At 43.2% G+C, this 288,358-nt stretch overlaps 5 protein-coding genes across 7 annotated transcripts; 2 read left to right on the top strand and 3 right to left on the bottom strand.

Moving 5' to 3' along the window:
- Positions 1–69,803: 69,803 nt before the first annotated feature.
- Positions 69,804–189,355, top strand: PLPPR1 (phospholipid phosphatase related 1). Of its 2 annotated transcripts, none has more exons than XM_059493014.1 (8): positions 69,804–70,018; positions 127,161–127,268; positions 158,191–158,379; positions 170,097–170,229; positions 178,916–179,166; positions 184,722–184,898; positions 186,798–186,929; positions 188,197–189,355. In XM_059493014.1, exons 2-8 carry the CDS (start codon positions 127,206–127,208, stop codon positions 188,227–188,229), a joined length of 978 nt encoding a protein of 325 aa, XP_059348997.1. In that variant the 5' UTR covers positions 69,804–70,018; positions 127,161–127,205; the 3' UTR covers positions 188,230–189,355. The 2 variants fall into 2 exon arrangements, with proteins under 2 accessions (XP_059348997.1, XP_059348998.1); XM_059493015.1 differs by lacking the exon at positions 69,804–70,018 and adding an exon at positions 101,014–101,057.
- Positions 189,356–191,095: 1,740 nt separating this feature from the next.
- On the bottom strand, positions 191,096–192,734 carry LOC132086530 (large ribosomal subunit protein mL50-like). Its single transcript, XM_059492269.1, has 2 exons — positions 192,584–192,734; positions 191,096–191,837 (listed from the first exon to the last, which is right to left on the bottom strand). Exons 1-2 carry the CDS (start codon positions 192,670–192,672, stop codon positions 191,441–191,443), a joined length of 486 nt encoding a protein of 161 aa, XP_059348252.1. The 5' UTR covers positions 192,673–192,734; the 3' UTR covers positions 191,096–191,440.
- A 2,136-nt stretch (positions 192,735–194,870) lies between these two features.
- LOC132086961 (fructose-bisphosphate aldolase B) lies at positions 194,871–205,023 on the bottom strand. Its single transcript, XM_059492947.1, has 9 exons — positions 204,855–205,023; positions 198,275–198,396; positions 197,800–198,011; positions 197,221–197,275; positions 196,909–197,069; positions 196,602–196,685; positions 195,954–196,128; positions 195,616–195,815; positions 194,871–195,378 (listed from the first exon to the last, which is right to left on the bottom strand). Exons 2-9 carry the CDS (start codon positions 198,384–198,386, stop codon positions 195,283–195,285), a joined length of 1,095 nt encoding a protein of 364 aa, XP_059348930.1. The 5' UTR covers positions 198,387–198,396; positions 204,855–205,023; the 3' UTR covers positions 194,871–195,282.
- Positions 205,024–211,618: 6,595 nt separating this feature from the next.
- Positions 211,619–222,986, bottom strand: PGAP4 (post-GPI attachment to proteins GalNAc transferase 4). Its single transcript, XM_059492315.1, has 4 exons — positions 222,810–222,986; positions 221,732–221,829; positions 221,306–221,411; positions 211,619–215,007 (listed from the first exon to the last, which is right to left on the bottom strand). The coding sequence occupies exon 4, from the start codon at positions 214,894–214,896 to the stop codon at positions 213,709–213,711; it is 1,188 nt and encodes a 395-aa protein (XP_059348298.1). The 5' UTR covers positions 214,897–215,007; positions 221,306–221,411; positions 221,732–221,829; positions 222,810–222,986; the 3' UTR covers positions 211,619–213,708.
- Positions 222,987–232,218: 9,232 nt separating this feature from the next.
- On the top strand, positions 232,219–250,898 carry RNF20 (ring finger protein 20). 2 transcript variants are annotated; one of them, XM_059492673.1, is made up of 21 exons: positions 232,219–232,376; positions 235,128–235,179; positions 235,709–235,875; positions 235,992–236,159; positions 236,277–236,424; positions 236,590–236,772; positions 238,009–238,127; positions 238,948–239,094; positions 239,266–239,343; positions 239,667–239,786; positions 241,015–241,194; positions 241,388–241,523; positions 242,187–242,308; positions 242,620–243,023; positions 243,592–243,709; positions 245,000–245,149; positions 246,114–246,326; positions 248,198–248,323; positions 249,185–249,325; positions 249,650–249,751; positions 249,974–250,898. In XM_059492673.1, exons 3-21 carry the CDS (start codon positions 235,747–235,749, stop codon positions 250,148–250,150), a joined length of 2,961 nt encoding a protein of 986 aa, XP_059348656.1. In that variant the 5' UTR covers positions 232,219–232,376; positions 235,128–235,179; positions 235,709–235,746; the 3' UTR covers positions 250,151–250,898. The 2 variants fall into 2 exon arrangements, with proteins under 2 accessions (XP_059348656.1, XP_059348655.1); XM_059492672.1 differs by having other exon boundaries at positions 235,705–235,875.
- Positions 250,899–288,358: the final 37,460 nt, after the last annotated feature.

Raw genomic sequence — 288,358 nt, 5'->3', positions numbered from 1 at the left:
ATCCTCCTCTGAGTTTATCTTCCTCGGGAGAATTCCATATGGGCTGTTAATTTTTGCCAGCATCCATAAATGTTTTATAGTTTTTTATAAATTCCTGCTTTCATTTTTACACTGCTTTTTGAGTACTCCTCAATACTGACCTCCTGCTTCTTTTACAGTCAAAACACTGAGGGGGTGGTTGGGTCTGTTTATAGTCTGTAGGCATCTGCACTTCTATAGAAAAATGTACTCATATATGTAGTATTATTTATACAAGAGTGATGATCTTATGTATTTCATGTCAATCATAGCAAAATGTCAGAATGTGGCATAAAAGTATTTTTCTGTGTATAAGATCACACACAATAGTCCCCAATGTGAAAAGCTTGTCTAAAGAGCCTTCCTGTCATCCAAAAATAGCTTAGAATTTATCATCCATGTACAAAGCCAGCTCTCAGATCTGAGGGAAAAAAATCCCCAAAACATGATTAGAGAATGGGCTTTCCTTTTGCATAAGAAATATTTTTGGGGAACAAAACTTGACTGAAAACCCTGAACAGCTCTTGACATAAGTAGGCCACCTTTAATAAAATGATATAGTGAACATGAGTGCCAAAATCTTCACTTAAAAAGACTAAAAATGGCAACTTCTTCCTCTTCATCAGGAAGTTGTTATTTCACAGCTGCACTTTTGGTTTCAAACCAGGTAGTCACTTTCTCCCAGCCTCTTCTGAATATGATGAAGAGTAATAGAAGTTTAAAAAGTGTGAGTGGAGACACTCTGCTTATGGACAGCACAGTATCTAAAAATAGCTGTAGATCAGACAAGTTTGGGGAGATAAGAGAGGGAAAGTATAAGGCTTGATCCTGCAGCCAGGAAAAAAAAGGGGAAATGGAGTCACACTGGGGCTGCTGGGACTGAAGCCCCTGTGCATTGGTGGCTCCAGTGACTTGACAAGTGCCCCCTTGATTCTCTGAACACTCTCAGACAGTCAGACAAGTTTCTCAGTAAGTTTCTCTTACTTTCCCACCACACCAGAGTCCCAGACACCTGGCTCCTTTAATTAATTTAACCATGATCAGCAACACAATCAAAAATACCTCAAGCTGGTATCTCCAGGGAGGCACCCCCAATAAAGTCACCCCTGGACTTTTATAGCCTCAAAATCTGCACATCTCTTCCAGCAGTGTTTTTGTGTCTGGGGTCTTCTGCTGCTCACTGGCTCCTGCAGAGCCTCTGGGTGACCCCCAGCCTGTCCCTGGCCAATGCTCCAGGTGCCCACACCCCTGTGCAAAGGGTCAGCCCTGATTCCCAGCTCCTTGCCTGGAGCTCCAGCCTTTTCCCCCCACCCAGGGCACAACCTAGGGCTCACACTGCAGCTGCACACCCAGCTACCTCAAGCCCCACTTGTGACAGTGGTCACAGGGGCTCTTGGATGAGGTGAGAGATGAAAATGTTGACTCCATATTCAGAAGGCTTGATTTATTATTTTATGATATATATATTACATTATAACTATACTAAAAAGAAATAGAAGGAAAGGTTTCCTCAGAAGGCTAGCTAAGAATAGAACAGAAAAGAATTAATAACAAAGGCAGCTGGCTTGGACAGAGAGCGAGAGCCAGCTCTGCCGTGACTGGTCACCAAATCCAAACATCCACAGGAGACCAATCACAGATCCATCTGTTACATTCCACAGCAGCAGATAACCATTGTTTACATTTTGTTTCTGAGGCCTCAGCTCCTCAGAAAGGAAAAAAATCCTAAGAAAATATTTTCACAAAAAGATTTCTGCGACACCCACTCAGGAGCAATTTTGCAGAAGGCAGGCTTACTTTCACAAAGCTAAGAAGTGAGCTCTGTGTCCCTGGCTTAAGACAGATTTGGTTCCTAGAAAAACCCTTCTGTTTACTTGCAAGAGTGACTGCAAAAACTAAGTGTTGCCTTCTCAGCTTGCTGTATGAGTTATGTTCTGATTTGTGTCCACATTAGCAAAGCACTAAAGCCACGTCTTCCCCTCCTCCAAAGCTGGAAACACTTAACAAAAGTTCTGAGATCATTCAGCCTTGTAAGGAGATTCTCTTGGAATAAAAACACATCCTCTCATCACAAATCAATAGAAGAGCGCCACAAAGGCTAACACTGTATCAACATTTTAGGATGAGACTAAAACTGGTCTGGCAGTAGTGATTAAGAATTTTGTCCATTGGCATTGACAGACAGTTCCAAGAGAGGCTGGTGGAGCTGCTTGACTGCTTTCTTTCTGTTGTCTTCACAGTCACTCCGCATTCCCAAAGCTATTTATGCCAACACTAAGGCATACGAAATACTGGGACTAAGGTACTATGTTCCTTCAGTCATGGTCTCTTAATTAAATTTATAAAAGAAGATCAAGTATTTTGTTCAACTGCTTTAAAAGTCTGTGTCATGTAATGCAGTTGTGGGTACAATTGCAGATCTCCAACCTCCCTAACATCTCCCCTGTCATTAACACAGCTGAAAGGCAAGAATAGCTGGAATCCATGGGACTCATTTGCTGCTGGCTCTCTTGAGTGGCACAGTCCCATTAAGAAAGCTATTGAAAATATGGACTTTCCAGAATAATCATAGCGTCAGCACAAACTTCCCAGTTTTGTTCCTCTGAAGAGAAACTCACAGACTGCTTAAAACCCCTATATGACCCCACACAGGTTTACTTGAAAACACCTTGTTTCCAATCCATATGGTGTTATGTTTAATAAGATGATGAGAAGCAGACCATAAAATCATTATCTACTTCTGGTATAATCTAATTAGGGGTAAAGGTTTGTGTGCAGTATCCACAAACCTGTTTATAAACTCATAAGGTACTTCAGTCAGAGACTGAATGAGTCAAATCACATCTGTCCTTGGGAAGTTTTATTCTTATATACTCAGCAACTGTGTAAAAAAAGAAGCTAAAACTCTTATATTTGTTCAATAATGGAAATCAGCAGCAGGAGTAGTTAGTATTACTGTGTATTCTGACACTCCTTACTATTCTAACAATTCCAGATTACACTGTTTTTAAATTATATAATTATCAAATATTCTTTTTAACTCATTAATTGAAAACAAAAAAGCCCAGAATAAATTAGTTTTATCTTTGACACCTTTAAATATTTTGTTTCTCTTTTATTGAGCAGAAGCTACATTGATTTTTTTTTTTATTTCTATGGTTCTTAACTCAAGCAAAAATTCTTCAACAATCAATTCATATAGCTATATAGACACATATTATATAGTTATCACTGAAAGTATTGCCATATAATAAAATAATGCTTGTGGTATTCACTTACTGATCTCAGGTTTGTACAAAAGTATGTAACATTTCATAAGTACATAAAAAAGTATGTAACTTTTTTTTTTATTTCCGTAATGGTACATATACCAAGTTGTTATTTATTTATTTACTTGCTTATTTATTTATTATAACACCTTCCCTGGGTCGAGAAAGAATTGTTTCTCTGTTGTGGAAGTATTTTGCCTTCTGAAGACAAAAGACTGCATCTACCAGAGTTTGGGATGCCTGTCACAATTTCAGTCATGGCTTTTCCAGCCCTCTTTCAGAGATCAGATCTCTCCCAGTGTAATGGGTGCATGTTTAAACTGTTTTATCCCACAACTTGAGTTGTGTGTTACAGAAGGCTCTACAGCAGGAGCTATTCAATCCAACAGAGGACAAGGCTCTCAAGAAACCAGGAAAGTGTAGTGGTAGCCCAAGCTAAGCTGGCTTTGCAGCTCAAAAACTCCACAAGACACACAATACCTCCCATCCTGAGTGCCCACCACAAGAGATGGAGCCCAAGCCAGGAGCTAAATTAATCTTTTAATTTATGGACGTTTGATTAAGGCAGTTCACAAAGTAAGGTAAGGGTACAGGAATATTGTATAAAGGATAGAAAAGGGGTGATGGCTGATGGGTATCTGTTAGGTAGTGGAGGACCTGAACATGATGCAAATGGTTCAGAACAGAGGGTGGAGATTTTACAGGGTCTGTCTGGTACAGAGTTAATTTTCTTCACAGCAGTCCATAGGGTGCTGTGTTTAGGTTTTGTTCCCAGAACAGCCTCCACAGCAGACTGTGTTGACTGCTGTCAAGCAGTGATTTCACAGGGTCAGGGCTTTCTCTGCTCCTCAGGTTCCCACCTTGCCCTCCCTTGGGCAGGGCACACAGCTGGGACAGTGATGGGCATTGATCACAGCAACACTCCGGACTGTATAATGCCATAACCTGCAATGAAGGCTCAAGGAAAAGAGGAGGCAGCAACAATACTCATGTTTGTGGCCTTTGTCCTCCACTTGCCAAGCATCCATCACATCTGCTGTCCAGCAAGTGGCTGAACTTCTGCTAGTGGGAAGTAGGGAATAAATACCTTCTTTGCTTTTGGTGCACACAGCTTTTGCTCCACCTCTCTCTCAGTGCATGAGGGCTTTTGCCTTCCCTCTAATTTCTCCCCAGCCCATGAGTATGTGAGCAGCTGTGAAGGTACTTAGGTTCTGGCCCTGCTCAAGAACATCCAGAAAATTCAGAATCAGAGTCATATATTGTCATGGGACAAGCCAGATCCCAAGGAATGAAATCCAAGTGAACCAACTCAGAAAGGCTCATGATTTATTCCATCTTATAATGATCTGTGCTAGGATGCCCAATAAGGCTTTTGCGTGCATTGGCACTTCCAGATCACTGGGAATTCCTGTCTAGATTTTTCAGGCCATGTTTTCTCTGTTACTTCTCTATTTTCAAGTTATTTTCAAAATCTGGTCTTTTCCAAAGACTCCTGAACCTCTGTGCTTAACCCCACCTCTGTCAAAAGGAGAGATGAACACTGAAAGAACAGTGTTTTGAGGGAAAACCAGTCAAGACTTGGAAAGATATGTAGCCTGTGATTACTTTATGCAGCTACTCCACACTTTATTCCACTTTTTTAATTAACAAGAAAACCCCCAACAAACAAAAACAAGCACAGACAAAACAAAAGAAAGCCACCTGCAGTATAAAAATCCTTTTGGAAGACCTGAAGGAGGGATACGTGGGTGTGCAGAGAACAGGAACTGGGCAGTTTTGTCCTCATTTGGTGAAAAGAGTGTCATCTGTCCAGAGGAAGTTCTTTCTTGGGGCTCTTTTGAGATAATTAATCTGGGGGCCTAGCTTTCATGTTTTACAATTTCACAGCACAGAACAGTGTAATTATAATTACAATGCACGGCACACCTTGCTCAAGCAATGAGACATGACAAGCTATGAATTTTTGTGAGATTATTAGCACACTGTGAACAATGTGACAACATGAAAGGCCAAAGGTGAAAGGCAGAACCACTTTAATCACTCAGAAAGTATAATAATTACCCTGAAGTGCATTTCCTGTTCTGTCTCTTACTGCTGTGAAACAGAAGGGATTTGGGCAAACAAAGTTCAAGTATTTTCTGGCCATCCAGGATGCTGCACCTCATGTCCCCAGCTGCCAGTAAAGCACTCTTTCACTACCATTTTCCCAAGCTAAATCACAGTTTGTGTTACTAACATAGTTTACTCAACAAAAGGTTCCCATTCTTAAAAACAAAATTATATTTATGGTTGGCTATCTGTTTTCCTTCCTTTACCAGCATGAAATATCCAAAAGTACCATCATGAAATATCCAAAAGTAGCCTCTTCTGGTGCTAGACTTAAAATATTTTTGTCAGCAGTTAATATAGGAGAAAAAAACTACATGCAACAGACTGTAGACTGATAATTAGTCATATCAGCAGTATAATATGTGTCTTTGGAGAATTCATTCAGTATTTAGCTGAAGCATGTAATAAAAATATGCCAAGAAAAATCCATGAACACCTTCCAGTGTCAGTATTGCCTTATGTAATGCTGCATTGCCGTCAGTGTTACCATTACTTCACCTTATGCTGTGACCATTCAGACCTCCACTGCAGCATCAGCTCTAGGACACAATTCTGTCCTTCATTACAAAACAAGAATCTGTGCTTATTTATGAGACTTGAGAGAGGCATCAAATAAGGATGTGCAGTGCAATCAGATTAATTCCTGCAGACAGCAGTGCAGCTTGGTCACTAGTTTGGCAGAATGCATCAGATTTTTAAATCTGTGAATCTAAACTCTGTAAGTGATTAAGATTTCTTACTCTGCTGCATCCATGTTTTTGTGCAATCCAAATACCTAATTCTTCTGGCAGCTATTCATTAAATTGTTATATACAGAAGCTTACATTTTAGACATGTTTGTGCCCACTGTAAAACAAGGCAGTGCAAGAACTTTCATCTTTTTTAATATGAGAAAATGTAGTTTTTGTGTGTGGCTCACATATGTGAAGGTTTGAGAAATGTTTTGAAATTGGAAGGTTTTAGAAATGTTTAGGTCTATTCAAGAAGGGCAAGGTGGAAGAAAATTTTCTTCAAAAGACAGAAGTGAATATTCTCTGAGGAACTCTATTAGCCAAAGGCAAGAGATTTGAACCTTCCAACCTTGTGCTTTGCCAAAGGATGAAGCTAATCAAAACAGGTTTTGCACAGGTGCACTTAACTGTTAGATGTCGTCCAAAAGATGTCTCATGGTGGCAGGATGACTGTGCTACTCCTGGAGAATGCTCAGGCTCCTCGGGCACAAAATCATCCAGAGCAACTCTCACTTCCTATGGGCTCAGCAGAGTGCAAGAACAGTGTAACGTAATTGCTAATTAATTTAGTGTAAAAATCTTAAATAAAAAACACCTTACTGCCAATTTGTTAAATTTGGCAGCCTGATGCGTCAAAACAGAAGCCAGCTGCGCCGTCTCCTTGCAAGCTGTAAATTACTGATATACTCTCTGCATCCTTTGTGGCTGGAGATGAATAATGCATTCCCTTGCTGTACTTCTCCTGGTGAAAATTGCCAGGTACTGCTTATAGCTTAAAACACTGTTTTCCTTGTCACTCTTCAATGCCTGTTCTTCACTCACAACTTGACTCCCTTGCTACTACTTTAAATACCATTCCTAATGCCATTTTGAGCAGAAAATAAAGAAAGGGAAATAACAAACAAAAACCAAGAAAACCAAACAAGTTGATAAGCAAAGAAGCAAAACATATTTCTAGGAAAATTCACCCAACATGTCCTGCATGTGCTGGGATTAGAAAATTGGCAAACTCTGACTGAGGAATCAGACCTGGGCAGCCACTCTTGCTGTTGCTGAATTTGTACCATGGCAAGTAATGGAATTACACTAGGATATTCTCCATTATTAAATGTCAGCTTTGGCTGCCTTTAAACCCACAGTTTTGTCTAACCAGCCTTGTTGCCACATCCACCCCTGTGGCCACCCTGGACCTGTGCAATGTGAGTTACAGCCCTGCTACACCAGCTGGCTCATCAGCATCCCAAAAGACACCTCTGTCCACTGGGAGAGAGGTTTGCAGAAATGATGTAAAGCTACTAAAACTTCTCCTCAATTCTCTAAACACCACAAGTGATTTTGCAATGGATGAAAAGTGACTGGAGATGCTGTTTTCTGACAAACACTCCTTATGAACGTGGCACAGTACATTTATACCACTGACAACTCTTCTTCTTCAAAAAAAATTGTTTTCTGTCTGATGGCATATTGAGGCAAGAAGCTTTGCCAAGCAGAAAGAACTGGAGGAATCTTTCCATTTTGAATAGAGCAGGAGAATGGGTCACAGGGAATGTTAAGTAAGTACTCATGGAGGTCAGGTAAAGTTTTGCCCAAGCAACCTTCTTTTTTGCTTATGCTGGCTACCACTGTTTGTATGCAACTGATGGGCCAGTGACAAATGTTTATGTATTGCTCTGGCACACATACTCCCACAGAAAAATTAATTTATTCTGGCAGGGTGGTAAAAAACTGTTTTTCTTCTTCTCACTTACTTAATTGGATTTTAGTTACTCTAAGATGAGAAAATATTTTTAGAACCAGTCTGTTAAGATTTGTCAGGAGAGGATGAACCTGTCATTTAAAGCTGCACTACAATGCATCCATGCACAGAAACTGAGACACAGCAGAGATCTATGCTGGAAAAGCAGGAGACGAGAGGGATAACACCCAGGATATATCCAATCCACCTGCTTTAGATACTAAAAATACAGAAAAGCTTAAATTTTAAAGGAACTATCCTCTGGAAATCAGGTTGCTTTGCGCATGGTAGCATGGACAGTTCAAGAACACAAGGACAACATATTATGCTTTAAACTTCACTATTTTACACCATTGCCAAATATTGTCCCCTTCCCAGATTAAGTGGGGTAACTTTCACTAGTTTTGGAGATATTCATCAGAGTGATGACCTTAATGCCATGATTAGCAATAAGGAAAGAAGTTCTCTTTCTTCTGCACTGGTGTGTAAGGCCTCACCTGTGAGAGGTGCTGAAAGGATGGTGGCACCTCAAGGGTCAGTCTCTGTTTCCTAAAAGCCAACACTAAAGTGGAGATCAGTGGGATAAATCATGGTAGGATACCCCCAACCCCATCCTTGGAAACATTCCCAGTCAGATTGGATGAGACTCTGGGCAGCCTGGTCTGTCAATGATGTCAATGCTCACGGCTAGTGGGTTAGAGGCACCTCCCAACCCCAAACTAAACTGTGATTTGGGACATCTGCACAGCACTGGACATCACCTCTTCTGCATTCCATTCACTGTCACAGGCTCTTAGGATTTTCAGAATGACAGTTTCCCTCTTCTGTCTGTGCCATGGTATGTTCAGCTTTCCATTGCTGAAACAGCAAAGGTCCTTATGGAGGTTCTTGTGAAGAAGGTTAATAAAAAACCTCACACCACCTTATTTGCACCTGCATTTGGATAGGGAATAGGTGCCTGGCTGTTGGCCACATCAACAAAGTTGGGCTGCAGCCATTTCAAATCCCAGCACAGCAACAATCTCCTCTCCTCCCTGCCAGCCTTTGTGTCTGCACAAGCTGTCAGGGTAAAGTGACATTCTGCTTCTCTTCTCCCCAGCGTGCACTTCTGAGATATAGAAGATATATAAAGATATATCTGTCCGGAGGTATTCAGGGGATCTGGAAATCCCTGCAAACAACAGGGACATAAGATAGACACCAATAGGTGTCACAATAGATGGTCACAAAATTAAAATTTGGCAATCTGCTATTTTCAAGCTCTCTGCTGAAAATCAGCAAGGAGCATCCAGACAAAGGTGTTTTAGAGATTTTCACTGCATCCAAAACAGAGAGCTAGAGTTCTGAAATGCCAGAACTGTGAATGAATAATTCTTCCTCTAAAAAATTACTTATTCTGTGAACCACATGGTAAGGCATGAAAGAGTTTTGACAGTTTATTCATCAGTTCTACCAACAAAACAAAATAATGTTTCACTGAAATACAACACTCATATCTCTTAGCATCTAGGTGGGTTTTTCTTACTGACTGTCTCAGGTTAAACAAATTCACTTTATTTCCACTCCTTAGCTATCAGATACCTGAAATTCTGTCAGAACAGTTACAAATCCAAATATTAGGACACGCTGTTCACTTTTGAGAAAAAAAAAGTGTTACATTTATGATGAAAAGAAATCTAATAAACAGTAAAACCACAGAGAGGAGACAGTTAGAGGCAACACACAGCATGTATCTCAGGGAATGAATAAAACCCCAAACACACAAGTGTGTTTAGAGCTGTGAAATTTTAAAATGATACAATATGTGTATGTCACACTCAAGCTGTGGCATTCATGTGCTAATAGCAATTATCAGACCTTGATGATAACATCAGTCCTTCCGAAGAAAAAGAAAGTGTGTTTGAAATTGTTTGATGAGGATTCACTTGACTGTCAACAAATTATTTTCTCCCAAGGATCTGATTTTGGGGGAATGAAAGCCCTGATTTCAGAGGACGTTTGGAATGACAGAATCAGAGAATGGCTTGGGTTGGAAGGGAACTTAAAAGACCATCTAGTTCCATCTCCCTGCCAGGGGCAGGGACATCTTCCACTAGACTATTAGGAATTGCTCAGAGCCCAGTCTGGCCCTGAACAATTCCAGGGATGGAGCATTCACAGATCCTCTGGGAAACTTGTGCCAGCGTCTCACCACTCTCACAGTCAAGAATTTCTTCCTGATATATAATCCAAAAATGCCTTCTTCCAGTACTTTTTTTCAGTTAGAAGTTGTTTTTCAGAGTCTGTGAAAACTCGTTTTCAAAAGGTATGAAGTGCAAAGAACACATGGACTGGATAGCTCAGAGAAAGGAGAAACAGTTGTTTAAATTCAGGGGACCAAACAGAAAGAAGGTGAGGCCTCTGGGGACTGATTTGAAGAAACTTGGTTGTTCTCGGCTCTGGCCATACACCAGTGTCTTTGGTGTCACTGCCTATGTGAGTAGTTTTTCCCAGAGTAATTTTTTTCTCTTATATGAATTGTGAGACCCCTGCCCTCAGCAAAATCATGACACACAATATTGCCTTCCCCAGCTATTGTACTGATACTTTTTACAGAGGTTTTAAAAAGAGATATCCTTATTTGTCAGTGGAAATTGAAGAAAAGAAGTTTAAATAATCCCTCCCTTTGTCCATGCAGCGAATTCTTACTGCAGAGAAAGTTGCTCTGTGTCCCAGCTGAGATAAATGATCACGCCAGTTTAAAGGCAGTTAAATGAGAAGTTGTCATTAATTAAACCATAACTAGGGGCAACACTAAGCAAGTCATGGCAGAGAAAAGTTGCTACTGAGAAAATAATATCTCCAGTGAGTAAACCACAATTAGGGAAAAAAATCCTGAAATGAGAGCTTGGTCATAACCTCTCTATTGCCTAACCCATCAAATATTCCTTGTTTTTCCCTGGATAGCTGATATTCCATTTTTTCTTTAAACTATAAAAAAGCCAGTGTCCTTACACAGCAGATGGCAAATGCTACTCCATTATCTTTTCTCACACACAGTGGTATATTTTGACCATGCTTTAGCTTACAGGATTTGGCAGACGACCAGGAAAAAAAAATCACCTTAAGACTATGGCTTTCATTTTTTACAATTGGTTTCACAAGATCAGAATCTTCAGACTAGGTTATCAGAAAATTGCTTGACAGAGAAAAGGAGACAAATCCACAGGCATCCAAGAGAAGGTATTCAGCTCAAAACTAGGTGAATGAAAAATGCAGAAGACCTGTTAAATTGTGTCATCATTTAGGTGATGCTGTAATTTTTCCAACTACTTCCAGGAAAGGTGTAGAGAAGGCAGAGCCAGACTCACCCACCTGGGAGAAAGGAGATCTCTGGTCACCATGACAGTGAACAGGACAGGAGCCCAGAGAGCTTGTAAAGTTTCCAGCCTTGCAGGAATTTGAACCCAGCAGCCCAAAGCAACCTGAATCAGATGGTTCTGATCCAAAAGGCAAATTTGTACCACAAAAAGGACCAGAGACCTTCAGGGATCCTCTCCAACCTGCATAGCTTGACTCATTCCATCTCTTACATTCAATTAATGCATGCATCCATCAATGCATAATGGAGTATAATTCTATAAGTTCTCCTTTTTTAATCATAACACTCATTTTAAGGGCAGGAATTTTGCCTTAGCAATATTCAGTGAAACACCAGGGCTGATCAATAAAGTACATAAATAAATAACTCCCATAAGTAGATTCAGTTCCTCCTCCCTTGTTGTCTTATTTTATGGAAAGAATCAATTCACTAGGAAACACCTTCAAAAGGTCCAATTTTTCCATTTTTTTGTTTAAATCCCATATTTTCAAGGAGCTTTTCTCAGGTAAACCTATGTTGGCAGATTTTTTTGAGGGAATAGTAATTTTTCCAAACACCTTTAGCTAACAAGCTGCTGGCAGAGAATCAACATTCCTGAATAATTTATTGCTGTTAAACTATTCTACCACCTGCATCTATTATTCTCCCACTTCAACAACAGTGTTCATTCACCAGGGCAAGCCAAAAACCAATCTCCCTGCTTATCCTTGTGCAAACAACAGGAGGTTTTTGCTACTCATTTTTACATGTACCACTCAAATCATTAATATGTTTCATTTCCTGGACTGTGACATCAGTATCACAGCATGCATTCCTGTGAGTAAAATGCTAGGACCACACAGCAGGAGACAAAACTGTGTGCTGAATTACTGAGAGTACATCATCTGTTGGCATGATATTCTGACTCTGCAAAGCAGACTGAAGCAGGCCAAGGCACCCATTTGTCCTAAAAACAGCTTCTACCCAAGTTTCATAAAACATTTTTGGACAGATGATCAGAACCATTACAAACTCCAAATCAAAACTACAAACTCAGAATCACCAGAATGTGCTGTGCAGAGAGTTTTTGGCAGTACTGGCACAGCAATTCTCCCTTCTCCAAAGCCCACTGCTCTCTTAGCCTGGCTTTCAGAGGTCACAGCCCTGCCACCCATTTTCTCTGTGACCTAAAAGAAATGTTTGCTTCCCCTGCTGTCTCCATCCTCAGTCTCCCAATACCAAGAGACACATCCTCTGTCCTGCTGGCTTTGGGTTGGGCTGCTATAAATCAGTAACCAGCCACCCTCCCCTGTCCATCAGCTTTGGAGATCCTTTAGAAACTGTCCATTTTATCCTGCAGGATGCAATTTGAATGGTTTTGTCAGGACACAGGCCTATGCCAACTCCCCTGCTATGGCCACCCAAAGGAACCTCTCTGCTCCTGACCTTGAACTGGATCTTTTATCTCTTTGACTCATTAACAGCCCCCAACAAAAGTAATGTGAACTTTTCAACTTTTCACCATATAGTTAGCAGCATCTGAGGATAAAGAAGTCAAGCTTCACTGCATGTTAGCACTTCACAAATGAAAGCCTTCTTTAGGGAAAATTAATCAATTCACATTTCTCATCCTGTCTGCCTTCTGCTAGTGGTTTTCAAGATCATTCAGAAGCTTTGCAGTCAAATATGTAATTTCCTGAAAAATGAAGCTACACAGATGCAGAAAATACCACTGTCATACCACTCAAAAGTCAGTGAATAAAGGTGAGAATGCTTCTGATTTGAGACAGGTCTCAGGTTCTTCATTTACACTAGCAGATACCTCAGCAAGGCTCCTTGAATGGTGTGAGAATGCTCAGGCAGAAGCATTGCTTTAGGCACCTGTAAATTTGCTTAGAATCTGTTTGAATAAAAGGAATCCTTCAATTAATAACTAGATGGAAAGGCAGTTTTCCCCCCATTGTGGTTCACTCTCCTTTTTTCACCTGCCTATTTTAAACAGCTCCTAGTTATTGTCTCACAGTAGATTGTCCTGCACTGGAGATCAGGTCATTGCTTTTGGGAGAAAAGTTGTTTGCTATTAATCAGTTTTTTTCTTCTTGCTAAGGTACTCGACTGCTGACCAAGGCATTGCCCCATCCCACCACACTGTGATATTGCTCTTCAGTCATTTAGTGCCCTAATCAGCAGTACCCTTCTCTGCAGGTAGCAATTTCACATAAAAAGATTTCATTCTTCTCTGACATTTAAAATATGCTCTCACTTTTTCAAGTCCACACTGAAAAAGTTTTATTCAGTCAGTCTTTTTTTTTCCTGTGAATGCAGAGTGCCATTACCACTCTCTGGCTGCTCACACTCACCACAAAATAACCAGTGAAGTTCTCCTGCCTCACCTGCAGTGGTGCAAATCCCATAAAAGCAGATAGCTATGGCAAATCATGAACTTGATTTCTTTGCAGCAGCTTGCATCCCTCACCTCCCATTTTTTGGCCTTTGAAAAGCTCTTATAACATAGACTCAGTTGTGACCTGATGGGGGTGACAGAGTCCTCCCTGATTTGAGAGAATCCCCCCAGGTTTCCATGTAGGTGAGGTGCAGGGCAGGGGGTGGCTCCGCTCACCCTCCCTCCAGAGCAAGGAGGGAGAGAAACCTCTGCTACAGCCAGAGCAACTGCTCAGCACACAGGAGGCTCCCCAGAGGAAGAACCACCCTCAGGAATGCTTAAATGCATCCTCTTCATCCCAACCATGGCAGCCTCTGAGCTACCTGAACATTTCCTGATCCAGTGCGCTGCTGGGACAGAGTTAATTTTCTTCACAAGGGCTGCGTTAGAATTTGTGCAGAAAACAGAGCTGATAACACAGGGACGTTTTCATTACTGTCCTGAGCCAAGGCCTTCTCTGCTCCTCAATCTACTCCACCAGTGAGCAGATAAGCAACCAGCTGCATTTGTTACTGAGAGGCCAAACACTGGCTGTGGAACCTCACGTGCAGTGGATCTTTGGCTTGGCAGAGTTTCAAGCTGTGTGAAGGGCACAGACCAGCTTGTGAGGGAGATTCCTCATAATATCAGGTGTGCCACGCAACCCTGAAAAATAGAACACAGATAAGTATTAAAGGTCAATAAAAACATACCAACCCTTCAATTTCCATGCAAAAACACGATATAAGGTGCTGAAAATACAAAAGCCTTCTGCTGAAGTCCTGTAAATTTCTCTTTTACTCACAGATAAGGAATTTAGCAATTTAATTTTAAAACGGTATGTTTTAGCATGTTTAGGTTTCTCCTGGGACCTCACACAATGTTAATAAAATCCTGCTCTATTCTGGACAAAATGTCAGAAATTAATATATGTTCCAAAAGACAAGTTTATCTTGTCCATACCAAGAGTTACCACCTTAGATAAAAGCTGTATGCCCAAAAGAAAAAACTTTCCCATTTGTATTAAATTGCCCACAAAGAAGCTTAACATTATAACTCAGTCTAGGCCTGTTAGATTTTCAGTATATCAAAATTTATTACATACTTCAGAGCACTTTTTGCATGAAGCAGTGACTTGTCTCCTTTGGAGGTATATTTAAACATTCACACACACTGGAGAATTACATTATTAAATATGCTGCAGAGAACATTAAAAATGGAGTGCTAACAAAAGTTTGTTTTGGTTGCATAGAAAATTCTGACTCCTGCTCATGATCATTGCTATGACTTTAGTCTGAATCACACAAGGAAACATTAACCTGTTGGAGCAAGTCCAAAGGAGTCTGCAAAGATGCTGAGAAGGATGGAGACAGGCTGAGAGAGCTGGGGTTGTCCTGTCTGGAAAAGAGAAGGCTCCAGAGAGACCTTAGAGACCCTTCCAGTACCTAAAGGGGCTCCATGAGAACTGGGGAGGGAGCTGTAGGACAAGGGCATGCTAGGAAGAGGGGTGATGGCTTCAAACTGACAGAGAGCAGGTTTAGATTAAATACAAGACAAGAAATTATTGACTGTGAGGATGGTGAGGCCTGGCACACGTTACCCAGACAAGTTGTGGCTGTCCCATCCCTGAAAGTGTCCAAGGCCAGGTTGGATGGCCCCATAAACAATCTGGTCTAGCAGAAGTTACCCCTGCCCCAAGGCAGTGGGATTAGAACAGAGTGGTCTTCAAAGACCGTTCCAACTCAAATTGTTTAATATTTCTGTGATTCTCTGATTATCTGCTAAAGAAACACTGTGGCCTCTGCCACTGGCCAGAGTGCATTAAAACAGTAGCTTTTTCCTTTTCTGTTATACTTCCTGCCACCTAAAAATAACACCCAGCACAATTTGAGGTATTGTCCAGTACTCATACCCTTTCTCAGGAGACTGACAATCCTCAGACATAAAACCCCAATCATAAAACAAGACCAATGTGATCAAACATGTTAGGCAGATTCTCAAGAAACAGAAATCAATACAACCTTGCTGAAATCCTTGAAACTGAGCCAACAAATTAAGTAAAAGGTGAAGGACCTGATCCACAGGCCAAACACAATGATATATTTTAATCTTCTCTTTGAAGGGGTAGAATGTGGAGGTCAGCACTGAGAGATGTTATGTTTGTTTTAAAATGTCCATTTCTTCACATCACCTGCGTTTTCTACATTCCCTAACATTTCCCTGTATATCACAAAGCCCCTTCTATCAAAAATCCTCATTTTAGAGAGTCACTTGGTTCACTTTAGAGAACCAAACTCTTTTACTTTGGTTCTCTAAAGCTTCTCAAACAGCCACAGAGATTTGCAGAACACTGTTGGAGGAGATTTTGAAGAAGCTACCACACAAGTGTGCTGCCTCATGGTTTGGTTGATGAAGTACCTATTCCTCAAGACTGTTGATCAGACAATGTTTTGTGGAAATGAGACACTTGCAGGCCTGAGCATACTGAAAAGAGATCTCTGCTGCTCTCAGACACATTCAGATATGGGATTTCTGATTGCATGTATCAATATTCCTCCATCTCCACCAGCTGGGGCTGTACTGGACACCAGATGACCATGTGTGATGGCGTGTCTGTGTGTGACATTCTCCATGCAAAAATACTGCTTCTACATTTGCTAAAAAAAAAAAAAATACCTGGGTCTGTTTTCTCCTCAGTTTCACCCAGCTAGAATATAAATCCCAGAGCCAGGACAATACTTGGTGAGCCATTAATAGAACACAGAAAGTGACAGAACTCTGAGAGTTTCAGTTTATGAAAAACCACATGTAGGGAGGAAATGTAAAATGTAAACATGCTTCAGGATGCATTTGATAGAGTGCATGGCAGAAGGACAGAGGTTTGACATTTTCAAGACATCATGTTTAGGGCAATCAATGCCTCCAGTCCTCCAGCACTGAAACTTGAGATGGCAGGAAGCCACATGAGCATCAAAATTATCAGAAAATGCATAATCAAAGCAGGTTGGTAAATGTCTTTCACAGCTTTACACCTGAAACTGATGGTGTGAGTTTCTGCGGTGCTAACAGCTCACTAGAACATGCTAGAAAAGGTGGGCATGAAATGCAAGATGTCTACATGATAGAAGTCCAAGGGGCTGTTCCTAGGATAAGCATTATTTGGATGAGCAGGAGTTAGCATTAATTGTTTTCCTGGGAGATAGAATCATAGAATGGTTAAAGTTGGAAAAGACCTCCAAGTTCATTGGGCTAGCGCAGCACTGCTTTGTTAACCACTAAACCATGTCCCCATGTGCCCCATCCACACACCCCTGGAACACTTCCAGAGACAGTGATTCCAGGGGCAGTCTCCTCCAATGCATGACCTCAAATTCAGTGAAGAAATTTTTTTCCTAATATTGATACTAAACCCCCCCTTGATGCAACTTGAGGCCATTTCCTCTTGTCCTTTCACCCTGTAGTGGATTAGACAAATCACAGGGTCCAGGTCTTGCACACGAGTGTGGGACATTTAAATGAAGTGAAAGCCCTGCAGAGAGATCCTGATGGAGAGATACACACTTGTACTGCTGCAGATCCCTAAGCCTTGTCTGTGCATTTAAATGTTTCCTCCTGCTGATACCTATCTCCAACACAGAAGAAAAATAAATCTCATTCTGAGGAGATTAATGTAAGAACACACAACACACTTTGCCCTTTATTCACATCTGCCACTACCACATGTGAGAAGATTGTGCTCCAAATTATCTCGTCAGAACCTGCTTTTAATTTCATAGTGATTAATTTTGCAATGTAGCAGTCTATGTTCTGTTCAACAGCTAACTTTTGCTTTGCAATAATTTGTTTTTATGATAAGAAATCTTCAAGGTGAACAAAATCAGGAAGAAATGTTAAAGTAATTTAGAATATTAATTTGAAAGTAAAATGGATGAACAACAAACAAATTTCTCATAGTTTTGTTTTGGTAGAGTGTAGACACATTTCTTGCCTTGTCACTTGCAGGCTGACAGCATCTATACCATATTTTCCTCAGCAAAGAGCAGGATGGGAGGCTGGAATTAATATTTGTTTGGGTCTTTTTTCCAAGCTAGTTTTATATAGCACACACCCAAAAGGCATGCATAAACTCAAATCTATAAAAAAACCTTGATTTTCATCTCCTTTTCCAATGCAAATCCCGTTTCAGATTTATCACCACTTAACATCAGGAGAACAGAACACTCAGAATGCTGTGCATGGCACTCATCTGTTTGCCAGTAGCAAAGATAGCCAGCTTTAACCAGGAGCTAAACAAGGAACTTTTAGAGATGGGCTTCACTCTGGCACCAGCCTGGTAAGTATCAGATTTAGCCTTTTGCTTGCCAGTACATATTACTAAAGGTTGCTCATTTATTGCCTCTCTATTGGGTTTTTTTGGGGTTGTTTTTTTTTGTTCTAGTCCTTTGGGATAGCAGGGACAGCTGGCTTGCTCCTCAGCAGCCACAGTGTTCATGTGTTTGGGTCTTAATGGGCTTCTCTGGCTTCAGAAAGGCTATCCCAGTTTTAGTCTTCAGTGGAAACCCAGTTGTACAGCTAGCTGTCCATGCAAAGTGCATTCTGCTCCCCACTCTGCAATATGGGGAAGGTTCTAGACATCACCCTCCATGGGATTTTAAGTTTTTTCTGCTCATTGTGTCTGGGGCAGAATTAATTTCTTCCCAAGGGCTGATACAAAGCTGTGTTTTGGATTTGTGCTGGGCACAGAGCTGATAATACAGAGATGTTTTTGTTATTGCTGAGCGGAGCCAAGGCCTTTTCTGCTCCTCCTGGGGAGGCCCGTGGGAGTACCTGGGAGTGTAGGAGGGGACAGAGCCAGGACAGGATATGCAAACAGTCCAAAGGGACATTCCAGACCATATGGCATCATGCTCAGTGTGGGGGAGAAGAAGGAAGTGGGGGACATTTGGAGTAATTATGTTTGTCTTGTGTTTGTCTTGTTTTTGTCTTCCCAAGTCACCATTACATGCAACAGGGCCCAGCTCGGCCTGCCTGTAGGAAGCAGGGAGTTAAAGTCTTGTTTTGCCCTACTTGTGTGCATGGGTTTTGCTTTCTCTATCAAACCATCTGTATGTCAAGCCATGAGTTTTCCAGCTTTTACCCTTTTGATTCTTTTCCTCGATTCCTCTGGCAGGGGAGTGGGTGAGCTGCTGTGTGGGTCTGGACTGCTGGCTGGGGTTAAACCACAACACCTCCTCAAACTGCTTTCAACAAGTCCATCAGTGTCACCCACAGCTTAATCCCACCTGCTTCACACTCATTTTTTTGGTTGGTTTGTGTTTGACTTTTCCATCTGATGCAATTTATAGTCAGATTCTGACACCCTGGCTCTGGCTGACCTCAGCTTCACTCATGGGTTTGTGCCACTCCTTGCAATAACACAAGTAAAGAGCTCACATGATCACTCATGCTCATTAAGGACACCCTCCTTTCACCCTGAATCCTTTAGGTAATCCAATTCAACTGCTCACTTTAATACCCTTGATTTGATTGTGTCATTTGAATGGCACTAAACCAATGTTCTACTTCCAGGGAAAATTCCCATTAAGATCAAAATAATTGTTCATGATTCCTTACTCTCTTCTACACAATAATAGTAAAGAGTTCAAGGCACACTAATTTATTTTGCTTCCTTTAGTTGCCTCTGCCTGATGAATCACAGAGGATCCCTAAAGACCAGAAAGAAAAAGCAAGACAGCAACAAAACACAATCAGGTTTTGATTTTTTCCTTGCTCCCAGTCCAAACGTATCTATCTACCTCCTATGCTTCCACTCTGTCTACCCTAGCTACAGAAATGAGGGCTGTGGATGGCCCCCTGAGGACCTCTGCATCCATCATAATTTTCAGTTTGGCAGGAGAGAAAAAAAGGTGTCTATCCACTAGTAGATGTCTGTGCAGGAGAGAGGAATCACACAGCCCCTCATAAAAGGATGCTGACTGCAGGAAAAACATGATAAAGCAATATCCAGGTGGTAAGAAAATTCTGTAAATACTCTTAATTGCTAACCAAGCTGTTACCAGCACTTGTGTTATCATGCCTATCTGCATCAATCACCTGGAGAGAAACACTCAGGAACATAGCTCTACTAATTCCTCTGTTTATTGAACTATTCACTTGTTTGCAAAATGCTGCCTGCACCTGTCTTGAACTGCAGCTCCCAGGGACAAGCTCCCACTTTAGTCTGTTTGTACAGCAATAAGCACTGAAAAGAACCCAAAACAAACAAACAAATAAAACAAAAAAAAAAAATTAAAAGCCCACACAAAATAAAACCAAAACCAAAAAAAAGCCACACACAAAAAAATACACATTAAAAAATCCACCAAACCTGTAAACCCCCTGGCTAATATTCTCTGTCAGGGAGATCTGGGATGCAACACAAATAAACCCCCGAATCCAGATCCACATCTCAATTATCAGGGAAGTTTTGGCAGGCTTCAGACACAACCTCCTCCTGCAGCTACCAAAGCACAGAGCAGCTACAGAAGTCAGAGCTGAGGTTCAGAAGGAAAGTTTCCCTTTCAGGCCTGTGTATCTTTCCAGGCAATAAGATGGTCACACAAATCTGCAAAAATGGATGAAAACGTAATGCCAAGTCAATAGATTAATTTATTCACAAGGCATTTCCTGCATGCTATGTTAATTCCAGCATGGAAAAGGTATTCTGAAAATTGGCACATGTGCTACGTGTGTTGTCTTAATTGCCTGTTAAAGTTAGAAGAACACCACTTAGGAAACAGGTAAAGTGCTTGTTACTACCATGTGCAGCTTTCAGCTTCAGGCAGCTTCAGTGTAGGCTCTAATTGCACGTTTATTTACAGATATTACAGCAAAGTTCCACAAGAAGGGGCCAGAAAGAAGAAAAAACCTGGAACACCGTGTAAAGCAGCTTTTGTGCCAACACTGACAAACTGCTTATCATTTTTCACTGCTGAGATTAAGTGCTGGGGCATGTCAGAGCAAACCAAGAAACATTCTGAGGAGGCAGATCTCCATCAGGCTCCTTTGTTTCTCTAATTTTAACACCCAGGCAGAGAGGATCAGAGAACAAAATGCTGCTTCAGGTGACCTGATACCCGTGAGACATTCAATCTGAGAAACCTTCACAGGCTGTGTCCAGGGAGAATAATTGAAGTCTGTAGGCAAATCCCCATTGCTCTGACACCTGTGACTTCCTACCAGTGCTGATTCATGTGCTGCAGTCAAAATGATGGTGCCTTGCACCTGTGTTTTTTACAAATATAAATGAAGACTGAACTGAAAAGGCAATGGTCCTTTAGCCCTGCTCCTAGGAGTGCCTCTGCTAAACACCTCTTCCCAATGCAACATGAAGTGTAAAGAAGGAGGCAGAAACAAAAGAATACTCTGATGTACGCCTACATCAATGGCAGGCCTCTCTGTCAGATCTTTTGGTGTATTTCAATCTCTGTCATCTTGTCAGTTACATAAATCTATACTCACAGTAATTAAAATCAAATCCTTGCTTTGCACTCTCCAAGTTGCATCAGACAGTGCTTTGCACATTTTTTACTGAGATGGCTCAAGGGCAGACATCCAGAGAGCTGCAAAAATGCAGCTTGTGGTTTAGGTAATCAGAGAAGTGACAGTGAGAAACTTGTCACTCCTCAGAGGAGCAAAATGTAGCCTGAGTTTTCCAGCCCCTATTGTAAGAAGTAATTGCTGTTCTAGCATTTAATACATAAAATAGTTCTCTTTTCTGGAGAATAATCCATGGCAGATGGAGACACAGGTTTACAGCTTAGTGTATTAGTGATTCTTCATTGTGTCAGCTGTGTGGTAATACCAAATGCAGATCAAACACACCATGCATTGGTAGGACAGAACTAGTGAATAACAAAGCATTCAGGAAACACCTCAGAGACATAATTTTCTTTCCATTTATGTATGTTCTTGTTAGAAAGCTTCTGGTCCAGACTTTCCCCCACTGACCATAGCGAGTTTTTCTCACTGCCTTGCTCTCACATGGTCAGATATTTCACTGTGTACTGCAGAATGTCAGAGCTGATTGACCTCTCCCTTTCTGAAAAGAACTGGTTTGAAAGTTATTAACACTGCATCCCTCTTCAGAACTGGTTAGCCAGTTACTGGATCTGAAGGAATCCTAGTGTATTGAGAAATCTGGCCAAAATACTTCTTTCACAGTTTGGTGAGGACTGTGCATTCCTAGAAGTATATTTCAGAACAGGAAAAATGTCCTTCTTTAGCTTAATTACTTGATTCCACAACAAAAGAGATCTCTAAAAATAGGCATGCCTGTAGGTGATGTCTGCTGGTAGGTGGCAGCCAGCTCTGCAGGGGCAGGGAAGGGGATATTCCAGGCTATTCCCAGACTGCTCCACTACAAGGTTTGCTTTTGCCTTTGCCATAGCATACAGAGAACTAAGAATTATAGTTAAAATAATTCTGAATTGCATGACTCCACGTGTTCCCTAGCTTCCACAAATTATTAATATTTTTTCCTCAAGATTACCCTAGATTTGTGAGTTTAAGCAGATCATGCAGGAGAATCAGCAAATAAGAAGATAATATTCTTTAAAAAGAACTGCTGAAAATGCTGCTGCTGAACATCTTCCTAAAATCAGAAGAAGCATAATAGACTTTGCGTTGTTGCTAGAAAATACTCTGAGTTTCACGAGAGTAAATTTCAGAGTAGGTTTGAACACAGTTCCTCTCCCACTGATTGCAGATGGTGTCACTGGTAACACACAGGCAGTAAGGAAGCCAGAGCTGGCAACAAAGCTGGTGTCCCTGAGGAGCTGCAGCCACCTTCGTCAGGACACAATGGGCTTTACGGACACCACCTTGTATTCAAAGTGGGGAAAAGTGCATTTTGGAAAGAGGTAGCAGTTCTCTTTACAACTTAACCTTTCTGTCAGTGCCTGAACAGCAGCTGAGCATGAGCCAGGGTGAGCCCACATGGCAGCCTGGCCTGGGTCAGGAATGGTGTGGCCACCAGGGCAGTGATTCCTTCCCTGAACTTGGCACTGTTTGGGCCACACCTCGAGTGCTGTGTCCAGTTCTGGGCCCCTCAGTTTGGGAAGGACACAGAGGGGCTGGAGCACATCCAGAGAAGAGCAACAAGGCTGGAGAAGGGGCTGGAGCACAAGTCCTGTGAGCAGCTGAGGGAGCTGGGGGGGCTGAGCCTGGAGGAAAGGAGGCTCAGAGGAGATGTTATCTCTCTTTACAACTCCCTGACAGGAGGCTGCAGCCAGCTCAGGCTCTGCTCCCAGGTTACAAGGGACAAGAGGACACAGCCTTAAGCTGGTGTTTAAGGGAGGTTTAGGTTGGACATTAGGAAGAAATTCTTCACAGAAAGGGCGATCAGACATAGGAAGAGGCTGCTCAGGGAGGTGGTGGAGTCACTGTTCTTGGAGGTGTTCAGGAAAAGACTGAAATTAATTCCATGGTGTGGTTGATAAGGTGCTGTTGGGTCACAGGCTGGACGTGATGATCTCAAAAGTCTTTTTCAACCTAAATGACTCTGTGATTCTGTAAATGAGCAGGTGTGCTTGGCACTGCGACTGGAGTGGATAATTACCAGTTTCTTTTCACTCTTATTGGTGGTGTCACTGTGCCAGGTTCTGCTGCAGGGCAGCCGCCAAGTTTCACGTGGACAGTCTGGGCTGCTTTCCTGCTTTAATAAATTCTACCAACCCCCTAAAATGCCCAGTGCATTTTTCAAAAAAATCTCTTTCAAAACCAGAAACTTGACCAGCAAAGTCGTACCATGCTGGGCAGGCTGTGTGCTCAGCCTGCAGCGATTCTTGGGAGGAGAAGCAGAATACAAGGAAGAATTTCCTTTTATTTCCACAAGGAAATACAGCTCCAAATCCATATACTCTTTCTCTCTAGCTGTGACAAAGCTGTGGAAGAGGGAGCTGGGATTATTCAACCTGGAGAGGTCTCCAGGGAAACCTTCTTGCAGCCTCTCAGTACTTAAAGAGGGCTTGTAAGAATGATGAGGACTTCTTTTTTGTAGGGCCTGTAAGGATAGACAAGAACTAATAATTTCAAACTAAGAGAACGTAGATTTAGACTAGAGATAGGGAAAATATTTTTTATTATGTGGTTGGTGAAAAAGTTGCACAGATTGGTCAGAGAAGCTGTGGGTGACCATTCCCAGGAAATATTTAAGATCAGGCTGGATGGGAGTCCAGGCAACCTGAAGCAGTCCTGTCCTGTGGCTGGGGGTATGGCCTGATAGGACTCTAAAGGTTCCTTCCAGCCCATAAAAAACTATTTTATAATTCTATATGAGAATTTTTAGCTCTCATCGCTATCTGCAAAGAGTGGATGATCCAGCAAGTTTATTGGCAGGAGTGCAAACGCCTGAAACAAGACAACTGGCTCCTCTCTGGCTGAGGCTCCTGCTGCACGCTGCCACAAGGTGACAGATCACAACTTCTGAGCCTGTGTTCCCCCTCAAAAAAGAAGCCAGAGTGCAGACCTGGGCTGAACTGACAAGCTGCATTTCAGCAGGGGTGCTAGCACCAGCTGAGGGGCTCATCTCCCTGTTCCTGCCCCCCTTTCTGCCACAGCAGTAGATCCTCCAAGGATGATGGTGTGGGCTTGGCAGGACAGCCCAGGACAGATAGCCACAGTCTCATCACAGTGTACTTGGGGTGCTGCACTAGGTGTGCTGAGAGCAACAGGCAGGGCAGCAGGGAAAGGGCAGGAAATGCAAAAGGGCACCTGAGAAAGCCACGGATGCCCCAGATGGGGTCTGCACTTACCAATGCTAGAATGTTTCCTAGCCTGGTCCTGAGCAGTTTTCCTGCACAGCTCCTTGGCTGAACGCTGATTTCCACCACGGTTTCACCTCCGCTCACGAGGTTACCATGGAAACTTCTATGCCTGAGAAGCCGGGAAGGCCGAGCTGTAGCCTGGAGAATACATAAATCAGTAAGCAGGGAAGTAAGGCAGAAACAAGCGAGGGCTTAGGAAGTGCACCTTTTTCAGGAAGCCAGAACACATTAGAAAGGGGGAAAAACGTGTTGTGCACTAGCAGATGCCTCCTGTTAGAGGGGCAGAGCACAGGCTAGTCAAAAGAAGCTGAATTAAAATCTAGAGAGCACAAGGAAGAGACAAAATTCTCACATAAAAATGTTTAATTGTAAATATCATCCTAGAGTATGATCAACACGCAGCTTTCCCCAGCTTGTCCCAGTAATGCTTTTGCCTTTCCCTCCTTTCCTAGTGGCATAAACTAGTTTTAAACAGCATCTCATATAAGAATAACTGTCCTCTATTTTTTCCTACACTGTTCTCATCCCCCCCTTTTTCCTAGATGCACTCCAATAATTCGATTTGCTGCTTTGACCTAATATGTGCACATGGGGATGCACTATGTGGTAATTTTTTTTTTCCTAAAAGTGGGAGTCACATTGCACACAAAGAAGGGAATTCTGCCTCTGTCAAATGCACAGCTGTCAGATATTAGCAGCAGCAAAGAATAGCTCATTCTCTATGGGTCAGACAAAAGACTGGGGAAGGTGTTGCAAAAGTGGACTTAATTCTTTCCCTTCCTCAGCTGTTTACCACTATAATTACTATGAAAAAAAAAGTGGTTTCTCTGTCTCATAAATATGGTGAAATACTTTACACAGGCATCTTTATTAAGTCATGGATGCCCTTAAAATAATTAAGATACATAAAGGATTAATCTACTTGCTTAGGAAAATACCTTCCTCTCCATACCTGACTCTCAGCTGCAGCATCTTTGCATCTTTCTGCTGGCTGGTAATCACATCCTCACAGCATCAGCTATCTTGAGTAAACCTTGGAAGGAGAACTAAGGAGTGCACTGAGAACTTAAACTATCCTGCTAAATTAATTGACCTTCAGGGAGGCAGCAGTTGCAGTGTAGTGCTCCCAAATTAAAACACATGCTTTTTTTGTCAAGGGTAGGGCACCATACAACCTTACTCAATGATGTCTCAGGAGACTGGAGGTTAAAATTATGCCATTTGCAATTACTCTTTATAGGACATAACAGACACAGCCTGTGCTTAGACAAACAGAAAGCAATTACTTCTGTTGTTAACTAGGCCCTTTGATCATTTTAACAAGTCCACACCACGCTGCCTGACAAGTTGTTATTATGATTTTATCAACTGTCCTCAATCCTTTCCTGGGGTGTTCCTGCTACCATTGCTGTCCTAACAAAAAGACAGTTTGTCTTTCCAAAGTTTTCTTTTCTTGTTCTGATTTTTTCCTGGTGTCAAGGTTGTATGTAAGTACTGAGGTTTTCATTAGACAGGTATTTGCACAGCAAAGCTCCTCTCTGAATTTATGCACAAGGGAGTTAGAAGCAGATATTTCCATCGAAGACAAAAGGAAAATGATAGCTGGCAATGTGAGAAAGACAGCTCACAGAGATTTCTGTCATCAGGAAAGTCAATTTGCAGCAAATCACTGTGTCAGAGGAGGCACAGGACCAGGACTGCTTCATATGTGGGGCACCTGCATTTCTCCAGTCTTACACATGGCATTTCAATGACTCATTTCTGCATGGACCTTAAAGGAAAGGACCTTAAAGACCACCTCATTCTAAAGATCCTGCCACTGGCATTCCTCCAAGGTATGACACATATTTAAAATAATTCTTCATCTCTTCCCAAAATCTGTGACGTTTTCATGCTGCTCACTCCTTTCCCCCCAATAAAATACACATTTGGGTTTTGAAGCCAGTAAAGACAAGTTTGTCAAACTGCCTGTATTGACCCATCAGACCAATAAGCTGTTCTCCCAGATCCAGTTAGAAAAGGAAATCTTTTGGAAAAGAGATTTTTGATACTTTTGTTTGGTGTTGCATGCCAACATTTAGCAGCTCCAGAGGACTGGCTCCTGCTTTTTGCCTTCAAGACACCAATACTGGCAAAAATTAATGTGAAGGTAAGAGTCCTTATTACTATGCTGACTATTAATAAATGATAGGTATAATTTTTTTAAAGTGGAAGGAAGAAACAGTTTAGGAAATTCAAGCAAATCAACACATGACTAAGTTTGTGACCCGTTACCAAGTCACAGGTTTTGCAGGATATCCCTGCTGCCAACAGAGAGACTGATTTATATATATATATATATATATAATTCCTCCATGGCACAGAAAGAAGACCTTGGAGAATTTTGGCAGAGATTGTCATGGAAGAAGTTTTATGTTCATCAGATGCAAAGCTGAAGCACAACAGGGACCTGGGTGTCTTCAGCAGATCCATAGGGAAGCCTTCCTGACAACATAAATTTGCATGCCCTGGGGCAGCTTTATTATTCAGTAAAGGTTAGATCAGTCTCTGAGTATGGCTGGGTGGATAAAAAGCTGGATGGAGCCACTCTGGATGTCCAATATCAGTTTATCAATTTCTAATGACCAAAAAGGTTGCCAAAGTAGCATGGAAGGGATGCTGACTAGAAATGAAGAAGAACCCCTGCATAAAATACAGTAAATTATTCTCTTTCATTTGTTCTGACAAAGATTATAAACACTGTAAAAGTCCAAATACTGCTGTATAGGTAAATAATGTTGAAGAGTTGACGTTGGTGAAAGGGGTGATGGCAAATGCAGGGAACAGCAGGAATTCTGCAAGAGTAAAGCACCACATTGAGGAACATTTCCAAGAGAAAAACCAAGTTCTACAGGAAGAACCGATGTGACCTGGAGCTCCAGTTGCAAAGATTTCCCACAGCTTCCAAGACAGGAGAAATATGTTTCATTTTCTTTCAGCTCCTTGTCACTTTCTGGCTCTTCTCTTGAATCATCTACGTTGATTTAAGCTATTTCAGCTGTAGAAATTAAATTTATATGCACCAAATGCTGTTGTCTGCTTACAGTAGTGTCTGAGTATCTTAACATTTATTTTAGGTTTGCTGGTTTCACTACATGATTGAGTGTTTGAAATGGTGCCTTTTTTCAGTCTCAGAGTTCATCATGGCAGATATTCACTGTTTGCACTATGCAATGCTTTGTTAAAGGGTTTCATTGGGGAGCAACAGGAGCAGTTTTCTGATGGAATTATTCTGAGTGCTACACTCCGAGGACTGAGTGGAAACCTCTGAACCTGCAAAACAGAGCTTCTCAAGGTAATCTGAGAGCTCAAAATGCAGGAATAGATGGGAAAATATCCAAGAATAGTGGGAAGGTGAGTGCACGTTCTTGGCATACTGAGAAGAGTGTAGCACTATATGAAAATTCTTCTGACTCCAAAGCAATGAGATGGAAAGGCATGCATGTTTAAGGTTTGATAATCTATTGCTACAGTGTTACAAAACTTGAGTGTGTTGACCACATTCTTTTTTCTAGCATTTAAACTTCTGCCTCAGAAAGCTGCCTCTTCTGACTCCTCATTAAAATCAGTAGGGCTACTAAAAGACATCTCAGCAGTCTGACAATAAGGTCTTCATTGAATAATGGAGATTTCAGGTAGCTCTATAACATGGGCACTAAACATTGCTGTTCATTCTAGAAGGCAGAAGTCACAAATTTTATTAATAGCCTTTCACAATCAAGCCCAAATATCTAATGAGATTTCACTTCAGGCCCTGAAGTTAACACTTCCAATTTTATGGCAAGCACCACCTTCCTAAATTCTCCTCAATAAAACAAGAATTGATTGAGCACATAGCTGAGCTGTTCTCTGTCTTTCTGCCCCCAACATTTAAACCAGGTCTGAGCCACAGAGCCTGGAGCACACAGCCTGTGCTGGTGCTGCAAACACCTGGTAACATCTGCATGCCCACTTCTGTTTATTCTGAATTCTGTGAAAAAGGGACCAGTGTGGAATGGAAACACAGTGTCAGACAAAGTGGCTAATGGCCTCCAGCTGCTGAGGCTGACCCAGCATCCCAGATCATGCCCAGCAGCAACACCTCATCTTTCAGTGTGCATGTTCTTGTGGACAAGTTTAAAAGGTCAGGGGGTTACACCAGGGTGAAAGGAAGAAATCCTATGCCCCAGGAGGAGAAGTGCAATATGTTTTCTAGGGTTTGAATCAGAGATTCGCTGACTGAACTCCTGAGAATGTATCCTCAAGGATTCAAAAAAATCCACTTTCTTTTTTGTCCAAAATTGCGGTGATTAGGAGGGCTCAGATATGTGCAACTCAAAAATGTGAAGCAAAACACTATTCATGATCAAAAAGTCAGTATGTATTACAAGAGTTGCTAGAGGAATCACTTTCCCATAGAACTCTACTGGAATATTGCTGCCCATGGAGTTTTCCTGTAAAAAACAAAGACTACAAATAAAATCAACTTAGACCAGTGTAAAGCCATTTGAATTCCAGCTTCAGAGATTTCCCCTCCTCCCTTTTCTTGCACAGGTACAACTGAATGCAAAAACTGTACTTGCTGCTGCCCTCTCAAGATTTATCTGTTCTCCTTCTGGTACATGGATTTTCCCACTCCCTGTCTAGTGCATCTGGTGGGGCATTGAACAAAAATAGATCCTCAGTCCTGAATCCTAAATCCTAAAATAGGTTGGATGGGGCCCCAACCTAATCTAGTGGGAGGCCCCAAGGTGGGGCACTGAATGGGGGTGGAAATTGGAACCCAATGACTTTTAAAGAGCCTTCCAACCCCAACCATTCTATGCTTCTGTGATCCCAAATGACAGACTCCTAGAGGAGCATCCTGGATTATAATCATTATATCAAATTATGAGGTCAGAAGCATCACATTCAGTGACAGACAACCTCTAGTTACAGAGACCATCATCTCCATCCCCTTGAAGTTTCCTCAGTTACTTTCCTCAATAATTTATGTTTAATCAATAAGGAAAAATACAGCACTGCAAAAGCTTGAAGTGGCATTAGGCCATTGAGTAATTTGCAGACAACAGCAAAGGTGCAATGATACTTTGATATCTGCTTCTATATGGACTTGGCTTAAGTAGCTGCTGAAGGGCACAATCTGTGTGGAGGCATAACCATAACATCATAATTCATGCTAAAGCTCAGCCAAAATGCCTCCACATCATTTTATTGGAACACTGAGTTCATGTATTATGTGACTTAAAAGGGAAAAATTTCTGCTTTTTTGAAAAATACCTCTAAAATGAGTAAGAATAGGGTCTAGTTCTGGTTTAGTCTCTTCTCCACATTGATATCTTTTCTTTGGGTTGTTTTCAGGGTTTTTCTTCCCTCCTCCCTACCTGGCCCTATCTGTACCCCTAATAATGGGAAATACAATTCAGTCTCAGCCCATAGACATCAAAGAGGAAAAGGGAACTGGGAATGAAGTGGAAATTACTTCCAAGCACATCACAGACCAGGGATTGTCTTATTAAATGCCAATTCACAAAGAAGTTTACTTGTCTGCTTTTTGTCTTTCCCCATCAAAACAGTCTAAGAGTTTTGGATTACCTGTATTTGCAGTTCTAATAGCAGCTAAGTAGAAAGAACTTATAACTGAACTCTCAAAAACAATTTTAAATAATGAATCTTTAAAATATTTCAGTGTCAGAATCAATACCAGTTAAGGTTCATACAATTACTGAAAGGGACATCTCAATGTCATTGCCAGAGTCACAGAATACCTCCCCTTCCTTGTTAAGGTCAGGCTTTAGTAAATTTTTTTTCCACAGGCATCAGTTTCCACTCATTCCCACAGGTCTTTAATCAGCAAAACATTCACTGTTAAAGAGACAGTCTTGAAACAGTGGTGCAAGCTCTTAAGCAAGGCAATTTGGCCTCTTTTGCAGCAGCTTCCCAGAGAGGTTTCAGCTCAGCTGCAGCCTGAGCAAATCCTCAATCAGAATTTCATCTTGCAGTTGCACCAATATTATTAATCCTGATATTTTATTTTTTGTTTAGAAGACACCATTTAAGCCACTCATAACTGTTATTCCTAATAATCCTCTTAGGGGGGATTTTTGGTGTTTTTTTTGGTTTGTTGGGTTTGTTTGATTTTTAGGTTTTGTTTTGGTTTTGGGGTATTTTGGGTTTGTTTGTTTGGTTGGTTGGTTTGGTTTTTTTGGTTTCAATTGCAGATGCCAAAGTTGTTCTTTGCCCTTTTCAAGACCTTTTTCTTTACGTTTTATATTTATATTATTGATTTACTCTCAGGTGGCTGAAACTTCCCTCGGGGCTAGCAGCTGACCTAGGCAGCAACCTGATTCTTGGAAGTGGCATTGCATAAAAAACTGGGGAAGCATTTTATTAAAAATTCATCCTCTCCCGCCATTCCTTATCTTCTTCCCACCCTCCATGCTGCCTGCCTCCCTTCTTCTTTTTTTTCCTCTTTTTTCTCTTTTTTTCCTCTTTTTTCTCTTTTTTCCTATTTTTCTCTGCTCCTTCCTTCCTTCCGACACTTCCTTCCTTCCTTCCTTCCTTCCTTCCTTCCTTCCTTCCTTCCTTCCTTCCTTCCTTCCTTCCTTCCTTCCTTCCTTCCTTCCTTCCTTCCTTCCTTCCTTCCTTCCTACACTTCCTTCCGACACTTCCTTCCGACACTTCCTTCCGACACTTCCGACACTTCCTTCCGACACTTCCTTCCGACATTTCCTTCCTTCCTTCCACCCCTCCTTCCGACACTTCCTTCCGACACTACCTTCCTTCCTTCCGACATTTCCTTCCTTCCTTCCGACACTTCCTTCTGACACTTCCTTCCGAAACTTCCTTCCTTCTGACACTTCCTTCCGACACTTCCTTCCGACACTTCCTTCCTTCCTTCCGACACTTCCTTCCTTCCTTCCTTCCTTCCTTCCTTCCTTCCTTCCTTCCTTCCTTCCGACACTTCCTTCCGACACTTCCTTCCGACACTTCCTTCCGACACTTCCTTCCTTCCTTCCGACACTTCCTTCCTTCCTTCCGACACTTCCTTCCGACACTTCCTTCCTTCCTTCCTTCCTTCCTTCCTTCCGACACTTCCTTCCGACACTTCCTTCCGACACTTCCTTCCTTCCTTCCGACACTTCCTTCCTTCCTTCCTTCCTTCCTTCCTTCCTTCCTTCCTTCCTTCCTTCCTTCCGACACTTCCTTCCGACACTTCCTTCCGACACTTCCTTCCGACACTTCCTTCCGACACTTCCTTCCTTCCTTCCGACACTTCCTTCCTTCCTTCCGACACTTCCTTCCGACACTTCCTTCCTTCCTTCCGACACTTCCTTCCTTCCTTCCGACACTTCCTTCTGACACTTCCTTCCGAAACTTCCTTCCTTCTGACACTTCCTTCCGACACTTCCTTCCGACACTTCCTTCCTTCCTTCCGACACTTCCTTCCAACACTTCCTTCCTTCCTTCCTTCCTTCCTTCCTTCCTTCCTTCCTTCCTTCCTTCCTTCCTTCCTTCCTTCCTTCCTTCCTTCCGACACTTCCTTCCGACACTTCCTTCCGACACTTCCTTCCGACACTTCCTTCCTTCCTTCCGACACTTCCTTCCGACACTTCCTTCCGACACTTCCTTCCGACACTTCCTTCCTTCCTTCCGACACTTCCTTCCTTCCTTCCTTCCTTCCTTCCTTCCTTCCTTCCTTCCGACACTTCCTTCCTTCCGACACTTCCTTCCTTCCTTCCGACAATTCCTTCCTTCCTTCCGACACTTCCTTACGACACTTCCTTCCAACACTTCCTTCCGACACTTCCTTCCGACACTTCCTTCCTTCCTTCCGACACTTCCTTCCTTCCTTCCTTCCGACACTTCCTTCCTTCCTTCCTTCCTTCCTTCCTTCCTTCCGACACTTCCTTCCTTCCGACACTTCCTTCCTTCCTTCCGACACTTCCTTCCTTCCTTCCAACACTTCCTTACGACACTTCCTTCCAACACTTCCTTCCGACACTTCCTTCCTTCCGACACTTCTTTCCTTCCTTCCGACACTTCCTTCCGACACTTCCTTCCTTCCGACACTTCCTTCGTTCAGACACTTCGTTCCGACACTTCCTTCCTTCCTTCCAACACTTCCTTCCGACACTTCCTTCCTTCCTTCCTTCCGACACTTCCTTCCTTTCTTCCGACACTTCCTTCCGACACTTCCGACACTTCCTTCCTTCCGACACTTCCTTCCGACACTTCGTTGCGACACTTCCTTCCTTCCTTCTGACACTTCCTTCCTTCCTTCCTTCCTTCCTTCCTTCCTTCCTTCCTTCCTTCCTTCCTTCCTTCCTTCCTTCCTTCCTTCCTTCCTTCCTTCCTTCCTTCCTTCCTATCTTCCTTCCTTCCGACACTTCCTTCCGACACTTCCTTCCAACACTTCCTTCCGACACTTCCTTCTGACACTTCCTTCCTTTCTTCCGACACTTCCTTCCGACACTTCCGACACTTCCTTCCGACACTTCCTTCCGACACTTCCTTCCTTTCTTCCGACACTTCCTTCTGACACTTCCTTCCTTTCTTCCGACACTTCCTTCCGACACTTCCGACACTTCCTTCCTTCCGATACTTCCTTCGTTCAGACACTTCTTTCCGACACTTCCTTCCTTCCTTCTGACACTTCCTTCCTTCCTTCCGACACTTCCTTCCGACACTTCCTTCCTTCCTTCCTTCCTTCCTTCCTTCCTTCCTTCCGACACTTCCTTCCGACACTTCCTTCCGACACTTCCTTCCGACACTTCCTTCCGACACTTCCTTCCTTCCTTCCTTCCAACACTTCCTTCCGACACTTCCTTCCTTCTGACACTTCCTTCCGACACTTCCTTCCGACACTTCCTTCCTTCCTTCCGCCACTTCCTTCCGCCACTTCCTTCCGACACTTCCTTCCGACACTTCCTTCCGACACTTCCTTCCGACACTTCCTTCCTTCCTTCCTTCCTTCCTTCCTTCCTTCCTTCCTTCCTTCCTTCCTTCCTTCCTTCCGCCACTTCCTTCCTTCCTTCCGCCACTTCCTTCCGCCACTTCCTTCCGCCACTTCCTTCCGCCACTTCCTTCCGCCACTTCCTTCCTTCCGCCACTTCCTTCCTTCCGCCACTTCCTTCCGCCACTTCCTTCCGCCACTTCCTTCCTTTCTTCCGCCACTTCCTTCCGCCAATTCCTTCCGCCACTTCCTTCTCTTCCACCTCTTCCACCACTTCCTTCTCTTCCACCTCTTCCGCCACTTCCTTACGCCACTTCCTCTCTCCGTCCCTCCAGATTTCTTTATCCCACATTACAAGGCACTTACTTCGCAAATGTTGTCACTGTCTTGATTTTTTTCTCATTCCTCATTACAAAATTTACATTCTTTGTAACGTGGTTGCATACACACACCACACACACACACACACACACACACACACACACACACACACACACACACACACATATCTTCACACACACATCCATGCCCACACACACGACTCCTCACATGTACGTTAGTCTGTTTTAGACAGAAAGAGAAGTCAAATAGGATCCTTTTGGGAGAGAGTGGTGAGCAGGGTGTCGTGCCTGGCTGCATCCATCTGCAGCTGCCTGTCCCTGGGGCACAGCCCTGGGAGACACTGCCACCACAGCCATGGGGACACTGCCATCATAGCCCATGGGGACACTGCCACCACAGCCCTGGGGACAGTGCCACCACAGCCAAGGGCACACTGCCATCACAGCCATGGGGGATACTGCCACCACAGCCATGGGGACACTGCCATCACAGCCCAGGGGGACACTGCCACTACAGCCATGGGGACACTGCCATCATAGCCCATGGGGACACTGCCATCACAGCCATGGGGGACACTGCCACCACAGCCATGGGGACACTGCCATCATAGCCCATGGGGACACTGCCATCACAGCCCAGGGGGACACTGCCATCACAGCCATGGGGACACTGCCATCATAGCCCAGAGGGACACTGCCATCTCAGACCTGGGGGACACCGCCATCACAGCAATGGGGACACTGCCATCACAGCCATGGGGCCACTGCTCCCAGCGCTTCTCCCACCTGCACTGACACCAGTGAGTTCCCTGCTGTCTTTTTGGAGCACAGAGCAGCACGGAAATCCTGCCTCAGGGATGCCAGGGGGTGCCACTGCTGTACCTGTCACAGGTGTCCCTGTCACGGGTGTCCCTGCACAGCTATCCTTGTCATGGCTGTCACCTCCACGGGTGTCCCCTGTCACAGCTGTCCCTGCCACAGCTGACCCCTCCACGGCTGTCCCTGCCACTGCTGTCCCTGTCACAGCTGTCCCCTGTCACGGCTGTCCCGGACACGGGTGTTCCTGCCATAGCTGTCCCCTGTCACGGGTTTCCCTGTCACGGCTGTCCCTGTCACGGCTGTCCCTGTCATGGGTGTCCCTGTCACCAGTTTCCCTTCACAACTGTCACCTCCACGGGTGTCCCTGTCACGAGTATCCCCTCTCACGGCTGCCCCTGTCACAGCTGTCCCCTATCACGGGTGTCCCCTCCACAGCTGTCTCTTTCACAGGACTCCCCTCCACGGCTGTCCTTGGAGCAGGCACGGGGGGAAGGAAGGAGCCAGAGGCCACCTCCCTCCCTCCCTGCCTCCCACCCTGCCACTGCCTCTGTGACGCAGGGACGGTGTCACGGCTTGGCACTGCAAAAGGCAGCACCAAACCCCGGCAGCCCCTCTTTAATTAGCTTTATTCCCTCTACGTCTCGGTTTTAATGCGCAGCTCCCAGATTCCTTCACAGTCAGCTCTCCCTTTTATGCCTTCTGGAAAGCAATATATATAGTGCAGGGCTATAAATAAGACTAGCAATGTCATGGTAACCATGGCAACTGGTAGGCTTCAAACACAGATGTGTGTGAGATTTATAGGAGGCTGCCCTTGACTTTATAGCCAGATCATCTGTCCTCTTTAAAATTACCCTGCTTGGAATTGGGAATTGTCACCTGAATTTTTTTCCTCCTTTTAAATAGATAACCAGTAACTGGAATTTTTTTCCCCTTTTTTAAAAATAAATTGTTGCTGCAAAGAGGGCCTGGAAATTGATACCTTCTTCAGATGCTGATTCCAATGATGCTAAAAAAACTTTTTCTTTTCAGATGAAAGGAGCATCCATCCTTGCTCACCATCCATTGTAGATGGTATATCTCAGCTCCCTCTGTGAGGGATAGTTCAATTCACTGCAAAGATAAAATGGATGAATTCTGATCTTTTGTTCTGGGCAAAACATGAAAGTTTCAGTTCCTTGAAAATAAATGCAGCAACTGAAATTCAAAGAAGATTCAACCAGGGTCTGCCAACATCAATGTAGTAAAAGGAGCTGCTCAGTCCCCCTGGAGTAACTTTTGACACAGTTGGCAGCTGAGGCAGAGGAGGATTTCAGAACCCTCTGTATCCCTGCCTCTGGAGCAAAGCAGCCCTATCCATGTGGACAGGGCCTGTGAGCAGTATTGATTTACTGGGGGGTGAGCCCTGGTCTGCAGGTCTGGCCCACAGCACTCTGTGTGCCCTCACCCCTCACCACAACCCAGCTGTGTCTGCTGATTGCTCAGTACTCCTGCAATCACAGGAGCTCGTTGTGGGCTGCACAAACTCGGCTGGGAAGCAGGGTGGATGCTTGAGGAGTTGCCTTTGCAACCTCCACACATCTGTCCTGTGACCTGTGCTGGTGACACCCTTTTCTCTGTGTTGCCAGGACCTTCTCCCTGCCATCATTTCATCCAGCTGAAGAACAAAATGTGGCTTCAGTTTTGGAAAACTCTGAACCAAATCTTCACATCTAGTAAGGTGGTCACTGGTTTTTGCACCTAAATGGAGCAGAAGCTCCACATGTTTAGGAGTTTCATGGGCTGTTCAAGGAAATCGTGGTTGCTAAAGCAATTCTGACAAAACCTGAATTTTAAATGGAAAACTAGAGGATCAGCTTCCTCTATAAATTATATGGTGATAAGAAGCTACTTTAAAATTGCAGGACCCTCTCTGTGATAATACTGTCATTTGACTGACAGTATTGGACCTAAGTTAAACATTTGACACATGTTTGGACCTAACTTTCCTTCAGATCACTTTGTCATAGTAGTTTCAGTGCTTTGCTGTATCTCTCATCATAAGCTGTTTTGCAGAATAAATAATTTTCTTTGGTATGAGCTTATGGCTGGCTCTATAAAAGAGATAAAAATTATAAAGTATATCTGAGCAACTTGATCTAATGGAAGGTGTCTCTGCCCACAGCAGGCAAGTTGGAACTGGGTGACATTTGAAGATTCCTTCCACGCTACGATTCCATGATTATGTGATTCCATGATTCTGTGATTCCAAGAAAGCTTTTCTGAAGGATCAACTCAATTAATACAAAATGACAAAAACAATCAAAGGCACCTATAAAACAATTTTCAAAATGCAAACAATTCTGAGTCTCCAGTGTCCAAACAGATTTTCTGGAGTGTCTTAGAGCTGGCGGAGGGATGCGGCATTTTCTTAGCATGGTTTTTCAGGAAACTGAGTCAGGAAAAGGTTTCTTCAGCAGGGGCTGTTTCTCTGTCTCTTGTGGTAAAGTGGTCGGTTGTGATAGACTGTGCACAAGGCAGTGTAGGTGGTGGTGGGCCTGTTGGAAACTCCAAATAGAAATCATTACTTTAAGAAAAAGATTATTACTTTAGGGAAACTTTCCTTTCTTTCCCTCCTAATCACGCTCACTCTGGTATAATGAAGGAACTCAGGGGAAAGGGATTAGTGGAGGGAGGCCATGGGGGAGGGGAAAGGGTGGTAGGAATTTGTGGAAACATAAAAAAAGGGATAATGGGACAATGGAAAGGAAAAGAGGAAAGTGGGAGGGGGGCAGGAAGGCCGCAGGAATTGGGGAAGAGTATTAGATGTGGGACTTATCGGACTGGAAAGTTCTTTCATTATTGACATAGGCTTTTGAATGCAGGGCAGCTCGCCCATGTTCTGTGCTCTTCTTGCTTTTAGGCTGTTGCTGGGGCTTAATGGTTGTTAGTTTTAGTTTCTTTTTCCTTGGTAGGTGTGTGGAGGACTTCTATGATGTAGATAATATTTTGCAGGTTTGTAGTCTGGTGCATGTTTGCTACCTTGCACTGGAATTCCACCAGGTCCTGTCACATCAGCTGCTTGGGGGTCTTTTCTTCCTTGTATTATATTAAATTCCACACAATGGTTCCATGATTTATTACCCTGCCATTGGGGGAACACTGATATCAAATTCTACAGAGAGGTCTCAACTAGTTGTAGGTATTGCAACATGTCTGGGACCATTGGTGGAGAATGGCTCAGCATTCTCCTTAAGCAGGGTGGACAATGGTAACTACAGGAGGGGATGTGAAGTTCTTCAAGGCAAATACAGATGCATTCCATGCACACAGTTGGGTAGAGACCCTTGTGACATCTGTCTTCTCATCACTGCAGGGGAAGGGAATGGATTGTGCATGTTACTAAACAGCAGCTGAATGTGGGGAATGCTGTAAAATGGTTCCTGTCCCATGACCCTTGGTAGGAAGAAACTCATCCTCTGCTAGCTGAACATTTGGTTCTACTGCATGGATGCTGCTTGGGAAAAACTGTGAGCATGTCCCACTGTTTCATTCTTCCAGTGACAGTCCAGCTGCAACAGCTTAGAGGCAGATGCTGCAAAATGATGCTGCTCTCAGAAGGATTTGGGACAGTATCTGAAAAAAAAAAAAAGTGATGCAACACTGTTCCATAGTTTGGCTTTGTTGGCAACCCCTCAGGAATGGATTTGAGGAGGGAAACAATGAGCGGTGTGCGAATATTTCAGCCATGCAGCGTGGCTGTGCTGCACGTGGAAACTTTGGTGAACTCCTGATGCTTCTCAGCCCACATATCAATGGAGAAATTTCAAAGATGACCCCAACTCCAGTGGGTTTCAGAAATGCCTTCCAGAGATCTCTGATGTGTTTTTGAGTCAGCACAGAGGCTCTGTGCTACTTTCCTACCAGGATGTAACATCATCTGAAAGATTTTTGTAGCTGGAAATGAATGTGGTACAGGAGAAAATGCAGCTTGCACTTATTTTGTGCATCCGTGCTAAAATGCATAGCACTGAGGGAGAAGCCATGTGAGTCAGACTGTTCCTTTCCACCCTGTTGAGACCTGCCAAAGGTCTGAGCTTACACAAATACACCACAGAAACTATTTCCTCTCCCAGCAGCGCACGAGGCGTGTTTGCTGCCTCTAGAGAAGCCATTGCCCCTGCTGTTTTTTGCTGCCTTCAGCAGGGAGCAGGCTCAGCAATGCCCACCTCAAGCACCTGCTCTCCATCTGTCAGCAGCGAATGCTCTTGAGCTGACAAAGTGCCACCAGCGCGATTCACGGCGCAGCGCCGGAGCCCCGCTTTATCAGCCCAGTGACCCGAAACCATTGCTATAGATTTTCAATGAGAGCACGTTGGGGAGTCGAAATGACCGCACTCCCCTTGATAAGCAAGGGCATGGAAAGGTGGCAAGGACACAGGAGATCGATAGGAGCTTTAAAAGTGCTCTGTGCAGATGTCGAGCCTTGATCTCGCACGCAGGCACAGGGAAGCATTACAGCTGTCCATTTCCCCATTTGCTCCAGCAGGATTCCTGGTTCCAGTAAAGCCCTTTGTCTGCAGTGCCAGCCCTGGGGTCTGTTGATCAAGGACTTAGAGCCTCTTGGTGGGCTTAGACCTCAGCCACAGACAAAGTAGAACCATAGCATCACAAAACAGTTTGGATTGAAGGGACCTTCAAAGGTGATCTAACTGGACCCCTGTGCCACTGGCAGGCACATCTTCCACTAGAGCAGACTGCTCAGAGCCCCATCCAATCTGCCCTTGAATGTTTCCAGGGATGGGGTATCCTTCACATATCCTTTAGTACCTTCTTTGGCAGCTGTCGAACGTGCTGCTAGTTCTGAACTGCCAGACTCTTCCATGTTTTTTTTATTCTGGCACCAGAACATCTCCAGACTGGCTCCAAGCTTTTTTACCTATGAGAAAACACTAGTATGCCCTTGAACTTTACAGCATGGATTTGTGTTAGAATAACCTCTCTGCCACAGAGCAATTATTCCATCATATATTTTGAAACCTGCTTCCAGACAAAAGCAGACTGATGTGTGACGCTGTGAACAACATTGAGACAAAGAAGAGTACAGTTATTTCTAAAAGACATTATATGCCTATTTTCCAGGCCCTTTCCATTACATTTCCTTGAAAAGCAAAGACAGTAATCTCATACTTGTTTTCAGTTGATCTTGCCCAGCTGATTTCCACTGTCTGAGGCAGAAAAACTTACCAGTAGTGGGTGAAAGACAAGAAAACTGGTGCAGCATCTTTTCTTTCACTCTCACAATTTCTATGGTTCCACTCAGGCATCATAATTGTTCGTGACATTTTTGTTTTCTTCTCTTCTCATAGTATCAGACTAGAAATTTGTGTTCATCTACAATTCCCCAAGTTCTTATTTCATTGTGCAGCTGGCCGTGAAGCATTTATAGTGCTGCTTGTTTTCAGTGGCTTCTGGAGTCCACTCTGTAGCTGCAGTACGTTTACAAAGACCCCACTGTTGGAGGTGGGGAGCTTGAAAATTCTGTCTTACCCTACAGTATAAGGAGCTGGCAAAAAACCATGGCTGACTCCATGGTTAGGGACCCTGAGCTTGCCTCACCTTTGGCCTGGCACTTTTTCACTTGCATCAGGACAACTCCAGGCTGGAAAGAAATGAGAAGATTCACAACTGGTCTTCCAACTGCCCAAACAAGCAAAATGGGGTTTTTTTATGTTAATGAGCTGCTGGCATTGACTGGAGCAGTGCATATTTATTATTTGGGTGCAAGAGGCCTGATCTGATAGATTGAGACACATCCCATTATGTTTGTGCCACCCAACACCTGCCCCTCATCGTCTCCAGGCTTGCCATTATTTTGCTAGATGACAACTTTGATGTTGAAGGAAATTTCTGGCAGGAGCTGAATTTTGTTATGTGGTCATGACACACTACAGTCACACACAACACCCGGCACAGCAGAGACCAGACTACTCTGGGCAATGTAAATTCTGAGCAATTCATATCTGGATCCACTTAGACTCCAGCAGAAAATAGGCTCTTGATTTCCCAAAGTGTTCAGGCACCTATTAAAGTGTGACTTTTCTTCTTGAATTGTACTAAGCATTTCTTTGCATCTTCTGAAGCCAAGATCCTTTTAACAATGTAATCTGCATGTCTGAAAAATATCTGACTCCATGTTTGGAGAGGAGGCACAGCATCATTTTTCTCTGCAGTAAGCAGCAAACTCATTTCCATGGGGAAGAACACTTATGGGCAGGGTGGCAGAACATTTTTGCAGCCGCAGCAGCTGAAGCAGAAGGAACTTCTCTGCATGGGCTTTCTGGACCCCAGGATGCTGATGGGAGGTGTATGCAGGATCCTGATGCTTCCCAGGGCATTGCCTCCATGAACCAGTTTCCCACTGTGTTAATCCTTGCCTGAACACCCTATCCCATGACCCTTCATTACATTCTGCTTCTTTTCCAGATATTAATATGTGCTGAAGCTCTGCTCTATTGATGATAATAATTATCTTCATAATAAACTGACTTGATTCAGGCAGACAGATGGATGGAAAAGTGAGAAAAGAACTAAAAAAGGGCACGCAGATGAATAGTTTGGAAGGGAGGAGAAAGCAGATGGTGAGTGAATTCATTAGTTTAGAGCAACTGTATGCACCCCCTTCTTTCTTCCCAAGCTCCAGCTAAGTTTTGCTGCTCATATTTGTAATCTTCCTCCCCCTGACTGGCAGCTCCCTGTAATGCTTGCTATCCTTACAGCACAGCCCTTGGAGCACACACACAGCAGCTCTGATTTACCTGTGACAAAGCAAAGCCGCAGCCAAGCCATCTTCCTAGCTCTGCAATAAATCCACGTGAGAATCCAAGGCACTGTGAGCCATTATTTGCTGGGCTTAGGCATGCAGAGAATGTTAGCTGGAAAACAGGATAAAGTGTCCTTTTGTTGCCCCAAAAGCTTTGTGATACATGGGTATCAAGCTGCAAAGTTCAGATCCCTCTGAAGTTCAAAGAGACTAAACTGGGTTTTGCTACAACAGCAGTCAATTAAAGACAAGCGCAGTCAATTAAAGAAAATGAAATGACAGGACAAGGGAATGTAGTTTCAAACAAACAAATGGTGGATTTAGACTGGATATTGGAAATTAAATATTAACTGTGAGGGTAGAGAGTCACTAGCACAGGTTTCCCAGAGAAGTTGTAGATGCCCCATCCCTGGAAGTGTTCAAGGCCAGATTGGATGGGGCTCTGAGCAACCTGGTCAAGTGTAAGGTGCCCCTGCCCATGGCACAGGGAGTGCCCTGCATGAACTTTTGAAGTCCTTTCAAACCCACATAATTCTGTGGTGAATGTACTGCTTCCCAAACAATGATCCAACTACTGCTGTCCCACACCAAGGGCTGCTGAAAGCAGCAGGACTCCCTTGAGCATATGTATGAATTCAAACAATATCCCAGAGGGTTTCACACGTGACACTGGCCTGGCCAGCAGTTCTGTGGCAGAGAAAATGCATGCATTGCAGTAGAAGGGGTTTCCAAGGCTCATTCATCCTGATGAGAATAGTAGAATTTGTCAGGGAGGCCCCTCTCAGCCACCAACATTGGCTGTGTCCCTTTCCCAGCATGGATTGACTTCCAGAACTCCTCTTCCTCTGTGGGTTCACCTGCACACGCAGAGGAGTCTGTCTTGCAGCTCCTTTGGAGAGGCTCAGCACACATTCCCCAGGGTGGGACACATTCCCCAGGGGTGGGACCCTCCCTCTTTGTGACCCTCAAGGCAGTGCCAAATCCCAGAGGGGAAACTGATCCCAAACCAAACGCAGGGGTGGGCCGAGGCACGCTGAATCAAATGCTAAGTCAGTAATTAAGTTAATTGAGCTTTCGATCTGGCCCATAAATAGCTTTTACATTTTAGCATGATGATTTTGCCTGTTGCTAATTTGACTAATTAATTCGACTAATTCTACATGTTGTAGAACTGTTGGTATTGGGAAAACAAATGCTTAATTTAAAAGCTAATTGAGGAACAGGCTGCGGTCAAGAAATGAAGATGGGTGAAATGGGTGCTTGCTGATCACTGAGTTTTCATCATTTTCAGTGGAGGAAGGCAGGCTTTGTAACCTTAAGAGAGAGATCCTATGCTTGAGTGAGAAGCACAAGAGATAAAAAATTTCTGACTGACATAACTAAAGCTGACCGGTTTTTTACCAAGCCATTGGTGAATTTTTCTCATTTCCTACAGTGAGCAACCACAATGTTAATTTTCCACCTTGTTTTAAAGTATTTCAGAATTTGTGGTTCAAAATGTTTGGAGTATTTAAATGTAAGTGCTGATGCCTAGCCAAACACTATTAAGCTGGCCATAAAACGTCACTTTGTGAGCGTACTAACTATGTTAAGTTTGGATTGCATTTTCTAAGATGATGATTGGAAGTATTTAAGGAAATTCTGTTTGGGGTCTTCATTAGAAGGATATATCGGGATACTTCATACTTGTGTGCACTTTCTTTCTTTGCACCACGCTGCACGTCTACACCTCTCTATAATTAGCTATAGCAATAAATTGTGCAGGCTATATTCCTTGTCCAGCTCTTAATATCCATCAAACCAATTACCAAGAGAAGTCAGAAGAATGCTTACACTGCAGTTTGCAGAATTTATGTTTTCAGGATGCCAGGGCAGGGCAGTGTGTGTTAAGCATTCACCCCGAGTACAGACGCAGTCGCTCACTGAGATAAGCTGGGGAACAGGGAGGTTCCCTTCACCTGGAGCTGCTGCACCAGAATTTGTCACTGCCACTGGAGAGGGACCACGGCCCAAGCCAAGGACAGGTTTCTGTGAACCTCATTTAGCAGTGTTTATCTTGATGACCTTAGTGTGCCCGGTGTTTATAAAAGCCTGTAATTAAAAGAACTCATTCTAATTATTTAGAATTGGGCTGAATGTGAGGTTACAGGCAGGGATCTGCTCTTCCCACCTCTCTTCAGACACTCAACAGCAGAATGTGTTTCCATGGGGGGACTCTCAAGGCTGGTGAGGCCACAGAAATTAAGAATATAAAAGTGAAGTTGGGTATAAATAAACTGCCTTGTAGCTGCAATGTGCCTCACGGCTGGGAGGGACTCCTGCTCTGCACTAAGACCTCTGTATATCCTTCATATGACTCATACAAGGTGTCAGAACAAGAGGGTGTTTCCCTATTGTATTTTGCAGTGGTAAATTTTCTCCTTATCTTTGTTACTTATTCACACCCACATTTATGGGGTCTGACCTGGGGTCCTTACAACTTAACTGAACTTAACTGGTTTACTTGGATTTTCTTTGCAAATAGTTATCTGGAAGGAATATAAAAAAAATTTAAAGGGCCAGTGGAAATTTTGGGCTTCCTTTTGACCTTTAAAAACACAAACAAAACCAGATTATTTTTTTCTTGAGAGAAATTCACTTACTTTCTAAATGTCCAGTCTGATTGAATGGGAATATAGACCCAGAAGACTTTAAAAACTGCAAAGCCTCTTTCAGCTGCAGAGGGACTGGGACATGCATCAAAGTATTTTTTCTTGGAAATTTTTGATTTTTGATAGGTTATGCTTTCCACATTAAAAAAAGAGTATTTAATCTGATAATTACCAAGCAGCAAGCACAACAGTGGCGCGCACAAATTGTGGTATGGAGCTGGTAGCCCATGAGGAGACACTATATTTTTTTTTTGCTTTTCTTCTTCAGCAAGTGTGTGCTGCAACCTACATCTACACCATCAGGAAGGTGCCTGTGCAATAAAGTAATTTTTTCCCCTTTCCTTAATTTTTAATGGTGGAAATGGACAGGGTTACAATCCACTGGGATGAGCAGACCACACCATAGATCTTCATGGCCTCTGATTTCTTCCCTGGCTCTGACATCACTAATTTCTGCCAGTAGGCAGCTGCGGAGTGTTCTCCTTGATATGATAGAGTTCTTGAGACCCATGGGGCACACATTTCTCTGGACTCTGAAATTAGCTTCAAGTGGTGCCTTCTGAGTACTTGTGCTTTAATTTAAAAGTTGGTAGAAAAGCTGGGGAGGTCACTTTAAGGACACATCAGATAGCATTTAGGGGCTGCAGAAAATTTGTTAAGATGAGATGTTTACAGGAATCTGCCAGATTCACTTATCAAAAAGGAGTCTGATCTATGACATGACTACAAAGTACTTTCGTGAGGAATTATTTCCGTGTACTGATGTTGCCTTTAATATAGCAGAGAAATGTGTAAAAAAACCCCAATTTCTGGAAGTTTATGTCCATTAAAACAGAAAAAATAAAACCTTTTTAAATAGAAATGACAAATATCTTAATTACTTCCTGATGCAGAACAGGGGAAAATATTTGTCCTCTCAGCAATGTCCACAAGCTAGAAAAATTATTTTCCATGCTACTTGGAATTACAGGGGTCAGAACTACCCAGGGCCATGGGTTCTGTTTGGAGCCTTTAAGTTTTCTTTTCATGCTACCAGTGAAACAGAAGCTGCCTTCAACTGCTTTTACTTTTCCAAGTAAAAGTGTACTTCATCAAAAAAATAAATCTAGACCTCCCCAACTGATACTGTTACAGCACTGAGGGAATAAATTATATGGATTAAAAGCTTTGTGAAGGTTTTGTTTTTCAGTGCAATTTCTTTTAATATGAGATTAAAGCAGTGCTTCAGAAGTACAGAGGATGAAAGAGCTGTGACCTGTCTTTTTTTTTAAAAAGCAAACAACATGGAAAAACACCTGTTGCTCAGACTTACTGCCATGGTATAATTAGAAAATGTTCCAGCCTGTGTTATAAGGTTGGAGTGCTTATGATAGTGGGGCCCTGGGAAAATGTAAAAGACAAAAGAATCTGAAAATATTAGGCTTTGTGTTTTGTCAGATCACTGCACCCGCATAAGCAGTATGATAAATGATATAATTGTTAGATGTGATGATTGTTTAGTAATTAAACATAATTATTGTATAATCATAAGAAGAATCATGAGAAACTATGCTAGAAATTTAAGGGGGAGCCACGAGGGGCCATGCTTGACTGAAGTCTATGTGTACAATAGAACAATATAAGTTTAATAATTAACATGAAAGTTACATAACGATAGAATATAAAAACATGATCATGTCGAATGTATGGTTGGAGTCAGATTTGGGTGGAAACTACCCCTGATTCCCAGAGCTCTTAATAAAAGCTCTTGCATATAATCGCTTATGTGATTATATGTTTCTGATCGCTAACACTTATATCTTAAGATTTTTAATGCCAAGTACAACATTCAAATACCCTTTCTTCAATCACTAGTGATGGGACCTGGGCACAAGGGTGGTCTAGAAAGCTCCAGGAGAGTCCCTTTCTTTTCACATTAGGACTGATGGATGGCATCCACCCTGCCAGACACAGCTGTTGCCACAATTTTGTGCCTTTGCGTCTTGGCAGGAGGCAGTAGCTGTACTGTAGTCCCTTGTGATTGTTTTCATAAATCACAGGGGGGGAGGAGTGAGTGCTGGTTATGATTATTGATGAAGGTAATACCAAAAAAAGCAGCTTTGATACAGAGATTTTGGGGCATTTCTAATGCCATGTGTAACCCATGCCAAAAAGCCACCATTCAGGTAGCTCAGCAGGGCTTTTGATGTCCAAATAGGAGCCCAAACCCTACTCAGTACAGAACCTGTCATTAGGAGCCTTCTTAGCAATTAATCAGCCCCTTTATTTAAAATAGTTCTTTGCAGCTTGGTATTTCTGCAGCACACACATCAACCTCTCAGGCATAGGAATGGCCATAATAAAAACAGTAGTGCAACAGGTCACGTTTCTACACTTGAGCCTAATGGGATAATTTAATGTGCTTTTAATGGCTATAGATCTCTCCCATCCTCCTTAAACATGGATTTAACAATGTGAGATTCGAGGTAACAGAAGCCTCTGGTCTGGAGCTGTTATTTCTTTTTATAGCTTACTTTTGCCACTCTGCAGAGTGTAACATTCAAGATTAGTTTGAGATTAGTTTGGATAAGTGTAAGTACATTGCAGAGATATTTTTAATTGCTCCTCCTCCTTTACAAAGTCCATTGGTGCCCAGCAAAATAAAAAGTGTAGTGAATTCATATGTAATATTTAGGTGAATATTTCAATCCCAATGCTTTTAAAGAGCATTCATTGCAGCACAACTTTTACACTTGAAAAATCTTGCAGCTTTTTTGGGGGATTCTGAGCCTTTGACACAAATGAAGTATTTTTGGAGACCCTGTTTTATTCTGTTTTAATTTTGAGCACATACTAGAAAAGATTTTATTATCAAAACAATATTTTTCTATAAAGGCAAGAAATCAACATCCACTCTATTCCTCTATTCAATTTACAGATGCACACAATACATAAAGTCTATGATTACTAAGCAGTATTTAGATTTGCCCTTTGTAGCATAACCATTGAAATTCCTGATAACTTGTAGTTTTTTCTTGCATGACTGACAACTTTTTCCATGTCTCCATAAGTAAAATATTTTGTTCTTTGTTCTAGAGGAATTTGCCTTTTGCCTTGCTTGGTACTAGAAAAATATGATCACAGTGTCAAAACCAAAATACAGTAATATTTCACAGCTATTTTGGTAGAGTGGTAAAGTCCTTGTCACAAGGACTTTTCATTTTGTTGAAGATTGATTCTAGAGGGGTTTCATTCTCTCTGTAAACCATGGCACAGAAGATGCACTCATGCAGTTACAGAACATGCAATTAATATTAAATAATAGAAAATGGCTCTTGGCTTTAGTATCACTTAATATCATTCTGAAGCTTTCAAGGACGTCTCTTAGCCACACTCTATGTTTATTTCTCAGAAAAGAATGATGGTTTCGATTTTGTCTCCATTTATACTCTAAAATTGAAAAATAATAAAGTCATCATACTAGCTCTACAAACAAAGAAGTTTAGCAACTTCCTTGCAACTGTTCAACACACAGGGTAAATGCAGTCACAAATGAAAACATCACATCTTTTCTTAAAAAAGTTTCTCTGTATGAAAAGAGGAAAGGAAATATTTTCCTTTTCCAGACTAGTCCTTTCAGATTAGGACTTTCATTGTCCCTTTTTGGAACAAGTTTAGAGCTGGCCTCGTGTGCAGGCGTAAAGCAAAAGGCACTGGACTGCAGTGGAGCTTTGGTCTTTGCACTGAGATATTTTGAAGCACTCATCACAGGAAAATTCACTTCTGTGATGAACTTCTTCTACGCTTCAGCTCTCTGCTGTCTTAAGTTGTCTTGAGGGAAGCCAAAACTGTACATTAATTAATTGAGAATGTACATATCATCCCTGGCTGAATTAATAATGTCCTTTTCCCATCTGGCTTCAATGTCAGGTGTGTGTGTGTTTAGATGCACTCAGAATTCACAGGTCAAACTGGGTCTCACTGTGCTGAATGCTGATCAGCAGAGGCAGCCTCCTTCCCAAAAAATTGATAACCTGGATATCAGACAGAAAATAGCACATAAACAGAACGGATAAATGATCACAAAACAAAATGAGGAAAATGGGTGGATAAAATGCACACAGTGCTGTGAGCAAAATTTTGGCAAAACAGTTATTTTCTCACCAAAAACACACGTAGTGTGAGCTCAGGTGTCACTTGACATACAGCAACTCACTTGTCAAGCATTTCTGCTACACTTGTTCTTTAAAATTAGGGATTCACCATTCAGTGACTCCAGCACAATGAGGATGAGCTCTTCCTATCCAAAAGTGACTCTTCACAGGTGAAGCAGCATCTATCCCACACCTGTCTGCTCTTGTCCCTGAGCAGCAGAGAAGTGCTGCTTCCACCACAGTGCCAGGCTGCTGCACAAGAGAGGAACTGGCTCATGCAATGCAGAAAAAAAGAGTCAGTCACTGACCAGCTGACACATTTTATTTTTTACACGTTTTAAAAAGCCAAACAAACGACAATGTCTTTTTGTATTGTTCAAATAATAAACCTCCAACACAGAAATCTTAATTCATTTTCTCTTTTCCACGGTACTGACAAAGATATCACACAGCAGTATCCAATAAAACAATGACACCAGAAATTACAATACATCTTCTCTGTGTCATTCCCAAAAAGAACTCTTCCTAAGAAACAGAGGGAGAAAATAAGGGTCTCTGCATTAATGAATGGGTCATCCAGGATATCCAGCTGATCACTGCTCCGTGAATACTCCTTAGCAAAAATGGTAAGGGTTAGAAAAAGCATGCAAAATGTCATAGGCTGGTGGTATTTCTACACCTTGATAACACTGAAAATGTGCAATCATAGATAAATCAGAATTGAAAAATGATACAAATAATAAGTGCTGGGAGCTGTCTTGCTTATCTCCAGAGCATAAAAAAAGAAGTAACTCCAGAAAAATGATTATACTTGGAATGTGTTTTAGTGTAAAAGCACAGGGAACCCTAAAAAACATCAGTTTAACAGTCAATGCAGTTACAGCTGCATTAAGAAAAAATAGGGCCTTATAATGATAGATTTGAGGAAGCGAGAAAATCTGCTTCGAACAACTCAGAAGAGATTTGTCTTCACTTCCTGGGCCTTTGTTTGAAGTGTGATCAATAGGAAGGTGCCAGTGTGTCTGAAATTCCTGGAGCAAAACTTTAGGTGCTATAAATCAGTGCTGCACCCTCCCAGCTGCTCTGCACTGCTGGCAGTGGTGATGACACAGTGATAATGAGAGATCAGCAAGAACAACACACAAGGTCAGTGTCAAAGAGGTGGAAGATGTCCAGGGGCACTGTCCAGTCACAAATAAATCTTGATTGTGTGAATTGTAGACTCATTTAGGCTGGAAAAGAGCATCATTTTGTACAGCCACTAGCCCAGCACTGCCAAGCCCACCACCCAGCCCTGTCTCTTTGACTTGCTCTCATTTGGTCTTGGCATCTTCTGGCCTGGGAATTATTCTTCTAAACAGCTCTGCAGCTCATGAAGTTCTGTGGCATTTTCTTGCTGTAGTCTGCTGAAATAAGTATTTGCATATAAAAGTACTTTATAAATACATTGAGGGAGATGCTTGGTCTGGTATGGAATTATAAAATGTTCCCATTCAACAAATCACGCAGAATCAATAAATATGGACTTAATGAATGTGAACGGCAGAGCAAAACAAATATTGTTGGTATAAACAAACTTGAGATTCCAGTTCTGCTGATTACATTTTTGGAAAATGCATAATGTCAGTCTTTTGATTTCAAAGGAAATGGTATTCCAGAGTCTGCTGTCTTATTCTGTAACTAGAAGAAAAATAAATCCATACATTTACACTGCTTCATGTTCTGCCAGCAAAATCTCCAATCACTTCTAAAAATCTCTGCATGAATCTATATAGGAAGAAGGAAATAGTCATATTTGTGTCATCCTCTGATTTCCAGGATAGACTAATCAATACTGACTAAAAAAGCATACCATTAATATCAAAAAGGGCATGGAATTTTTGTTCCACTGTAGCCATGTCAGGTCTAATACAGAGGGACCACTCAGGTGGTGTATAATTTCAGGCAACTTGCTGGGCCAAAACTGAGTGCCAAACATTCCAAACCTGTCCCCACTCAATCTAGCCTGTGGCAGCAAATTAATTATGGAAACCAAGAAAGGCAAATGTATGAAACAACATCCATTCAACAAGTCAGAAACATCCAATTAAGAACAGAAAGCAGTGCTACCACAAGGGTGATGACACATGATAAAGATGAGATGACTTATTTCCTACCTCTAGCTGGAAGAAAATTACATGGAAACAACATCTGCACTGTTTCCTGTCTGACTTTCAATTGCACAATATTATCCTTAGAGATCAAATGTACTAATGAGACTTCCTGTTTTTTACATGCCTGCTGGGGGATCATTGCTTTTACCCTCATCTCTGCCCTTCAAAGTTCTCCCTGTTCCCCCTTCTGAGCATGTGGGAACTCAGTGCATCCCTCTGGGTGTCCGGAGTTGCTGAGGACCCCGCCGGGGGGCTTGGAGACTTTGGCATGCAGCCCAGAACACCTGGGGGTTTGATTTTGACCCCTGGAGCAAGTTGCCAACTTTGTATGAGGACCTGAAAGTCACAGAGGTTTGAATAGTGTAATAATAAAATTATCACAGGGTGAAAATGTAGATTTTAGGATTTTTGGTATGGGGGTTATGGGGACAAGATGGAGGAACTTGGGCATGTCCAGCCTTTCTCCTTCTTCTTCTTCTTCTTGTCCATTTTCTGCAGTGATGTTGGCACTTTGGGATTGGTCTAGAAAAGAAGTGCACTGTCTAACATAGGTGATAGGTATTGGGAATTAAGTGTAAATTTGTTATACATAGATTGTAGTATAAAAGGGCGACACCGCCTCGGGGGTGGTCAGAGTGCTCGTGGCTGCCCTGCTGAGCAGACCTTGCCTGGGCAGAGAGAAAATTTTATAGATAAGAGTTAATAAACAACCTCAAGACTGAAAAGTGAAGAGTCCAGACTTGTTCTTCAGTTGTGCAGGCCGAAGCAGAGACATCCTGCACATCTTGGGGCAGCAATTATCAGCAGCAACCCAAGATGAGCAGAGGTCACCTTACAGCTGGGAAGCCATGGGATGTTGGCTGATAAAAGCCACCACAGCTGGCCCAGGAAGATCCATAGGGTTTGGCCCAACTGAAGGTAATTTCTTCTCTTCCAGGTGGGGTCAACCACAAACAGAGGGGGAAGATCACCCAGTCCTCATGTGAGCCCTTCAGAGAGGAGAGGGAGTGGTGAGGATGCTCTTTTGGGGAGACACTTGGGAAAAACAAGGAATGGAGCAGGGTGTGTCTGAGAAGGCAGATTTCCACTGAGTGGGAATATCCTGATGAAAGGGATTTGATACAATGAATTTATTTTCCTTGGAGAAATGATAATGAATATTCAAAAGGAAGAGTTTCGGCAGAGCTGGAGAGTGCCTTTCAACACCTAATATTGACAATTTCTTCTACCTGGTGCTTCTCATGAAGAATACAACTGTTCCTCCCTGACACTTAGGAGGTGTGGAGTCAGCTGGGAAAGGTTTCATAGTCAGAAAATCATATCCCTACTATGGTACAAAGCCTTCTGATGCTGGAAATTTGGGGGTACAATGGGGTTACAACCATTTCCATTCTATCTTAAGGCTCCTCAACATAAACTAGGAAGGAGTTAAGACAAAATTATTGGATTGGAAGATGACCCTGAGTTTCAAAATTTAAAAAATACTAACTAATGAAGTAACATAGAGAGAGGCTTATCCTGAAGGTCATGAGAAGCCTCATGCCAAAGCATATTATGTTCTCAAAGAGTACTTGAGGAAAACATTTCAAACAGTCCATACTGAGGAGCAGCAAAAATTCTGGTTCAGCAGGGGAGATTCCAGACATTTCCAAGCAAAGGACATTGGGGCCTTTTTTAAATATTTTATAGATATACATTATATATATAAGATATGATATAATTTCATTAAATATGATGTATTGTTTTATTATAAACACATACATATGTTTTATTAAAAACATATTTTATATAGAAGCCTATACTTAGATTACAATATATATTATTTCTGTTTTGTTCAAACTGCTGGTAAATAATGAATACTTTAAATTTGCAAGTAGCAAAGCTGTTTTGATGTCATGGGGGCATTTTATGCATAGAGAAAAGAAGCACCTTTTTGCAAACTTGCATGCACAAGAGACCTAAAGGTAAATATTCGTCTCCTCCCAAGGGCAGCACAAATAGCCTCACTCTGCATTTTGCTCTCACTTAAAGTTGTATTATAACAGGTGAACCATCCACTTGCACTATGAACCCATCTGCTTGTCTGTTTATTCCTTATTAACTGCAATTGGAGGTTTAGGCAGTTTTGGCAGGCCTGCAAGTCAACAGCATTCAAAAACTAAAACTAAATTGTGACAAAATAGGTATGTGCACTGAATGAGGGCTCTCTGCAGATGAAATTGGTACTTCTGCCAGGTTCTCATGGAGTTATTGCCAACTGCATTGTGTAACCTTCCTCCTACCCCTAGAGACCAAAAGATAAAGTAACCCATGTGATTTAAAATTCTTTCAGGCACTATGGATTAAATCTCTTAGTCTATCCAAAGGATTAGGGCTCATTGGGGATGGAGGTTCTGTCACTGATAATTGTGCCTACACTAACTGAGAAGCTACTAGTTCTTCAATACTATTCTGAGCTGCCAGCTATAGTAGCTAATAGCTACTGGCTCTAAATGAGATTTTGATTGATGTGAGGATTCAGGAAGTTCCCACCTCTAACCAGGTGCCTACCCAGACCATTTGTTTAGAGAAGAGGTTGATATCACCACCTGTCTCTTGGAAAAAAGCACAATGCTGCACCTGTAACCCCACGTTTCCCACTTTATACTCTATCCTGTATATAAGGCACACCACAGGTTGTGAAGAAAATAAGGTTCAGCCTTCATATATTCCCTAATGTATCTTGAGTTCATTTTATACCTTTCAATTCATTAACCTGGCTGCCCTGGAGGTCAGATAGGTTATAGGCACACTGGTCCAGAGCCAAAAAGCATTTAGAGGAATTTTCCTGGAGCTGCCAGCAAAGCAGGGAATTGACCTAACACATCAGTTGGATTACTTTTACCCTCACACCTCAAATTGCTTTTACTTCATTTCAGTGTTTACCAATCTCTTTCAAAGCAGCCTGCAGCACTGATAGGCTCAGCCTTGTACTCAGCAGCTGCTGCTGAGAACATCCTGTGCTCTCAGGCACCTGCCCATGGCTCACCTCACCCAGTGACAAAGACATATGCTGTCACTTTGGTGTTTAATTATACAGCTCTTCCTCATTCCTGCACAGCTGAGGACTGAGACCAAAGGTGATGGGAGAGGATAACAGTAATTTAGCTGGGGAAAACACATGAGGACATTCTAAGCTGCTGTAGCACAAATTACTCCAGCTAGGAAATGATGAGGCATTAAACAGTAAAACGCATCAGGTGGGGCATCAGGTGGAATGACATCTTTCAAAGGGAAATAACCCATGTATGAACAGTGTGGTGAATGGAAAGGTGAAGAGCAATGCCAAAACCCCCAACACACAGCAGATGAGAAATTCAAGGAATGTGATATTTGTAACATCATGGAGTTGAAAAGGACTGAGGTTAAGATGAAAAATGCAAAGCCTAGAGCTTTCCTCCTTTAGTGAAAGTGGAGCTGCTCTTGCCTGACCTCTGCTCTCTGCCAGACTGTGGAGTCCTTACAATTACACTCTCTGTCTGCGAGCTATATTCATTGCCTTTCTTGAGAAAGAAATCCCAGGTCTCTGATGAGCTTTATGATTTCTCATGTCCATCAGGGCTTCCACTGAAGCCCTGTATCAGCACTTCAGAAGATGAAGCAAAACCTCCTAAAATCAAGAAACTTGCATAAATCAAAAGTTTTGAAGGTCTCCACCTGAAAACTCTATTTTTCCATGTGGCTGTTAGGCTAATGTTTTTAACAAGAATGTTGAATGAGCAAGGAAAGTGGAGATTCACATTAAATCACCTTTTTTCAGGAGCCTGGAATTTAAGATGCACAACATAAGACAATATTAAACTTTCATGAAATGTGTTCATTAAAACGATTCAGTTCCTTTGGTAAATAACTAGCTCCTTCACCATCTGATGTCTTCACAAGACTCTTCACAATCTGATGTCTTTGTAAACCTTGACAATCTCTTCCCTTCCATTCCTTCTCTGTATTTGTGGGAATATGTATATGCTCCTTCTCAAATAACTTAATATTCCTCAATCCCTATAAATATTAACCGGCTTTGTAGAGCAGAAGATGAAATGTTTACCATTCACATCAAAGGTAGTCAGTTCATGACCCATTTAGGCTGAATCCCTGTCAGGGGGGTAGGGGAAGGAAAAAAGGATGAGGTAGAAAACAGTCCTCTGTGAATGTCATTTGAGCACATGTTTATGGCAATACCTTTGTTGCCTACACAAATGCATTTGCATATCCATAAGTAATAAGAATTAAGACAAGGTCCTTGTTTGAACTCCTCTTGACTTGATTTTCTTTTGACAGGTGAGTCTTGGCTTGCATGCTGTGTTCAGTGTTTTTTGAATCCCCAAATCACTTCACCAAAATAGCTTAATAACTTCTTCCTGAGTGCCTTTAATTTCAGACCTTCAGCAGAAATAAATTATCGAAGATAAATTCTTTCCCAAATCCGTGTATTTCAGGGACAGCAAGTTAAACTTTCAGTGATATTTCTCATATTCTGGAGGCTCTGAGACTTGCCTGGGGCAGGGGAATGTGTCTGCTATGTGTAGAGGATGATACTGAGCAAGTTCCTGCATCTCTTTGTGTTCAGGGCTTTTTCTCCCACACTTGTATGATAGGAATAATAGTAACAGCTGTAATAACTGTTAAGACCTGGCAGGGCAAATGTTTAAGAATAAACCTATATAAGGTTTTTTTCTTAAACCTTATAAATGTTTAAGAATAAACATTGTTTATTCTATGTTGTACAAAGAGCAATCTTACTACTTTACCATTTATGTTGCATTTTAGGCAAGTAAATAACTGGCCCAAATAGCCAAAACATAAAAAAAAATAGAAGAAATATTTTTTATATAGTTTAAAGAATAAAAACCAGAAGGGTGGCTTCATTGATTTCAAAACTAAGATACAGGGTTTCTTTCAGCCTTTAACAATGTGCCTTACAGTCTGTATCTGCTTTTATCATTCAGCTTACATGAACAGTGCAAACAAATATTGTAGTAAAAATTCTACTTTCTCCAAAGCACCTTTCCCAGCACATTCAAAGAGTATTTGAGGTATCTAGATTGAAATACACCAGTATACACCAAAAAATTACCAAAATACACCAAAGAATTACAAACACCTCGCTTTCTAAATAGTCTCAGTTTAACAGTTTATGGAGAAAAGAAAACCTTTGCTGTGATTCAGATTCCAGTTTTGTTGAGATGGGTGTTAACAAAGATCATCTGCTTAAAAAAAACCTCTGCCAACCTGAGGTTTTTATTTTGAAACCACTGAAATTTGAGTCTTTTAATGCCTTGCTTTGTGAAGGAAAATTCAAATCACTGCATTTTTGTAAAATCTAAGTTCTAATGTTGCAAATAGCACTATTCTGTGAGGAACATCAATAAATATATACTTGGAAACTTTGAAGAGAAGCAGACATGGGGGCACTCTGAATCCAAATCCATGCCTTTGCCTCATTTTCTACCACTGATAGAAATTCTTTACTTCCCTCTCAGAAGTTAACGCAGGGCTGCTACCACCTGTAATCAGTGGTGCCTGCTAAGAGTTCTGGAGAGGTGCAGAAACACACCATGACTTCACAGCAAAAATGCATCCTGCCATGGTAGCAGACATAACTCAAGAGTTTCATCATGCTCAGTATCTCACCCTGCAGTGAGAGTCATCAAGTGCAGGGGTAGAGCTTTCCTACTCCTTCCAAGTGAAAATAGTTCTAAGAAAATATGACACATTCCTGGAAATAAAATAATACAGCTGCAATGCTGATCACCCTCCTCTAACAGTCCTGTGGTGAGTGATCATAATTTTATTTTCTTTGACAAATTTAATGAGTAGTCATGCTAGAACTACTCATTTCCTTTTTGCTAGCATGAAACTAGAGTAATGAACCTTTCTCTCCTGCCCACCTGGTGTCCCTCATGACACCAGAAGGTGGTGGGTATCCCATTGGGGCATGAAAACAAAGAAGGTGGGTGGTAGAAATATCTCAGTCCAATATGTGATAAGCAGTTGCCAGTTTGCAATTGAGGTATTGGGCTGATGGAGGTATCTGTGCCTTGGCTTATCTTGTCTTCCAAAATTAATCAGTGATGCAAAGACTGAGGATCCATCCCAGTGGCAAGAGCTGTGCTACCTGTGGAAATTCCCCTTCCTCATTTCTCCTCATTTCAGTAAGCTACGTGTTTGTCACTAACTAGGTGCTCCTAGTAGACCCTGTAGCTACACAGTAGAAGAACAGATGGAGATTTTTGGGTGCCAGTGAGCTGTCTGAAGCCCAGGATGTTCCTGCTGCCTGTGTCAATGTAAAGCTCTTCCGACTCACGATAAAAGTTCAACTTTGCTCTTCAGTAAGATGGAATAGACAAAAGCTGAGTAACTATAACACTTTCTTCTACTCCACTTGCTTCCTTAATTGTTAATACTTTGCATTTTCTCATTCCCTGCATGTTTTTTTACCCTTCTTTCATCCATAATCAGAACCTCTAAATAGCGGATGAATAAATCTGGTCAGTACTTGGTTTAGGATAGCATGCAACATCCCAGGAATCCATATTCTTTATATTCATCACTCACAAATTCCTTTATCTTGGAGGAGCTATGTACATTGAGTTTGTCGGAACCTATGCCTGAGGGCCAAAAAAAAACCTCTGAGGGAATACTGTGAGTATTAACCATTATTTTTATTCTGTTTCTATCTTTTTTTTTCTTTATTTTTTCCTTTTTTTTTAAGTTGGCATTTCATATTCATTCCACTTTAGTGGTTCATTTAGAAATGAACCACTTAGTACTGCTTAACCCTTTACTCCCACTGATATTGCCCAGAAACATCACTGTCTCTTTGACCCACTGCTATTTCCTTTCAATCCTCCCAAGGCTCTGGATTTCTTCTCCCAGTCAGGAACTTTCAAAGATCTTAAGGATTTTTAAGGCTTAAAGTCTAGATTCATATCTAGACTGGACCCTGGTTTTCTGGTGGCAGAGTACAATAGCTTGTAAATTATTCTCTCTTTTGCAACTGTAGGGGTTTTGTTGATCCTTTGATTTGATCATCTGAAGTCTTTTACTGAACTTACTATCTCTGATTCCTACTGTTGTGAAATACCTGTTCATGGCCAGGGTCTCTCTGGAAAATTCACAGATAAATTTGATTGCAATGACTGAAAGAAGACACTTCCTCTTAAAACCTTGAGGTATTATGAAGTGCCAGGTATCAGATTTTTGTGTTTATCCTGAAACTTTTGTAAGAACAAATGTTCAGAATCAGCTCTCTGTGCAGACTGTTTGGTTGTGGGTGCTAAATGTCTCAAATGCAGATAAGGTACCACAGGAGATTTTTACACACCCTTGTGATGTATCTGTGCTTGTACAGGGTTATAGATCCTCTGGGCCAACCTGTGCATCTGCTCCTTCAGAAGCACAACTCTGGCTGGTCCTAGAATGGATTGTGCCTACTTGTGAAATATAAATGTGTAGCACCATGATGCTTGTAGAACTAAATGTGATCCTTTTGAGAATGGAAAAGAGAATCACAAGTATATAATAATCACATAAACTGAACATTTTCCCTAAATGTTCTAAATTCTTCCAGGTGTTCTAAATCTTATGAAGTCAATTCAAAGGAGAAGTATGCCTGACAAAAATCCAACTCTCTGCTACTTGATGCTGCTCTGTCTTGTATTAAACACAGGGGGGCACAAGGTGGGGATGAAAACTGTGTAGGTTCTTCTCCACCCTTCCTCCTCTGTCTTGTACCCCAACACTCACTAGCAAGAAGTGACAGGGACAGTACATAATCAATATATATTTCACAAAGGAAGCACTTCTTCAACTGAAGAACCAAATTTCAGTGGAGATAAATTCTCTTTGTTTTCTCCTCTCCTTCCAGACATTGTAAATTGTAGGGGGATACAGTATGAAGGTGGTATAGAATGTAATCTTATCCCCCAAAGAGTTGCAGCTGGACCAATTACTAAAGATAGGAGCAGGCCTGATCTCAACAGGCCACACCCGTAGCCAATAAGAGCAGTGGTATAAAAGAGTGGATTGGTGGGATCTGGAGATGATGATGACTACTGCAAGGACCAAAAAGAGTCAGTGTGCAGAGGAACTGCTTACAAAAAGCATTGAGGAGGCATGAAACTCTGATGTTATGGAATCCTTACACTATAATGATAGTAGAACTCTTGATATATTTTTATATATATATATATATATATATATATATAAAAGACAGCAAATGGTGACCCTGATGTGATTCAGGACTAAAATATATTGACCCATGGATTTGGGACTAGACCATATAACCCCATGAATCCAGGGAAACAGGATTTGACCATATAACCCTGTGGATTTGGGGAAACAGGATTTGAGTACTAAACTATTGGCAAAAATATATCAATTACAGCTATTGCTGTTTGCTAAATATGAGTGTAAAAGACCTTGACGATAAGTGCTTTGTAACTGGGAAAAGCTATAGAACTGAACGAACATTTAGAAATATATATATATATATCTGTGTTGTAATGTGCTGTTTGAACATTAGTATAAGTCTTAGTTCTAAATGAAATATATGAATATGTCATAATGTCAATTTATTTGAATAAAAATCAATTTATTTTGTCCTTCTGGTAGTGCTGCAACTCTTTAATTAAAAGAAAAAGGGGGAATTGTAGGGGGATACAGTATGAAGGCGGTATAGAATGTAATCTTATCCCCCAAAGAGTTGTAGCTGGACCAATTACTAAAGATAGGAACAGAACTGATCTTAGCAGGCCATACCTGTAGCCAATAGGAGCAGTGGTATAAAAGAGTGGATTGGTGGGATCTGGAGATGATGATGACTACTGAAAGACCAAGAGGAGTCAGTGTGTAGAGGAAATATATATAAAAGACAACAGTAAATTATCCTCTAAAATCAATGAGATTACTGGAGTGGATAGCACAGGTCTGTTTATACTTTGGAAACACCCCTGGAAGTCCTTCAAAGCAAGTCAAAGGTGTATGCTCCTCTCTAAATGCACAGCTTGGCCCAGCCACAGTAGGACCAAAGGCATCATAAAAAGCCTAGAGAGGTCTTCTATTCGAAGCTGTTTCTAGAGGAGAAAAGTCTTTTCTGCTTCAAGTCAAACCTTAGGAATCTTCTGAATTACATCTCTTTTTTTTCTGTTGGTTGATAGTTTAGCTGATCTGTCAAAACTTTGTAATTGACCCTTTCCCTCATGCTTAGACTGCATGGGTAACCTGCACAGGGCAATGGGGCTGTGGCTGCCACCCCAAGGGCTCTGTAGCTGTGATGGCAGCTCTTGCTCTGCCTACACTTTGACTTGGGTGGTGATGGCTTGCCACGTCTATACAAATGAGGGTAAATACTCCTGGGTTGTTTATTGTTGGTTTTTTAAAGATTCCACTCTTGGACCTGCTGGAACGGGCCCAGAAGACGAGGCCATGAATGCACTCAAAGGGCTGGAGCACCTCTCCTATGGAGACACACTGAGACATTTGGGGTTGTTCATCCTGGAGAAGAAGAGATTCCAGGGAGACCTCAGAGCACTTTATTGTACCTAAGGGAGTTACAATAGAGGGGTGTAAGAGATTGTAAATGTGGGATAAGGGTTAATAATTTAAACTGAGAAGGTACACTTAGATATAAGAAGGATATTTCTCCTCATGAGAGTGGTGAACCACTGCCACAGGTTGCCCAGAAGAACCATGGATGCCCCATACTTGGAAACATCCAAGGCCAGGTTGGATGGGGCTCTGAGCAACCTAGTGGTCCAGTGGAAGGTGCTCTGGGCCATGGCAGGGGCTTGGAAGGAGATGATCTCTAAGGTCCCTTCCAATCCAAATCATTCCACGATTCTATTATTTGTCATCATGTTCAGGGTGGCACCTCAACAGGGCATCACCTTGCCTGGTGATGATCTGGACTGATGCACCTTTTCCCCAAAAGGGGATAGAGTCAAATGCATATTCCTTATTTAAAGAGAGTTGATGGATCAAGTCAGGGTCAACAGCCACCGACTTTCCTTGTTTCTTGTCTCTGATTAACCAAAAGAGCCATGTGTCACAGACATCTTTTATGAAAAATCCTTTCCTTAGGATTTTTCCTTCTGAGAAGCTGAGAGGCCTCAGGAACAGATGTAAACAATGGTTATCTGCTGCTGTGGAATACAACAGGTGTATCTTTGATTGGTCCATGTTGGATGTTTCTAATTAATGGCCAGTCACAGTGAGGTGGCTCAGACAGAGAGTCTGAGCCACAAACCTTTGTTATTCCTTCTTTTCTTTTTCTATTCTTAGCTAGCCTTCTGATGAAATCCTTTCTTCTATTCTTTTAGTATAGTTTTAATGTAATATATATCATAAAATAATAAATCAAGCTTTCTGAAACATGGAGTCAGGTCCTCGTCTCTTCCCTCATCCTTGAACCCCTGTGAACAAAGTCACAGCCATCCTTCTTGCTAGGCAAGGCTTTCTGTTGTCTTTCATTTCCACAGAAAAATTAAATACTTCAAAAAATGTAGGAACCCCTGTGTTGTCAAGACCCCATATATTGTTCTGCTCATCCAGGGTATACCTATGGCCCTGGCCCTAAATCTAAGTAAAACTGGCTGTAGAGACAGAGAGGTTGTGCAGCTGGCTTGCACTGATACAGGGCAAGATTGGGAATATAACCTATAACCTTCCCAATTCTATATATAAGAGCAGCAGGTAGAAATGCAATGGGCAGTAAACCTGGAATGGTCTGTAGGAACTCCTCTTCAGACCCCCTCCTTCCATTGTAATGTCTCTTTCTCTTAAAAAAAAAAAAAAAAAAAAAAGAAAAAAATGAAAAGTCGATGCTGGTTGAGCCATCACTCAGATAATTCCTTGAAGCAGGAGGGAAGCACTGAGGCTGACTTTCCTGCTGTCCTATCTGACAGAATGAGGTTATTCTCAAAGAGTACCTTCTGAAGAAGTTATTGTTCCAGCTACATTTCTAGTTGTTAAATCCCCACACTTCACAAGCAACCTTTCTGGAGCTCCATTCCTCATGCCCAATGGAAAATCTGCTTTGCCAGAAGAGCGAGCAGGTTAATATCAAAACCTGTAAAATGAAGCAGCTACCCTGAATGCTCTTGTGAGTGTAATGCCACATTTTCCCACCAAACTACATGACCCCTTTGATTTAAGATTACCCAACTGACAGATTAGTTCAGGTCCCAGGTTCCTGACCCACCATTAGGACTCCTGCACCTAATTCTCAGCTACTGCACAAGGATTGTGTTGGACTTAACAAAAATGACAAATGACAGTTCAATTAAACTCAAAAATATCATCCCTTCTTAATAACCTACTTTCTAGAGAGCTGTCCTACAAACTTCAAATTAATTTTAAACTTCGGGCACTGTATTTCTGCATGCTGATCTTGTTAGGCTGAGCACAGAGAAACAGAAAAATTTATCTTGGCACTTGTTCTGATGCAAGCCTCACTGCTCAGAGGTATCACAGCAGCCTCTGAGCTCTGTAGTGGAGTCATGAGTAAGCAGATGAGCACAGAGGGAGAAGCTTCTGTGCAGGAAAGAAGTAGAGTGGGTAGAGGGTGATCAAGTCCTCTTCTGATATAAGGACAACTCATTTTCAGTTAGTGGGAAGAGATTTCCTTGCTAAAGTGCTTTAAAAATTACTCCTACACCAGAGAAAAATAAAGTATTACACACTGGCTGATATCCTGACAACTGTTAGTGCCCTAATGTTGGCAGCAGAGGTTTTCCAAAGCTTCTCCTAGACCTTCAGAGTCTTGTGCAAACTGAGACTTTCAAGGAGACTTTTTGTAGCAAATGACTGCTGTGAATGACTGATAGCTTGCACCTGTAACCATGAGATTACAGGCACTGGAACTGGATTGGGAGGCAAATAAATGAATGGTGAGATGACACAAGTGTGCATCTTTTGGCCCTTCCTGGAGCAGCACCTGAGAGCAGCAAGGAGTGGGAATGGGAGCTTGTTTAGGCAACAGTGCTCAGCCCCCAAAGCCACCAGGCCTGGAAGGGGCATCCACATGGTGTCACAAGGATGATCCATTTGGTCCCTCTGGATATAGAGGTGGGCTGCTCTCATCCTGTTCTCCTGAGGCCATAACCTGGCACCATTCAAATGGTGACAGTGGGGCTGTGTGGGGTTTTTCACTCTCTTGCTCCATCTGCCATGGCCAAGGGCAGGGCAGGCTGACAGTTACACCCACACAGCCCCACATACACCATCTCCAGACCTTTTCACATCTCTCAACCCTTCATTTTATCACTCCTGTACCTCCTATCTCAGTCTCCTCACAAATCAACAACTTCAAATTACTTTTTCCAGGCAGACACCAAATTTGATATTTCTGATTCTGTGACCTGTCTGATGTGATATACCTGATAGAGTTACGTGGGTTTGGCAGCTTTACGAGGCTGTCTTTCCCTAAAGGTCCTTAGTGCTGCCTCCAGTTATCTGTGGAGTTTGGCCACATCTCACACAGCAGCCCCTCAGGTGCCTGTGATGTCCATCCATCCACCCATCCATCCATCCATCCATCCATCCATCCATCCATCCATCCATCCATCCATCCATCCATCCTCTTTGACACCACCCGTCAGCATCTCACCACTGCCATATCTTGTGGAATCACACTGTAATTTGGGTTGGAAGGGACATTTAAAGCCCAACTAGTCTGACCACCCTGCAATAAACAAGGGCATTCTCACCAGATCAGGTTGCTCAGGGCCACATCCAACCTGACATTGAATGTTTCCAGGGGTGGAGAATGTCCAACAGTTCCCTCACACCATGTCTGATATTTTTCCATGTCCTGATTAGCTTGGTTGGCCTCTGGCCAGAGTCCAGCCAGTGCTCCCATCATTTTCCTGCAGGTCTAGCATGCCATACATGTCTAGCAGTGATATTTAGTGTGTAGGTCTTGCAGCACGGGTCTAAATAGCTCAGTAAGAACGCTTGACTTCTCACCCTTAGAGATAATAAGACTAAAGTGCACCTAGAAATTTGTGTTTTCCCTTTAGGATGAAAAGGTCCAAGAAATACACTGAAGGATTTCATGATCAGAAGGATTTAAGGATTTACCCAATTCATGAATGCTGCTGGACTTCAGCTTAAGGTGCAACTGCAACATGAACAAATACAATCAAGTAAAGCACCATCAAAGTAAAAACTTGCAGAGGCCACAAGATTCATGCTCTTTGCTTTAAAATTTCACTAATACATCAAAATTAGTTGGCTACCTTTTGCTACAGGGCCTGCCCAGCCTCTGATCAACCTCCAAAAACTGAATATGCTTTTTAAAATAAGGTTCAAAAGCAAGAAAAGTGATGGAACAGGAATGACTAGCTCTGAGTACTAAAACAGAATCCCACTGAGTATGAACGCTGCCTGAAGAGGGAGTGCAGTTCAACATGTTTGTACAAGAATTAAGAAAATTAATATAAATTGAAAAAACATGAAAATTTACTGGGAAAAATCTTGCGTAGCTTGGTTAGAAGCTAAAATCTACTTCAGCCAAACAAGGGAAGCAAGCTAAACTCCTGTGAGTTGATATGAATATAAATAGGAGGGTTACAAATTTAGCTAAATCAGTACACCTTTGTGTAGGGCAGCCCTTCTTCCAAGGTCTGCAATACAGCCAAATATGAAACTGTCTGTATTTTTTTTAATTTAATTTTTATTCTTTCAAATGCCATGTGGAAAAGCAGAGTTTGTTCTTAAGGATTCTTAAGGAATCCAACTAAAAATTTGGGTTTAAATGATGTTCACACAGAGGATGTGTCCTGATTTGAGGCTTTAGGCCAAGAGAAAACTGGGCTGCAATGCACACCTTGCTCTCAGATATTGTGGACTCTCTATCTGGAGTGCTGGGTTTAGGCACATACCAGAAAAAATACAGGGCATCTCCATTTAGGTGCAAATTCTGGTTTGTTCATCTCTTCCTGTGCAGTAATTATGAATTTGCTGCTACCCACATGGAGATGGTATATTCTTTCTCGTTAGCAGGAAGGTGCCAGAATTTTTTTTTAAAACTTCTAAAATATGCTAAAAAACACCCCAAGATTTGAGGCACATAAACTCCTCAAATGTGCTAGGGGAACAGCTTTCTATGTTACTGCTGAAGCGTACTACTACCTGCCTACACCCACTCAGCTCGAGCTTGCCTACCAGTACACTTCATTATGCAAATGTAATTTGCTATCAGAATGCTACAAGATTGTTTTCCCAAACTTAGGTGCATCATACTCTATCAGCAGCCTTGCTTGTGTGTGTATATGTAAACATATAGAGGTAGTTTGGGTATTATTTTGCTGGAAAGCATCAATCTGGTGTTGAAAAGCAGCAAGCTGGTTGCTCACTCCTTAAAGAGTGAATAATTTGGATTTTTCCCTGCATTGCAAGGTGTGTTACTCATTGTATACACACCCCTCTTTGTTCCCATTCCCTGCTAACCTTCTCCATGGTAAAGACTTTTCTGCAGCTGTAGGATTTTCATACCTAGAGCAGCACTGTGACATGTCAGAAATGAGTCTCTTCCCTCTCTGCGGGCTTTAACTTGTGTATTATGCTTGAATCCTTTGATGTCCGATAAGAAACTTGTCTTTGCATTTAGCCCACTGAGTGTTTAATGAGCAACAGCAGCTCACATCGCACGTCCCCGTGGCCAAAAGAGTCCATTTGAGGGAAGGTTTGGGTTTGGAGTTGTTTACGAAGCTGATGCTCCCTGAAGCTGAAGTGGAGCACTGTTATCTTGCACTGGCATAACAGATGGTGCATTTTCCTGTGACTAATTAGCTATGCAGCGCCTCGTCTGCAAAGAGAGGAAATCCTTGATGCTTCTCTGCTACTATCTCCTCTCCCCAGGTCTGAGCAGCATTCCACCACAGACTGCAGTGGTTGGGAGACTGTCAGTCTGGCAGAAAGCCTTCCTGACCTATTTCAGGACTCTGGCAATTTTACAGGTCATTCATAGTCACTCATAGAGGCTTGCCTGGGCTGCTGTTCAACCCAGGTGGGTTTGGCCTCTCAGCCTGGCTGCTGTGACGAGAGGCCTACAGAATCTCAGAATGGTTTGGACCAGAATGGGCCTTTAAGGTCTATTCCCTTCTAACCCCCTTGCCTTGCATGGGGACACCCTCCACTTTATCACTTTACTCAGTGCTGTCCCAACCTGACCTTGAATGTTTCCAAGGATGGGATATTCACCACTTCTCATGGCACCTCTGCAGCCTGGCCAAGTGCCTGATTTGGAGTTTCACATCCAGTCAGGAATCCTTCCTAGCCCCCTGGGAATTTTCCAGATGTGATGGTGGCCCCCTCAGGTATTAGAGAAACTGATTTTTCTATCTGTGATATAAGGTAAACATGTAAATCTGGATTTTAAGAGACTTTAGTACTACAGTTGAGGAACCTGGTCTAGTAAAAGGTGGACTTGCCCATGGTGGTGGGGTTAAAACAAGATGGTTTTTAAAGTCTCTTACAACCCAAGCCATTCTGTGATTCTACGACACAGCAATGTGCTCTGCTATTGAGATTACAATGACTTACACAACTAAGTGAACTGCATTTCCTTAACCAGGAACATCTGTCACCAAAACAGTGGTGTGGTTAAATCTCCGGCTAGCAATTAGGGATGTGTGTGTAATGTCATTTCAAGGCAGCAGGAGAAAATAAAGCATGGTGAAAACCAATCTGCCAAGCCTGAATTTGTGAATTCACTGCCAGCTCTGTGGCAGTCAGCCCCTGTCCTCCAGAGTGACACCTGGCATCACTGTCACACACTCAGCTTTAGGTTCTTTGCAGGCTTGTATCCTAATTCTGCTCAGACAGGGCTGGAATTGGTAACCTGTCGTTGCTGCCTGACAAGAACATGGCAAAGATAATTAAGTGCAGTGTTCTTAGACAGAATGTATTCAGCTAAAAAAAATAAAAATCCCCAAATTAGTCCTAAAACTATTTTTTTGTTATATTGGTTGCAAACTTTTCACCTCCATGGCTTGTACACAAATCCTCCAGCTGCAGTCTGGTCTGTGTATATGTATGTTGTCATTTTCTTGCTCTGTGCATCAAGAAGCGTGGGCTTGAATCAGGTGTGGCTGTTCTGTGAAACAGTGAAACACTTAGAAGTTGATCTGGACTCAAAAAGCTATGCAAAAAAGTCTATACTTTTGCAACTGAAAAGAACATCAGGACAAATTTATGGACAGGTAGGAACAGTGAGGCCTTATGTTGAATTCTTAAGCACTAAACTCTGATATCACTTCATCTGAAAGTTTGTATGTAGTCACACTGCTGTGGGAAAAAGTCAGATGGGGACACAGAGACGGGCTTGTCAATTAGAGAGATAAAGAAAAAGTGCTGATTCTTTCTGCTTTTTGAGGAAATTGTCTCACAAAATTAGCAGCAAGCAAATGCAGGCTATATATAGCAAACACTTATGTTGTCACTACAAGCATTCTACTACAATACTTGATGGAGTAATGTATGATCATGGTGACACAGACTGTCCTGGATTTCTGGATTGCATCTACCCAAACACTCTGGAAAGCAAACAGCACTCAGCATGTTCTGCAACTGGCTTCAGTGGAATGACTCTAACGAGAGTCAGAATGTGAGATGTCTTTCTGGAAATTTTAATGGAAAAAAGACACCCAACTACTACCAGAATTTAAAAAAAAAAAAAAAGCTAAGTGAGTCTGTGTGGCAAGTACATGTCTGTGATGAATGTTGCTGCACTTATTCTTCCACGAAGATTTACAGAGTGCTGAATTGTTGCAATCCAGTCTTCAAATTCCAGCAAGGATAAAGGAGATGACAGATACCTATGCCTCCTACTGAATTATCATTGATCGAAAGCTAAGGTTTGTTGCTTTTAGCAGCAAAATGTGAATCTTTCTCCTGCAGTACACATGCCTGCCTCTTTTCTGCCTGCTGCAGAGAGCTGCACGTTGCCCACAGGATTTCACTACAAACGTGGGCGTGAATTCTCCCAGCAAGTTGGGCAACACACTTTGGGTACCAGCTACACTCTGATTCAAAACAGAAATGTGTAGTGATCTCTAAGAAGGAGAATAATATCTATTTAAACTTCCAGGCTAGGCATGCCTTTTCTGGGAAATAAACGCATGCTGCAATCTGATAAACTGGGCATCTCTAAAAATCCCACTCCAGGTGTGTGGTGCTAAAAGAAGATAGTTTGATTGTTCTGGAGGTAACACATATTGATGAGAGACTGCATCAGTTTGTTTGCTGTGGGGTGGGGTCATGTCCCCTGAGACAGAGGATGCAGTTGCTCATATTTACTATTTAGCAAGTGCTTCTGGTAAAAGATTATTTGCGTTTACACTTCTCAGTTTGTTTTCTCTTTTGTTTGCTTGTTTTGTTCTCAAATGTTCCTCCTATTAATACATCTTCTGGAACTGCCTGGCCTACTTTAGGCTAAAAATAGCCCTTGTTGCTACTGCTGTAGCTCCACAAAAGCCACACAACAACCACACTAGGAAAGAAAACCTCGTGCCCAGCTGAGCTTCCCTAAAATGACAAGCGGGTCTGAAATCCATATGACCAAAAAGCAGGAGGAAAACAAATCATGCCTTCCTGCTCTGCTTGTGCTAGGCTTGGTGATGGCGTAAAGAGGGGAAAGAGCAGGAAGGTGTGAGTGCTTTGCTTTCTCTCTGCCTCCTCTACATCCACCAAGGACAGTAGGCGCCTCTTTTGGAGAGAAACAGTGCAAGAAACAATGAAACTGCAGGGATGGAAAGCTGCAAAAAAGACATTCTCATGTTAAGTTTCCACGCAATCATTCCTGAAGTGAATACAATTTGATTTATCTCTCGGGTAAATATCAGTCTTTGAGTATGGCCAGACCAAAGCTACTGATGCTGTTGCACTGCTTAAATGAACAGACACCTCTCATCCTTCGGTGGGCTGTGCCTGTGCTCCTGGTGCCTTACAAAGGAAAAGGGCTTTGGATATGCAAACGTTTCCCTCTGCATTGCAGCAGACAAAACTTAACACTTCTCAAACCTTCAGTGAGTAACTCTGCACTACTCCTCTGATTGCTCTCCATGTGGCCCATGGTCCTCACTGGTCACACACAGTCTGGGCTTAGTGGTGATCTCTGGCAACCTCACAGGGTAAACGTGGCACAGGGCACCCTGTCCATGAAATGGTGGTGTAATAAACACCCAAAAATGCTTCTGCAAGGTATCTTGGCAACTGAGGAATTAAACTCCATTGATCCACAGATAAAAATTATGTTGGCATGATTTACTCTAGCTTGTGGGTGCTTTTTTTTTTTTTTTTACACTTAAGGCATATTGACAAGAACATGCCACACACTTGTGGGAAGCCAGGACTTTGTGCTCATTTGCAGGAGAGTAACTCCTGGGTCACTTTTTTCTTTGCTTTGCCAACTAGGAATTTAGCTGGAATGTAGTTGGGGTGGTACCATTCTCAGTTATAGAAACACATCTGTGAGTTGGAGGCAAATCTGAGCCCAAGACAGAGAAAGCACAAGCTCCTCTCCTTGCGCTCTGAGTGCCTAAGGCAGTTTGTTGAGGACAAAGTCCTGCTGGAAACCACGAGTTCAGTACCCTGGTGGCTCCCAGATGGACAGGGCCATGGATGGCTTTAGGGTTCAGGACATCACCAGCTTGCAGCAGCCTTGCACTCCTGCCCGGTGCCCTGTGTGGGGCATAGGGAAGGTGACACACCAGCACTGCCAGCACCTGGACCAGGACCTGCATCCCACTCCACTGTCACCCCTCTACTCCAGGCTGCAGGGCTCCCCTAACCCAGGGTATCCCGGGATTCTGGAGCACCAACAGCATGGGAAAGTGGCATGCCAGCACTGTCAACACCTGGACCAGGACCTGCATCCCACTCTACTGCCACCAGACTGCAGGGCTCCTCCAACCCAGGGTATCCCGGGATTCTGGAGCACCAACAGCATGGAAAAAGCGGCATGCCAGCACTGTCAACACCTGGACCAGGACCTGCATCCCACTCCAGTGTCACCCCTCTGCTCGAGGCTGCAGGGCTCCTCCAACCCAGGGAATCCCGGGATTCTGGAGCACCAACACGGCTGCGGGTCACGCAGACCGCATCCCTCTTCCCCCGATGCGGTCCCGCTGCCGTGACGCCGGCGAAGCCCCTGGGGCATCGCTCTCCCGCGGCGGGACCGGGGCGGGGGCAAAAGGGACAGAGAGATGTCCGGCTGTCCCCGGGGCCGAGGGCACGGAGCGATGTCCCCGCGCGCCGGACCCCGCTCCAGCCCACAGGGAGGGCACAGCCCCGGGGAAGGGGCCGAGCCGGGGAATTGCGGCGGCTCCGGGGGTCCCGCTCCCCCTCCCTCCCTTCCGCCCGCCCCTCCTGGCCGGCCCCTGTCCCCTCCCTCCGCCCCGCCGCCGGGCGGGGGCTGGAGCGGGTCCGGTGCCCGGGAAAGCAGAGGAGGAGCGGCGCAGGGAGGGAGCGGAGCGTGTTCTCCTGCGGGCAGCGCTGCGGGCGAGCCGGGCGGCAAGGGACGAGCAGGACGAGGGAGCCGGCGGCGCAGGGGGGGAGTCCCGGAGCCGGCCCTGCCCGCCGCGGCGGAGGGCGGCCCACGATGCCCGCCCGGCGAGCGCTGCCCGCCCGCCCTCCCGGACACCGCCGCCCGTAGCGGGGCCGCCGCGCCGCGGGGTGAGCGGGGATGCCCCTGATGGAACCGGCACCGGCGGGGGCTGCGCGGGGCGAGGCGGGGCGGCGGCTTCCCCGCGCCGTGCTGCAGAGCGGGATGCGGGATGCGGTGGGTCGGTGGCGGGGATGGCGGGAGCGGCGCGGGGGCATCGCCGCTTCTCCCGTGGCAGGCAGGTGCTGCGTGGCTCCTCTCCCGCCCTTCCCCTCGGGATTCCTCCCGGGAACAGCCCCGAGAAGCCCTCCCGGCAAGGGGCTCCGCTGCCGGGGCCGTGCGGGTGGGCTGCGGTTCAGGAGAGGCTGCGGCGGGGGCAGCAGGGCGTGATGGACGCGCCGCATGCGGGGAGAGATGCTGTGGAGCAGAGATGCTAAAATGTCACCGTGTGCGGTGTCCCTGCCAGGTCTGGATGCTTTGAGAGGCACTCGGTGTTTTTGCAGGTGAGGAGGGAAATGCAGGCGGTTTTTGATCAGCTGTCAATGACAGCTTGCAGGTAGAGAGATGAGATTTGCAAGCTCTGAGGTTGTGCAGTAGTTCTCTGGCTCCTTGTGGGTGAGTACTTGGGGAATGAACGTGTCGGAGTAACAGCGCTCGTCCTGCATGCTGTGTGGGCTTTTGTGGGGCGTGGAGGCACCGGGACAGAGCAGGGACCGCAGTAGACATCCCCCTGCTGAAAACGAGGTGGGTATGGTGAGAAAAAACAGAGATCACGGCTCTGAGCGCAAATTTCTGCCCGCTCCTACTCGGGCACAAGACGGAGTGTTTTTTACAACCTCTCGTTCTTGTACAATGGGGGTTTTGTGCTTGCTTTGGGAAGGAAGGTTTCCATAGGAGTTACTGCAGAAGGGGTTACCTCTGGGGCTGGGGCTGCTGGGTGTGATTCCCTTAGCCTTTAAATACCAGCATCCTGTTTAATCTGAGGACATTGCTTTGGACTCCCTCTCTTTTAAACCATCTCTGCCTCTCTCAGGTCAGATTTTTAGGTTGGCTGTTTCTAAAAATAAATACTGGTAAGACCTTAGGGGAAATCCTTTATGCATTAGTGTACAGGTAACTGAATATACTGTACAGGATGAGAATCTGCTTCCAAGGCTTGACACAGGGGAGGCAAAAGGACAAAATTTACATCAACTGAGGAACTGTCAAGCACTGGGAGCTATGACAACAGCTCCTTGCTACCTTCCCATATTTATTTGTATTCCTTCCTTTCATTGTTGGCTCTCACGTGGCATATTTCAACGTTGGTTTTGCCCACTCTGGGTGGAAAACCAGTGATGCTGAAAAAGATAACTGAACCAACATGTATGAGCAAGGATGATATCAGGTGGCATTTTTTCTTTGATATGGTGGATGTGAACTTGTTTCATATATACATATGATGCATATGTAGATTTACTACAAAAATCTGATGAGAACCATGATGGCTGTTGGTGCTTATTAGGCTATTTCAACACACAATAAAGATAATATTTTTTTTTTCTGATTAATGAAACATCAGAGGAGAGAAGGAACTTGTGGAGAGCCAAATCCTTAATTTCTCAGTCATGTAGTCACATCTGCTCAGTTACAGAACCTTTTGCTTGGTCTGCAAATGGAGACATTTTGTTTGGGTTGAGAGAGTTCCGTAGCTGAAGAAGAAGACTTTCAAATTTTCAGTTGATTTTTTATCTAATACTCTGCCTCAATTTTCTTTCACAGCTTTGGTTGTCTTTTTTTTTTTTTTCTTTGTTCACTCTTCCCTGCCTCTTTGTTCAGTGGTAGGAGTCTACCTACCACTGTACTTTGTGAGCTTTTAAAATTGGCGATATATCTATAATTATTACTTCCATCAGATAGTGTGTTGAACTGATTAGCCTACTTTCTTGCGCTCTAGTTTTTCTTCTTAATACTTTCTGCAGCCACAAAAATATTGCAGTTGCGTGGATAATACAGCAGCATGGAGGACATGTGTTTTTCTAATTGTGTTCACAAGGAGCTAATGTATCACTTTGGGATTTTATTATGGAATTGTCACTTATTGTGGCACTAGACCCTCAAGATATGCAAACTTCTCTAATGGAAAATGGCTGCATATCATCAGTGATTAATAGAAACATTTATTTTATTCACTAATGGTATCCTATGTGTACTGGCTGAAGTTATGGTGAAAGAAACTTTTTCAGTTGGTGACTCTTCAAGAGTAAGATCTGCCTTCAAGATTATTTTCCCCCATCTTTGTTTCCTCAAAAGAAAGGTATAACAAAGATAAATTCTGCAGTGCTGATGCTTCTGTGCTTGTCTTTTCACTCCATCCTGGTTTGTGCCCAGCCAGCCTGTGATCCATGGTCAGTTCTCCACTAGTTTTCACACAAGGGTCCTGAAATCAGCTGTGCCACCTTGTTCTGAGTGTCTGAAACCAGAATGCTTATGTCTTAGGAAGTGAGGACACCCCAGATTATGCCTTCTTTTGAAATCTTTGCTGTGTTTTAGACCTCTTTGCTTCCCAGGTGAGATTCTCATATGGGTTAAACCAGTTCAGTTGTGTTCTGTGTTTGGCAGCAGGGAGGTGAGCTCTCCAGAGCTGCTGCACAGTGTCTGCAGTGGCTCTGCCTGGCTGTAAGTGATGCTCTGTGCTTTGACAGGCCCTGCAGGAATTCCACACTCTTCAGATAGCCCAGCTTGATGTCACTTTGAATTCTTCAGACTTAGCCCTGTACCATCACAGGGCATTTTTAAAATGTTTTGGGTTTTTTTTTTTTTGTTTTTAATCTTACCACTGAAAAGTCTGGGTGCTAACATAAATTTGGAAATACAGTTGTTTTCTGAAGAACACCTAAAGCTCTTGGGGTTTTATAGATAGATGTTTGGATGGAGCATAAACACAGAAATAACAACCAGCATCTTTATTGCCATTGGTGTGCAAAGTTGGTGCTGCCGCTCGCTCACATATTCTCGCTTCCCTACTGAGGTGTTGTTTGCTAGGTTTGCATATCCAGAGTGAAACTTGCTTGTCAGTGATGCTTTTCAGAAATGCTTGCTTGGCAGCAGCTGAGAGACCCATTGTGAGGGGCATTGTTGTCCACAATGCATGTCCTGATTTCGAAAATCTCACACTTTTGTGAAAATTGTGCTACCATCAACATCTATTGGATGGACATGGGGCTGAAAAGGAGAGGCTACAGAATCTGACCTCTACTATCTACTCTGTATAATTGTTATCAGGGTTGTTAGATGTGGGGTCAGCATTCATCTGTTTTCTCCCTTTTTGCAGAACTGCTTTATTGGTCGCCTGTACCTGTCAAAACAGAGCTGAATAGCTGGCCCGTGTTGTAAACAATCAGATGTCTTTACAAAAGCATGTACTGACAGGATAGGGGAAAATGGCTTCAAACTGAAACAGGGTAGGTTTAATTAGATTTTAGAAGCAAAAAACCTTTACCCTGAGGGTGGGGAGGCACTGGAACAGGTTGCCCAGAATTGTGGATGCCTCATACCTGGAAGTATTGAAGGCCACTGAGCAATCTGGTCTAGAGGAAGGTGTCCCCTCTCAGGGCAGAAGGGTTGCAAGTAGATGGTGTTTAAAGGTCCCTTTCTACCCTGTGATTCTGAGAATCACATGTAACAGTGATGGGGCAATTCCACACAGTCCTAGGGAGCGGAGGGTAGTAGCATCATTCCTGTAGTTGACTTGTTGTTCTCCTTTTTTCCCGAATAAGCAAGTGGATCAACATCCGTCTAACCTCTTGAAGTACAAGATAACTTTCCTTACCCAAGTGGGTTTTCTATATTTTATTTCAAAAGGGTGAAGCTTCATTAGTGCAGGGTACAGGACATACCACAAGAGCATGTGGAATGTGTTATGGAGCTGCCATGCTTTCTGGTTATAGTGAAAGTTGTACAGGATTGATCAAAGACATGATTAGTCAGAAGGGAGTGGCCACAGGTAGAGAAGTGGGGACAGAATGGGCTTATATATAAAGAATAAGAATGGGCTTATATATATAAATGGGCTTATATATATAAACAGTGTTTTGATCCATTTTCCTGAAGGATTTGAGTTGTGTTATTCTTGTATCTCAACCAGAACAAGAATTAGCTTCAAGAGCCATGTGCAGAAACATGCTGATCATTGATTTAACATCTCCTCTAGGGATCTGAGGACCAGCATAAACTATAAAGTCATGCCACTCATTGCCAAATAACAGAAGCATGTCTGCTAGGTAGAGATTTAAAGTTAGCTACAGGGCTTGGCTACCTTTGCTGTTGAATAGGGTTTCTGCTTTTCTTGTTTTGTTCATGACCATACCCTGTGCCACACTGCCACACATCCTCTACTCCTTTAAGCCATTTGTTTAAATAGCCTTGAAAATTCTTTGACTATTTTCTCTTTGCTGTGCTCTAGCAAGTGGAAGGCTGATCCTTTGCTCAGAAAAGTTATCCAATGGAGAAGCAACATTTATCATTAATGGCTCAGGCTGTTGAAGGCAAAGAGGTTTTACAGAAATCATGGCAAATGCCTGTGAGACACTAACTCTCTTAGTAGCTCTAAGTCCGCTGTTAAAATCTCAGAAGGTGGAACTGATTATGAAATTGAACTCTGTACAATTGCAGAATCAAGCTTCATTCGTGTCTGCAGACAGATGATGTGTAAGTCTCCACAAACTTGCCTGAATCTCATGCCTGGTTGGCCCTGGCAGAGTCTCCTGTGAGTGGACCTGAAGGCCTCTTGGAGGTTGTCAAAACTAACAGGTTTCTACAGAGGCTGAGGGCTGGGCCCTCTTAGAAGAGCTGCTCTGTTGAGTAACTCAAACAGGAGCATGAGATTGCAGTGTGAAATTTCCCCAGATGTTTGTTCTGCTGCTTTTTGCTGCTTAACTGAGGCTCCGGTTAATTCAGAATCCTGCTTCACCATTCATCAGTTTAAGTCTATCAAAAGGAGAGCAGGAGAAAAAAAAATCCAACTTCAGTGGAAACACACACTGCAAGAGGCATTTTTACCACATTTGTATTCTGCTCTATGCTTCTGTCACCCACGCTTGTAAAATACTCAGTGACAACAAAATGAAGTACATTTAATTTCCAGATATACAATAATTTATTGTATTTAGTGAGTAATTGCTGGTAGCTCTTCTATGGTAACTTGTTTTTCTGCTCGTTGCAGACTTTGCTACATTCCTTGTGCATGGAGGGGGACATTTGGTAACACATGAACTGAAAAGAAACTAAGCTATTTGTTCTTAATTAATAGAGATATTTTGCAAGAAACTTGAAAAATATAACTTTGTATAATGCAGCTGGGATTTTTGGAGCATCCCATGAGAATAAGTTATGGGAGAAAGGCAAAGTATTGGAAAAATGAAGAGTAGCTGTAAAAGGATGCCTTTTCTTCTCTAGAACACCTAAATCACTCTCTTTTGTGCTCAAAGCTTGCTTGTAATACTGATGAAATACACTCATTAGCCTGTCAGAAGAACACTGTTGTGATGGCAATGCTGTATTTGGATAAATGAAGCCAGAAGAGCAATTTAGAGTTCACTCAGTTGGCACAGCCTTGTGAAGGAGTCTTGCCTCTCACAGAGCAAACCTGCTGCACAGGATCGTGGTCCCCTGTGCCAGGAGCTCTCCTACCCCATGATGTGCCATCATCAGCAGGCAGACCTGAGCACAAACAGGGCAAGAGCAGGACAGCCTACAGAATACAGAGCTGTGGGCTAGCAGCCCCGCAAACCGCCCCCAAATGCCATTTGTGGCAAAGTGTCCCCAAATGTCTTTTATTTCTTTATAAGGACCATGCCCACAGATTGCTCTGAGCACAACAGTGCTGCTGAAGGAGACACCTGAGGATGTGTCTTGCTATTCCCTGTGCTGGGAATGCTGTTGATCAGCAGGGAAAACGTATGTGTGTTGGACAGGAGAGTGTTCACATCACTTTGGTGTGACTTGGGGAGATGTCAGCTGGCTCAAACCTTTGCAATCTGTGGTTGTAATCCACCTTGGTGAAAAATTGAACAGATTTTAAAGAACTGGGTGTGAAAAATTATTTGTCACTGGATCATTGTAGCAACTGGAGTATTTAGGGATTTGAATTTCTGGTAGAATGGGCTCCACCTTAAAAAATACATAGTGATAGTGGGTATGTTTGTTAAAAGCAGAACCAGGTCAGGCAGAAGAAACCAGACCAGCGTTATACTTGGAACACTGGCCTGAGTCAAGGGAATTTCATTTCTCCACAGTGCAAATGTAAGCCACAAACTGATGAAGGTTTCACATCCTTGCATCACTCACACAAATTGTTCTCAGTTATCCTGAGAATACAGTGAGTGCTATTTCAAAAGACATGAGAAGATATAACACAATTCTCCAGTCATGAAAGCCATCACAAGCAGGTAGTGTCTTTCAGCAGATCAAATACCAGAAAAATAAAGTGCCATTCAAGAAACACCCAGTTTCCTGAGGCCCTACAACTTGCTGGCTGCACAGGCTATGTACTCTGAATGCAGAGATAGAAACATGAAGCCACTGAGGCTGAGAAAGGCCTGTAAGATCATCCATTCCAGCCATTAAGGGATGTCCTGGCTTCATGGCTGCAGGTTGGCTTTCTGTGCTGATGAGCATCAGACAGAGGGCAGCCCTTTGGCACAGCCTGTGGTTTTGGGAAAACTAGAGGTGGGTCACGGGTTGTGGCCACCATGTTACTCCTGTAAGGCTGCCAAAAGCACACGAGACAGATCATTTGTACATAATCCCTTCAGGCACCGCTGCAGCAGCAAGGGGAGAGAGGCCATGGCTTGTGTGGGGCTGTCACACACGGTACATCTGCTGCTGCCCTGGTGCACGCCCCACTGCGTGCAGCCAGTGACCCAAACAGCTCAGAAACAGCTCAGAAACACACAGGTACCCGAGGTTACATAAGGACAGCAGCAGCAGCTATGAAAGGAAAACAAGTGAGGGGTTCAGTGATACTCAGCTTGAGCTCTGTAGAGGAGCTGTGACAGCGATGCTGAGGTGGCTGAAGGCCATGCTAATCTGCCCTGCTGCCCGTCCCAGGGGAGCTGTAATCCTCATCCTCATCCACATTCTCGTCCTCGTCCTCATCCTCATCCTCATCCACCTGGACAGCCACTGGCTCGGCTCTCAGGGCTGGGGTATTGGAATTAATTACCAATATAGCCCCAAGGGACGTGCCTGGGCTTGTCTGGCCCTTGCTGCATGACTAAAGGGCGGCAACTGTGGTGTTTTCACCTCAGACACAACTTTGTCTAAGCTGGATGCTGCAGCTGGGTGCTAGAGACAAGTCCAAACATGCAGGAGCTCAGGTTTACCTTGGTGGAGAAGCTTTACGGCGAGGATGAAGGAAAGGAGTCGGGTTCTGCTAGAGGGTTTCGATCCAGAGCTTTATTCCTGGCCCACAGGCCTCTGAATCCAGTAACAGCTCTAACAGAACCTCTCGAACTGTGTGGTTGCTGTTCCTTTTAATTCCTTTTAACCCCAGGGAGAGGGGGAGAGAAGGGGCAGGGATCCCACAAAACAGGAAATGGGGGAGAAGTCTCAAGGAACAAATGACAGCTGGATGGCCCAATGTCCTCCAGGGGTCTAAGGCATCTTTTGAACTCTGCCAATCACTCAATGCCCTTCTGGAATGCCAGGACTGACAGACAGTGCTCAGCAGGGAGCATGGGAGGGGAAGGGAGAGGTGATGGATACACCTGGGAAAGGAACCAGGATACTGAGACAGGCTATTACACATCACACCGCAGCCCTGGGGGAGCTCCTGGGCACCACTTGCGTGCACTGACAGGTCATGCAAGGCACTTGCAGAATTTTGCTAATTCACAGGTGCTCAGGGAGAAAAGCTGTGCCTGGGCTGCGGGAGGTGACCTTTAAAGAGGAGCTGTTGGAGGACTTGCGTGGTTTGCAGGAGAGAGGAGGAAATTTTGACTGGAAATGGTTGGTCTATGGCTTTGTTTCTCTTATTCAGGCAGTTTCCATAGCAAAATAAAATCTTGCAATATACAGATTTCTGCCAGAAACTACTCAGATTTTAAAATTTTTGGCCCAAAACATTGAGCACAAATATAAAGCATTTTCTTTTTTTTTTTTTTGTAGGTCTGTTTTTTGAAGATCTTGTTTTATGTTTGCCTACAATTGCAAACATAATTTTGTATGTCATTTTGAATAACATTCTTGGGGGTGAGGGTTGTTCATTTTCTTTGTTTATTTCGGGTTGAGAGTGCAAGGGTTTATCTGTTTTTCTGTATTGTGTTAGTGGCATGAATGTCACACAGAAGATTCTCCTTTTGACTTTGGAATCTAGAGAAGGGATGTGGAGTTTGAAGTAGGAAATCAAATTAAATTTCTAGTGAAGGACCCCTATGTCTGCTAATTCTGTTTGTGTGTATATCTGTGTTCATTATTTGGATTTTTAGACAGAATTTCATGAGTTTGTAGTTCAGTGATGGAAATAACTAGGAACTGGGAAGAAAATTATTTTCTGTTGACCAAAGCCATAAACTGTTTTTCTTGCTAACAGCAGGAAAATTGGGTGTCATTTCAGATATACTGAAATATTTTATTTGCCTTGTGTCACTGTTTTATCTCTTTATGGTTTGAAGTTTCTTTGAGTAATTTCATTTACCCAGAGTTTAATTTTGAAACTACCTGCTATATTTAATGACCAAAATTGTGTTCCCCAGCCCCTCTGCTGCTCTTTCCTTTGGCTTCCGCAGCTCCCCTTAAGAGAGCAGAAAGCACAGCTAGGGTTCCACAGAGCAGCAGTGGTGTGAACTGGGTGCATTGCATTTATTCAGTATTGCCTGAGGTCCCTCAAGGAGTGATTGCATTTATCCCTACAGAACAGGGACCACCAAAGGCAGATTTTCCTGCCACTCCAACAGCTCTTGAAATAGAAGATTGAGACACTCTATTTCTTTATAAAACTCATAACAATCTTGTTGCCTAAACATAATATCAGACCTCACTTCTAATTTCCATAGGAGTAATTAATAAGTTATTTACATGAAGAAATATTATTGTCAGTCTGAACAAAGAGCAACAGAAAGAGACCCTGACTGGAATGGCAAAAAAAAAAAAAAAAAAAAAAAAAGCATAAATAACATCAATCTCATTGTAATCCTGCTCTTTTTGTTCTCTAAATAAGAATATTTGGGTCAAGGAAATGGTATAGAAACTTGCTGATATTTTTTTATTACCAATGGCTCTGCATCTCCTGGCATGGCAGTCTCTATTTTCCAGTACATAATGACCTGCAATTAATCTGCAGTCATTTATCCAATCAAATGCTCGTGTCTTTGGAATCAACACCAGTGGGGTGCTCAAAGGAACAACAAATCTCTTATGACATCAATTAATCGATTTCAAGGAGCTCATTCTACAATGTCTTGCCGCCCAGCACCCCTGTAAGCATTCTTTCTGTGTTCAAAGATAATTTAATTATCAGATAACTGATGTTTGAAAAGAATTACTATCCATAGTTTTAATTAATAGTTGACATAAACTGTATTCCATCCTGAGTTAGACAAAGTTAAATTAGGTGTGGGTGTTAGTACATCCCTGGTGTACTTTTTTTTTGCCATTCCGGTCAGGGTCTCTTTCTGTTGCTCTTTGTTCAGACTGACAATAATATTTCTTCATGTATATAACTTATTAATTACTCCTATGGAAATTAGAAGTGAGGTCTGATATTATGTTTAGGCAACAAGATTGTTATGAGTTTTATAAAGAAATAGAGTGTCTCAATCTTCTATTAGCAGCAAGGAAACTTCTGACAAAAATTTGCATTTTTCTTCCCTCAGCATTTTTAAAAATTAATTTCTGATACTAGAAATAGCTACCTGACTAGTGTTTTAGGACAGACTGTTTTTTGGGTTTCTTTCTTTAAGGCTTCATTTTTATCACATATCACCTTGGCTAACATAGAACCTTGTCTTCTTCAGTCATTTCTTCTTAGGAAACTAACATCTTCATAACACTTTCTTAATGTTGCCATCCTTTTATAATGGTGAGGCTTCATTTATCTTAAGAGGAATCACTCCCTTGGCTTCATTTATACAGTGGAGACAGTATCTGTTGCTGTCAGAGACTCAGTCTGATGGATGGATCTCACAGTCATGAAAGATGACTTAATCTGGTCCAAAGTTATTCATGGGGTTCTTGGCTGAATAACTCAATGAAATGGTTTCACAGATCTAAAATGCACTCACCCACCTGAGAGCAGATGTTTGGTCGCATTATTCCTCTTGTGGGGCAGGAAAATTGGCTTCTAAGTGTGAGCAATGTGAGCTCCAAAGACAGGAGTATTTTAAAGAACTGTAATTTTCAAAAGAACAGAATGATTTGTTGAGTGAGAGGCCACTCATTATTCTTTTGATATGTATTTTCTGATTTCAAAATTCCTGCTGAGACCATGCTGATTCCTGGTTCTAAGATATTTGCCTTGGTATAGAGGGCTAGCAAAACAGCTGTTCAGCTTTAAATCCCATTACACAGGTCTCATACTAAATTTTACCATGGAGGACAAACTTGCTGTTTGCAATGATGTGAGGTGGAATGATTTTTAAAAAATATTACTGTATTGTGGAACAACAAAAAGCAATAATTTTAAAATTGCCATTCCTCTTCCTTGTTATTCACAGTAGGGATGGATAGCCAATGCAAAATTCTGGGTGTTATTGCTTGTAGAATTCCATTTTGCTTGATGATCTTCAGCAGAAGCCAGTCAACGATGCAGGTAATTTGAAAAATAAATTTAAAGGGGAAAGTTTATTTATTTATCTCTATTATAAAGAATTCAACAAGGGAAATAGAAATCAGGAATAAAATCTACACAGTTTTGTGAGAAAACGTGAATGAGTCAGTTAATCAGACAGAAGGAGCACAGTGTGAGCACTTTTTCAAGTAAAGCTCATCACAGGACAGAAGAGCACACGTTGGGATGTGTGCATACCAGTGGAATGGAAGTACCAACGCCTGTGTGGAGTTGGATTGGCATTGAATGGTTTCACAAGCATAGAGAGATGAGGGAGATCAGGATATCCAGTCCTCCCACACTTCAGGCTAGCATGGGTTTTTATGTGGTGCTTTGTCCCTTGTCACCTCCTCTGTCATCTTGTAATAGAATAAAAAAGCATTTTTATCTCCTCTATCCACACCCTTTGCCCTCAAGGCAGATGTGTGGGGTGTGCACTTCAGCACTCAAACCAGTCACCTCCTTTTCCTTCATCCTCCTAAGCAACATTTCATGTACCAGAACTTCCAGGTTTTTCAGCTTTACATGAACACTTCAGTGTGGCTATCTAAGTTGTGCAGCTCTTCTGGGGTTTGTTTCCTTGAAGGTACACAGTGGCAAAGTGTTCAACACTGGCTGCCAAGCATCAGGTCCTTTTCAGGTTTGTTCCCAGCTTGGCAGCCAGAAGAGTCTGGTGTTCTCTGACCATCCTGCTTGGATATTCAGCCTTCCAGCCTTGGCCTTCCTTAGTACACTGGTCTTCTCAGACCTAGTTTGCCTTTGTCTCTTAGTTTTGGTTTCATCTACCTGTGATGATGACAGAAGAGGGAAGCTGAAACTTCCTCCATTACTGCATCATATGAGAAAAGTGAACTGAGATTACTGGGAATTATTAGTTAAGGCATTCTTGGTAGCAGTTGCACCTTTTGAGGGTTTTTTTTTAAGCCTTAACGGCCTCAGTGAGATACTCAAAGTTTTGTTCAAGCCATCAGTGACTCAAGACTGGTAGTTTTTAAAAATTATTTTGCTTTTAAGCCTGTAAACAGCTCTTCTGCTAGAAGGTTTTGTTGATAAGTTGTTAAGCACAGTGGATAATGGAAGTATTTCAGTGAGTGACAGGTAGAAACTGGAAAATAATTTTCAGGACTTCTCTCTCCCTCTGCATTAGTGTAGCAGAAGCAGTTCCTGCCCTGTTTTATCAGTTTGCTGTAAACAGTGGGTGAACATTTGAGCAGTGACAGCTTGCAAACAGCTGCTGAGGTGCTGGGGGATGTGGTTCTTGGGCTGAAAGTTGTGCAAAACTCTGCATTTAATGTACGCACGCTGTATCCATGTTTGATGAGTATGAGTTACCTCAGATAGAGCTGGGATTTCAGTGGGAGGGGAGAAGGCAAATGATAATGGTGTAAAGTGGAGGTAAAGAAGGAATGGAATGGTGTTAAAGGTGGTGGTTCTGTGAGCATCAGTTGTTTTGGCAGTGACAGAACAGGAATGTGGGGTGGTCTCTCTTTATACCTTCCAGGCTGAGCAGAAGATGGGGTCCCCCCCAGATCTTCCTGGGGTGCATGAAGATAAATAAAGTCAATTACAATTATGTTTTGAGTTTTGTATCTAGGGAAGTACTGCTATTTCCAGTACTCATTACAAAGGATGTCCTTCACCAGAGACCAGAGCAATTGCTAGCCCCATTAAGGCTGCATGTGAAAAGTGCTTTCCTATTTCAGACAAGACATCTCAGAAAATGGAAAAACCAAATGTTTACTGACTCACTCGTTCTTATGTGTTGTAGCTCCGCTATACTTGCTCAGAAAGATAATTTGACAATTTGAAAAACTGGTTGCAATAAAACTGTTTGCTGAAATGGAAAGCATCAAATCAAAAAGATTTTCCATGGTGGACCAAGCTCAAATAATTTAGCAACTCATGCATATGTTAACACAGAATGTCATATCTCTAAACCAGCCCTATACTGCAGAGCTGTTATGTCAGGAATATGGTCATGCAGCTCCTTTATTGTGTGCCTATAGCAGCACTTGCATCTCTGCTCTGCCACTGCACTCAGAACATGCTCTTGGTTTGACCTCCCTTGCAAACAGGCAGGGAGTTTCCTTTGCTGATGTTCTAAACACAGCAATACATGTCATGGCTCAGGAACATCCTCTAAAAAGGTATCTGAGCTTTAAAAGTATGCTAAAGAGAAGGAAATGTTTCTTTTCCTCTCTTTTCCTGTCTGGGCATGCAGCTCATGGCACTGATCTGCTGACAATGCCCTGGTTCCTTGCAGGCAGTGCAGTTACACAGGTTTATGGCACAAGATGGCTCATGTCTCATGTGGAAGGTGAAATATAACCCTGTGCACATAGCCTAAATTTTATGTACTGCATGGCACTAGTTGGATTAAGTGGGATGAAATTAGGCCAAATAGAGAAATAATTGTGTTTTCCTCTGATTTCAGATTTGCTCAGGTTAAGCTGTGATTAATGCAGGCACTCAAACTCTTTCTAGTGGTTGTGTTACTTTAAAAAAGCCAATTTTTTCAGAAATCTTCATTATGATGATAACATTCATTATGATGATAACATTCATTATGATGATAACACTTGCAGCTTCCATCTTGGACATTGTTCCAGACCTGAAAATGAAACAGGAACAAAAAATACATGGCAAATAAAGTCTTCGTGTGTCCACATTCCATGTTACATTGTAGACCTTTTGACATCAACTCATTCAGATTTGGAGAAGCTTTGCTCCAAGAGAGTTTCACACCACCTTTCCACTTAAATGCTGCTATGTTTTGTTTTCACAGAATTTACTAAATCTTTGGTCTCTTGAACTCAGTGGCAAAGCTTCTACTGATTCAGGGAGGGCAGGGTTTGACCCATTATTTACAAATTTTCCTCTCCCCTCAAACACAAAATCATAGATCATTAAGAGTGAAAAAGCCTACAAAATCATCCAGTACAACCTTTGATTGAACCATGTCTACCACTAAACCATGTTCTAAGCATCACATCTCCCTGTTTTTTGAACACTTCCAGGGACAGTGATTCCACCACTTCCCTGGTCAGCCTGTTCCAGTGCTTGACCAATGAAGAAAATTTTCCTACTATCTAATCTAAATCTCCCCTGGAACAACTTAAGTTTTATCTTACTTAACATAAAAAAGGCTAGTGCCTAAAATAAATAATTAAACAAATGGACTGTCTTGCCTTGATTTCAAATGTTTTTCAGGGAACATTTTCACAGTACAATTCATTTAAAAGCACATATGCTGTGCATGCTGACAAACAGTGAACACCAATTTATCAAGGCATTTCTCCTCCAGCCAGATATGTTGGGCTGTTTTTGAGTCAGCCCTCAGTGTAGGCTCGCCTCTTTTTGTGCTGTCACCTTCCACTCTGCTTTGCCACTGTTTTCTCCTGTCTTCACAGTCTTACTGAAAGACAATCAACTCAAATTAGCTTCTCTGCACAAAAGAAAAAATGCCTGAAGCTTTCTGGAACGTGTGGCATCACACTTAAGAGCTGCTAACCTCAAGTGACTTCTTCAGGAAGTTTCACTTCTTGGTGATTTGGCCAGAAAGCAAGTGCTGGGGATATAAATTGGGTTGATGGGAGTAGAAAGGGCGGATTCTGGGATGCATTTAGGTCGGGAGCCTGCCTGTCAGGGGATTAGGGAGAGGCTGTAGGTAAGTTTATTATCCTGCAGTTTGCTGCCACCCGCCGAGCACCTGGAGGCTGCTGCTGTCAGGTGGGATATCGAGTGTGATCCGTGACTGCTCTGATGCTTTTATCCCGGTCCCAGTGCCAGTGGTTGGAAGCTCAGTTTATCTGCTGCTGAGGGGGCACAGATCAGGCGTCTGAGCTGCTCGAATTTGCCGTGACTACGTGCTGCATGAGCATCGCCCTGAGCAGGGTGCCTGAGAAAATCAATCCTAATGTTGTCTTTTCAGAGCTTGAAGAAGCTTGAGGTGGGTTCTGCAGGAAAGAGGTGTTGTCTAGATGTGGATGTGAAAGGAGAGACTGGATAAAAGAATTACAGTGGGAATGTAACAGAGAAGTTTGCTTGAGGAATGGCATTTTTATCATGGCTTAGACCATAGTGCAGGCTGCTGTCTTTCTCAAGAGCCCAGATAATATGAGGTAAATTAGTCTAGAAACAAAGGGCATTTAAACATTTTAGTCTCACTTTGCTACCCACTTATTATTGTTGTAGCATAGCTGAGTTTGGTAATGAAATATGCCAATTATAGAAGTTTTCTTTCTCAAAACTGTAAGGGAAATATATTTTTGAGGTCAACTGCCTTGTCTTTTTTTTTTTTTAATAAGAAGCTATAGTCCTTTTCAGAATGTTTTTGAAAATAGGTTTTGAGAAAAGAACAATTATCATGGTCAAAATGAAAAATATTTTAAGAAAGCCAGCTTTATTATTTTTCTAATGCATGTGTTTTTAAACCCAGCACATGAAACTGAAAGGCAGTTCCCCTCTGTGCATGATGAAATGGAGGAATTTGAAAATTTAGAAGAAAAATTGTTACTATGAGAAAGTATATGAAATTAGTTCATGTGCCATACAGTCTCTTCTTGTAGATTTTGTTTAACATTGAGGTGTGTCCCTAAGTAGCAGTTTTCCTTTTCACCAAAAGGCTGTTAATAATTGACATGAGCTCTCTTCATACGAGCTCGGACTTCAAGTGGAATATTAACCAGTGTCGCTTAAATTGGATCTCCTCTAGAGAGCCTGCAGTCTTTAGCTAAAAAGTGGGAGAATACCTTGGCACTCCAGGGATTTTTATCATCTCTGCCATTCCCTGTGAGGATGTGTTTTCTTTTTTTGATGGAAAACCTGCTCTCTGACTTGTGTGCAGCTGCCTCGCCAGGACCAGCTGTGAGTGCTGTTCTCTGCTGCCAGCCCAGATGTGCCTTCTACACCCACAGCTGCACACAAGCCCAGCTGGAGACACCAGGCCAGGCTCTGCTGGCCCTTGCATCTCTGTCATCTCTGTGAAAGCTTGTGAACCTAGCCCCGTGGATTCCACTTGCCTGTGCCAAGGGATTCATTTTGTCTCTGCTACAAACTCACCCTTGAAACCTCTCTCTGCACTTACTTTCTACCCTCTGACTTAGACTCTCTCTGGAAAAGCATCTAAGCTAACCTCTTCTGTCCTTCTCACTTCACAGTGTACATTTGTTTGCATTGGCCTTCTTTTGCACTGATACCAAAGCTAACATCTACATCACATCTCACTTGTGCTGTGAGACATTTCCATTTCACCACAGTCAGAGTGGAGTGGTCTGCAGGAGCCAGGCAAAGCAAAGTCTGAGTGCCCTTCCCTAAATGCAAAAGAGGGAATGCTGCACCAGAGGTGACTGTTTTGGTGATGTGTAGCTACCTCTCTGTGATGAGTAGCAATTCTTCTTCACCCTTGTCACTCCTAAAAATGTTTCATAGGAGATACTCCCACAGCCACCCAGAAGCTTAGTGGTGAAATTAGTTTTAGAAATGCAGTCTTTCAAGGCAAACAGGTTTTTCAGTTAGGGTTTTAATTAATTTCAGTAAGCTTGATTAATCTTAGTGCACGGCAAAGAGACAGACTAATATATAGGAGTGGATTTTACTGTTAGCCCCTTCTTCTTGTTGGTATTACTGTGCTCTGGTCCTGTGTGACCACTGATCCAAAGTATCTTGAGAGAAAAAGCCTCCTGTTTCACTCCAGCCTTGCCACCCTCATGGTCAAGTATGTCTCCTCAATATCTTAACCTGTCCTCTTTCAGTTAAAATCCATTGCCCCTTCTCCTATCACTCTATGTCCTTGTCAAAAGTCCCTCTCCAACTCTCTTCTAGCCCCTTTCAGTACAAGAAAGTTCTCTTATGTTCTAACCTTCTTTTACCTAGGCTGAACAATCCCAATTCTCTCAGTCTTCCCTTTTTTTTCTGGCCAACTTTCCTGTTTGAGACTGATGGCACCACAAGTCATTAAAGATCAACATTGGTTTATAATGTAGCATACCTTGGATTGTATCAGACCTCTGAAGCTTAATCTATTTTGCTTGATTAACTTTAAAATATGTATTTTGTCATTTCTGGCAAGCTTTGTGATTGGCATTGCTTTACAAGCCTACAAGTAAAAAAAAAGCAGGTGCTTTGCTGCATCCTGGAAAGAAAATCATTGAAAGATGTAGCTAATTTTGTACCTTGGCAAGGACTGACATTTTTCATTTAATAGGTAGAGGCCCAAAGCTCTGGCTTCATTGAAGCCCTGCCAATTTGACTGGAAGAGAGTAGAGCCTAGGGAATACAAGAGCTGTACCTGAACAATCATTTCAGTTTGGTAATATTTTGGTAAGATGGAATGAGAGGGTTTTCAAGGAAGGCTTGTAGCACAGGGTACATTAATTGTTACCCAGTTATTTTTCTTGTCAGTTCCCAAGAAATCTCAGCTTGACTTAACAATTTTTTAGAAATATCTTATTTCTTGAACAAGGTTGTTAATTTGGCTTATTATTTTGGAAGTTTCTGCGTTGACTGAGCAAGCCAGAGACACACAGCGTGGTACTCATAAGTGAGTATGTTTATAATGAGCATTGTTTAGACGTGTGCTTGTCAGAAACTCAGTGTTTTTCTAAAAGATGCTGTTCCATGTTCACCCATCTTCTAGAGCCCACAGGGTGAAAGGAGTGGCTTAAACCAGAAGCATGGTTTGTTGTTGGCTGGCATCTTTTAGACACAGTTGGCAAGAGGTGAAAGAAAATCTCGATGTGGAATATGGGCATTAACATCAGACGAAGTCTTCTGCTGTATAAGAAGATAAACTAGAAAAAACAAATGGAGAGGGAAGCAAGGGATTCATCCAGTCAGATTTAGGGTGATTGAGATTACACCACTGATTCACACAGGGCACTGGATGATAAGATGCTGTTTGGGGCCTGATATTTGATTCACTGGCTGCTACATGTGGGTGGATACTGAAGAGTGGTGCTATGATCTCTGGCTTTCCTCAGTTTCAATACAGATTCCATTTGTGAGGTTCAGTACCTGTTATGCTGTCCTCTATTGATCTACCATCCCTCAGACTCCTCAGATTCTCTCAGCTGCTTTATTCTCTGGCCCAGCTGTTTAGCCTCACTTCCAGAGCTCTGCTACTGCAACTTACTTTACACTGAGTGGATTGAAGTGGCTTCCTTTACCCACTAGGGCAGGATTTAATCTCAGATACACATTCTGGATTATGTTTGTTACAAAATATCTTACCTTTTTAGAGTTCATCGCATGTTATCTTAATTTCTTGATGCTTAGCACAGGTGAAATCCTGTTGGCTTCCATACATACAGTCTGAGTCCTGACTGCATGGATTTATGAAAACCAAATATAAAAATATAATCAAAAAGCCATTTTACCTGCTGTTACTTCCTTTGACTTCCAGTATTTTTTTATCCATCTAAAACCTTACCTAAGAAAGTCTAAGACTATATTGCAAGAAAATTGAGGCATGTAAAAAGAGGAGGCTAAACTCTGGTGACTCACATAGTGTGGAAGTATCCTCAGCTGTGTTTCTTGTTCTGTTGTGTCAACAAAGATCTCTTTTACTGTACAGAGCCCAGTTAAGTAGCCAAATGTTTCTTGTAGTGCTTGCCTGTCCCCTCACTCATGCTTGACTAGAGAGAGGAGATCCCAGGCAACGGTGAGCTTTGTGTCTGGGGGGAGAAGAAGAGAAATGGTGGTGCAAATAATGCCCAGCAACTTCCAGAGCACAGGCTCAGCTGTGGCTCAGCCTCTGACCTTGCTAAATTGGGGGTGTCCTAGTCCCTCACAGGTTTACACCTCTGAGAAATGGTACCTTCTACCACTGCCTTAGTTTGTAAGCTCTTGTGGGTGCACACAGAATGAAGTCTTCAGGACAACGAGGAAGATTCAGTTATTGTTTTTATCTGAGTAGACTTCTTAGCTGCCAGATTTTGCATTTGTAGCTGCTGCATTTTGCACTGGGAGCTGAAAGAGTTAGAACAGCCTTTTTTTTTCTCTGCTGGTTTTCCTTTGGCTTTTGTTTGTTTCATATTCCCTAAATGTTCTGTTATTGAGCCTTGTCCCTGCAACTGTGAATTAGAGAAATTTACCTCATTGCACCTTCCTAATAGTAATCACCTGACTCTGGCAGGTGTAGCTTTAAAAACTAGCCAGACTGTTAAGAGTGTAGGGCATGTAAAACTGTGCAGCAGTTGGATCTCAGGTGGCAGAAGGTGAGGTTAAAAGTGTCATTGATCTCTGATGGATACCTCCACAGCCTGGAAGTGTGGCCTGGAAGTAGGATTTTCTGCTGTTTCATGATTTTTTGTGTCATATCAAATTTGGGTCCATCCCCTACACAAGATGCAGGTAAAATCTGTTTCTGCCAGCTGATCACCCAAGGACTTTGCCTTTTTTTTTTTTTGTGCTACTGCTCTGTCTCATTCTTCCTTCTTAATCCTCTGCATCTTGTCCCCACATATGCAAAACTCGCTTGTTTGTCATTAAAGTAAAAATACTACAGGCAATCCTTTTTAAAACAACACCAATGGGTATTTTGAACTATTCAGAAGTATGAAGTCAACCTTTCTGTTGTAAATTTTTTTTTTGAGCAATGGCTTTTTGGAAGACAAAAGTTTTGCTTTCCTTAGACAGCATCCTATTGTTTAAAAAGCGACCATCTAAACCAGTTTCCTGGAGCTGCATTCATTTTTTTTGGTGGTTCAGGGTTCTCAGCCAGGCTACATCCATGTAATGCAGCAAGGTTTCCAGGAAAGGGTACAATGCTGCCTTGGAATGGCACAAATACAGTTTTTCTTTATAACATTCTTTCACCTCCAACCATTTCAGTCCAAGGAATTCCCAAGTTAGATGTGATTTCTGTGTACAGAAGAGAAAAACAAGCATGTATTTACGAGGCTTAAATTCCCTGGAGAGCCACATGAGCAGAGAGAGAGAGATGGAAATAGCTGAAGCAGATTTATCTATTAATTGGAGGTGACATCCATGAAAAATGTTTTGTGCTTTTTTTTTTTTGCCCAGCCATGCTTTGCCTACCAATGTCTTCACAGCATTAATCACAGCTAAAAGGTTCTGTGGGAAACCTTTTCCACTAGGTTAAGGAATGCTAGTGTGGATATAGACTTAATGTTTTGTCCTTCTTCAGAGGGCTTGCTTGCTGGATAGAGGGAAGGAAGGCTGTCAGCAGATGGTTTTAGCCCTGGAAAGGAAGCAAGCACCTCTGCTGAAAAGGTGTTAATGTTTTCTTGCTATTAAGGAGCTGTAAGTGTGAGATAGACAGCTGCTAATATTTCTAGTGGCAGAGGAGGCAGCTTGTAAATGTCCTGACACATGGGCAAAGGACCTGTCTGTGCTTTTAGCTGGGATCTAGGTCAAGAGGAGCAACCTTGCATGCAAATTCAGTGATGAGAGAGAAGCGTGGTTTTGTGTGGTGGCACAGCAGGACCAGCAGGACATCTCTGGTCTTGTGTCAAGGTAGAGTGCTCCCCCTGTGCAGGGCAGGGAAGGAAGTAGGACAGGACAGTACTGTCCAGGGAGGGCAGGGAGACCTAAAAAGGATCATGAGGCTGGGTGAACCCTTCTTGGAAGCACTGATCTCTAATGGACTTGTTGGAGAAACAATGAGTTTGTGCATATGAAAGTGATTTGGTTTTCTGGTGTTTTGTGTGCCCATTACAATGCAGGTCTAACTGCTGTCCTCACCTTGCTCTATCCCCTGTTTCACAATAGGATCTCTGATGGGACGTCCTCACAAACAAATCCAAAATTATTTGGGGCCAGCCCAATTTACACACAAAGACCAAATCCCCAGAATAGACCACTGGTTATTCTGGTTTTATCTCCAGCTAATTTCTGGTATGTGTTTGCAATAGCAGCAAGGTCACAAAAAGAAATCTATTCAAACATCAGCATGTCTAAAAGACTGCAAATCAGGCATGTTAAAAGACATAAAATTATGAGATCTGAAATCTGTTTAAAAAATCTGTTTGTTGCAGAGTCATGACCATGTGGATGTGAAGAAGCTTGCCTGTAGTCTTGGAGGCATTTTTTAAACAGTGGCAAAGAGTGCTTTGGGGTGTGTGGTGCTATTCACAGCAGTGTCACTTGAGCAGGGACACAGAGCTTAGAGGTCAAAGTTTTCTGAAACATCCAGGCTTGGCCTAATCCAGGCTAACCTTCCTCACATAGCAACTGATGGTGCCGTTTATACAGATGCCAGTAAATGAAGAGTTTAAGCCTAATGCTGTGGAAAATCTTATACAGAGAAATATTGTCACAATTGGGAACCATTGCCACTCCCATATTAGACTGGTTCTCAACCTTTCCATAAAGGAAGACTGACCCAAGCACTGAGACATCATAGCAATGACTGGTGAGGGAGAGATCTCAAATCCCTGCATCATAAATGTAATAACCAGCACAGTATTGTCAAAAGAAAAGAACATCTGTAAAAAGATATCACTGCTAAGCAATAGCATAGAATATTGCAGTGTTTGGAGTATGGCATATAGAGGTTTTCATGATATATGAAGTTTTAACAAACTACTTGAACACATCCTTACTTTAAACTGTTTGACAGTCTGAACTTAAATGGTTACATCAAAATCATATGTTGTCTTTTGGTTTTTTTTTTTTAACAGGGCCTTTCTAAATGGCAGAGCTAATAAAACCAAGGACAATGCAATTACCTTCTGTTCAACTGCCTTTTCTTTGAGATTTAATAATGAGAGATACTTTATTTATATTAAATATTGCTGCATGTAGCTGAAAATTTGATTTGGTTTGAATGAAGAGTTCTTCAGGTCAAACAAAATTCACTACTGTGGTTTATTCTTACTATTGGGACTGGCCTAGGTGCTCCATTTGCTACTATTGCAAAGCATCTTGCCTTTAATACCACACAGGTCCTTTTTTGTGAATAAAACCACAGTGTTAATGCATTCCCTGGCTTTTCAGTTGAGGAGGTGAGGCCTGTTGCAATATGAATCCTGAACAAGAAACCCCAAATCCCTTAACGCCAATCAATGAGGTCAAAAGCAAAATTTCCAGGCTCCTGTGGAGTGCTCATTAGGGCAGCACAAGCATCACAAGTTTGTGGGTACAGGTCAGGCAAAGCAGCTGCCTTTTGGCTGGTTCTGTTTCTCCTGCAGAAGGGCAGCTCCTGTTCACCTGCCTGCTCACACTGGCATCACCTGCGTCAAATAAATCGATTTGCAGTTGCCCAATGTCTCTTCTTTGACTACAGCTACATAACTTTGAAGTAGTCTGTTTTGCTGAGTATTGCTTGGACTTAGTGTGTTATGCAGCCAGCCCCAATGGAAGGAAAATCATCTACATGCCCATTTCTTGGAGACACGTCACCCTTTTCTCCTTATGCAGGGGTAGTGTGATTTCCTGCATCTTGCTGAGCTGAAAAGAGCAAGGAGATTTCCTGGGACCATCAGACAGGGAATGGGAGAAGGGTCTGGGGCAGATGCTGCATGGCAGTGCAGGGGCTGCTGGCAGCTGTCCTCTCCCTGCAAGCCCTGGCAGAGAGGAGAGTCATGAATCAATGCCCACAACATCTAAGGCCAGGGAATGAGTAAATTGGGAATGCTGGTTCCTCCAGTCCTGCTGAGATTTAAGCTGGGCACACAGATCTGTGTGATTTAGCAGACACAGATACACCTAGCAAACAAGTCTTGTAACATTCAGCTTGATTTTCTTCCTTCCTCTCTCCCCTCTGTCACATCCGTTGTAATATCCAGATAAATCTGTGTCTGTGTGGGCTCAGTTTCAGGATCTCTGCTGGAGGGTGATCAGTGTCCACGTCCCTGCTGGGGATGCTCGGGGCTGGTTGAGCCCTCTGCCAGACAGCTTCCACCAGCTCCAAGCTGGATGGTGACTCCCTGTATCCATCTGGACCTGGTCACAACCAGCGCAGCCCCCAGCCATGCACTGCCAAGGATGGAACAAAAGGTGGAATTGTGGAAGGAGCAGAGCAGTGAGGGGGAAAGGGTGAGGAGCAGCAGGGGGAAGAGCACAAAACAGCCCCAGGATCAGGTCTCATGGCAGCCCAGGACAGTTCACCTGATGCATATTTCAGCCTGGAGGAAGAGCCCAGGGCCAGTGTAGAGAGGAGCCAGCATGTCCTGATCACTTCCAGCCCCTCTGAGGGGTGTGTGGGGAGGGAGGTGTTAACCCACCACAAAAGGAAGTGCCTTTCACTCTCTGAATTAACATCTCTTTCATTCCTAGGGGCTCTGTTTGGATACTGTAAATATCTGATTTCACGTTTTGTTTAGCAGTAGGAAAACATTATCTCAGCCGAGCAAAAAACTGCTGAATTGTTGTGCAGGTTCTGGTTCTCTCCTCAGCTGCGTGAGGAAAATCACTCATCTCAGGCTTGTCTGTGCTGATTTATGTGAAACTCTTCTTCCAAATTGCTTAGGCATTCTGTGAATAATGGGACTACAGAGGCAAAAGAGTTCTCCCAAACAGCTCTTGATCACAGGCAGCAGATCCCAGATTCCTTTGGTGGTGAGGCCATGCTCAGGCTGGCCATGTTAACCAGATGTATCACCCTCAGTGAAACCAACCAGCCTTCCTTCCTCCCTCCCTCCCTCCCTCCATACCGAAAGAAGATTTTAAACACAAATTTTACCTTTTTATAACAAAAGGTTAGCCACAAAGCAAGCCTGACATTTTAAAAGACCTACTGCTCAGAGCAATTTATTTTTTTCCCCCTGGATCTGCTCTGCCCTCACGTGTGCTGGAGGCCCGCTGGGCGCTGCCATGGTGGAGCAGGAGGCCTGTGAGCAGATCCTGGCTCGGGCAGTGGTGCATGCCTAAATGCAGGCCCTCTCACACCCACCTGTGCTGCAGTGTGTCCTTCTGTAATCCTAATTACAGCGTTTCCCTGCCTGCAGGTGGAAGTTGCAGCAGTCTGTGATCCTGGCAAGGGGTAGGTGTTTTCTGCCAGGTGCCTGTCTCTGCAGTCACCTACAGGTGAAAAAGCCTGTAAATGTATATGGCCTAAGCTGGCCATATAATTTTCAGGAATGCTTATGTTGCGATAGTTTAGCAATATCATAAAAAAGTCCTTGAGTACAAGTAGGAAGAAAAGAAAATGCTTTGTGGACCTCTCTGATGGAGAAGTTCCTTGTGATCAAGAAGAGGGAGGCTGGGCACTGGTACTGGTAAATGGTGCTGGTCTGAAATAGAGGTTTCTGTCTTTCCTTTGGAAATGAAACAACTGGGAAACCAAACACCTCTGCTTGCTCCCTCTCGGGACAGGCCTTGGACAAGAAATCTCTCCAAGGTCTGCTAAGGAATTAATCACTCATAAGTGTGAGATTTGTCTTCACCTCTCCCTCCTCAATCCCAAAAGAGGATTTTGTATAGCTATGAATGGTTTATTTAGTCTTTCAAGTTTCACTTTAGCAAGAACATTTCATTTAGCATGACATCTTAAGCGTCATGCTTTCTATAAGCTACAAGAACGTAAAATTTGGTGGGTGATTGGTTATGTCACCTTCATTTGAGAATCTTATCCCACTGATTTGGTTGGAAGGATATCCTAAAGCAATATCCATGGGTACAAATTCTTTATGTTTCATTTGAATCTTGTGACTGGAGTTTCCATGGGAATCACCTGACAGTTGGGCAGAATATGAGGGAGTGGATAAGTGGTGTCACGGAAGGAGGAAAAAAGTACAGCAGAAAAACTCTTGTGAGAAAGCAAAAAAAATTTTGCATTTTGAAAATTACAAATTTGACTTGATATTCTCTGTGGTCTTTGCTGGGCAAGCAAATGCTGCCAACAGTGGCATCTGCTGCAGCACTGAGGATGTGGCTCTTGTGGCCAGGCACTGAATCCTTCCCTTTTATCGTGTGTGGATTAGGTGCCTGGTGCTTTTTAATTCTTTTTTTTTATTATTATCAATAAGGTAGAATGTTGGGTATTGAGAATGCTTCTTTTAGACTAAAGTAATAGAGTAGTTTAGACAATGCCATTAGTGAAGCATATTTCCAAAGCAAAACCACAGAAGAAGACAGAGATCTGGTAAGTGCAGATTCTTTTTAAGCTGCACAGATGGCCCAGCCTCACAGCAGCAGGAGGATGGGGACAGCCCTGTGTTTCCTTAGGGTGCAAACAATGATGACAGCCTTCTCCAGTCCCTACAGCAGGCTGAGGGCAGGCCTGGAGGGGAACCCACTGCAAGCTGGGAGGTGTAAGGAGTGCACACAGCGCCACGTGAACACTTGCACAGTGCAAGCGGCATGAGCAGCTTTCCTATTGACCATCCTGGTTAATGGAGGTAATAGAACGAGGAATTACAAGAGTTCCAGGAATGTACAAGGCAGAAATAGCAAGCAACCTGTAAGACTTCTGATTTGTCAGTCATCTAGCCATAGTCTGAGAAAGTTAGCATGCTGTACACTGTAGTCTCTTCATAATGAATATGATGTGGGCACTGTGCCAGGATATAATTATTCAATATGATGAAGCAAAATCCTATCTATTTATCCTGTTTATGCATTAAACTCATGCTTTAATTTTATTTTCCCACATGTCAAATGAAATTTGATGTGTTCTACTTGAATATAATACTACAGTTTGTGGGATTAAATTGTTCAAAAACATTTACATATGATAAGTGTATTGAAGACTGTCTTTGAAATTCCTTAATGGGAAAAAAAAAAGAAAATTGGAAGTTCTCTTATTACTAATGGAGCTGTGTAGACAGAAAAACTGAATTTCATAGCAGTGAACTAACAGGTGGATTAATAATGCCATGATCTGGAACAGGACAGGCTGGAATATATTGATTAGAAATCAGCAGTTTCACTCTGTCAGTACAATAGCTTAAGGGCAAAGTGATTTGGTTTTGCTTTTATCTAGAACAGGGCTTTACATTCTTTACCAATTAGAGCATTGCTTCTTTTTCACAATGCAGAAAGTTGTTGACTTTTGAAAATGAACCCGCACAGAGCACAATCTGTGTGCATTTTGTGAGAAGCTGCATACTCTAGCTTCTCTACTGCATTTATGGGTCCCAATTAATTTGAATTATTTTGTCTGGTTGCAAAGTAGCTGTTAGTGTTAGCACATAGTGTCCATATCTGCTGGATGCTTTGCAAGGACTTGTTTTCCCTTAGTTGATAAATAATGTAGCAATATAACTTCCATGGAGCATGAAGGAACTGAGTTTTGTTCAAATACATGGGAAGGCATTTGTGAGAAAGTCAAACCCAAATGATTTAAGCAAATGACTTCTAATTATGACTGTGTGTCATTTTTGGCACTATCTTTCTCAATAAATGGTTTCTCCAAAATTTCCCATCTGGCTTGGACTTGAATGTTTACATGAATTTAGGAATACAGTGAAATGAGTGTGTTTCAGTCCTTGGTGCCATTGTAACCTGTTATGGAGAGTCACTTGCCTTTAGCTTAGTAGTTAGGACTGCTAAATGGAGCAGGAAGGATTCTGATCATGTAACTGAGGAAAACCATACAGAAAATGGTGCTGTTCCATGAGCTCAATGAATTCCTGGCCTGAGTAGAGGGACAGACTTAACTTGTACCAGAGAAAGAGTGAGTGTCTGTGTAGGGTATTTTTTTAAAGTTGGTTGTGTTTTTGAAGGTGTGTGTGGGTTTTTCCCCAGAAACTGAACTTGACAGAGTTTTTGGTAGGGAGTCAGGGTATTAAAAAAAAAAAAAAAAAAAAAAAAAAAAAAAAAACTTACAAATCTGACTGCTATTTAGAGGCTTGCAATAGGGAACTTAAGCTGTATCTCCATGGTGTTTTCAGATATGGTATGAATTTTTTCCAGCTTGAGTGAGAGTTTCTCATCATGCTGTCACAACTTACCCTTTTAGCTTTGGCACTTGTCTCCAGTGTGTCAGACAAGGGGAGTAAGTGGGGTTGCAAAAGATTTGCTTTCTCTGCTGTTTTTTTTTTTTTCAGCAGTGCAACTCTAGTAGTGGGTCACAAGAAGTGCTGTGCTGCAGTGATGCTGTTGACCACCCTGAAATTTTCTACTAACATAGCTTGGGAAAAGATTGCCATTCTCTAAGAGATCTGTAGTGAAGAAAATGAGTTTGATAGGTTTTAGTTTGCCAAAAACCCACACAACCACTTGCTTCCATCTCACTCCGCTTTATGTGAGGAAGCTATAGCCTGGCTGTCATCTTTCCCTTTTCATCTGAGGGACAAAAACACTGTAGTAGCTAGCTCACAGAATTTTTTGGACATGTCTCTTTGGAATTACAAATGCTGAATTGTGAAAAATAAAATGCCAGAAGCACAGGGATGAAGTGACTTTCCAGGAGTCAGAGGAGGGACAGGAGTAGGAGCAGCCAGCCTGCCCAGGGGCACAGTCAGGTGTCTCAAATACATGGGAAGGAGTGCCTAGCACTGATTTTGAAAGCACTGACATCTGCCCTCAGAGGTGAAAGCCTTGTGATATATTTTCTTTCTTAGCAGCAGCAGGCAACCCTCACAGTGAGGATTGGAGTCAGGCAGGAGCTCCCAGAGGCTGCTGTTGCTGGATGCTGGATGAGCAGAATAAACAGGTATAAGCCTAGAGATACTTTGTGATGTCGTTCTCTAGATGGTTTTTTTTTGTTTTGTTTTAATGTGTTGGAGAAAATGTGCCGGCTTCCATGGGATGCTAAACAGTTCAGACAATAGAGTACAGTAAAAAGAGGGAGTGATAAATAAACACATTCACGAGCTCCTTCGTGAAGTGTCAAACATGTAGAGCTGGTGGATTATTCATTTTCCTTTGTAAAATGTGGTGCTGTTCTTCTAAATAGCCAGCCACTTCATTGTAGTGTGAGGGAAGATGGAAATCTGATTACTGTGGCATGTAGAAAATTCTAGTGGCTTTTCTTTCATGTGTGGAGAAGACATCTCTGCTCTCAGGAGGAGAGGACACTCTCTCCCTGCTTGTGGAAACAAAAGTGCTTTCCTTTGCAGCTGTTGAGAGTTCTATTAAATGAAAATAAAAAAATCATGACCCACTTTGCCACCAGTTAATCTTTTATCTTTATGTGTTTTATGCCTGGGCACTTCTGTCTATGGATCGAGAGATGTCTCTGTTAGTGAAAACATGAATCTGGACTTCTGGACCTGAAAATGGGCTATTTTAATAAAATTAGGAATTGAAAACTTGCACAATATCCAATGCAGAATGAAAATACAAGTTTACTGGTCTGCCAGGTTACAGTATATACTTTTGGCAGTTCTGTTTCTAGATCTAATGTATGAATATTAGAGAATCATAACCATTTTACCTTTGTTACATTGTGAAGAGGGAAGGGGAATCCTGATTGGATATAAGAGAGTCTTCTACTACAGAAAGAATAGGAAATCACAATGTGGAACAATATGGAATTCTATGATACACTGTAGGCAAATACAGTGTGAAAAAACTTCCTTAAATAATTAAAAAGTTAATATAGGTGGAGCAAATGTACACAGATATTTCAGACTGAGGGGTCTTAGTTGAGTTATGAATATAAGTTATAATATAATAAAGCAAAATAGTAACTCATATCATATTTTCAGGCCCTTGCATTCTCAAATCAACTTAAAATCTTGAAAATATCAGTCTTCCTAATCTTCCAAAGATGTAAAAATCCTGCAGCCAGTCACAGAAGTAGTAGCAAAATCTGCTTTGTGTATCCTTGTTCCTATGGGACCCTATATTTTATGTTCTAAAGATGTTCATTGCAGCATTTCCATGATTAATTCTGGGTTTCTTGCATTTTTGGCAAAAAGGGTTTGTGGGAAGTTCCACAGTTCTGTCTGGAAGAACTTTCTCTCAGACTTCACTGGATGAGGGTGATACCTCGGCCAAGTATAATCTCATCAGCTATTTTCTACAAAAGAAGGAGCATTGTTGTGCTGACTGTAGTCCGGTTTTGATAGCAGTTTTGCCAGCTGATTTCAGCAGGCTCAGGAAATGCCTGTTGTGTAATGATCTGTACAATCAATGGCATCCTTTTCAAAATGTGAGCGTCTGTTTCAGACACGATAAAAACCTCTTTCTTTTTTTTTTTTTCCCCAAGTCTAATGGAAAATAATAGATTTTTTTTTTTCAGAAATTCCATTTGGAAACAATGACAGGATTTTTCAAAATGAGTGGCTTTAAAAAGGGCAGCAAATTGGTATATTCAGAAGTGGTTACCAGGTATGTGAATGTAGTTATGCAGCTGCTCTTATTTTTACAGACAACATTAATGATGATTGATGGGCTCCCCTGCATCTAATTACTGTGTCCAGTGATTCTGAAGTTGGTGATCTGACTCCAAACATAGCTGCCAGAAGTCAGAATTTCTTTTTGCCTTTTCCACTCCGTAATTCTTGTACATGACCAATATAAACTTGCTCATTATGCCTTCTGTGTCCTAATTAGGAGGGAAGGGCTGTGGGCATCATGCAACTATAAATGAAGGCAGTTATTTAAAATATATTATTGCCATTTTCGTTGTAATTTGGTTGCCTAACAACCAAATATGAAGTTAAGTCTTACAAATTGCAAATTAGGCTCATTAGTGAATTGTTGAGGTGAAAAATCTTTCATCTATGTTTTTCTGATGCAATAGATACAAAATTTTTATTATTTACTAACATCTGCTCAGTTTAAAACAGCAGAAAAAAGTCAGTGATAAGAAGGCATGGGATGGAATGGCATTCATTTTTACAGGGACGTATACCAAAAATTTCACCAAATAAGCACAAACTTGGAAGGACATTCAGTCTGTTTTGATTTTTGGTGGTGGGTTGTTTTTTTTTTCCTCCACTCACAGCATTATTTTTTTTTCTGCTGTTATCTTTTCACCTTACTAGTGAGCTGTGATTTAAGGAAAATATGCAAAATAATGGTGGGAACAATTAAAAAAATAAGTTGACATGTGAAAGACAATTTTTTGAAGACTGTTCACTAAAAATTGCCCAAGATGTAAACCTTTTTGTTTTTTTCAGACAGAAAAAACAAAACAAAACAAAAAAAAATCATGCTTCCAAATTACAGACGAAAATTTGAAGAAAATTTCATTAAAGCTTGTTCTAAGTTCTTTCTGTCATGCATTTTTCTTTGTTTGGAAAACTTACCAACCTTTATACTTCTGTGACGCAGCCAGATACATTCAGTCTAGATGGCCATACCACAGCTCTGCACTCTGCCTCAAAGCTTTCTAGACCAGAGCATCAAGTGGGTTTGTTGCCCCTCTCTCTCTTACTTGGCATCCTTTTCCAGTAAGACCTTTGCAGATTGTGGCAATTTATCAAAGTGCTCTGCCTGCAGCTCTGAAAGCATTTTGAAGCTCCCACTTCTGAAATATCCACACTTTAATTTTCTGGATTCTGAACTGCACTTTCAACTTTCAGCAAATCACAGAAAAGGTGAATATGTTTAGAAATAGGCTTCTTTTATTGTCTAGTTTCCATGGTATCATAGTGGTGGACACAGGCTGGGATGTGGGAGACTTTATTCCTGTTTCCCATGCTGCTCATCTCTTAATGGACGCTGTTGTTTAAAAATTAAGAATTGTATTTGTTACTACTGTGATTTCATCTTTTTCAAGGGTCTGTAAGTCTGTAAATATTGGAGAGATAGATTTGCTCTGAAGCACTTCATATACTCAAGCACTTTTTTTTCTTCCTTTTTTTTCTTTTATTTTTCTTTTTTTTCTCCCTTTCATTGTGACGTGGATTATTCTTCATGATGGTATTTGCCAAGTTTCTAATCACATGGTAAGGCAGCGCAATTTTGTGTGTTTACACTCCTGGATATGTAAGTTACTTCTGCTTTGGGTCTTCACTTGCTTTGGGAATTTTTCTTTTCCATTTTAGAAACAAGATTTCATGGGTTTTCTCATTTTCCTAATGAAATGGATACTTTTGAAAAATAAAATGTTAATGCTGACTGGAAAAAGTCTTGGGTTAGATTTTAATAATTTTTTTTTCATTTTGGTTGGGTTTGGTGGTTTAATGGGGCTTTTATTTACCTTTATTGTAGTTGCTTATGAAACATCATATCCTGTTCCTTCAGTGCATTGGTGTAGTAATAATAGTAATAGTAGTACTAGTAGTACTAGTAGTAGTAATAATAATAATAATAAATAGCAATAATAATAGCAATAATAATAATAATAATGGTGATGATGACTGCAGGTTCCAACTCACTCATTTGACAATTGTGAAATGCAGGTCTGAATTACATCTACAGGACAGAGGCTACATAGAAGTTCACAAAGAAAGATTAAAGAGTGCTTTTGTCTTCAGTGGACAATCTGATGGATGAAGAAGGTGATATCATAAATTGAGGGCAAGTTTAATACTTGGCAGGATTGTTAGACTTTGCCTCTGTGTACACAGAGTGTGAGGAGACCTTGGGAATGCAGTGTCTGCATTTCATAGGAGCTCACAGGCTCTCTGCCTTCCTCAGGCAAATATGTTTGCACTGTTTGAGTATATTAGGTGCAGAAATCATTACTATTGACAGACTGGAGTTTGAAAAATTATGAATGTGGTAATGAAAACAAAGCAGTAGGAAAAAAAACAACACTGCTGATGACTGGCAAATGAACATGCTTTGGAAATGGCACTCCAGCAGAATCCTCAATTACTGTCCTTTAATTCTTGATTGTAATAGCAAATATTTTTAAAAAAGCACCTGTGGGATCTCAGCACCTCAGGACTGAGGTGCAGAGTGACCGAGACCACCCTTGGGGGGCTCGGAGGTCCTGGAATGTTGCCAGAAGTGTCTGGTGGCTGGACTTTGATCCTACACAGGAGACGACACCTGGATGAGGACGGGAGGATTTCACTGGGGTGAATGGTGAAGGGATAAGTTAATTAGAGTGTAAGACACAGGGTTTAGGATTTCTGTACAGGGGGGTCTAAAGAAGTAAGATGGAGGAATTGGGGCGTGTCCTGTTCTTCTTCTTCTTCTTCTTCTTGGCCTCCATATTCTGTGGTGATGTTGGCACTTTGGGATTGGTTATTACTAAAAGTGCACTGGTTAATAAGGGTAAAAGGCATTGGGGAAAAATGATAACTATTGTATACGTAATTTCGAGTATAAAGATAGGTGACCGCCCCGGGGGCGCGCAGTATGCCCATGGCTGACATGCTGTGCAGACCTCTGTCAAGCCGAGAGAAAATCTTTTAGATAAACAATTAATAAACACCGAGAAAGAGAAAAGATCTGAAGCCTCTTTTCGTCCTTTGAAGCGCGGGCTGCCCAAGGCCACCCTGAGCCTTTCCAGGTCACCTAAACAGCCGAGAAACCGACAAGCACCCTGACTTTTTATAATCAGGACTTGCATTGCTTGAAGGACTCTGATTTACAAGTTGTGCAGAGGGATGTGGAGGAAAAGAGAGCAGAAGTAACAAACATTTAAATTATCCAAGGACTCATACACAAGCTTGCATGTATGCAGCAGTTCTTAAAAGCAAAACTGAGGCCTTGTGAGTCTATCAACAGTTTTTCAATCTTATTCCCATTACTTAGGAGTATCTGATGTTACATGTGAGACTTTTTCTGAAATCTGCTTTGAAACACACTTTAATATTCTAGTTCCTTTTTTCCTAATTGTTTTATTGCCCTTTAAGTTATTCCTGAGATGAGGAATATTACTAACATAAAGTAACTTTCTCAGTTAACTGAAATTGCTTCACCACTTTAAATAGTCTTATCACTTTATTCCTGCTAAAATAGTCTTCATCTTTGGCAATTTATCAGAGAAAGATACTGTGCCTCTCTGAGACCAAATTGGATGAGCTGCAAGTTCACTGAGTGTAAAGAATTCACCTTTTTTGCATGTAGATACTTCACTTTTGAGCACTTAATGATAAAGAAAATCTGATGTGTACATTAGAAGGGTAGTTTCTAGTTTCACTTCCTGAACATTTTGCAGTTTTCTCTTTAAAAAGGACTTTAGAGTTCTGCTTTAAAGATTATCCTTTGATTACAAGTCTGATCTGGCCTAAGGTCCCCTGTTGAAGGTTCTTATCTTGGGGGAGGCTGTGTTTTGTGCTGAGGATCAAAGCTAAAGCTCCTGCAGGTTCTTCTGGCGTTGCCTCGGTGCCCGTCTGTTCACACCACATGGCCCAGCATTTGGTTCATGCTACCTTGGCTAAATGGACCCCTGGGATTTACAGAGTGGCTTCAGAAAACAGGAATCATAGATGTTTGCTTTAAGTAGATATTTGCTTTAAAGGTTTCCATATTTTGATTTTTAAAATACTCTGCTTGAGGGTGTATTTGCTTGCAGGCAAGCCCGTATTATTTTTCTCCTTCTGGGGCAGGGTCTTGGTTTCTGTGCATGCACAAAACCCACAGGACTCATTCTTTAAGAGGTGCTCAGTTCCCCCTTGCTGATAGTATGGATCATAGTAGGTGTTAAAATGGTTGCCACCAGCTGCAGAGTAATAAGGATCTGGGTTCTTTGTGAAGTGGAATAATTTATAATCACCACCACTCTGAATGTGCCCTCAAGGTGACAGATTCAAGACTTCATGCATTAGGAAACTGCGTAGTGCCAAAAAAGGGATATGTTTAATAGAATAGTTATTCTTATGAGAAATGCTTTTCGATGCCTTTTATCTTGCTGCAAACCCTTAAGTTGGAAAAGGATGCAAAGCTTAGCTGTTACTGTATCTGAGAATAATTTGCCTTTGTGTGTATAATTAGGCCTCATATATTGTTCAGGTTTGAGTCTTGAGCAAAACCAGAATTCTCGGATAGATATGCAATCAAATCTGTAGCTGCATTTCCTCCATTTCATCATCAGAAACAGCTACTGCTTTAAAGGGTGCCTGATTTCCATTGCTGGAGAGCTTCATCTGAACAGACATTTTGGCCTCCTTGATCCACAAACCTGAAACTGATAGCTGAGGGTGTGAAAAATGAGGGAAATTACCTCATTGTCCCCATCTCTGGGAGGAGGGATTTGGGCTTTGGCTCATCAATAGCCATGATGTGGGGCAGGGATGGCAATCCCCTGAGCTCATACCTCTGTCAGAGAGAGTGGGCGGGCAAAGGGCCCTGGGCTTCTGTGGTTTCTTTGCTTGCATCCAAAATCTAGGGGCTGCCTTGATGTGGGGCAGACTGGTGACTTGCTTGTTCAATCTGAAGAAAATAAGGAAAGGTGGAAGATGGAGGGATGGGAAAAGGAGGAACAGAGGAGGGAGGAGAAGGTGAACAGAAGGAAGAAGTCTGTTTTCAAGTGATACAGGAGTAATGTTCTTAGGAATAAACACAAGATCCTTATATTAATGTAAAGAGTACTTAGAAAGACCAGAATTTGTAGAATATTTGGAGTTTTTGTTTTGGCTTTGTTTGTTTTTGGTAAAGCATTTCACTTGCAGTAGCAAACCAAATTCTCCAAGGAGAGCTGTAACAGGAATAGAACAAGCAGAGAATTAAAACCTGGTCCCAGAGGTATAAAACCTCAATTTCACTTGTCACAGAATAGCAAGGGGGAATACACTATGCCTGGGGAAGGGTGAGCTGTTTTCTGTGTTTGTCATCATCTACAATAGCTGAAAAAAAGAATCTTTTTCGCTGACTTTTGAGGCAAGGGGAGAGGTTTATCAATACCAGAACCTCTCAGTTGGTAAAAACTACCCTTGCAGAACAACTTACCCTTTTAGAAAGGAATTCTGGGGTGTATTTATTTTGGGGGTTTTTTTTGCAGCCCTCCCTCTGCTTCCTAGAATGGAACTGTTAGAGGATCATAAAATATTAATGCTAAATACAGACAGAGAGGACATTCACCAACCCATGCAAAGGTTTACTGGGCCTGTGCTTGGTTTTGAGAAGCTGTGAAATCCTAAATATTTAAACTGAAAGAGATAAGGGGAAATGTGGGAAAATTGGTATTTGACATGATCAGAAAAAACTGCTGATCCACAGATAAGAAGCTTAAACTCTCAAAAAGAAAGTGGGAGAAAAAGGAGGAGGTGAAAACTGTCCTTAAATGTTTAATTTTGTATTTTGAAAGTTAGAGTGTGAACAATCTTTCAAGGTTTTTTGTTGTGTTGTTTTAGGGGGTTTTAGGTTATTAAGAAGGCTTTTAGCTGTAGCAAATTTTAAAGTGCTCATGCTGAAAATCGAATTAACTCTTTCAAAAACAATAGCTTCCAGAAGTTTGAGCTCTTTTTACCCCTGACTTCTTTCTTCTCTTTCTTTCTCTGACAAGCACACACAAAACATGCACTCCATCACCTCAGGATGGTGAAAAAGGTTTTGAAATTCCAAATGGCTTTTTTGTGAAAAGTTCTGGTTTCAAAAAGAATGCCTTTGCAGAGTTAAATTCTTCTGAGCTTTAATGGCTCTATGTAATTGCAGCATGTTCTCTGCTATTTTACATTATCTAATTTTAGGTGAAGTGTCTTCATGGCCCTGGGGAGGACATTTCGCAGTCTCAGTGCAAGCCTACACTTACACATGTTCTATGCTTGCAACGAAAAAGAAAAAGAAAGAAAAAGAAAAAAAAAAGAAAAAGAAAAAGAAAAAGAAAAAGAAAAAGAAAAAGAAAAAGAAAAAGAAAAAGAAAAAGAAAAAGAATAGTGAGCAAAGAAAATGTAACTGCTGCAATTTTAAGATTGACAACTAGTTGGTTGCTGTCACCTATTTTCTTTTTTTCCACTGGGAGTGTAGGAGGCAAATGACTGAACAGCAGCATTTAGCACATTGTTTCAAGGATCAGAGATCAGTGTCCTCAGACTGAGAAGCCTCTGTGGTATAGGCCAGTGAAGGCTGTGGTGGTGACACAGTCATTTATTTCTGTGTGCTTTTTCTCTCTTTTGGTTGAGAGCGTGGCACTTTTTAAATTATATTAAGCTTATCCAAATTGAAGGTGAAACAAAGGCATCTGTTCCCAGAAACTTGTACTGATTTTTCCTTCACACCATGGATTTATTGGTCTGTGTGTGAATAAAGGATACTTTTATAAGATTCTCTGGGTAAGGGACTAATTTTCCATCTGTTATTCTGCTGCTGGATCATGATAGCAAGTGGACTCTGATTCCCACCTCTTCCCTCCCAAAGTTTTCCTTGCCCTTCACCTTTGGGATTGTCATAATATCTGGAGGACAGCAGGTTTTGTAGTCAGATTCCATCTTGGTAAATGTGAATGAGAAAGTGAAGGCATTTGGTGTTTGGGTAAACAGTAGCAATCATATTTCACTCCAGTGATTTTAAATCAGGCAGCCTCTTCTCTTCAGCCCATATCCTGCGGTGTCTCAAAAGAAAATGTCGTTTGTGAAAGTGGTTTCTAACAGATATTCTTATCTGTGTGCACGGTTTTTCTTTGAGTGTGGGTCTGGTGAAAATAACTGCTCCCACAAAAGCTTTTCTATTGTCACTATTATGCCTTCAGAAACAGAAGAAAAAAGCCTTCCTGCATTACATCCACTGAAGGATGGGCAGAGATCTGCTACCACCCAGAAGGAAATGAAAGCATTTCCATTCTTCTGGTCTCCAAAAACCATGTGCAGAGCATCTTGTGTTGATGATAAGGTTGTACAAAATGGGTTTGTAGAATTATATTTTATGCTTGCCTTAAAGCCTTTGTTCCCAGCGTCCGGTGGCCACATAATCTCTGTCTCTGTTTTGATTTTTGTTAAAGTTACACTCACAATGGTTTCATTGAAAACCTTTGTGATAGGAAGGTATGCATTCCAAAAAATAGAAAAACCCAGGAAATTACCAATTGAGGAGTATTATCTTTAAAATAATAGTTTTCAAGTAAATATTGTAAGCTATTATTATCTCTCCCATGATTTTAGACTGCATATATGTAGTTTGTCACTTCTTACCTAAGGGTCCTTGAAAGTCCCATTTTAAAGTTGTTCTAAAATATTTTGGTTTATGTATAATTGTCAGGTTTCATGACTTAAGGAGCAAAATCAATAACATCAACCAAAGCAAAACTTGGTGTGGGCAGTGCAGTGGAGAAGAGAACACATTCTAATTGAAGACAAAATTAGTGAGGTGAGATCAAGTTAAAATATGGTGGGAAACAATATGAGGTCCTGGGTATTACCAAACTCCATCACCCCAGTTAGTGAAATATTCTGTGACTAGTATCTCTGGAAAGAATTCATACAAGTTGAAAAGGAATAATCATTTCAGACTGATTTTTTTTTTAATTAATCAGATAATGGGTTGTTTCCTCTTGTCCTTCTGCAGCCTATATATAGCATATAGGAAATATACCTCCTAAGCAGAGCCAAAAGGTTATTTTCTAATCTGTCTTAACACTTTAGTCAACACACACCAGCTGCTACTCTGGTAGAAATTATGTGAACAGTGCAAGTTATCTGCTTTTTTTCCAAGTAATTCCCTTTCATGCTCTGAGCAAAATTGTTACATACACTTGCCAGTACCTGCCCTTTTCTTCTGCATACTGGCCCTTCTGATGACCCTCTGAGTCCTTTGGTTAGTGGCCTCAGTCTTTATCAAGAAGAGGAGATGATGGTGAGCCATCGGCACCTTGATTCTGTAATTCTACTTCTTTGAATTTGTTTTTCAAACTGCTTGTTATCTTTCTAGAATCATCAAATGGTTTGAGCCGGAAGGGACCTTCCAAAGGCCCTCTAGTTCAACTCCCCTGCCATGGGCACAGATATCTTACAGATCAGGATGCTCAGAGCCCTGCCCAGCCTTACCTTGAATGTGAGTCCAAGATGAGGCATCCACCACCATTCTGAGCAATCTGTGCCACTGTTTCACCACCCTCATTGTAAAATAATTTCTTTCTAATATCTGTGTAAATTGACCCCCCTTCCCTTTAAAACCACTATCCCTTTTCTTATGTCAACTAAAATGTTTGTCCCCATCTTCCTTATAGAAAGGTCACAGTAAGTCTCCCTGGAGCCTGCTCTGCTTCAGGCTGAACAATCCCAACTCTCTCAGCCTTTCTCCATAGGAGAGGGACTCCAGCCCTCTGAGCATCTTCATGGACTCACTGGGGCAGGTTCACGTCTTTGCTGTGCTGGGACCCCACAGCTTGAGGCAGCTCTGCAGGTGGGGTGTTGCAGACATCTCTTTGTGAAAATCTTTTTTTAGGTTTTTTTCTGCTGAAGCTGAGAAGTTTCAGCAACAAAACATAAACAATGATTATCTGCTGCTGTGGAATGCAACAGGTCCATCTGTTATTGGCCCATCTTAGATGTTTATAATTAATGGCCAATCATGGACCAAGGTCTCTCGGGGACAGAGTCGCAGAGAGCTGCCTTTTGTTATAATTTTTTTTTTCTATTTTTAGCTTAGCTTTCTGAAGAAACCTTTCTGTTCTTTTTATTATAGTTACAATATAATATATATATTATAAAATAATAAATCAAGCCTTCTGAACATGGAGTCAACATTCTCGTCTCTTCCCTCATCCAAAGGCCCTTGTGACCACTGTCACAGGTGGGGTCTCACCAGACTGGGGCAAAGGGGCAGAATCTCCTTCATCCTCTGCTGCCCACAGTGCTTTGGATGCAGCCCAGGACACAACTGAGAGCTGCCAGCACCCATTGCTAGGTCATATCCTGCCTCCTGTCCCCCAGTACCCCCAAGTCTTTTCTCCTCTGGGCTGCTCTCAGTCCATTCCATGGGACTGACCTGACCAAGGAGCAGCATTCTGTATTTGGCCTTGGAGATCTTGATGAGATTCCCAAGGGCCCATTTCCTGAGCTGATCCAGGTCCCTCGGATGGCATTCTGCCCTTCAGGCCTGCCAGCCTCATCACTCATCTTGGTGTTACCTCTATTCACTGAATTACATCCAATCTTGTGGATTTATTAAAATTTGCGGAGATGAGTTTGGAGTTTGTTTTTAGTGTGCATGGTTTCACTCAGTTTAATAGCAGAGCCCTTTCTCTGTAGTGGAGTAAGGCACATTTGTATCCCCTTGTTAATGAGTGTTTTATAGCTCAGGTGTGAACTGGGGAGGTGAGCCAGTTCAAGGTGGAGCCCTGATACATCTCTGGGACTCTGCTTGGCTGGCAGTTGTGAGTGGGGTTTACACCCACGTTTATTTTGTAGTCTAGCAGTAGATGCTAGTGTGGATCTTGCAATTCAGTATATTTAACTTCACCTTTTCTACATTCTTTCAAGCCTTGTGAAAAGTTATTGAATTTCACAGTTCAAAAGTTTTCCTTTTCACGATATCTTATGTTTCCAGATGTGTTCTTCACTGTCTTGGCAGCTTACCTTTTCTGTGTCAGTGAAACTTTTCTTGCACTGCTCTGGTGATTAATGCATGCCTTTCTTTTTAACCCTTTGTCTTCTGTTTCTTCGGGCATTTTCCCTATCTGCTTCCCTCTTCCCTCCACTTGCTTAAATTCATGTCTTCCTTATGCAAATCCCAATAGTTTTGTTGCACTCATTCTGAAAATGTTTTTTTTCTGACAGGCCTCTGCTTGCTTTTGGTCCATGCAGAGATTGTATCCCTGTCAGTAGAATCAAACTGACCCGAGCTTTGTTAGATCCATTATTAGTCTGTGTTAACACACAGTTCACTCAGGGTTTAGCTACAAGACTTGGCTCCTGTCCTCAGCAAATATGTGCAGTTGGTTCCTGCAATGCCCTAGGTGCTCTTAATGTGATTTGAATTAGTGATATGGAAAAGTGGTGACTGACTGTTAGCAGTCACATGAATTTTTGAAAACAGCTTCTAGAACTTAATTTGTCTTCAGATTATTTTGCTGGGTGACCTGGACTGGCAACAATCTGCTAGATTATTCTAAGGAAAGCCATGTTCAGAGAAATGCAAATTTCTTTTGATCAGAGTTTATTCCAGCCTTACTTACCCTCAACAAGCAAACAGATCTGTAGGGAATTAGAGGCCTTGATTTTAAAGCCAGTCTGACTTTTGTGGCACATTGCTATCAGTCGTTCCTGTGGCCTTAAAGAAGGTGCAACCAAAGGCAATGCCAAAGACAGAAGTTGTGAATATCTTTGGTGGCTGACTGGTTCAGACTGCACAAACTTCAGAAGCTGAAGTTTTGTTCAAAGGAACACATCCTGCTTCTACCACTTGTGTTGATTTTTAGTGATGTTATCACATAAGAATGATGAGCTAAAATTGTCTAAGGTCTGTGAGGAGCCCTTCTAAAAAAGTTCTATGTACTGAAAATGTTTTATTTTTGTCCCTTTATTTCTAGATAGTACAGATTAGGACTTCCTCTGAGGAGAATTCTGGACAGAGAGATACATAAATCAAATTGTCTTTTCCTGCCTGTTATGAAACCTTGCCTGATGATAAGGAACATGCTAGTTTAACAGTGGAATGAATTTTATTCCTCTGACAGCAATGTCTCGATAAAAGGAAAATAGGAAATCTCACCCAAGTGAAGTCACTGGCAGACACTGGCACCATGCAGACTGTTCAACTATTCGTGCAGAAGTCATGGAACTGCTTCTAACTACACCTTTAAGTTTTCTGATTTTCTGTAAGTCCTGCTATGTCCACAAATCATCACTGAGAGAGACTCAAAGATAATTTGAAAAAGCAGTGTCAAGTATTAGCTTGGGAGAGTGTATCTGCAGATGTTTTAAACTGGCTGTGGGGTTTATTTGCACCATGTGGAATCACAGAACTGTTACGGCTGGGAGGAGCTGTAAAGCTCAGGGACACCTTCCACTACCCCAGGCTGCTCAAAGCCCTGTCCAGCCTGGCCTTGGACACTTCTAGAGATGCTGAGTCCACAGCCTCTCTGAGCAGCCTGTGCTAGGGCCTCACAGAGAAGAATTTCTTCCTATTACCTAATCTAAACCTAAATCTACCCCCCTCTAGCTTCAAGCCATTGCCCCTTGTCCTGCCACTCCATGCCCTTGTGAAAATTCCCTCTCCAGCCTTCTTGTATCACTCCCTTTAAGCCATGAAAGGTCTGTCCAAAGCCTCTTCTTCTCCAGGCTGAAGAGGCACAGCTCTCTCAGTCTTTCTTCATAGGAGAGGAGCACCAGTGCTCTGATAAATGTAGTGGCCTCCTCTGGTCTCATTTCAACAGGCTGGGTGTGACAGTGTTCACAGGGGTTCTTGGATGAGGAGAGAGATGAGAATGTGGAATGTTCAGAAGGCTTGATTTATTATTTTATGATATATATATTACATTATAACTATACGAAAAAGAATAGAAGGAAAGGTTTCCTCTTAAGGCCAGCTAAGAATAGAAAAGAATGAACAATAAAGATCTGTGTCTCGGACAGAGAGTCCAAGCTATCTGGTCTGTGGTTGGCCATTAACTGTAAACATTCAAGATGGCCCAATCAAAAATCCACCTGATGCATTCCACAGCAGCAGATAACCATTGTTTACATTTTGTTTCTAAGGCCTCAGCTTCTCAGAAGGGAAAATCCTAAAGACAAGGATTTTCACAAAAAGATATCTGTGACAGCTGGGGATCCCAGAGCTGGACTTGTAATGTATGTGGATGTCTGTGATGAAAACCATACACAGAAGGTGTTGGTAGCCCTTTCAGTTTTCTGTGAGAGATGCTAACATGGTTACTTTCTAATTCTTTCTATATTTGCATGTCCACTGAGAGTGGAAGAGGTGTCAACTATGGCCTGTTCACTTGGGTTAAGAGGTGGGAAAAGGCTGTTAGTTTGTGTCTGTTAGCAAGCATTGCCCTCTCAGGTTATGCATGTTTGGTGTGCTTAACTAGATCATACAATCATTAAGGCTGGAAAAGATGTCACAATTCCAAGTACACTGAAATATTTCCAAAATTTTCCATGCTAGGAATGTGTGAAATATTAAATCTGATGCTTGTCCCAACTTCTCTTTCTTAGATTTCATCCTGCTACTTGTTATCACCAGCACCCTAAATACTTCAATTTCTCTTTTAGAAACTGTTGTTTGGTGTTTTGGAGCTCAAATATCTCTTTGCAAACAGCCCTGAAATGAAAAGATCCTTTTGGAAGTAACTCTCATCAGGACAAAGCTGCAAATTTAGACTTTCCAAATACTTGGAAAGCATTATAATATGTTCCTTATCATTTGGGAAGCTGACTGGGTTTAGCTGTCACAATCATTTCTTTATGAGCAAGTGCCTCCTGTTGTGATAGCTACTCTATTGCTTATCATGGGCCTCTTTAATGCCAATCATTATTAGTGAGAGCTTTTCTCCACGGCACCAAACTCAATACCGTGGATCTTCTCCTCCCCACTGTCATCCATCTCCCTGTCAGTTTCCTGCTGGCTTTTTTCCTTTGTGCCAGGATGTGCAAGGAGGTGGGATTTGGAAACACTCCAGTTTTGTTTGTAGGAGCAGGTAAAAATGCTCAGCTACTGCCTTCAGAGAGAGGTCCTCTGGGTCCAATTCCTGTTCATCAACACTGAGAGGGTGGTTGCACACTCATTAATACCAGATCAGTGCACTGTGCATTGCCAAGCAGTGGGAAATTTGGGTAAGGTGGGCCTGTGGCTGCTGAACACACTGAATGCACAGTCTGGCCTCTCTGTGGCTTTCTGTCAGCTGCAGGAGGACAGGCAGCACTTGGTTCAGAATGTGGCCTGCAAATGTAGTTAAGCAGTGATCTTCTTTTTAACAGTTCTAAATTACAGCTGTTCTTAGGGCCTGACCAATGCTTGGAGACACAGCTCTGGAACCTTGGATCCAGGGATTGGAAGGCTGGGAGCTGAATTTCCAGTAAAACTGAGACATAGTCTTAGCCGTAACTGAACTCTGTTATTTATGGAGGTGTTGTCCCTGCCTTTGGTGACTGTACAGTTAGATCACCAATGCTTTGAAGAACCCAGGCTTGACCATTTTTGTGGCATCTGTGCTCTCTGCAGGGATCATTAATGCATCCAACTGCAGGAGGAGCAGAAGCATCTCCCAGTGGATGTACTTGTCACTGGCAGTGCAGGGCAGCAACAAGGTCTGTGCTTGGACACTTGTAAATGATGAGCAGCTGGGACCAGCTGGGGATTAAAATGTTTCATGGGCCCCTCAGGTTCCTGGTCTGCAGAGTCGGGATGTCCTTTGTGGAGAAGTGGACACAGGCTAAAGCACCTTTTCGTTTTGGAGGAGTCAGGGTTAGTCTCTGCTCTGTTGGCCAAGGTGTCAGCTGCCACACAGGTGTTAGTTGTTCCTTTTCCACTGAAAATGGGAAGCAGATGCATAATGTTGGCTGTTAAACTGAGCTGTATTATGGGATTGTCGCCTGTTTTTATAGACTGAATAATACAGCACCTCATGATTCCACTGAAAGCTCTGAGAAGAAATGTGCAGTTCTTATCAACTCAATCCCTCAACACATAGTTGGGTCCAAAAGTTTATTTTCATTTTTACCTTGCGCAGACTTTTCTGCAAAGTTGATAAAGAATAGAAAAGCCAGGAACATCTGTAAGAGAGAGGTCAGAAAACAGGTATACATGCTCTTGGAGTTATGACAATATCAGAGAGGAAGTGGAAGCTTATTCATGGAACTCCCTAAATGGTCATTTCCTTGTTTTTCATTGGAAAAGAAAGGCCACCTAGGGATGTGGGTTATACAGTGGAATCAACTCTTAGAATCCTGATTATTGCAAGATTCTCCTGGATATGGTCCAGGAAGTTGCAAACCTGGCAGAAAAAACACTGCTGTCCTGTGAAGAAACCAGATGTGCAGGGGAATAATGGTAAACAGGGCAAGAAACTTGCAAGCTGAAGGACAGAAAACAAGAGAGGAAAGATTAGATAGAGCATGCAGATTGGGAGAGAGTAAAATTTAAGATCAGTTTTGCAGCAAAATAAATTAAAAGTTCGGTGCATTATCAAAAAACCTGTAAGCAACTCCACTGTGAGACTGGGGAGCTGAGGTGGGAAGTTTTGAGTGCAGCACTGAGGAAATGCAGTGCCTCATCCAAGCTGTTGCCAAAGCAGTGGGGTGGACAGAGACCTATGGCTTAACCCATTCTTCACTTAGAAGAGAAGAAGTTCACAAGTTCTGCTGTTCCTGTTAAGGAATTGCTGAAATTCTTCATTGAGAATATTGGAGCACTCTTTGCTGCTGGAATAAAAGAAGAAAAATAAAGGTGCAATGAGAAATACAGAGTTGTCCCTTAGGAAATTACTGAGCTGACCCCAAAACTTTAGGCAGGCTTGCCTGTGAAATTGGGCCCTTGAAATAAAAATATGTGCTCTGAATGACTTCTTAAATGAAGTATTTGCCTTGCCATGGCTGGATGAGAAATGCTGTGCAAGCTTTCCCTGCAGCTGCTCAGTGGGTGACTATAAAAGCAGAGTTAGATGTATCCCCTGCAGCCACAAATCGTGGTTCTGAGGAGGCACATTGGCTTCTGCAAGCTTTAAAAGTAATATTAAAATGTGAGAGTTATGTTGAAAGAAAGGCCATGTGACAAAATAAAGCATATTTAGGTCAGGAGAGATTCTCAGGCTCTGTCTGTGGTCTGTTAAACCAGTGGTCTCCAAAGCAGGGCGCATGCATATCAAGGTGTGCATAAAACAGTCCCCTGAGGTGTGGAAAAATGTGGGTTTGTGCTATTTATAAATTTTAAAACTATGTTTATTTCATCTCTAGCTTACAGTTTTTTACTTTTTTCTGTATGTTTTACAAGTCGCATAATGTGTTAAGATGGTGGCACCTTGGAAAGGTGGGGTGGACATCTCAGATTTTTTTTCCCCTGGTGCTGTTTGCAATTGCAGAAGTTTGGGGATTGCTGTGGTAAACCACAGATGTAGCCAAGACCTGCATGCTGCACGTAGAACAGCCGTGGCGAACGGCCTTGCATCTAATTTTAGGACTTGGAAATATGTGAGCTACATAGCCTGAGGCAGAACCCTGGTAAGAAAAATAGGAGTCTTTGGGAGGAAAACAGATGATTATAGGCTAAAGAAAAAATCCTAGGGCTAGGAAGAGACAAAGAGGCTGTACAAAACTGCTGCCTTTGCAGCGTGCACACGAGGGGAGGGAGGTTGTGGCACCTTTGCTTGGCACAAAGGCTGTGGAGGGAGCAGAAGCAGCAGGGCAGTGCTTCAGAAATTATCATGCTGGGGTATTTGGAAGGGGAGATCAGCACAAGAAAATAAATAAAACCCAGTGCCCCCAGTCTCTCAGTCCCAGCCGACAGCCCATCTCTCGTCTTTCTGGGGCTCACACAAAATTTGATGCTTACAAAAACTGATGGATTAAAATGAAGAGGCTGGGGAAAGCCTGTGACTCCGGCAGTACTGGGAGTTCACCAGGAATTAAAGGGCCCAGAGCAGCTGCATAATGTTGTGTTTAAAAACCACTGGAGCGCAGATGCAGAGAGTGACACCTGCTCTTAGGACAGCTACCCTAAGGAGGCAGGAAGTGAAAGAGAATCAGGGGCTGAGGACTTGCTCATAGGAGGGAAAGAAGGGATGCACATACAAGATATATACAACTATAATCCATTCCAGGGTGCTGTATTTGCTGCAGTGTATAATCCATTCCAGTGCCATGGGTATTAATGATTTGGCATTTCCTGGCTTTTCTTTTCCCCGTTCCTGTTTTGTTTGTGCTGTCACATACGTGAACACAGTGGTGCAATGTTTTTTTATTATGTCAGTTATTTCATTATGTCAGTTCTCATGGTTGAGGTGACGGGAGAAAAATATGAACTAAGGGAAGCAGAGAAAGAAGATCAAATTTGAAACTGCATTATCTGCAAATCAGAAAACAATTTTCTTTGTGAGAATATGTATATTTCATACTATTAATATTGATTGTGCTTAGTAGATTAGGGAATATAGTATTTCAATATGTTTTTTTTAATGTGTTTATGCATACCTAGAGAAATAACTCTTGTGCATTTATAAAATGTGATGTTTTGAGCACTAGAAGCAGTGACTGCACATACATCAGCCAAATCTAGAACTGCTTTCTGTGATAATCTGAGTTTTAACAGAGTTCATAAGTCCTTCAATGTTGTGAATGGGGTGACTGCACCTTTGTCTAATGCTGTCTTTGGGGTATTTTAAAAAAGCAGTGCATAAATTGGTGGCCCTTGGATGGGCAGAAAATATAAAATTTTTTGTAAAAAACGGTTTCCTCTATGCAAAAATGCTGTATGTATGTGTGATACGCAGCCTTATACCAATTTGCTGGAAGTAATTTTTCCATTTTTAAAGAGCTAATCAGTTAAGTTTTGAAAATTAGAATAATGGTGTTTTAGAGGTGAGAGCTGTGCATCAGCAGTAGAGTGCTATTAAACAAGACATGATGTTCTGATGGTCTGCTTGGAAGGATGGCAGCAAACAGCACAGGACATGATGGTATATTTTATATGCCTCTGACAGCTTTTAGTGTTCAAATGACTGTTCAGTCATATTCTGACCAAGTCAGATTGCATGCAAAATTTTTCCCTTTAGTTTCAACCATAGTCTCTCATGCAATTTGCAGGCTCCAGTAGCATTTGAGTTTATATGAATTTGTATGAGCACACACTCATGCTGGTGTGTAAGTGTCCACAAAATACTACTGGCTCACTTTCTGTATAGAGTTGACCTGAAATGACCTGAAATGGTCATGTCTCATGATGTAGGTACGTCTCATTAAAACTCTTACAGAATGTCATTTCAGTAACATCACACTCTTAGAAGTAGCATTAAGGTTTCAGCTACAGGAAATTGAGAATTTGTCCTTGTGGGCTGAGCCACTTTAAATTTAACAGCTCAGTTGTTTGTGTAGGCTGTATTGGCTTTAAAAATCAAATGCCCAATATCCCAAACAATGTCTGTGTGAGCTTCTCTGAGGCCTCTGTAGGTGTCACAAGACAAAATTGCACAGGGAAGAGCACAGACCTCAAAGAATACCAAGGCTTGGCCCTAATGAGGAGCTTAAATCCATAGAAGCGTTTGCAACAGCCTTGCTGGATTCGTAGGTGAAAAACCATGTTTTTCAGTCTATCAAAACCTAGGGCATCCTTATCCATCAAAACAGGTTTGTGGCCTTGCAGCCAGAAAAATGCTGTTGCCTTTTCTAGTAGGAGCACAGGTTCTGAAATAATTCTGCACGGATAAGGGTTTGTCAGACTTTGGCTGTCAGGGTTTGCCCAAAGCTTTGTTCTGCTCTTTTAACTCTTACAGCAGTTGTCTGAAGGAGTGGCATTACCTGATCAGTTTTAGCTTTAGCTTGCTTTTATATTGTTGTGTAATTTAGTGCCTATTTTTATAATGATCCTCATCAGTTTCTCTGACTATTGAGTAGAACAAACAAGTCTCTATTCTTTTAAAAATGAACTGTGTGAATGGCAGCATGGGAAACAGCGGGCATGGCACAATAGCGGAGGCCTGAAATCTATTGAATATAGGGTGGTACCAGAGCAAATCAATCTATCCCACCCACCAAAGAGGTGTTGAGTGCACTAAAGAGGAACAAACTCTCACCATCAGCCCTGGTGCTTTTCTCTTGGAGAAAACCTGTGCCATGACCCTCTCTCCTCCTCCAGACTAAGCAGGATTCACAGAGGAGTCTGTGGCTAGCATAACAGTACAGAGAAGGGAGAGGTATTACAAGGTCTGTAAATTCAGAAATGTTTTTGTTATAGTTGGCTGTATTTTTTATAGTAATAAATAGATTTGGAATAATAAGTAGTTCTTTTCTTTTAAAATGTAGTAGTGTAACATTAGGTTCTTAAATTCTTGGCTTTCCATCCAGGGAGTGTTTATGAGGCCCACATAAACTGCATGAGCTGTGCTCAGTACTGTCCTTACAAGTGGGCAAATTTGGGATATGGGGATTATACCTGATGGGGATTATACTTCCCTTGGCTGCATAATGGACACAGATAAAGAAAAGAGGAAAGCAAAAAAATTGTTTTTCATTGCTATTAAGGAGACCTTCTGCCAAGGTGTTTTTTATGAGGGAAAAGAGCAGGAATGCTAGAAATCCATTGTCTGTCTTGGCAAGGGATGAAGGTGGAGTTTTATAAACCAAGTGAAGCAACAAAAGATCCACATGAGATTGCGCTTGCTGCTGGGTTTTCCAGAGTCTGTGCAGTCCTTGTGTGTCCCTGACAGCTCCACTGCCAATGTGAATTCCAGAATGCAAGAGGAGCAGGAGGCCCTGCCCCTGGACCTCATCGCCAAAGGCTACACTGTGGAGAGGCAGTTGTTTGTTTACTTTCATAATATTACAGCTTGCAATCAATACTCACACAGTTTGCTGAGCCCTGAGGGGACAAAATGAATGGGTTTTTTCTTTCTATCTGGAGTCCACTCGCTTGTGCCTGTTACATGACCAGTTTTTAAATCAGCTCACTATGATTTTGAGAGGAAATTTCCAATGCAGAATTCATCCCCTGGAAAAAAAAAAAAAATCAGAAATAAATACAACCACGTTAATCGCCTGATTTTCATCCCCTTACCCTGTCTAGCATTGCTGTGCTCTGCTCCTTCCCATGCTCATTTCAACATTTCTGCCTGTGACCTGTGTGAACACCCCTCTACTGAGACCTGTGTGAACACCCCCCCAAAGTGTTGGCTTCCTAAGCTGTCATAGAAGGGCAGTGGGAGGAAAGGGGTTTGGGAATTTACTCACAGATGTCCATCTGAAGCCTGAGAGTAGCTGGCACTTTGCACAAGCTTCATCCCTGCACTTAAATGGGTGGATCAGCAGCTTGCTTGGGCTTAGGCTCAGCAGATGTGGCATACAAAAGCACCATGCAGCACATATTTTTGAAATACGTTTTTAATGTTCGGTCGGCATTCCCAAAATTAGGTCTGTTCAGAGCTGTGAAGCTCCATTATAAATGAAAATATTTCTCATTCTTGCTAACACATAAGCAGCCAATTGGTTTTTTTAATAGCCCAATAGGTTTCAGTCGAACAGTTGGCTAAGGTTTTGTAAAGAAAAAAAGAAAACCAGTTTTCTGGAGTAAAGTACAAATTTATGAATGAAGAAAATGTCTTTGAATATTTTTTTCTTATGATACAGTATTTTAATAATTTTAAAATAACATTAAATTATCTTTGGCAAAACGCTGCTGCTTTTGGGAGGGTGAGGGTAGAGTGTTTTCCAGAGTCTATTTTAGTGATAGACAAAATTTTCAGTCCTGTGCTTTTACCTCACAGGGAAAAGCTGTGGTCTGTTTTACTCTCCTACCCGCCATCCCATAGGAGTTTTCGTGTAGTTCATTCAATTTTCCTCTCATCTGCACCATTCTACTGTTACCTGCTGTATTCTTGAAGTTTTCTTTTGCTTTCTTCTTTTTCTTCAATATTGGTCTCCCTCCTTTTTCACCAGTTTAGAGCCTGAGGTGGAGGCTGCTGGTTTTCTCCTCTTGAAATTGTTCAATTTCCTCAATGCCTGTTGGTCCTTTGCATGGGGACTCACCAAACAGAATTGAACTAGTTTCAGAGGGTAAAATTTGGTCACAAGCCCTTCATGATAGTATCCCAAGTACCTTGGGGATTTTCGGTTTCCAGCCAGAACCTTGCAAGCCTATAGGTGCAAATCAGAAATGGTGTTGATTTTTTTTTTTGGTGAGTTATACAAAGGAGACGGTCCATGTAGAACTATCGTGGAATAGTTTACAGATGGTGATTTAGCATAAACAGAGTAGCTGTATCTCAAGCCCATGACTAATTAACTCAATGAGTTGCAGTTCTGGATCTCAGCTATGTTACTTTTGGAATGATATCCCGCTACATTTCCATTACACTGATCATGCAATTTACCTCTGTAATTCAGAATCCTTTATGTACAGGAAGAGTTACATTATTGCTGACCACACCTGCAATTTTATTGCTTTAAATACCCTTAGAGGTGGATGGAGTTTTAACCAGTCAGAAGTAAAAGAAACAACCTGAAACATGCCTTTTGTTTGTTCAGAAAAGATCGCAAGGTGTTTGGTCTAAATAATGGTGACGTGACTTCAGGTGGGATGGGTGGAGGCCAGAAATAGTCTTTCTTCTTCCCACAAGGGTTTCATTTAGATTCACTTTAAAGTTTGAAAGGCTGAAATGAGACCTAGAGCAGTTAGGGTGGTTTTTTTGTTGGTTTTTTTTTTTTTTTTTTTTTTTTTTACCTAAAGGACAGTTAGGAGCAGGACAGTGTTGTAATTGCATAGATAAACTTAGTGTTTTTTTTTCTTTTTTTTCTGGAGACTGCTTGTTATTTTCTTAAAGAATTCCCTAATGAAATTAGTCAGATTCCTTCTTCATTTATCATGTGCCCCTAATCCTTTTGCAAAAAAAGAGAGGAGCATTGTCAGCTACAGCAGGTAAAACCTTTTATTCATGCGGTTTTGCTGATGTGACACCACATTCCAGTGCATTTCATTCAAAACAACATCAAGTAAGTGATACAGTGAAAAATTTCAAAAAGAATTCAGTGTCTCACCAAATAGAGCAGACCAACCATGATGATGGTTCCAGACCTGCTGGACAAGGAGAGGTCCATGGGTTTGAGAGGGTTCAGAACTGGGCTTGTGGCCATTTTGTTTGGCTTTCTGGATATTAGCATGCACATACCTGCTATTCACTCAGATATGTTTGGGTTCTCTTTGACATCTACAAAATTCTGGCCAAGTGGTATAAATGAAAATTCTATTGGCAGAAGCTGTGGCATTGAAATGTCACTTTCCTCCCCTCACTAAGATGTTGTTAGAGGCCCTCTGCTGTGCTGACATAACACTTGAACTCTCTTGAAGATATAAGTGGTGCAGAACCCTTATCAGTCTGCCTATCCATGGACTTTGTACTGTTATTTGCCACTCAGTCATGGGATATTTTCTACATGAAGCTGGTAACAAGGGAAAACAACCCTAACAACCCTTGAAATCTGAGGCATCACTTTCTTCCAGGTATCAAAATCTGCTTTGACACCAGGGATTCAGCAACACATTTTTAAAATAATGAATTTAGGAATCAAGATAGTTATTAATGTAGCTTTTTTCATAACCAGATGGGCTATCTACTAACAGAAATAATTTCAGATATGCTGTGAACTCTATTACTTATGTATCACTGTTCTGTGTCAAGTGCTGAATGTGTAGATGTGACTTCTGCTAGCAGAAAAGAGTCAGAATTCTCATCAGAGAAAGAAAAAATTTTCTGCTTTAAATGCTGCAAAATATTTTTTATGTATTGGTGAACATGTGTGGATTTATTTTGCATATTGTTTTTATTCCTTTTTTTGGCTGCTATTAGTGATATGTAATTAGTTTTTTGGCCAGGAGCCTGTGGAGACACCTGTAAGGAGCATTTTCACTGACAGGGCAATTTATTTGAATGGCATACCTATTGAATGGTATTGTTCTCCTGGCAGAAACCAGGAGAGTTGATAATAAATTGTATTCTGGGGTGAGATCTATATTCAGTAAACTGAGCTTCTGCTTTGCCAGTTCAGTTCCCCTTTTCAGTGTTCTGGCAAAGTGGGACATTGTGCTGCTCACACAGGAGTGCCCTTGGAGACAGCCACCAGCCGAAGCCTGAAGCTGCTGAACATAACATTTGTGTGTTTGTTTATTGCCACTAGACAACTTCACATTTAACAGCTAAAGATCAAGCATGACTCAAACACTCAGGTTTGGACAGGCATTTTCTCCAGTCTCACACCATGTTACTGGTTTAGTGGCTGTGGTGTTGGTGTCCCTGTGCCTCTCAGTTCACAGGAAATGGGTTAAGAGTTCTTTGATGATATAAGTGTCTTCCCTTTTTCCCAAGCCCCATTGTGTGTAGGGCACATTTCCTCAAGGGCAACATAATCCAAAGGATAACTTTCTCCTTGGCAGGTTGTCTTGGTTTGGAAAGACAGGAGCCTGCTGAGGAAGGCAGGAGCCTCCCCTGAAATGGAGAATGTAAACCCTCCCCACCCCTTTGAATTGCTATAAATTTTAAATTAAGGGGCTCTCAGGCAAAAATATGGGAGTAGGAAATAGCAGTTCTTTAATAGGGAAGAAAAATAAAAGGATAAAATAAACAATGTAGTACACTAAAACAACACTGACAGAGTCAGAACCCAACCTGACACCCTGTGGGTTGTTGGTAGCAGTCCAACTGGAAATGTGGCTTCAGCCCTCCTGGAGTGTCAGGTGTGATTCTATTGGAGCAGGATTCTGTAGAGAAGGATGTATTCTTCCTCCGAACATCCAGTGGAAGAAGAGACAGCTGCTGTTCCTCTGGGAAATCCAGTGGAGAACCCATGCTGGTGTTTCAGAACCTTCAGATTATATCTGGGTAGCAATGCTTGGCTCCTCCCTCTGGGCAGAGCATCTCACAATGGGATGCTGTAGTTCTTATCAGTCATGCAATGACATTCAATAGCCTGGTATCAGCAATGTCCCCTCTGGAGGGAGGAGTGTTTGTGATCACTCAAAGAGAGAGATAAGGCATACTGCCCACTTGACAAAGGTTATCTGCCATACAGATGGTAATAGATAGAATACATCTTGCCTTGCAATTTTCAACACAGGGAAAAATTAGTGCGTTGTGAGCCACTGAGGTAACAGAGTGCCAGTTGTCTGTACCTTGTAATTGTTGCAACCATTGTTATTTTCTTAGTTTTACTGTTTTCAGGCAAGCGGTCTGCTTTGTGTTTGGGTGCAAGGCTGGCAAGCAGATGTTATGCCACAAAGCCATTTGTGCTTTTTGTCATGTGGTTTGGCTTTTGAAGTGATTCATGCCACCACTGTGGTTTCAATTACTTTGAGAACAGTAACATCTGTACTTGGAATTTACTGACTGCCTTTTGCAGTAAAATCTTACGTTTTATTCCTTCGGCCCTTTTTTGTGCATCAGTTCGATTTATGTGGAAGAGAGCTCTGGGGAAGGCATTTTAACCCTCTGTTTTTCTGTTGCAACATGTTCAGAACTGCAGGCATGCTTATGGAGAGCTTGCACAGGGATAATGTGGAGCCTTTGGACATGGCAGGTGAAATTACAAAGAGAAAACGTGAGGCTGTCACATCTCGGGGCGTGTTTGATCAACCCTCGTTTTGTAACGTTGCACTGTGTGTTCTGCTGGCTCCAGCAGCAAGCAGTCAGGAAAACCTGTATTCCTGAAATGTTCAATTTCTTGTGCAGGAATTAGCAAGCACATTTGAAGTGCAGATTGTGTTGTCAAGTGGACAGAGCGCCTGACAGGAGTCTGAGAAGAATTGTCTTTCTTCAGCCTGTACATTGAGTCATTCTGTGATGTTTGGCAAATTGCTTCAACTGTTTCCCCCCACAGGAAATAGAGGACCCCCCTTTACAGTGAGATCTGTAAAGTATAATAGTGATTATAGTATAATATATAGTGATTATAATATAGTATAATATATAGTGATTATAAAGATACAGTTCTTTGCCAAAGCCTAGATAATCATTGTTAGCAGCAGTATTATTTTTAATTTGTTTCCTTAACTGAACAGGGGTTTGACATAAGCAATTTGTGTTTCATTTGGGCAAAATGATCGTTGATGTAATGGTGCAGAGGTTTTGATGATTTTTTTTACTTGTAGACAGAATTAATCTTTTAATGAGAGTAAAGATCTTTTTAATTTGAAGCCAATTGCCAGCAGAGGTCTGCATATTGCTACCGTAAGGTTTAAGTAATTTGCATAAGGAAATACTGATGTATTTCAAGTATCTTTTACATTGTTACAGAAATACTTGGTGTTCCTTCTAACATAATATTTACACCTTGTTTTGGAAGCATGTTAGCTGCTGCTGAAACGATCATGAAACTAAGAGACAGAAATCCATTTTTTTTGTGTTTGCATCACATCCTGGTACCAAATGAGCAGTGGTTACCCTCCTCACCTCTTTCCTGGTCAGGAAGATTTGGGATTCTCCTGTGAGGTGGTATCCCACATGTGCCAGTGGCTTTGCTGCTGTGGTTTGTGTAGCAACTCCTGGATTTCAGGCTGGTGGTCTCTGACCTACAGCAAAACAAACAAGCATTGATTCTGCTTAACTGAAATGCAGTTAAAAACTGTGATGAACAGGGCCTGTTAGCATGTCTGGGTTTGAGGATTCTCCACAGAAACCCAGACATCCACTGTGGCAATGTGTGAAATACATTGTTCATCTTCTCTTCCTTCCAATGGAGGACATGGCTTAAAAAACATAGGTTTGACCATAGGGTCTCCAGAGGAATAGACCACAATTAACTGTTTTGATGACTGATCACACAGAACAGCGGCTGAATGTGCTGTGGCTGCTGCAGGAACTCACACTGTAAAGGCTCAGTGAATGCTGGTTTGTCCTAGATATGTCCTTGCTGTCTGCCACATGCTCACATAAAGGGCTTTAGAATATACATGAATGGGGCATTCTGAAACCCATTCCCCTGGACAGACCCTTGAAGCAAGAAAAATCTCTTCAGCTTGAATTCTCTTTTTCTTTGCTGTCTTTTTCATTCAGCTTTCAATTAACTTATTTATATTCTCTGCCTCCGCTTGCTCTCCCAGGAGATGCCAGGCAATGACCTCCTGTGCTGTAGATATGGGGCTTTCTGAAAATGCACAGGTGAGGTACATTGAACAAGATGAGAGCTAATTTTAATTAATTCACAAATATATATGGCATCCTACAATTACATATATTGTTTTAAGAGTGGAAGCATCTCATAATACCAAAGCTTCAGATTATTAATAATATCTCTACAGTGAATTCTAATTAGTTAGAGTAGGTTTGACCAGTTCTACTCTCATGCTGTGATAACATACCAGGCCTGAAAAGGTCACAGCTAGTGGGATCCAAAAAGACTCTTACAGTTTCCCTCACATGAGTTCCTTAGGAATTCAGTCAAATTGATAAAAACAGAAATAATAAATGGAGAAAGTTGATGCTGATATTATAGCTTTTATTTGCCATTGCTTTGGTCAGAGACTTTGGACTCCAAAAGTTTGTTCAGTGTGAAAAGGTCTGCCTGGATTAGAAAACAAGATTTTTACCACAATTTCTTTTACACCTTATTATGTAAGAGAGAACTCAGTTTTGCTCAAAGGACCATAATAAGGTGTAAAATAAATTTTGGTGAAAATCTTGAGTTCTCTCTGGCTGCTCTGCAGGCTGAAGCATCTGGGGTTTGCTGTAATCTGTGTTTTGCTGTCAGTATCCCTAGAGGGCTCATTGCCAGCTGAAGAGAGACAAAAGATGATGCTCCCACCGGGACTGCACCTTTGCTTCCCTTTACTCTTTTGTCAAGTAAACCTGATAAAAAGACCAAGCACTGGTAGCTGAGGGTTTTCCCACAATCTGGGAATTAGCTGATCATGCAACAATTTGGTCTCTTCCTACTTCAGCCTGACACAAATGTGTCATCACACAGGAGAGAAGCTGGCATGCAAAATGCTTTCCCATAGCCAGTGCAGTTTTTTTAAACCAGTGGTGCACAATAAACTTAAAGGAACAGCCATGGTGATAAACATCTGTGAAATCAGGGGTCCCCTAGTGTTAAATCAGGCAGTTTTATATGACTGTGAACCCTCAGTTTCTTTGCCAGTTTTTTCAGTTGCTTTCAGTCATCTGTTGTGAATGGTATTTAAATTCTTGGATTGCCTTGCAACCCTCTGTTTTGGTTAGGAACACACATGAGCTGCAACTGAAGGCATAGCTTGGGGTTACAGTATTGTATATGGAAAATCCTGGTTATTTCTAACCTTAGTCTGGTTAACCTTAGTCTAACCTTAGAAAAGTTTCATTGAATAAGGCTCTGTAGGCTGCTCTGACTCTTTAACCTGCTGTTCCACCAGGTTCTATGTTTGCCAAGGCACGGGGCACAAGAGCTGGAGGTATTAAAAGTTCTGTTATAAAATGAGCTGCTGATTTATTAATTTTTTCCCAGGGTCCAAATGCGGTTGGATTACCTTGTCTTTTTTAAAGCAATGACACTAACCTCTGAGATAAACCCCATTTTATTTAATATGTAAAGTTGAAGTCTGTTTGGAAAATGAGGTGTTTTGAGAATATTTGTATTTTAGAATTGGATACAGTGTAAGATGGAGCGTCTGAGGTACATCACAGGTGCCATTCCTGCCTGTTTTGTTTGCCCTGAAACTGTATTTCTCAATGCTTAGCAGTTGAGAAGCTCTTCTTGACACAGAATGTGGCCTCTCTGGAGTCACAGTAGCTTTGCTGTGCCTAAATCCACTATATACATTGTGTATTTTCCATCTGTGGGTCAAGCTGTGAGGAGCTGAGATCAGGAACACCTTAAGCAGTTCACAGGTGGTGAGACAAGTGCCTGCATTGTGGTGCAGGTGGCAAGCACTGGCAGCTGATCCAGCTCTTCCACCCTGTCCTCAGGTGAGCTCCCTTGTGCTGACCATGGCATTTCTCCCAGTAGCCCTGCTGAGAGCTGGTGACAAGTCACTGACCTCTCTGTGAACCTCACAGGCTCCATGTGCCAAGGCCTGAATTGCCACCCAGGTGCCAGTGAGGTCAGAGAGTCACAGGAGGATGCTGTGCAAAGCACCCTCTGCAAAATACATCAGTTCCATCTCCCTCCTCCTGCCTGGCCCTGACGCATGGAGGAGCTTGGCATCAGGGCAGAGTTTCTGTGTGAGTGTTGCAAGTGAGGCTGGACCCACCTGAACCTGTGATGCTGTTTATTGTGCTTGGGCCAAATTGGTAGCAGAGGATTTTGATTCTCTCCTGTGTCTCATGCTTTGTGCAATCCTGCACCTGGCAGCTCTGGGCTTTTCCAGCTCCCCTCCTACTCTGTGTCTCCCTGTACAGGCTTTTAAACCAGATTTAGCTTCTTGATTTGTTGCCTCATGCATGCAGAAAAAGACAGACACTGTCTGTAAAATTTGTGTTAGTCTTCTTTTCTCTGTTTCTTCTACTTTTCATGCAAAAATAGTGTCTTAGCTCAGTGTTATAGGGTCATGTTAATTAAGATAGCCGGTAGCCTGAAGAAACGCTAAGTGGGTAGATTTTGATGTGTTAATGTATGAATTGATATCAGGACAGAAAAGCTCTGCAGAAAAAGCCCAGGTCTTCATTGCATTTGCTTGTTATGGGGAGAGAGGTTTTGTGCATAACACATGCTGTCATCTTGAGCAGATTTATACAGATAAACATTCTGATCATGTGTACAGTCAGTGTACTGTAAGCATATCTGTCAAAGTGCAAGTTTAAAAGTCAATTACCAAAATCTCCTGGTTTAAAACACACTGTAGGCAGGTCAGTGGGCTGAAAAATGTGATTTTACAATTCAGAAGAAGAATCTTTTGCTTGGGAGTAGATTGTATTTAAGGAAAACTATTGTATTCCTTATCACCCTTGGCTCTGTATATGATGTATCTTGTAACCTCTGTCTGTCTATTCTATTGTGTTGTAAGGGTAGAGCTTTCTCAGGGTGTTTTGTACACAGGTAGACCTTGAAGTTCTTACTAGACTGTGTCCTTGGTCTGTTAGGTCAGTGCTCTATGTTATGAACCTAATTTTGGAGCTTGCAAAAACGTGAAATATACTGAAATACCTCTGTCTTTTTCTTTTTCAGGATATAAAGTTTTGAACAGTGCCTCCCCAAGAAGTGTGATGAGAAATGGCTTTAGGAAACAATACCCAGAGAAGTTATTCCATCATCCCCTGCTTCATCTTTGTTGAGGTGAGTGCAGCATTCAGCTGCCAGGCCACCACAGAAGGCAGCTCTTCCCTGCAGGAATCAAGTAATTTGTTAGCAATTTCATTTGTAGCAAAGAATGCTGTCTTAGTTGATCACATAGATGTCCATGCTCATACTTGGTGCCATCAGATCCCCCTGAAAAAGTCCTGCATGAGTTACCCAGATCTCAGGCACAAGCATGCAAGAACAGGCAGAGGCAGGGTGTATCCAAGACTTCTCTGTCTGGTTTTCTGGCTAGTCCTGTGGTGGGCAGTAGCTGCAGGTGATTGCCCATCCTCCTCAGACCTCTCTCCATCTTGGTGCTGCACAGGGACTAAAACTTATTCAAGGAAATTTCTGATCTCACAGTCTGATGGTTCATGGGCTTGGGAAGCAACACTCAGCTCTGATTTCAGTTCAGGTGGAACATAAAATGTAGATGAGGCATGCCTGACCTTTAAGTGTGATGAAGAAGCTTGGCTGGCACAAAGGGCTGAGAATTGTCCAGCAGTGAATCTACAGTTCATGCTCCATGTCTTCGTTAAAAGCAGTTGGTGTGGTGGGATTTTTATTTATTAATTTATTATTTTATTATTTTAATCCATACAGATGGTAGTTTGTGGTTCTTATTTTACTTAGCCTAATACTGATAGACTGGGCAACATTCATTATTCAAATCCATGATTGTTCAGCTGGTGCTTATAAGGCAGTTTTCCTGGCAAGGAAAGTGACTCTGTGTTTCCAGTGAGGATTAAAGCTTCCATCAGATTTAGATGGCAAAAAGGAGATAACTGCCTGTGAATAACCACCTTCAGAACCACCTGTCTGATGTAGCTTGGATGGAATGCTCACCCTTTGGCCCAAGTTCTGAGGTCCCTTGAGCCCTTCCATAAGAGAGGTGCCCAGAACTGTCAAAGGATTAATTGTTGTTCTGATGGAGACAATGGGCCACTGCTTTATTCTAATAGCTAGAGAAAGAAAGGGTAAAACTGAGTGAAAAGCAGAAATGAGGTCAGAAAAACACCCTAAAAAAACAATCAGAAATGGGATATCTCAAATGTATTGCTTAAACAAGCAGCTCTGAAGACTTTTAGTCCTCTAAAGAATTGAATGATGGGCCTGGTTGGCAGCTTGTGACAGTGACATAAATTGTTCCTCCTGTAGATAAGACTGTCATGAGGATTTTTTGTTCCATAAATGTACATTGCTTGTCCTTTCACATAGTTGATTTGCTGATTAAAACACAACATTAAATTAAAAATCAGTCAAAACCAGAGAGGTAGTGTCTGAAACTATGTTCTCTCTACTGCATTCTTCCCCTCTTTGTCCACAGTACAGATTTTTAATGCAGCACTACTGGGACTACAAATTCATAGGCTTGTGTCAAGCACTGTAGCATTAAACAACAGGAAATCTAATTTCCTGCTGGGAGTGCAGAGATGATTGATAGTAGCCATTCCATCTGAAAAGTCCCTGTAAATCTTAAGGCACACTGGAGATGTTCTTTTCCCACTGCTGTGCTTTTGAGACTAAAGTAAAGTGTTGTTTTTTTTTCCTTTTTTCCAGAGGAGGTGCCCCAGACACCAAGCCCTGTGCTGGATTACCTGGGTTAGGACAGACCCTATTTTTGTTGCTTTGAAGCAACCATGAGAATTGATTAGCAGTGTGACACCTTGCTGTTGCTGTGAAAAGCAGAACAGCTAAAAATAATGTTGCCTGCTTTCCTGACAATGTTTTTCTGTGGGAGAAAAATCCAGCAGCAGCCATGCTAGCTGAACATAATAGGAAAAGAAATTTTACTGATTTTTTTTTATTTTTCAGTAAAAATTTATCATAGGCCTGTTCCCCAGGCCTATGTCTCCTCCACTGTAGTCTTGTCCTCTGATTAAAAGTTTTGAGTCATTTGCTCTTAAGAAAATAGTGCTGAGCCTTGATTGTCATGTCAGATGCCCTGCCAGTAGCTATTTGGTAACTGCCTGCTCTGCAGTGTGCCTTCATGAAATTGTAGGGGCAGAGGTAGAAATGAGGTGACACAAGGAGTTTGGGCACTTTAAATACCATCATGCTTCAGTCTGTACAAATATGACACAGCTTCAGCCGCTATTCTAATTTCCATTTAATTTTCCTCCCACTGAACTAACTTGTAGCAGTTAGTTATTATGGAACCTGACCTGAAGATGAATGGCTCATTATAAAAACTTAAACCCTGTGCCTGACTCTACAAATTCCTTTTTATGTTCAAAATATGAAAGTTTTAATAATAAGGAGATAACATGTGATGTGTAATCTGAAATGACAGAAATGTTTAATCAACATTTTCATTCCCTAATTGGAAATACAATGTCACATTATGAGTGGATTTAAAGGCTAAATAGGGAATCATTAAACTAATTTTGATCCACTTATCAAATCTGAGTCCGTCTCCCAAATAATGCAGGCAGCTTTCTGGATGATTCTTTATTATATTATAAGAGGTGTCATTACAGTCTGACATTTGCCACCAAACGTTTGTGAAGATTTGGTGCAGTACATTTTGTTAAACATGTAAACAATTAACTAGGATATGCAGGAGACTGAGGTTCTCCTTTTCCCTACCCTCCTTTGCAGACAGCATACTGAAAGAAGCCTTCAGGAGGCTCGGTTTGCATTAGACAGAGGTTAAATAGTAGTGCAAACATCCCCCTCTCCACAGGCCCCAGAGCCCTCTGGAGTCAGGGATGGAGCCAGAGATGCTTTTGATATGCCCTGGGTTTGTCCCAACAAATGCCAGTGGTGCACAGCAGCCTGTGTGAGGGTTTGTTGCCGGCCATATTTTGTGGATAAAAGAAGAAAACCCCACAACTTTGTAAAAGTTGTAAAGCTTAGTGTGTTTATTACAGCACTGGATGCATGCGGAGATTGCTCTCCTCAAAAAAGGCATGTGTGCCTCTGAGAACTTCAGGTATCTTTTTATCTCTCTCTCAAATGCATATGCATACAGTTTCACAATAGGTTCATACATATTAATTCTTATGGACTCTGTGTGACATTTATCGCCAGTTCCTCCTTATCAAAAAAATTCCTGGATCAGGGCAGCCTGCCCTTGAATCGTTTCTGGTTTTTTTCTCTGTCTCCCTCTGTCTGCTCACTATCTCTGTCCTGCAGTTTTCCCTTCAGCTTTGGCCTTACAGATTTTTCACCCTTCCTAGACATTTCACCTAATTCAAAATGGATTTTTACTCTGGGGGGATTTTTCACTCTGTCTCAGCCAGGACTGGTCACTGGAGTGGTCTCATGGATGGCAGGCAAGCATGAGAGGAAGGAGGAGAGGCAGCGTCTGGGATGGCAGGAAGAAAATTATCCCATTCTTCCTTTCCCACTTATGGTGGCCAAAGCTCTTTGTGGGGCATCTCCTCCCTCCTTCACCTGCTGGGACAGGGCAATGTCAAAAGCACCTGTACCAACATTTCAGCACAGCTGTGCCATTGTTTTGCTACCCTATTGATCCAGGGAGTGCTGCATTCCATCATTCCATGGAAGGATGTGTGCTGGTTGAAGGTGAGGAAAGGTACAATCACACCTGGCAGATGCATTTTTTACATGAAAGTACAGCCAGATTTCTGCAGGTGAGGAATAAATTGTCAGAATGACTAAATTTCCTGAGGTCTGGGCAGTGCCAGGGATGGAAATGGGAGAAGTGCAATGCCAGTCAAATCCCAGTCCTCCTCCTGTGGGACTGGTGAGCTGCTCTGAGGCCTTCATCCAGCAATGTTTTCCGTGCTCTGTGCTCTTGCCCTCTCTTTGTTCATCTCATTTTGGCAATCAGGTTTCCAGGAGAAAACTCAGGCTAGGGAGCTGTAGGAGAGGGTCCAGTGTGGCTTTGAATTTGGTAGGTCTAAGAGTTGTTCTGGCTTTTGCAGCCTGTTTGACATCATCATTAGTGACAGGAAGCACAAGGGGATGTGATAATTGCGTTTAGCAAATAGATGTTGGGAGGAAAGTTCCATACTGTGAGTAAACAGCATCCCCACAACTACACATGACTTCAGGGGGAAGGCGTGAGAGCAGCTCCAGAGCCATTGTGTGTGTTTGAATGGTGGTTATTGAAGAAGCAATGTCCTTTTCTTTCTGCAAAGAAAACCCTCTTCTCAACGAGAGTAAGGACTGTAATGGCTCTCTAGGCAACAAAAGGAGAAATTTGGTCTGGGATTTCTGCTGATGAGGCATTTTCTACTTCATTTTTCCTCCTCCTCACACTGCAGGCCCTGGCCTGAGGGCTTGAGGGGTTTCAGGGAGTTATATAAGGATTTATTTTCAAGTGCAGTTACTCCTGAAGGAGTTGGGCACATCTGAGGTGTTTCTTTGCCCAGGAAAACACTAAAATTTTCTGGAACCAGATTTAATTAAATTGTCTTAAATTGATCAAAGAGTAACCAAAAGGCTTTGATATATGACTGATGTATATTCTTCATTGTGATTCATTGTGGATTATTGTAATGCTGACTTTGACAAGGTAATAGGTAATAGGTAATAGGTAATGTAACACCATTATAACTTAAAACATTGGGCATCTTTAAACTCTGTAATCTGAAGATCCCACTTTTTCACACTTAATCCATTATTCTGCCCTCAGGAAAGCTTTTGCAGGCAGAGTGGAAAGTGTTTCTTTTTGACAGCCCAATATATAGGACATTGCAAAAGGCTGAGGATTTCACACAGAAAATATCTTCTCCCCTTCCTCCAAATGAATAAAATAAAAAATCTGAAAAATAAAAAGTTCCAGTCTTACATTTATTTTGGTACAAACTTGGATTTGAACTGCAAGTATGCTGTAACCTCACAGGATTTCTGTTTCTGCGGTGGGGTACATTTTCCTTTACTTTCGGCTATTTTATGTTTGGACAGATTGGATCATCTTCAAATATCAGTTCAAATGTAATTTTAAAAAAAAGTTTCAACTTACAGAGGCACTGAAGGAAAGCATTCTTCTTCCTTGCCCACATACATCTTCATGTCAGTACTTTGTGTAGTCAAGCTAACAGCTGAACTACCGAGTAGCAGGAGAATTTCTGCAATACTGAAATCATTTGTGTAAGTGAGACAAGTGCCTCTTGAACTTCTGTTTGTCATCAGCATCACAGCAGGGCTTGGGGAGCTGTGAAAAAATCAGTGAATTTAGAACATTTGTGACATATGTGGCACTTGTTTTATTATAACTTCTTGGTTAGGTGTTCTGAAAATTAAAAAGGTTTTGTACATTTGGGTGTAGTGGCTGGTGCCCTCTAATTTTTAGCAGTATTTGAGGAGTGTGAAATGACTTCTTACATTTGCTGTAGTCCTCAAAGTTACATTTGTAAGACATTGAATATATTGGAAGTGACTTTTTATTTGCTTATTTTTAAAAAAGAGTAATTTCTCTCATAAAAGCTTGCTGGTTGTTTAGGCCTTTAATGATATTAAAATTACATAAATGACATAGAGATATTAGATTGCAACTTTGGATATTTAAAATACAGTGGTTTTGTCAAGATAATGTCCAGTTCTCCTAGAGAGTGCAAAACAAATCCCATCCGAATTTGACATAACCTTTAACTGGAAAAGCATCCCAAGGTGAACAAGCTTGGAACGAGCTGCACCCCTCAGTGGCTCTGTTCCTTCCTCCTCCATCCATGCCGTGCCTGGATGTGCTGTGCTGCCCCACTGGGATGCTGTGAGGACAAAGTGCCCCGGGGATGTGTCATGTGCTGATGTTGTACAAACTGCCTGTCACTGGATGCCCACTTAGGCTGTGAGAATCCGTGCTGACAGAGGCTGTGCAAAGGGTGATGTTTCTGCATAAATCCCTGTGCTTCAGACACTTCTGTGTCCTGGGATTCATTGTTTCTGATTTTATTCACCCAGCATATGTATCCATCTCTCTCTTTCTAAAAATCTCTTTATGTTCTCCATTTGCCACTCATTCCTCAGCATTCTTTGTCCCCACACACCTCCTTTGTTCCGGGGACTGGATAACTCCATATTGTAGAATTGGCTTAATCTCAGTAAATAGGTGTCTCTTCAACATTGGATTAGTTTTGTTGAATTGCTAAGCAGCTTTCATATTACCTGACTATAAAAAATCCTTCAAAGTGCTTCACAATTAGGCAGAGAGCACAAATGACTCTTGGCCAAAATAGGCACTGTGAAATAAATCTGATTATTATTTGATTCTCCTTAGCTTCTTGAGGACCTATTAAAATTAACAATAAGGGATTGCCATGAGAGTTTAGGTGCTTTACTGAATTTTTCTTTTAAACATAAGTTAAAGAAGGCTTGTATTCCTGCTTGAAGACACATGAAGCCTTTTTTTATCCTTCCCTTTATTCTGAAAACTTCCCATTGCAAATAATCCATTTGAAACCTGAATAACATCTTTGGGTTTCCACCAATGGATCTGGTGGACTTTTCCAGGAAGGGATTAAAGGTACCAAAAGTTCTGTATCTTTATGAATAATAAAGAAATGCATTTGGAAGTAGAGGAGAATGCTGTGAAAAAATTGCTTTACCTGTTTACATTCTGCCTTGAAGCTAGCCAACACTTTTGAGTGCTACTGTAATTTATAATGTTGCTCTGTTTATTCAGGTTTCTAAGAGAAGGAATTGTACAGATTTTTTTAAATACTTAGCAGTTAGAGAGGTTGGATTTGCTCTGGTTCTGAAGTACAAATGCATTTTCCCCATTTGTTAGTTAAACTCCATGGTTTTTTGCTAGAAAAACTACTGATCAGAAAGTTTATGTAAGTCTTTGAGAAAAGGGGTTATGAACCAGGCACTGTTCATGAAGGTGTTCTGTGTGTGCAGAAGTCTGCAAACAATATCTGAGGCTTTCTAAGCTGGAAGGTATTTCCAATAATTACTGAGCTGCTTTAACTAGGCTTAAAATACCAATGTGAAAATATACAGGGCACAATACGTAACTGCCCTTTTGTCCCTCCTCTCTTTTCAAAAGTATACTTAGGTTTTAGTTTCATGGATATTGCTGTAAAGTCCTTAATGCATTAACTTTTGTTTCTTTGCCTACTTCAAAAACCTAAGGGATTTTCATGTTTTCTTTCCCAAGCACACAACATAGAGCTAATTATTTGCTCAGATACATGCAAATTTGCAGACCAAGGAAGGTGCAGTGCAATATCAAATTATTGACTGCTCTGTGATACAGCTGCACCATTTCCTCTGGTCTGCATCTGTGAATAAACTTTTTTGTTGCTCTTTTGGTCTTTAGGAATATTCCTGCACTTGCTTATCATGATAATTTGCATGAAGTCTAAACAGAGTGGAAAGGAATCTGCAGGGACTCACAAATGCAGTCTAAGTAACCATAAGTACAAGAGTCAAGCCTTTCCAGAGCTGATCAGTGGGAATGACATGAAAAATGCAGGAGCAAAAGAACATGCTTAAAGCATATTATGAAATATCAAACCCATCCCAACTTTTTGACAGTGGCTTTGACATCAGGAGAATTTTTTAAAGTGGAATAGGTGTTTTCAAGCATCATGCCCAGTTTCATCAGGACCTGATTTCTGGTTCCAGACCAGCCACTTCAGACATTGAAAAGGAGGAGTTTGTTTCAGCAGTGTTTCAAGGGTGAAATCCTTAACATCAGCCTTATGACTAACAAGTTTGTTTCAGTGATTTAGCTTTGAAAACATATTGGCATTTTTTGCTCTCTAGACATTCCAACTGAGTTTTAATACCAGCTTTAGGAACTGGTCTGCCAAGCCTTGTGCATCCTGTACAAACCTAAGGTTCTGCATCAACGCAGAACTTCTCCAAGCTTCTGGCAACATTTGGGTGCCTTTCTGTGGGTAGCAAATAGTTTCTGAATTGTGAGATCTTCTCCCTCTAAAGCACAAATGGATAATCCAGTTGCCAGTACCTGAGTGACATGAAATAAATAAATCTATTATGAATGCAGCAGAATGTGGCAACAACAAAAAAATCTTTCTGGAGAAATGATACTTTATGTTTCTGTATTTCTAACTTGCTTGCCCAGTGCACCTCAGGTTTCATGATCTATTTTGTAATTCCTGGGGCATTCTGAAGGGGCACCTGGTGCTTCTTCTCAGCCCATTCCCACATCCCAGCATTTTTGCAATAAACAATTCTTCTCTGATGTGTTTCTTTCACTGGTGTATTTCACCAGGAATTTCTATGAGATGGTGGATATAGAGCCAAGCAGTTTGCAGACCCCGTTCCTGAAGTAAGAGCAAATGCTTTTTACACAGGTAGGCTTGCACACATAATTTTATCACAACTGTGGCTACTGCTCAGTGGAGCTATTGAAGAGACTGAATGAAAATGGATCAATATGGATGTGTTTGCAGGAAATGAGTGAGACAGTAGAAATGATGCTTTGAGAATTGTTGCACAGGACGCTAAATGGGCACTCAGGTCTTAACACACATGAAATTATTACTCATGATGGTGTGTGCTTATAACAATGGTAACAGACTGACCCTCAGTTGTAGAGTTCATGAGCCTTCATGGATTATCTTTCAGCTTGATGCCATGCCTAAAATAATATTTCTGATTCAGAAGTTCGGACTAGGGTCAGATTTAGGATATCCGTATAAATTCACAATGATAAATTGTGCTAGTTTTAAAACACTCCAGTTTTAAGGTAAAGAATCGGGAGTTAAGATGTACCTTTGTCTTGGAACAGAGTGATCTATTGGTCAAGATTTCTGCTGCAAATAGACTTTTAGAAATGGTTTTTAGGTGCATGGTTGATCCATATTTTACTGAGAACAAAGTTGATTTTTAAAGAGTTGTTTCACAGTTCAGGAAACCAAATGAGGGCTCATAATGGTGTGTAACTCTTACTTTTGAGTGGCATGTTTACAGCAACCACTGAAAATAAGATCTGCATCACACTGCACATCCTGAGAGTGCCAAGAGTAGCTGTGGTCTCTGCCAGCAGAGATTCTGCTTGTTTGCAGAGGGTCAGTGCAAAGAGCCTAAAAGATTAAAACATACTCCAAAATCTGCTGTGCACTTCTTTCTCTTACCAGTTCCTTTATGACCTAAACACAAGAGCAGATGAATGGAAGAAACCATGTAACAGGATGGGTTTAAAATGCATTTGAATAATTTGTTAAGTTTTTGCAGTTCTAGGGCATTATTAACTTTTTTTGATTCTAGAGTAATTGTTGATGAGGCCTATGAAAAATATGCTGCAATAAGATTAAAGCAATTGGAAATAATGATGCAGTTATTGCTGGGGTTGCTGTCAGTTTTCTCATGAGTTCAGTATAGTTCATCCTGTGACTTAAAGGATAGCTACACCTGGTATATAATGGTCAAATGGACCATTATAATGGTCAAATTTTTCCTGTGTTTCCTTCTGCCACCTATTCAATGCTGCCTGTCTATCTCCAGAATCAAATGTTCATTGAGACTTTGGAGTTTAGACTTTGTATACCTGGCAGGAGCTCTAATAATAATGCTAATCCTGTATCAATACCTGTTACATACTTCACTAAAGCACAGAAATTCAGTGTGTGATTATTATGTGCAGATGTACATCATTATTGACTTAATATCACCTTTATTTAGTTTACACCATATATAACAGGCTGCTTGGTTTCTCAAAACTTTTTGTGAGTTGTGCATGCTTCATGGAGAGAATAAGGTTAGAACTTTAAAATAGTTTGTGTTTCTTTTTTGCAGTGGAACTATTGATTAAGTTTCCATTTGATTTACTGTAGTCTCAACACTGCATTTTTTTATAAAATTACAGCAAAAATATCTGTAGATGTACTGCATTAATGCAGTCTAGTTTCTTATTCGAGCCTGACCAATGTAAGATTCCAGTTATAATGAAGTGAATTTACTTTTCAAATAGATTGCATATCAGATTGTACTTTTATGAATTTTAGTTGTGCTAATATTTGACTTGTAGCTAGCTAGGTCAGTAGTCATCAAGGATCTTTATGATCCTATTTAAACCAGCCAAAGCAAAAATCAGTTCAGCTCTGTTACAGTGGTGGGGAACATACTGAAACTCTCAAACTGATCAAATTGTGGAAATAGAGGTGGTTTATACATGGTATAAATGTGTTGTCACGTGAATAAATACCACCATTGGTTTAACATGCTGTGCTTCAGGTTTTTTCATTCCTATTGAAAATATATTGCTGTAGAAGGAGTAAAGCAGTTTGGGACTTGCAAAAACTCAGACTGGTTGTGTTTGGACAAGAAAGACAGCCAGGGTCAACCAAGTAAATAATAAACCCAAGGCTTTACTCCTTTGAGTTAAAAAGAAATGTCATAGACTCATAGAATTATTTAGGTGGGAAGGGTTCTCTGTGGGTGTCTGGGCATGATGTAGCTCAGAAAAGCAGCAGCTGAGGGAAGTTCCTTTGGGTGTTGTCCAGATGAGTTTTCTGATTTTCTTACAGGTAGCCTGGTTAGGTTTTGAGTATCCTCATAGGAAAACACTTGTCCTAATATTCTTTCTAATAAAGTGATGCAACCTGGTGTGAAAGAAAAGGAATCTAGGCCTGATGACAGAATAAGGAGAATGGAGGATGCAACAAAATAAGAGAATGGGTAGCAGAAAGCAATAAAGAAATTAATCAAGTAAAAAAATCTTCCTTTTTGACTTTTAGAGCTGTGTAAATTTGGAATCCCATTTTGCCTGCCCAGTCCTGTTTTCTTGCAGGAACTTCACCTCGGTATTGGCATGCCCAGTATGAAAATGTAGTGATTACCAGTAGTCAGCACACAGATTTCCTTGTCCACATTCAATATTTTAGAACCAGCATGCTGGAGAAACATTCCTGTTCAAGCCTTGGCTCCTCACTCTGTCTTGTGAACCCACTGAGCTGCACACACACAGCTTTTATAGGGAGCTGAAGAGTGGACAGTATGAGAAAGAGTGCAGTGGAAATCACTTCAGGATGCAGTATCAGGGTAATAAGAGCTCCCTATAAAAGCCATGTGTGACTCCTGCTGCCAGGCCCTGGTTTAGCAACACTTGGTTTGGTAAGAAGGAATTAAACTGCCCTTAGTGTTTGTGGAGACTTGTTAAATGAGCATCTAGAGGATGATCAGTGATGTCAAATCTGGGTTCAGACATGACTACTTTTGAATTATATTCAAACCTTGTCATGAAAAATAGCCATAGCAAATAGCTTTGAATATTTCCCTTTGTTTTGACAGGGATAACATTGAAAAGAGAATGGTATCTTCAAGTGAAAGGGGGAAAAGTGAGCACCAGAACTTGGATTTCATGAAAGTTTTCAAACCACAGGTCTTCTTCCTTACCTTGCATTCAAAATTGCAAAGCAAAATGATTACAAGTTCCGAAAAATGAAGCAGTCATTATTAATTTTTTTATATGACTGCTTGCCGGTGATAAAGAATTGCACTAAAGGACTCAGATATTTTTGCACTAAAGTACTCAGTTACAACATGACTTGCATGCAGCAGAGGAGATTCAAAGTAGTAATTGTTTTTTTTTAAAGCTTCCTGTTCAGCTGGGAAAATGTTAAAGGCAAATAAAACGGATTTCATATTGCGTTATACATATTAATAAGACTGTGAAGTAAAATGTCTTTGACTGTTTTCTGTTTAATTTAAAACATTGTCTCTATTTGACTTTTATGGTTGGTCTAAGAGTCCTGCAATCTTGGTATCAACAGATAGGTTTTTCTGGCAGTAAGTGCTGCATTTATCAATGTCTAATGACTGTGAACCTGCTCTACTCTATTAAATAGTAGGGATCTGGAAGCACGTACAGGTATTATGAATTTTAATAAATGCTGCTCTGTGAATGACAAAGATTCAGAGCTTCCCCAGCTCCAAGGTTGTCAGTGCAGATGGAAAGCTTTTATACCTGGTAGAATAAGGCAGCAGGACAAACAACTGAGGACATGATAAAGTCAGTGTTGATAGAGTAAGGCTGGATTTGATTTTCTCTCTCCTACTCATGAATTCTGCAGTGCCTTGGCTTTCACTGGACACAGCAGTTCATCACATAGGTATTGGAGCACAAAATAACTAAATAAAAACACATCAGGAATTTCCATCAGAAAATACTGGAATTTAATTTTTTAGCATAAATTTTGATATATTATACTTACTGAAGCTCCAGTAGTAGATCCCATGTTGCCCAATTAGTTCACTTAGGAAAGAACTGACTATGCTGGATTTTTAAGATTCATTGTTGTGTGTTAATACAAACCCCAAAAACATACTACATCTGTGCCTGCAAGGTATTACCACCTTTAAGGCTTCTGCAAGATGTTGCAGACTAAAAGGGAAGTGAGGGAGCTGCATTTCTGGTTTGTACAGGAAGGCTTTTGCTTCTAGGAGAGGCCCCATGTGCTATTCTGAGGGCTTCATTACTTGATGTTAGCAGGGAGAGCAAACTGGGCAGGCAGCGTTGCAGGTTCTCTGCTTTGCACTTTAAGCCACATCAGCTGCTTGGAGACACCATCAGAAAAGCACATGGCATTTCAGAAGAAAAAAGTAGCCTGGAAACTTTGGAGTTGAAAGATCTCTCCCAGTAATTTTTTTTGCCCCTAAATTAAATTTGGGTTCCAGCATGTTTCATTCCAATAGGATTAGGATGGGATGGAGAGCAGCATCAGCAAGCAGAAATCCCAAAGCTCTGCAACAGAGGGAGGGGCAGGAGAGCAGGGAGCCCCTGTGACTCTGTCTGTGCACTGAGGGTTGTGGTACCTGCCACACCTGCAACACAGGGGTCCTGCCCTGCATTCCCTGGGGGCTTTTCCACTTGTCTGCTGTCCTGACATGAAAATCAAAAATCCAGCAAGGCTATTTCAGTGCCTGTGCTGACCATTTTCTCATCACCTTCTCTGCACCTCTCTCAGTGCAATTACACTGATTTGTTTGTGTGCCAGTGCCACTGGAGATACCTCTGTCTACAGACATCAAAGTGCTTCACAGCTGTTAAGAGAATACTGAGCTGATCTAAGGAAGAAAAAAGAGCTGCACTGTCCCCAGCCCAAGCAACCCTTGCACCCAGGAGAGTGACATCCCTCACCAAAAGAAAGCCAGGCAGTTGTGAGCCCTGTCCTGGCAGCTGGGCTCTGAACATCTGCCATAACCAGGAGACAGCTAGAGAAGGGTTTGAAACAGGATTGTTGTATCATTGTCTCTGCCGTGGTGTTGCTACAACCTCTGGTCAGAGGGAGTGTCAGTCTGCTTACTAGTTTGTTACAGATTTTTTTTCCTAAGGTTTGGGGTTTTTTGTTGTTATTGTTGTTTTTGGGGTTTTTTAAATAGGAAAAAACCCTTGCAAATTGCTGATACACATAATTCCAATGTCAGGGAGTTTTACAGCTTTCTTATGATATCTGTAATTTTGTTTATGTCAACCAATATCTTCAGTAGTTGACATAAAAAGTAAAAGTAAAAAATACAGCACCTAGCACTTGAAAATCTGCAGTTTTTCCCTGTTTGGCAGACACAGCCAATGACATAGCAGTATCTCCACTCTCCTCTGAGACTTTCTTGGTCTTCTGGGAACTCTTATGGGTTGTCAGGGGAGTCCTGGACAATCTTGGAGGAACATCAGTGTGCCAGTGAGGACAGCTGGATGAGCCCATGTCTGCTAGCAGTAGCCTCTAGTCAGGTCTGCCAGCTGCTCCTGACCCAAGGGGACTCTGAGCTTGGAGATCCTGAGTCCAGAACAAGGAGGGTCAAGTGAGACACTGGCACAGGTTCCCCAGATCTGCTGCAGTTTGCAAACCCTGAACCTGCAGCGGGAGAACAGATAGAGTCTCTGTTTACCTGGGTTGGAAAGTGGAAACTCCAGTGATGATGAAGGTTATAAGATGGTGGATTCTGGCCTTTGGGGGGCAGACCCCTGTTCCACATGCAGATCTGAAGTGGTTCAGTGCCAAGGCAGCTCCCTGGATGAGAGCCCTGCACAGGAAAGTACCTGAACCAACTGAACCTGAGCCATGTGGCAAGAGAAAACAGTGAGTGGTGGTGTTGAGAAATTCTCTACCTGCAGAGAGTGAAGGCCCCCCAGCTTTCCTTGATGCTGCTGGTGAGGAGGAGGAGGAGGAGGGTCTGAAGAGGACTGGGTGGATCTGATGAGTCACCATTTGAGATCACAGATCACAGAATAGCCTGAGTTAGAAGGGACCCAGAAGGATCACCAAGGATTGCCAGGTTGTAAGTGAATGACCCATACGTGTGTTTGTCCAGCTGATGTCAGCAGCAGGATTTGGCTTCTGCATCCATGGGACTCTCTTTGAGGATCTGGACTGCTTAGAAGGCAATCGGCCTGACCAAATGGAACAAAAGCAGCTTTGCCAGCAGCCTGGCCAACCTGGAGAGGAGAGTTTAAATTAAGAGTGATGGGAGTGGCAATAGTGACTAAGGATCACGTGAGGAAGTGAAGGAAAAGGTTGGCAGGACCAGTAAAGGACGAGGACTAAGCAAAGGACCCAGCATGGTGTGAACAGAAGGAGCACTAATCAAGAGAACAGTGAAATGGAGTCCCACCAAGCATAAACACATAAGGAAAGAAGTGCCTGGGAAAGTTTTTAATTCACTTTTGGGAAATCAGCACAATCAGACATTTCTCCAGCACACCACATTTAATATCTTATGACTCAATTGATTCCTTCACCATGAGACAAATAGATTGCTCAAACACACACACTCAGGATTCAGGATTATGAGTCTCAGTCAGCAGGTAAAATTTGTTTCATACTGAGCACCAACCTGAACCTCTGATCCCAGTTACCATGCTCTCAGTTCTGCAGAAAAGGACAGATTTTTCAAGCAGTGGGAGGAATCTCTGCCTTGTTGGTGTTAATGGGAACCACCTGTCACAGCCTGTTGCAGCAAAAAGAGCTCACAATGTAAATTGAGATTCATAGCTGGCATGTCAGGCAGGTTACCATTAACAGGTTTTCTTTGTCCAGTTTAATGGCAGGTGTTGCTTGCCTATCAATTGGCAGCTTGTTTATTGGATTCAGTGCTTCATCTTCAGCTTGCATGGCTGCGTAGTGTGGGCATTTCTCCAACACCCTCATAAGTGACTTGGACACAAGACTGAAAGGGACACTAAGCACGATCACAGATGACACAAAACTGGGAGAGGCTGTTGACTCCCTCAAGAGAAGGGAGGCCCTGCAGGGAGACCCTCAGCTAATTATGGAACAGGGCATTCAACAAGGGAAAATGCTGGGTGCGCTGGGGATGGGGCAGCCCTGGAAGTATGGACAGACTGGAGAATGAAAAGGAACCTGGGGCTTCTAGTTGATGACAAGTTGAGCCAGCAGTGTCCTGGCAGCCAGGAGGGACATTCCTGTCCTGGGGGCACCAGGCCCAGCATGGCCAGCCAGGCAAGGAAGGGGATTGTCCTGCTCTGCTGCCCACTGGGATGGCACTGCCTCTATTCTGGGGCAGATTGGGGCACTACAGGTAAGAATGACATTAAAACTATTAGAGAGTGTCCAAAGGAGGGATAGTGAGGTTGGTGAAGCACCAGGAGGTGAAGCTGTATGAGGAGTGGCTGAGGCCTCTTTGTCTATTCAGCCTGGGGAAGAGGAGACTGAAAGGAGACCTCATTGCAGTCTGCAACTTCCTCGTGAGGGGAAGAGGAGGGGCAAACACTGATTTCTGCTCTGTTGTGTCCAGTGACCTGAGGGAATGACCAGAAGTTGTGTCAGAGAGAGTTTAGGTCAGATATTAGGAAGAGATTTTTCTCCCTGAGAGTGTCTGGGCACTGGAACAGAGTCCCCAGGGCAGTGGTCACAGCCCCAGCCTGACAGAGCTCAAGGAGCCTTTGGGCAGTGCTGTGAGGCAGAGGATGTGATTTCTGGGGATGGTTCTGTGCAGGACCAGGAGGTGGACTCGACAATCCTTGTGGATCCCTTCAACTGAGTTTATTCTGTGATCACTCAAGACCAGAGCTGCACTCAACCTTTAACAACCTTCGCACCTGTTCCAAGCCAGGAATAAGCATGTGGTCACACTCTGACATGTCTGTGCACTGAGGTACATGCTGTGGAAAGGAAGTGAGAGGAATTAGAGGTCTGAATGCATTTGCAGGGCTATGATTTTGCTGGTGTCACAGTGACATGGAGAGATGGCTCACACAAGGGAGTGCCCTGGATAAAGAGGCATTTTCAGGAAGGGCAGGCTGGGGCAGCAAGAAGGGAGATTGGATTTTCAGCAGGTCAACAGGGATCATCTCATGCTGTTCGGATGCATCTGTGCTGGGTTCCCCAGTATGAGAGAGACTCCTCCCTGTGATACCCAAGGAAAGGATCAGAGGCAATGGGCACAAACTGCAACAGGAAAAGGCACTTAACATAATAAAACCTGTCATCCTTTCAGGGTAATGAAACTCCAGGGCAGATGATGTAGAGAACTTGTGGAGTCTCTGTCCTTGGACGATGTTTAACACCCAGCTAGACATGGACTTGACTGCCTGCTCCAGCTGACACAGCTTCCAGCCAGAAGTCAATCTAGGTGATCTCCAGAGGTGCATGCCAGCAGGAACAGTTCATTCACAGTCTGGCACTTTCTCCACAGTTGCCTGTAGCTGGTGGCTCCATTTAACTGCTGCCTTGTTTGCCATGTCTCCTTGATGCTGAGATAACTGCTGGGTTATAAGGGGAACTGTATTTTATTTTTGCAGATGAGGAAATGGTGACTTGCCTACAGTTACTCCTTTGGTGAGGGTCAGGGTCTCAGTATCTATATATAACCTTTTTTACCTTGATTTTTGGTTCAGGCTGAAGGTGTGACTTGTCTCAGATTTACCTGAGAAAACCCAAGTGTTTGTTGGTATCTGCTATTTGAATACTAGCCTTTTATCTTCTTCATAAGTCTTTTCTTTCTTTAATGACCTTGAACTATCAACAGAATTTTTCATAGCAAAAGAATTTCTTTTCCTCTTAGAACTAAACATTTATCAACTTATTTTGGCCTTTCATGTTCCATTGCACCAGCAAAATATTTAAAAATATATCTTAGTAATAATTAATTGCAGCCTTCTGTAAAGCTGCTGGCTTTAAAACACAATTGCTCAGCCTTTCCTTTTCTTCCTTTCCTCAACAGTTAGCAGTGAAGCATTAGTCATTTAAAACTCATACAAAGGGTTTTGATGCATATGGGGAAAAGAGGAGGGTTACAAAAATGCTTAAACATGTCAGAGTGCCATGCCACTACAGGAAGAAGAGGTGGAATATTAGAGAGACTGCTGGAAGAAGTAATTAATAATAACAAAAAAGTAGCTTTATAGCAGGGCAAAGAATTAAATATTGCAATTTGTTGTAACTGATTGACCTATGTGAGTGTCATCTTTGAAGAAAAGGAACAGAGTAAGGTCCAGGTGCATACCTGTAAGCACTCTGACTGGAAAGACACAAAAGACGTCAATGCCTGTTCAAGTCCTCAGAGTAGAACAGTAGTTCTATTACAAAGAAAGAGCAATAAAATGTGTTAATTTTTGCCACATGGCTGGTGGAGGGAGAGACCCTGCTGCAGAAACTCTGCTGTGACCAAAGGTCTGACCACAGCATCTTGTCTCTGTGTGCCATCCACTGCTGAGAAATTGCTTGCCCATTTCTAACCCCAAGAATGTCCATAGGTAATGATGCTTTCAGAGGAAAGGTTGACTGTTAACACCTTTCAAAATCAAGGGAAACAGGACCATGTTTTTCAAAAGCAGCAGGATGGGAAGAGTTAGGCTTCTCTGAAGCTTTGTGTTTACCCTGAGATTTTCTGGGTTGAGAAGTATTGTAGAAAAACAGTTCTGTTCTGTCTAAAAATAGAATTTTCCAACAAAAAGAAGTTTCTGCTGTTCTTCTAAACCTCACAGCTCTCCAACTTGCAGTTTACCTACAGTATTCACTAAAAAACTATGTGGATTATGTACTGATTTGCCTTGGAATTAGGCTTCCTTTTTTTCACTTTTGCATTGCTCAGAGTGACATCTTTTAGAAACCTGACATGTTTGGTTTCTTTCTGAGATTCTCTCCCAAGAGGCAGACTGATGACCAGAACAAAACAGATGAAAGCACTGCCAAAAATGTGTGAGAAGGGAGCAGATTTGGGAAGTGCTTTCAGTCTGAGGAAGGTGAGAGAATGAGGAGCTCTCTGAGGAGCTGCTCTTTGTAACCATGCACACTATAGGAATTTATTATAAGGTCTCTGTCTCTGGAGAGATGGTCCCTGAACTTGCAAGGCAGAGATGCTCAGAAGAGGAAAACAGTTTCCCCTTTGTTTAGCCAGATAAGATCCCAGCAGGTTTTAGATCTGTCTGATGAACATCGTTTTTACAGCTTTTTTGGTCTTCTGGAACAATGATGTGTGGATGAGGCAATGGCTTGTGGATTATAGAGCAGCTGGAATATTGGTAGGTTCTTTCGTTCAAGGAGCAGTCTGGGAATCATCCTCTGGACAAGGAAGATGCACAGGGTATAAGAATAAACAACCATTCATTGGGATGACAGAGTGGACACTGCACTGCTGTTGCACTACTTAGTGTTTATATGTCAGAGTGGCAAAAGTCCTCAACTTCTTCTGCCTTGAACATTGCTAAAAATGTCACCCAATGCATCATTAGCATCCATAAGACTGCAGTCTGAGAGCAAGCAAAGGGAAAGTAAGTGCTTTTGACTTTGTGCAGATATTTGTTGCTTTAGTATTTTGCTTTATCCTAGTTCTCATTTTCACCTGATTCTCCCACTGTCAATCCCTTCAATTTTCATAGAGATGCTTGCTTTTCTGCCTGCAAAGACACATTAGAAATCAAAATATACCTCAGCATCTCCCTGTGAGCAGTTTTGCTTAGGTACCACATGAAGATACCCAAGAGCAGTCATGAAAAGCATACTGAAAAGATGTGTAAGTCTGTTGTGTCAGAATCCTGTGTCCTGTCTGGATCTGTTGCTTCTCGACACTTGGACAGTAAATTGTCCTGACACCTCTATGTAAGTGAAAATAGTCATTAGATTAAAAAGCCTTTAGAGTTCATGATGGATTTAACAGCTTTTATGAGCCATTTGTGCAGTGAAAACCCATTAGTCAGTGAACCATTATCAGGGGTGCAGGGCAACTTGGAAGCTGTTTTAGCCAAAGGCAGCTTTTCAACTTTCCAAAGCAGTCCCTGTATTGGGCATTTTTGGAGGACACAGATACATGGAAATAAAATGCATGTGTGCCACACATTTTATTCCCATCAAATCAATGGGTTTTTTATGGAATGAGTGTGGTACTTCAAAGCTAAATAACCTCCTATTTTGTGGTTTTTGTTACTGAAACTAGGCAGACAATGAATTATGATAAGATTTTGCATTATTTCTAGTGGACTGGGTGACTCATGTCAGTGTGGTCCAGGTTAAGAACTGCTGTCAGAAAGAATCAAACTCAAGGCAGCCTTTCACAGAAGAACACATCTTGTTCAAAGTTAGAAGGGCAAATTCAGCACCAAGTTCTGATTAAATTCTTTGAACTTGCTCTGAGTTTTTTAGGAGTTTTTATTACTTTGCTATATGCAACTATTTGAGCAAGTTTTATGAATTTGGGTGTTTCTGAGGCTGGAGCAGACCAATAGGTAGATCCAGAGCATAGTTTAGAGGAGCAAACCCTGAATCCTTTCAAGCACAATTTGGACACCAGTTTTTTGAGAACATCCTGGCAGATATTTTCTGTGTTCTAACGTTCTTGTGGCCATGAGGCGGAAAGCACTCCTCCTGCATTTAAAAGAACCAGTGGAAAAATGTTCCAAATCCTCCTGCCAAACACGCTCTTCCAAATCAGCTGTTTCTAGCAGTGGCTGTTCACATGAAGCTGTTCACAATTTCTGTTCACATGAAGCTGTGCACAACTCCTGTTGAAGTACAGAAGTTTTAGATGCTGGATTTCATGGAGTCAGTAAGAGCTATTTTAACAAGTCCTGGAGATGATTCCAGCATTTTTGCTGTTTGTTTTAGGCAAAGGCTGGACAGGCACTACAACTCATTTTCTGTCAGTCCCAAGGGACCACAGGTATTTTCCACCTCAGTACCTCTCAGTTTGCTCTCTCTCTCAGCTTCAACATCAAATCTTTCCACTTGGGGAAAGCTGTGTAGTGCTGCACTGAGTGCCTATTCTTGTCATTAAAGGTGCTGTATCACTGGTGCTGGTACACACCTGGAATTCTAGTGGTGTTCTCTCCATTTGAAAAAGGTGATCCTGCAGATGTCGTGATGGGGAGATGAGGAGACAGATTAGGCAGGGCAGGAGAGTAACTGTTCAAAATGCTCTTGATTTCTTTTAATTTAATACCAGAGTAGTCAAAATATATCTCTGCTCTGCTTCTGTTGCTAAAAAAAAATTCATTCTGAACAGATGCCATTTTAATGAAGACTTTTATGTTAAGAAAATCACTTAGTCTCCACCAGAATTTGTAGATCATTTTAAGGTGTTATGTGCTGGAAACAGCAGTTTCCTGGCTGTGTGTCATTTGGAACTGGGTAGAGCATTAATGCCACCTGCTGAAAAGCTTCGTGGGACTGCTCAAGGGAAGATAAATATGCTGTACTTGTGTCTTGGAGGTTTTAACAGCACTTGGTAATGGTGATGACATTCTTCAGGGGCAAAATAAAAATACAATTTTTTAATCTGATATATTCTCCCTCTTGAGAGGTGGAAGTTTAATTCTCTTTTCCCCTTGTATAAATCTCACTCTTTATCATTTATCATAATTTATCTGAAAGGGTATCAGACCCCATTTTTCTGGGATCTTAAAGGAAAATTGTAGTTCTCAATTTTTGTTAAGAATCCTGATTTTCATACATAGAGACAGCCAGTGATTTCACAGAAGTTCAGAATGTCTGGATTTATACAGCTGTTTGAGGAGCACATTTCATTTCACTATTGTTTTTTGGAAACTGATTTTTACCATAACAAAGGTCTGCATGTACCTGAGAAAAAGATGTTACATGAAATACAGAATGTGTATTTGAGGGACAGAAAAAGTGTGGAACATACCATGGTGTCACAGATACAGGAGGCAAAGCTAGAGAGTCTGGCCCTAAAAGCAAGACCTACCTGATTTTACAGAGTAGTTTGCTACTGTAGCAGTCAAGCAACATTCTGATGCCCACCTTTAAAGTGTATGTCTTCCAAATGCTGCTTAGAATCCCTAACTTACTGTGTATTTAAGACTTTTCTTAATGCTCTTTACAAATTCCATTCCTGCAATCAAGTGGTGATGTGAAAATCTCCACTTCAGTTTAAAAGAGTTAGCTAAATTTCCAGCTTTTAGTTGCGGGAAAGAAAATTTACTAGTGTAATTCCTGTCAAAAGTTTTAATTTATGTCTCTTTGCACTACACATACAGACAGACTGTGGATTGATGTAAATTACACAGATTTTAATCCAGGAAGGTCAGGCCAGGTTCAGTGACTTTCATGCTATTAGTGAACAAAGTGAGAGTGACATCACAGTGTGCCAGGATCTGAAACCAGCCCTGAGTAAAAGATCAAGGAGCAGAGCCAGTGCAGTGGAAAGCTCTTCCTTTTTAGCTCTGATCCAGCTAGATCAGCTTTCTGACAGAAAACCTTTGTAAACCACCTTCAATAAGGTTTAGAGGGGGGAAAAAAATATTCTTTTTGTTGTTTGCAACTGTTGGAAAACTAACAAGAGAGAAAATCCTACAGACACTAACTCCTGGATTTATACTTTTTAAGTAATAATTACATTATCACTGTGGTTGTTTTTATTTTAGAGTCAGTGGAGGAGAGGAATGTTGCTATTTAAAATTGCCTTCTGGAAGCACCTTCTTTCTCCAGGTCTGTTGTGAGGTCAGAGTGCAAGCATGGAAAAGCTGGATGCATGATCTGATGTCAAGGAGCAGCTGATGCTTGTGAACAAATACTCACTGAGAGGGATGAACCCACCCATGCTTCCTGCTCATGATAATCCCCTTTGAAACTGCTGGATGCAAATTTGCTGGTCTTAAAATAATTTTCTCCTTTTTCAAACTACGCAAACCAGAGACAAAGACTTCTTTTAAAAGTCGGGATGAAGACCACAGTAAATGATTAACCAAATTACTATTACCACCAAATGACCTGAAATTCCAGCTGTATTTAAAAAAAATGAGATGATGTTGTGAAAAATACAGAGGAACCCCCAAATATATTAAAAACATAAAACATTATAGGCTCTGCATGGATGTTTGGTAGTGTGGCATTTGGAATTTAATGTCGCATTAATGCCCCCTGCTGATAAGCCTTCAAAATCTACTTTGAATCAAGCTCAGAATTTAATAGTCTTCTGCATCAGTACATCCCTTATATTAAAAAAAAAAAAAATCCAAAAACATCCAGCATATATCTCATCATAACTGGGTTCTTCTTAAATAGATCACATCTCTTTCAAGTCTGATACATTGCAAGGTCTGTGCTGTCACAAAACCAGTAACAACAGCTCCTTAGAATTGTCCCACATTAATCCCTTCTGCTCTTGGTTTAGTTTAAGGTCCAGTTATGTAGTATAATTGGATAAAATCTGAATGTTAAAGGAGAAAAGGAATATTTTTATGATGATTTCATAGAGAAATCAAATTATTATAATGAAATACCACTTGCCAAAAAAGAGAAATTGCAAGAAGGTGAGCAAATATTCAGGGTAGTACTAGAGGACGCTGAGTCACAAAATCATTGATGTTGGAAAAGCCCCCTAAGACCACTGAATGCAGCCCTTAACCCAGCACTGCCAAGTCCACCACCAGCCCATGTCCCTAACCCATGCTCCTACATGAGAAGTCTTTTCATAGCTTTTATGATCTATTTTCTAGGTAAAAATAAAATATATATTTAGTATTGATTTTTACAGAGATTCTCTTGCTAATAGCATCACAGGTATTACTTTGATTCCACAAGAGAGAGGAGGATTCATTTCCTCCCTCTTCAAGACATGGGGGAATTGCTTTTCCTCTGCTGTCAGCGATTAAAAAGCCACTACTGTGCTTTTTCCAGCTTCCATCACCTTTGCTGCTGCGCCTTCCCTTTGTCCATTCATCTCCCTGCCTGTCTGAGGTGCACAAACACTTGTGCAAGCGCCCACAGCGTTGCCTGGCCACCTGAAGCTCATAGGGACATCCACCCCTGCACTCATTGCCTCTGAGGAGGGTGAGGAGACAGATCTGTGCTGTCCCCGTCCGGCATCAAAGGCTGAGCTTTGCTCAGACAGGGCTGATGTAGAGAGGCTCTCCCAAGGCAGCCCAGCTCTTTGTGGTGCAGTGGGAGAAGGCTCAGGCTGTCACACACACAGCGTGGGTAGATGTCCCTCCGTCCTTCGGGCTGACAGTTTCAGCCTCTGATCAACCTGTGGATCGTACTTACCTGTCAGAGAAAGTAGGCTTAGATTTATTACATAAGAATCACTGGTGAAAACTGATTCTTTACATGAAAAAGGTTGAAAAATTATGTTTTAAACTGAGAAAGCTAGAGCAGTATATAAATTGCACTGAGTCATATAGATTGAGGTAATCAAGGTGCTTCATACAGTTGCTTATTTTATTTTCTACATATGAAAAGGCTGCACTGGTTAGAGCATTTTTAGGCCTTTATTTCTGCTGCCATTAAGAGGCTTGTACTGCTTTAACTGCACCATTAGAGCTGGAGAAATCTGGATTCTTTATGTGGGTGAGCTCTTAGGTAACATTAAGCTATTGCAGTGTAGCACCTCGCCATTTTTCAAGGACCATTATATAAAAAAAGAAGCCTGAAAGAGTTTTAAACCAGATGTCAGTATTTTTAGAGGTCATGCTACTCTAACAAAACAACTTCTGCTGAAATAAGTGCCTTAGGAAGACATGAACTCCATTTTTTTGGTCTGAGCGTGTTTTCTTTAGCCATACCTAATCCATACTTAATTGCTAAAATGGTGAAATAAGACAATAAGTTCATGAAATGGACTTGTAAAAAGCTCTGCAGAGACTGCTTTGATTTCTACACAGCTCCAGCTTCAAAAGCCTGTGTGTCTTAATAAACCTCTCTGCCTCCACTGCCCAGCTTGTGCCTGCCCACTGAATGGACTTCACAGCCACTGTAACAAAGGCACAGCCTGCGCTGGGCTGCTGCAGACAAGGTTGCTGTGTGCCACAGTGGCACAAAAAAACTGATGTCAGAATCAGTTATATAAGGTGAGGGAAAGAGAACACCTTGGGGAGTGGCAGCGTAGAAAGAGTGCTGGATTTCATATTTAATCTGACAGTGTAAAATAAATGGTTATTCAGCATAATGAAATCATTCACTTGTATTTGTTTTACTATTACGTGGAATTCTAATAAAGGTTGGTTTTTTCTCTCACTCTTCCATTAAGCAAAATAATGTTGCAATGAACAGTCCTGTGTCTATTTTTTTGTCCTTGTTGTTTTGCAGTATTTTCATAAAAAGCAGGGGATTTGCTGCATTCAGTTTCTTGGCAATAATAAAAGATTGTGCAGTCACCCTGATCCTCATAATCCATTACAAACATTAATTTGCTGCTCTTGCAGTCTTCAGGAGCCTTTGCTGTCCAATACACTTCTCCTTCCACAGACCTGGGAGTGCTGCACAAGTGAAACCTTTAAAGTTGAATCACTTGTGATAAAATGGCACACAACAGATGCTTCACAAACTGCTGTAGACTGAGGCTTTTGCCGATACCTGAAGGGCTCATCCTGCTAATTCCCATTAACAGATAATGGGGGAAAAGCACCTGCCACCCTCACACCTCAGTGTGAGATTTCAGCTGCTGGCACATCTGGATAGGCTTTCAGTTAGTGGTAGTCTTCATCTTTGCTATTTGTAAATACAAGTTTGTCTGAAGGCATGTTCAGCATTTCCCTACCACTTGACCACTCCACTGTGTGAAAATGTAGATCCTTCTTAAGACATTGTAGTGGGTCTGTCAGAATAGATGATTTCTGAGAAGAATTCCCAGAGAGAATACTGTAAAAAGGCTTGGCAAAATAACTGCTTCAAGTCAAATCTACTATTTTCTGGGAGTCTGCAATTCTTCTGCCAGAAGGAAGTTTGATTATTTAAGAAAACAAAATATACCTAAATTTTTTTTTTTCTTTATTTCAGTTACAAGCACTATGAAGGTTGGTTTACTAGGTAGAGATCAGCTGGCCACAAAAATACAGCCAACACATGTAAAAAATATTGATCCAACATGAGTTTCTGAGCCCTTATCCTAATAAGAATACTTCAGGAAACAGACATGGTACTTCTTAAATAGAGTCTTGATCTGCTTTCAGATGGGCAGAAATGGGTCTTTGAATTTAATAATAAATGTGATTTGTTCCAATTTGCTGTGCTAACATCCCTCTGCTGCAGCTGCAAGACTGGAGCTCCCATCTCCAAGGCAGAATGACAGAGAGACACCTGGACCCATCCCTGGGCTAAACAGCCTGGCATGTTCAATATTTCTGATATTATCCAGTAGAGAGCACAGACACACCTTAACAATTCCTGTCAGCAGAAACTTGGGAGTTATTTCAGGACACACAGGTGTCATGGCTCTCATCACCTATCTGAGAGAAAGCACACCAAATTGTTTCAGGTTTTGCATAACAGTGGGTCACTAGAGTTCAGGCAAAAGGGGAGGCAAAAATATGACCAAAATGTGTGGAACTGTGAGCCACAGCATGTGTGTCAAGGGTTGAAAATGCTTGTGCAGGTTTGTGGTGCTCATGAAACTGTGGCAGTTTCAGTCAAAGAAGTGAAAATCACTGAAATTTGCTGGAAACCAACTGAGCAAAGGCATCAATATGTATCTCAATGACTATCCACTAAGGAGCACCACATGCAAAATACTGGTTTGACTTCTTTCAGGATAAACTAAAAAGTCATAATTTATGCTGCCATTTGTGCGCAAGAACAGTTTTTCAGTTTTCAGTCGTGCCAATTAAAGGTGCTGTAAGATATATTATGAGTAGACTGTAGGAAGGCTGATAAGCAGAAAGAATTTACTTATTTATGTATAAATAGCAGCAATGCTAGGGGGGTTTCAAGTTTACTCATATGGACTTGCAATATCACTTAAATAGTGACAAAGCACACAGCAAAAGGAGATTTTTGCAGTGGCTGTGTGCCTATCTTGCAGGACAGGCAGGTTGTATGGCTAAAGGGTACACCAGAAATTTTTCCAGCATCTTCCTTTTCTCCATAAGTTTCTTCCTCCTCTTAATAATCCTCCTTAAGAATTCTGGGGAGTCTTCAGTCTAAGCTGTTCAAAATTCTGTCTCCCACAGTGTCTTCCCTCTTCCAATACTGATCTCTGTCTTTTACAGTTTTATGCCCCTTTTCCAAGTGGAGTTGCCCTCTTGCTTGCTTACTTGCAGAACAGGGACTTTTCTGTGAGTAACAGTATTAAAAAAAAAAAAATCTCCCATTTGTGGAGGATACAGGGAAGTGCTTTGCAATGAATTACGAGAGTGCATACAATGTGGGATTTCAGCCCCACTACCTGGAGGTGCAATAATTTTATTTGGATGTTAGAGCTCTCTGAGTTTTGCTGTCAGGGACTCTATTACAGTGCAGAGGAGGATTTCTGGATATACACCAGTGCCCTAGAGTTAGTGTAACTAACTGTACTGCTTACTGCGAAGATCCTCCTTCTTTATACTTGGTACACAATCTGTCATTAATGCGTGATTAACTCTACACCAAAAAAATTACCCATTACCCAAAGAGGATTGCAAGACTTGCTTCCTATTTCTTAAACATTGAAGAAAGTGGTTTTTTGAATGCAGAGAATGCCCACAGGTGCAAGTGGAGCAAGGGAGGTCTGTGAGGGCAGAGTGGACTCTTGGAGCAGGGCAGAATTTAATGGTGTGTCAAGGGATGGGTGTTACGTGCTACATAATTAATCCATTTAAATGACTGAGGGAAAAACACACCCCAGTTGCTTAAGTCCAGCTTGTCAAGACTGATTTAAATTCAGCAGGAATTTTTAAATGGGACTGAGTCAGACACACAATTTTTCTTAGCACTACCATGAATGAGCTTCTACAGAATCAGGACCTAAACATATGTATCATTGAGCCTTTTCATGTGGAGATTATTGATTAATCCAAAATAATTTGGTCCAAAAGAAAGATAAATCTTGGCTCTGCCACAGGCTCTGCTGTGACCTGAGGGCAGTCATTTTATCTCCTCAGCTTTTGTCCCCTCTCTGTAAAATGATGATAAGAGCATTTTCTTAATTTACAATGGAGCAGTGATGATAAATATTAAGGATTATGACATGGTTAAACACTGAGCTAATGGAGGCCATTAAGCACCTTAGACTTATTAGCAGCCTTCTGTTCACTGGCTGCCTTTCTGAAGTTATTGAGCATTTTTAATTTTTCCCCAAGTAAACTCGAGGAAATGAGTTAAAAAGGATTAATAAATAAACCTTGCAAAATCTTAGTGTTAAACGACATTGTGTTTTCTGAATTACATAATGGCATGTTTTGTATCTTTAGTTTAAATCAGCTTACCTGTTCTTCTCTGCTTCCTTCAATGTTTGGAAACCTGAAAACAGGGAGAAAAGGCTACAAAATTCAGGCCCATTTGATTTAGACCCTATAGTGCTCATAATCCAGGATATCTACAAGGCAGTACTGCATTTGTTTTTATCCCAGCACCCAGGGAACATTCGCTGCCTTGCCGGGAGCCCTCCTGTCTCTGACGTCCCTGCTTCTGGCCACTCTGACCCCTTCGGGCACTTGTCATCTCACTCATGTTAAACACATATTAAATAGTTACCACCTGGACAGGAACAAGGGAAGGGAGAACTAAAATAAGTTTCTGGTTGCATTTTGCTGAGAAGTTGCTTGAAGTGGTGAATACTCAAGATGAGGCAGAGGAGGTTGCCGCACAGAAGTGGTCAGGTCTTCACTGACTGTACCAGCAGCAAAAATTTTGCTCTTGTCTGTGGTCGTGGCTGACTGTGCTTTCTGTATCTCACATCATCCCCTGGGGTGTGGTAAGGTCTGTTTAGCTGGAGGTCAAATTTCTGCTGCCTGCTGTGGCTGTTTCAGTGAGATGGTGGATGTCACCTACAGGACACAATGTGTCCACAATTCAAATCTCTTTTCACAGATTATATGGTTTTGGGGGATTTTTCTTTCTCAGAAGAACAAGACAGAGAAACACAGGGAGTGTGAACAGAATTGGGTTCATTATTGAGGTGTTTTGAGACCAGGCTGAAAGGTGCCTGCCCATGGCAGGCAGATTGAAATGAGCTTTAAGGTCCCTTCCCACCCAAGCATTCTGTGATCCTGTGATTTGAGATATTTTAGGTCAATATCAATGTTGAATCAGTCAGTCAAGAGCTGTATTTTGTATGCAAGAGGGGTTTTTGTGCAGCACTGAGTCAGCATTTGACAATGGAAAGGTCAAGGTTAGTTGTGGAACTGCTGTCTAGAGACTGCATTTAGGATAAGTGACATTTTCCTCCCGTATCAAAGCACCTTATTTTTTGAAAAGCATTCTCTTTTCCATATGACACCCAGAGAAGGTTAAAAGTTCAGTAACCTGCTTTCTCTGTTTTCCAGTAAGAGGAGAAAAACCAGCTGTCTGTTGTGTCATGTATTATTTATCATTTACCTGTGTTTGCCAGCTGGGGCTGGCAACCTGAAGTATTTCTGGGAGTATGTTTGGGATAGGAAGGGTGGGTCAGATTGCTTTTGACAGCCCAGATCACATGAGGTGCTGGAACTGAGTTTAAACACCTCTATATGCAAGCATCCTGTAATCTCCAACATGTTTATGTGGGCATGTCAGGTAGAGTAGTGATAGTGTCATTGCCTTTCTCTGTGTCAATTAACAAAGCTGAGTTGCCCAGGTTGATCAGAAAACCTATAGCTGCTCAAGGAGTTAAATTCAAATGTAATTTAACTCCTGTGTCCTTAGTTGAGGGACTGTGTTTGTACTCATGGAGGTTGCTGTGAAGGTCTTTGGGGAATACACAGATAGCAGCATCTTGCTGTATGTTTGTTAAAAGAATTTATTCTGGGCAGGTATGTGGTCCTGAAAATAATACATCTACAAAATGATATGGTTAATTTGAAAGGTAAAAAAAGGTGAATGGAGTGTCACAACTATGGCTTCACTGTGACATTCTTTTAAGTCTGTCTTACAAAGTGACACAGCGGGGTAGTGGAGACTCCATCCTAGGAGATGTTCAGACACCCTCTGGGCATGGTCCTGGGCAACCAACTGAAGTGTCCCTGCTTGAGCAGAGGAGGGTGGACTGACCCCCAAAGGTCCCTCCCCACCTCAACCACTTAGGGGTTCTTGGTCTGCTACTTGCATCAATTACTAATCTGATTTCATTATATTTTCTTATTTTAATCCAGCTCTTACTCAAATATACAATAACTTTAATGGCTGGCTGTGTGTGCAGAGACGTGCAAGAGGAGTGCATGAATAGCTTCAAGTGTATCTTTGAGACAGAATTGCCAAAATAAATTTTCAGAGGTCTTACAATAATCTTGCAGCAATACAGTTTTAATGCAGAGATCCTGGAGGCAAAATACTGAGACCAGGACCTGGTTATTCCACTTTTTTCTATGGTGTGACTAGATAACTTGTATAGTTAAAAGGACAAAAATAGTTGAACAGTGACAACTTCTGTAATAGTGGCACTAGTCTCCATAAAGAGGATTTTGAATCAGATCCTGTAGTCACAATTTAAAATCATAGGATTTGAGTTGGAAGGAACTTTAGAGGCCAGCTAGTCCACCCCCTGTGCAGTGATCAGGAACACCTTCCATTAGACCTGTTGCTCAAAGCCCAGTACAACCTGACCTTGAACACTTCCATAGTTGTGATATTCACATCTCTCTGGGTAATCTGTGCCCTTTTTTTACTACTGTCATTGTAAAATACATCATCCTTATGCCTCATCTGAATCAAGCCTCTTTTAGTTTTAAGACCATTACCCCTAAAAAAAAGTTATAAATCAATTACTATTTTTGTCTTGGGTGAAGACTGTGATGTGAGATTTTCTTTGCAGTGTGGCAGAGGGAGAACAAGAATTAGTAAATCTGCTTATTTTCATGAGGTGAGTTTTGGGACACTTTGGTGAGGTTGCGGTGACGTGTTGCTGAAGCAGTGTGGGAAGCTGGTACTATGGATATACACAAAAAAGCAGATTGCTGAGCTTCCAATCAAGCCATTTAGGAGCCATGAAGTATGGAAAGAGAGACCAGAAAGGCTCCTTGAGGTTCATATCTGTCATATAAACGCAGCTTCAGAATCAAGCCAGCTTTTTCAAAAGTGGCTGTGGTAGAATGGGTAAGTCAGGCAGTGCACTGAAGTCCTCACAGGTTGCTTGTGGAGATTTCTGAGCAGACTTGTAAAGCTTTACTCATAAAGAAGCAGCTCCAGGGAAAAGTGAGTGTCAGGAGAGAAGTCTTCCTCTGGATGCATCTTCATCTGGGCCACACAGAGGGCTCATCTGAATTAGCACAACACGCACGTTCCCCAGCACGGGCTCGCAGCTGCAGCGGGGAAGTGTTTTGGCTTTGGCTTCCTCTAGGCTTTGTAACAATCCTTCCCACTCCCCTGCCACTGAGCACAGGTTTTTTAGCTGCTGCTGCTGTCTGTGCCTCGCTGCCATCGATCCCTCCTGCGCTGACACTCACATGCCCTGTGAGCTGTCACAGCTCCCTGCGCGCCGAGCGCGGACACGCTCCCATCTGAGACGTTCATTGGCGTCGTTTGCCAAAAGGTTTATGTAACAGATGTTGCAAAGCAGAGGCACAGAAACACACACACACACACACACAGAGGCTCACACACCATTATGGCAGGGGTTGTCAGAGTGACGGTGAAGGGAGGATGGTCCACAGCACTGGAGTAGCTCGCAGGCACAGCTGCATCTGTTCAAAAAGCAACTAACGCCTCTCTCTGTGACTATGCTTTATTTTCAGCTCGTCATCATGGCTGGGACTGTTCTGCTCGCCTACTACTTCGAGTACACTGACACTTTTCAGGTGCATATCCAAGGTTTCTTCTGTCAGGATGGCAATTTGATGAAACCCTACCCTGGGACGGAGGACGAGAGCTTCATTTCACCGCTTGTGCTGTACTGTGTGCTGGCTTCAACCCCGACAGCGATTGTGAGTATGAGGAATTATCTGAAATCCCCATAAACAATAACAATGGTGCTGTGATATCTTTGTCCCCTCACCTCTCCGTTTGCATGTAATTGATTCACACTTAGCAGGATCTCTGTTTTGCCTCAGCCTAATATGATCTTCATCAGTTACCTCCAGGAGTAATTATTCTGAGGTAATCACAATGCAAGGCTGAGGGATAGAGCTTGTTAAGCCTTTTACAATAGCTTGCTTACTTCAGTGATTAGTTGTGAATTTCCTGGGCTCCAGAGAGGCTCTAATGCAAAGGTTATGTATTACTGGAAATAAGAAAACGGGATAAAGCTGAAGTAAAATCCAGGTCAGATGTGCAGTATATCCAGGATTATTTCCTGCTATATTAAAAGGACTGTTGAATGGCCTTAAAAGGCTTAGATGAGGAGAGGGATGCTAAACACAAAGAAAAATATGAATGCTGTTTTCTTTTTTTAATAGTTTCTTTGTTTCCAACAGTCACTAAACTTTTTTTTAACCTGATTTTATTCAGTATTCAGCCAGTAAAATGCAATTTTTCGCTTTTTAGCTTTTCTATGCAGATTAAAATATTCAACTAGCGGAGTACATACAATGCCAAACAATTTATTGCACTCACTGGTTAGCAAAACTTCAGCCCTTTTCCATTTTCCACACAGAAATTTGCATATTTCACTAACAGCCCAAGCTCTGGTGAATTTGTAATTGCATTGATAAATTCCTGTCAGACTCTGTTTATGAACTTTTGTTTCATTTCTTTCTTGCTATTTCTTCTCTGTTAGTATTTATTTCTTGTATTAAGTTTGCTTTTCATTGCTTTCAAAAGTTGATTAAAGCTGCAGATTACATATTTATTTTTAAATAGTGAGTGCTTCACCATAGTTTGTTTTAAGTTTTGTTCTGCAGTAATTTTAGTGCACCAAATCATATTCTTGTCACAGAATGTGGTAAGAAGTGTGAAAGGGATCTGCAGAAGAGGCTATAGGTTTTGGTACAGGACACTTTCTAAAGACAAGCAGGTGTTTTGAAGTGGATTACATCATAAGTTTATGAAAAACATCTGCAGTTACAGAATTATTTTATGTATTGGATGTTGTTGCGTATCAAGGATTTCATTTTACTTTCTGCTGCAATAATAGATAATTTGAAAATAAAAAAAACAAAACCAAACCAAAACAAAACAAAACAAAAAACCAAAACCCCCACATTTTGGACCTCCCCCATCAACAAAGTGCCAATGTTCAGGGATGCAGCATTCACAAGTGCTTTTTGTAAAGGTAGGTGGTGGGTCACAGCCATGCCTTGATTCCAAGCAATGACATTAATCAGTGGTTTGTCCCTCGATTACTGATAAAACGTTGGGTAATGAGTGTTGCTCTTTATTTGGATCTTCTATTTAAATCCTTGCTCTGCCAAAATTTTATGCTAACCTTTCAAGTTTTGCTGCACTGGATCAGCATTTTCTTTGCTTTTTAGTAGCCCAAGAAGCTTTTCTTAATTACTGTCCTTTATGAAAAGCTGAGTTGGAGTCTTGACTTGGCAGTGCTGGGTTAATGGTCAGACTTCATGATCTTAAAAGCCCTTTTCCAACATGAGCAGGTCTGTGACTCTTTGAAGAGTGCTTTATTTGTAGCTCCCATAGCCCATGTTGAACACAAAGAATGAAAGGCTGTAACGAATGCCAGGTGAGGTTGTTGGGTGCTGAAGGGACGATCAGCTCAGTGCTGTGTGGAGCTGGGTTCTGTGAGCAACCCATCCCATGCAAACTGTGCAGGAATGCTGGCCTGGGTCCAGTCAGCACCCTGGGCTGGATGCAGGGATGGTTTAGCTGGTAACTCTGCCTCTTGGGCTGTGCTGTGCTGCTGCACTGGACACATTTCTCCACACAGAGAAGGCAGGGTCAGGGTCAGCACAGGGTTCTTGGCACCGTGCTCAGCACCAGGGATCTCTAGGTACAACCTCAAGGAGACAGCAGGTCAAATTCCCTTGGCAAAACATTTTTTCCCCCACTTTTAATGCAGTATTTATTAATGTATTGTTTAATCACATTATTTAATTAGTTGTATTGTTATACTGTATTATTAATACATAATTCAATTTTTTAATGTTCTGTTACTTAATATTGGGTTAATCTTCAACCAGGGCATATGTCAGAGATTTTTCTGTCCTCCTGACTGATGCTCATCACAAGATCTTTATAGGAGTAACCTAATTTTGTTCCTCATTCCCACATTTTCCTGAAAGACCTTCTTCTCTTTGCACAGTATTTTCACATTTGTCTTTGGTTTGTAGCTGACTCTGCAGACCAAATTCTGGCAATGGTCATCAATAAAAAGATTATAAATGAGACAGAAAGTGAGCTCAGATTCTCCCTAAACTCTGTATTGCACTTCCCTGCTGGTTAGTCCATTCAGAATGTGAATATCCTCATGTATCATCCTGTGCCCAAGCGGATGCTGCCTCTCACTCAGACTGCCCACAACCTGGGAAGAGAGGTTTGATCCAGTCGAATGTCCCAGGGATTTCAGTGCGAGGAGCAAATGCAGCCATTTCCATTTAGACCGTGATGATTTGTACTCTTTAAAAAAAAAACAAACCCAAAAACTTCCACACAAACAAGAGATCCACACAGCTGTTCCTCAAGGGAGGGAGCGCTGTGTGCATCCACTGCCAGCTAAGGTGTAGCTTCACTCCGTACACTTTGCTCTCAGGAGGAATCACCAACGTTGTGCAGCTCCACCACCTAGACACGACTTAAGTCAGAGGTAATGCCATTACCTTTGAAATTACTCATTTCTCCTCTGCACAACACTCACTGCTTCACTTCCTAAAGGCAGAATGGCTGATTTGGCAAATGGTTGGTTTGATGTGACAGCAAGTTTGATCTCTCTGTGTTGCTTTCACATTACCACGGTCCTGACACCTCATGCCATGAGAGGAGTGATTGCTGGTGGAGGCCAGCAGCAATAAGGTACTGGCTCATAATAAAATCTAAAAGGGCTTCTGGAGCTGTGGGAGATGTCCCAGGGATCTGTGCAAGCTCCCTCATCTGAGACACAAGCAGCATTAAGTGCAGTCCTGTGTGCATGGGTCTGGGGAGGACTCAAAGCCATGATTTCAGCACAGCTTTGAGGTGTTACAGCACTTGCAAGCCAAAAGGGAACATCTTTGTGAACTTAATGGAATATCTTTGTGTCTCTGTCATTTGGCTATGACACTGGGCATGGGGAAAACAAACGCGTGTGTTTTATTTCTGAGACCACTTTGCAGAAGTGCTGCTGTGGGTTGGTACCACTGTATCTGCATTTCCCTGCACTTTCAGTGGCAAAATAAATGTGACTGGCCTGGTTTTATGCAATTTTATCCATTGCTTTTGAAAGATTTCTCTAAAAATATTCTGGGATGACTCCACTACATTCATCAGTGTCCCTGAAGACTAGCTTTCCCTGTTACGAGGTTACTGCAAAGCAGCCAATTCCCCAGCTGGCACTAAACAATCCTTCCAGAGTTCAGCACTGCTGCCTGCTCTGCTCCATCCAATGTGATTTATCTGCCCACCCGAGAGAAGCAGAGAGGCTTAGGAACAGAGCCAGCTTGCTGAAATGAATACTGAGCAGTGGCAGAAAGCTTCAAGGGCACTGTTCTCTCTGTTCTTCGTTACCTTAAAGTGAATAGAAAGTGCCACTACCATTTTCACAGAGGTTAGTTTCTTTCTTTCTGTTTCCAGGTGGGAAGTAGCAGCCTAGATGTAATCTGTTAACTGTCCAGTGCTATTAATTTGTGCAAAGGAGTATTTGTTTTCAGATAAGGTTGAAATCAGTCAAACCAAACCCAGTCTGATTATGAAATAGAAGCTGAATTACAGTGTTGATCTGAAGTAGGAGGAAATTGTTTCAACTTCTCTCTACAATCTGCACTTACCCCTCAAACTTCAGAAATATCCTTCTTCCCCATGGTTCTCCCATTCTTTCTTGATTCCTTGGCTTTGGCTTAGCACAGCCATGTTACTACAGTGATTTATTTCTGTAAGGGAAGCCAGGGAAGCTCTGCCTGTCGTGGCTGATTCCCCTGTGGCTGCTCAGCTGCAGCTGCCAGGAGAACCAGGAACGTCTGACGCAGTTCAGAGCTCTGCTACAGCAGCTCCTTCCCGGCTTTTCCAGGCAGGAATCACCAGGCTCTGCTGGCCCTGGTGCTGCCAAAAGGCACAGCCTGCTGTGCCGCAGCCTGCTGCCCACCACACTTCCCCCTGTGTCGCAGGTATCTTTTTATGAAAAATCTTTTTATCCTTTCTTTAGGATTTTTTCCTCCTGAGAAGCTAAGAGGCCTCAGGAACAAATATTAACAATGATTATCTGCTGCTGTGGAATGCAACAGGTGGATCTGTGATTGGTCTCATGTGGTTGTTTCTAATTAATGGCCAATCACAGTCAGCTGGCTCAGACAGACAGTCTGGGACAGCTGCCTTTGTTATCATTCTTTCTTTTTCTATCCTTAGCTTAGCTAGCCTTCTGCGATGAAACCTTTTCTTCTATTGTTTTAGTATAGTTTGAATGTAAAATATATCATAAAATAATAAATCAAGCCTTCTGAAATATGGAGTCAGATCTCCGTCTCTTCCTACAACATAAGAACCCCTGTGCTGCCACAGCTGGCTGTGTCCTCTGCCTTCCCCTCCTGGAGTCTTGCCAGGGCTGGTGGGGTGGTGAATGAGGAGCTGGGGATACCAAGGAGTGAGGAAAAGGTGTGCCCTGTGTAAATGTTTGTATTCTGCTGTTTGCACACCATTCTGGAAGAATAAATACACTTTCTTGGTTTGGTGCAACACTTTCAGGCGTTTCTGTTGACAGTGTCTCTGGGACTCTGTGGTGGTCCCAGCCACATGCCAGTTTGTGAGGAACAATGCAGGGATGTGGAAAAATGTGTATTTTCTTCATTAGAACTTCAGTATAATTATTTTAGACAGTTTTACCACAGTATTAGGTTTTTGAGCACAACCCTAAGACAGTTTTGGGTTTTGAGCAGGCTAGAATATAAACTGTAGATTTCAACCCTTTTGACTTAAAATAAAAAAGAGAAACAAAAACAATAAAGCAATTTTCTTGTTCTGGAAAAGTACTTGCAACTGTTCTTTGCTATTGTTTTCATTCAACAACAACAACCACCCACTCCAAAACACAATGAGGTGAGTAATTGAATGCAGATTGAACCCATTGAGTTTGTATCCTTGGAAAATTAAAAGTGAGCTGGCATTGCAACATTCAGCTGAAGACACTGCTTCATTACCTTGTGTAGTTTTGCAAAATACAGTATTGATTCTTGGGGCCTGAGAACACCTGTCCAGGGTGTGATGGCAAAGACAAGAGAGTGTCTGAGGGAGCTCTCAGCCGGTCCCTGTCCTCAGGAATATCAATGATAGTGATCTTATCAGGGAAAGCCTCTGCAGGCTTGGGTCAGGACCCTGTCTGTGGATCACAGCAGAAATCCTGTGTCCTGGGGAGGCTGTTGAGGCAGACCACAGCAACCCTTTGCCTTCTGAGGTGCCTTTTCTCAATACAAATGTTGCTGGTTTGACCATAGAGTCTCTCAGCTTCACATTGTCAATACCGGGTCCTGAGGGTAGCAGATAGGATGGCAGATCAATATTCCTCAGGGGCCAAGGCTAAATGTGAGGGAGATTTAAGGAATTAAGGAATTCACAACACTAAGTGAAAGTCAATATAAACCATGTTCTTAGTGGGGACTGTGGAGAAGAGGAAAACAGACTGTTCAGATCACAAGAGGCAAACGTGCAAGGGACACCAGCTTCAAAAATTGAAATGGATTAAAAACTAGGCAAACTTTAACAATGAGGGTAGGGAAAAATTGAAGTAGAGGCTGTGGGATCTCCATCCTTGACGTCATGAGCTCCAATGTAGAGCCTGAAGGTGATCCCTATCCTGACTGCAGCTGTTCTAATACAAACTTCAGAGACATGACAATGCAACAGGGCAGAATTGCTTTTGGCCCAGCTGAAGCCAGTGCTGATGAAACACCCTCTGGAACATTTTGCAAAGGTGACCTTTTGGTGAAGAGTCCTGCTTCTCCCAGGGAGAGAGATGCTGAAACTGGCTGCTTGAGGCTGAGAGCCCCACAACCCTCATCTGCTGCTATTCTCTGTTTCTGAGCGCTCTGCATGCAGCTTGTCTCACAGCCAGTGCCTTCCTCATGTCCCCTCCTCTCCTTGGCTGCTGTTTGAATGCTGGAGACTTGATTAATTTGGTTCTTTCTATTTGTGACATTAAAAACGCAGCCACACGCATCCTTGCACAGGCTTTGGGAAATGTCATACAGCTTGCTGAAACCTGCCCAGAACTGAGAGCAGTGGTGTCCCAAGATCTAAGCTCAGTTTTGTTTGCTGCAGAGATTTTTTTTGTGTTGCAGCATGTCCCTGGGTGGGGTTTCAGTGTATAAAGTGGTGTTAAAAAAGACTGACTGTGTCACAAGGGTGCTTTTAGAGTAAACAAGTTGCAGGATTTAAAAGCTCACAGAAATTAGAAAAATGCTAATTTAATACCTAGGAAAGACAGATAGGTCATGTGTGCACTTCACATGATTCTCCCTAATGTAGGAACTCCATTGTCTTCCTGTGATGGAAAATAACATCACTTGTACTTTTTCATGAAAAGTAGCAGAAGGAAGTAACTTTCACAGAGAGGAAGACTTGAGGCAGTCCCAAACTGTGGAGCATCCTGCGTCTCTCTCATGTATCTTTGCTGGTCCTCCTCTTTCTTTATCCGTGTGGAATAAGACAGTGGGAACTTCCACACAACCCTAGTGTTCATTGGAAGTGTGAAAAAATTACAAAAATAGTGTTTTCACATTTGTCACAAGTGGTGAGTGAGTGAGTGAGTGAGTGAGTGAGTGAGTGAGTGAGTGAGTGAGTGAGTGAGTGAGTGAGTGAGTGAGAAGCAGGAGGGCTGTGAGTGTCACCAAAACTTCAGGAAAAACAAAAACTCTCCAACAACAATTTTAGTGTTAGAGAATGAAGGCATTACTTTATTTCTGGCCAGGATGTTGTTCTGCTCAGGATGTGCAACAGAAAAAATTTCATCCTCACATAGGCTGGCTGTGCAGAGAAAATCATTCCATGCCACACGTATTTTAAGAGATTTTTCACAAACTTTATACAATCAAAACCCATAGATATTCTTTGGTTTAAAGTTCATTTGTTCCAAGTTACTTAGTTCTTAGTATTTGGTTTCCTACTCCTTACAGATATTTTCACCTCTGGTGCTAAGCAGGTTCTTATTCTTCTCTCTCCTTCTCCAGACCAGGGGTGTTGTCTGGAGTTGATTCATGGCACTTGATGGCCACTGATGACTGTTGCCTTTGGTGAATCTTCTTTTCTGCTCCCAATCTGTGGAGATTTTAAGCTCATCAGGCCTTCACCTGGTGGAACAATGCCCTAAAGGAAAGAGGAAAGAGGAAATAAACCCTAATTCCCTTTCCCCAGGGCAAAGGCAAACATATGTTGGACTTGATGATATCAAAGGTCTTTTCCAACCTAGCTCATTCTGTGATCCTGTGAAAACTGACCAAAGTTATGAAATAAAAAAAATTTATAATTAGGATATTTTCCATCATGAGGTGCAGCCTCTGCCAGCAGCTGTGGGACAGCAAGGAGTCAGTCAGGGCAGATCCAGCTGAGCAGCTGGAGTTGCAGTGAATCTGTAGAAGATTTTCAAAGGGAGAAAACAGAGCTGAGGCTGGGGCAGCAGGACTGGAGCACGGGAGGAACCAGATTGTGGCACTCTACATGCACAGGAGTTTGCAGAAACATGACTAAGGAGAAGTATTTTGACTGCTGGAGAAGTGAGCAAAAGCATTGCAGGGGAATGAAGAAGGGATGCAGCATTTGCTGCCTCACCTTTGCTGCAGCATTTGAACTGAGGTACAAGGCCAGTGTTCTCTTCTGAGAAAAACTGATAGAAAGAACAAAGGAGGTTAAAAGCTGTGCCTGTCAGCACCATCAATAATTCTTCTTCTAAATTTAATACAACTCTTCCAATCAGCTCCTCAGCCTTGCCCCACTGCACAATTACTGCAGGAGGGCAGCTCCAATATCCCACTGTTTTGCAACCTCCTCTCAGTTGTACCAAAGACACATTTCTGCATAGTTTATTTTAGTTCATCCTCACAGAAACAGGTCTTCTTGTTGTTCACTTTTTAAAATTTTTTTAACAAAGCTGTGCAAATGATCCTTTGTGTGAGCTTATCAGAAAGTGCTACGGGGAAAAAAAATATTCCATATCCTTCTAAAAGCAATAGTTCCATTATTTTGTTGATTAAATTGAAAATTAAATTTACGAACTGTCAGTAATCTGTGCAGGAGTGCAGGGAGTATCAGGTGCTAATGCTGTGCTGAGAACTTGAAAGGGGAGATGAGACATTTCACTGTCTGAAAATGTCAGCTGAAGGACTATCATGGATAAAAGACTGTTGAAGAGGAAAATGGACAGATAATTTTATCATCTACTGGGTCAGGATGAGCCAGGAAATAAGTAAAGTGTGTGCAGCAGAGGGCTTTGAGAGCTGAACATTGAGGGGCAAGTATTTGGTGACACTGCCAGTAATGGGAAGGCAGGGAAAATTGAAGAAGTTTTCTCACTGGAGAGGTTGAAATCAGGAGAGGAAAAATGCCTGCTGGGTCAGTACTTCTGATTCATATTGGGCTTTGGGTCATCCTTGTATTTTTACCTGGTAGTTATAGGAAATGGAATGTGAGCAAGAGTTCTCAAGCAATATGTCCTCAGTGGAGATGAGCTGCTATTTTATTCAGAAAACCAAGAACAAAAACACATGCAGGGCACTACCTTTGCTTCCCTGTTACCTACACCGTGCCAGACTGCAGATCACTTTCAATCTAGTGCAATTCTCCTGACATTTCTACTGTCTAATTAAGCCGGTATGATACGGAAGTTCATTAACCTTGCATTGTTTTCCCAAATGGAAATAAAAGCGGTTAGCTTGTTGTTTTCTTTTTCAGCCCATATTTAGGTACAGAGTCTATATTTAGATGTCAGCTACAGAACTGATCTGCAGCCATTCCTGGAGTGCTGATTCTGTTTTGGCAGGAGCTGAGGCACTCAGCAGTGCTGGTGATTGATTCTGGGAGGCCAGCTGGACAACTTGGCTGGATGTGGACCCTGCTCCTGCAGCATCCTCAGGGTTTAAATCACGAGAATCAGTGGAGTTGCTTGATTTCAGAAATGCTTGGGAAAGAAAAAAAAGCAAAAAACAAACAAGTTCTTTGAGAGCTATTCAGACCACATTCAACTGCACACAGACAGATTAGCTTTCAGAATCAGGCGTCCAATTGCCCATTGAATTTTTCAGAAACAGCAAGGCTGACATTCTAGAGAGCCCATATTAAGCATATTAGAAAACAAATTTCAGCAACAAAATTCAGTGCCAGTGATGATATGACAAGAATGGTCCAGTTATGTTGAACCACTTTGTATCTCCACACAAACACAGCTTTATTGCCATATACCTAAACCAAAGGCAGTATTCATTTTTAAAAAATCAAATTTTGAAATGTTATGCTGTAGGAAATGTGGGATAATTCTGCTTAAATCAGTGGAATGGAACTGAACAGATTTACAGCCTGGCAAAATTTACTCCTAAATCTAAGTGGAACTAATCTATGCACATGGGAGTCGCTAGGCGCATGCCAGACAGCTAGATTTATAGAAACAAAGATGGGAACTGAAGCAGGAAAATACTCCATTAACCTCTGATGTAAAGGAACTTTATAGGTGGATGCATAGTTACAGGAGGACTGTTAGTATGTTTTATGCCTAAGTCTCTCCTGTTTGAAAAGTTTAGGATATTTTAAAGTCAAGCAGCCCCTGTGCTCACAGAGTGGAATTCCCTCGGGGTGTGAATCGTCCCTCGGTGTGTGTGTACAGCCCCGGGCAGAGAGCCAAAGCAGTAATTCAAACTTCTGAACATTGTAATAATTCAAATAATAAACGGGTTGAAACAGAGTGTCACTTTCAAACTGCTTTAGTGCAGATGGTCCTTTTCTTAATTCCCAGCCCCGTCGTTAGTGAGCTGAGCTTATTGAACTGCTTGCCAATTCTGTTAAGAGCAGATGGAGTGAAACGGGATAAAGGCAATATTTCAGTGCAGCTCCCATGCATCAGCTCCCCTCCAGATGCCATTATCAACATGCATTTTACAGCTCCACAGCTCCTGCCATCAGCGGGCAGAATTATAAAGAGGTTGAGCATACTTGGCTTGAATGTCAATAATCAATAAGGACACTCATCTGGCTTAATAAGGATAAATTGTTGCCCTTGAAACAGCACACCATTCCAGCAGTCAGAGTGAACTGAGGTGACTTCCTTGACATTTATTCTAACTCCAGGTGTCTGTGCTACCCTGTGTGTGTGTACACAAACACTTCTGTTATGTATTTCTCTGACTGTTCCCCAGCACTATGGATTCTCTTGTGTATGTCCTGCAATAATGTATTAAATTAATAATTTTGAAGTGCTTCCCCTTAAGAGCTCATTTCTTCCACATCAGGCAGCTTTTTTTTTTTTTTATTGTAAGGACTTTAATTACAAACTCTGTCTTTCTAAAAGGGTCCCAGTTTCCCTTTCTAAAGCCTGCTGACAGAACATGATAGGTGATATTTTCAGAGGTTCCTGCTGTGTGTGGATCATCATTGCCTCTAAAGCCTGTGATTAAATTCTGTCCAGCTTTAGTGAGGGTAGATAGGCCTCAGTGTAACAGAACTAAATTAGTTCTAAGTGCTTAAGGAATGATCCTACTCCTATGGGAAGCAGCTATTACATTTACAGAAAGCATGAATGTTCAGATCATACAAAAATATGTAATACATAAGCACAGCTAACACCATGATCAGTGGTTCTGTGGAGACTTCATTTTTGATAACAGAACATTTAGTCAAATATTGCTCTTTCTCACAGTGTTTTAATAACAACAATCCTTGGTTGTTACCAACATTTCTGTTCTGTTATTGCCAACAGTCCTTGGACGGCTCCACGGCCATCCAGCTATCAGTGTTTGAGACATACACATTACCCTTTTATCTTGTGGGAATTGGGAGCTCCAAAAGGATCTCACTTTGACCCCTTGTTCTGAGGGTCACAAGAGAGTGGGCTGCAGTTATGGTAATCTTCCACCCTGGGCAAAACTCACATTGGTAGCTTTTTTTGAAAGTTCAACAACAAAAATATTATTTCACTTGGGTTGTTACTCAGACAAGAAAAATAAGTTTTCAAGGCTGTTAGTGGAAAAACAAATGCTCATTAGACAGCAGAGTTTCTGGGAACACACAGTGTCTCTGATATGCTCAACAGGGGCTTAGTCCAGGTGCAGCTCATCAAGGCTGAGGCTTAATGAGCATTTCTCAGCTTGGTGCAGCCAGAGGAGGGGAGCGATGCTGCACCACAGTCTTTGCCATGAGTGAAGTCAGCTTCTCTGGGCCTCCGCACCACTGAGTGCAGGAATGGTCCCTCTCCAACATTCTGGGGAGCTGGGTGTGTGTCAGTCCTGCTGAGCCCCACAGTGCCAGTGCAGGGTCCCCAAAAACACTCAGCTGTGTGCCACTGTCTGTGGGCTGGGGCTAGACACCCATGTTTCTGTGTTTGCTCATGCAATTTTTGACCTTCTCTTTCTTTCCCTTTCCTTGGCAGATTTTTATTGGTGAGATATCCATGTATTTCATAAAGTCAACCCGAGAAACCCTCATTATTCAAGAGAAAACTATTTTGACTGGAGAGTGCTGTTACCTGAACCCACTGCTTCGAAGAATAATACGTTTTATAGGTAAGCATCCTGTGCACTGCAGGCTTGGACCCCGCTTGCACCAAACCAGGACGAAACACGCTGACAAAGTACATCACAAAATTAATTAAGCTGTGAAATCTTTGCAGGCATCTTCCACCTTAGAGGGATAGTCCCCTCAGGATTTCCAAGGTAACTTTCAAAATTTGCCATATCATGCTGGCTGGAGCTGGTTTAGATCATGTTCTGCTGAGCTTAAAGCTTTTTTTGAGACCCTTAAAGAAAGGTTTTTCCAATCAAATCCTTATATTAATAAATCCATCATTGCTAGTTTATGCAAGCTACCCATTTTAGTTACAAATTTGTCCTCACCAGCTCATCTATTTGGCATTTTTCTTTTCAGCTCTAATTTTAACATCCATAGCTCTGCCACATAATGTTCAGCTGAGCACAGCATAAAAAGCCCAGAGCTCACTTCAAAATAATAATATTATTTTCATTGTATCTGCCTTTTCTTAGAGCTTTCATTGAGTTAATTGCTGAGAAATTAAGTTCTGTCAATAAACCATTAGGAAGTTGCTTTTTATGGTGCTTGCAAACCGCTTTACCTTCTTCACAGTGTTGATGAGTCCCAAGTTCATGCGTGGGATGGGATGTCTGGCTGATGGCATGGGCCAGTGGCTCCTCAGAATGCTCCCCACTGGCCAAGAGGGGCTTTGCCATCACAGCACTGCCCTCCTTGTGCACTCCCAGAAGTGAAGCACCCTCCTCACACACTGCGTCTCACGGAGAACTGAGCCCACATTCATGATCTGACTTAGAACAAGCAGTGGGGGGAAAAAAGCTGAAAGTATCTGGGGCGCTTCTTCCCTGTCACTGCTTAATTTCTGAGCTTTACCTGGAATGAAAATGTCTGCTGTGGCTGTGGCAGGTGTTGTGTTGCTTCTGTGGAGCACATCCCTGGCTGCAAGCAGGGATACTTCCTCAGAGCACGGAGCCGAAGGTGCTCTCATATTTGTCATCAGCAAATGCGTGCTGCAAAGGAGGAGGAACCATGGTTTTCCTTCTCCTTCAGCTCTCTCTGTGCCTCCTGCTTTAGGCATGGAAGGCAGGGAGTGAAATGTGCCCTCTGCCACCAGAGAGGGGGAAGCAAACCACCTGTGTTTTGTTACTTGGGCCTGGTCTGTGTAATGCTGGGGGGAACAGAAAGACACAGAAACCCAGATAAGAGTAAAACACCCTTGAACTCCACATAACCTCCGGGATATATTGATATGGCAGCAGACTGCCATTAAGAGAGAAGCAGGGTACCAGTGTCCACTGGGCCACTTAGGGCTTTTTGACTGTTCCAGCACATTTGGCATGTTGCAAAGTCCCAGTCAAGCACTCTTGCCTGCGGGGTCAGCACTAGAAGTCCTTAGCTCATGGAGGCTGAGTTCTTGCTCAGTGTGTTTTCTCACAGCTGGCTTTATTCTTAAACATGCTGTTGGTTCTCTTCTGGTGGAAAAGAAGGGGGTAGCAATGATACAGTGGACTCCCAGAGAGTAGTGGGACACAAACCATGCTAGGGAAATGATTCTTGGCTTTGCCAGCTGTGTTTTTGTTTTTCTGAGAAAAATGAAGCTAATATTATTAGAAAAGGCTAGAAGTCTTTGCCTTGTCTTAAACTACACTGTGTGGTTGTTTTCTTCTGAAACTTCTTCCCTGCCTCTGTAGTGAAATGTGAGAAGTAGAATTTGTTGGATGAAATAACTTATGAAAGGAACTGAAGATAGCTGCATGTTTTTTCATTTTTCATTTCACCTGTGTTTTGAAAACAGGGCATGGACTGAGCAGCTGTTCCCTGTGCCTGGATGATCCAGGGAAGTTAGCTCCATACTTAGCTCACTCCAAAATGAAGCTTCCCAAGTGCTTGGCTGTGCAAAGACAACTAGGTTGCTTGTACATGGATTTCTCTGTGTGTGCCTTCTCTTGATAAACTTTAGGGCCAAAAGTTACAGAGCTGATTAACTGAGTTCTCTTACAAGCAAGTTATCTTCCCTAGCAAGCAGTCTGTCTGGTTTGTTGCAAAAACAGGTTTTCTGCCAATTTAGTTTTGGTACCAAGAGGTTTGAGCTAGTCTTAATGAGTACCTGCAAAAAGCAGTTACTTAACCCCTTGGAAAATTGCCTTGTAAGGCATTACAGTTTATATTATTCCAAAGAATGGGAAATATCCTGCAATGTGTCTAGGTTCTCATGTGTCAGGAAAAATGAACACTACTGTCTGACCCTGGAAGGCACATCATGGAGAACTTTGAGAGTTGCCAGTCCCAAATTTTAGGAGTGCAAAGAGGCTTTTTCTCCACCCCCCCAACTCTGTAATGGAAGTTGCTGGGAATTTTAAGACAATTGTAAGAATTGTAGTCTAAATGTGCTTTCCACAAAACAGGCAGAAAGCTGTACATACTTCACTGAATGTTCATTTATATTTTGCAAGAAAAGAGACACAAAAAGGGAAACTTTAAGCTATCTTTTGGTCCTGTGAAATACAAGAACTCTTGTAATGTAATCTCTGTTGGATCTTCTGGTTGCTAGATTTGAGCTTTTCTGCTCTTTCTTTTCCTTCATGTACACAGAATTAAGGACTTTTTGCACTTTGAAAGCAGAGCAAAACAAAAAACTGACAGCTTTTCTGGAATGCTAACAAAGCCCCTTGTTTCTTCTGTGGTTTTTTTCCCCTATCTTGTTTACTGTGCTCTCTGTTGATTCTCTCCTTGTTTTCCTCAAGGTCTCAGCACATGTCTGTTTCTAAGAGCCTCCCCTCCTGAGTTTAGTTGAGACTCTGAATGTTGAGCTTTGTATTAAATCTCTCCCTGATACTTTGTCTATACGAAGCAGAGCCACAATTTCTTCTTGCTTCCTGGCCCAGACACGAATCCTTCATGGTGATTGACATTTGCTTTTGTGGCAAAAGACTGCCTCTCACCTTGCTGCAGTGTATATCAATTCCTGTATCACAGCCTAGATTGGTGAAACCTGCTATGTTCCCTGTATTTAGAAAAACACTTACTTATCGGTGAAAAAAAGCTGGCTTGGCTTGGAAACTTCAGACTTTGATGTATGCTTCAATTTTCTCCATCTTCCTCTTTATCTTTTACAGCTGCTTTTTTTTTTAAGATTTTCAGGTCAAACTAGTGATGTGGAATTGCTTCAGAACAGTTTCTATAATATATTGCTTTACTTTAGGCACATCCTCTCTCCTCCCTTCTCTCCCCACCCTTCCCAGCAGTTCTGTCATCAATTTTTGATGCCAAAACTTGCTGTTTATGTGCTGAACCTTTGAGAAACTAATTGCTAAGGGTGGCTGTTTCCTGGGCTTCTTCCTCTTCTCCCTGTCTCCCAACTTGAGCATACACAGCCTTTTGTATATTTATTCATTCTGTCTTGTAATTTCACATTCAGCACTTTGTTAACATTGCCTTGTTAACAGACGCCTTGCATTTGCGTCTGTGTTCTACTTAATCCTTTGTATTGCAAATAGAGGTTATAAAATATTTTAGAGAATGGTTTCAGTCAAGGTTTCAGTCTTTTTATGTGCAGCTGCTATCATACCCCCAGGATCAGGGACTCAGACCTCCCTGACCCAGTCTGATGGGGTGAGTATGGTGTGTATTGTGTTGAATTTCATTATATTAGGTTTCTAATCCATGTGATAAAGTTGTCTACCTGCAAAGCCCTGATAACATGCAAGTAGCCCCTTTCTAGCTGAGCTATCTAGAAATTCAGCATGCTTCATCAGCTTGTTACCAGTGGCTTTGACTTCGGATGCGCATAATTTGCCGCTAACAAATGGCGCAGATCAGCTTCTGTCAACAACTTAATCTAAAGCAAGGTGACACTTCACAGTGGGCAGCTAAATAATTAAATTAGGGCTTTATTTCAGCAAATTTAGATTTTAGTTTGGCAAATAAAGGTTTACAAGGTTTATACACACATTGAGTTTATTGTTACAGGGCAGAAATGCCCCAGAGCTCTGATGTCAATTCCCTGAGCAGCTGCTCGAGACAGCTTACCTGACCTTGTCCTTCTGTCTGCCTTGCCTCTGAAGTTCACTGTGAAATAGTGCATGTTCTGTTATTAACTGGCTGCCTTTCCATGGGCCTCGAGCTGAATTTGGGGGTGTTGCCCCAAACCTAAACTGCTTGAACAACTGTAGGTGTTATCAGTGAAGAATTTCCACAAAGAAGAGCAGGTCACTGTGCTGGGGACACATCAGCCCTCAGAGTTCTCTTTGATGCCAGGCACTGAGCTGGCAGCTGCCTCCATGAAAACTGGTGGTTGTGAAAGCAGTGAGGAAGGAAGATACCCTGTACGTCTGTCAGGAGGAGTCTTGAGCCTCCAGAGGATTTTTGCAATGGGAGCTGAATTTCTTCTGGCATGGTCAGACTCTGGAGGTTTTAGACCCTAGAGTAGTGGGTTTTGTAGGGTTTTCAGTGGAAGACCATAGCCAGTTCTAGAACAAGGTTATGAGTGCTCAGAAGCTTGATGTTGAGCCTGTTCCTGATGCCATGGCAACAGGACCATAAAGTCCCCTGCAATCCCCATCCCTCCTGATGTAAAATGGATTAATGATACAGGCCTCTTTTTACACACCCTTTAAGATTAAATGAAGGGTGGTTTAGCAGAGTCTGAGTCACAGGACTATAAATGTATGGCTTTATTGGATGCATGGGATTCTTACAGCAAAACATTCAAAAATGGGCTGAGGATCAGCACTCCCATAGAGCCCTGAGTCCTTCCAGGGACACTCTCCAATGAAACTCTAATCTTCCTTAGAAAACAGAGGGGTGGGAAAGGGGTTAGGTGAGTATGAGTGTGCACATGAAATATTAACACTTTATGAGCAAGTTAGGTTAGGAGCGACAAATTCAGATAATTGGGACAGAGAGGAGTGCCTAAATAAATATCCTTGGTAGAAAACATGATGATATGTTACTGAGGAGCTCAGCTTCTGATGTCTCATGAATCCTTCAGAGCATTGTTTCTTTTGTCACTTTATTTAAGGGTTTCATGATTTTTCCTTAATAAAGCCTTCTACTTCCTGATTCTTACTTCCACCCACTGGCTTCTCACTTGTCTCTTCCCAATGTTATTTCAGCTGCTCTTCTTCAAGTCCCAAGGGGGATTTTGTTGATTTTTGTTGTGGTGATTTTGTCCCTTTTTTTCAAATCAGCAGCATTTTAAATGCCTTTAATGGTGAGAGTTTCCACAGAGACAACAAGCAGCTGCAGTGACTGATGTTACATAGAACCAGGGAGGAAGAAGAGAGCTTGAACATGAATTGCAGGGGGGACAGAGGGTTCTACTGAGCCTTCAGTGAGTGAGAAGAGCTGGATTCTTCTTCAGGGCAGATGTCTCTGTTAGAAAAAGCCACAGAGCTGGAGGTGGCAACACTGATGAACTGCCACAGAAGGAGCTTAATAGGAGATGGAGCATGAGAATAGGATGTGGGTCAGAGCCCAGACACCAGGGGTTCATTTAGGACTTTCTGACAGTTATTTAGAGGGATGTGTAAGAGGAGAAATTAAAAATGAAGCATTCAAAATCGAAGCTGCTAAATACTTAGACTTTTCTGCCAAGGCAAGTGTTAGTTCAGGTGAGATGACACAAGAAAGTCATCCTTCACCTCATCCATCCTTAGCATTTTTTAACAGGACTTTCCTTGTTTGTTCTTTTTCTTTTTTGGCTTGAACATTTAATTTGTCTAAGGTCTTTCGCAGTGGAGGTAAAGAAATGTTAAAATCTGATTTCTGTTTTCTTGGACTCTGGAGCAGCTGAGAGAGTAGCAGGGAGTATAGCCTGCCCTCTTATATCTGGTCTAAGCTGGTATCTCTCACAGTTACTTTCTGCTTATTGTTTTGTCTTCTAGGCACCTCCTTCTGCTCCTGAGACACAAGCTGAGAGTAGTCAGTACAATGAGAAGTCAGGAGGCCTTTCCAGACATAGCTTCTACTTCTTCTTTAAGGCCTCTTTTTGCAGCCAGACTATGTGACAGGAGTGGCTGAGGGGAAAGATTGGCTTCGTGTAATTGCAATTAACTTTCATCCTTTCTGCTAGTGAGCAGCTGTAGGTCTGCCTCCCATGTGGCTTGCACTGTTCCCATCCTTTCTCAGCATGTGCCAAATTCTGCACTACAGTTCAGCCCCAGGTTTTCTGGCCCACAGTGAGCACACTAAAAAAAAAGCACTTTGCTGCTGAGCAGGATGGCACCACCTCCCATTACACCTGGGTGCCAGAGTCTGGAATTGACTGTCTTTTCCCATTCTTTCTCTCTGACATTATATCAGGGACGTGAGCTGTTTGACCCTGAAGAGCTGGGGCTGTTTGCCCCTCCCATGAAGCCTTTCAGAGCAATTTTTCTGCCCCTAAAAAGCTGGCAATCACATCCCTGCATTTTGGTCAGTTAGTTTAGCTGCTGTAGGTCATTGAACAAATCCATTGAACAGATGGATTCCTGAGGTGCAAAAACCATCAGGGGACTGTCCAGCTCTGCCCAGGCACGCTGGCATTACAGCCTTTAAATCAATTACAGCCAACCCTTGCTCCAAGAGAGCTGAGGTGCAATCAGCCTGCGAGGGTCACGTCCCTGCCAGCCAGACCCATTGCTGCACAGGGCTGTGATTTACACAGAGCTCAGCTTGGCAGAGCTGCGAGAGAGGAGCTGCACCACCGCCAGAACGTGACAAAGGTTTCAGCCATGGCTTGCTCTGCCCTTCACCAGATCACTGCAGGCCTCTGCAGTTTGGGCAGCCACTTTCTGTGCCACCAAATATTAAGAAAATGCAAGTGTTGAAACTTCTTTTCTTAATGGAGAGAAGTACCTTTGTATATATGCACTTCCTAGAGATTGAAATAGTTTTATGTAGCTCGTGACTTTTTCCTGAAATGTCTTGGTTTTTGGCATGTAAGTACATGATAAAGAGCATGAACCAGACTGCCTGACACTTAAATTTCCTCTAATTATTGTAAAGGCTGGGTAATAATCCTTGCTGTACTCCCTGTAATTTGCACAGCGCATCAGAAAGTTGCTATTTAAAGCAAGCTGTGCCAAAAAAAAATTAAACTTTTGACAGAGTGCTGTATATAAAACAAGATTCTTCTCTGTCATAACTTCAGCTGTTTCACCAGGGCTAAATTATACCCTTCTGCCTCTTTCCTTTGAACTTGCTTGTGCACTGACTAATGTAAGTGAGAAGTTCCTGATGGCTGTGGAAAACCATGGACTTGAAATATCACCAGAGGGATAAAGGAAATAAAGGAGCAGTCTCTGTTCTTCCTTTCAAGCACACTTAGCAAGATAAATGGGAGGGAAACTGTCACATCATTGAAAAGGCAGGGGCCAGTTCTGCAGTCCGAAGCCAGAAGAAAGGCAGCCTCCTTCTTTGGCCACCACCAGCTTTTTAAATCCATGATCACATACCAGTTCATTAATAATTAATAAAAACAAACATACATGAAGAATGGTAATACATTCAGGCTCCAGAATCATCCTCCTGTGTGCTGCTCCTCGCTGCCCTTGGGCAAGGATGGTCAGGAGGAGCAGCTCTGCAGTCCTGCAGCCCCTCCAGGCTGTTTCCCAGGGGAAGGGCTCTTCCCATCAGTGCCCCAGCAAGGGATCTGTGCCACAGTGACACCAAACCATCTCTTTAACTGACTGGCACAGGCAAACCCCACTCAACACTTGTACAACAAGTCCATTTTAGTCACAGTTTAATTGTCTGTTACTGTAGGTACATGCTGCATTATTTTGAGTCCCTCATGTTTTTTGTGTCTCAGACTAGAGCAGCCTTTTAACCTGTTTTTTTTAACTCAGTATAGATAAGCAGTGAAGATGTTACAATCATGGTGTGCCAGCTTTTAAGATTTTATCACAGCTTTCCTAAGATGATTTCCCTTGAGCTCCAACTCTTGGTCATATTTAAATACATAACAATCTCGGATAATTTATAATTTAATGACTTTTGCTTATAGAGCTACAGAAGGGAGAAAGAAAAACTGCATGACCCTCAATATCCCTACATCAAAACTCAGTATTTGTTCTATGTTTTTAGAATATAGAACAACCTTTAATCAACCTTTGTGATGAGAAGGGGAAGAGGAGAGCTGATTTAATCTTTCAGAACATTGGGGTTTGGTAATTTTGCAAACCTGCTGTTCTGTACCTTTGGTATGTAGGCATTACATGCATCTGAAAGATCCTCATATGTTCATAGCAGCTGTAGCAGGTATTGATAACACTCAAGGGGAGTCAGTGAAGGATGTGACAACTGCAGTATTGATCAAGAGATGCTTCACAACCCTGGAAAAGTTCCTGCATTCAAGTGAATGCTTCATCTCACAGGTTATGTGCTCCTGGTGACATGAGCTGAATTGCAGCTGTCTTCCAGAGCAAAGAAAGTATTGGGTTGCTTCCAAAAGTACATGCCAAATATTGCTAGGTCAGGATTGTAAATTTTCACCATAAGGGTGGCAAATAGTCAAAATCCAAAAGGTACGTAATCCTAGGTAGTTACATTAGATAAGAGAAATATTGTGTCTCAGCACAACACTGCTCTTTCAGGTGCAGAGATCCCACTTTTTTGTCACAGATTTGTTATAAGTACATGTCACTATGTCTCTTCCTCTCAGCTGTAGCGACATTGTCTGAACCTGTTTGAATAACCACTATTTCTGACCTTTCCTCACAGGCGTGTTTGCATTTGGACTTTTTGCCACTGACATCTTTGTAAATGCCGGCCAGGTGGTGACTGGGAACTTGGCTCCCTACTTCCTGACCGTCTGCAAACCCAACTACACCGGCAGCGACTGCCGGGCCCACCACCAGTTCATCAACAACGGCAACATCTGCACGGGGGATGTGGAGGTGATTGAGAAGGCCAGGAGATCCTTTCCATCCAAACATGCTGCTCTGAGCATCTACTCAGCTTTATACGCCACGGTGGGTGACAGTGGTGACTGCCGGCTCGCGTGAGAGGTTTCTGTGTTTTCTAGATGGGGCATTTTCCTTGCAATGGATTTTTCGAGAAAAAGAGGGTTGTTTTGGTGGCAGCTTTTTTCTTTATCAGTAGGGGAAGATCCCCTTCTCTCTCCATTTTACCAATCCTTGTATAAGTAAATGAAGTGCTCATTGATTTTTGAGGCACTGCACGCGGAGGCATGAGGTCCTAAACTTGCCTTTGCTGCTGACCTTCTAATTCAATTTTGTCTTCTCCCTGCCCCTGTCTCATGAGCATTAAAATGAAGCTGATCCTTAAACAGCTTCTGGGTTGATACATTTGTTCACATGCCATGCATTGTTGAACATTTAAAATTTAAATTGTGCCCTTTCAATAGAGGTCTGAACTTAGGCAGAATTTTGCTTCCCTTGTTTAGGACCTGAACTCACATTGCAATGAGGGTTCTAATAAAAGTCAGAATTTTGTTGTTATCACAGAGAAATGCACCCCAGCTGACACACTGACAAGGTGACACTGCCATGCAGACAGGAAGGAAATTATGAAGACTGATGAAACAGATCCACTGCTCCTTTGAGTTCTCTGGCTAAAGTTTCTGTGATTTTTAAAAACTGATCCAAGAATCTTACTAACAAAACAGAAAACCTTGCTGGTTTTGCCATAAAGATCCAAAGATTTAACCTGGTTCCAATCTCAAAATGCATTGACCTAGATCTTTTCTCTCCCTATAGCTTGACTCAGAGTTGTGTCAGAATCTGTCTGCTGGTTATAAGTATGCAAGAAAAGCCTTAAAATTATTAAAGACAGGGTATTTACTGAGTATTTTGCCCAGTGCTCTTGGTAGCAGATAAATGAAGCACCACATTATTACTTCTAAAATTAAGAGTCCACCCACTGCTGTTTCAATATCCATCTGTTGGCACTGCATGTTGTGTGAATAACGATGGAGAAATAAACTGTAACTCCTTTGATCAGGATTTGTTGGGAAATATTTGGAAAGCATGTAATATTTTGAGCACATTACTTCTGAACAACGTGCAACGCTGTGTGAAATAAAGCCCACGGTATACTCAGCATGGTTCTGGCAGCTGTTTGCACCATGATAAACTTTCACGTGGAAGTTCCAGGGTTCCAGGCTTAGTCCTGGTTCTGTCCTAAGCTAATTACATCCTTTCATGGACTTTCCCTGCCCAGCCTCCTTTGTTTCCTAACAGAGCAAATTTCCTACAACAGGCTGACTTCTACAGCTGAAGGGTAACTCTGTTTTTCTTCCTGAGCCTAAGCCCCAAGTAGTTTAGTATTTCTGAGATCTAGTTTTCCAGGAGTTTCTGCTATGGGCCAGCACTTCTCACATTGGAAGATGTCAGATGGAGCCAGGACATGGAACTCTTTCTGAGCCATAAGATCATGAAAGTTTGTTGTTAAAGCATTTCAGCCCACAGTCCAATTTCAGCCCAGTTCTCTGCCTGAAGTCACCTTTTAGAACTAGAAATGAAAAGACAAGAAATTTTCTTGTCTTTTCTTTGTCTGTCAGCTGGGAATAACATGAGCATTACACAAGAAATTCATTGTTCGTATCCAGCTTTGTTTAATAACTATGCTGTGCATAGATTTTTGAGAAGTCTCTTGCTGATTCTAATATGCATAATAATATGGCCTACTGAACATAAAACACAGGTTATTTGCTTAGTAATAGTCGTGTTTTGCATAAAGCTGAAGAATTGAACCATGGAGCAAGAAAAATAGAACAGGTACAACATAAGGAGGCTGGAGAATGGTTCTCATTTTATAAAATGTCTTACGAGATCTGGAAGTCTTCTCCCTTCACTGAACCTCAAATATCCTGTGCAGGTGTCTCACTTGTTCACTACTCTGCTACTGAAAACACTCCCACTGCTGTTGGCTTTGTGGGGTTTTGGTGTTTGTTTTTGGCTTTTTATAATCTGGGGTTTATATTTAATCAAGTAGACTTTTCTTTGTCACTTTCTAAAGAAGCTGAGGAAAACCCAAAGCATCACTTCTGTGATCTCTGCAGGTGGAAATTAATCTTGTCTGCCTAAAGTAGGGGAAAGAGAAAAGGACTGGCAGCCCTGGATTCCATACTTATAAAAAAATAAGAATATAATCTAAAGAAGTTTTATCAGTATCCCAGAAGAGATGGCAGTCACTGTACCTAGTGCAAGCTTCTATGCACTCACATGAATTAAAGTTTCTTTTCTGATTAAAAAGAAATGGTTAGAAAAAGAGATCACCATTCCTGGTTCCAGCATGAATCCAGCTGATAGGATGCCAATCCTGGTTTCAGCATCAATCCACCTGCCCAGCCCATGAGATGTCCAGGGTCCTGGGGGCACTGCCTGGACTTGGGGGGATGCCTCCTTATGGGCAGGTTTCCTCACCCCAAATATGTGTTTCTCACTTTCTCTGTTAATTAATCATCATGTGTAGTCCATTCTTCCAGTCTTTCTGGAAAAGGGTGGAGGGCTTCAGGGGTCTTGGGTAGTTTTAATCCCACCCTGTAGTCCATGTCCATTTCCTGTGCTGTGTTGTGTTTGTTTGTCACAGAAAAATGCCCTATCTCTGGCCCCTCTTCTCCAGCCAAAACTTGATATTTCTCATGGCCATGTTAATAACAGCAATCCTTGGTTATTCCAAAACAATTCTTGTCTGTTATTTCCAACAGACCTTGGCTGGCTTCATGGCCATCCACTTATCTGTGTTTGAGACATACACATTACCCTCTTATCTTCTGGGAGTCAAGAGCAGAAAAAGATCTCACTTTGGGCCCTTGTTTAGATGACCCCAGGAGAGTGGGAATTTTCCATCACAGCCACAATTTCAGTCAGTAACTTCCTTTGAAGGTTTGCTGAAGAAAAACATGATAACAGCCACTTGGGTTGCTATTCAGACAAGAAAAATAAGTTGCCAAGGCTGTTCTTTAAAAAACAGGTGCTTGTCAGACACCTGTTAGATCTTGGGAACACACAGTGTCTCTGATACTCTCAACATGGGCTTAGTCCAGGTGCAGTTTGTCAAGGCCAAGGCTTAATGAGCATTTCTCAGCTCGTAGTGCAGCCACCACAATCCACCCCATGACTAAAGTCAGCTTCTCTGGGTCTCTGCTCCCAGACATGAATCCTCCAAGTTTTGGAAATGCTGAATAGCAGAGGACACTACATCAAATGCTTGCTGCAAGCCTGATCATTTCAAGGCCTTGGCACCATGAGCAGCTGCACTGAGCATTGTTGTCAAAGGCTCTGCTTCTCTTTTACTGCAGGAATCTCTATGGCAAAAGAAAATATTGGCCACAAAAACTTCTAGGACATAGACTTTTGTAATTCTGGTATGAAATTTTGAATTCTCAAAGGAAAATACACTGTCAAAAATCTCCTCACTTTCTACTGAAGGGACAAGACAGATTTCTTCCACTCTGCCTTTCTCATTAAAGACAATGTGCTCTAAATACATGCATATATTTGCATATACATATAAAAATGTATATATCTATTTTAAACTTGCAGGCAAAAAACTCTCCTTATCTATGATTTTGTCTCTCTGAAAAAGATGGGAGAGGAATCACATGGAATAAATGCTGCTGTCACACGCTGCATATTGCTAAATACATTGCTTGACTCTACTGACAAGATCACAGCAAAAAAAGCTGAACTGACAAAATTTATAGTTAAATTGTATAGTTTATTTTTTAATATGTTCTGGACATGATTTTATATTAATGTCTTTCCTCCTCTCTGGTTTCAACATTTAGAGTTTTGTAAATAAATTTACTCTATGGATGGCATTATGGGACATTTTCAAAAGCATTTGCTATATGTAGGAAACCAAATGTAAGTGGCTTTGACTGAGATTTTGGTCTCTTGCACAGAGCTCTGAAACCATGCTCTAAATGTGGGTAACCACTGTGGGAATACTAAAAAATATCTTGGCTTTTGGGCCTGGACACTAAAGATCAAGCTGCAGTGCTTGGGAAGTGGGATCAGAGGGGAGAAGCTCTCCCATTTATTTCTGATCATAGCATGTGACTTAGGGATGAACCGGAGCCCACCTTCTGGAAAACATTTTGTCTTGTTTCAAACCCTCCTCACGAGGGTTTAACAGATTTCCCTCAGCAATCTGTTCGCGTAGTTGATTACCCTCCTCGCTAAAAATGTTCTTTTTACTACAAGTTTACATTTTATTGCCGAGACGTGTGAAACTCCAATTACAGATACTTCCCATCTGTGACAAAGAGAGCCCTCCATGTGGGCAACCCAAAGATCCAGCTTCATCTGATACCTGTAAGGAGACAAGCACATGTGGGCTGTTCCCTGCAGCTGTGGTTCACAGCAGGCACAGCAGGACTGCATTCTTACCTTGAAGAGGTGATGGGGTTTCCTTGGGATGCTGCAAACAGCAGCGCTGCTTCGGTGGGGAGCAGGAAAGCAATCGGGCTCCCTATTGCTCGACTGAATTGAGTAGAAGTGCATAGGGTGAAAGGGTGGGTGGTAATTATTCACGCAGTGGCAGTGATTTGATTTTTTTTCCTATTGTTTCCGCAGAACCTTAATGTGAGTTTTGGTGATAGGCGCAGCTTAACCTGCCAGCCAAGGCTGGGACAAGGTTGCCAACTAGTGCTCACTGTTAGCTGTCAAAATGCATTGCTGCAGCCAGGTTCAGGTGTGAAAAACAAAGGAAGCAGCAACATCTCAAATTAGCAAAGCTTTGGAAATCACGCGGGCTTACATACTTGTTGTCTGAAAAGGATTTTAATGAATTGCTCTGCCATCAGGTTCAGTTTGCTTCATCTTTGTTATTTTGTGGTTCTAGCACTAATGACAGGCTGCTAACTGTGAGCCACATGCTTTTAACTCTCTGTCAGAATGTATTAAGAAAATTCCCAATAAACTCCCAGAATCATGTGGGGATCATTAAAAAATGTTTGGAAACAGTGAAACTTCTTGCTCTGGAACTGCATTCTCAAAATCAACTTTGTTTTGAAAGAAATCTCTTTCACACTGTGTGTTACCTTTCATCCTGCAGGGGAAATGGCTGGAATGGTTTCTCTCAGTGTTCTCTGTTCCTTAAACTTAAAACCATCTAGGAAACTGGAGCAGTTAGTTCATACAGATTCTAGCACTCCATCTTCAACACATTACACTTTCTGCAGGACTATAACCATGGACTCCTGAGTCCCTTGGCAACATTTAGTTGTGTGCATACAGAGTGCGTGTTTGCTACCATATGAACTGGTGCTTGCACAAAATCAGTGAAGCTGAGCCTGTGCATAACTGCTCAGAAAAGGTCCAGTATGTAAATGCAAGAGGATATTTCACATAATTTAACAGTATTGGGTTTGTACTCCTAAAATTTTTCTCTGAATTACCTGGAACATCTTCCTCCCTTTTCCAGTGCCTTTTTCTTTTTTTCTTAATCAAACAGGGGGTTTGTCACATATTTGCTGATTTAGGATTTGTCCGGGTGGGAAAGAAAGATGCATTTCTGGTGGAACCCCTTTTTATGTTTGGTTTGCCCTTTCCCTCAGATGTACATCACAAGCACAATTAAAACAAAGAGTAGCAGGCTAGCCAAGCCCGTGCTGTGTCTGGGGACCCTGTGTGCTGCCTTCCTCACTGGGCTAAATCGAGTGTCTGAGTATCGAAACCACTGTTCGGATGTGATTGCAGGCTTCATCCTGGGGAGTGCTGTAGCCTTGTTTCTGGTAAGTCCATCAGGCCTTCTGTGTTCCCTTTAAACATATCACAGTGAAAAAAAAAGAAAACAACAAAAAAAACCACCCAAAAATATTGTAATTACTTGTAGCTTGCAAGATCTAATTATAGCTCCATCTAATTAAAAGTATTATCAAAGAAAATCCTAATATGAAATCAGGTTCATACTAATTGGTATGCATTTGGTAGCATTTGCACACTTTATATATTTTAATTATCTGAATTACTCTCCATGTTCTTACTTGATCTGTCCTGGAAAATGCTGCAAAAGGTGGTGTAGATTTTAATATCAAAAGGAGGGTGTGCTTGAGACTTCTTCTTTGTGTTGCAAAACCCCTCTGTGTGCCTTGAATTTGGCAAAAAATGTGAGGTACAGGGTGTTTCTGGGGCTCTGAGCTGTGATCCTGGTTCTCCATTTTGTTTTGGCCCATAAAAGAAGTGCAATAGAAGGGAAGGTCAGGGTAAATTCCCTTGGAGATAAAACTACCTCCCTTTGCAACTTTTAGAGACAAGCTGACGATGTTGCCCCCTCACAAATATACTAAAATATATCAAAGGTCTTCCTACAGAATCCAGGAAGAGCATCTTTCCAGACTCTGAGTGTAACTGGCTCTCCTGTGGGCTGTGTGGTTTAAATGTTTTGTTTGGTGAGAGGTCTCTTGCTGAGGATTTACTCACACAGCAAGCAGTCCAGGTGACTCTCACTATTACCAAGAAATGTGCCTGGTCCCATTTAATCAAAATATGCTTCAAAACTATCCACTGCATAGCAACAGACACTTTATCCCTGTAATCAGGAGGGATTAGGTTTCAAAGATCCCTTAAATCTCGATGTCCTGTCACTGATTTTTTTTTTCTATTCTGTACTTGAAAAAGCATCAACAAACCTTCAAGCGTCATTTATTCCTGTGCTCATTTCAGATAAAAAGATGTCTACAGCCTCTGACCCGAATCTCCTTGACTTTAATGTGAATAATTTGTCTGGTTCCTGCTGGGAAGGGCAGTTTAAATCTCACCCATGCAATTTAAGAGGCAGCTGCCCCATTCATCAGGCCAGGACAGTGTCTGTGCTCCCAGCACCTGTTGGTGGCAGTGACAGCCCATCCCCAGCTGTATTTTGACCTTGCAGACCTTCTGGCACCCTGCAAGTGTCACAAGCTCAATTTCAGAGTGGTGGAAGGGGTCTCCCCAGAGGGGTGCTGTCAGATCCCTGGCACAGATCCTGCTGGCACAGGACCCACCGAGGCTGCAGCCTGCTTCCTGCTCGGGTCTGTGACAGTGAAGGGGAACAGCCAGCAAGAAATCACTCCACCGGCAAACATGTCTGCAGCTCCTGTGTACCTTCTTTTTTCCATGTCCTCAAGCTACCTGCTCCTGTGCATGGTTGCTCTTACTGGCATCACCATCACCATATGGGTGCTGTGAGTCTGGTCATGCATAAGGGAAGGATCTGTGGGATAAACACCACAGCAGTGGTGCTGGAAGCGTGCAGGAATGGTGCTAAATGGTGTCATCCAGATGTGAGGGAGGTTCAACCATCCACAGAGCTGTGGTCACTGTTTGGAAATGACAAAGTCAGAGTCTGAAGGGAGTATTTGGACAGTAAAGGGCATCATTTGGGTAGTCTGTGGTTCTGGGAGGATAAGGCATAGATGGGGCCAGTGTGAAATGTAAAAGGGCTGAGAATGGTTCATCACTGAGGCAATCCATCATGCCCAGCCATGCCAGTGACCACACTGCAGCCCAAGGCTGACACAGGTGATGCCTTGAACCCAAACCCAGGTTAAATTTTTTCAGTTGTGCCCCACGTGGTAATTCATTCCCCCTCCAGGTTTTTCCTGGGGAGGGAACACACTGACCTCACCTTGTTTTTTTCCTGCATTGCACAGGGGATATGCGTTGTCCATAACTTTAAGGGCAGTCATGCAGCTCCTTCTAAACCGAAGCCTGAAGACCCACGAGGAATGCCACTAATGGCTTTTCCCAGGGTGGAAAGTCCTCTGGAGACACTGAGTGCACAGGTACTGTAAATCTCCTATCCAGACCATCACCAAGCATATTTTCTCTTGCATCAGAGTAAAAAAAGAGTTTTTTACTTGACCACACATGCCTCATTTCAAGCCCATTGAACAGAGCGAATCTGCATCACAGCAGAGTTTGTTTTGAGGCATTAATCCCTGAAACTATCAAACACTGTAGATCTTCTGCCCCCATACATGTCTATAGCTAAAGAAGTAGGATTTCACATGCCTCACAAACTTTTGCTTAGAAGAATAGAAAACTGAGAGAAAAGTAAAAATAATTCTGCCTATTTACATTCCAGAAAACTTTTTGGGATGTATGAAGGATTTACTCTTTCCTGAATATAAACTAGTCTGTCCTCAAAAATATTACAGAAATTAGGTTTCTTATCCTTATTACTGTACAGTATCTTCTAGAATAGGAAGATATCATATACCTTTTTCTATCTCTTAATTCATCAGAAGAAAAATTATTAGCATTCTTTCAAGCCTGCAAAAAAATAGCTAGTGGGAATATCAACATTGACAGTGTTTCTGTTGAAACTACTAAATTTAAACGGCTTGTGTTGGCATAACTGCATCATATCCAGTCCTTTGAAAACAGACAAGGATAAACTGTTGTTGATGAGTTACCTGAAATACACTGGTGTAATTTATTTGGTCTTTAAATTGTACTTCCTTTATTAGATGGGCTGTCATACATGATGTGTGGCAAGATCAATAGTGACTTTTGTTAAACTCTTTGTGAAATAAACTGAAAAGAGGAATTAAAAAAAAGGAGGGAAAATACAGTCACTAATGTCTGGAAATACTTTGCTTAATTGAAGAGTCAATTTTGATTAGGCAAAGGTTTACTGGAAGACTTTCCACTAAATCTGCAGAACTGTGTGCATTAGATGTGCTCTTGATGGGTTTATAGTTCAGAAACCAAGTGCTACTTATATATCCACATTGTGTTGTGTAGGGCTGAACAGGTGAAAATATTCATGACCTGTGAGAAACATTTTGTCCAGTCAGCTGTTTATAGCTACTGGACTGTGAAGTGCAGGTAGGGACTGAACTTTAACTGTTGGTGTCCACCAGAAATCAAAAAGGTAATTTTCTTAAATTATAAATATTGACCATACATCTACAATGCAGGTTTTGTGAGCGAGGGTTTTTCCCACTGCTTTTTCTTATGACTCAGGGTTCTTCCACACTAGTAGGGTATGTCAGTGCCAGACTGTTGTACACAAACATTCATGTGTTTGCCTTTTCCTCTCTGCAGAATCACTCTGCCTCTATGACTGAAGTAACCTGAGATGGAAGATCAGCAGCCGAAGCTATTTTTTACTACCCTCCAGTAAAACACTCCAAGACACACAGTTACTAAATGTCTAACTGTGATGACCAGTATTATGTTATGTCTAGTTAGAGGCTAATGTTTTGTACTTTTTTTGTATGAGGAAGTGATGTAGCTTGCCCTGATTTTTTGTCAGCTTTAATATTATTATGCCAGACTTTAAAAGCAAAACAGAAAAAGAACAAAAAAAAACCCTTTTCTTGTTTAAAGTGTGCACTGAGGAACTACATCTATGGAATTGTTGATGTTGTTATGTGATATTTGTACACAATTTTTTTTCTTCTCAGTTTTGAATTTATATATCTTGGGGGGAAAAAAAATTCACTTTTACCTTTTCTTACCATAAGAAGTGCTGGGTCAGATTCTCATCTGAGTAAACTCAGCATGGATCTGAAGTAATTGCATACATTTAATTCGTATTAAAATAACAGTGATCAGGAATCTAACCTGAATGATACTATCAACAAGAAACAAAAATCCATCCTTGATTCAGTGAGCTACTTAAGTGTTCCCTGAGACTTAAAGGACTTCAGTTCCCACCCAGTTGCCAGACTAGAAGCATGTCCTTAAACACCTCACTGAATCAAAGCCTGATTGTTCTGGTGTGGGTGATTGTGCCAGTTATTGAAGAATGACTAAAACAACATCCTTGGTCTGCAGTATAGACAGACTGAACATCAAAATTTATAGTAGTAGCTGATAGCATGTGAGCTGACTATATCATCTCCCTAGATCCTCATTCCTCCCCGAGGCCCAGCTAAAGCTCCCAGTGAAACCTGGCTTCAGGAATTGACTATGGGGATATACAGCCACCACTGTGGGGCTGAGGCTGCGCTTTAAGTGTTTCATCATTTCATCACAGATTTGTGGGGTAACTAGTGACACTGGTGCAAAGGAAAAGTGGCACCACTCCTTCACCAGGGTGGCATTCCTTGGCATTCAAATTGGCATGGCCAAGAAGCCAGTTTTGCTGCCCAAAATATGTTTCTTTTCCTAAGGGGCTTTGATAAGCCAAGGAAAAAAAAAAAAAGGAAAGACAAGAAAAGACAGAAAGAAAGAAATACAGAAAGACAGACAGAAAGAAGCTGAGTTTGTAGTAGCAGTCTGCATTTTCTTTTTGTTAATTCTGCCATACAGAATTTATATTCAAACTGCTATATTACGATTTAACAACTTTGTCTAAGCATTATAAAGACAACTAAGTGTGGGTTGGGGATGGGAAGAACAACAAAAAAAAAGCCAGTTTACAATGGTTAGAACTGGGGCAAAGGCTTCATTAAATGATTTTTCACTGTTTCTAGGATTTTCCTGCATCTCATTCTTCTAGCATGGTGATAACTGCTGTGTGTCTCCTTTAAAGAATGGAGCCTCTGTACTTTTACTGGAATGTTTACCTCACATTTCCATGTTGGTTCTTCTTGGCTTTTTTTTTTTTTTTGTATATTTTTTCCAAAACAGAAGCAAAAAAAAAAATTATTAAAAAAGCAAACGTGAGCCAGTCTTTCATTTCCCTATGACACAAAGAAAACCTGGAATGTCTGTGTCTGGTCATGTGGTGTTTCTTCCTTCTCCTGACTCTACTGATATCTGCTTCTGGCTTCGGAATATAAGGATCAGACTGGGGCCATGCTTTCTGTGCCCATGAGGAGCCTTTGCTGAGTGTTCTGGGTTCCTCACTGCAGCTGTAATCAAAGTTCCAAAGGGAAAAATCTGTTCTGAGTCATTTTATTAAGAAATACCCTCCCAAGCTGGCATTTGCACACTTTCTTCTGATCTTCACTACTGGTCTGGCCTAAAACAATGAAAGATGCATGGGCAGGGCATCTATTTTTTCATTTATAATTCAATTAAACTGAAGTGACAAACTTTTAAAAGCCCAGGGATAGAGTGATTAAGCATCTAGTTTTGCCCTTCCATGGCCCAGGTGCTGTGTGCAAGACTTTGATGTCATTTCAGATTTCTGCTTCTTCAGTTTGTTACAAGCAGTAAAATGCTTTGCATCTCAGACACCCACGTGTGATCCTCTTCCCTTGTGCTGATGGAAGCACGGGGTCTGCACCTCCAAGGGACTAGAAATGTCTGAGATCAGGGAAATGGCAGTTTGACTCAACTCAGACACAGCAAAACACGAGGCAAGCTGCTGTGAGCTCCTTCCTTGCCTGTCACAGTTCCCAGTCGTTTTTCACTCTGTTCCGATCATATTACATGAGCTATCAGTCACATCCTGGGGGAGACACAGAAAGGGGAATGAGCACAAAGTGCAGCTACAACTGGAAGTGTTTTGTCAGACAGTGCTAAAGATTAAAAAAGGAAGTGCACCTATCTGTGGTTTTGATGGAAGGAGGTAATTTCATGAAAAAGTAACTTCCAATTCACTGCTCCCAAACAGCCTCTGAAGCCAACAAGATGACAGAGTTAGCCATTTGTCACACTGTGCTTTCCCAGAAGCTGCAGGGGAGGGATTTGTGAACATTCAGCCTTCCATGGTGATCAGTGAAACATCCCCAGGGCACTCACCCCAGCTCACACCGTAGCGGAACACATAGGTGCACACTTACACTAGTCTGTAATTCTCCAAGAGTCAAAAGGAGAAAAGAAAGCATTTCTTAAATTTCTTCAGAGCTTCTGAAAATAAAGCCGCACTTGAGAAGTTTGCTCAGTTAAGAAACTGAGCGCTGTAACACACAAAAGCAGCAGTGCCTGAGTGTGCTTCGTGCACTTGCACACTGAAAAAAAAAACAGGGGAGCAAGGGTTCAAGGCTTGGAGTGGTATAACCAGGACATTTCTGGACCATTCCCAGAAAGATCACACAGACTCTCAAACTCATTGTAAACAACTTGTTTTATAGAAAACACTCATAAAATACTAAGCATTTCTCAAACTGTTTATTTTCTTGTCATCCTAACTTCTTTACTTTTAATATATGATTAAAAGCAGATTAAAATCACATATGATTAAAATTCCCACCTCTTAGATGGGAATAAAATCTAAAACCCAAAAAACTTAAAAAACAAGGCCCTTAACAGACATTGGAGAATTCAACAAGATGCCTCGACAGCAGCTTATTTTATAGTGCTGTTGGAGAGTTCACCATTACTGAGTGATTTCAGTGAACTGAAATTCACAGCTCTCACCCGGGCCAGGCACAGGGATGCTGCGTGGGGGGACTCACTGCTGCCAGACGATTTTCAGGTTCGGGGGCAGCTCTGCGGCCGCGAGTTCATCCATCTTGCTGCCGCCGCTCACGGGGCTGCGGTAGAAGCCCAGCACGTCCCCGGCGCGGCGCATGCGGTGCAGCTGCGAGTTGGGGACGGCGTGTCCCAGCTCCGCCGCCAGCCGGGCCAGCAGGCGGTGCTTCAGCCGCTTCTCCTGCAGCGGAGCCTGCTGCCAGTCCTGGGGAACAGAGGGCCCGAACACCTCCCGGACGTGGGACTCCAGGCAGCTCTGCAGGTCCTCGGGCGGGACGTAGCTCTGGCGGCGGGGCGGGGGCTGTATCAGGCTGGGCTCGCTCCTCCCCTCCTGCTCAGGAACCGCTCCGGCTGCTTCCACGGGTCTTTCCTCCTTCCTGCTGGCACCAGAACACATTTTCAGCCTCAGGCTACTCAAGACATAGTCAGAGCATTTTTGTATTCACGGTGTTTTAAACCACCCAATCCAGACACTCCACACATCCCATGGGCTCATCAGGTCTGTTGGCCAGAAGTGCACAGGCCTTCCCCGAGTGCTGCTCCCCACACAGGCTGCCTCCGCAGAGCAACCACCCACCCACCTTCAATCACGGGTCTGAGTGAAAACAGCATTTTAACAAGATTAGTTACTTATTTTCTGTTACAGCTCCATTTTCTAATTTGCTGTGAATAACAAGCATATCAGAAAATAACCACTACTACAGAAAAAAATCAGTGCCCATACGTAAAAAAAATCATTACTAGTTTTTAAGTAAAAAAATTTTGCCTTCTCATATGCCCCAATCTAGTCAATAACCTATGCGTGGTTCCACGCAAAATGTTACAGAGAAGATGATTTTCATTCCCGCGAAATCCCTCTCTTCCCACTCCTAACAAAAGCAGTAACAGTTCTAAAGGCTCCAGCCCTGCAGTACTGCACCCTCACCAGCAGTGCACCTCGGTGGGCGCTGCTTGCCCAGAAAACCTGTGGAGTCTCCTTCCCTAAGGACATTCCAAAGCCATGGACAAACCCTGAGGGCTTTGCTCAGGCTAAGCGACCTCCAGAAAGCCACGGCCCGGTGCAAGCCCAGCATGCGGACAAGGCCAGAAGCCACCCCCGGAGCCACCCTGTGCCCTGTTGTACCTGCGGCCGCCCCACAGCGCCCTGAGTCCCGGGGGGCCGAGTCCCGGCCTGTGCCGCGCCGCCGCCCGCAGCGCCCGCAGCGCCGCCATGCTGCGGGCGGGCCGGGCGCCTTCCGCCGCCGCAGCGAGTGACGCGTTTCTGCCGCGCCCCGCACAGCCTCATGGGAAATGCAGTCCGTCCCCTCAAGCCAACGCCCTTGCTGGGAAACGGAACGTGTGGAAATTTAGGAAAAGACGTTCTTTGATGTTTGGTCTTTGTGCGCTTTCAGGCCTAATTGGCAGGGAGGGATATTTTGGCCCGGTAATAAAAACCAGCCAACAAGCTAGAAGTGATGGCCAGGCCTTGGAAAGGCAGGTGACTTCTTGGCTGAATTGCCTTGTGGAGGTGCAGGGCCTGACAGGCTTCAGTGACCTCAGACACAGGGCAGGTCAGCAAGGTTTGGGAACAAGGATGCACCACTGATGGTGGACACAAAGAATGCAGAATTTATGGCCACAAGGACATTTGGCAGAACCCCTGAGGAAAGGAACGAGCTGATAAAGGCAATGCAGCAACTGTGCTGAATCAGCTCCGGCAGGGTAAAAGGCCATTCCTGCAGGGGCAGACCATGGCCATCAACTCATGGCCACCAATTTAAGAAACCACTGACTGAAAAGAACGACTGAGCATGCAGCCTAATTAGTGTGGGCAGCAAGAGGCTCATTAACTGACAGAAGACAGAATACTAATTATTATGAAAACTAGATAACTTGTAGTCAATGAATATTAATTCCTTTTACTGTGTATATACATAGGGGAGAATTTTGGTCATCGTGGTGCTGATGGTGGCTTATAAAAAAGAGGGAGAGACACTTTCTACACAGACAGATAGTGACAGGATAAGGGGAGACAGTTTTAAACTAAAAAAGGGAAAAGTAGATATTTGGAATAAATTTTTTACTGTGAAGGCAGTGAGGCCTTCACACAGGTTGCCCAGAGAAGCTGGGAATGGCCTATCCCTGGAAATGCTCAAGACCAGGTTTGGACAGGGCTCAGAGCAACCTGGTCTAGTGGATGCTATCCCTGCCCATGGCAGAGAGGTTGGAACTGGATGGGTTGAAAAATATGATTTTTCAGGTCATTTTAAATGCAAATGATTCTTAGATTGATCTTCGACCAGAGTATCAGTAGGATGCTGTTCATCAGGAGCAGAGGTTTCTGGGGACTCAGGTCTGTGGAGTTCCCAGAAACGCAGGTCTGGGAACCTGAGGAGGGTTCCCAGGACCACAGCTGGAGCAGGAAAGAGGTGTTATTCCTGGCACTAGCATCAGCCTCTGGAGTGTTTCTGGCAAATCACTGGCTCTGTGTTCATTGTCAGGAGAGACTAAATGAAGCCTTAATTATGCAGTGACTGGATCCACATGAAGGATTTTGGCTATTTATTGCCTGTGTGACACACTGGTTGCTAACTCAGAGGCCATGAGGAGGTGGTTACAGGGCGGTGATTTTTCCTGTTTTCCCTGTATTTGTTGGCAGGAGCAGCGAGTACCAGTGGCCAGGAGGAGCAGCTAGCAGAGAGAGGTGACCCTGAAAAGACATGGAGTCCTCTGGGTCGCCTGGTGGCTGTTTAGGGGGCTGCTCCAAGGCCTCGTGAGTTGATTGGTGTAGCACATAGCCAGGCAAATACTCTTATATAACCTTAGGCCTGCTGTTTTTGCCATTTATGCCTTTTTTCTCATGACCATCTGACTGTGCTTTTGCTAACAAAGCTGACACCCTTAGCAGGAACACAGCAATGTGCCAAAGGTCAAACCCTGTGTCTGCAACATCAGCCTCGTTACTCAAGCTACACAACAGGTAGGCCAAGATGCCCTCATGCATGCTTTGTGTTAATTATTGTGGAAAACGCCACAGTAAAGGTGATTTGTAAGGACAGACTTTGCACAGCCCTGACTCACTGTGTGCAACCCTAACAGTGCTCAGCAGCCTCATCTCACCAGCGATGCCTCTCCAGACACACAAGAATCTTCTGAAGGTAGTGCTGTTGATCTGTGGCCTGATTCCCCAGCACTGCTTGCTGTGCACATCTCCCAAGTGTTTTAGTGTCTGCCAGACTTCTGTGGGCAGGATTACCCTCTCCAGCTGTGCCACTGTTGGGTTATTTCCCTTTGATGTCCTGACAGTTTGCCAAGCTCACCAGCTGCAACACTTTGTGACTCAGTCTTTGCAAAGACCACAAAAAAAAAACACAGACGTGTGAAAGATATTGTAAAGTTTACACAAAGCAAAAAGAATTGTCAGGTAGAGATTAGTTTTCAATTACTGTTTTATTGACATGATTGAATACACAGTCAGGTTTTATAATTCAGGATTGTGGCTGCTAAATGTGGTAATGGGCAAGGGTAGCTATTTGAATTGCTAGAGAACTACTGAATCTGCCTGCTGTTCCAGGGGCTGAGTTTCAGACTGAGGGAGGGTGAGTTCATGATTCATTGGCAGCTGTTGTTTGTTGTTTGGAAAAAATTCCCTTTTAGAATGTGCAAATGAAAAAAGAATATCCCCTTGGTAAATTGTGGGAGTGAAGGGTGGAGAGGAAGCTAAGCCGTTCTATCTCCAGTTTGGTGTAGGGTAAGGGAAATTAGATTTCTATGTTTTTCTTTCATTTCTGAACATCTTCCACTGTGTGAGAAGGGACAGGAGGAAAAAAGGTTCCTGCTGTTTCAGTAGGTGTAGCTGGCAGTGAACAGTGACTGCATGGCAGCTGCGTCGTTCTTCCCAGACTGGACATACTGCCCCCTGCAAGCCAAACTGTTAATCTGAAAAAGAAGAAGAAAAAAATGTGAAGAAACAATCAGCATGGAGCAAGGGAAGGCAGATGTGTGAAGAACAACCAGCAGGAGTAAGGAGGGCACAAATAACAGAGCAGTGCCCCTGCTGAACATGAAGTACCAGGAGGGGTGGGAGGGGTGGGATCAAGAGCAGCCCTAGGAAGGTGACAACATGTGTCCCTTCATGGTGAGAGCTCTCCTCTCTGCGCAGGGGAAGCCTCGTACCTGTGCCCGCTTGCGGAAGGCCTCTTGAGCAGCCTTCTTGTTCTCGTTTTTGCCCAACCATGCAGCCAGAGCAGAGGCTTGCAGGGCTCTCCCGTAGGAAAAGGTCAGTTTCCAAGGCTTAGGCAGAGGGCACTGGTTCATGGCATTCAGGTTGAGAGAAGCCTCCTCTTCACTCTGACCTCCAGACAGGAAGCAGATTCCTGCAAGAAAGAGGTTTTGAGGCTTAGAAATAATGTTCCAGCCACCTCAATCCCTGGTCTTTACTTGCCAGAGGAGCAGGTGTGTCAGAGGTAGGAGAGAGAGTGAGAATGCAGAGGTAGGAATGAATCAGGAATCACCAGGAACAGCAGCAGGAACGGTGCGAAGGAGAGTAGTGACAGTTGCTATGGCTACATCCTGAGGGGTGTACTTCTTGGAGCAGGAATGCCCAGCTGTCACCATGTTGGGTTTCAGCAGTGTCCCCTCCAGGTACACGTGATGATCATTCAAAGCCTTGTAGACAGCAGCCAGAACCTGAAAACAGGAGGATTGAATTCAGACCTCTGCTCAGATCTTCACCTCAGGCTGCTGTGGAAAGACAGCTTATTCTTTGGTACTGTAGCAAGATCAAATTGAATTTTGCTTTCTCATGAAATTTATTTCTGGGGTTGCCATTGTGGACACCTCACTGCTTTTGAGATGACCATGATACAACTTTTCATATTTAAGGGATTTGTCCTTGCTGAAATTGAGGTAATTGGGTTTGGTCCTGATGCATCTTTTTGGGATTGAGAATGCTTATTGTCATTGAAGAGAAAATCCAAGAGCATGGAAAATATTCTTGGATTTCCCATTTGTTTGTTATGTGCCTAGAAGCAGTTCATTTTTGTGATGCAGTTATGAAGGACATTTTTGGTCAAATCTCTTTGAGATCTGTGAGTACAAACTGTGCAAAGTTTAGCTGCAGGTTTGTGAGAGAGAGCACAGAGGGAGGAATCTCTTCTTACCTTCTCTGTGACATACTGACAGCGCTGGAGATCATGGTCTCCATCAGGCAGGATTTCTGGCTCCACGATGGGTACCAAGCCATGCTGGGAAAAGAAAGACAGGGAATTCTTTAGGGCTGTGGAAGTAAAACTCTTCTTGTTGTTTGTCCTGACTTCGATGCTATTCCTTCCTGCTATGCTGGCCTTCCTCCTTGTCTTTCCCAAAACCCTCACAGGGATTCTCCTTTTGGGCTCCCTGGTGTATTGTCACAGGGAACAGGGAGAAGGGGCAGCAGCATCTCAGGAAAGGTTGCTGGAGGGGAGGTACCTGCTGGCAGATGCTGGCATAGCGTGCCAAGGTGTTGGCATTCTCCTGGATGGCAAGTTGAGAGGGTGTTGTGCTGGTGATCTTCAGCACCGCGCGCCACTTGGCAAAGTCAGCACCATCTTTCTTGTACTGGGCACAGCGTTCAGCCAGCCCATCCAGCCCTGCAGAGGGAGAGTGATGATTCACTGAGAGCTGCTCTTCAGCACAGAGCTCTGGAGAGTACTGTGACTCCAGCCAGGCCGTGTCTCAGGTGAGTCACCCTATGGCTTTGCTGGCACGGCCATGGCTTAGGCTCCTTAGATCTCTCCTTACCTTGGATGGTGGTTTCTCCATTTGTTCCTGCTAGGGGTGCTGTGCCTTTATCCAGCTGTGGAGGTCAGAAAAACAGGAAGGGTTAGGAGAGATGAGAATTGGTCTAATTCTTACCCATGTCTAGTCTGCCTTTGAAGGAGGACTGTTACTGATGTGTGGACCTTAACGTGCTCAGGGTGAAAAGGAAGGAAATGTTGGAGCAAAGGGGAAGAAAAAAGAATGAACTGGGTAAGAGGAGGGTCAATGTGTATATAGATGTCTGCAGGGAATGGCTCAGCAACTCTGTGAGATGTGGAAAGAATTAGGTTTAGGTTACTGCATGGAGAAACTTATTTGCAGTGAATGGGGAGTAGATGGGAGATGATGTATGGAAAGTTCCAGCGTCTAGTGCAAATGTGCCTCTAGTTAGTTGCACAAAAGCAATGCAGAGAATTTTAAAACCAAGGACAAAAATGGGGGGAGAGAGAGGACAGGGAACAGGGAGCAGTGTTATTTAGGATACAGTGCAGCCCCAAATATAATTTTCTCTGGAGATGGGATTTGGATTATGCTGCCAGCCTGGAACATACAGATACTCACCTTAATTCCCACCACAATGCCTTTTTCCTTGATAAGTGCTGGGAATGGCTTCCCACTGCTGTCTTTCTGATAGAGGGTCTCATGGAAAAGGATCACTCCCCCAATGCTCTGGTTGATGGAAGTGTCTGAAGAGAAGAGGACCTCTCTAAAAGCTCGGCGGTTCTCCTCCGTGTTTTCCACATTGATCCGCTGCAGCCTGTTCCCCATGGTGCCTGGTGAGGTGGGCAAAGAGGCTCTAGGTTTGGCTGGCCTCCTGGTCCCAATAAGCAGTAATGAACTGGGGCTTCAGTTCAGAACTTCCCTTCTCAACCCACACTTTGTAAGCTTTTGTTGTTATAGGTGCAGCCCTGCCTGGCTGAATTGTTCTGCTCAGACAAGTTTCACAGTGTTTTTCATCTACTCCACTGATTTCAAATAGGAAGCAAAACTAAAAGGAAAAAACCATCTTGCATACTGATTGGTGTCCAGAACTTACCCACTGATTCATCTGCAGCTAGGATCCCCTTTCCTGAAGCCACAATCCGCTGAGCAATGTCTGCAAGAGCTTTTTTCTGCTCTGGAGACAGCGCTGGGAACTGGTGGGTCATCTTGACTTATCTGTGGGAGAGAATTACTATTACAAGTAATTGCAAGTAATTCTGGAGGAGACTGTGAACCAGTGACACCACTCAGGTGTTTCCTCTGCAGGGCTCTTAGTGCTTGTCTGGTCCATGTTATCATAGACAACATGACCAGAAATCCATTCCAATTCTTCTAGGCTTAGTGTGTCTGGAAAAACTGGAAAGAAATACAGGAGACAGATCCTGCCACATCATTCTAGAACCAGAGTGGGAAAGACTGCATTTTACCTGGATTTGCTCAGAAAATAAAGGAAGGTCAGTCTGTCATAAAAAATATGCACTGAGTGACAAGTAAGCAAATTGCTGACTCTGCATACTTTTTGGTTCCTGTCAGTAGAATGCCAGTTATTCCATTCCTTACCTTTACACATTTCCTAACACTGCTCCTCTTCTGTTTCCTGCCTCTGTTGGCAGTATTTCCTGCTGTGTCTAGGTGATGTTCCATCCCTAACCTTTTGCCTGGGTTTGTAATTCTCCTCCCTATGGCTGCTTTCAGAACTGCAGTGCATTGCTTCCTCTGCAGAAGATTTGGGGCCTTAGGAGAATTCACCCCTCAGTTCTATCTTTTTAGCTGTGGTAAAGGGTTACCAGCTGCAACTACCCAGCACCTGAAATCTGGGTTCTGTCTTTATATGACAAAATTCTTGGTCTTATTAAATTACAGTTTCTCTGATCATCTTAATAGTCAAAGTTACTTTTCTGAGTGTATAGGCCTGTAAGTCTGAAACAGAAAATCTCCCTTCAGTTTGTCATATGTGATAGCTAAAGCAACACCTCTGTTTTTATTAATGGGTGGTAAATCCAGAAGGTACTTGATTAAAAACAACATGAAAGATCTCAAATATCACATTTTCCTTCAAAAGAGCAGACCTCTGGACAGTGTTTGCATTTTCTATTCCCTGCCTGAGAGAGGAGTGAGAACATGCTATTTCCCATTTCATCAGAGATTGCCAGAAAATATTTTTCCCTATATAAGCATGTAGGCAGCCAAGTCCAACTTCTTATTTCTGTGCACACAAATGCTGTGTTGCCAGGGAATCCTTGTCTCATCCTTCCTGCTGAAGGGCACTATGGGGAGAAACAATGGAGAGTCTGTCTGCTACTCATGATAGGGTACAGAGTTCTGAATTGCATGTCAAATGGTGCCAAAATTTTCTGGCAACGATGCCATCAGAGTATGGTAACAGCTGCAAATTCATGTCCCTGATTTATAGCTGAAGGTACTTTGGTACTGGTAATGTTATCCTGCAAGATTCAAGTGGCATTGTCTGCCAGCACAGACCAGTCAGATGCAGGTCTGCTTTACCTCTTGCCGGCTGAGCCTGGAAATTTTCACGTGCAGCTTAGCACAGAGTGAGTCATTTTAGGTTTAGAGGGATGATGAAGGAGTGCAGGATCAAGACTTAGTCAAATTAGAGAGAGTTCCCTGCTCTTCAAAGGGCTGAAATTCCTTCTTGCTGTGGTCCTGGTGAAACAGGCTTAGCTGAGCTCCTCTCTCTGTCTGTCAGCCTATGGCCAGAGCTCTGGGAACCATCCCTCTACTGTGGTGATCACAGCTCCATCACTCCCCAGAGTGGCCTTTTCAGCTCACCCAGAAGAATTTGAAAATCTATGGTTTATGCTGTACAATATGCTGCATAAGCTACTTCAATTCACCTATAACTCTCCTTATCCCTCACCTGCTTTCTGTGTTGGATATGTCTTTAAAAGAGGAAACTGGCTTGTTATTGTGATTACTGTAATAATAGATTGGTGATGAGCACTTCAGTTAAAACCACACTACTGTTAAATAAGTCATTATGCAAAATGATAAGGAATCACTCCAGTAGTTTAGAGCCTCTGTGGAGGAGACTGGGAAATTGTGCTCTGGCAAAAAAATGATCTTGTCCAAGGTCAGAGCTGATGAACTGCTAAATCAGGGGTGGGATTTTAGAGTTGTAGTTTGGAGCTGTGCTACAGCACCAGGAGGTGTATCCAGGTAAGGTTGAATTCAGCTGGCTGGACTGCAGGATCACCAGTTGCTCCAGTCGTGTTATGATGGGTACACTTTCTTTCCAGCAATGCAATAAACAATGAGAATCATGCCTGCTCTATCTTACTTGTTCCCAGTGTTTGCCTAAAGATAACAAGGAGACACTTATCACTCAAAACCAGCCTGCAAGGCAAATTTTCAAAACATGGAAAGATGAGTTTTCAGTGAATAATGCTGTTCCAAGTGAAAACTCTGAGAGACTGAAACAACAAAGTGTGGTTTCAGAATGATGAATTGGAAGACAGCAAATTAGTTCCAATTTCCTTGCATATATCATGCTGAGTGTGAAGGAGCAGGTGGAGATTTGCCCAAAGTGTTCCCAAAATTATCTTCAGGGCCATGGTAAGGGTTTCCCAGCTACTCTGCTGAACTATAAGGATGAATAAAAGGCTAGTGTTTCTAGCTGAAATGGTGAAGAAATGAGGGCAAAAGAACAATTGTAAACCTTATAATAGCTCAAAGGTACAGAACCTTCTAGTACCCTTGATTTAGGATTTTCTTTCTGTGATTCTTTCATGAGAATAATAATTTCTGAGAATCTTCATGTCTGCATTCAGAAAGGATGTCTTGCTGCAAAGTCCTGCTCTGAGCAGGGGAACAGGCAGAAGAGGAGTGGAGAAGCCTTACACTCCAGTAACATTTCATGAAGCCAAACCAAGCCTTTACTGGTAAAGAGTAAGCTCCCAGCACATCTATAAAAACACTAATTTTGCCATCCTTATATCCCCTGAAAGAGCTGGATATGTCATCGCACAAGTCCTGAGAAAAAACAGCTGTGCCCAGGCTGCCAGAGCTGCAAAGCTCATTTTAGTCTTCCAAGAACAAAACCTATTTGTCTTTATCTGATTTATCTGTTAAAATTGACAACTTTTCCAGGAAGAAAAAAGTTCTTATGAATTGTGATCTCAGTAACAGTACCTGGGAGTTCTCTCACCACTAAGGTGTTTCAAGCACCTTAGTGGTGAGAGAAGTTATTCAAGTTATTTTTATTTACCCATTTTAGACTGTGGGTTAAGTGTCATAAGCTCAACTGATTTCACATTGATTGAAACTCATATATTTTACATTGTATGAATGCAACGCAGACTCTTTGTAGTATCTGCTTAATTTTTTTTAAAGTAGAATTATAAAAGAACCTCAAAAGAATAAAACTGCTCAACCCTGCCAGTTTTGTAGCTACCTGAAGTGCTTATCAGGCTTCAATAGCTCCTTAAGCAAACAAATTTCTTTGTTCAGCCCCCACCCTCTGGCCAGCAGGAGGTGGGAGTGTGGGAGCAGGGGACAGCATAGTTGTAAAAGTAAATATTGTAATGCTGAAATCTTGGGTTTCTCTCAGCTACCATAAGAAAGAAGGGCTGAGTGGAAATGTGTCGTGGCAGCACAAGCATTTGATCCTGTTAATATTAATAGTGAGAACCAAAGAGCAGAGTGAAGAGGAATAGCAGAAGGAACAATGTTACATTTTGCTTCCAATAATCTTAGAAACTTCAATAAATCGTTGGCATTTTTTCTTTTCAAGAACCTCCTTTGACTGGTATCTTCTAATCTTACATAAAATGTCATCTGAGTCCCAGTTTGCAGATGCGAAAAGACTGGGTCAGAATCTCTTGAGTTTTTCTCTTGGGTCTCTGCATTGCCTTCTTTTATAAAACTAGTTCCAAAAGTGCAGGTCCAAAGTTTTAAACTACAGCTTGTATCCCACACATGGAGCTTTTTCCTATTCAATTACTAGTAAACAGATCCCTTCAGCATCATCTCTGACAGTCAGCAATACAAACTCTGCACACAAGAAAATTGCTTTCAAAGAACAGGGTTTGAAAAAGAAGCAGCTGAATATATAAACAAATAAATACAGTTGGTAGGGATAATGAAAAGTATTCAATAATTTAACCTATCACATGTAGGCTCAGTGTTGGCCTGACTGAATGTACTTCTCTTTTACACTTGTATGCTTAGAGGAGACAGACACACAATGACTTAGGGACCTTACATTTTCACTACAGTGAATATCTGTGGCTACTGACCTCACTTCTCTGTGAGAAGCTCCATTAAATAAGTCTGGTTTCTTGGGCATGAGGAAAATTGGGGGGTGTGAATGCCTGGGCAAGCTTGGGCACATCCTGCTGACAGAGCACATTCTTATCTAGGTAGCAGAAGACACAGAGCTGGCAGGACTACTTGATAGGTCTGATTGATGGGCAGCCGTCCAGAGGAGCCTGGCCATGGGGGTGGGAAGAGGCCAAAAGGAGCACAGAGACAAATGCCCAGACATTGCCTGGGGTGCAGAGCCCTGGCAGCCATTCCCCCAGGACTGGTGGGATGAGGGAACAGCTCTTTGGAGATGGTCTAAGGCCCTGTCAGCAGCGAGTTGAACAGGGCCAGCAGCACGGGCCCAAGCATCCTGTGTGAGCAGGGGTCTGGCCTGCAGAGCCAGGGGAAGAGACAGGTTATCCCCATTTGCTCAGCACTCCATAGTTAACACCTGAGTACTGCATCAAGTGTTGGGCCCCTGCAGAACAGGAAAAACACTGACAGACTGAAGTTAGTTCAGCAGATGCCACCAAGAAGGTCACTGGCTGTGGCACTTGCTCTGTGAGGAGAAGTCAGCAGAGTGGGATCTAGTTCAACCTCAAGCAGCGGTGGCTTCAGGGGCACCTCTCAGCAGTGCTCAGTACCTACAGAGTGTGATTGAAGAGGCAGAGCTGGGCTTTTCAAAGCGGCTGTGATGGGACAGTGAGAGACAACAGGCACAAACTGAAACTAAGGAGATTGAGACTGTATGTGAAGATTTTTTTTTTTCACTGTTAGGACAGCCAAGCAATAGAACAGATTGAAAAAAAGGCTGCATCCATCCTTGCAGGTTGCCAAGACCCACCTGAATAAAGACCTGAGCGCCTTGGTCTAACCTCATGTCTAACCCTGGTCCCTTTCAGCCTGAATTACCCAGTGACTCTTTGTGAGTACCTATTTTGAGGAGTCAAGGTGGAAGTGGTGCCTCTTCATATCTGTGAAGGAGCTCTCAGGAAAGAGCAGAATGTTTTTCTCATCATCTTTGCACTGAGATAAAGGTTTTGGGTTAGCAAAATGTTTCATTTCTGGATTCTGAGAAGTCTCAAGGGTATGGGAAAAAAAGATATTCAGAGTTCTGTCACCTAGAAAAAGAGGCAGATGATTTTGACTGACATGTTAATGTCACCATATCCATCAGTCCTTGGGGGTATATATTGGGGTAAATTGCTTGGTTCTATTTTGCTCTCTGAGTTTTTTTTACCATCTTCATGGTCTGTCTAGAGACCTTGATTCAACCTGCTGTTGCAGGAGGAACTGCAGATCTAAAGTTCCCTGTGCTGATTCCTGTGTTAGCCTCAGATCTATACTCAAGCCCTGAACAAATGTATCCCTATTTCATTTCCCTAGCAACTATGAAAGGAGGTTATGTTCAAAGACCTGTCCTCTGCCGTCAGTGCAGAGCACTCAGAATGGCTAGATTTGTCTAAGGTGGCAAGAAGATTGTTGCTTGGAAGCAACAATCTTCTTGCCACCTTATTATTTTAATTATAAAATTATTAGGGAGAAGCTAATTCTCTTTCAGGGCTGGACTTTTCTCAGAAAAGGTAAAAAATTGCTTTTAGACTTGCATGAGAATTCAAGTCTTGTATTGCCAGCAGGGGAGGCTGGGGGAAGTAGCGGTGAGAGTCTCAGGCGGACTAAATAGTTTTGGGTAAGCACATGGGACAGTTGAATAAGTGATAGAGGATCACAGATTCAGTGAGGTTTTGAGTTTGTCAAGCAATTTCCTGAAGCTGGCTGTTCACAGCTTGAAAGGTTACAGCATACAGATGCAAGAACAGGCTTTGTTTTCCTGCAGGGTGAGACCCTGCACCTTATACCTCCTTGCCAAATAAACTTATCAGAAGAGGCTGCACAACAAACGCACATAATTGCACTTCTGTCAGCACTGATGTCGGTCAGGACCAGCTGCCTTCTCCAGTCATTCTCTGTTCTCCTTGCAAAACAGAAATTCATGTACACCACAAGCAAAAACAAACACAAAACAAAGCAACAGAAAGCAATGCAGGTATGTTATTGCTCTACAAAGCAACAGAAAGCAATGCGGGTGTGTTATTGCTCTAGTCCCCTTAGGCAGAGGATTCACTCACTCACTCCAGGAGTTCTGAGTGACTAAGCTAAGTTAGAAAGCCAATGTTAGCAGCAGAAGGATCACTTTAGAAAACCACTGCAGAATGGCTGAGTGCTTATTTCTCACAAGCTGTTCCTGAAACAAAAAAATTAAAACAAAACCAAGAACAACTTCCCAACCCCACTGTAGATAAACATACCAGGTCTTAGCTGCTGATATACATACCAGCTTTACAGTTTAGAAATTAAATTATTATACTTACTTGTTTGTGGGCAGTGTCTCTGCTGCTACAAGCTTCTGGTGAGGTGTTTGCAGGCAAAGAGACCCAGTCCTTCTAATCACTAACTTTTATAAAATTCTTGGTGGGGCTTTTTTTTTTCTCCCCCTCCACTCCTTCGTTGTCCCTCCTCCCCCGCAAGCTGTTGGGGGACGTGTCACTGCTCAAGGCTGGTCACTGCCTATCAGACCACCACCACACACCTCCAATGGGACCTGGTCGTGCTCCTGCTGTTCCTCCCCTTTCCCCTCCCCTGTATATATAAAGCCATTCATGCAGTAAAACTTAGATGTTTTACAGTTATTTCAAATTATTCCTCCTCTTTCTAAAACAGACCAAAAAGAACTGCAAGAGAAACCATGGAAATTGCTTACAGGTATCTTGGGCACAGCTTTATCATGTAGGGTTAGATCTTCTGAAAGCTTATACTTAGGAAACTGCAGGAAGAAAGAACAGAAAACAAAATGCAGAAACAATTCAACAGATCCTTAACTGGCATGAGCTGGTATAATTTCAGTGGCTTCCTAAGTGTTAACATTGCTTTTCCTTACTGGAAAGTCTTGCATGGAACCATATGTTCCTTTTCCAGTTGGTATATGGAAAGGCAAAATGTGATGCTACAGTATCAGGTTTAATGATAAAGTTTAATGCAAGTTCTGATTTTCTGTAACACAGTGTACTTGTGAAATTAATGATTGTCAGACTGCATATGCCCACATTGAGGTTCACAGCTGCAAGCCACATTTTCCCCCCAAATCCCACTGAGATGCCCACCCATATTGCGATGATGTGAAAACTTCTCTGTGCTTAGCAGAATTTTTTAGTGAAAAATACTGATGATGTATAAATGGTGTATCAGCATTGCAGTTTATATGAATCCACGCTACAATCATTCACCAACTCTAGGCCTATAGGTTTGATTATTTGCTTTAATTTCTTTCTCCCCATCCTGCAGGCTAGTACTCCTGGAGGGAAGTATAGCACAAGGACTGCTGGACAAGTGTCATACCCTCAGGAACATCACCCTCTCTAACCTTGGACATTGGCACGTTTTTACCAGAGAGACCCAGTGTTTGCCTGCAGAATGACGTAGTTTCTCCATTTGTTTGGCTGCTGCAGTGACCCTTTGGCCTTTACAAGGACAGGTGAGACCCTGATTTCTCTCTCCACAACCCTGTCTTCCTCCTTGAGCCTCTCTTGTGCAGCTGCATGCCGAGGTCAGTGCTTGTAGGAAACCTTAGGAGCCTGCCAGGCTGCCAGTCAGCAGAGAAACCTCTGAAGGAACTGACAGTGCAGTCCAGTCAAAGGCCTCGTGCTTCTCTTCCTCTGTTTTCCTCCATGCTGCCCTTCCTGATCCGTGTTTTTTTGCTGAAGGAAGCTGTGGTACATGACATGGACATAAAGCCTTCCCTGCTTTACAGTGTTTGCTTTACATTCCATTTCTCCCATTCTAGCAAAGAGACAAACCCCATGGTGTATTAAAGTTTCTCCACCACAAGAGAAGCATCCTAATATAGAGTAAAAATATTTTTAATTAAATAGCTTATCTAAGACCCTCTTGAGACCAAGAAGGTGCCGTAATCATGGTCTTCTTCCTCAAAGTCAGAGTTTCAGTCCTGTTGTTCCTGCTTTGGCTAGCAGCTGATATAGGAAGGAAGTTCTTGGAAGTGTTTTATTCTCAATGTCTCATCTGTGATATGGTCTCATGGGCTATTAGAGAAAATCTGTGGGAGTCTTCTTGAAAAAAAGCAGTGTCACACATTTGGATACACTTTAAATAATCCCCTGCAGCCCACCTTGCATTCTTAACTCTTCAGAAGTATATAAATGTATTCCCAGATGAGTAATTGGGGGTGTGTGCCTTTCCAGGCCTTCTACCCCTTCAATCCAGCACTCCAAACACAGGATTACAGATTCTCACAGAGATTTTGAGGACACAGGGAATAAAAGGTGAATATACAAGACACTTAATTTTTTCACTTAATTTAGGAATGGGAGCTTTTTCAGATCAGAAAATGAAATGAAGAATCATAGTAGATGATGTTGCTGTAAGGTGGTAGCTTGCAGACCCATCACACTGACCATACTGTGCAGAAATAACAGTGATATTAAAATTACACTGGAAAAAAGTACATATTTCCATCACACGTAATCATACTTTGGGGATAATTGTCCCTTAAAAATGAGGTTATAGTAGTGTGGTTTCTTAAATAAGAGGGAAAAGCTTGCATCATGAGTGACTTGCAGTGCACTTGCATTTACCAAACAACTAACCTGGCCCATAAGAACTACCAAATCACTGCCTGCACTAATTATTCCATGCCAAAATTGATGTATTATCCAAGCTGTAATTCTGTCTCATGGAGGTAGTGTTTGATCTCAGACCTGGCAACTCTCACACGTCTCCAGTGTCCAGGAAGGCTGGGCTCCCAGTGGAAATTCAGTTTCAGAGGCAGAACCATCTCTCCTCTTCAGCCCTGGGGTTCCTCATCCCCCTCAGCTTCTGGCATGGGAAGGAGGACATAGGACAAAGATCCCAGTCAAGGATAAGGATAGGGTGAACAAGAAGGGAGGTCAGTTGCACTAAAGAACAACTACTCTCAGTTTTTTGTAGTTTTAAAAATGGTCATGCAGACTATTGCAGTGATTGCTGATACAATTTTTTAGTGAAGAGTATAATGATTTATTAGAAAAAGGAATACTAGCTGATTTTGAGTTGAAAGGAATACTAGCTGATTTTGAGTTTTGGATGTGTGAGAATCGATTGCTTAAATACATATCTAACTAAATACAGGGGGCAGTTCTGCACATATGGCTTTTTGATGTATTCATGAAAGAGTTGATAGAAACAGTCTTACAATATAAAAATCTTTATAGCTGTGTTTAAAACATCACTGTAAACAAGATGCACAACTAGTTACAGAGCCTAAATGTTCATTGTTGTGCCTTTTATAGCATAGAAATAGAAAGCAGTAGTTAGCTATAAAAGAGATTGCTTAGGGTAAAACACAAGAAATGTCTTACAACATAAGTGAATTTTCTATTTGAATGGCTTGGAGACTCTGCTGGTGACTTCTCATCTGGAATTCCCATATAGAAGTTGATAGAAGTATGCATTTAAAAATATTAAGGACCGTTGAAAACTCTATTCACATGTGGCATGAGTTATTACTTATGTATTAATTTGTGGGTTTACATTTTGGAATTTGACAATTTAATTGCTGTCCTTGTTATATCCAGCCTTGCTGTCAAAGGATCTAATAGTTGTACACTGAAGTTTTAGGTGAGTTTCTGCTGGATAAAATGTAGTAAAATCAACAGAAAGCCTGTTTTAAAGACAGATAAAAATATTGTAATTGCTTATGATTTTCCAGATTGTGATTTTTATTGTCTGTTTCTAGCAGTGTAATTCTGATAATGTTTTGCGTTTAACTAGTTTAACTACTCAAGTGACCTCAAATGAGAGAGATAAATTGTAGTACACCTCAGAAAGAATGATGAAAAACAAATGGATGAAGCAACTTCAGAGATTATATGGTCACCACAAGAAAAAAATACAAATATACAGCTACTTTCTGCGCTTAAGTAAATTAAATAGTACTTTTGGATGTGGTCAAACCTGTAAAATGGATTGAAATGGAATGGAAAAAAACACTCGGAGTTGGAAAGATGTCCAAGAATAATATGCATCCACATGAAAAACACCTGGCTCTGTTGCCCTGGGAGGCTGCTGCCTGCGTGATGGGGTTAAAGTCTAATCTGAGCAGGCTCAAGCAGAGTGGAGTCTGCCTCCTACCCACCTCTCCACACTGTGCTGGATGTTTCCTGTTTTCTGTACTCTGCAGTCTTGCTTAACCATCTCAAAGTCCAGCTTGTTCATCCCTATCTAATCAGAGGTATTGTTTATTAAGTGGTTTGTTTTCCCCAGTCGCCTACAGCCTCACACCCAGTATGAAGAGCCTGGCTGGTTAATCCCACTGGAAGAAATGCCCCTGTATTTTTGGCTCCACAGCAGAGTTTGCAGACAAGTACATCAGGTGGGCTGGGGGGTGTTGGGCAGAACAGACTCAAACCACCAAGAAGATTGCACAAGGAAGGGTTTACTTTGTTCTGCATTCTGTGCAACTTAAAGCTGGGCTGCAACAAGCATCATGGCCAGGAATGAAAAACAGGCAAGCACGCAACACTCCTGTTATCAAAACACAGATCTTTGCACTAATTTAAATAGTGAGTATAGCAAACAAGGATACAACTTTAAACTGAGCTGCCTGCAGCAACTTTCCTGGGCTGTGAGAAACAGCTGTAACAGGACATGAAGGTAAATGCTGTAATGACACTGGTCTCTGTGCCTTTCTGTTGACATTTTGTTTTTAAATAAAGCAAGAAGGCAAACACCTGGGTTCTATAAAGGGAGACATTTAACTGTTTATTACCTGTTTATCTGAGCAGCACATGGTACCCCAAAAAAGCACAATTAGGTGCTTTTAATGCATGTTAATATTTGCATTGTTTGCAAAATACAAACCACAGCAGATGTCTGAACTGGATGAGCTTGCTGAAAGGACCATTTGTAGATGTGGTTTTCTGTCCAGGAACACTGGACACTGAGGCAGAAATTCTAAGATAAAGTAGACACAGCTGCCCAGAGGCTTAGAAACAGAACAATAAAATGTAACTCATCAACATTTAAAAATCACTGTCATTCCTAGCTTCCTAGCCACCAACATGACATTCCTAGCTTGCCATGAAGAACAAAGTCATGGGAAGGGACACTGATGTGGCTGACCCTTAGCCTGTAGGTACATGGATAAACTGGCTGATGGGGTGGATTCTCCCAAAGCTGTCAGGACAGATAATCAGTGGATTATGAAGTTACTCCAGAATAGAGACATGCAGTGAAGAAGCAAAGACCATGGAGTACCTAATTCTCCATGCATTTTTGGCAGGTTTGTGTTTTACTGAAGATTATTCAGAGCCACATGTTGGGCCCTGCCATCTGCTGAATTCAGATACAATGTCTGTAAAGCTGGTATGAAAATACACAAAATGAATCTCTGACTTTGGGAGAGAAACTCCCAATGCCTTTGTAACTACCACTGTCTGTCACAGAAAATTACCTTTTTATTTTGTGAAATATGTACCCTCTCTATACAAAAGTAAGCCAAGGTTAAAATCCAGCACTCAAAGCTTGATTTTACCTCAGGTCCCTGTAAAATGCCTCGATTTTGATTGGAGAAGGGCCTGAGAAACCTAATAAGACCTGCTTTGAGTGGGGTTGGATTAAAATTATAACATCTGTGCCAATGCATGAACATAGGAGTATCTTTCTTTGTCAAATATGGTAAGGAAAGATGGATCAGCCAATCAGGAAAACAGTGGGACACAGAAAGAAGAGACTGTTAATAGGGTCTTTGTAAAAGGTTATTTATTTTGTGAAAAGTTTGCTTGTAAATAAATTTAGTTAAAAAAACCCAAAAAACAAAAACCAACTAATCAAAAAACACCAAAACCAAAAAGAAAAAAAAAATCCCCAAAAAAACACCCTACCAAACATTTCAGCCTGTATTCAGACAAATTGCTGCTGAAATACCCAATCTGGTGATTCACAGCTCCTCACCACAGGAAGGAAGGCTTTTCTCTCTTCAAATGCAGTGCCTTCTCATTAAGACATTGATGCCTGCTGGAGGTACAAAATCCTCCTGGGTTTCTAATCTAGTTGAGATCTGTCAATTTATGCCCTGTGTTCTGCCTGTACCATGTTTATGTTGGACACACTTTGGAAATGAACGTAGTTTTTGTTTAAGTTAATAACTCCCCCTGAACTGTCTTGGACAGTAAAGCCTTGGGTCCTGCTGATGGCCAATCAAGAGACTCCTCTTGTGCAAGCAGCAGCTGCTGCATTGAAGATGTCTCCAAACTATTGGGAACAAACCAACACCCAAGCAAAGCCACACTCTTTGTTTCAAAAAGTCACTAAGCTTGATTTAAAGTGAAAGAAACCAAGCTCTTAAGGCCACATTTCAGGAAGCTAATACCATGCTTTGAACTTCTGTAGTCTGAGATGGGGCAGCTCAGCTCCACTCCCCTCACAGAAAAGAGAGGGAAAAGGCTTTTGGGTGTTTGAATACTGCATTTTTAGCCTGAACTGCAGAACAAAATCCAACAGGAATTAAGAATTCACAGTAGCTTCCCATTCTCTGTTCTGACTTCTCTGACTTCTAATTTCTAGTAAAACATGCAGCACAGAAAAGAGAAACAAGACTCAATCTACTTCTGGGAGATTGGAAGGCAGCTGCAGGAGCCCTTTCCTGGGATGCCCCATTGGCAGGCTGGGCACTGTGCAAGTACCTGAGTAACTCAGAACAGCTTCCTGATGCTCAGCAAAGCAGCACCTCTGTTGTGAAGGTGAGTTGTGCACTTTAGGAAATTGTCCCAGAAGGACATAAAGAATTTCTTAACCTGCTTCTTGCACAAAGGAATTTCTTCTCAGTTGGTTTATCTGAAACTCTCACACTGGCAAGTTCAAGCCCTGGGCCCCTCTGCACATTGTTTGGTCTCGCAGTCAAATTCTGTCGCCTCTTATGCCATGAAAATTGTCTTCTGGTTTAGAGGGGATGCCTCAAATTCATGTTCTTTATTTCCAGCTACGAGACTCAGTGAAATTATTGACCTCTCCTGGACTTTTGAAACGTCAAATTAAGTACTACTGGACAAACAGGAAAATAACTTCGAGACAAATGGATAAATCATTTCCTCAACAAAACATTTATTAACTGGATACAGCTTCTTTCTTGATTGCTTGCTTGCTTGCTTTCCCCTCTTCCTATTTCCATTTTCTGTCCCATTTCTTGCTGTGAGATTTTCTTTGCAAGAATGAATATGAATGGAAAGAACAGAGCACTGTCCTGGATTTTTACAGTACAAGGACATAAAAGAGAGAAGAGCAAGCACTGAAACATTCACAGCTGAAGACACAGTTGTATGTGCAGGCACTTGGTGGAATAAATACACAGTGACACTCAAATCCTGACACCCAAACCCCACTACAGTGAAGCCAGAGGAGAGATTTGCCCACCTGCCACTGTGTGACTACCCTGGCATCTCCAGGGCTTCCAGTGGCTGGGAACAAAATGTGGTTTTGCCTGTGCCATTTTCCTGGCATCTTCTGCCAGAAGGCCTAAAGGCCAGGCCTTTGGAATGGCATGAAGCCCACAGGCAGTTTTTACTCACTCTAATTTCCAAAGATTTTCTGAAGGTATCCAGCTGATTACTGGAGAGCAAAGCACTGCTGCGATGCTGTTTCTCAGCTAACCTGCACTGTGCCTTCGTGCTGTGTAACTGTTGCCCACCGTGCTGACAGAGGGAGGGTTGCCATTTTCTTTGGTTTCATCTCTCAAGAGCTTTAGGTATTTCTCACCTACAATCAGACTTGTTGAGAGCTTAAGGCATAAATCACCTGGGAGAGAGCTGGGACAAGAAAATCCAAAGCAGACCCCGTCCATTACCAAAAAGAAAAAACCAAACAACCCCCACTGATTAAATTCAACAAAAAATATTTTCTTGGTTCATTCCAAAGCAAGGAATATGATTTTTAAAATAGTTCAACCAAATGCCACCTTGAAATTAATTTGATTCAAAGCTAACTAAAGCCAAAGTAGGCTTTTCATCAGATATACCTGATTTTTGCCTGTTTTCTTTCAGTATGAAGTCTCTTGTCATCTGCAAGGTTTTCTATTAAACTGTGCCCACAGCCCTGGTGCAAAGTACCTCTCCCACATGCCCAACAACCAGGAGACATGGTCAGTGTCAGAGTGGCCCTTGATGTGCTGTGCTGTTGTTGCTTGCTCTTGTGAACAGCTGTCTTTGTTTCCCACAGGTATTTTGCTTTCTGCCAGGAGCAGTGAATGAACCACTCCAGCTGAGCTGTGAATTACAGCTCCAGAATGAACAAGGATCCTGCAAAACAGCACCTGACTGAATCTTTCCTTTGCCTCTCTGCTGAGGGACAGTCAAGGTAAATTCATGTTGAATGTCTAAGTTCACTCAATGGCTGACAAGACCTCTTTTAATGGATCCAGTACAACAAGTGATGATCCCAACCAACAGAGCAATCATTGTGTAATATGTGTGTTGTGTATCAATGGAAAATGTGCCTTTGTGGCCTATCTGTGTGACACCAGTGGCTGTGATTCTGTTTTCTGATCCCTACTCTCAGAGGTGACCCTTAATGAAGTAGCACAGCTTTTGTTTTTAAGAGCCTCTGGTTGAAGCGGAAATGTTGGAGGTGCAGATAGGGAGACAGTAGCTAAAGAGACTTCAAAACTTCAAAGAAACTAGGCAGAATTTGTGGGAAAGTTACTGCAAACCACTTCTGCTTTTGAAGGGTCTGCTCAAAACCACAGCTTTGGAACAGAGACAGGTCAGAGATGAGACCTTAGTAAGGATGGGCAAATAAGGCCTTCCTATCCTCATTAGCTTAAATTTGAAACATTCACTTTGTCCAACATTTCTGCTGCCCTAAGGTGAGGATTTTTGTAACCACTGTCCAGGAAGAGTGGGCAGGAAAGCCGTGCATGTTGGTGTGAGAGCTTTTCTTTGGGAATGGCTAAGGAGAGTTAGCTGGAATCCTCCACTTCCCTCCCAGGTAGTGCATGGTGATGCATCAGTTCCAAGTTCATATTAAATAGGGTCTCCATGAACAAAAGCTGATTTTTTAAGAAAACTTGTACTTTTAGAGAGAGTTATTCTTGACAAGCAGCACAAACTCCAAGTTTGCACACTGTCCCTCTGCCCCATGGCGAGTGTGCTGGTTGTGGTTGTGCAGCAAGGCAGGAGCAGCTCACAGCAGTTTCGGGTCGCTGTTCAGTCGGAGGCTGGAGTACATCCCCACGTGCCGCACCAGGTTGGGCTCCACCACGAAGGCGTTCTCGCCCTTGCCCCGCAGCAGCGAGTAGAGGGCAGTGTCCTTGGCGAAGCCGCGGCGGCAGCGCAGCCCCCGCAGGTATGCCGAGGCCCGGCGGGCGGAGGCAGCGGGGAAGAGCATGGCAGGTGTGCAGCACTCGCTGGCTGGCGCCACGTTGTAGAGCGCGGGGTGCAGGCGGCGCAGCTCCAGCCCGTAGTGCCGCCCCACCAGCTCCGACAGCGCCATGCTGTACAGGGCGAAGAATGCCACCAGGCACCAGCCGGGGCCCGCCCGCCCCGCGGCCCAGCAGTACGCGCAGCTCAGCACCGGCCCCAGGAACATGCCCAGGCCCAGCCACTCCAGGATCCTCATGGGCTCGGGGTTGATGTAGTGCTGGAGCCTCTCAGGATGGTACAGCTTGAAGTAGAGAGCGTCTCTGAGGTAGGGCTTGGAGAACCGGGCCGAGAAGAGGTGATGCAAGACAGAAAATATCTCCTCCTCTGGCACGGCATCATCTTCCACCAGGAGGATGTACTCTGGACTGTACATCAACAGTGACTGCTCCAGGCAGAAGATGTAGTCCTGCTTCTCCTTCTCGAACTGGTTCAGGCTGGGGTCAGGATTCTCTCCAGTTCTGTCACGACTGACTGTAGGAAAGAGGCTGCTCAGGAGCCTGACATCCTGATGGCTGCTGGGGTCCGATTCCACGTTACAGAGCAGCATGCGATGGCTCTGGCAACGCGCCCCACATTTCTGGAGGAGGCGGTGGAAGTGGGAGGCCACTTGCAGGACGTAGTGGAAATCATTCTGCCTCTGCACAGTGATAATGGTGATCAGCAGCAAGGGCTGGAAGGTGTCACTGCTGTAGGCCTCGGAAGTGTTTGGCATCTGCATCTTCTCAAAGTAACGGAGAGCATCCTGGCCCTCCTGCTGGTTCTGCTCCAGGAACTCCCGACTCATGGGGTTCAGGTGCCAGCGCCGCAGGTAGAAGTAAGAGTGCAGGAGCCGGTGGCAGATCAAAGGTGCCAGCACACCAAAAGTCACCACAGTCAGGGTGAGGAGATGGATGAAAGGGCTGGACCAACGGCACCACTTCCCACAGAGCTGCCAGGCTCGGTGGAACATAACTGCTGCAGAAGGAGGGTACTCCTGCACTGCTCATGCCCTCAATCCTTCACTTCCAATGCATCCTTCTCCCTGGACTGCAGGATACCACTGGGGCCATTGCTGCCAAACCTGCACAGGTTGTCCAAGCCCAGAAAGGAAGAAAAAAGGATGGTTAGTGAAATAGGAACTGACAGAGAAAATAGAAAGCAGGGGACTAGTCTCTGAGTAAGCTAAAATACAAGGCCCTGTGTAATCCTTATGGTGGAGGCATCACAGAATAGTCCTGGGACATTGAGGACAGATGAGCCAAACTTAATTTCCAGCAAAGGACCCCTAAGGCTTTCTTAACACATAGGAACTCTGATCTAATCAAGCTCGAAAGGACTTTGTGTGTTTGTTACTGTGCTTCAAACATGTACCAACAGGCAAGGTGGATGCAGGATGTGTGTAAATCCCTTTCTGTTAAAGGTTAGGTACCCCTCTCTGGTGACAGTGACATAATAATGTTTAGATCACAGCCACGAAGCAAAGCCAGAATTCCTGTATCTTAGTCTAGCATATATTGGAGATAAAAACTTTTACCTCTTTGGAGACATACATACTTCCCTGCTGCTGCTCACGCACTTTCAAATGTGGTTTTTTACACTGTCCTCCCTGAAATGTGAAGCCATATAACAAAGACACCAATTTACTTCACTAAGAGCCTGTGTATGTTAAGGGTAATGTGTGTGCCTGTTTCTTTCAGATGTCTCCTCCTCACTAGACCCTGTGAAATTCATAGGCACAGCAACATGAACATGTTGCAATTGAGCCATTGACTCCTTATCTAAAAGTACACAATTCAGAAGTATATGCCTTCAATTTTAAACTGAAGTATTCACATAAATATGTAATAATTTTTGTATACAGATTCACTTTAAGCAAATATCCACCTTCACCAAAGTTAGATTTTTCCGTATCTGCTTCTCTGGCTGCCCTGGAGACCTCACAGCCTGGCTGACAAAAGCTTACCCAAAATCAGGGCAGTTAGGTTGTTCAGATGAATTCTCTTTTGTCAGTAGTCTCACTTTTAATTGGTTGTCTCATTCTCCCTTTAATTTCCTAATCCCTCTCCCTAAGAACTGAGGTACTCATGTTCCCCTCTCTGAGATGACTGAATGTGCACTGGGTGTTCAGTGCAGTTTCTCCAATTTTGCAAAATATACAAGAGTTATTCCAAATATTTGTTAGTGAACAGGCAGTTCATGCTGTGAGATCTCAAACCATCCTTACGTAGATTGTGGCATCTTTGTGGCACAAACAATCACAAATGTTTGTGCACTCTTAGGGCTCAAGACAAGATTTAGAGTAATTAAATTGAGAACAAATTTACATGCTGATGCATGAGAATTTGCAGCTTCTTCCCATATAGCTTTCTTTTCCTGTCTTGTTACACAATCCTGTTGCAAAAATGCTGCATTGAATTGCATCAGAGAACCTTGTAAAGGCCTTAAAGGCGATGGCTGCACTTCAGCTGCAAGATCCAAGTCCTGAGGATTCAGGATGTGAAGACCTGAAATCCATGCAAAGATCTGGCATTTAAATGCATTTATTCATCCAGAATCCTGGGCCTTCCAGCTAACCTGTCACAAGCATTAAGAGAACACAAACATGCAGAATCATATTCTACAGCTCACACTGTCGAGCCTTCTCTTGATACAAACATCACTGTCTCTGAGCAAGCCTCCAAACTTGAAAGTGAGGACCCCAGTGGGAAAAGGAGATGAAGGTAGACTAGAAGGTAGTTTAGTTCTCAGGAAATAAAGATTACTTTCCATCTTCCAGCTGTGCTGAAGCTCTGAGCTACAAAACCTATGAGCTGGCAATGAGATCTTGTGATATATATTGAAGCACTAGTAAGAATTCTTTGAGCATTTCTTCATTAATAATTCTTGGAACAACCTGATTAAGTGAGTGGAATCAGGCAGGGAGTTTGGAACTAGCTGTTCTGTAAGGTCCCTTCAACCCAAACCATCCTATGATTCTATGATGATAACATTCACCCAAGGAAGACCTCCTTCCCTCATACCATCTTCTACTGAAGAGGGAAAAATGGTTGTCCTGTCCTCCCTAGTGGCCAGCAGAGCTGGGGGAGCTGCAGCCTCATGAGATGAAATCAAACAAGATCTCACTTGACATCCTGCTCTTCTGCAACCCTTGAACTTGTTGTTCATGTCCTAGGTCCCTGCAGCCAGACTCACACTGAGTCTGAAGCCCGGCAGTGCTGGCAAAGTGGTGTGGGGACTCCACCTGCTGGTGTCCCAGCTCCCAGCTCAAGGCAGGGTCGGTGAGGTGCTGCAGGTGAGCACAAATCTCTGTGGAGGTACCTCCTTTTCCAGTTTCCTCTGGAAAAGCACACAGGACTGGAAGTCACCCATGCAGCCATCCAATCACTGTCATAATTCCAAGCGTTATGACTTAACCCTCACTTCACTTCACCAGTAACAGAATTCGAGATCTTAGAGCTCTTGTTCTGCATCTCAGGGAGCCTCAAGAAAACAGTAATCACACACAGACACTACTGCTACTCTTCACATCTTCCTCTGCTGCCTGAGCTGTTCACACTCACATGGACAGACACACTGGCTTTTTGTCACTCTGTCTGCTGAGGAAAAGTCTGTTTTCACTGGGCAGTGAAATAACCACAGAGGCTAAAAATGGTCAGGAATGTACTACAGCAGGTCAAATACTGCAGTTAATGTGAAAAACAAGCTGAAAAATCTAGAAGAGAGGGAAGAGACTGACCTCCTTCACATCTTTTGTCTGTAACACTGGGAACCTCAGAGTTCAAAATATGGATTAATAAATTCTTACTTCTGCAGAGGTGAAGCTTTCTCTTATCTGTAGGATTTGAATGCAGAGTTTCTGCTCAGGCTGTTTTCCAGCCATTAGGATGGTTCTGACTTCAGAGGAGACACTCCTTTCAGGAGATCTTTGTACTGTCATTTTCATTTTTTTCCCTTTCTAGGGGGAAAAACATCTTGTTTGTTTTTCATGCAAGTGGCATTTCAGACAGAAAAAAAAAAGTCTGAGAAGAAAAGGAAGAATCAGGTTTGGATTTTATAGTGCCTTAAAAACCCCCCACTTTATTAAACCTGAATAATAACTACTTTGGAACCATATAAATACTTGCAATGGAGGCCACATTTACACATGTCCTGTGTAGAAGAACTGAGCCACTGCTTAAACACGACTAGAAGCTGTGGTGATATAAAGCTGTAGTTTGGCTTGTTTCTTTTCTTGGATTCTCATGATGAAGATTCCTTCCAGAAACACCTAATTCCAAATCTATATCATATCTTCATTAGTCCCCTAATTACTTGGCTGAATTAAGCTGTTCAGGAAAACTCACGTCTTTGCACACTGAGGAGAGTAGAAAAATAAATAATGTATTCTTTGGGGTGTAGAGTACTGTCTGCTGTGCTTGTGCTTTAAAAGAGAAAGCTCACTTTCTGTCTGCTCCAAACTCCTCTCCACAGAGAGGTCTTCCTGAAACAAAGTTTCCTATATGTTTCAAAGCTGTAAATTTTTAGGCTCTGGATAGCTGATCTAAGAGAAACCATCTGCCTTCTCCTTCCTGCACCAGGAGACAGAGACAACTATGCCTGTACAATTACATTATTAAATTACTCTTTTTGGCCTATCTGCACTTCTTCTCAGTGTCAGTGGGAAAAGCCATTTCTTTCCTAACATAAAAACAACTGGATGAAGTCATTTTGTCAGAGCCATAGAGTCACCTCTCCACAAAGGGATGAAAGAGGGAAACAAAGGCAGGCTCTTGGAAAATGTCATGGAAATGTCACGGGCTGTCACAGCTCCAGCTGGGCCTTAGCACTGGTGGAAGTAATGGTGCTCACACAAGTGGTACCTTACACTTTTGATCCTATAGTAGCACCCAAGCTGAAACCTTTGTGTGAACAGCTTTTCTACACCTCAGCCTAACACCATGCAGAAGAGCTGCCAGCTCAGGATGAGCTCCCCTGCTGATGAACCCTCTTTGGCAGAGATAAGGCCTTTGTGGTGCTGTGACAAACATCCTGCTCGAATCTGAGGGAGCCAATGGAAGCTTCCCAAGGAGCCAAAGAGATCTCCTGTAACATATGGGCATGCTGACAGGGACTGTACAGATATCCTCAAATTCCAAAACCTGAGGTCCCTGCCATGAGCTGATCCCTATTACTGGGCCAGATGGCCAGCTTTTCTCATCTGCAATTCCTCTTGTTTTTCTGACAGCTTTTAGTAGGTCAGGTGCCAGATAATATTCCTGCAATGTGTCAGGCCTCCCTTGACAACACCAGTGTCCCGCAGAAGCCAAGCATGCACAGATCTGATTGTTGTACTTCCAAGCCAAACTGGGAGCTGGGCTCCCTAGAAAATACAACCATCCCAGCAAGAGCTGATAAAAAACATTCAGAGGAACCTTAATGGTAAGAGACCAGTAGTTGTTTGATTGCATTTTACTGGCAGGTACCAAATATATCTCTCACCTCCTCAAGCACTGCTGAAAGCAATTGTTCTTTTGTTGTTCATAGATGATGAGTGGCATCTGTCATCTTATCATCAAATAAGCCAGGCAGAGATCGGGGTTGCTGCACTTAAGCTCTCAGCTCCCTTAGAACTTTTGTTTCTTATGATCTATGTACTAAAGATGTAACACTGTGTGTGAAGTGGCTAGAGAGGGGCAGAGGACTTGGCCCTTTGCAAATATTATGCAGTGCATGAGATAGAAATTTAAGGCATTGCTGTCTGTTTTGATTTGCCATTCTTCAAGGCCTGTCAGTGAATGTACGGACCTCTTCTCTCCAAGGAGATGGAATTTAAGCACAATTGGAACAGTAAAAATGCACAAATATGCAGGGTGTAACCGTGACCAATTAGGTAACACAGGAAACTGCAGAGTTAAAACTGGAATGTAAATTTCCTCATAGGCTGGATTGCTATTCTCATCAGACTGTAGTTAACTTTTACAGGTTGTTCATAAATCCCTAGAGATCCATGAAGCACAGTTTGACAGCTACTGCACTAAGAAGTGAAGGACATAGCTGTGGCAGGTGAATGACACTTTGCCATTTTGTTTGAAATAAGAGGATAAGACTATGCCACCAGTGAAAGCGGCTGTGAACTCAATATATATTCACTACAGATATTTCCCCAACTTCTGTCTTGTTTCTCATGTATATTGATTTTCCTCTGTCACAGAAACATGCACAGAGCCCATTTCACCTGGCTGCCTCCCTGCAGGGCAATCCCATGGGAAAGCAGTGCTCCCTCTGCTGCTATCCAGCAGTCAGATCAGATGGAACTGGGAGTGGAGAGCAGCCTGAGAAGAGGTCTGCAAGGTAATAGCTAAGCACAGAGACTTAAGGCAATGACTTTGGAGAGCTGTCTGTGATTTTGGTAGGTGTGACAGGGAGTTGAGGTGCCCCAAGAGAAACAGGGCTCGTGATCACAAGAGTCTGTCTGTCTTTCTATAGAGGGACTCATCCACTTGGTCGTCCTGGTGCAGTGGCCTCTAGCAAACCCACACAATAAAGTCACCTGTCCCTGTCCTCCCTTAATGCCGATTCATCATCTGTTGGACAGATCCTCATCCATCCCTGGGCAGAGCTTCATTCACTCCAGCTGGTCACTGGCATAGAGGGTGACCCCTCCTCATCTCCTCCATCTGTCCTTGCTAAAGATTCTGTATCCTTCCATTCCACCACTGCAGCCTCAGGAGCCACCCCAGCACATTGCCATGATGCCAAAGAGCTGCCAGCCCTGCAGGTGTGCCCGTGACTCCAGCTTCCTGGATTCATTCCCCATGCCTTTGCACAGAGGCAGGTAAGTTGGACTCTGATGAAGGCAGAGCAGTGGCTGGAGTGGTTGGAATTCCTTTGTGCTGCCATTCAGGTGCCCTCCTGCTGATCTGTGATCCCTCCCTGTGTTCTGGGCCTCTCTTGCTAGCCCTGGCTTTAAACTGAAATGCTTGAAGTTCCCCTCCCACAGCAGCTTTAAATTAAGGCCCTTACCAACTTGGTGACTCTGTCACTGAAATTCCCTCTCTGTGTCAGTAGGACCCCAGCAGTCCCAACAAGTTTCTGCAAGTACTTCCTATGTATGTTCATGACATTTATATATCCAGCTATAGCTTTAGGTGTAGAAGTAAGTAGCAGAATCTAATCATGGTTTAAATCATTGTTGAAATCAGAAACTAAAATATGGTTCAATTATCAATTCATTACAGCTTAATTATTAATTATTGTTAAATAATTGTTAAATTATAATTGAATTATTCCTTAATTACCATTTGCAACTTATTTATCATTAAATATCATTTGATCATCATCTAATTATTAATAACACCTTTTTGTTATTCCCACAATGATGAATTCTCTTAAACATTCACCTGTGCCAGAAGAGTTGTGGGTGTAAGAATGGAGGGAGAGAAAAGGAAACAGATGTAGTGATGGCTGCTAACACTGCAGATGTTGTAGCTGTACTGTTGCTTATGACTGTGAAGAATAAAGCACAGGAATAAGGAAATAGAATATTTGCGAACAAAGGTCTTTGATGACAAACCCATAAATTTCCACTTGGGATGGGTCTATGTAACAATAAAAATCCAAAACTGTACAAGACAACAGCCAGAGTATTCTGATTCAAACTCTGTTTGAAAGAGAAATGTTTCATCATATTGATAAAAAGCATTCCTCTTTGAAGAGACTGTCTACTATTGTTAAACTACTGATTTCCCTGTATTCACCACTTGTGCCCGAGGAATATACACCCTCTTCCTCCCCTCCCCCCACAACGCAAGAACCAGAGTGTTTACCCTGCACGGAAAGGCGTGGTGAATGGAATGCCCTGGTTCTGGGGGATCCTGGTGATCTGCTTGAGCCCCAAGGGGAGAGAATGAGGTAAATGCAGGAGCTGAAAAATAATCCGTGGTACAATTAGTAATGCCCTTGTTGGACAGACAAGAAATCAGCAGATTTCACATGTGCAGGAGGGTGTTCCTCCTGGCTTTTGTGCTGGCAAATGTTTGCTGAACCTGATGTGCTCAAATGGTTATACATAAATTATTTTCTCAGTGACTGCAGGGGAGAAGCCAGCCCATGAACCTGTAGTGTACACCAGCATCGTTTCGTGTTTTGCTGCATCACAGCACAACTGCAGATTTCCTCAGCAGCCTTTGATTCTAAATGTCAGCGACTTCAGCCATTGGGTTTCTTAGGTGCTCCTCGTTCCCTTCGGGAGAGCTGCCAGGTAGCACAAGGTGACCCGTAAAGCACCGGGATTAATGGCAGTTACCTCAGTGGGGATGGTCAAAGAGGAGAGGGCGTTAGATAAGAAAAGCTGATCCCACCTCCACTCTCTGCCCTCGTTGCAGACACACACGGAGGGCATTTAAGTGTGCCCAGTCCTCAGCTCTTTGCCCGGATTTTAGACCAGAGAGATTCTGGCCACGCTTCTACCTCGGGCGAGGGCTGCTCCGGGTGGCACCAAGCTCAGGGCAGAAGCTGGCTGGCTTTTCCCCGTTCCCTTGAGAGTTCCACTCACCTCCCCTAAGGGAGGGGCCGTTTCTTGAAGCGCGGCCAGGCTCCGGCCACTCGTCCTCGCTCGTCACCATGTACAGGCATATCCCCGGAGCAAACACAGAAACATCTCCTCGATCCCTGGAGGGTTTCCACCTCCCTGCCGGGTCGGGTGCCGCAGCCACAGCAGCCAAGCCCAGCCCCGATGAGCAGTTGTGGCTGCTCATCAGCCATAACTTCGTGGCCCCCCTTTCCCCGTTCCCCCAGCCTCGGAGCACCGCCCGCCCCCTTATCCCCCTCAGGGGAAGGGGAAGCCTTCCCCCGGGACAGCGCGATCCCAGCGGGCCATTTCCCCGATCCGAGCGGGAGATTTACCCGATCCGCTGGGCAGCCCCTCACGGCCGCTCCCGCCTCCCTCCCTCCCGCAGCTCCGCTCCCGCCGGGATCCTGCTCTCGGCGTGTGGCTCACTTCTCTTCCGCGAATTTCTCTCCTCCCTCTCGGGCGCTGAGGGTGGGATTAAAGGCATCAAAGACCAAACATGTGACTACGCCAGCACGGGGATGCTCAAGGAAGGGGAAGGGGAGATGGCCGGAGGGGGTCACCGCAGACTGGGGAGACGACCGGTCCCTGGAAGCAAGCTCAGGAGTAAATCCCAAGCCCCAGGGGGACGCCCGGGGCGGTGGTGGCTGCGCAGCCGGAGCTCCTCATTCCTGCTCTGCGGTCCCTGAATGCTCCGCAGGGAGCGGCGGGACAACCGCAGGGGCAGCGCAGCTCCCCCGGCCCTCCCCAGCCAGGATGTCACATCTGCCCGGTGTCACCACGGCCGCGTGTCACCTTCAGTGGATGTCACTTGTGCCGGGTGTCCCCTCTGCCCAATGTCGCTTCTGCTAGGTGTCCCCGCCAGCTCCCGCGCCTCTGGGGCGCTGCCCTACCCCGCTGGCATATGCTGGAGATTCCGGACCCCTTGCCTCACTCCCGGGAGGGGAGAGGATCACCGGGGTCCGCAAACTCGAGCAGAAAGTGTCAAGAGTCACCAGCAGGTTCTTTAAGTGCGTCTCACCTTTGACAGGTAAAAGATTTCTCAGTCTGCAGCAAAGTCTTCTCATGTGTATTGGCTGAAGTGGGGAGGCTTAGCAGCTACACAAGATTTATATCAGCCTGTTCAGATTCAGACATTTTATCAAACTGCCCCAAGATTGCCTCTGACTGGTTCACTCTCCCACCCCCCAGTGCTTTTCATTGTGTCCCACTTTCCTGCTCTTGTATACACTCACACCCTTCAGCCCTGTGACCATAATACCTAATTAACTGGTTACCTGAAAGATGCTTCAGGGAAAGTTCACTGTCTGCCATTGTAGGAAGTCCTTGGGTTTGTCCCTGCAGCTCCAGAAAATGCAAGTCCATGTACCTGGGCTAAACTGTTTTCAGGCTCAGACCTTTCTTATATCTTAGAAGGATCTTCGGAGGGAAAAAAAAAAACAACAAACCAAACAAAAACTACCAAGAGAAAAATCCCTTAGGTCCTTTCAGTAAAATACCTTGTTCTGTTGAGCACAGCTAGAATTTTGCTAGTGTCCAGTCCTGTAATCAGAAGCTTCTAGTATGATATATGTTAATTTTAAGATAGCAATTTCTATTATTCCCCCTTATAAGCATGATGAACAAAGGAAATCAGCTTTGCATGCCTGTGATCCTTATTCTTTCTCCTGGCAAAACTGTCCCACAACTAGGGCTTTTTATTGATGAGACAACATGGAAGAAGAGTGGAAAGCCAGAGGAACAGTAACACCCAAAATAAACAACACGTTCAAGGACCAGTTGGATTCTGTAATGACTTTCTGGAAACAGGTTAGGCATGCTGGAAAGTCCATCAGCTTACTAAGATGCATGTTACTCTCCCAAAATAATAAAGAAATCATATTTTCTCAGGTGATTTGCTTTCCCAAATCCTTCTGTCTTGGTTTGAAAAGACAGGTGTCTTTTCAATAACAGTTCTTTATTAGGAACAAAATTAAAAAAGAATAAAATAAACAATGCAGTGATACAAAACAACACTGAGAGAGTCAGGATATAGCCTGACACCCTGTTGGTCAGGGTGTTGGTAGCAATCCAATTGAAATGGTGGCTGCCATCCTCCTGGAGAGGCAGATATGGTTTTGTTGATGCAGTGATCCTGTAGAAGGGTGTGGTCTTCCTCTGAAGATCCAGTGGTGGTGTAGATGAGCCTGGTCTTCCTCTGGAAATCCAGTGGAAAAGGCAGCTGCTTCTCTGGGAATCCCGTGTAAAAGGCTGGCTGTGGTCTTCCAAATCTCTGATTATACCCAGGTAGGAATGCCTGGCTCCTCCCCCTGGGCAGAGCATCTCACAATGGGATGATGTAATTTTATCAATCATGCAGTGAGACTCAATGGCACATTAACAGAAGATATTTCCCAGAGAGAGGATTGGTTGTAGAAGAGATAAAGAAAACTATCCAATTAACAGAAGATAACTCTACAGATAGGAATAGAATACACACACCCATTTCCAACCTAAGACACCCTCTTTGCTGACCACCTCTGCCTCTTTTTCTGTTTTTAACGACAGTGATTTATACTCTACCTTCTACTTAAATGCTCTCAAGACTGTAAAAGTTGATGCACTGAAAGCACAGCAGATCCTGGAATAGAGCAGAGAAAAAAGAAAGTACTGGAGGTGGAAAAAAGAGTAAACATTCCTAGGATGTCCATTACTGTGTTCTTCCCAGGATAAGAGTCGCAGAATTTTTAAAAATCAAAATTTTTTTTTTTTCAACTTCTGTTTCAGTGTGCATGTGGGAGAGTGACTATTGAGCAGCATCAGCAGAAACACCACACTGCACCCAGGATTACATTTTGGATGATGTTTTAGCCAGCAGAATTTATTACAAGGAGCAATCAAAAAAAAAAAAAAAAAGAAAAGAAAAAAAGAAAAAAAAGAATGGGCCAGAAGGCCTTTTTTTTTTAGAAATAAATATGTAGATAATTGTAATTTTTTGTGATTTCTATTCAGTCTTCCCAGCTCCCTCTTTGCTCACTTGCATGCTTTTCAGGGTACACTTTCATCCTTAAACAATTATTTCTTTAAAACAGGTTCTGTTAGACCCAAAAGACTGAGGGAGAGGAGTCTCAAGTGATTTTGGGGCAGTGGCACAGAATGACAGTGGAAACCTGTCATTCTTGACTACTCATCCATTCTTATGATGGTGCTGTCTCCTGCTGTGCACAAGCACAAGGGACACTGATGTAGCTGAAAAATAAACTTTTTCTTCTGGTGAGTTATGTTTTAGCTGGGTCACTTTGTCCCTGCTGCTCCCCACACCAAATGGGATTGGAAAGCTGGGAGGGCTTTGGAAAGCAGAGATGAACATTTGGTGACTCAAGTGCTCCTGCAGTAACCTAACTGCAACCTCAAATGCTCAGAAGAAATAGTTACTTATGAAATTATTCAGCCTGTACAATAACAGGACAGGACTTTAAAACTACGATTAGAAACAATCTTGGGTTGTGAATTTACCCAGGTAGCAAAGGTTCACCCCAACCATCCAGATCCCAGTATTTGGATTGTGAAAGCACCTTTCCCCTCTGCCATCCACTGTAACAGCTCTGATGGAACTGAGCATTTGTGCAGGGCAATGGGAATAATATTTTCTTTTGCTTTGCCTGAGATCAGGTACAGCTCCTGCTTTTCATAAGCATGAGTGTCAGAGGCAGGACAAGGCAGGCAGCTGGTGTTTAGATACTTGCTGTATGTCCAGGCAGGGCAGACATTCATGGTCTTGGGGAGCTGAACTGAGAAGCCTGGTGTCCTCTGAGTTGTGTTTTTGTGTCCTGCACATCACTGTCAAATTAACTCCAAATTATCTCCAACTCGTGTTCCCCGTCCCCTCCCAGTTCCTTGGCTTTCCTCCTACTGCCTCATGCTTTTACCAGAAGGCAAAGGCACGAGGGTATGCATACTCCAGTTAATTTTGAGCTGCTTGTGCTGATTATTCAGCCAACAAATCAAACAAACAGCTTCCTGTTCAGGGTGCCCTAAGGTTCTGCTCAGCTGGATGGACACGCTCAGCTCTGCTCTGCAAGGCACTGCCTGAAGTAGCAGCAAACACATGTTTGGGGCTTACCTCCTTCAGCCAGTTGCAATGAAATTTGAGAAGTGTGTGCAACACTTACTAGGGACAAGGAGGAATCTGTGAAAAGACAGAAAAGAAAAAAAAACAACAACAAAAAAAGAGATACAGGAAAAAAAGTTTTGTAAGGCTGATCTCCTTAGGAAAAAAAGCCACTGCATTCCAGCAGGAGGAATAAATAATGTTTAGCATAACTTGTTGTGCCAGTATGTAAGTAACCTGCAAAGGCAGTACCTCTTCCACAAACTCTGAGAACTTCTGTAGTGACAGCACTATTCTTTCACATACAGATACCTGATAATTGCCTGGTTATTCCCGTACTGTCAGCTGCACAATGGATATGTTCTCCTTGTAGGTATCTGCTGTTCACTTCAAAGGTTAACTTTGATAATAATGCTTTTCCCCTGCTAATCATCTATAGGGGTAAAAACCCCTATATTTACTGCTTACATTCTGTTCGTGTAAGAAGCAGCAGATATTTCTGATGGCTATTTTGAATATAAATACAATATTGAGGATAACCAAATACACAGAGCGGCTGTGGCTTTCTCTTTGTTTTCTTTCAGACTCAATATTGATCACTGGGGACAAAGAGTGTTCAAAGTCCTTTGCTGTTTACTGGAGACATAATGAGCTTATATGTCAGGGCCACTGTGTTTGACTTTAGACAGCAATAGTCAGAGGAAACAAAGCTCCAGCAGGGATGAATTCATGCTTGCTTGGCTGTCTAGGGTACATTAGTATTCTCTAAAAAGGCTGAAGTATTTTAATCTCATTTTCATCCTGGCCTGTCCATTCGGTTTTGGTTCTTCATATATTTCTGAAGTCTTCATCTATAAAGTCTTCTATATACAACCACAACCAGACTTTTCAGGCTCTTAACAGCAGCTAATTCATCTTGCAGATGAATTATTAAATTCTGTTCCTGTAATCTCTTCTACCCAAGCTGCACACATCTGAAGATGACAGAAACACACTCACTGTAGTCCAGTTCACTTTAGAGACTATTGGGCACCCCCTCACCACCACACACACCCTTTTTCTCTGCTTCTTCAGCTTCTCCAATAAAACCATTAGAAAAGGCTGTTCATAGCTAAAAGAGCACCTCAGTGAGCCAGCACAGAAATGTGTTTAATGATGATGGAACTGCAGAAATACTGCAATATTTCTGCAGGAAATATCCAGTTTTCTGAGTGCCTGGTGACACTCAGAAAACTAGATATACCTTGGCCAGTTTAGTGGCATATGCTCTGGTGATTCAACCTCCTTCCTGTCTTGCTCCAACATTCTGACTCTTGCAGACCACAGAGTATTTCAAAGAAAGGGACAAACATTTTAATTTAGACATAGAGTCTAGTAGCTCTTCAAAATATCTGTTAAAATACATTGGCTCTCAGTTTCTTGCTCTGTCTTGCAACATAGAAGAACAGCCTGGAACACTGTAGTTTTTGCTAAAAAAAGAGAATGAGGTGAAAAGGCAAACCAGAAGATTTCTAAACTGAGAGTCCGGAAGAATTATCCCCCAGGGACTGCTGTATAACTTTTACTTTCTCTTGCAAAATGTAGTAAAGTTGTTTTGTATGGTCCCTGAGTTCTTTGCACTAACCAATTCTGCATCTGTGTGAGAAGCACAGAGTGTTAGCAGTTTCTCTGCTCTCTCTCACTGCAAATTTTAAATTTTAGGTGAGCACTTCTGGAACTAAAGGTCAGATGCTGGCACAAGAGAAAGGGCCTATCTAGGAAAGTCTGAGTACCACTTGTACAAGGTTTTAAGTCCACAAAGACTCTCAGGAAAATTGTATCAAATTATAACTATTTTAAAACTGCTTCAAATCTCTAAGGGCCAGCTTTATTTAAAATTTTAGAGGTTTTAATTCCATTTAGCTGAACCTGAAAAAAGGTTTTGTTAACCTTTTTTCATTCCACTTAATAATGGATGTAACATGGAGACTCAAGTACTTAACTCTTAGTTAATATTTTTAATTCATTCTGGTAAATTTTTTGTTTGCAAGATTTAAGGTTAGACTTAAGCAAGATATAAGTCTGTGACTAGTCCATGATCTAGAAGTAAAACCTGCTATAATGACAATGGCTACAATGGCAAAAGGTGGAGGGTTAGATTAGGGATTCTATAACTGATTTTGTGAATTCTGTAATTTTCAATGCTGAGTAATTAATATTTTCAAACACAGCTTGTTTTCTTTCCCTGGTCTCTAAATGCACCAGTAAAAAGCTTACTAGGATTCTGAAGAGCCTGTCTTTAAAATTCAAATGTACCTACTGCAATTAAATAAGTATGGATAGTGCCCATAAGCTCCTTTACAGGAAACTCTTCATATCACTATATCCAGGACCATTTGCACACAGGAATCCTCTGTACAGACAGCAAATTAAGGTGGTATGGTGCCAGAAAAGCAAAAAAAATGAAAGAGAGCGAGGGAAAGGAAAGAAGACAGTAAAGCCTGTGCTCCATTTCCTGGGCTTTTCATTTCTCCTGATCACTGAGACAGAGTAAAGATCCATTCTGAATTAAGTGAAGTGTGGCAGTGGCAGCTGGGCAGTGAGGCAGCAAGGCAATCGCTAATAATCCCTGCTGAGACTTCCCAGCCTCGGTTTCTCACTGACTGGAATCTTTCATTCTGTCTTTTTTAGATTGCCTGCCAGGATGTTCTGGGTGTCAGCAGAGAGAGCTCCTTCAATTCACACAAATATTCTCCATTTAGCATCAAGTATTTCTCTACAGGAGGAAGACAACTAGGGAAATAACACGACAAAACAGAAGTAAGTGAGAATTTTCTTTCCTACACCAGGGCAAAATATGATCAGTGTCTCCCTTCCCAGATGTGAGCCGTAAGTATCCTCCTATGCTACTTAGGTAAGAGTAACTATCCAGTTATAATAATAATAGTAATAGAAAAAAAAGCAGTGCAATTTGTTTCAATTGAAAAGCAAGAACTCCATTCAACTACATTGGCTACAGCTTTACGTGTGTTCATTTTCTTTAGTCAGCTTGTCTGTCAAGAGAATTATAATATCCTAAATAACATCAACAGCAATTGTTGGCTAGATCAAGGATGCTGTGGAGTGATACATATCTGTGTGATTTGACTTACACTGCACTGGGTGGATATCACTAGGTAAAGTACCTGATCTTATCAAATACAGTTCCACTGTTGGCCCTAACCAATGTGTACCTAGCACAGCACCCTGCAGCACCACCCTTCATTCCATTTCATGTCCACAGCCACAACATAGGCTACTTCACAATACCTGAGAGGAAAACCAAAAATTATCCTATTTTCAGAGCACAACCTTAGCTAAAATGTGCTTTATCCTTACCTTACAATGAGGTAAGGATAAAATCATGCCAAGAGGAGGGGACACCAAAACAAACCTCAAGGACAAAATTTTGAGCAAGGACAAAGGTCAGCTTTTAAAATTAATCTTGTTATTGCTTATCACACATGAAAGTGCCTCTTGCACAAATCAGCCATTAAGAAAGGAGTGTCTTTTAAGACATTGGTGTTTCTATTTTTGCTTCAAAGCACCAATGATCAAAATAGCAGAACAAGATAGAATCACCCTGTCTGTAGCCAGTGTACAAGGAAATTAAGGGGCTTAGGAAGTAGAAGCCCTTCATCTTATTTATCTATTATAATTGTTCTTAGGAAAAGAGTTATATTTGCTTTGAAGTCAAAGACCTGTACAGACATATGACAGGTCTGGTACTTTTACTTGGAAGTACGTTCCACTAATATGCATTTTCTACTTTTTCCCTTTTTTTCCTTTCTGAGACTTTTCCTTCCTTTACTTCCCCTCTATGATCTGATCTAGAAGGCACTGAGCAGATGTGCCAGCTGCCACAGGACACAACGAGGGCTGTGTTTCATACCTGCTCTCCTGTGGTGCCTGGCACTGTGTTGTCACGAAGCAGCTGCTGTGGTTCCAGTTAGCAGCCTGGGAAATGAAAGGCTGATTTGTGTGCTGACACAAAAATAGACCTTTACCCCAGAAATATTAATGTGCAGGGCTTTGCTCCACTGAATTTGGAATCTGGTTATCTCTCTTAGGGCAGTTAGTCTGCTCTGAGTGTTTTGGGTACTATTTTGTTTTGCCCAATCACTGGTTGCCTGAAGATGTCACTTTTCCGCTTTATTGTCTTAGGCTGGCTGCTTCTTGTGTTCTTGGGCCCATTTGTCCAACCTCTTTCCTTGAGTGTTCAACCTGCAATCCCTTTCTTCATCTGCCACTGACAGCACCTGGAGCTGATTGACCAAAGCTCTTCTGTTCCCACCTTTGGGATGAATCTGTGCTCTGCTATTTCCTCAGCGGGCTCCAGGCACACAAATCCTCTCACAAAAGAGAGGATTTCCCTCTGCTCTCCAGGACAGAGCCTACTGCTCACAACAACCTCAGGTTCAGCAACAGGTGGGAGAGAGATCAGCTCCCAGACCATCTCCCATAGGGCCTTTCCCCTTGGAAGCAGAACAGTTCTGCTGGATCAAAGATCACTTTAGGTACCGTCCTGGGTGTGCCAAAGCTCCAAATTTACCTGCACATCTGCAGACACATCAGGGTAATATGTGAATAGTTCACCATGCTGCGTCTCCACCTCCCACCTTACCAAAGAGGATGCATTTCACACCCATGTGTTGGGCTTTCATTAACAAATTTGGTGGCTACTACTACTCCAACAACTTGAGGGAAAGACAGTATTTGAAGTTTGGTAGGTCCTTTTAATTTGGAATAGAGGTTTGGAACAGGTAATGGGTGATGCTCAGCACAACCCCGGTCACAAAGCTGTGCATTTCATGTTTACAGGAGATTCAGTCCATTCAAGTCTCCTTTTGTGGCCACAGCCTGAGCACACCAACACCGCAAGCTCAAAATTGTCTCCTCTCTAGGCTGTTCCTTACACAACATCAGTTCTTCTCTGAGTCTTTGGTGGTTTCTCAATAGCGGGCTTCCCTCTGCTTATGCTAAAAGCGTGCACATCCTTTCCAAGAAACACTCTGCTTCAGTCACTCCAATTCTTAACCAATGGTAATTTTGTAAAGTGCTCAACTCCTTCTTGTAGCAATTGGAAGCGAAGGACTGCGAGGTTCAGGAAAAAGCAGCCATATTTGTCACACTCCTGACTCTAAGTAATGGAAAATTTCTGCAAGATTTTCTCTGCACTGGCATTGGATTTCTTGGCTCCCCCATCTTCTTCACAAAAGTATCTCAAGTATTAATACAAGTATTATTAATCCCTCTCTTTCTCTCCTTACCACTCAGATTTTTTCCTGTAATTTTTCCCTCATCTGTTGTGATGTCTCTGCACAATTCGCACAGTTAATCTTCAAACAACACGGAGGAAAGCAGAACATTTTCGCTGTTGGAGGGGAGCACGGGCGTGGTCTCTCCAGTGCCGAATGCAGGGAGACATTCACTGCCCCGACCCTGCTGCCACACCATGGCCGGCACAGAACGCTTAACCCACATCAAGCAGCTCCCATGCCCTTCCCGCCCGCTCCGGCCGGGACAAGGCTCCATCCCGGGGCGGGCAGGGAGGCGGTCGCTCCACGGGGCCGCGTGTGGGCGGGGGCGGCTCCGCCCGCGCCGCCATCTTTGGTGCGGGTGAGGGCGCCGGCGTCTGCTGCCGCCGCAGCCCCGCCATGTCGGGCGAGGGCAAAGCGGCGCCTCCATGACGGGTGAGGGCGAAATGGCGGCCGGAAGGCGCGGCCCGTAGCGGCCATTGCCGGTGGAACGGGGCGCGGCGGCGGCGACAGCAGCGACGAGGCGGCCGCGGCGGGTCTGTGGGGCGGCTGTGGGCCGGGGGAAGCCGGGAGGGGGCCATGTGGAGGACGGAGGGGTCGTTGGGGGCTGGAGGTAGCGCACACCCGCGGAGGGCGGGACGGACCCGCGGGGAGTCCGGCTGGCGCTGTGGGAAGATGCCGGGGGCAGGGGCAGGATCCCCGCGGGATATGAGAGAGCGAAGGAGGTGTGGGAGCGGCTGGTGTGTGTGGGAAGTTGGATCACAACATCGGTCTGGTTGAGATCACCCTGTGCAACCCCCCTGCCAAGGCAGAGTCACCTGGAGCGGGTGACAGGGGAGCACATTCAGGTGGGTTTAGGATGTCTCCAAAGGCGGAGAGTCCACGACGTCCGTGCGAAGCTGTTCCAGTGCTCTGCCACCCTCAGTGTTTTTCCTCATGTTGAGGTGGAACTTCTTGGGTTTTAGTTTATGGCCAGTGCTCCTCATCCTGTTGCTGGGTAGCACTGAAGAGTCTGGACCACTCTCTTGGCACTCACCTTGGAAATATTTGTGTGCATTAATGAGATCCTCTCCCAGTGTTCTCCAGGCTAACCAGGCCCAGGTATCACAGTCTCTTCTTATATGAGAGATGCTCCAGAGCCCTCATCATCTTTGTGGCTGTCATTGGAACCTCTCCAGCAGCTTCTTGTCTTTCTGGACTCTGAGGAGTTCAGAACTGGACACAGCACCCTATCCATGCCATGCTAGGGCCAAGCAGAGCAAAGGGTTGGGGGTTTTCCCCTTTCTCCTCCAATGCTTAAAATATTCTTGCTGAGCTTGACCTGAAGCCATGGAAAAATCCCCATTAGGCTTGTGGATGGATCATTGTTTGACTGGAGTTCCTGCTGGGGAGTATAAACTCAAAAAGCAGTTTTTAAATCTGCCCAATGCTTTTATTTCTGTTTTTCTGTGTCTTTACATAAATTCAAGTTTTATACGTGTGTAGTGTGATTTCTGTACTGTAGCAGGAACATCAGGTGGTGGCAGATGTAATAAAGGTTTTGGATTTAGTTGTAAAATGGTAGTAAGTAAGAAGAGAAAATCTTCAATCAATAGGGCTTGTAATCAGAAATCCACCTTTTTTAAAAGCAAATACAGAATGAGTAAGTAAAACTTACTGTTAAGTAGCAGAGCAGATCAGCTGTTCTGTGTCAAAAAGGAAATCTGACACTCAAAGAAATGTGCATTCATGCTTGGAGTCCTTTACTTCTTCTATGTGTGAGCAGCAGAAAGGATTGTCAGGCACTGGAAGGGGCTGCCCAGGGAGGTGGTGGAGTCCCTGTCCCTGGCTGGACGTGGCACTCAGTGCTGTGGAGTGGCTGATGCAGTGGTGTTGGTTCATAGGTTGGGCTTGATCTCAGAGGTTTTTCCCATTGTAAATGATTCTGTGAAAGAGAAGGTGGCCATAAAAAATTAATGGGTTGGGTTCTGGTGTACAGTGTGTGAGGAAGTGGTGAGAGGGGACCTGGGGCTGAGGGGGGTGGTGCTAGGAGGCAGTGGAAGGGGTGTTTTGTCTGGGGACAAAAAGTGTGAAAGGCAGTGGGCAGTGGTGGCTTGCTGGACTGACAGGGGACAAATGAGATGTTTTTAGTGACAGCTGCTCCCTTCCAATGCTCTCAGAATTCCAGCTAAAGTCAGTGCTGCTGCAGGCTAAGAGAAGGAAAATGGTTCCATGGCAATTTGTAAATTTGAGATATAATTTAATGTTTCTGTTAGAAGATACCTCACAGGATCTGTGCTGTAACTCAGCAGGATTTGTTTTAGTAACTCACTTAGAAATAGTCTTTATACTGTTTTGCATATGATGAAGGGCAGTGCCACACTGAGATGCTTGTGAAATACTGAGATTTGGCAAAGCAGGGTACCAGCTTCATCTTCAAAAGGCAATGACCTTCTTGCTTTCAGTAGAACTGCTCAATTAAAGCAGATGAGAACTGGAAGGTTCAGTTCCTAACCCCTGGTTTGACCATAAATTCTATTATAGGCTTAAATGGAACAGGTTGGGTTTTACTGGTATGGTCTGCACTTCATTCACTTCTGGTTTCATTCAGTCAGGCCACAGCCTTAGTGGCTGTGGGACAAGAATGCAGCTCACGTCTAGAGAAGATCTGGTTGGTTCCATTTTTCATTTCCAGCTGCTCCATTTGTGCTGGAAACCTTTTGAGGATACACTTGTAATTTTGCTCAATAATATTTTAGGGAACTACAGGCAATACTGTTCAGACATGAGAAAAGCCTGTGTTATTGTTGAGGGTGATCAAGCATTAGAGAGGCTGCCCAGAGCCATGGCTGAGTTTCTATGCCTGGAGATGCTCAGGCTGCCTGGACAGGGCCCTTGGCAACCTGCTTTGCCTGAGCCTGCTCCATGCAGGAGCACAGGGCAGGTGATGTCCTCCCTCGCAGCCCCAGCTGTTCTGTGATTCTCTGTTAGTCCAGAGCTTTTCAGACTGCTGTGGGTTAGGAATAGGTTCTCTTCAAACATGTTTGCATCTCTCCTGGTACACAGCAAAACTCTCGGAATGGGTCTTTACAAGCCTTGGCTCTGAGTTGCTTTTCAGTTCTGTAGGATTTGTGGGCTCTCTACATACAGGGCTAATTTGTTTCCAGGGTGTTGCTGCCCTCAGCTTTGACTGGCTTTGTGTGTAGATTCAATAGGAACAGTTTGGTTGTTGTGGAATGAACTGGTGCACATACACACTGTTTCAGTTGTTTGCCAAAGTCTAACCTGGTTCATTTTTGTTAATGCAGAAAAGCAGAGAGTGCACCTGGATGAAGACTTTTTTGCAAGGAGGGTGATAAGGTACAGTGCTTCAATTTTAACATTACAGAGCAGTGGATATTTTCCTCATTGGCTTTCTGCTTGAAGTGCAGATCCTGCTGGTGTCTTTTACTAATGTTGGACCAGAATGTGTGAGTCAGCACCGGCTGGCACGATCTGTTTAGAACACAAGGAGTAAATTTGTTTCTATTACAGTGCTCCTTGTGGAAGCAAAGTAACAGAAACAAACAGAAACAAATTTGCTCTCCAAAGCAACAGGTGGGCAGAGGTGCAGTATTACAGATGTGATTGCCCTTAGTGCCAGAGGTTCATTGCCTTGTCAAGAGTTATTCCCAGCTGCAATGTCACTTCAATGATTTACAGTCCTTTACCAGTCTTCCACTTTTAGTCCATTCCTCCCAACAAATATTTTTCAAAATCTTTCTAGTTCCATGATCTTCTCTGTTTTGGGCGTTTTGTTACTGTGATGTGTCACCATGTTAAAAACCCCAAATAAACTGACTGCAGGGATTTGGCGGTTTTTTTATAGTGTTCTTTAATGTTCAGGAAGAACTTGGAGAAGGTGGGAATCTGTACACTTCAGCCAGCATGTCTGGAATTGGCAATAAACGGACGGCTGGAGAGCCTGGCCCTTCTGCACCTCCGGAGAAGAAGGCAGGGGTTGAAGATTCGGGCACCACTGTGGAGACCATTAAACTTGGTGGTGTTTCTTCAACGGTATATCTTCCTTGCATACCCCCACTCCATCCTTTGGTTTTTTTCATCTGGAGGCAGCAATGTCTCTGGGGTCATGGTGAGCCCTTCTGTGACCTGGCCTGTGTCCCTGTGCCCAGGAGGAGCTGGACATCCGGACCCTGCAGACCAAGAACCGGAAGCTGGCGGAGATGCTCGACCAGCGCCAGGCCATCGAAGATGAGCTTCGGGAGCACATTGAGAAGCTGGAGCGTCGGCAGGCCACCGACGATGCCTCCCTGCTGATCATCAACCGCTACTGGAATCAGGTTGGGAACAGCTTTTGTTACTTCATATACAGTTTTCTTGTCTCCCCTGTACCACTGCACTCCTTTTGTTCACATCCATTCTTTATCTTGTCTTGCCTTGCCTGTCCCATCATTCAGTTTGATGAAAATATCCGCATCATCCTTAAACGCTTCGACCTGGACCAAGGTCTTGGAGATCTTTTGTCTGAAAGAAAAGCACTGGTGGTGCCGGAACCTGAACCAGACTCTGACAGTAATCAGGAGCGCAAAGATGAGAGGGAACGAGGTGAGGCACCTGTCTGGGGACAGTGGGAAAGGTGGATTTCAGCTGTGGACAATGCCGATGTCCATTTCTAAAGGCTGACAGACCTTTTTTTTTGTGATTCTAAAGAGCAGTGATATGCTACCTTCTAGAGCACACTTACTTTTTTTCACCCCTTTATGTTCCCAGGGGAAGGATTGGAGCCAGCATTCTCCTTCCTGGCCACTCTAGCCAGCAGTACCAGTGAGGAAATAGAATCTCAGCTGCAGGAGCGTGTGGAGTCCTCCCGCCGTGCTGTTGCCCAGATTGTGACAATGTATGACAAGCTGCAGGAGAAAGTGGATGTGCTGTCTCACAAGCTGAATAGTGGAGGTATGACAAAGGTGGCAGGTATTCAAGAATGCTTATCTGTCCCTACCTTAGACCTGATCCTGCATTGTAGACATTAAGGTCTACTCCTTCTCATGTGCATTTATTTTCTAAAATGAATTTGTTTGCCTTTCCAAACTCTTGTTATCAAAACCTCTTCTAAAGGACCATGTGCTAGAAGTACATCGTATCTACCTCTGTATTTGAATGCTGAGGGCTCTGCTGAGGCTCTCAGTTGGGCTAAGAAGCAGCTTGTTTCTGCCAGTACTGTGTTCATGTGCCTGAGAAGTCAGAGAGCACAGTTGAACCTCCTCAGCCACCTGTCCTCAGCCACCACATAAAAGGTTTCGCGCTTACAAGTAAAGAAGTGAAATCAGCATTGTTAACTGATGTTGGACTCCTTCTCCTTTGAGGTTTAGTAGAAGGTGTAGCAATAACAAGCTGCTCAGTTTCCACTGAGTCCTGAGCAAAATTGTACCTATCTCATGGTGTGGTGTGCTTAGTGTAGCTGTCAGTTTTGAACATAGCAGAGTTCTGCAGAGAAAGCCAAATTACCGTCTTCTAAAAATTAATGGAGCAGATTCACTTTAGACTCAGATGACTGTTGAAAAGACATCATTAGCTTAAGGTAAGATTTTTAATCTTTTGAAAGAAACCTTGGGTGAAATATCACCTCATGCTTGGTGTGCCTTCTGTGTGCTCTGACCAAGTCTGGTATGGGTGTAGGAACATGTTGCTGTCCTTGGCTGGCAGTCATAAGCTGTAGTAGCTTTGACACTGGTGCCATGTGAACCTGTCTCCAGGTGCTCTAGTTTCACCTGTCACCGCAGTGCTGTGGTTGTCACATGGTGTCATGGTGTGTTGGCCTGATGTGTCACCCTGGGCCACCTGTTGCAAGCAGGTTTATGAATGCATTTGGGCAGCATTCGAGTGTCCCTGGGTTCCAAGAGCATGGTCTGGGTTGCTGGCACAGACACAGCTCAAGTGGTCTCTGGTGTTAGGGGATGGCCCCCGGGTCAGAAATGGGCAGCACTGTTAAACTGCAGAGCCTTTTGCTTATGGAGTGCAAGTCAGAGCTCTCTGTGGATTGAGATCAGGCCCTCAGGAAGCACCCATGGCCGAAGTAAATTAAACCAACGTTCGACCCAGAAGTCTCCTTTTCTGTTTTCTTTCTCTCTTTGCTATTCAGGAATCAAAACTAGATTTCCATTAATTCCCTTTTATTTGTGCACCTTTCAGATATTTCACTGATGGAAGAAGCAGTAGTGGAGCTGAATACCTACCTGTCACACGAGAATGGACGGCTGCAGGAACTGGCTGATGTTCTTCAGGAGAAGCACAGAGTCATGTCTCAGGAGGTATGAGCAGGGTAGAGAAAGAAATCTGCTTTGGGGTCCTGCTTAGCATAATTTATGGTTCCCATAGATTGGAAGGCACAAGTTCCTATCCTTGGAGAGGCACAGGAGGAGCATGGTTTGAAAGTTACAAAAAGGGTTGTTGTTGTGGAGAGCTGTACATAGATTTTCTGTATAAATTAGGTTGATTTGCTTGTTACATCACTAAAGGAAAGGATGTAAGTGAGACAGTGAACTGAATGGATTTAAATTTTAAAGAAGAGAGGAGAGCAGCGAAACTGGGGGCACTTGATGTTGAGGTGGCTGTGTAGACACCTGGAACAGTCAAGGTGACATCCCTGTCACTATGAATTTCTTGGTTTCTCCGTGTAATTTGACAGTGTAATGATATCAGTTACAGGATGATCCCAGTTGTTAAAGGATTCACATTAGTAGCAGCATTTGTTTGAGAGATTTCAGTTCATTTAAAAATTGGGTTAATGCTGGTCTTGCACAGTGTTAGACATCTGAGCACTTAGGTGCTCTCTAAAGTAGATGGACATAGGGATTGAAAAGATTAAAATCAAAAAAGGCTTCGAATCAGCTGCGGTGGCTGCCTCTGTATTCTGCCAGATATTACCAGCTTCCTGCTCTTTCTCAATTTTCAGTTTTGACTTATTTTTGTTGCTGTCTTGTGTAAAATTCGGGACAGTTCATGGAATAGTCTGTCACCACAGCAAAAGATAAAAAGCACATGATGAATAAGGGCAAAATGACTCCTGAGCAGCATCAGGAAAAGTTGGCTCTATGCAATGTGTTGGCTAAAGCACTCCTTTGATTGCAGTTCTCCAAGCTGCAAGAGAGGGTGGAGACAGCAGAATCCCGGGTGTCTGTCCTGGAGACCATGATTGATGACCTGCAGTGGGACATTGACAAGATCCGCAAGAGAGAGCAGAGGCTCAACCGCCACCTGGCCGATGTCCTGGAACGAGTAAGTGCTGGCCAGGAGACCTGGGAAGTGGGGGTGGTGTTGGATGGGTGTGTGTCATCCTCTCTGGGACTTTGCTGGGAGAACTGAGAACCTGCAGTGTTCTTTCTTTAGTCTTGGACCTGCTGCATCACTCTTGTCAGTATTTCACTGGGTCTCTTGTATTTCTTGCAGGTAAATTCCAAAGGCTACAAGGTGTATGGAGCTGGGAGCAGCCTCTATGGGGGAACAATTACCATTAATGCCCGCAAGGTGAGGTCAGGAGCTTGTCTGTTGGCAAGGGGAAGAATACATTCAAGGAGAACAAGGGCCACAATTTGAACAGAATTTAGATACTTATTTTAGATAATTTTTAGATCCTGTGCCACAAAGCTGAGTGACTCTGGACAAGCCATTTTGTCTGTGTCATGAGTTTTCTACTTAAGAAACACCTGGTGGAATTAGACTCGTGTCTCGCTTGGTCAAGTTACCCGACTGCTCGGTCTGTAGCTGCTGTTACTGCATGAACAGATAGTTCATTAGCACTCTCAGGAGACACATTAACAGTAGGATTTACAAGCAGTTTATCCCAACAGTTTGAGGAGATGAATGCAGAGCTGGAAGAGAATAAAGAGCTTGCTGGGAATCGCCTTAATGAATTGGAGGAACTGCGTCAAGATCTTGAGGAAGTAACAACACAGAATGAAAAGCTCAAGGTGAGACACCTGTAGCTGTGTGAGGATGAATGTGTTCTGTGGGATGGGCAGCCCTCAGCTTTGCAATGCTGCGTCTGCAGAAACCTCATTGCAGTGTCTGTTCTGAGCCTGCTCTTTAGCTGTGTTACACTTTGCTCCAGGTACAATTGAGCGGATCTGTGGCTCCACTTGCAGCTCAGTGCGTTGGTGACACCGCGTGGCCACTGCTGGAAATTGTAATGGTTTCCTGCCCGTGTCCCGTTCTGATCTTTGAGTCCATTTTAACCATGTCTGGTAAAACTGTTTTCAGATTTTTACCATCTTCCGCTTTCCCCATGCCCTATGCAAGTGGAACCAGAGAACAGAAACAATCAAGGAACTTGTATGGGGAGAGAGGCTCTTGAAAGAGTCAATGAACCTCTGTCTTCCCCACTGTGGGGGATGGATAGATAGGAGACAGCCTGTGAGTTTGTGATGTTTTAAAAGTGGTAACACAAGAAGCCATGGCTCTGTGGTAGATAAGTGTATGATGGAGAGAATAATCCAAATTTCATCTTAGTGGTCATGCCAGTTATAAGAAAAGTCTGTCTCAGTAACTTAAATCCAGAGATCTGATGCTGAAAACTGTCTTGAGGCACCTCTGAATTCTGTTTATCCACATGAAGTTGTTTAGAGAGAAGTGGTCTTTAGCTAAAAACTTTTTTTTTGCCCTGTAATTACTTTTAAGCTGACTCCATGTATATATGTGTCTGTTTCACTGCAGCTAGTCACAATCATTTGCTAACTATTTTTTTTGCAGTTCAGTTCTATACCTCTGGAATTTTCTTTCATTTCTCTTTCTTTCAGTTATCTAGTGGTAGAAGGCTGACATAATGCCTACTTGCATGTGTATTTCCTCTGTTCTCTCATACTTTTCTATGTGTCCATCTTTATTGATCTGAGTGTTTACAATTTATTATGTTTTCCAAGCTCATATCTTTGAGAGAAACTATTTCAGGACCTAAGATTCAAAAACTTCCATCTTGTGGTTGTGTGAGAGAAGCGGCCTAGCGCATGAAGAGAACACAGACACTTTTTAAGATTGGTGCTGAATCATATCATTTGGACCTACTTCACAGCAGTGCTATTCAAGTTCTACTTTTGTCTTTGCTTGTGGCAGCTTGATTCACTGTTCTTCTGTCTTGAGAGACAGAAACCAAAGGCAAGGGGATAATTTTCTTTTTGTGGCATTTTCTTGTGTCCCAACCAGGTTGAGCTGCGGCGGGCAGTGGAAGAGGCTGTGAAGGAGACCCCAGAATATCGTTGCATGCAGTCCCAGTTTTCTGTTTTGTACAATGAGAGTCTGCAGCTGAAGGCACACCTTGACGAAGCCCGCACGCTGCTCCACGGCACCCGCGCCACGCACCAGCGCCAGGTGGAACTGATCGAGGTAATGCCTCTGCTCCCTCAGCCTGGGAGCTCTGCCGTGCCACCAGCCATCACTGCTGGGTCTGTGTGCCTCTGCAAATGCTCAGGAAATAGACGTTTCTGGCAATAATTCAGGCTCTGGTGGTGCCTGATATTGATGAGGTGAGATACTCCAGGTTCAGAGCATTGAGTTCTGTTTCCTTTTTGTTCCTCAGAGGGATGAGGTCAGCCTTCACAAGAAGCTACGCACAGAGGTGATTCAGCTGGAGGACACCCTGGCACAAGTCCGCAAAGAGTATGAGATGTTGAGGATAGAGTTTGAACAGACACTTGCTGCCAATGAGCAAGCAGGTAAGGTGTTGTTCTGCTGTCCCTAAAACAAACACCACCTACCCACCAATGCCCCTTAGGGGCTACAGTGCGCTAGGATGCATGGGTTGATTCCTTGTTGCTATTAAATACTTGTTCTGGCATCTCTCCTCATCTCAACAAACAAAGCTGTTCACCTGTTTTGTTGGGAGGCCAATTCCATGTTATCCAACTTTCTAGATGCTGCATAATAGGTACATTTTGCTAACAATTCTGGTTTATGGCAGGATGTATTGCATGATTAAAAATTACTTGAGGAGAGGATTCATTTCCAAGTCTGTAAGGACAATCTAGATAGCAAAGCAGTGATTCTTAAATTTCATCAGAATAAATAAATTACTTCTGAAGTAGCATTTAAATCAGATTTCTTTTGTAACATGACATGTTTCCCTTAGGCGCCTGGTCATAAAAAGAATGTTAAGTGGGAACTTAGGACTATGAATTTGCAAGGACTTATGGTTGCGTATAAAACTGGCATGACTTTCCTTCTGCAAATGTTTTGTGTTGCTCTGTTATATGGCAGAGTGGTGATAGTCTTATTTTGTTCTTTGTCATTGTCACTTACCTTGTTCTCCATCTCCATGAAAGTCCTAAAGAAGATTGACGGAAGTGTGGTTTGTTGCAGAGGTGTTTCTGTTTTTGCAGGTCCCATTAATCGGGAGATGCGTCACCTCATCAGCAGCCTCCAGAATCACAACCACCAGCTGAAGGGAGAGGTGCTGAGATACAAGCGCAAACTGAGAGAGGCCCAATCTGACCTGAGCAAGGTAACACAGCCGGAAATGCCAGAAAAGAGGGAAGAAGCTTAGGAGAAGGGGGAATGCTGTCACCCTTGCCAGGAATACCAACTTTTCTGATACGCTGTGCAGGATGCAGTGAAATTTTCTATAGAGCTCTGCTGTCTGCTGCTTCTTTAGACCAAACAAATGGTCTTCCTTTGTAGCTGTGTAGTGCTCCATGAAAATGGGGCGTGGAAGCATGGATCTGGGAAGACAAGGGAGAAGGGGATAAGGAAGACTCCTGGCTAAGAACTTAAACATTTGTTTTCTTGGTCATCTCTCTTCCTGTTCCACACCAGATCCGCTCTCGCAGTGGCAGTGCTCTCCTCCAGTCCCAGTCCAGCACTGAAGACACAAAGGAGGAACCTGCAGAGATCAAGCAGGAGCCTGATGATCCTTCTGCCCCAGTGCCTGTTCCCAAGGCTGCTTCTGAAGATGTTAATGAGATGAAGGCCAGGCGAGATGAAGAGGAACGGGAGCGGGAGAGACGGGAAAGGGAGAGGGAACGAGAGAAGGAAAAGGAGAAGGAGAAAGAGAGAGAACGAGAAAAAGAGAAAGAGAAGGAAAAGGAGCGGGAGCGGGAAAAGCAGAAGCAAAAGGAATCAGAGAAGGAGAGAGAGTCCAAAGAGAAGGAGAAAGGGAAGCATGAAGATGGAAGAAAGAAGGAGGCTGAAGTGATCAAGCAGCTGAAGGCTGAGCTCAAGTAAGAGTTGCTGTTTCTCCCTTTCCTGTGTGAGCAGTCCCCAAGCCTGGGGTGTTCATGTGTTCTTGCTTTTACGGGATCAGCATCACTGGAGTTGGGAACCAAGAGAGTTTCTTGACACCCTCTGTATCTGATTGTGATATGGTTAGTGCAGTAGCCTAAAGCATGAATTACCAAAGCAGATACTTCATGGTGTGAGTCAAGTAATATTGATTTGTTGCTGACATAACAACAGCACAGAAGTTCACAGCAGTAGGTTATTAAGAGAGGACACAGCAGTGTTCCCACTCCTATATGGTTCCCAAAGCAGAGGTGGAGAGTTTGTAGGTATTATTAGGATATGTATTTCATCTCCAGGCTACGTCTTGCATTTCAACCTGTGTGCCTGAAAATGTTTTATTTCCAGCCTATACTCAGCTGCTGTTTTATGTTACCAGGATAAAATGAGCCACCAACAACTCCATATCCATATGGGAGATGAAAGAATATTGACAGGCTGTGGTGCTGGCTGTGTAACAGTGTGGCTTTGCTGCTGTGTTCTCACTGTGGTCTGTCTGCCTTTCTCCAGGAAGGCCCAGGAGAGCCAGAAGGAAATGAAACTGTTGCTAGATATGTACCGCTCTGCCCCTAAAGAGCAGAGAGACAAAGTGCAGCTCATGGCAGCTGAGAAGAAGGCAAAAGCTGAGGTATTCCAAATTTCTCTTCCTCTTTTCTTTTTAATGTGTTACTTAAACTTCTTTTCAGATACTCTGTAGCAGAACTGTGTTGTTTCTCTCCTCAGAACTGAGGGTTGTTTGTCTTCTCAGCTTTGTCACTTAGAGATTGGAATGGTCTGGAGATAAACGGGGACTAGTTCCTAGTGCAGGCACACTCACACAACAATCTCTAGGTTCATAAGCACAGACCCAGTTGCAGAGTCCTTCAGTTCCAGCATGTCCCTCTCTATGGGACCCCTGCGGTTCCAAGCCCCTCTTGCCTTCTTCACAAGCAGATCTTACCTGTAGGCAGCACTTCCTCTGTGCAGCACACACACATGGCGTAAAGAGTTAGATTACATGGCAATACTTAGGAAAATGTGTAATGAAAAGATACAAGAAGATAGGACAGGACAGGCTGTGATGATCGTGGGCAAGGCTGAGCCAGACAAATGTGTACTGATTGCCCATATTTCCCATGGGACTGGCTTCTTTTATACCCTTCTCCATCTAACCCCAGTTTGTTCATCCTTGGTCTCCATTTCCCTGCACATTTCTTCTGGATTTGAGCCGCTCTTAATTGCCGCAGCTGTCCCAGTTCAGGAGCCATTCCTGCTTTACAGTGTCATCAGTTACAAAGTCCCAGCTGATCTTCCTGGAAGTGGTTCCCATAGTTTCTTGGAAACTGTTGTGACTGGGGAGGTTTGCTTCCTCTTTATGTAGCTGTGTTTGTTTTGTCAGGTTTGTGTCTCTATATATTTTGTTTTGGGTTTTCTCCTTCTCCCACACTCAGATAATCTTGATGGAGTAAATATTTTTACACTCTCATGTGCTCTCAACATTTAGTGTGACTGACCAGGTTTCATTTTCATCACTGCCTCCCTTACCATTTGTCTGCCAAGTTTGTATCTCTGTATGTTTTATTTTACCTTTTCATTTTCCTCTAATCCCCTCCTTGTATGGAAGAAGGTCCTTGACCAGATGGCCTTAAAGGAGCAGAGGCTTTCTGAGCCTATATACATGTACAATTGCAGGAGACTGATGTTCCTACTCTGATAAAAGATGAAATTAAATTTTCAAAGGTGTGGAAGTCAAGATCTTGGGCCTACAGCCCATCTCAATGGTACATCTGCCTGTAACACTGTCAAAACAACCTGGGGTTTTTTTGCCATGCTTTGAAGGCAGTCCTGAGTGTTTCAGAGAATTTTCGGGAAAACAGGCTCTGAACAATGCTCAGGGCATATCCTTGTGTTTAGTGTTGTTTCTGGTTGGTTCTTTTAGCTTGAAGAACTGAGGCAGAGGGTGAAAGAATTGGAAGACAAGGAAAAAAAGGAGAGTAAGAAGATGGCTGATGAGGATGCCCTCCGCAAGATCCGAGCAGTGGAAGAACAGATTGAATATTTACAGAAGAAACTTGCCATGGCTAAGCAGGTGAGAAATTCCTGATGAGTTCTCTTTTGACTGGGGCAACTGGAGGAGCTGCCTTCAGGTTACGTCCAGAAAGAGAGAAGGAATTTATATCTGTATGGGCCAGGGATGGGAGTTTGGTGCTTGTTTACCAAAGGGGAAAAAAACTGACCAAGCAAAAGAGCCACCAATAAAATAACCCCGTTCACCCTCAGCTCTGGGATATCACAGGCAGGCCATGGTGGGAAATGTTTAATCACAATTAAACATTAAATAAACAGTTAAACATATGGCCTTGGTGAAGAACAAAGAGGAGAATTGGCTTTATTTTGTCAGCCACTGGGGGAAGAGATGACAACTTCTTTTTAAGACTTATTACCTCCTCAGTTCATTTAGTGAATATTTTGCATGGAAGTGGTACATACCTTCTGCTAAAAATGGCTCAATCCAATGAGAGAGCAGGAACACCTCAGCAGGATAGAGGCAAGCCAATGAATTGACACGTACTTTCTTAGAATTTGGAGTACTTTCTTAGAATTTGGATTCTTGTTGCTGTAGAACAGAACTGCTCTACCATTTCAATGCTGAAGTGGCCAAAGTGAGTTTAAGCAGCTTGGCAGCCTGTTAGTTGGAAGCTGTCAAGCTGTCCACATGTATAATTTTTGCCCTGGTGCATGTGACAGCTGTTCAGCTGCTGGGAATTGGGTGTTGATTTCTGCCCAGCTCTGGCAACGACTGTGTCAAACCTGATTCTGCCAAACAAGTGACATGTAACCATCTTTTCTCTGCACCTTCAAATTCAGAGTACCTCTGCTGTGCTGCAGACTTGTAGAGAATACATTTTTCTGGTTGTTGGGATAATGGTGTTCCCTGACACTGAGAATCTTCCTCCATGTTCGATAGGTTTGGTGTCTCTGAATAAAAGGTTCAGGCTCACTCTAGGGGGTCCAGGGCACAGTTTGGCCAGAGCCTGTGATTCTTTTGCCAGGAGGAAGAGGCCCTGCTTTCAGAAATGGATGTCACGGGCCAAGCCTTTGAAGACATGCAAGAGCAGAACATCCGCCTGATGCAGCAGCTGCGGGAGAAGGATGATGCCAACTTCAAGCTGATGTCAGAACGTATCAAGTCCAACCAGATCCATAAGCTGCTGAAAGAGGAAAAGGAGGAGCTAGCAGATCAAGTTTTGACACTGAAAACACAGGTAATAGGGAAAAAGGAGAGAGGACAAGAGAGATGGTGGGGAGATGGAGGTGTGGGTTATCTGTTTTAGGCAGCTGCGCACAACCATTTGCTCTCTCCCCCACTGAGGGAAAGGGGAAAGAATCAGAAGGGACAAAGTGAGAAAACAGGTGAGCTGAATAAAGGCAGTTGAGCAGTTATAGCAGAGATGTCCATACAAGCGAAACAAGAAATTAATTAACTGGTTACTTCCTGGGGCAGGCAGGAAGGCATGGCTTAATCAGGCCTTACTGTTACTAAATGCTGCAGCTCTGAAAATCCTCCCACTGCCGCCTTTCCACCAGCTGTTGCTGCTGTGCACAGCATTGTAGGGTGTGGAACACCCCTTGGGCCAGCTGGATCAGCTGTCCTGGCTGTGTGGCATCCCAGCTTCCTGGGCACCCTCAGCCTACCTGCTGGTGGGCAGCATGAGACACAGAAGGTCTTGGTGCTGTAGAAGTACTGCTCAGCAGCAGCTAAAACAGGGCTGTGTTACTGACAGTGTTTTGCTCCAAAATGCAAAACATAGCAGCATGTGAGCTGCTCTGAAGAGAATTAACTGTCCTCACCAGAATCAGTCCAGGATGGAGTGTTCCTCTTACCAGCCTGGGAATGCATCAGGATTCAAAGGGGCCTGTCATTGTAGGAAACTGAGGCTGCTGTATGAGCATTACAATGTCCTATGGGTTCACTGCTATGGAGAGCAGATGAGTGAGGAAAAGTGGGAAGTTCTTTTCCTGTTGGAATAGTACTTCTGCCTGTATATTCTACCTGTAACTGTATATACTGGTAACAAGCAGGAGGAGTTGGAAACCGTGGTTCAGTCTGAACTACCTCAGACATAGGCACAGGCTGGGAGAGGAAATCACTGAGAGCACCAGAGCAGAGAAGGACTCTTGGATTCAGGTGGATGAGAGGCTCGACCTGACCCAGCGGCGCACGCTGGGAGCCCAGAAAGCCAACTGCATCCTGGGTTGCATCCAAAGCAGCGTGGGCAGCAGGCTGAGGGAGGGGATTCTGCCCCTCTGCTCTGCCCTTGTGAGAGCCCAGCTGCAGTGCTGCATCCAGCTCTGGGGTCCTCAGCACAGGAAAGACACATGGACCTCTTGGAGGGAGTCCAGAGGAGCCTGTAAAGATGATGAGAAGAAATGAGCACCTCTGCTACAAGAACAGGCTGAGAGAGCTGGGCCTGTTCAGCTTGGAGAATACTTAGGGGAGACTTCATTGCAGCCTTCCAGTACCTGAAGGGGGCTTAGAAAAATGAGGGAGATTACCAGGACAAGAGGCAGTGATTTTAAATTGAAAGGGGGCAGGGTTATATTAGATGTTAGAAAGAAATTCTTCACTCAGAGGGTGGTGAGGCACTGCTGGAGGTTGCCCAAAGATGTTGTGGATGCCTCATCTCTGGAAGTGTTCAAGGCCAGGCTTGGATGGGGCTTTGAGAAACATGCCCTAGTGGAAGTTATCTCAGGGAGTTATCTCAGGCTGGGACCAGAGGATCTTTAAGGTCCCTTCCAATCCAGGCCATTCTATGACTTTGTATCCTGTCATCCTTGGCGCCACTGTGGAACTGTTCACTGCCTTACAGCAAGTCTTTAAGCCACTGTCCAAAAATTAAGACATCTTTGTTGCAAATATTTGACTGCTAACTTTTAAAGTGTTGACCAGAGAGATCTGGGTACAGCTCTCTCGATACAGGCACAGCTGCTCTGGGAGAAAAAGGCAAGCTGAAGGTGTGCTCTCTGGTGATGGGGAGGCAGGGGTAGTTTTAGCTACAGCTTGAATGACAGCTCTGAAGACCCACAGAGCATGCATGCATTCATTCCTTCTCTTCCCACTGTGTCCCTTTCCAAGGTGGATGCCCAGCTGCAGGTGGTGCGTAAGCTGGAGGAGAAGGAACACCTACTGCAGAGCAGCATTGGAACAGGAGAGAAGGAGCTGGGGCTGCGAACACAGGCTCTGGAGATGAACAAACGCAAGGTGAGCGATGCCTTCCTTTCCTCTTGGGCTGTGAGGGGGAGTTGCTGCCTTGGGGAGGCATGGAAGGCTCTGAGCTCTTACTGGCATTACAGAACCTGGTATTTCCTTGTTTGGGATGAGTGTATCAGAAGGCTGAGGAGTCCTGGAGAGAATTATGATTTAAGTACTGGAGACTGATGTTTTGCTTTGATAAGGAAAAGCAGGTTATACATTTTTCTGTGTAACCTGTGGTGAAGAAAGAGCAGCCAGATTAAGTTAATTGAGGTCAAGGCCTTTGTAGCAAGGATGGGAGAGGCAAAAGGAAATACAGCTGGGGAATGTGAATACTTTCAACAAATGCCTAAGATCAATGAAGTAGGTGTGTTATCAGTAAAATAAGACTAAGTCTTATAGCTGCCTTTGTTGTTAAGTTTTAGAAGTACAGAAATTACATTAAACAGGCAAAAAGGAAAGCACTGTGAAGAGGAGCTGGGGACAATTCAGCAGAGTCACCTGTGCTTAGCATGACAATTTGTGGTGCAAGGGCATTTGGTTATAAAGTTAGAAGAGAGCTGGTGAAGAGAGAAGATTGTTAGATATAGGTATCTTGCAGTTCTGTCTATTAACAGCTATAGAACTGCCTCTGAACACTTTAGTAGAGAAAATGTGAAAGCTGGAAGGCTGAAAATACCTCAAGAAGAGATTTGGATGATCATTAGTGTTTTTCTAATGGCTTTGCAGTGTGCCAGGGTTTGGCTCTGCCCAAAGGAATCTTGAAGCTAAATGATAGAACTTGTTGATAATAAGGTAATAACAAGGGACTAGAAGCCACTAGAGCTGTTCTTCTATGTTTGGTCCTTATATACTGGTTTTCTTTCTCAGGCCATGGATGCAGCCCAGCTTGCAGATGATCTGAAGGCCCAGCTAGAGCTGGCTCAGAAGAAGTTACATGATTTTCAGGAAGAGATTGTGGAAAACAGAGTAACTAGAGAGAAAGAGATGTTCAACTTCAAAAGGGCTGAGGTATATATCCTATGCACAATCCTTTAAGATCTGTCTGCTTTAGTGTCCTTCTCCTTGTACGCTGAGCTTGCCAAGGGTTTCAGCTGAACTGCTCTTGGTGTCCAGTTTCACTTTGACTTTGGCTTCATCAGGTCTTGCCTCTTTCAGATTTTGTCCCCTGATAACTGACAATACTTGTGGCATCAGAGGATCACGTTGTCTCTTAGATTATAGTGGGTGAAACTATGGGTGGCATAACTTAGCCAGGTGCATGTTCTCTTTGGTCCCTGAAGAAACTGACAGAGAATGTACTGCTCCTTCTCTTGGTCTCCTGTTATTGTGCAGGAAGATATTTCTAGGTTGCGCAGGAAGCTGGAGACCACAAAGAAGCCTGACATGGTTCCCAACTGTGATGAGATCTTGATGGAGGAAATCAAGGATTACAAGGTGAGTATCTCTGTCCCTCGGCTTCCCTTTTTACCTTAGTCAGAAGATGTGTAGGCACACTTCCACTATCTGACATCTCTCGTCTGTACTCTGGCACTGGAGAAACCACATTGTCCTTCTGAGGAATGGAAGGACCTTCATGTTGAGACATGTCTGAGCACAGCACCTGGGCTGCAGGTACCCTCACAGCTCTGTGTCTGTGTGTCTGTGTGTGTGTTGCAGGCCCGCCTGACGTGCCCGTGCTGCAACATGCGCAAGAAGGACGCGGTGCTCACCAAGTGCTTCCACGTCTTTTGCTTCGAGTGCGTGAAGACGCGCTATGACACCCGGCAGCGCAAGTGCCCCAAGTGCAACGCGGCCTTTGGGGCCAACGACTTCCACAGGATCTACATTGGCTGAGGCCCTCTGAGCCCCCGCTGCTGCCGAGCCAGCCTCCCTCCCTCTCAGCTTCTGCTGCCTGAGCTGCAGTGTCTCCTGGGAGGGGCCTTCAGGGTCTCAAAAGAAACACACTCTGGATCTTGCTTCCTTTCTTGGCCCTGTCCCTTTGGTCTTGCCCTCGGTCCCTTTGGTCTTGCCCTCGGTTTTTGTGTGTTCTTTGTGCCTGAGAGGAAATTGCCCATCCCTCGCTTTCACACTGCCAAGGTGGGAACTGAAGTGCTGCCTTGGTGGGATAGAAGCTGAGCTGCAGCAGAGATTTGTGAGAGCTTTATTTGAGGGTTCTTCTTTGGATGCTAATTAAATCCTATCAAGGACTCACACTGCTCCTGGGAGGGAAGAGTTTCCCAATTAACAGGCCCAATAGAGACCAAGGAAATGAATCTGTATCCTCAGTGGAATAACTCCTTAGGTACCTGTCCATCTTCCTGAGCCAGGGCAAGAACCCCTGAGGGCTGGTGCACTAGGAAACCCTAGCCCCAAACAACACATCTAAATATCCAGAAGAGGAGAAAGGAGAGATCTTGGAGACCCTTAGAAAATAGCATTCCACTGATGAGCCCTGGTTGATGTGCTCACTTTCCCCTAGGCTGAGGCATTGCTGTCACTGTCTGTCTCAGAGAGGGACTTCTAGTGGTTCCTTTGCTGCAGGTTTACCATAAAGATTAACCTTGTTATGTACAAATTCTTATTAAAGCTGTTGTTTGTTTTATTTTTCTGGTTCTCCTGCCTCTGGTATGTCTGTCTACTCTCCCATCCTTTGTCCAGTTCTTGGAAACATTTCTAACAAACTTTAAACTTCAACAGTGGAGACACCTAATTTCTTCCGTCCTCTCCTTTCAAAATATGCCCAGCTAGAGCAACTTTCGTCCCTTTGGCTGTGTCCCCAGTGGCTTATTCCTGATGCAACAGGAGGGCCAGGGTGCTGCATTATTTCTGCAGTCATTTTGTCATGGCTAGAGGGAATTTTGGAAGGGATGTCATATGGCTTAGAGTGTCAGTGCTCCCTGTACTTGGAGGCTGCATTTGAAGTCTGCTCCTAAAATCAAAATGGGAAGTTGTTGATTTGTGACATTTCTTCCTAGGGTGTAGTGTTTTCCATGTAAACCTAATTTGAATGGAAGTTGCACCTGTCAGAGGTTTGTCTCAGGGATGTCCCTTCCCTGAAGCAGGAAATCTGCCTTCCTCCATCCCCTCCCTGCAGGAAATACCACATACAAAGTGAAAGGAGTTCAACACAGGTTCTTACACTATTCATTATCTTGCTGAAAACATGAGAATACATGTTTTGTATTGCTGAAAACATTCAGAATACATGAGTAAAGTCTTGTAAATTATGAGGAATCCTGAAAAGTGAGAAGGAACATGGCATCCTTCCTTTCCAAGGGGAGCCTGGGCTGCTGAGAGTTCCTGCCATGGTATAAGAGCTGTTAGAAGGAATGAGAGTAGAACTTCCTTTCCCTTGAAGTTGCTCCGAGGATTACAGGGTCTGGCAGCATGTTGGCTAAAGAATGGTGTGCTAATGCTGCTGGTAGATTTTGGGGTACAAATGCTTCTTCAACCAGGACCTGGCTCATGAATAAGCTGTCTACATCTTCAAAGAGGTTTGCTACAGCAGCAAGAGTTCCTTTTACAGCTGTGAACAGCAACCTGAACTGAACAGCCCCAGCAGAGCTGCAAAGCCCTTCTGTCCATCCCCAGTGTCTTCTTGTATCACCTTCCTACTGAAATGAGCTTTGTGTGTGCTCTGCCCAGATTGGCATCCCTCTGCTCCTGGCAGAAAAAGGATATTTCAAACAATCTGCATTAGTTTCACAGAGGAGTTTTGGAAACTCCTTTTCTCACTTAGCAAGAAAAGTCTTGTTTTATAATAGCTTATTTCAAGCTCATTTTGGAAGTGACTGAATTTCTCTTGATGGATAGAATTTAAACACTGATAAACAGTGAAAATTTTGGATGGTCTGTGTTGGAATCCATCAAGTTAGAGGGTTTTTAGGAAATGGTTAAAAAAGTATAGGCCTCAGACTGAAGTTTTGTTAGCATTGCAAATACAGCAGAAAAGTTTCCCAAGCAGTAGAGCATACATGACAAATAACAATAGGCCTCTGTAGAATTGGCGTTTGGATGGAAACAAGGTTATTTAATGTATATCTTTAGAAGGTTAGCATGAATAGAGCTCTGTTCTTTGTCTCTTATGAACCAGTCTTTGTTTTAACTACCATTTCGTGTGTTTTATAAGATTGGATAGAATGCTTGTCAATATGTGTTGGTCTATGTATGATTGACTGAAATCTAGGCTGAGATGGTTTTATACTATTCTGTAATAACTCCACCTCCCTGACATTCCCTGTGGATCAGCGAGCTGTTAACATCCTGTCTCCATTGTCTAACAATGTCTTGAGACTGATGTGCTGAAAATAAAAAAAAAGCTCTTCGCTGGTCTGGTTTGTCCAGTGTTGTCCATATCTGGACATAGTTACAGTGGCCCATGGTTTCCTCAGTAATGCATGAGTTCCTGACACAATGGGACATATATTTTCCCATATATACCTGACCCCCACAGTCTGTTTGCCAAAATGTACAGGAAGCATTCAAATTTATCAGGACTAGAAGTATTGGGCTAAAAGAAGTAAAGGGGTGATAACCTTTATCAAAAAGTTCTCTAAATTAAGTGTCTGATGTGCTGAGGCCTGAGCAGCAAGCCTGAGCCAGAGCTGACTTACAAGATGAATCCTGGGGCCATCAACCCCATCAGTATTTAGCTAAAAATAGACTCAGAAGACACTTATGCTAGCTCTGCATAACCTTGTGTAGTTATCTGCAAGAAATGTATCACTTTAGGAAACTTTCCCAACTGCCATGAATACGGGCTTCTGTAGGGTATTATAGGGGTCCTAGGTTGATGTTAGTTAATTTCTGCCCCGAGATGTGTAGGATGTCTGTTTCGGCCTGTGCAACTGAAGAAAGAGTCTGAACTCTTCAGTTTTCAGTCTTGAGATTGTTTATTAATTCTTATCTATAAAATTTTCTCTCTGCCCAGGCAAGGTCTGCTCAGCAGGGCAGCCACAAGCACTCTGACCGCCCCCAGGCGGTGTTGTCTTTTTATACTACAAACTACGTATAACATATTTACACTTAATTCCCAATACCTATCGCCTGTGTTAGACAGTGCACTTCTGTTCTAAACCAATCCCACAGTGCCAACATCACTGCAGAAAATGGAGAACAAGAAGAAAGGCTAGACACACCCAAGTTCCTCCATCTTGTCCCCATAACCCCCATACCAAAAATCCTAAAACCTACATTTTCACCCTGTGATAATTTTATTATTATACTATTCAAGCCACTGTGACTTTCAGGTCCTCATACAAAGCTGGCAACTTGCTCCAGGGTTCATAATCAAATCCCCAGGTGTTCTTCTGGGCTGCATGCCAGGGTCTTCCAAGCCCCCCAGCGGGGTCCTCCGCAACTCTGTACACCCAGAGGGATGTACTGAGTTCTGACATCTCCCCCTTCTGTTTGCACCAAAAACACCTCTTTGGCGACTCGATTCATGACTCGCCACACACACAAAAAGATGCGTGGCACGATGAGCATGAGAATCAAAAGTCCTACTAAAATATAAAACCCTGTTTTTAAAAGCTCTTTCCACAATGGAGAAAGATCGAAAAATCCAACCACATCATCAATCCAAGATCCAGGGATTTCCTCAAACTTTTTTATACGTTCTTCTATTTTTTTATGTTTTCTTGAATTGACTTTGAGTGATCTGAAAGGTTCATGCAGCCCATTCCCTCAAATTCCTCACACCCATGTCCATGTGCAAGCAACAGATAATCAATTGCTGCTCTATTTGAAGAGTTGCCCATCTCACACTGTCAATGTCTTTTAACAGTGTCACTCAGTGCAAGAGAAACAGCTCGAGCATGTTTGCTCAACCAACAACCCATGTGGTCCAATTGAGTCAAGGCCACCCCTGACACTGTCTGAGGTGAGAAAATTGCAACAGCAATTCTCCGAGCCTTGTCCCAAGTGTTCACTTCATCATCACAATTTGGACTATACTGTTTCAATGGTCTTTTCTCTTTGAAATTTTTCCAATGCTGCATGGACTGTCTGTGACATTTGCAGGGATGCCATGACAAATTCTGTCCCCACAAATGAAAAAGATCCCTTGTGGCAGTTGTGCTGAAACCTGGAGTGATGCTTTGGTTGTTGTCTTGGGGTATTTGTACCAAGCCGATGCATTTTTGTAAAAAGCATGATTCGGAGTGACATCAATGGTCTTACTTTTTGTTTATGCCACATCCGAAATTTCGAATTTCATGCAAAGTTCCATTGTCGTTCCATTGACCCAAAATTTTTCAATTCCTGAGATTCAGAGGAAGCCACAGGGTCTCCTGTGAGACATTATTCAAAAGTCTCCTGTGAGACTTTTACAGGTGTGTGTTTTGGAACTGGCCATGCGTCCACTGGCAAACCTATCATGCATGTTGAAAATGGTCTCCCTGGCCTTGAGTGTGTCAAACAAATGCTGTCTAGATTTGCTGCTTGAGCCAAAGCTTCCCAAACGTTCTCTTTTGGTTGAACAATGGGCAAATCCACCCCGTTGCCTAAGGCAATAGGTAGAAGAATGAGGCACACAAGCATTACCAAGCTTATGGCTTCACCCTTGGTGAGAAGCTTTGCCATGTTTTTGACACCCAAACTCCAAAAGGAAGTCCCTAGAGCCCTTAAACTTTTATATCTTTTCTGAGTCGATGTCAGGAGTCTGGTTTTCTTCTTCTGTCTGCGTGCTCGCTTCTCTGTTTCCGGAATCAGTATTTCCTTGCTCTCGAGTCCAATAGGGCTTCACATGTCATGCTGACACCCACTTCAAACCTCGCCCTGTGGAGACACAAGCTAAACCCTTGCCCCACATAATCAGTTTGAAGGGACCTTCTATTTGTCCTGTCTCTGGGTTTCTGATCAAACTAAAGGATTCTCCCTTAGTTTTGCCTGATTGCTGTTCAAAAAATGTCTTGAAATGGGTGGATTGGGCTCTGAAAAGGAGCTGTTGAGAAAATTCAACACATACGATGCCTTGTTCAACCTCATGTGAGACGTTGCCTCTGGCTCCCCCCTTTTTTGTCTATCCAAAAGGGATTTCAGGGTATGATGTGTTCTTTCAATGATTGCTTGACCTGTGGGGGAATATGGAATACCAAATGTGTATTGTTTTGCGGAGACAAGAAAAAGTACCCCACAACTTCGTGAAAGTTGTAAAGCTGGTATGTTTTATTACAGCGCTGGACACATGTGGAGATTGCTCTCCTCAAAAAGGCATGAGTACCTCTGAGAACTTCAGGTCTCTTTTTATCTCCTTTTCAAATACGTATGCATACAGTTTCACAAAAGGTTCATAAATATTCATTTTTATGGATTTTGCGTGACATTTGCCACTAGCTCCTTTTTATCAGAAAGAATTCTTAGGTCAGGTTTACCTGCTCCTATAACAGTTTCTGTCTCTCTTTATCATCTTCTGTCTCCCCCACCTTATCTCTGTCCTTCACTGAAGTAACTTCACTGAGCTTAGGCCTTGCAGTCAGGCTAAATAAGTATGGTTTCTAACCACAGACTCAGCTCAAAAATATACATTTCACCTAAATCAAAATGGATTTCTATCCTGGAAAATTTCCACTTTGCCTCAGTATCTCACTTTTTCAGAAATTTGTCAAGCACCTTCCCTGTGTATGTTGGCCCATTGTCTGTTTTTATCTCTTGAGGTACATCTAATGATGCAAATGCTTGCAAGAAATGTCAACAGGCATGTTCTGCTGTTCTCCTGTATATGCTGATGTGAAGACTGCTCCTGAAAATGTGTCCACTGAAACATGAACATTTTTGAGCTTTCCAAATGACGGATATTTTGTGACATCAGCTTGCCACAGTTGAAGATTTTGCAGTCCTCATGGATTGACTGCTTCTGTGGAAGCAGGTGGCTGCACAAGCTGACAGTCTGGACAAGCACTAATGATTTCCCTCGCCTAGCTCTTTGAAAGGCAAAAGGATTCCATCAGTGCCTGTGCATTCTGATGAAAAAATGCATGACTCAATCTTGCCTGCTCAAAAATGTCCGGAAGTGTTTGTGAAATGGGCATTGTCAACCTGTCTGCCTGGGCATTCCCTTCCGCTAGAAATCCTGGAAGTGATGTGTGCGCTCTGATGTGAGTGATGAAGTATTTATGTTCTCTGCTTTCTAACAGTATTGCCTGACAAGTATGAGTACAAAACTTTGTTGCTTGTCTCTTTCAAAAGTGAACCTTCCAACTCTTTGACCACACCCTCAACATATGCGGAATCTGTGATCAGATTGAGAGGTTGTTTGAGCAATTGAAATGCCCTGACAAGAGCTGCCAATTCCACAATTTGTGGAGAGCCCTGGACTGTTTTTATGTTTGAGTCCCATTCCTCTGCTGTTGCATTTTTCCAAGTGATCACTGACTTGTGTGTTTTCCCTGAATCGTCAGTGAATACTGTGATCCCGTCCAATGGTTCCTCACTTATTCTTGGTTTTTCCTGTAGCATATTTTTGACTGCAACACTCTGTGCTATGGGAAATTAATTGTGCAAAGGCCTGGAAAGCCTAACAATGCAATCAACAAATCTTTTGATTTCTGCATCGCCCAATCAAAATAATCTTTTTTCAATGGTAAATGAATGGTTGAGAATTCCCTGCCTACCATTGTCAGCAACCTTGTTCTCGCCTTTATGATAATTTGTGCTGCCATCTCTAGATGTGTGACAATTGTCTTTGAGGACCTGTAAGGTAGAAAGATCCACTATGATTAATAGAGAGTCTCTTCGAGACAAATACCATTGAAAAATCAGACTATGGAATTGCACTTTTTCTCCCAACAATGCCAACTTGAAGGGCAACGATTCTACGAATCAATGTACTTGCTTCTTCTGAACGGCATCTGTAACTTTTTCCAATTCTTTTCTTGCATCTGGTGTGAATGCTCTGGGAGAGCTGATGTCTGTGTCCCCTCTCAGAAGATCAAGCAACTATGGAATGTCATCATTTGTGATTCCCAAAGTTGGTCTCATCCAGTTGATTTCTCCTAGGAGTTGTTGCAGATTGTATAATTTGCTGACTTTGGTGCTAACCTCCATTTTCTGAGGTCTTATTCTTCTCTCTGAGATCTTCCACCCTAGGTATTTCCATGGTGCAATCTCTTGGATCGTTGAGACACTGATTTCCAGTCCTGCCTTCTGCACTTCTGCAATCACACAGTCGCGAGCTTCTTGCAGCTCCTGCTGTGTTGACACTGCAATGAGCAAATCATCCATGTAATGAATGATTTTTGCTTTTGGATATTTCTTCCCCACTGGTGACAAGGCTTGTGCCAAGTACCATTGGCAGATAGTTGGCGCGTTTTTGAGTCTTTGTGGAAACACCACCCAATGGTACCCCTGCAGAGGTGTTTCCTTGTTGATGCTTGGAACAGAGAAGGCAAGTTTTGGAGCATCATCTGGGTGAAGCAGAATACTGAAGAAACAGTCCTTGAGGTCAATGACCACAAGCAGCCAATCTCTGGGAATCATTGACACTGAAGGAAGTCCCAGTTGAAGTGGTCCCATGTCTTCGAGGACTTCATTGATCTTCCTGAGGTCGTGCAACAGTCTCCATGTGCCTGAAGCTTTCTATTGGATGATGAACACTGGAGAGTTCCATAGACTGTCTGTTGGTTTGATGTGTCCCTTTTGCAGTTGTTCTTGGACCAGGTTTTTCAATGCACTCAACTTTTTTCGCTCAAGAGGCCACTGATCCACCAAAACTGGATTGTCTGTCTTCCAGGTTAACTTCAGTGTGGCAAGTGCCGCAGTGACCCCCACAAAAAATCCACCTCCAACTGCGTGCCCCATTATGCTAAAAGGTCTCTTCCCCATACTGTGATGGGCTTCTGCACGACAAAGGGATGAATGATCACTGTTTTGTTTCCTGGTCCTGTGACAACAATGAAATTCTCACTCTGCAGACACAGGGAACTTCCTCCTATGCCTGTGAAGGCACCCAAGGACGCAATCAAACTCCATTCTTGAGGCCAAAAGACGTATGATATAACTGTGACATTGGCCCCTGTGTCAAGCATTCCTCTGATGGCAATTGTTCTTTCTTCACAGGTCAACTGACAAGTGACAGTGGGTCCATCTCGGCCTATATGTTTCACCCAGGAAGTATGTACTTCCACGTGTTCCTTAGAAGGAAATCCTTTGTCAAACACTGGCATGATTTGCTCCATGGCATGTGGCGGCAAAGCAATAGCTTTTGCTACCGGGGTATTTTCTGCAACAATCAATGGTGGTTGAAGAGCCTTGGCTAAAACCATCAACTCTTTGTTTTGATTTGCTGAAATAATTGAAGGATAAATTACAAGTCCGAGGGTACTACTTCTGTCTTTACTGATTATCAAAAAATCTTGTCTTGATGGTGAAGTCTCGTTGACATGTGATATCACTGCATGACTTCCATCCAAGAAGCACATTAACTTTGAAGTTGCCAATGTGCACTGCACTCCTGGTGGGAAGAGTTCTGGGTCACTGGGGATTCTGCTGATGACTTTGCTGAGTGAGTCTGTCTGACATTCTCCGACGATTGTCCTGTTTGTTTTTGTGTCATCTCCATCACTTGTGTCGACACATGCTGACGATGTTGTGCACTCTTTTTGGCATTTCCCGAACACAGTAGAGGTTTTCCATCCACATCTGTCTGAGAATAAAATTCATTCATAAGATGTCTTCCTCTTCTGCATCTTGGACCGAGTGGCTTTTCTGTCTCTGACGCTTGCGCTTGTGCTTGTGGGCAATTCTTCTTCATGTGTCCAAGTGCTCTGCACTTGTAGCATTATCCTCCAGATGAGTTGTTTTTCTTTTCAATGCTTGCTAAAACTTTGTCAATCTTGTCGATCTTCTCATTCTGCATTTCAAGCATTCTTTCCATTCTTTCTCCCAGTTGCCTTCCAGTCGTTCTTCCAACTCTCTTCGCAATTCTTATTTCACGATGGATGCGATGTGCAGAGGTGTTCCCACTTTGCTGCATGCCTCCACCATTTCTGACAAAGAAAGTTGACCAGGCATCGCAGTGATGACCTGTTGGCAATCTGGATTGTCATTGGCATAGGCAAGACTTTTGATGAGATGTGGTTTCACCTCGTCATCAGTCATTTGTCAATCCACAGCTTGTGTGAGTCGATCTGTGAATGAGGAAAAGGCTTCAGTGGGACCTTGTCTGATATTTCTGAAGAGGGTATCTTGTGCTCCTCCCGGAGCAATCTGCAGGATATCTCTTCATGATGCTTCCTTGATGTCATTCAGCACCCATCTTGGAACCCTCGCTGCTTGTTGCGATGGATTGTCGTCTGGAGGATCACCTGCTAACTGTGCCACTGTGAGGTTTGCGTTTGGTCAGCCTTCGTATCTGAGCCTCAGTTCTGTGAGAGATCTTCTCCATCTCGCACCCCACATGAGATTCTGTGTGTCGGTGAGAATCATTGACACAAGGCATTTGATGTCTTAAGGTGTTAAATCATACATGTTGAAAGTTCCCTTCAGAAACTGCTTAAAATATTGTGAATTCAGTCGATTGTGTCTGATAGCTTTAGATAATTCTTTGACCACCTCGTGATCCAGTCTGTCCCACCCTGGATTCTGACCCTGTGCATCATATGTCACTGGCATTGTGATGTCTCCTGAATCTTGCAGTAAGTCCTTTTCTTTTCCTAATTCTTTTGTGATATCTGTCCAATCCGTTGTTTCAACTGTCTGTTCTTCTGGAATCTGCATCTCCATGGGTACCTGCAGTAGAAGTCACCGGTGATTTTGGAATCCACATTCCTCATTATGTTGAAGTCTTCGGCCTTGCTCCTAAATTTGGAACAGGAATTTGGAATTCTTGTGCTGGCATTCCCATGGCCATGCTTAAATATTGTAGAAGGTATTTGGCTGCATTTGGTTTCCTTGGCACAGTGATTGTTGGCTTCCAGCCTGAGAAACTGGCTGCTGCTCCTGCTGACAACATCCATGCTAGAACACCCTCTGAGAGAGTAATGCATACTTTATGATCCTGTTGTGCCTCATCAGAAGTGTATTGAGCTTCATGAGATTCAGAAGCCGATGAAAACTCCATTTGCTGTGTTGTAGTTGTTTTCTTTGAATTAGATTTCTTTTTATATGTCGTTGGAAAAAAATGCTGCAATGTTGCAGTCCGGCCACCAGATGGCGCTGTGGCTTGGCCAACCAGGTATGGCATATCCTGTAATGTAGTGATGCCACCACATGGTGGCGCTGTCGCCCACCTAGGTGACAGTGATGGTGGCGTGACTACAATTGGCTCCTGCTCGGCTGATTGCAGCATTCGCGATTTTGATTGAGACCAAGACTGTGCGATTTTTGACTGAGCTAGCAGTTGAGATTGGATACATGTGTGTCTCCCCCATACTGGAGAGGTCAGGATCGAAGGGACTGGGACCAGAGGGACCAGAATCGGAGAGGGGGTGGAGCCCCAGGATGCGACCGAGCCCCGAACACACCCCTTCCCTGCCTGTGTCATAAAAGGGGAGTGGACCCGCCTCTGACCGCGCTCAGCCGGCGTCTTCCACACACGTGTGATCTCAGGAATGTCTCCTTCTTCCTCTAAACTGATGTCACTGTCTCTCTCCCATTCTACCTCTGATGTTCTCCCCTAGCTTGATCCGTTTATGAATCCCCCTCCTCCTCCTCTGACCCTGTATCCGCCACCAACGTGCGTAATTCCCGTTCGGCTCGTGCCCATGCTGCAATTCGAGCAGATCTCCGCCTCCTGACTTCCGGGTATGGCATCGTCACCGCGCGCCTGCCGCATCTCCCTATGGGTGCTGGCTGGGACTCTGCAGCTGTCCCATCTGGCTTGTCCCCGCCTGACGCTATTGCTGCGGTCTGAGAGCTTTCCCCGGGTGGCTGCATTTCATGCGCCACACTTGTCTTGCGATTTCTACCCCTCACTCGCATTTTTTGCACCACGCCGCTTGAAATTGCCGCCGCCACCAGCACCGCGCCTGCGCAAACCACATCAGCTCCCAAGTCTCCCACCACCTCCACAACGCCCTCTCTGGCTTGCCCTGCCGCCGCCTGAGGCTGCTGTTGCCCGTGTGACCGCTCCCGCTGCGAGAGAGTTTTTGCCCATCCCCCTCTGGTCCCACTTCGGCCCCCCTTCCCGACTCTGCTGTTTTCCCTCCCCTATGACCCTTTGGCTTCTGTGAATTGGGAGGACATGTCTTGATAATGGATGCAGTCCAATTCCTCGAATCTGCTTGGGGAAATTTCAACCCTGAGCTCTCCCAGGAGTGAGAGGGTGCCTGAGTCTGAGCCCAATGACCCTGAAATATCTGGGGCTTTCAGACACTTTGGAGATCCTATGGGCCTTTGGGGTGGTAAGGGAATCAGAGGTGATGAAGTTCCCTCCTGCTCCCCTTCTTTTGGAGCTATTTCTGTTTCCCCTGGGACAATTGGAACAAGAGCCACGCTCTGCTTCTGGCTTTGCTCCCCTCCCTCTGTCCCTGTGGGAGTTTCACAACCTCCTGTTTGGCAATTTTCCCAGATTTTGTTGAGGTTGCCTACAGCATCACCTGTGCAGATGGTAAAAGTTTCATGGCCATTTCATCTTTTCTTGTGGCCAAATGATAAAGTGTGTCTGTTGATTTCCTGCCAAAATCCCACTTCAAACAACAGACGTGTCTCTGAGTATGGATAATTATAGCGCACCCATAGGAAAAAAAAGATCTCTAAGTTCTTATTCTGAAATTTCCATCGGGTGTGCCTCTGCCACGCCTTATAAGGCTGACAAAATCCTTAACTGTTCCTGAGAGCATGTCCCCACCATGTTCTTAATTTTGACCTTCTAACCAAATCCAAGTCGTCAGGTCAGTCCAAAGGTCCTGGTCACTGGCCAGCAGCTCACAGGGGAGAGAGGATCCAGGGTGCCTTCTGGGTCCACTCCAGACTGGTCTGGTATGAGTCTCTTCGGCAGAAGCTCTCTGGATGGTCGTGAGAGCACGATGGTCTTGAGAGTGGCTGCGGCTTCTCGGGCTTTTTTGGCTGCTTCCCAAGAGGCTTATCAGTGCCCTCTTGGAATGTGCCAAGCCAGGGATGCCAAATCTCGGGTTGCTGTTGATAACTGCTGCCCCAAGATGCGTAGGATGTCTCTGCTTTGGCCCATGCAACTGAAGAACAAGTCTGGACTCTTCAGTTTTCAGTGTTGAGGTTGTTTATTAATTCTTATCTATAAAATTTTTTTTCTGCACAGCGGAGGTCCGCTCAGCAGGGCAGCCACAGGCACTCTGACCGCCGCCCACGGCAGTGTTTTTATACTACAAACTACATATAACATATTTACATTTAATTCCCAATACCTATCGCCAATGTTAGACAGTGCACTTCTGTTCTAGACCAATCCCAAGGGTCAAAAGCAAATCCCCAGGTGTTCTGGGCAGCATGGCAAGGTCTCTGAGCCCCCAGCAGGGTCCTCGGCAACTCTGGACACCTGGAGGGATGTACTGAGTTCTGACATCCCCCCATGTGTATGATCCAGTCAAACATTTATGCATCCAGGTTATTTCCAGGATCACATTTCCAGGGGCAAAAATGTGTAAATTTGGGGGGGGTAGGAAAAAAAACCAACCCCAAAGACATTTTCATGTCAGACAACCAAGTAGTGTTTCCATTCTGTTGTATTGTGGTTTTGTGTGCTCAATTGTAATGGTTTGTTATTTTGGTCTGTTCCAGTTCTACCCTGCAATAATGGTTCTGCCCCTGTTTCCTCCTCCCTCCTTCCCCCTGTGAATCTCCTTGCCTCCACCCCCTGCACCCTGGAAAATGCTTAGTCATTCCCCCAATCCCTCCCCAGTGTCCTGTCTATCACTCAGTGGCCCATCCCTTTGTCTCTAGAGCCCTCTACCAGGACCATCAAGTGATAGTTCAGGCACTGCAGTCCCTCCCCTGAAATGCCTCTATTAGTCCCCTCAAAAGTCTGTATCCCCAGTCCCTATGCTCCTAAGTGCTTCCATTGGTGGATGGGCAAACCCCTCTGTTTCTACCCCCGTTTATATGTTGTTGTACAACCCAGCTCCCTGTCTTCTGTCGGCCGATTCCCCTGGGTTGTAGACTTCCCTGAAGCCATCTCCAATAAACCTGGACTTTACCCCCGACAAGAGTCCACTCCTTTCTTTGGCCTTCATTGCCTGTGTCTCGCCCCTGCAAGGCCAAAAGCCTTAGCCGCCCTCCCTACCTCCCACGGAAGGGGAGAGTGTCCCCTGTCATCTGCTGTGCTGGAGTGATCCGGGGTGTCTGAGTTGGATACACAGAGCGGCATAATGATTTCTTGTTGCCCAATGTGGGGCCTGAGGCCAGTACTGGACATTTCCCTGGATTTACTCAGTGGAGTGCCCTCAAAAGTTTCTTGGATGTCAGTGCAAACAGACCCTCTTTGAGAGGGTGATGCTCCTGGGGGAAGGCAACAGTAGCTCCCGAAGGCACGACAAGAGTCATTCCCCAGTGGAAGCCATCGTCCTCGAACCTTTTCCTTTCTCGTTCACCCGACAGGAAGAAATCCTCTTTCTATTCCCCTTTTGTGGGGTGAGGCTTTTTTGTTCTTTCTTTTCCTGCCATTTTATAAGTCCCTTTTACTAAGCGAATCTGTCCTTGAGACTTTTCTCTCCTTTTCCCCGCCCTTGAGGCAGAAACCTTTTGCTGCACAGCTTTCCTCCTTTTTCTGCAGGGAACCAGCGGTGGGGGTTTTGTTTTCTTTCATCTTTTCCTGAGGTGGAGGGCTGGTTGAGCTGCTCAACCTTCCATCTCAGCCCTGGATGCCTGGCTGTTGGCAGCTCAAAAAGGAGTTTTTAACCAAGTTGCAGGAATCCGTGCGAGGTGGGGGAGGGCAGGGAATCGTTATTCTAAAAAGGAAATTAAACAGCTCGTCAGGTGGCTGTTTTCTCACTTCCCTGAACAAATTTATGACCTACAATTTTGGGATACAGTCAGAAAAACATAAACAGAATTAGGCAAATCAGGGGACTTGTTCTTATCTAAATTCGCATTTTGGAGTCTGCATATTTAAACAGTTTTAAAATCAACAGTCCAGATGAGAAAACAGCCATCCTTAGACAGCCTGTTTCCTAGTTGTCCCAGTTCTCCTGGTCCTAGCCCTTTTCCCTCGCCCGCTCCCCCCCAAGCTGGGATATTGAGAGGAGCACCCCACTGCTCAGCACAGGGTTGCTATTGTCTCCTCAGCTCTCCTCAAGCCTCTAAAACCCCTTGCCCGAGTCCAGGCCCAACTCCTTCGGACCTTTTCTTTTCCCCTATTCACCCAGTTCATAAAACCCCATCCCAAAAACCCTCAGTTAAATTTGACCTCCCTACTCTGACTCCACACAAAATGGCTCCCGTGGAGCCCAAAATGGTGGAAGCCACATGGCTTTCCCCCCCATTTGCGCTTCTACTTCCCACAATCCCTTTTGCTCATCTGCCAACCCCTTCCTGTCTCCAGACCCATCCCATGAACCCTCCTCTGACCATGTTCCCCCCCTCCTTCAGCTCCTCCTGTTTCCTCCCAAGACCTACCTCCTGATCATGCCCCTAGGTCGGGGACCTGCCCATTAAGTGTCCTCACCCAGTGTCCCAGCCATCCTCCCTCTTCCTGACTTCCTGTACCCATGCCCCACCTTCCGGTTCCCATACTTCAGTATCCGGGGTTGGGGGGGGGAGCCTGGGAACCAGAATCAGGGGCCCATTCCTACATTGTCAGCTGCCCCTGTCACTTAAAACCCAGAGAGGGAAATAAGGGTCCAGATCCAGTGGTCCCCATTCCCCTACCACACCACAAAGAGCTTTGTAAGGCCCAAAAGGAGTTTTCTCAGGAAAGCAAATATTTCCGAGGACTGTTGAACGCAACTCTATCAGACTCTGATGTCACCTTAGCAGAACTGAAGCAGTTGTTTTCCTGTTTGCTTTCACCCACAGAATTCCTTCTGTGGGAAGCAGCATGGAAAACATAATTACGGGGGATCCTCCCATCATTACGGAATAGTCTTCACACAGCCTCAGATGCCAACGATAACACAATCTCCATTAATCATGTGTGTGGGCAAGGAGAATGGGCAGAGGGTGCTGAGCAAGCCCAAGCCCTCAGTACCAAGGGAGGTACTGAGGGTGAGCGCAAAGGCAGCACAAAAGGTTTTTGTCACCTTGCAGCCCGAGGCCCCAGTTCATTGCTATGTTAAAATCACTCAATTACCACCTAACATTTTTAACATTTGTTGAGAGGCTCCACAGGACAATTGAGCTGCAGGTGTGGAGTGAGGATGCCCAGCAGGAAATCCTCAAGTAAGTGGCATTGGCCAATGCAAATTCTAAGTGCAGAGCCTCCATCCTGAGCCTGCCCATGGATCCTTCTCCGACACTGCAAAATATGTTGGAAGTTTGTGCCAGGAAAATCACTACTGCCCTGGAGGAGCAAGACATGAAGACTCGGCCGCCTCGGAGGGTTTTGCCAACACTGCCGACAACCCAGCACCGTCACCTGCTGACCACTCATCTCACACCCCAAAACCTCCCAGAAAACCCATCAACACTAACAGGCCATGCCACTTGAGTGGCAAGACTGGACACTGGATACCTGACTGTCCTTTAAAACATTTTTAGACTTTAAAAAGGGGCAGAGACCTCCTAAGAAGGCTCCGTCAAAAAACTAGAAAAAGAGCACTGACCCTCCCTGCACCATGGTATAAATGAGGTGGGCTCATTAACATCTTGGGGGGAGCAAAAGCAAAACAGTAATAAAAGAAAGCCTACATGCCCTAAGCAGAAAATTACTGGATAAGACAAAACAAACAGAGTTTTATTCTAACACCAGACCCATTTTAACCACCTTTTCCAATTACAGACCTTTCAGATTGCAACTGACGGAGCCACTTCATCTACTGAATTCACACTGCCATTTTGTTTCAGTGTGCAAGGAGTCACCAGGTGCTGGGAACTGGATTCATTGTAAGTATGTCATCATCAGGGACATTAAATACACACCATAAGAAATTAACATTGTTCCCGGCCTCTTGTCATCGGACCCAGGACAATTTCTTCTCAGGCTGTACTATGTCCGCCCACCCACTTACCTGTGACCATATTCACAGGGGTCTTAGGATGAGAGAAGAGACAAGGATCTGACTTCATGTTTCAGAAGGCTTGATTTATTATTTTATTATATATATTATATTAAAACTATACTAAAAGAATAGAAGAAAGGATTTCATTAGAAGGCTAGCTAAGAATAGAAAAAGAAGGAATGAATAACAAAGGCTTGTGGCTCAGACTCTCTGTTCGAGCTGGCTCACTGTGATTGGCCATTAATTAGAGACAACCAACATGGGCCAATCAAAGATCCACCTGTTGCATTCCACAGCAGCAGATAACCATTGTTTACATTTTGTTCCTGAGGCCTCTCAGCTTCTCAGGAGGAAAAATCCTAAGGAAAGGATTTTTCATAAAAGATGTCTGTGACACGTTCCAAAAGATCAAGTTATAGCACAAGCCATACCAGTGCCCGAGATGTCTTGGGACAAGGAACAAACCAATGTGCTCAGACAAAACACCTATCCCACAGTCTCATGGGCTCAGGTGCCTGGAAAGGAAAAGCCCTGTATTGTATGTGGAATACAGAAAGGTGGGGAACACAAATTCTTAAACACACTTTTTGACACGGGAGCAGATGTGTTGATCATATCCTCTTGGGAGTGGTCGTCACATTGGGAGCTGCAAAACAGGGCTGGTCGATTGCAAGGTATAGGGGGCATTCAATTAGCAAATCAATCAAAGAGCATCGTTCAAATTGAGGGACCAGATGGACATTGACCAGAATTGACCTACCCAAGACCCTCCAAGGTTTTTTGGTGGCGGCCACTGAAAAGTGCTCTACCCAGAAACTGAACTGGAAAACTGATATCCCAGTATGGGTAGAACAGTGGCCAATAAATAAACAATAATTGAGGATGATTGAGGAGCTCATGGAAGAGCAGCTGTGGAAAGAAAACATCATGGAAACCACATCCCTGTGGAATTCCCCTGTCTTTGTGATCAAAAAACCAAACAAAGACAAGTGGTGGTTCCTCCACGACCTCTGACAAATTAACAACGTAATCGAAGACATGAGCTCTCTCCAACCTGGGATGCTGTCTCCCGCTATGCTCCCCCAAGATTGGAATTTGGTTGTTATTGATATCTAAAACTATTTCTGACCACTCCGGCTGTTCGTCTCTGCACGGTCACACGTAGGATGGCCTTGGGACAGCCCACGCTTCAAAGGACGAGTCTGGACTCTTCAGATTTTCAGTCTTCAATATTGTTTATTATTTCTTATCTACAAAATTTTCTTCCAACTCAACAGAGGTCTGACCAGCAAGGCAGCCAAGGGCACTCTGACCTTCCACTGGGTGGTCGTCTATTTTTATACTAAAAACTACATACATCATATTTACCTTTATTTCCCAATACCTTTCACCCATATTAGCAAGTGCACCTTCACCAAGAACCAATCCCAAAGTGCCAACATCAACACAGAAAATGGATGACAAGAAGAAGAAAGAAGGAGGACAAGACACGCCCTGATCCCTCCATCTTGTCTGCATAACCCCCCTCTACCAAAATCCTAAAATCTATATTTCCACCCTGTAAATATGGAATTGTTGTTCTTACACCTCTCATCCCCAAGCAACTCTCTTATCCTCAAACAGGTGGCACATCCCTTGCAGGGTCAAAATCCAACCACCAGGACTTCTGGCAACATTCCAGGATTTCCGAGCCCCCCAAGGGTTGTCTTGGTAACTCTGGACATCTGGAGTGATGTGCCGAGTTCCCACATATTTCTTCCAAATTTCCCTACACCTTGATGATGCCCCATGGTTCGCCTTCTCAGTTTCCACCATCAACTGAGAAGCCCCAAGGAAGAGGTACCACTGGAAAGTCCTCCCGCACAGAATGAAAAACAACCCCATGATTTGCCAGTGGCATGTCTCTTCCTTGCTGTCTCCTGTCTGTGCAGCCACAAAAGATGTCATCATTTTACACTATATGAATGACATCTTGGTGTATCCTCTGAATGACAACCCACTTACGCATGTGCTTGACCTCACAATCAATGCATTGGTTGTTGCAGGGTTTGAGGAAAGGAAAGGCTTTTCAGGAAGAAAAAATTCAACAAATGCCACCCAGGAAGTATCTTGGCCTTGAAATTGGAAAGGGGACCATTGTTCCGCAAAAATTTGCAATCAAAAATAACATCAAGACCCTGGCAGATGTCCATTAATTGTGTGGGTCTTTAAACTGGTTAAGGCCTTGGCTGGGCATTCCCACCGATGACCCGGTCCCCCCTTTTCAATTTGTTGAAAGAGGGAGAGGATCTCAGTTCTCCCAGGACACTTACCCAGGAGGCAAAGGCTGCACTAGACAAAGTTCAGGAGACCGTCTGTGCCAGACAAGCCCATTGTTACCAGCCAAGTCTGCCTTTCAAATTTATAATATTGGGGAAACTGACACACCTCCATGGGGTGATTTTTCAACGGGATTCAACACCTAAACAAAAGGACCAAGGCCAGAGGGACCCACTCTTGATCATAGAGTGGGTCTTCCTCAGCCATCACCGGTCCAAAAAATGACAAGGCCACAAGAGCTGGTGGCAGAATTGATCCACAGGGCAAGAACGTGGATCAGGGAGTTAGCAGGGTGCGACCTGGACTGCATCCACCTGCCACTTCAATTAGGATCGGCCCAGTAAACAAAGGTAATGCGGGAACAACTGCTTCAAGAGAATGAAGCCCTGCAGTTTGCATTTGGCTGTTACACTAGCCAAATTTCACTTCATCGGCCAGCCCACAAATTTTTCAATTTGGATGTTCAATTTATCCTTAAAAAGCATTCAGAATAGAAAACCTCTAAAGGCGCTGACAGTCTTTACTGATGCATCCGGAGCATCCCACAAGTCAGTAACGACTTGGAAGGATCCTCAAACTCAGTGGTGGGAGGCAGATGTTGTCGAGGTGGAAGGATCATATCAAGTAGCTGAGTTGATCACAGTCATCAGAGCCTTTGAAAGGTTCTCTGATCCATTTAATTTGGTTACTGATTCAGCTTACATAGCCAGTGTACAGGGAGGAGAACGTAATTCTGCAGGAGTTTTCCCACATTCCTCTTTTCATGTTGCTTTCAAAATTAGTAACATTAGTCTCCCACTGAGAGCAACCCTTTTATGTGATGCATGTCAGGTCATACACAGACCTGCCAGGTTTCATTGTGGAGGGCAATCGTCAAGCTGATGCCCTCACTGCCCCAGTCCAGATGGCCCCAGTCCCGGATGTATTCCAACAGGCCAAGATTAGCCATCAGCTCTTTCATCAGAATGCACCTGGCCTGGTTTGGCAATTCCACCTAATCTGTGAACAGGCCAGAGCGATAGTGGCCACATGCCTATCTTGTCAGTCCCATCAACTGCCTACTTTAGTTCGAGTACAAACCCCCACGGGGTACAGAACTGCAAGGTGTGGCAGACAAATGTCACCTATGCGGCCTTTGCTGGGGTTTGGGGTGTCCCCAGCAGGCTGCAACAGGGTCTGGATAGCTCAGTTCTGCTCAGCAGAGCTTGTCTGAGTTCCCAAGCAGTTCTTAGCACAGGCAACCTTAGCAGGCTTAAGTGATATTAGCTCTTTAGTGATTACCAGCTCATTGTGATTTCAGATGTCAGCTTGCTAGGTGCCACAAGCTGGCAGATGCAGGGAGAAAGAGGAGAACGCTGTGTGAGGTTCCACAGCAATGTCTTTATTGAATCTTCTGTGAAGGTTCCCAGTGACAGCTCTTCTGCCTGAGCTGGGCAAAACCAGCTCTTTATCTAGGGTTCAGGGGTTTTGGAAATTGTCCAATAGCAAGGGTTAAAAAAAAGGTACCTATAGTCTTACAGATAGATAAGCAAGGGGTCCAAAGGAAGAAGAGAGGGGCTTCTAAGGTTCCAGTCACCATGACTCAACATTTCCTATCTTAGGCTTCTGAACGCCAGGGAATTTTGGCAGGCTCTGGGCCTGCTACAGTCACCCACATTCCCACATTTGGCAGAGCCAAATATGTCCATGTCTCAGTGGACACCTTCTCTGGTTCAGTCTATGCCTCAGCCCATGCAGGGGAGAGGGTTTTGGACACAAAAAAACACCTCGTACAAACCTTCTCCATGTTGGGCGTCCCCAGGATCATCAAAACAGATAATGGGCCTGCGTACAAGTCCTGGGAGTTCCAAAGCTTCCTGCAACAATAGGGAATAGACCATAAAACTGGTATCCCCTATTCCCCACTGGGTCAAGCCATGGTTGAGAGGACCCATCAGAGTCTCAAAAGGACTCTACAACAACAACAAGAGACCATGAAGGTGGAGTCCCCTCAGGTCTGGCTCTCCAAGGCCTTATAATTTTTTAAACTGCACATTTTAAGAATTTAAACCCACCCATCACGCAGCACTTGAAACAACATTTGCAGTCGCAGCTGAAAGCCAAGCCTCCAGTCTTAATGAAAGATCCAAAGACTTGGAAGACTGAGGGGCCTTACGACCTCACCACCTGGGGGAAGAGATATGCTTGTGCGTCCCCCCCACTCAGGGCTGAGGTGGATCCCCTCCAGTGGGTCAAACCCTATATCCCTAAGATAAAAAAGAAAATACAGTTGTGGCACAAGTGAAAGAGGCTTGTTGGAGGAGAAGGAGGTGCACTTTAAATTGTCGCAGAACCCATTTCTTTGAATTACTCTTCTAACCTGTTGTGTTTCTTCCCTAGTGACCCGAGCCTGATGGCCCCAATCAGAGTTTTGAGAGCCATCCCCCTAGTCATCCTGTGGTACCTCCTCCACCCTGCTGACCTGTGGATTGTTTCCCAGCCAAAGGCCAACATCTGGAAGTCCCTTGCACAAGTCCTTGGCCAAGACCACATTTGCCTTTCCACTGCATCTGCAGCAGACCCTATGGCCACCTGCCTTGTGGGGATCCCTCTTAGATCCAGTGAGTTTCCTTCCATTTTGGTTACCCCATTGCTCCATATATTCAACCTGTTAACTCCTTGGAGAGATGTAGCACGAAAATTAGCTGTTTTGGAAAAGGAACCACAGGAATTTGATTTACTTGGTTCATCCCGCGCTTTCTATTGTGTTCAGTTTATGTTTGAACCGGACTCCCAAGTTCAGTTATATAAAGAGGTTAAACAATTTAAGAAGGGATACCAAGCAAAGAATTGGTGTGATAAGATAACCCACAGAAAGTCACCATCCACTTCTGATGGAAAACCAAGTGCCCTCCCTAGAGGAATTTTCTTTATTTGTGGTGCAGAGCACGGGCAAGCATCCCCTCTCACCTGATCAGAGGCCCATGCACACTCGGCCAACTAAACCTGTTTACCCCCAACAGAACCCAAATTACTGATTGGCTAGCAAAAAACTAAAACTAAAGAATTGGCCCACCAAAAGAGAGACTTGAGAGAATTAAATTGTGACTCAGAGATAATTCATTGGTCCAAGCCCAAAGGAGTCGCAATCACCAATTTTTTGCCAGGGGTGTCTGTGGCCAAAGCACTAGGTGAATTGGCGCATTTAGAATGCTGGGTGGCTAAACAGGCAAATGTTACCTCAGCTGCACTCTCAGACCTTCTATCGGATGAGATGATAACAAGGCAGGCGACTCTGCAAAACAGGGCTGCTACTGACTTTGTACTCCTTCTCCGCAACCACAGCTGCGAGGAGTTTGAAGGTCTGTGTTGTCTGAATTTAACCATGAAAGCTGAGCATGTGCAAAAAACCATCAATAAGATTCAATTTATGGTTAAAGACATAAAAAGGAAAACTTCAGTCTGGCCAGGGGACATTTTCTCTGGGTAGGGTTTGTCAGGCTGGGCCAGGTCCATTTTGAGAACTGGACTTTTAGTTCTCTTCATTATTTTGGTAGTTTTTGTTGCCTCCAGTGTAATCTAGTGCATGATAACATGGCTGCTGAACAATGTTTTCTTGCCACTTAGCGTGAACAAGCAACTGTCCCTGAGACAACTGAGAAAAGTCAGTGGGCTTCCTTCCTGACAAACCAGCTGTGATTCGGCAACATTTACACACACTCTGAGTTCAATAACCAGGGAGAATTTTCTTCATTTAAGGAGTTTTACTTTCCCCTATCCCTTTTGTTTTTGTTTAAACAAAAAAGGGGGAGATGTTATGTTGTGGGCTTTGTATGCTCAGTTGTAGTGGTTTGTTATTTTGGTCTGTTCCAGTTCTCCCCTGCAATAATGGTTCTGCCCCCGTTTCCTCCTCCCTTCTTCCCTCTGTCAATCTCCTTGCCTCCACCCCCTGTACCCTGGAAATGCTTAACCATTTCCTCGATCCCTCCCCAGTGTCCTGTCAATCACTTGGCTGCCAATCCCTTCTCTCTAGAGCCCTCTACCAGGGCCATCAAATGATAGGTTCAGACACTGCGGTCTCTCCCCTGAAACACCTGAGCAGAGCCTGAGCACCTCCTGGTCGACTGGAGGCAGCTGCCTCACGGAGAGCTTCTGGAAGTGGCTGCGGGGCCCCTCCTGCCCGAGTAGTAGCAGCCACTCCTCCTGGAGCCTGAGGAAGTCGCAGGGTGAGATCGGGAGCACCTCCTGCTCAGCGGGCAGTGGCCGCTCCCCGCTGGGCTCCTGGGAGCGACTCGGCCCCTCCTGCTGGTCCAGCACCAGCCAGTCACTGTGCAGCAGGAGGAGGCTGCAGGGTGGGCACCCGGACGTGAGCCGCAGCCACTCTCTGGGCAGCAGCTTGAAGCAATTGCACCCTTCCCACCTGTCCGGGATCGGCTGTGCCCTGGGGAGCTGCTGGGAGCCGCAGAGTGGGCACCTATGGCCCTCCTACCCTGCTGCTGGCTGCTGCCGGTTGACTGTGCTCCGGCACTTGATGCAGAGCAGGAAGTCAGGGTGGTCATAGCGAAAGCAGGGGTTGCTGTAGTGGAGCCAGGCCCCAGCATCTCCTGGCGCAGCTGAGCCAACCCAGCCCAGCACCTTGTGGAAGCCGTAGCAGTAGAGCTGGAGCATGAAGCTGAAGAACCACGTGGCCCTGAAGATGTGCAGGACCAGCCCCGCCACATTGCCACCATCCCTGTGGGTGTTGCCCGTGCTGAGCAACTCTCGCTCAAAGAGAGAGCAGTCGATGAGCAGCCCCGGAGTCCTGATGTCCCAATGCATGGAGCGGACATGGGGTCTGTTCACCAGGCGCCAAAGCTTGGCAGGGAAGGGGCTGGCGCTGAGCCCAGTGAGCAGCGGCAGCTCCCTCATGTGCCGATCGCCAACTGTGGCCACAACGCCAGCAGCGCAACGGCCGCCGCTGCACCAGCAGCGCGTGGACTGAGGGAGGTGCTGTGCTCCGGCGCAGGCCGGACTTGTCGGGGACGAGCACGACAGAGCCGGGGCTGTGGGCGCAGCGCAGGCTGGGCGGCTCCCACGGCTGACTGGCCTCCGCAGGGCAGGGAAGGGAGGGAAGGGCCTGATATGGCAGAGCAGGGCATGGAAGCCCTTGGCAAGGGCACTGGGAGCAGTGACAGGCTCTGTCCCCACGCTGCATGCCATGCCTGGGTCACCATCAGTGACTGAGAGGAAGGACATTGCTCTGGCTTGGCTGGGAAAGGATAAAAAGGGGGGAGGTTAGAAAACATTCATTTGGTCTCCTTTTCAACAGACTAGCTGTTTTTATCTCACCATGTCAGCCTGTCTTTGTCAGAGTTGGCACATTTCTTGTGATTTGGAATCAGCTACAGCAGCAGGAAGGGGCACCAATTTTGTCAGCATTGATATCAAAGCTAAAGTGCTGCCCCATGGATGGATGTTGCTTTATTCAGGGGTTTTTGGCCTAGAGTTGTAGTGAAGTCATGCTGGTGTCTTCCCAAACAGCGTTGCTATTTTCTTTCCTCAGGAATCACTTCTTCTTTTTCTTCCCTGCTTCTGGGTAGAGTTCCCATGCCTCCTGCAGCCAACTCTTGTCACTGTAGGCTGACAAAGGAGATCCTGCAATGGAGAGAGACTCCCTAGAGCTGCTGTGGAGAGCTGAAAGGGGAAGCTTTGTCCTTTAGTCTTGAAGTCTTGTTGGGGAGCTGCTTGTGCTCTGGGGGATGGACACCAATGATGTTTATCCAAGCCTTGCAGGTTCACTGCTGAGCTTCCTGACACACCACAGACACTTTAAGGTTGGCGTATTGGCAAACCAATTTCAGTCTGGGCACTTCTTGAAATGCTTCATGTATTATTTTTATTTTGCTTTTCCACAGAAATATTGTCATCATCTTTTGCTTCCAGAGAATCTTTTCCTGCTTTTTGGGGAATTCCTTTTGCTGCTCTCCCAGATTGGGTCAATTCCCAGGGCTCCTTCCCAGAGTGAGGTGTAGCCCATGGCCTCCACTCTCCAGCTGGAACAGAAGGAAGAACAGAGTTTGCTGTTGTGGGAGAGGAGCTTCTCGTTCCTGCCTGCTTTCCCTTTGGGACAGGTTGGTGTGTTCTCATTTGATAAAGGCAGGTTTAAACTCTGAAGCAGTTGTGTTTCAATCTGCTCCCTTCTCCAGCTCTTCTGTGGGTATCCTTGGACAAAAGGCCTCTTGGTGGGAGCTCCCTGTGGCAGCTTAAGGAAGGAGGTTGATATTTCAGGGTTGTGACTGCTGAAAGCAGCTGGTTTTTGGAGGTGTGCAGAATTGGGAGTGGCTCCTTTTCTCACTTGCCTGCAGAAAAGGAAGTTGCAAAGTGGGAATTTCATTTGTGGAGATGGCCGCCAGGGGTGTTTGCCAAGAGATGGGCTGGCAGAGAGGCAGGTCTCGTGCTAAACTGGCTGTGTGTTTGTTTTGATGGTGGGGAGGGTCAGAGTTGCAGACACAGACACCATCTGAAGGAACAGTGTAATTTACTCTAATGCAGAAGTACAAAAAAGAGTCAGAAAAGGATAAGCTAAGCAATGCACCTCAGCATTATTACAAAAGGGTGCCTCTGGTTATTAAGGAAGATACATCACCAGGTACCACAATGCTTTTCCCTTCCTCCAGAGCTGCACATCAGCTGGGGGAAGCTGTCCCAGCCAAGCCCTGCAGAGCCACGGCCGGGAACCGGGAAATGCTGCGGTGCCTCCACCTTTGCCGGCCACGAGGCTCCCGAGTGCGCTGTGAGAGTAGCCCGGCCCTGACAGTGCTGGACGAGCAATGTGCCAGAGCTTCTGCTGGGGCACAGCTGGTTTCATTCTCCTCTTGGTTTTCTCCTCGAGCCTGCCCACGGCTCAAGGAGGAACCAAGGCCAGGTTGGCCTTGTCCATTTTCCTCATGCAGAAAGGTGAAGACGTGTTTCACCAGTGAATGGATGCAACAATCCTTTTGATAGTAATACTTGGTTAAGGAGCAGATACATAGAAGACTGGGTTGGAAAGGTCATCTAGAGGGCAGCTTTGGCTCAGGTCCTGTGGTTGAGGCTTCAGTCAGGGTCTGTTATTCAGGCCTTAGTCCTTTGGTATTTTGCAGTGCACATCAATGCTGTGCAGAGCTAGAAACAAACAAGTCTGTCTTTAGCACATTTGAGACAGGGAACAGGATTACCCTGCAAGGCCAGGCTAGGGCCAAGAGCAGAAGGCCAGCACCCTGCTTTTGCCCACAGGCAGCCCTGCAGAGCAAGCAGCCACTCCTGCCCAGGGCTGAGGTGCCCGAAGCTGCCTCCCCGCTGTGCAGCTCTGCAGAGCCCGCGGGGCGCAGGGTCCTGGGCAGCCAGGGCAGCCCGGCTGCCTTGGATCACAAGGAGTGGCCCAGAGAGAAGCTGCTGCCCTTTGCTTTGGAACTGTTCCTCAGAGTCTTGTCATTAATCCACAGTGCCTGATCTGTTTTCTTTTCCTCTCCCAAATTTAACAGAGCTTTTTGAGAAAATTGACTGAAGTAGCTTCTGCTGCTGGTGGTGGTGCTTTTGTCTGCAGGTGAGGGCAGGTGATTTGAACCAAGGACGGAGTCCATTGTTAACGCCCCAGCTTTGCCAATTCAAGAAAACCATTCAACAATTGGGCTACTGGTGCTGAGCAGTAGGTTTTTTCCCCCTAGTTTTTGGAAAGCTATGACCTTAAAGAAACCCAACATATTTTCCTCCAGGTGGATATCAGCAGTAGCATGATTCCAATGTTTTCCACCTGCAGTTTTCGGTATATGTCTTTTTAAATAGCTATATTGGTATTTGTATCAGTATATATGTCTTGTTTTATATTTTTAACTGTATACCAATCTATTTCTATAGATGTTATATTTACATATATATCCGGATGTATAGCTGTATATTTTTATCGATGCAGTTGTACAGATGTTTAGATTGGTAGCGCTGTTTTGTCTCTTTATAGATAGGTTTGTTTTATGTATCTGTTTCTGGAATCTAATAGATAACATTTAATCTATATTAACATCTGTATATTGTGGTGGTTATATATATATTCAGTTCTATGTAAATGTATATGGAGTTGTATAGTGGTGGAATTCTATTTGTTGAATTCTTGGTATTAGAGAGAGATACTGATATTTTTGTGTTTCTATATGGGCTGTATGCTTGTTGAAATATGCAATAAATTAAGCTGTTAGTTTTCCATTAATCTTTGTGTATAGTGAGTGTTTGTAGAGGTTTGCAATAAATTAATTTTTGTTAACAGAAGTTGATGTTTGTATGTTTTTGAATAGTGTGGTATAACAATCAAATAAATCACTTTTTTAAACTTTAACTGAGATCTGTATAGTTATATGGTGTCAGTGCTGGTGTAGCAATTTATAATAAATGCCATTTGTCAAGTGAGATGGATGTGCTGTAATTTGTGCTACCCAAAGCCATGGGCAGATGTAAATGCTGGAGGATTTTGGCCATGCAAATCTCCAGCCATGCCCAGCACATGCCGCACCTGCACTCAGGCTGGGCAAGGGAAGCTCAGATTTGGGATGGCAGCAGAGGCCCATGTTGGCTCAGAACTCACTGCAAAGGCCTGCTGGCTGAGAAAAAGATCAGGGATACATTTTATATATTTTATTTATTACTCTATTATATAGTACTATAGTATTAAATATTCTGTTTATTACATATATTAAAATATGTATTTTGTCGTATATTGTGGAAATCCTTAAAATCAGAGGGTTTTCATAAACGTGCTCCTCAGTTCTCAGTATCTCTGCTGGTCAGAATGACCCTGAGATGCGCTAGAAAGTCTCTTTTCCCAGCCCAGCAGTCGAAGAAGGAGTCAGGATTTTTTCTGTTCTCATTCTCAAGGTTGTTCATTGTTTCTTATCTATGAAATTCTTTCTCCAACCCACCGAGGTCTGTCTGGTAGGTTGGGTTGAGGCACACTGCCCGCCTCAGAGGTAGTGTTATCTTTTTATACTAAAAACTACGTGTACATTATTTACCATAACTTCCCAATACCTATCACCTATGTTAGACAGTGAGTTTCTACTATAAACCAATCTAAAAGTGCCAGCACCACAGCAGAAGATGGAGGCCAAGAAGAAGAAAGAGAAAGGCTGGACATGCCCAGATTCCTCCATCTTGCCTCCTGAACCCCCATTCTAAAAACCCCAAAACCTCTATTTTTAACCCTTGATAAATTCACTATCATTCTGCTTAAAATTTGGTGGCTTCTATATCCTAATATAAGGTTGGTAATTGTTTTTTCCATGGGTCAAGATCAAAAACACAGGGGTCTTGGGCTCTGTACCAGGTCTCCGAGCCCCCTGACAGGGTTTTGAGTCCTCCAGGGCAGTCAGAGGAATTTCTTGGGTTCTGACACTCAGTGAGGAGGATTTCCAGCGTAGAGGAATATAAAAATAAAAATGAAGGCCATGGACAGTGCCATTGCCAGAGCTTCAGGCTGTTAAAAGGAGGAATGGATCGTCGCCTTTGTCGTCTGTAGCCAATATCCTTGTAAGTAATAAGTAGCTGCTCTAGGGGCTCCTGGGAAATGAGATGGGAAACTGTGGGAAATGGATTTGTAGAGAGTTCTCAGGGCCTGACAAGAGGCCCACACAGTATGCATCTGTATGTAAACTTTGAGACAAGAAATGCTGACTTAGATATGCCATAGAATAGGACAGATACTGTTGTAAAAGAAATGGACCTAGAAAAAATTTTCAAAGGATGGCCTTGCAAATGAGATTTGATACTTTGGAGAAATAGAACTATGAAAGATGCATTGTAGTGGAACCCACGAGGGGTAGTGTTTTGCGGAGAAAAGAAGAAAGCTCACTGCTGGTTTCTCAGCTGTTTTAATGACCTGGAAAGGCTCGGGGTGGTCTTGAGCAGCCCGCGCTCCAAAGGACGAAAAGAGGCTTCAGGTTTTTTCTCGGTCTTCAGTGTTTATTAGTTTTTTTATCTAAAAGATTTTCTCTCGGCCCAACAGAGGTCTGCACAGCAAGCCAGCCATGAGCACACTGAGAGCCCTCGGGGCGGTCACTTATCTTTATACTCAAAACTACGTATACAATATTTACCTATTTTCCCCAATACCTTTCACCCTTATTGACCAGTGCACTTTTAGTAAGAACCAATCCCAAAGTGCCACCACCACCACAGAAGATGGAGGCCAAGAAGAAGAAGAAGGATAGGACACGCCCCAATTCCTCCATCTTACTTCTCTAGACCCCCCTGTATAGAAATCCTAAACCCTGTGTCTCACACTCTAATTAACTTATCCCTTCACCATTTACCCCAGTGAAATCCTCCCATCCTCATACAGGTGTCGTCTCCCGTGTAGGATCAAAGTCCAGCCACCAGACACTTCTGGCAACATTCCAGGACCTCCGAGCCCCCCAAGGGTGGTCTCGGTGACTCGGCACATCAGTCCTGAGGTGCTGAGATCTCACAGCTCACAACTTTGTAAAAGTTGTAAAGCTTGGTATGTTTATTACAGTGCCGGATGCATGCGGAGAATGCTCTCCTCAAAAGGCATGCGTACCTCTCAGGATTTCACGTCTCCTTTTATCTCCCCTTCCAAATACATCTGCATACAGTTTCACAATAGGTTCATACATATTCATTCCGCATGACATTTATCGACAGTTCCTCTTTATCAAAAGAATTCATAGGTCAGGGCAGATCGACCTTGTGGTCTTTTCTGTTTTTTTTTTTTTCCTGTCACCTCAGTATCTCTGTCCTGCAGTTTTTCCCTTCAGCTTTGGCCTTACAGACTTTTCACCTCTCCTAATTTTACCTAATTCAAAATGGATTTTTACTCCATCTCATTCCCCCCTTTCCTAGGAAATAAGTAAATTCTTTTACTTAATGCAAACCCTTACAACAATAAGTTTCTCTTAATGCTTTACCATGTACGTTTGACAAAGAGGTTAATACAGCTATTTGTTGTAGTATTCTCCAGTTCTAAATTAGCAATATAATAGATAATCCTAAACTTTTCCCAACTAATATTAACAAAACCACAATGGGATGACACAACTTATTAAAGATTCCGTTTGTAGTTGGTGACACCCAAAGATCACATCCCACTAGTGATGATCCACATTTTGTTTTATTCTTTGTAGAACTCTGGTTATTTCTTTTGTATCATGTTGGACAGTAATTAAGGTTTTCTTTCCACTTTCTTGGATTTCCTTCAAGATCTCCAGTAGGTCTTGGTGCTTTACTAATTGTTTTACTAATGTAAGGTTCATCCCAATAGGGGTAGGTGATAGTCTGTGATACACTGTTTAATTGGTTTTAATCAGCTGGTGGGATGTCGCTAGTGCCGAATACGAAAAATCACACCTGATAATCTTGACAAAATTACAAATACAGAAATTAGAATGATTTCTACTAGACAAAATAACATCATTGCTATCAATTTTTACAGCAGCACAGGCAGTTCTCAGGCATACACACCCTTTTCCAGTATATACAAGTACAGTTTTCTGGTCAGTGACTGGATGAATTTCAAAGTGGCAAATACTCTGGTCAGTATCTAGACACACATATTGTGCATTAATAGAATTGCTTTCACAAATGAATCCCATCTGTTCTCTAGTAATGCAGGATTCTAAGTTTACTGTCTGCCACTTTCCATTCATCTTTCGTGCCCACACTCTATGTTCTGAAAGGCATTGTTTTTTCATGGTTTAATCCTAGGGCAATGATGGGATGGATAACAAAAACAGTGGCATTATGTATGGTAAGCACAAAGGCAGTGGCAACATTAGAACCAGGATCATAGGTGAAATTCACCATAGTCTACCAGGACTGAAACTTCCTTTCAAAATCTGTTGCATTATCCCACACAATTTTCCAAATTTCAGCTGGAAAATTACCTTCACCCCCTTCCTGTATGATCAGAGGTGCTGTTGCCTGCATCCATAACTGTGCTTGTATACAACTAACAGCTAAAGGCACATTATCTTGAACTGTACTAAGTGCTTCTACTATTAACTTGTGGTCTTGGTCCCTGGCCGTTTCCCACTTTGGCAGTACTTTTGAAATCTGCCACTGGCTAGTTTCTAATGCCAATAGAGATGACTGTAAAGGCTACTTCAATTTTGTTAGGCTACCTGCTGCAGTGGCCAGTTTATTCATCAGTATTTCTGAATCAATTCCATTTAAAACTCCTAATCCTGTCCCTAATGACCAGTTAGATCCTTTCTTATTCTGCTCCTGAGATATGCCTGTCTTTGTGACCACGTTGTCCAGCCCTCGAAGGATGTTTTTAGGAAGGAGGAGCAAGCTGGTTGGATTTTTGAGATGCTAATTTGCATCATCAACTCTACACATTTGATAGACCATTCTGGATTGAATAATAATTGTTGTTCACCCACATTCCTCACTATATAGGGGCCTATTTCATACACCTCAGGTTCAAGTTTGGGTTGAGTCTGAACTATTTGAGTCTTAGTATGGGTTGTATAAGGTCCTGCTGTGGTAAAAAGTGCAGTGTCTACTTTGAATTTAAATGCAAGTCTGATGGCATCCTGAGCCCAAAGGCAAGTCACTTCTACAGGCTGTATCAAGGTGAAATTACACCAACAGTCTGATTCACTTAGGCTATCACAAACTTCCTGGTGTTCGTATACACCAGGAGAGGTTACAACACTAATTTCATCTGGTCTCTCATAAGCCGTCCCATTTATCATCCAGCACCGTACCTTGATTTCTTCTCCTCTGATCCCTTGAAGTGTCCATAGTTCCCATTCCTGCCATTCCTGCTCCTCATATACCTGATCCCCGTGAATTACTACAGTGGATAAATTACTACAGTGGTTTAAATCTTTTATCTCAGAAAGTCTTCCCAAGGATCCAGTATACTGATTAAATGCCTGGGACCAAGGCCATTCAGCATTGCTATGGATAGAGGTACTCTCTAGTTCTAAAAATTCAGTTATAATTACATATACAACAATTCTGTGAACCCAAGTACGAACTACTCCCAACTGCAATATACTCATTTTGCCCGAGTAAATTTTAGTCTCAGTTCATTGTCTTCTGGTGTCACTCCTCAAGGGGCTTCTGGGCCTTCTTCACCCGAGAGTGATGAATCCAGGCATTCTGCTCCTTGATTCTGATTGCAGTGAAGGTGGTGAGAAGCACTTGGAACGGTCTCTCCCACTGTGGTTCCAAGGTCTTTTCTGTAAGAGACTTAACATATACATAATCTCCAGGCTGTATGTTATGTACTGGTCCATCTAACTCCCGGCTCCGAGTTCCAGCCCCATGTTTCTCAATTTCTCTGAGCTGTTTGCTTAAGGCCACCATGTAGGTGGCTAGTGTTATCTCTTCAATGTGGGTAGACATTCCCTTTGTATTCCATATGGTCTTCCATAGAGTATTTCAAAAGTGCTCAACTTTTCTTTAGCTCGAAGCTTAGTTTGAATTCGCAATAGTGCTAGTTGAAGACCTTGGGGCCAGGGTAGATTAACTTCCTGCCCCAGTCTTATGATTTGCTGCTTAATCAAATGATTCATTTTCTCCCCCTGGCCGCTTGACTGGGGGCGGTATGAGGTGTGCAGTTCCCAGTCTATACCCAGGTGGCTACTAATCTGTTGCACTATTTTGGAAATGAAATGTGATCCTCTATCCGAGGATATTGTGGCTGGAACTCCGAAGCGTGGTATTATTTCTTGTAATAATAGCCTGGTCACTTCTCTAGGTTTGACAGTTCTGGTGGGGAATGCTTCTGGCCACCCTGAAATTGTATCTGTCAATACCAGCAAATACCGATACCCCCCTTTCCTTGGGAGTTCTGAAAAGTTAATTTGCCACTGCTGTCCAGGCCCATGGCCTCTCCCGATCTGACCGAGTTTCGGTCGGGGGTAATTTTGGGGTTAGTCTGGAGGCAAAGATCACACTGTCGGGTCACTTGAGTAATAGTGGCATATAAATTCCTAGCAACAATTATTTCTATCAGGTATGAGTATAGGGCATCTATTCCCCAGTGCATTTTCTGGTGTTCTTCCCTTACTAGTGACCACAATAAATGGGAAGGGATTACCAGTTTCTTTTCAATGGTAGCCCACCCTTCTTGGTTATACGTCCCTTTGTGATCTTCAAATAATTTCCTATCTCTCTTATTATATTCTGGCTTACCTTCAAGGGAGATTTGTCCATCTGGAATAAGGACTCATTCAGTAGCTACCTCACCTTTTACTGCTTCTTTTGCCTCTCTATCTGCCAGCTAATTCCTTCTTCCAATTCTGAGCTCACTATTTGGTGTGCCTTAATGTGCATAATTGTTACCTTTTCGGGCAGCTGAACTGCTTCCAGCAGCTGGATTATCTCTTGTGCATGTTTGATATTCTTTGCCTGTGAGGTCAGCAGTCCCCTCTCTTTCCAGATTGCCCCATGTGCATGTATGACTCCGATTGCATACCTCGAGTCTGTGTAGATGTTTATCCTCCTCCCTTTTGCCATTTCCAAGACACAGGTCAGGGCAATTATCTCAGCCTTCTGCGCAGAGGTCCCTGTTGGTAAGGGTCCAGACTCGATTACCTCTCTGCAGGTGGTCACTGCATACCCAGCATGTCGCTTCCCATTGGCAACGTAGCTGCTCCCATCAGTGAACCAGGTCTCTGTGTTGTCCAAAGGAGTGTCCTTTAAGTCTGGGTGGCTGGAGTAGGTAGCTTCAGTGGTCTCCAGGAAATCATGGTGTACTGCTTCTCCTTGATTTCCACTGAGAAAGGAAGCTGGGTTGACAATATTAGTCACCACTATCTCTACATCACCTTGCTCTACCATGATGGCCTGGTATTTCAGAAACCTCTGCGGTGAGAGCCAGTGGCCACCCTTTAGTTCCAGTACTGCAGATACTGTGTGGGACACTAGCACAGTCATTTTTTGTCCCAGGGTAAACTTGCGTGCCTCTTGAATATTCAGCACAGATGCTGAGCTGTGAGGCTCTGAGGCAACCTGGCCATCCTTTGGCTGTTGCATCTAGTTGCTTAGAGAAGTAAGCAACTGCCCTTCGGTATGGACCCAAGTCCTGAGCCAGTATTCCCAGAGTAATTCCCTGTCTTTCATGGGAAAATAGAAAGAATGGTTTATTTACATCTGGAAGTCCCAAAGCTGGAGCTGACATGAGAGCATTCTTTAGCTGGTGAAAGGCCCGTGTGGCTTCTTTTGTCCACTGGAGATCTCTGCTTCCCTCAGCAATAAGAGCATAGAGGGGTCTGACAAGCAGTCCGTAATTATAAACCCACAGCCGGCACCATCCTGCAATGCCTAAGAAGGTTTGGAGTTCTTTTATTGTCTGGGGTTTTGGGGTTTGGCATATGGCTTCCTTGCGAGCCTGCCCTAAAGTCCGTTGCCCAGCACTCACCTCGCACCCCAGGTAGACAATTTTCTGTTTCACTACCTGTGCCTTTTTCTTTGATACTCTGTATCCTTAGAGTCCTAGGAAATTCAAAAGGCTTACCATCCAGGCCACACATGCTTCCCTCGTCCGAGTGGCCACTAGATCATGCACATATTGCAAAAGACTTCCTTCTTCCTGTGGAGCTTCCCAGGACTCCAGATCTTTTGCAAGTTGCTCCACAAACAGAGTGGGGTAATTTTTCCAGCCCTGAGGTAATCTGGTCCATGTGAGCTGGGTTTTGCGCCCACTTTTGGGGCTTTCCCATTCGACTGCAAAAATTTTCTGGCTGGCTTCGTGGATGGGAAGGCAAAAGAAGGCATCCTTTAGATCTATAACAGTAAACCAGGTTAGCTCAGGTGTTAGGCAAGTTAATAAAGTGTATGGATTGGCTACCACTGGATACAAAACTTCTGTTATTTTATTGACAGCCCTCAAATCCTGTACTATCTGGTAGGACCCATCAGATTTCCGAACAGGTAAAATAGGAGTATTGAAATCAGATTGGCATTCTTTCAGTAATCCTAACCGCAGAAAATTTTCAATTATTGGGCTGATTCCTTCCCTATCGTCTTTCTTTAGGGGGTACTGCTTGATTCTCACTGGTTGCATTCCCTCCTTGAGCTTAATTACTATGGGGGAGGCATTTTTTTCCCTCCCCGGTACATCAGAGGCCCACACCCCGGGAAATACCTGTCCTAGTATTTCTTCATCAATTTCTTCCTTAATTTCAATAGCTGTTAGGGTTAAACTTAATACCTCTATGTACTTTTGATCATTCACCTCCAGAGTAATTTCCCCATTTTTGAATGTAATGGTTGCTTGTAATTGCTCCAATAAATCTCTGCCTAAAAGTGCCTTTGGTGAATTGGGCATGTACAAGAATTTATGAATACGCCATTGTTTTCCCAATTTATACCTCAAAGGTTTACAAAAATATGCTCTTTCAGACTGACCAGTTGCCCCCTGCACTGCAACACAATCATTTTCCACAGGTACTAAAGCTTTATTTAAAACTGAATATGTAGCTCCCGTATCAACCAAGAATTCCACCCTTTTCCCTTCTTCCCCCAGCCTCATTGTTATAACCAGTGGATCCGCTGAGGCAGTATCCCCCGGTCCTCTTAAGTTGTTTTGTATGTGTGCAGCCATTTGTTGGTCACCCCGTCTCCGTTCTGGGCATTGGTCTTTCCAGTGACCAATTCTTTTGCAGATTCCACACTGGTTCCTGCCCAGCCGAGGTGGTCCTTGTCTCGGTGGTCCCTGGTTGTATTTTCTTTGCCTTTCCTCCTGTACCACTGCCACCAACCTTTTCATTCCTTGTTTATATCCTTCTTCCCAGTTACTAAATACCCTCCAGGCTTCCTCTAGCAAGACTTCAAGATTCCTCCCATCCGGTCCACAAATTTTCTTAAGTTTACCTCGGATATCTCCAGCAGACTGCCCCAAAAATGAATTAACTAGTTGATTTATCCCTATCTCAGACTCCGGATCTAATGATGTATGACGATGCATAGTATCCCTTAAATGCTCTAGAAATTCAGATGGAGTCTCAGAAGGTCCCTGCTGAAGGGAATATAAGGCAGACCAGTTTATGGTTTTTGGAATAGCTCTTTCCACCCCTGTTGCCATCCACTCTTGATACTCTGCTAATTTCTTTACCTCTGCTGACACATTAGGATCCCATTCTGGGTCTTGGAGGGGGAAATGTTCTTTTACATCTAGCTGTGTGGCCTTGCAGTAATCCACTGCCAAAGTCCCTGCTGTCTTTAAGATAGCTGTTTTTCTGTTTCAGTGAAGGCATCTAGTAGTAGCTGGATGTCAGCCCAGTCTGGATTGTGTTGTTTGATAACATATCATAGACATTTGGCAGTGAGTATCGGATCAACATGATAATTCCTAGCAATCCTTTCCCATGCCTCTAAATCAAGAGTGGTAAATGGCACTTTAATCATTAATTTCCCTCCTTCTGGTCCCACTGCCTCTCACAGAGAGCCCTGCAACACTACTTGCCTCCTGGTTCTAGATGCAACTGGACTCCCACGGATGGGGTGGGTTCTAGTGGATGTGCCTTCCCCACCTGAGTCCTCCTCCTTTTTGGGGAAGTTCCCTTCATCCTCATCCTCAGTTTCAGCCTCAACCTCCCTCCTCCGAGGAGGAGTTTTCATCCACTCAAATGTATCTTGTTCTTGGTCCTCAGAATGATAGACCTTATCTGATCTCATATACCATTGTCCTATACTGCATATTAAACAACAGTGTTTGATTTGCCCTCTCTTTGCCTTGTTATCCTTTTCAAGGGCCAAGACCAGTGGGTCTGAGGGTGATTTAATCCCACAGTCCCTTTGCCATTCTTGGTGATTTCTTAAAACAAAAACATATCAGCATACGAAACCTCATCCCATTTACCTTCCCGTCTTAAAAACAACATTAAATGCAGTAAGGTATTATAATCTAGGGTTCCAGTGGGTGGTCACTTTGCTCCGTCCTCTAACCTGTATAAGGGCCACCAGTGTGTGCAATATTGGATTAGATCCTTTTTATTCTCAGAGCACCCCCTGCTGGTGACTTCCTTCCAGTGGTCCAAGATGCATCCTAAGGAGCTAGCCCGAGGGACTTCCTTGCTCTGGTTAGTTCCCATTATTTCCTTCTTGCCCTATCTCGCTTCCACCCAAACTTCTTTTCATAGAACTTCACAGTAGCTTCCCAGTCCTCCTCCCACACACTCCAGGTGGCAGGTATCAGATGTGATTTTCCACACACAAGATTTAAGATCTTAGGTTCTGAATCAGCTTGATCAGAAACCTTTAATCTACATTTGGGGCATGTGCCCTAATGCTTATTAGAACAGTAAAACCAGCATTTCTCACAAACTCTGCACTGCAAAAATACTAACGCAGCATGCCAGCCTCTTGATGCACCGAAGGCTACCCGAAATTTCCCGCAAAGGCAGGCTATTCCGTTTATTACAGGGAACTCTAAATCCTCTACGGCAAGCTGTTGCCAGTCCAGACCTACCAGAGTACCAGCTGAAGTCCAGTAGAGCCCCTCTAAATAAATTCGTTCGTCTCCTCTATCTATCCAATAATTCACAGGATTCACAAACTCCCAGGGGTCGAGCCCAAACCACTGGGGCAGAGGAACCCCTTGGGTTGGTCTAGCTATGGTGAAAGCATACATGATCTACACCACAATTTACCACCTTTACCCAATAAACATCCTCACCCACGCTTTTCCACTGCTTACTGTATTTTCTCTGTCGGGCGCTCCCCGCTACCACAGCCTACCCCGGCCAGTGCTCACTTAGCCCCTCCGGTCGTGGGTAGGAAACTACCCCCCCACTAAACTGTAGAGCACTCCAGATCTACTCTCTTTTATACACCATACACTTATACACTTGCACAATTACAAACAGTGCACTGACAACACAATGCATTATCCATGCAGCAACACAGTGTCCGGACACCACACACACACACACAAACAAAACACACACGGGTTCGGCGGTTCTGCCCTATCAGAACAATGCACAATACATATACACGGGTCCACCCGACCCACCCCTAAGGTCGCTAGCGGTTCTGCCCTATCAGAACGATGAACCCCATCTCTAATATAGCTGCTCCACCAGCTACACCCAGACGTCTCTGAGTGATTTACTCCCTAGCTCTCTTTTCCCCCGGGGGCCTCTCAGTACATACCATATTCTCCTCCGCAGGCCAGCAGGTCCTTGCCTGTCCTCTCAGGAGGCAAGCTGAGATGAGCAGAGCCTCCTCCAGGAAAATCCTAGAGCGTGCCTAGGAGTCCGTCGGTTCCCCCCTGCCCCTGCGGGGACCGAGACAGAAGGTATCTCTCCCTCCTACCTGGCTCACCAGAATGTTTTGCAGAGAAAAGAAGAAAGCTCACAACTTTGTAAAAGTTGTAAATCTTGGTATGTTTATTACAGCACCAGACACATGCGGAGAATGCTCTCCTCAAAAGGCATGCGTACCTCTCAGGATTTCACGTCTCCTTTTATCTCCCCTTCCAAATACATCTGCATACAGTTTCACAATAGGTTCATACATATTCATTCTGTATAACATTTATTGCAAGTTCTCCTTTATCAAAAGAATTCATAGGTCAGGGCAGATCGACCTTGTGGTCGTTTCTGGGTTTTTTTTTTCTGTCACCTCAGTATCTCTGTCCTGCAGTTTTTCCCTTCAGCCTTTGGCCTTACAGACTTTTCACCTCTCCTAGACATTTTACCTAATTCAAAATGGATTT

This window comes from Ammospiza nelsoni, chromosome Z (assembly GCF_027579445.1).
Source record: "Ammospiza nelsoni isolate bAmmNel1 chromosome Z, bAmmNel1.pri, whole genome shotgun sequence".
In the NCBI taxonomy this organism is placed as follows: domain Eukaryota; kingdom Metazoa; phylum Chordata; class Aves; order Passeriformes; family Passerellidae; genus Ammospiza; species Ammospiza nelsoni.
Note: the sequence above shows the minus strand (reverse complement) of the source record. Positions and strands in the feature narration are given on the sequence as shown.

Excerpts from the sequence above, each read along its gene's own strand:
- PLPPR1 (XM_059493014.1), top strand. The coding sequence starts at position 127,206 with ATGGCTTTAGGAAACAATACCCAGAGAAGTTATTCCATCATCCCCTGC. Across the intron at positions 158,380-170,096 it reads CTTCAACCCCGACAGCGATT|ATTTTTATTGGTGAGATATC; the intron begins GTGAGTATGAGG and ends TTTCCTTGGCAG. Across the intron at positions 170,230-178,915 it reads AAGAATAATACGTTTTATAG|GCGTGTTTGCATTTGGACTT; the intron begins GTAAGCATCCTG and ends CTTTCCTCACAG.
- LOC132086530 (XM_059492269.1), bottom strand. The coding sequence starts at position 192,672 with ATGGCGGCGCTGCGGGCGCTGCGGGCGGCGGCGCGGCACAGGCCGGGA. Across the intron at positions 191,838-192,583 it reads GCGCTGTGGGGCGGCCGCAG|GAAGGAGGAAAGACCCGTGG; the intron begins GTACAACAGGGC and ends TGGTGCCAGCAG.
- LOC132086961 (XM_059492947.1), bottom strand. The coding sequence starts at position 198,386 with ATGACCCACCAGTTCCCAGCGCTGTCTCCAGAGCAGAAAAAAGCTCTT. Across the intron at positions 198,012-198,274 it reads AGCTGCAGATGAATCAGTGG|GCACCATGGGGAACAGGCTG; the intron begins GTAAGTTCTGGA and ends CCACCTCACCAG. Across the intron at positions 197,070-197,220 it reads TGGAGAAACCACCATCCAAG|GGCTGGATGGGCTGGCTGAA; the intron begins GTAAGGAGAGAT and ends CTCCCTCTGCAG.
- PGAP4 (XM_059492315.1), bottom strand. The coding sequence starts at position 214,896 with ATGTTCCACCGAGCCTGGCAGCTCTGTGGGAAGTGGTGCCGTTGGTCC.
- RNF20 (XM_059492673.1), top strand. The coding sequence starts at position 235,747 with ATGTCTGGAATTGGCAATAAACGGACGGCTGGAGAGCCTGGCCCTTCT. Across the intron at positions 236,425-236,589 it reads CAAAGATGAGAGGGAACGAG|GGGAAGGATTGGAGCCAGCA; the intron begins GTGAGGCACCTG and ends TTATGTTCCCAG. Across the intron at positions 239,787-241,014 it reads CACAGAATGAAAAGCTCAAG|GTTGAGCTGCGGCGGGCAGT; the intron begins GTGAGACACCTG and ends TGTCCCAACCAG.